At 39.2% G+C, this 277,072-nt stretch overlaps 1 protein-coding gene and 2 pseudogenes across 1 annotated transcript; 1 reads left to right on the top strand and 2 right to left on the bottom strand.

Annotated features, from left to right (window-relative positions):
• Nucleotides 1-98,184: 98,184 nt before the first annotated feature.
• Ola1 (Obg like ATPase 1) lies at nucleotides 98,185-221,134 on the bottom strand. Its single transcript, XM_042694149.1, has 11 exons — nucleotides 221,023-221,134; nucleotides 219,562-219,662; nucleotides 209,378-209,521; nucleotides 206,525-206,652; nucleotides 156,887-157,062; nucleotides 139,731-139,811; nucleotides 139,290-139,387; nucleotides 104,858-104,998; nucleotides 104,089-104,185; nucleotides 101,953-102,075; nucleotides 98,185-98,689 (listed from the first exon to the last, which is right to left on the bottom strand). Exons 2-11 carry the CDS (start codon nucleotides 219,660-219,662, stop codon nucleotides 98,588-98,590), a joined length of 1,191 nt encoding a protein of 396 aa, XP_042550083.1. The 5' UTR covers nucleotides 221,023-221,134; the 3' UTR covers nucleotides 98,185-98,587.
• Nucleotides 151,488-152,060, top strand: LOC122120060 (annotated as a pseudogene).
• LOC122120037 lies at nucleotides 173,109-173,974 on the bottom strand (annotated as a pseudogene).
• Nucleotides 221,135-277,072: the final 55,938 nt, after the last annotated feature.

Below are 277,072 nucleotides of genomic sequence, written 5' to 3'. Positions count from 1 at the left end.
ATAGGAAGGCTGAGAATGTGGTTCAGTGGTAGAGTGCTTCCCTTGCATGCATGAGGCCCCAGGTTCTGTTCCTCAGCACCACATAAGCAGAAAAAGCTGGAAGTGGCACTGTGGTTCAAGTGATAGAGCGCTAGCCTTGAGCTGAAGAGCTCAGGGACAGCGCCCAGGCCCACGACCAGGGGCGAGGCGGGGGGGGGGGGGGGGGGGGGGGGGGGGGGGGTGTCAATCAGTACCTATCTCAAGCAAATCTTCCTTAGAACATGAGCTCTTTGTGTTAGCAGCCATATGCTCTAACCCATACTTGACATGTTGTAGATGTTTAATATTAAGTAGAAAAACTGACGAGACAATTGTCTTATAGGAAAATGATGACTAAATTAAAATTAATTGATAAATACTCTGATAAAATTCCTTTAACCTTATAGTAGTTCACCTCTTGCACAATCACTTTCTTCAAATGAGTTAGACCCTCATTGTCATTCAAGCTTCACATCAAGGATATTAACCATGCTGCAAAAGGACTGATGCTCTCAGTGTTTAAGGAATCTCATTTTCTTTATTGGCATTGACATTACTTTGTATTCAAAGATTTCTAGTGCTGGAGGTGTGTATATGGCAGTAGATCTTAATTAGCAAGCTCAAAGCTCTGAGTTCAAACTTTAGCATTGGAAAAAAAAAAGTGATCCAGTCAACACTAGCTTCTAAGTCAGGATAATTGTCTAAGAAAAAATGATTTATATATTTCTTTCTTGTTAATCACCTATCTTAGAAGAATACAGAAAATTAAAATTCTCTTGGTTGTAAATTAGCAAACTTAGGAAGAAACTTCACTTAAATAATAATAAATAGCTTAACAATCTTAAAGTGTGATGTCCTTAAATGATGAACAATTTTTAGTATAAGGTATGTTATAAAGCATTCGTCTTTCTTTTAATCATAGATATCAGACACATAAGCTAATTTCAAAATAGCCCAATCATAGCCACAGCCTCTAGATGAAGTTTTTGTTGAGTTGGTTTGTTTGTTGTCGATCATAGGACTTGAACTCTGGGCCTGGGCACTCCCTCTGAGCTCTTCAGCTCAAGGCAAGTGCTCTACCACTTGAGCCACAGATCCACTTCCGGTTTTCTGGTGGTTAATTGGAATAAGAGTCTCATGTACTTTCCTGCCCAGATTGGCTTTGGACCACAATCCTTACATCTCTGCCTCCTGAGTAGCTCGGATTACAAGCCTAAGCCACTGGCGCCCAGCTAGATGAATTTTTTTAATGAGGTAATGGAAAAAAATTATAAAGCTTCAAAAAATATTGAATACAGCTTTTAAAACTGTTTTAAAGGAATAGATTTTTTCTAATTCCCCCAATAGATAAAATGCTGTATCATGTCACCACTCCATTGCAACCCAAGAGCTAGAGTTAAAAATATAGGGGCTGGGAAGGTGGCTCAGTGGTAGAGCACCTGCCTTGCATGCCTGAGGCCCTGGGTTTGATTCCTCAGCACCACAAAAGCAAAAAGAAAAAAAGTGGGAAGTGGCGCTGTGGCTCAAGTGGTAGAGTGCTAGCCTTGAGCTGAAGAGCTGAGGGACAGCGCCCAGGCCCAGAGTTCAGGCCCATGACCGGACCCAAAAAAAAAAAAAAAAATGTATATATATTGCTAAAAAAAAAAATACCCAAAACTGGGTACCTTATAAAGAAAAAGGTTGTTTAGTGCATAATTTTGGAGACTGTCCAAGATTGGGCAGTCTCATCTATTCAGTCTCTAGTGAGGGTATTCCCTCTCTCCTGCTTCATTACAACATGGTAGAAAAGAGGAAGAGGAACTAAGCTATGTGCAGAAGAGACCATATGACAAAACAAAAATCAAGAGCGATACACAGACCAGGCTCTATCTGTAACAATCGTCTCTCCAGGAAATTAACTGGGTTATCTTTTGAAAACATTGATTTCTTCCAAGGGTGATGCCCTCATGACCTAATTACCTCCCACCAGCCCTACCTCTTAAAGGTTCTACTGCCTATTAATAGCACCATACTGGAAACCAAGCTTCTAGTATGTAAACCTGTGGAAGACATACTTGAATCATATCCAAATCACACTACCTATATATGCCTAATATACACACACAATAGATATATGTGTGTATAAATATGCATTATATAATCCATCATGAATTGATAAATTTTGGCATAAGCAAATGAAATTTAAACTGAAATGAGTGATAATCCTTTCAAAGATAATTGAAAAACTGAAGAGATCTAATAGAATATATAATTCATGTAAAGTGTTAAAACATATCAAGTCGTATCCCATATTATACAGGGATATAAAAGTGTGTAGCAACACTGATAATACCTTTCTAGGCCATGATACATACTTTTTTCTCTCTCCTGGTCTCCCATCTTAGCTCTCAGGCCCTAACCCCAAGTCATTATCTCCAGACAAGTGCTAAATTGTCAGTATAATTACCCTTGATACAAAGAAAGAGAATGGACTTGACTCTATTGTGATTATTTTATTATATCCTCATATTGCTTTCTTTGTCTGAAATACTAATCATTTTAACTTCAAAAATCTTCCTGGTGCTAATGGAGTTTGAACTCAATGCCTTGTGATTACTAGGCAGGTGATCTATTACTTGAGCCATGTTCTCAGCTCTTTTTTGCTTTTGTTATTTTTCCTGGCCTGAATTTTTCCTTCCTGCTTGGCAGGGATGAATGGCCCAGCTTTTACTATTAGTATTGTTCGTGGTGGTGGTGGTGGTGTGATGAAAGGCCCAGCCTTTACTATTATTATTGTTGCTGTTGTTATTACTGAGTCTCCTAAACTTTTTGCCCTGGCTGACCCTCATCTGTGATCCTCCCACTCTCCACTTCCTGAGTAGTCTTCCTAGTAGTTTAGGATTATAGGTATAAGCAACTGTACCTAACCTTAAAAATCTTTTAACAAGGCCTGGGAAGATGGCTCAGTGGTAGTGCGCTTGCCGTGCATGCCTGAGGTCCTGGGTTCGATTCCTCAGCACCACAGAAGCAAAATGAAAAAAGCCGGAAGTGGCACTGTGGCTCAAGTGGTAGAGCGCTAGCCTTGAGCTGAAGAGCTGAGGGACAGTGCCCAGGCCCAGAGTTCAGGCCCACAACCGGACCCCCTCCCAAAAAAAAAAAAGCAGTGAAACAAATATGCCTGGGCAACTGATTGACTGATGGAGTAGTACTGTTGTTGTAGAAAATGACTCAAGATGACTAAGTGTTCCAGCTTTGGTACCTGGAGAGAGGAACTGAAATGAGGAATGTGAGGAGTAGAACTGGGGCCTGGGCCTGGACTATCATGAATGTGGTTTCAGCTGTGTTGAAGTAGAGGCACCAACAGAACACCATGACCAACAGACACTTGTGAATTTGTTTGTAAAGCTAAAAGGAGAAGCAAGGGCGGAATAGAGACTTAGCAGCCTGTGCCATCCTCACATGTCCATTTATCTTCAGACACAAGTCTCTTCTCCTATAAATAAATAAATAACCTCTATGTAACTCTGCAGTTTCCTCTAGTGCTTGTCTTCTTTCCTTCCTTTCCTGGCCCAAGGACTCAAGGATTTACTCTCTTCTTACTACCTTTCTAACTTCATTGTATACCCAGTTCAGCATTTGATGCTGTACATTTTTCCTCCTTAAAAATGATCTCCTCCCCCCATGGGGCTGGGAAGGTGGCTCAGTGGTAGAGCACATGCTTTGCATGCCTGAGGACCTGAGCTGAGGAACAGCCCAGGTCCAGAGTTCAGGCCCCACGACCAAACTCCCCCCCCCCAAAAAAAAAAAAAAATGATCTCTTCCTGAGCCAGGCACTAGTGCCTCATGCCTGTAATCCTAGCTTCTCAGGAGGTTGAGATCTAAGAATCCCAGTTCAAAGCCAGCCTGGCAGGAAGGCCATGAGACTATCTCCAATTAACCACCAGAAAACCAGAAGTGGTGCCATGGCTCAAGCAGCAAGTGGTAGAGTGTTTGCCTTGAGCTGAAGAGCTCAGGGACTGTGCCTAGGCCTAGAGTTCAAGACCTACAACTGACAAAAAAAAAAAAGATTTCCTCCCTTAAACATCCTCCACTTCCTGGGTTTCTCTCAAATGCATATTTTTCTGTTTTTATAATGTCCCATTAACAAAACAAAACAGGCTGGGCATGGTGGCTCACACCTGTGATCCTGGCTATTCAAGAGGCTAAGATCTGAGGATCACAGTTCAAAGTCAACCCAGGCAGGAAAGTCCATGAGACTCTTATCTCCAACCATGAGGAAGCTGAAAGTGGTGCTTTGGCTCAAAGTTGTAGAGCGCTAGCCTTGAGCTGAAGAGCTCAGAGACAGCGCCCAAGCCCAGAGTTTAAGGTCCACAACCAACAAAAACAAACAAAAAAAATCAGCAACAACAATCTATAACAATACAAATGGTCTGTTTCCCTGCCCAAGACAGTAGCCACTAACCACATGGGGCTGGTGTGACTGAGAAACTGAACATTTATTTTACTTTGTTTTAATAGACGTACATTTAAATGGCTATGTGTGGTCATTTGCTATTAGTTTGAACAGTGCCTTACTATGAACATGGTGCCAAACTCAGGTTTTGATTCCTTGAGTTGTCACTGGAAGTTTGTTCCTGGAAGCGGAACATTTCTGCAACTCCAGTCCTTCTCGCTAAACTCAGTCCTAAGTCTTATCTTAAGTTGTCCTTGACTGGATTCCTGTACCATATTTGTAGACACCATAAATTCTTCTTGAATGTCTCACTTTTTCTCAAACTCTAAGTGTTCAAAGCTGAGTTCTTAACTTCCCTTAAAGACACAGCTTCACCCTCCCTTCTGACACCGGCTCCTACCATAATGATTCTCTTAGAAATTCCAGAAAAAGTCACATCTGTTACTAGGTGCTGGCAAAATTTCCTATACAATATCTCCTCACTAAAACTACAAAAGTTATTTAACTCCACTCTGCAAGACACCTACCCTCAAGAAATATATAAGAAACAAAATATAAGCTGGATACTGATGGCTCATACCTATAATCCTAGCTACTCAGGAGGCTGAGATCTGAGCATGGTTGTTTAATGCCAACTTGGGCAAAAAAGTCTGAGACACTCTTAAGTCCACTTAACCACTATAAAGTCAGAAGTGAAGGTATGGCTCAAGTGGTAAAGGACAAGCCTTGAGTGGAAAAGGCCAAGCAAGAGTGTGAGGCCCTGAGTTCAAGTCCTAGTACTGGCACAAAAAAGTAAAACCGTACACAAATTCAACAGAAAAGACACAATGACATCTAAACTATATAGTCAACTAGGGTTATATAGCTAGTGGTAAAGTACTTGCCTAGCATTCACAAGGTCCTTGTTCAGTCCCCAATACCACTAAAAATAAAATACAATAGACCAGATGTATTGCCAAAGAACTCTCCAAATTCAGAAATCATTGGTGTCAGGCAGCTTTTTGAAGGCATCAAATTATGCTTTGCCATAGTTGGACCTGCTGCAGGAGGCTCCAGGATTTCCTGTCCTTTGTGTTCTACAACTGTCACTATATTAATTTTAATTTTCCTTTCCCTGGCTAAAAAAAACACTTCAGTGATTCCCACACAAGGGCATCTCTCACAATGGCTCACTGTCCCAAAGTTAATTGCTCTTACTCTCGGCTACCAGGAGATCCCACCCTCTGCCCTGTGCTCCTGTGAATTCTGAGACTTTAAGCTTCAGTTCAAGTCAGAACCTCTTAGCATAAGGCGGTTGCTTCCAGCTACTGGTAATTAATTTCCTTATTGTATAACTTCCATTGCATTTGGAGAGAACATCTCAGTAGCACACATAATTCATGAGTTAGCATTATCAGCCCCAATTTAACCCTAAGCACATTGTGCACAAGCACACAGTGATTTTCAAGGACAAAGAAATATACCCTGAAAACAAAACAGCTTTCTTTGACCCCCCCCCCACTTTGATTGACATTTAAGTTATTCAGATTTCAAATATATAAAAGGAAAATGGGAATTTTCTTATATCTTATCAAAAAAAGATGGATTGTTTATTGAAAGATCAAGAAACATTTCTATAATGTTCAGCAACTAAAAGATAACATATAACTATTGATAAGACTGATTAACAAGCCGTGAATTTATTTTATGATTAATGTTTCAAACTTTTAATGAAGAGACTGATCGTTAAACTGTGGATTGTAAAGCAGCTACAAAACAAGTACTCACCAAGCTGGATACAATGGTTCACTCCTGTCATCCAAGCTTAAAAGGAGGCATAAATAAGAAATTCACCATGTAGACCACCCTAGACAAAAATTCAAGACCCTATTTGAAAAATAACCAAAGGAAAACAGCTGGGGGTGAGGGAAGTTGTGGCCTAAGTGGTAGAGCACTTGCCTAACAGGGGCAAGGCCCTGAGTACTTACCAGTTAAACAAACCATTGAAACATGAGGAAGCCAGACATGGGTAGTTCACACTTAACAATCCTAGCTACTCACAAGGCTGAAATCTGAGGATGGAGCTTCAAAGCTAGGGCAGCAGTAAATTCCAGGAGACTCATCTCCAATTAACCACCAAAAAGCTTGAAGTGGAGATGTGGCTTAAGTGGTAGAGTGTCAGTCTTGAGTGAACAAGCTCAGGGAAACACCCAGGCCCTAAATTCAAGCCATAGTACCAGCACATAAACATACACATACTACCTTTATTTATATTCCATAATTAATGTTTTGCCTTACTCATAGTATTTGAATTCTATTATTTCTACCATGCTTATTTTCTCAGAATCCCTTTTTTACTCTATTTTGAACATTCTGACTTGAGATTTCAGTTGAGAGTTTTGCTATGTAAATTATATTTACTGTGTGTGTGTGTGTGTGTGTGTGTGTGTGTGTGTGCACATGTGTGCACACATACATGCACACCAATACTAGAGCTTGAATTCAGGGACTCATTCTCACTCAGATTTTTATTCAAGGCTGGCACTCTACTACTTGAGCCACACCACCAGCTCCAGCTTTTACTAGTTAACTGGAGATAAAAATCTCTTGAGTCTGTCTGCCTAGGCTGATTTCGAACTGTAGTCCTCAGATGTCAGCCTCCCAAAGTAGATAGGATTATAGGCATGAGCCACCAGCACTGACTTTACTGTTTTTAAGGAATTAAATAAAAATTAAATAAAAAGATTCTTCACTTTAAAAGGCCTGCTAGAAAGGGTATAATTTAAGTGGCAGAGTGCCCATCTAGCAAACATAAGACCCTGAGCTCAAATCCCAGTACTGCTAAAAAGCCTAGTAGGCATGGTAATATGTACCTATAATCCCAGAACTCAGGAGGCTGAGGTAAGATCTAAAGTTTGAGACCAGTCTGGGCTATATAGTAAGGGCTTGCCTCAGGACAAAGAAAAGGCCTAATAGAAGGGTTGAGAATATAGCTCAGTGGCAGGGTGTTTGCCTAGCATCTGTAAGACTAGGGTTTCAACACACACACACACACACACACACACACACACACACACACACACACACACACACACACACTACAGATCCTATCCCTAGAGTATAACATTTGATTGTCCACCTATGGAAACGTTTTTTTTTTTTTTTTTGTCGGTCATGGGGCTTGAACTCTGGGCCTGGGCATTATCCCTCAGCTCTTCAGCTCAAGGCTAGTGCTCTACCACTTGAGCCACAGCACCACTTCCAGTTTTCTAAGTGGTTTATTGGAGATAAGAGTCTGGGGGAGGGGGGAGTGTAGTTGTGGAAATGGGAAGGCAGGGATGGTAAGGGGGTAAGGGAAAAACAAAGGAGGAGGCAACAACACTTGATAAGAAATGTACTCATTACCTTGCTCATGTAATTGTAACCCCTCTGTATGGTATTTTCACAATAAAAAAAAACTTATTAATTAAAAAACAAAGAGTCTCACAGAATTTCCTGACCCTGCTGGCTTTGAACTATAATCCCCAAATCTCAGCCTCCTGAGTAGCTAGGATTACAGGCTGAGCCACCACTGTCAAAGCATTCTTACTCTAGACTTTGTTTAGATTCCACCAGTTTTTCCATCAATCCCCTTTGCTATTAGAGGATTAGTTAAGGATACCACATTCACCATGTGTAGGCCTAAAGTCTTTGGGAACTGACATTTTCTCCTCTATTTCTTTTTTTCTTGGCTCCCACAGTATCTTTACTATTGAAGGAGTATTGCTGAAGTATTTGTAAGAATGCCCTTCAATTTTGATTCATCTGACACTTTCCTCACGGTTAGCTTGTGTCATAGACTTTGGGGGTCTAACTTGTTTGGTTTATTTTGTTGAAGATCCTGGGGTTTGAACTTAAGGTCTGCACTTGAGGTATTCTACCCCTACAGCCATGCCTTCGGCCCCCTAACTTGTTTATAAACTGCAGAATATCAGTCAGTGCTTATTTTCATGGCTACTTTAACCATTACATCATTTTCAATAAAAGAGATTAAAGTAAATCACTTGTCCAAGATTATTCAATAAGTTAAAGCAAATTTTCTGATTCTAAATATGATTTTCATATTACTATTCTAATTGTGAGGAGAGCCAACTTCTCTATCAAACTGGATCAAAGTAGGTCATTTGCTTTCTGTCAATCTTGTGAGAATTACTTTTCTGAAAAGTTCCTGCTTTGGCCCAATGGCTTGGCCCATGTTGATTAAATTTTAGTTACATCTTTTTTGGCTATACTTTAATTAAGACATCCTGTTACAAGCACATTGAACTTTAGTTACATCCTGTTCCTGTTAATTAAAATATCCTTTTGCAGATTGTGAACCTGAGCTCAGCCAATCTGAGCAGAGGGGCAGGGTCTTCTGGGTTAGGGGTAAAAAAAAAGGAGCAGCACCAGGTGCCAGTGGTTCATGCCTGTAATCCTAGCTACTCAGGAGGTTGAGATCTGAGGATCACCATTCAAAGCCAGCTGGGGCAGCAAAGTCCATGAGACTCTTAGCTCCAAGAACCCACCAGAAACCTGGAAGTGGTGCTGTGGCTCACGCGGTAGAGCACTAGCCTTGAGCTGAAGAGCTGAGGGATAATGCCCAGGCCCAGAGTTCAAGCCCTATGACTGACAAAAAAATAAAAAATAAAAAGAAGCTTGCCTGCTCTGTACTGGCTTGGTGGATTTTGACTAACAGTCAAAGTTTACTTATTTCTATGTGACACCTCAACATCCCAAGTCGTATCTAACATAAGACAAAATCAAAGTTGCTTCGATTTTTTTAAAACTTTATTGAGACTGAAAATTATAGAGCTCATTGCTGAATTTACTTTTAAGGCATGAGATTTGTTTCCTATGGATAGTTTCTTTTCTAAAAATTAGATTATATTACTGTATACTAGTTCTAATAAACTTTTAATTTTAAGATATCATAAATACCCTTCTGTTTAATTGAACAGACACCATTTTAATGCTTGCATAAAATTTCATAGTACAGATACATTATATAACAGCCTTGTGGATAAACTTTTGCTTAGAACCATAATAATTTCTTGCGATTTAATTCTATTGGGTAGACTTGATATTTCAATGCTATACTCATTTTAAAGTTTCTGATACGCATTTCCAACTTGCCCTCCAAAGTGTGTAAACTTATCAGTTCATACATTTACAAGCAGTCTACCAAAGTGCTTATTGCTCCACATACCAACTCACTGTTATTTTTTCTTTCTTTTTTGTATTGTTCCTAGGGCTTGAACTCAGGGTCTGGGTGCTATCCCTGAGATCTTTTGTTCAGGACTCTGCTATGCCACTGAACACCTCCACTTTTGGCTCTTCTAGTAACTAATTGGAGATGAGAGTCTCAAGGATTGTCCTACTCTTGATAGATTTGAACCACAATTCTCATATCTCAGATTCATGAGAAGCTAGGATTACAGGCCTGAGCCAACAGCATCAAGCTTCATTGTTCATTTTTAACCCTTGCAAATTAGATCATCCAAATGAAATCACTGGGAAAGGGTTTTAAGTTGCATTTCTTTGATTACTAACAAGAGTAAACATTTACATAAGGTTAGTAGCATTTGTATTTTACCATATGTGACATGTTTGTACCCTTTTTCCAATGTTTTATTACATAGTCATCTTTCTTTGTTTTTTGTTTTTGTTTTTTGTTTTTTGTCGGTCATAGGGCTTGAACTCTGGGCCTGAGCGTTGTCCCTTAGCTCTTCAGCTCAAGGCTAGTGTTCTACCACTTGAGCTACAGCACCACTTCCGTAGTCATGATTTTTCTTGTTGAAGTAATACTCAATTTTGTCTCTTAATATGTTCTAACTTTGTGTATATGTGTGCTGGTCCTGGGGCTTGACTCAGGGCCTGGACACTGTCCCTGAGCTTTTTTGTTCCAGTCTAGCTTCTACCAGTTGAACCATTGTTCTACTTCCAGTTTTTTGGTGGCTAGTTGGAGATGAAAGTCTCCTAGGCTGTCCTGCCCAGACTGAATTCAACAGCAGTCTTTAGATCTCAGCCTTCTGAGTAGTTAGGATTACATGATGAGCAACCAGTTGTCCAACTTTGTTTTTTTCCCCAGTTTTTTATTTGTCTTCTAGTGATCACTTGATATTCACAGGTAAGAGTCATTCTCATTTGTTTCCTGTCGGTCAAAGTAGTTTTTGCTTGTTTGTTCATTGGTTTGGTGATTGTGGTATGGTGGTAGTGGTGGTAATGGCTTGGTGTTGCTTTGGTTTGAGTGTACAGTTGAAGTCTGAATCCTACGGACTACTGCTACAGGCAGCCACGTGTGTCTTAATTCGTGTATCTCGTCATGATTGACAGTGCTTTCCTTCTTAATGAGGCAATCCTCCCGAGTCCTCACAGTCCCAAGCACTAGCAGTTAAAAAAGATATGAAGACAAATTCAAAAGCAAGATGTCCTGAAAACTGCCAAATTCAGGCTGCCATCTACCTGCAGTGAAATAAATCCCAAAGGCAGTAATAACCCTCAGAAGGAAAGAAAAAAAAAAGCCATCTTTTAACACAATTCAACTCCAAAATCCTCAAAGTAGTATGTTTTATGGGCCTTGGTGCAGTAAAGTATGGGGATTCCCAGCTACTATGAGTAGCCTTGCCATCCTGGAGTCCCCCAGACTCAGAGCAAGAAATAGGATCCCAGACTCCCAAGTCCAACTCGTCCAGCTCTTCTAGGCCTAGGTGACCAACATTTTTCTTCTTGTTTCCCGGTCTCTTGGCCTCCATTTTTTTGGTCCTGGGGTTTGAACTCTGGACCTGGGTGCTGTCCCTCAGCTCTTCAGCTCAAGGCCAGCACTCTACCACTTAAGCCATAGTACCACTTCCAGTTTTCTGGTGATTTATTGGAGATAAGAGTTTGACTGACTTTCCTGCCTGGGCTGGCTCAGATTTCAGGCTTCTGAGTAGCTAGGATTACAGGTGCGAGCCACCAGTGCCTGGCTTCTTGGCCTCCATTTTAAGACGTTTAAAGGAATGACAATACCTATTAGATGCCAAGACTAGAAGTGAACAGAAAGAAACAGAAAGCCTCTTCCTTTTTTCTGAAAATATTTAAGACAGCCAAAATTTTGCATTAAATTGAAGTAAAGAAAAAAATCATATGGATAGTTAGATCTATCTAGGGTTTCAGTGTAGCTTCCCAAACTCATGTTGACATCAAACTGTAATAACAGCACGAGGGGGACCCTTAAGAGGTGATTTGGTTATGAAGGTCCTAGCTATCTCTATCTCAAGAGAGAGAGAGAAAGATTGAGAGAGTATGCGAGGGAGAGAGAATGAGGCAAAAGAAAGCCTGGTTCAGAAATGATAGTTTGCTTTCTCTCTCTCTCTGCCTTTCTTTCTCCCTCTTTCCCTCTCTCTCTCTCTCTCTCTTTCTCTGTGAGCACTGGGGCTTGAACTTAGGGCCCTCTCACACTCAGTTGGCCTCTTTTGTTCGAGGCAGGTGTTCTACCACTTGAGTCATACCTCCACTTCAGCTTTTTGCTTAGCTAACTGGAGATAGTCTCATGGACTTTTCTCCTGGGCTGGCTTGGAACCACAATCCTCAGATCTCAGCTTTTTGAGTAGCTAAGATTATAGGTGTGAGCCAATAGCACCCTGATATTTCTATTTTCAATTGGCCAAAAATGTATGTATATTTATGTTGTTTTGAAATAGGTACACATCACAGAATGGCTAAATCAAGTTCATAGATGCATTACTTTATGCTCTTATCCTGTTGTTGTTCTTGTTCTTAGCAATCATCAAGCATGCAATTCATTCTTAGTAACTACAGTCCTTATGTTTACAATAGATCTTGAGTTTATTCCTCCAAAATTTTGCAAGCTTTGACCATCATCTTCCCACTCCTGCCCCAGCCCCTAGACCCAAGCATTCTACTCTGTCTCTGAAGGAGGTCCTTTAATTCCATATGAGGTTATGCAGTATTTATCTTTCTGCATCTGACTTATTTCATTTAATGTAATGTCCTCTTGTTTCATTCATGTTCTTTTCTAAGGCTGAGCAGGATTCTAGTGGGGGGGCGGGGTCATCTGTTCACCTTTTGATAGACACCTTAATTGGTTCCATGTCTTGACACTTAGGAAGAGTGCAAAAGTGCTACAGCAGACATGGTGTTCAGATGAGTCTTCCACACACTGCTCATTACCACTGGATATGTACCAAATACAGGCATGGCTGGATCACATATACTAGGGTTTCAATATCTCCTCCCAAACTCATGTGGACATTGTTGTTATAATAGCAAGAGGGGAGACCTTTAAAAGGTGATTTGGTTATAAATGTTCTGCTTTCCTGAATGGATTTATTTAGTTCAGAAAAATAAGCTCGAGATCTATTGTTCAGCATGACAAACTGTAGTCAATAGCAATGCAGTATCTATTTGAAAATTGCTAAGATGGCTGATTTTAAGTGTCCTTCACAAAAACAAACACATAAGGTAATGCATATGTTAATTAACTTGATTTATTCATTCTGAGTTATATACATATTTAAAGTATCATAAATTCTGGGAATTAATTAATTATTGTAATAGTAAGTTCCTGATAAAAAGAAAGAATTTGGCCCAATTCCCCCCCCCCCCCACACACACACACCTCTTGCACAATCTTGGTTGCCCATCTGCTGTGTTGTGACAAGATACTGAGAAGTCTTCAGCAGATGGTGGTACCATGCTGTTGAACTTCTTAGCCTTCAGAATTATGAGCCAAATTAACTTTTAATGTTTATAAATTATGTAGCCTGTAGTATTATGTTATAGCAACTGAAAACAAAGATAACATGGTAGCTTTATTTATTTATTTATTTATTTATGCCAGTCCTGGAGCTTGAACTCCTATCCTGGGCACGTCTTTGAGCTTCTTTGCTCAAAGTTAACACTCTACCACTTGAGTCACAGTGCCTGTTCTGTTTTTTTCTGTTTATGTGGTGCTAAGGAATTGAACCCAGGGCTTCATGCATGCTACCTGTAGGCCACATTCCCAGCCCAGCTCCATTTTTTTTTAAAGGAATCTCCATACTAATTTCCATAACAGCTATCCTAATTTACATCCTCACCAATAGTGTACAAAGGTTCCCTTTTCTTCACCTTCCCAACTACACTTTTCTTTCATCTTTTTTATAAGTCATCCCAACTCATGTGAGTAGTTTGCTTCTACTTAGTCAGTCAGTCCTAGGGCTTCAGGAAGGTTTGTTCCTCTCACACTCCTCAGAATATCTCCCTGCCACAAACTCACCCTCAATGCCTTATTTCAAGTGTGCCCAAATGCAGACAGAGCTGTTAGAAATGAGTGAATCATGGGAAGTTCTAGGATTATCCCCTGGAAACAAAAGACTGCCAGTTCTGCCCATTGACCTTTCCTGTTAAGAAAGTGGCCTTGATGGAGAAAAGAAGGCAGCATTCCTTGATAAAGGTAGGTGCAGATAAGGGAGGAGCTGCTGCCTCTGCCTTAATCGTGAGCTAACTCTGCCTACTGAATCTCATAGCCTGGTTCTGAGGAAAGCATCTCCTATCTCTGGGATGCTAAGTGGTATTGTAAAGAAAAAGGAGGAGGAGGAAGAAGAGATGTGGTTTTCACATCAATTTATTGACTACTTTTTGAAACTGTTTTAATTCTAAAGCTACAAATCATAACAAATGAACATCAGATCAGAGCCCAGCTTCCTAAAAGACTCCGGCCTAGCTCCTGTTCAATAAAGCTGTGTTACAGAAGTATTGTCTTTAGTACTTGTAAACTGCCTGCTTTCTAGAATTTCTTTGTTGATGACCTTGTTTTGCCATCCAGTTTCAATATTAATGCAGCATCTTGGAAGAGAGGTAGGAGAGGGATGTTCTAGCCTGAGCTGGTAGCTGGGCTCCAGGCCAGGATACAGATTTGCCTGGGCATGTCTGATGGGCTTGCCAGGAGTCTCTACAGGAGGTAGCATGGAGGCTCATAGAAAAAAAACATCCTAAGGCAGTGCGGGGGAGGGGGCACATCACAGGCATCAGAGTCACTAGGGAAACAAAAAATGTGCTCTCTGCACAACTGCAAAGTGCATCCTTCCTTCTGTGTGTGTGTGTGTGTGTGTGTGTGTGTGTCTAGGTAGGTAGGTAGCCACTAGAAAGGAATACCACCTCAGCACTGAAGTTGGCTCCCCTTTTTTGCAGGGCAACCTAGGGCTTGAACTCAAAGATTGGGTGCTGTCCCTGAGTGACCTATTTTTGCTCAAGAGTATCACTTGAGCCACAGTTCCACTTCTGGCTTTTTTGGTGATTAATCAGAGATGAGTCTCATGGACTTTCTTGCCTGGGGTTGGCTTTGAACCTCTAGCTTCAGGTCTCTGCCTCCTAAGTAGTTAGGATTATAAGCATAAGCTACCAGCACCTCATTTCTTTTTTTCTTTTTTTTGGGTCCGGTCGTGGGGCCTGAACTCTGGGCCTGGACGCTGTCCCTCAGCTCTTCAGCTCAAAGCTAGCGCTCTACAACTTGAGCCACAGCACCACTTCCAGCTTTTTTCTTTTTGCTTATGTGGTGCTGAGGAATCGAACCCAGGGCCTCATGCATGCAAGGCAAGCGCTCTACCACTGAGCCACCTTCCCAGCCCCCCAGCACCTAGTTTCTACAGTAGGAATTTTTAACCCAGAGACTATGGTCCCTGGCAGCCCAAGAATAGATGCAAGGCCTGGTGCCAATGGTTCACGCCTATAATCCTATCCACTTAAGAGGCTGAGATCTGAGGATTGCAGTTTGAAGCCCACCCCAGGCAGGGAAATTTATGATTCTTACCTCCAAATAACTATCAAGAAAAAGTCAGAAATGGAGCTGTGGCTTAAGTGGTAGAGCACTAGCCTTGAGCACAAAAGCTCAGAGACAACATCCAGACCCTGAGTTCAAGCCCCAGGACCAGCACAAAAAAAAAAAAAAGAAGAAGAAGAAAGAAAAAAAAAAAGAAAAAAAGGAGAAAAAAAAAGCATAGATGAACCTCTGTACCTACAGGCAACTTACTGATCTTATTCATCTCATAAGAGATTTAATAGCTTCTCCAAAGAGGGTATGATCCTCAAAAAGTTAACAACTACTTCCCTCACAACTGCCAAAAAAATATTGTCACAAAAACATTTCATACAATTAAAAAAATACAACTAAAGCAAGTATTAGCCAGGGTGGGGAAAGGCTGCTTTTTCAGTTAATGTGACTTAACTTTTACCTCAAGGCATCAGTATTCTGGTAAAATATCAATGATGTGAAAAAATATGAAATATCTTCCATGTCTATTCCAAATGCTCCCACCTCCTCTCCAGCAAAACTCATTAGAGGCCTACCTAGGCCTTGTGTACCTCTTTAGTAACATCTGACTTTTTACCTAGTATTTTGGATATCCACACATCATGTCTCTTCTAATTATAACCTTTGAGAAGGAACCATGCCTTGTCCAGCTCCTATCTTAGTGTCAAAACAGCATATCATAACTCTATGTCTGCCAGATCTTTTTACTCTCTCTACTAAAAATGACGAGTCCTACTTCTCTGTATGTTATACATTGAAAATATATTCTTTGTAACTTCTGTTGTCTAACTCGATTGATTTACCCAATTAGGCATCATGCAGCATTTACCTTATCAGTTCACCTTTTTTGTGAACTGCTTAGAGGGCTAGAATCACATATAAATCCAAACTACTTAAAAACTACAGATTCCTTTGTGTCTAGTGTCCTGGTATTTGTGTCTCAGCGCCCAAACATATAGACAGAACAGACAGAACAGGGATTGGGAGAAATTGAAAAATAAAGCAAAGCTAATACAGATAAGAATTATGCAAATAAAAAGCCAAATCAAAAAAAAAAGGCAAATCATCATCAGGTTATGGAACTAGATTCTGCAGAGGAGATAAGCCAAAGGGAGAGAAGCCCGGACCTGCCTTAGAAGAGAAAAGAAGACAACCAGGCCTCAGAAATAGGTGTGGCTTGACAACAGTTCAGAGCTCTGGAACTGGCTCCAGGCAGGCTGTGCAAGAGCTGCCAGAGTTTTTTTCTAACCCTATTACCCTATTTGGTTTGTTCCATATTTATGTTCAAAATCCTCTGAGTGCAGCCATAATGTGTAAAATGATGTTAGTGAAATTGATTTGAGGAGTCTATTTGTAAAAGTAGAGCTCAGACAAGAGTATTTGCAAACCTGATTTGAGAACATTCTTGGTTCTCAGAGGAGCCCATGGAAACCTGATCACTTGGTCTTGTTTTTCTCGGTTTCTTCTCAGTATTTGCTTATTTCCACACTCACCCACGTGTTAATGTACCCTTAGTTCCTCACAATCAGTGTCTCCAGGGAATGTGTGATCTTGTTCATCCTTTCAGTGTAATGTCTGAACTGTATTTCAGAATGGTTATTCTGGAGATGTTGATTAACTGATAATGGGCAGTCATTAGCTGATAATGGGTAGAGTCATCAATGTTTGGCCAAATATTCCATAAGCAAAAATCAAACTAGGGTGAATGAAAGTTACAGAAGTTAATGCCAGCCGGGTGTCTGTCGCTCATACCTATAAGCCTAGCTACTCAAGAGGTTAAGATCTGAGGATCATGGTTCAAAGACAGCCCAGGCAGGAAAGTCCATGCGACTCTTATCTCCAATTAATCACTAAAAACCAGAAGTGGAGCTGTGGCTCAAATTGGTAGAGCACTAGCCCTTAGCAGAAAAGCCCAGGGACAGCACCCAGGTAATGCTAAGTTGTTTGGTGGCTATATGAACTCTAGTTTAGCTTCTGATATTAAATGCACCTCTCCCAGTAGAGAACAGCCCTAGGACCCACAATTAATTTTATGGTGAACATAACTGGATAACCTAATCTCATATTGTGCATTTATTACAAATTTGAAACATAATTTTTCATTCCATAAGCTCATAATGAGTCCCTACATATGAGATCCATCATTAAACAGGACACCAAGAAGTATCCCACCTGGGTTTCATCTGTCAACCCTTATGGTAGTTTTGCATCTTTTGAAGGTATGAATTCTTGGAGGTCTTTACCTTGGTTGTCCCTAGTATTTGCATCTCTAGGCCCAAAATGACTTTGCTTTCATTCCTCTGAGTGTTGGGAGAATTTCTGCTCTCAGGGTCCCTTTCCCATATGTGGATGCACCTGCTAACAATGACACATTCCTGACCACCTCAGCCTAGGGTTTCTTAGGCTCTGGCTATTGAGGACCTTGGACCACAGAGAAACACTCTAGGACAGAGGGTGGGAAAATATGTGTGGGTTCACTTTAATCCTCCTAATTTCTAGATACAAAAACTGAGACCAGAAAAGGGTTCATGCCTGTAATCCTAGCTACTCAGAAGGCTGAGATCTGAGGATTGTGGTTTGAAGCCAGTCCAGGCAGGAAAACCTGTCCAACTCGTATCTCCAGTTAACAACCAGAAAACTGAAGTATAGCTGTAGCTCAGAATGGTGAAGTGGTTAGCCTGGAGCAAAAGAGCTCAGAGATAGTGCCCAGGACCTGAGTTCAAGCCCTCTAATCTCCCCTCCTCCCCCTCCCCACCCCCGCAGAAAAAGAAAAAGAGATTTACTGGTATGACAATGGAGTCTTAGGTATGTTCCTGGTCCCTTCCTTCAGGCCTTCTCCCTTGCAAAACAAATGACACACCAGTGTAGGACCTAACAGGTCAAAAGAGCCAAAGGTGTGGCAGGGCTGAAGGGTCAGAGAGCTCTTACTTGAAAATAATAATGGAGAGCACTGAATATCTGGCTAGAACAGAAATCCACCCAAGGCTATATAGTTGAGAGCCTTGGTATATCTCCTATTATACCAAGCAAGATTAAACCAAGGCCTAGGTATTGATGTGGAGGTCCTGAAAGACATGGCTACAGGCCAGGCTACAGTTAAAAGAAAAAATATGCACTATAAATCTCTTTGTTTTCAGAATTTTTTTTTTTCTGTTTTCTAGGATGAGTCAATTTTGAAAGGGTTCAATATTGTCACAGCTGGCTGGACTAGCTAAGAAAAAAGAATTTTTCTAGATCTTCTTCACTAATGGGAGGAGGAACAGTGTAGTCCAAGCCAACAACTCTGATGATTAAAGAATAGAACAGAGCTGAAACCCTAGGAAGCCAGAGCTCACCTCCCTTCTCAGATTTTTCTCTTAAAGAGCCTTGGCAAAAAGTAAGACTTTAATAAGAAACCATGTGATCTAGGACACCTATGCAGTATTTCGGTAGCTTTAAACAGTACTGACCACCAAGTCAATTAAGCAATAGTATAAATTTGATGTCAGATTTACTTTTTCCATTGCACAGCAGTTTTATGACTAAGGGAAAGAGCCTTAACTTTTCTAATCCTTGCTCTCTCTACTACTACCCAAAAGCAGAGATAATTTGAAAAAAAAAAAAACCTCTAATCTACCTTGTTATATTATGAAAGTTAGATGAACAAGCACATGAACTTTTTTTTTTTTTTGTCAGTCATGGAGTTTGAACTATGGGCCTGAATACTGTCCCTGTGCTCTTCAACTCAAGGAGAGTGAGCGCTTTACCACTTGAGCCATAGCACCACTTCCGGCTTTCTGGTAGTTTATTGGAGATAAGAGTTTCAAGGACTTTCCTGCCGGGGCTGGCTTTGAAAGGTGATCCTCAGATCTCAGCCTCCTGAGTAGCTAGAATTACATGCACAAGCCACCAGCACCCAGCCATTACTTCCTTTACATTGAGACAAAAAAAGAAACCATGGGTGGGGGAAAATGGCTCCCCACCATTTTTTTCTTTTGTTATGCAGGTGCTGGGGTTTGACGTCAGGGCCTCTCTTTCTGTTGGTTTTTGCTCAGCATTCTTTCTCTCTCTCCCTCCCCCCTCTTTGTTGTTGCTTTTTGTTTTTTTTTAGCTCGTGGTTGATGTGCTACCACTTGAGCCACAGCTGTTTCCAACTTTTTGGTTGTTAATTGGAGGTAAAGTCTCATGGACTTTCCTGACCTAGCTGTCTTCAAACTGGGATCCAACCTCAGCCTTCTGAGTAAATCAGATCACAAGCATGAGCCACCAGCACCTGGAATGAAGGTTTTTTTTTTTATAAAGTGAAAAACACTATACAGTTTTAATTACCATTATCAGTTAGATATTCAGCTTAAAATAATATTTTTAATTGAGTTTAGTCTCAAATGCAGGAACACCATGAACTTGAAATTTTTTAAGGGGGAGAAACTGTTACATGTTATTAAGGTCAATATTTTAAAATTCAAAGTAGCAAAATTAATTCCTGTAATTATCATATGAATGAAAATATTCTTTCTTTGAAAAAATATACAACTTCCTGTTAGGTTTTTTTTTTTTTTTTTTTGCCAGTCATGGGGCTTGAACTCTGGGCCTGGGTGCTGTCCCTCAGCTCTTCAGCTCAAGGCTAGCACTCTACCACTTGAGCCACAACAACCACTTCTGGCTTTTTTTTTTTTTTTCCTGCTTATGTGGTGCTGAGGAATCGAACCCAGGGCCTCATGCATGCAAGGCAAGCACTCTACCACTGAGCCACCTTCCCAGCCCCCCTGTTAGGTTTTTAAAAAGAAGTAGCGGAGTAAGAACAGCACCACGCACGTGGTATTCAGGTAAGGGGTAGGTTTATTCATCGTTCTGGCTGGCACCAGGCCATCTTGGCCCTCCATGCGGTGGGGAAAGGCCTGGGAAAGAGAACTAGGAAAGAGATGAGAAGGAAAGAGCTGAGAAAGCTAGAAAAGAACAGAGAGAGCAGAGAGTGGGCGTCTGGGCCTGGGCTAGGCCTTATCTAGGGTATGGGCTGAGAAAGGTGTGGCCACATCAAATTCAGATGTGACCTCTTCCAGATATCCCAGTTGCCTAGGTAACGCAGGTACTGGGTGGAGACTTTGCTGTGAGGAGGGTGGAGTCTGCTAGCCATCCAGGAGCGGACCTTACACTTCCTTTCTTTATCACAGAGAAAAGTTAAAAGAGGTTTTTTTTTTAAACACACTTTATAGAACAGGAGATGTATGGCTACCCAGTTGCTGGGTTGTAGATTCTGCTGGATCTCAATTGTCTGCACTTCAAAAGGCTGAGAAAATTATGCTTCTTCACATTCACAACTTTATTTCCCAACCATGGAAATGTTTGTATATCCATTTTTCTTCAAGTGTTGGTGATCAAAAGCCAAAGCCCTGTGCATGTTAAGTAAACACTCAATCACTGAGTTACACTCATCCTTTTCTTAGTTCTATATTATTATTGTTTTATTATTGTTATTCCAGTACTGAGGCTTGAACTCAGGGTCCAGGAGGTGTCCAGAGATCTAACACTTGAGCCTCAACTCCATTTCTGGCTTTTTGGTGGTTAATTGGAGATGAGAGTCTCATAGAATTTCCTGCCTGGGGCTGGCTTTGAACCATGATCCTCACATCTTTGCCTCCTGAGTAGCTACAATTACAAGTGTGAGCCACCAGCTCCCAGTAAGTTCTGTATTACATTAAGACTCAAATTGAATCATTCCATATATACAAATCTCAAAACTAAAAATATGTATTAGAAGTAACTGTATACAATACTAGAAACAAACACACATGTAAGTATGATATACTTGAACACTCCCACGTAGATCTCTGAACTTACTGGCCTTCCACAGACCTGGCCACACCATGAGACATAATGAATCTACAGTACCAAACACGGAGCCATCTATTTGGCTTCCTTAAAATAAGTGTACTCTTATTTTTTCTTTAAGCCGCTACAAAGTTTTGCACTGCTATCAAAATATTTTTGGAAATTCTGTAATGTTTCTCCTTTTCCCTTAGCTTCTTATTTCTGGCAAGAACTAAACCCCAAAATATCTTTCCTCTGGGACACTGAAATAACAGTCCCAATGCAGCTGCCAGAGCTATAGCATAGCTATTCAGAGATTTGGGACACATTTCCAAGGAAGGCCACTTGTAATTCTAATTGTCTGAGTCAAAAGCCCAACCTTCTAAGAGGTTCAAAGAACAGGTGTGTTCGGCGGTTTAAATCATTCTGGAGCCTCTCATTTTCATTCACAGTTCATTCTGCTGTTTCACTTCTGTTTCTTTCCTCCTTTCATCTCAGCACCACCCTCCTCTGGTTTTTATTTTAGATGTACAGGAAAAAAGTCAAACAGCTCCTCCCATGCCAGGCCCTGAAGGCACACTCCCCTACCTTCCTATGATGATGCCACAGTTCTTGTTACCCAAAACCATATCTCTCAAGTTTAAGACTTGAGAAGCCAGGCTTATGCCTGTAATTCTAGCTATTCAGGAGGTTGAGACCTGAGGATCACTGTTCAAAGCCAACCAGAGCAGGAAAGGCTGTGAGACTCTTATCTCCAATTAACCACCAGAAAAATCAGAAAGTGGAAGTAAAGCACTTACCTGGAGCAAAAAAGCTAAAAGGCAGTGCTCAGGCCCTGAGTTCAAGCCTCAATATTAATACAGACAGACAGACCTTAACACAGACACAGACACAGACACACACACACACACACACACACACCAGTGAGAAGAGGGCACATCTGGAGGAGGAGAGAAAACATAGGCCTTCACAGCTGCTTGTCTAGCCCACAGAGGCATCCTGCAGACAAACAAGGCTCAGGCCCATGCGGTGGCACACAGGACCTTCTCCAGGCCTGTGCCCAAGCCACTTAGCTTGAGATCAGTGCCTCTCCTTTTAGAATCCCCTGAGAATTGTTTTTAAAAAAAAAAAAAAAAAAAACCAACTCTGTCAAAAATTGTTTTCAAACCAAACCAAAACAAAAACCTTTGTTCAGACCCATTGAACTGAATCTCTGTGCCTGTGCCTGGGCGGTGCATTTTTTTTTTTTTTTTAAACAGCTCCCAGATGATTCTATTGTGCAGCTGGGTTAAGAACCACTGATGGAAGTTATCCAACGCCGGAGCTCACTCCCTTCCTTCCAAATACACCCCAGGAGATTCCTCTGCCTGTTCTCACACCAAAGATTTCTGGGAGCCAGGAAATAAAGTCAGGCAGCCTAGGGAACACAGTAGGTTGGTAAAGGAAGAGGGTTGAAAACAGAGGTGGAGAGGGGGTGGACCACTTCACCTCTCTCTTCAGGCAGCTGGTAGACCCAAAGCCACCTGCTCTTCTGAGGACCTGACCATCCCCAAATCTGGAGAATGAGATACATATGTGTCTGGAGGTAAGGGTGACAGAGGACAAACTACATCAGCATTCAAGGTCCCAGGGGGCTCTGTGATGCAAAGGTGTTAGAGAACAATATCCTAACCTAGCAGAAGACAAATTAAAAATGAAGTCACACCTATGCTCAAAGGGGTAGGATGCAAGAGGAAATAGGATTTTTTTTTTTTGATCCGGTCATGGGGCCTGAACTCTGGGCCTGGGCGCTGTCCCTCAGCTCTTCAGCTCAAGGCTAGCGCTCTACCACTGGAGCCACAGCGCCACTTCCGGCTTTTTTCTTTTTTCTTATGTGGTGCTGAGGAATCGAACCCAGGGCCTCTGGCATGCAAGGCATGCGCTCTACCACTGAGCCACCTTCCCAGCCCCGGAAATAGGATTTTTACATGCAGAGGAGCTTGAGAGGCACAAAGTTGCTGGAATGTTTGACGTAATTTGTTCCTGGTCACAGGAAGGCGGAGACTCTGCTGGAAGGGTGTTTGGATTTGTGTCTATATGTGTGTATACATGGATCTCAGAGTCCCAAACCACCATGGTCCCTTTAGACCCTCTAACTGCTTACCACACAGTTAGGAAAGTATTAGCAAGCTCCCACTGGGAGCTCAGAGCTCAGATGATCATCCTCTTGGGGCTTAGTCAGTCCCTAGTTGTCTAGGCAACTGGTGGGCCCCCCTTCCCCTAGATACTGGACTAGGCCGGTGGCTGTGCTAGGCTGTGCTGAGCTTTTGCTCATAGCTCCTTGGCCTTCTGCCTGCTTTCCTCTGGCATGTTGATGCTGCTGGTGCACTGTTGGCTCCACCCCTTTCTGCCCCTCTTCTCCCTAGATGTCTCAGAGCTTAGGTGGGAAAGCATGTTCTCATAGCTTGCTTGAGACATTCAAAGTCAGGCTTTCTCCTGCAACCTGAGTGGGCTGTGTCTAGGCGGTATGTTAAGGGGATCCAACAGGACAGTGTAACTGCGTTGCAGTCTCTCACTAGATGAGCTAAACAGCTCTGGGTTTCCCCTGGCACCATTCTCTGATTTGTGAGCACCCAAAACCCAGCTCCTTGCCCTCAGAACAACCCTTAGCACCAAGATGAACACAGATGTGTGCTGTAGATGAGTTCCAGCTATAGAGGAGAGTGTTGTGCCAACACTGGAGCTTGAACTCATGGCCTTGCACTCTTGGTTGGCTTTTTAGCTCAAGGCTGGCACTATACCATTTGAGCTACATCTCTGCTTCCAGCTTATTGGAGTAGATAAGTATCTTGAGGATTTGTCTGCCTGGGCTGCTTTGGAATCTCAACCCTCAGATCTCAGCTTCCTGAGGAGCTATTACAGTGCCCAGCTTGACTTTTTCTTATGCAATGAAAAACTTCCCCATTTAAACACAGTCAGCCAATGAAGTCTCTCTACTACCTGGAACTTTGGGACTCTCTCTCTCTCTCTCTCTCTCTCTCTCACTATAAAACTTAAGTCAAGCAAAGACCTGAATGAGAACGGGTGCCAATTAATGAGCCACTAGGGCTCTAACATCCCCCCCCTGCTCCCACCCCCCATCAAACTTTCACGTGTTCAGGCCTGCTCTGGTCACCTTTCCTTCCTGCACTCAAGCCAGCAGCACAATTCCCCCAGGGCTAAAGTGTGTGCCTTCTATCTTTAAGAATAGTTTTGTAAATGGAATACACACATTCCATCCATCTACTGGAATTTGTATTCTGATCCAATGGTCAGATCAGACACACCTGAAATTCTGAATGTGATTTGGCTTTGAAACTCAAGATGGATCTCACACTGTAGTGGAGGAGGAATCCCTGCAGGCCAGTCCCCATTCCAGGAGCCAGCAGGAAACACCCTGCCTGGAACAAATATTCCTGCTGCAGGCCTTCTTGCCACTCTCATTTTAAAAAACAAACAACAACAACAAGAAAAACAGAAAACATGAAATGTAAAAAGGCTCCAGTTCTAACCACCCTCCTAATAGGCGTGGCCCCAGGAAAACTAGGAAATGGGCCAGGAGGGTCAGGCTAGCGTTCCAGTCTTTACCTGCTTATGTGAAAACCAACTCTTATTCCCAATTTAGAATACACCAAAAGAGCTCAAGAGCACACATATTCCTGAAAGGTTTTGTTGTTGTTGTTACTGTTGTTGTTTTGGGTTTCTCACTTGTTTGTTTTGATTGTTTTTTGTTCTGGTACTGGGATTTGAACTCAGGGCCTCATACTCTTGCTAGACTTTTTCACTCAAGGCTGGCACTCCTATTTGAGCCACACCTTGACTACTGCGTCTTTGTTGGTTAGTTGCAAATAAAGGTCTCATGGACTTTTCTGCATGGGCTGGCTTTCACCCACAATCCTCAGATCTCAACTAGGATTGCAGGTGTGAGCCACTGATGCCTGGCTCTGGAGATTTTTTTTTTTTTTTGGTACAGTAGAACAGAGCAGAAAACTCAGAAAAGTAAATCAAGTAGTCAATATAGTAATTATCTTGATAAACATGATTACTACTAGCATTCTAATCCTACCTCTGCTATTCAAAGGCTTTGTGATTTTGGTTAAATCATTTAAACACTCCCCATAAAATAGTGATCACTATGTCCCCTCCCCTTAACTCAGGCTTTTCTCAGGAACCAAATGAGATCATGTGAATGCCTTGAAAATCCAAAGTTGATTTGTAAACTTTTTAGATTATTCATTCTTATTAAGACAACTTAACACCCAAAAGGTATGCTGAAACAGATACTGTACCTAAACATTATACTAGGTACAGTTTCTTAGCTTTTGACAATTAAATATGCAGCATTAAAGATGCAGAGTCATCTGCCATATTGTGTTCGGAACTATATGCTAATAGCCCCTATTGCATAAAGCCAGTTATGGCATTGATTAAAGTGGGCTTCCATCTACTGATATGGTGTGGTTTCAAGGGTCCCTTGGGGGTGCTCTGAACAACTCTGAGTGGGTGGTGCAGATCCTTTACTAGAATACATAAAAATGATGTGTATTCTCGATGAATGCCGTTATCTCTGTGATTTGTGAGTGGGCTGCTCAGTGAGTTCAGAAAAACATTTCCCTCTAGCTCCAGCTGGCAAGATGTCAAGTCTGAAAACACATTTCCTGGTTCTTCTTCCTGCCCCAATTGGAATAGATGACCCTAATTCTCACCACCCCATTTCCTTAAGCCATTAGCAGTGATTGAATCTCTGCCTGTCCCAATGAGCCTCACACAGACCATTTTAATGCACAGCAGCACTCGTAATAGAGAGAACTATGTTGTGAAACTTCAAATCTCCTTTTAATTCCATCTTTGACAGACCAAATTGAAGCCATGGGTTATACTTTGCTATGGCCACTTAACACTAGCTGGGAACTCGGGCCCCCTTCAGTTTGTAAAAGTTTCCTTCCCCCATTGGCCTCCAATCAGAAAGAGGCATCTCCATTTCTATCGTGATGGTTCTCAGCCCACAGAATGCATTCATCTTGACTGAGTGAGGGTACAGAAAGAACAGTCAGATGACAGCATCCCAGAGGAATTGGGACGATAGGAGAGAGATGATGAGATAGTCAAGAGTCATCAGGAGGGAAGAGAGTGGGGCGTCTTGTCATGACTGCATTGTTCATCTGACATCCTTGTGAGAGTGCTCAGACACAGAGCTTCACAGCACACATAATCACTCCTAAAAATCATTGGTCATCAGGCCAAAGAGGCTGGCTACTGGTTTGAGCACGTAGGTGCAAGTGCTTTTAATGGCCTGAGAGAAAAAAAGCCCTCATATTAGAGCAGGTCCTTTGTCAAGCTTAGGTGGATCTTTTGCTGATAAGAGCCATGAACCATGAAGCAGCCATTATGGTAGAGACTTCCACAGCCAGACAGCAAACTTCTTAAGAAAAAAATAGAGGATCAGCACTGGGTAGACAAAAATTAATGCTTTACGAACATCCCTTGACCTGATTTTCTGGAAACTGAGTTTTCACTTTATACATAGTTGGCACTTAGTGGCTTATAAAAATGCTCAAAGAGCCAGATATGGTGACCTGAATTCAAGCATCATGAGTTCAAGGCCAGTGTTGGATATATGGTGAGTTTGGGACCAACCTGGGCAATAATAATAGTGAGATTTTTATTTCCAAAGAAAGAACTGGATGCTGGTGGCTTACACATAAAATCCTAGCTACTCAAGAGGCTGAGATCTAGAGGATCATGGTTCAAAGCCAGCCCAGGCAGAAAAGTCTGTAAAAACCCATTTCCAAAATAATCACAAGCAAAATGTTGGGTTAAAGCATGGCTTAAGTACTAGAGTGCTACTGAGCAAGAAAGAAAGTCAAGAAACCTGATCACAAGGCCCTAAATTCAAACCCTAGTACAGGAAGGAAGGAAGCAAGGAAGGAAGGAAGGAAGGGAGGGGGAGGGAGGGAGGGAGGGAGGGAAGGAGGGAAGAGGAGAGATCTCAAAGTGTAAATGGAGCTTCAACATTTGTGACTCATCAGCACTGACTATACTTTGATCACTTATACCCACACAAGTTTTACCTTTAAGAAATAGACCTTAAGCTAGCTACTCAAGAGGCTGAGGCAGGAAGATCACAAGTTTAAGGCTAGCCTGGGCAATCAGTAAGACCTTGTCTCACAAAGGAGGAGGAGGAATATACCTAAGATTTTTAAAGGTAGGGAGTATCCTATGAACAGAAGAGAATTCAAAAGTATAGAAAATGATGTTAGATGTCCAAGCAATCAATAAATATCTACTATGTACCTACCTCAATGCAGACATCATTTCTTTTGTGCACTAAAAATGTTAAGTGTACAACAAAGGCAATCCTGCCTCTTTGAAGGTTCCCTTCTGGTATAAAGAGACAGATAATAAACAATAAGCATAAAAACTCAATAGATTGAAAAGTGGTATGTGCTTTGGAAAAAGTAACAGTGTGAGGGTTAGAGAGAGTATCAGTTTTAAATATGGTAGTCAAAATTGGCCTCATTGAGATGGTGACAGTAATAACAGAGATAAAGAAGATACATAATTTTCTGGGCTGCTCCTTAGTTGTAAAACTTGCATCTAAAGACTTTCTTAAAGTCAGTGATGGAGGCTCACACCTATAATCCTAGCTACTTAGAAGACTGAGACCTGAAAAAGGCCAAGAGACTCTATATCCAAAATAACCAGCCAAAAGTCAGGCTAGAGGCATGGCTTAAGAGTAGAGTGCCAGCTGTGATCAAGAAAGCTAAATTTAAATGTGAGTATGTGAGTTGAAGCCCTAGTGTATACACACACACACACACACATCATCATCATCATCATCATCATCATCATCAAGTGTTCTTTAAAACATCAAACTTAAGGTAAAAAAAATGCAGCAGCTTATTATCTTGTATAAGCAGAACTGAGGAAGAACTATCTTGCTTTGAAACTAATCATATACACATTTTATACGTTTGCATCTTCACAACAAAAGCAATTGTAAAATTTAGTTTCTCTGAGAGGGAATGCATTAAAATACTATCCCCTAAATCCTTTCTTTTTTTTTTTTTTTTTTTTGCCGGTCATGGGGCCTGAACTCTGGGTCTGGGTGCTGTCCCTCAGCTCTTCAGCTCAAGGCTAGTGTTCTACCACTGGAGCCACAGCGCCACTTCCGGCTTTTTCTGTTTATGTGGTGCTGAGGAATCGAACCCAGGGCCTCATGCTTGCAAGGCATGCACTCTACCACTGAGCTACCTTCCCAGCCCATCCTAAATCCTTTCGTATAATAATTTTTTTTGTTTTGTCGGTTGTGGACCTGAACTCTGGGCCTGGGCACTGTCCCTCAGCTCTCCAGCTCAAGGCTAGCACTCTACCTCTTGAGCCACGGCGCCACTTCCAGCTTTTTCTGCTTATGTGGTGCTGAGGAATTGAACCCAGGGCCTCATGAATGCAAGGCAAGCACTCTACCACTGAGCCACCTTCCCAGCTCCTCATATAATAAATTTGCCCTGGTTGAAACTGTGGGTCTGCTTGTTGGTGCCATGATCTCAGGTAGCATTCGTTCTCTGAAGACTACAATAACTAATGATCTCTTATCAAGATGAAAAACAGAAGACAAGTGTTTGTAGGGGCTCATTAATAGCTAACATCTAGTCTTAGTAGTAATTCAGTAGTACATGAAGAAAGGGCAGAGATATAGCTCAGTGACAGAGCACTTAGCATATACAGGGCCCTAGGTTTGATCCCCAGCCCTTCAATTAATAATAATAATAATACACTTTTTAAAAATAGCATATGGACAAGTCATGAAAGGTTCCCAAGAAACAATCAGCTATATCATTGTTTACCCATCAATCTTTATTTCTCATTTATGACTACACTTATGGCTCTTATCTGGAAAAAATGAGGCCTAGAATTATGAGTTGAATTAATTTGATATGTGTCATGATAATAATTCAAGTTTAAGTACATATTGTGAAAATTGTAAATCTAGATTCCAAGCCATTATAATATGCCTATTTTCAAGACTTTCAAATTCCAGACAGCTCTGAAATGTGGCAATGATCTTACTGGTCAGCAGGCCAGAGGTTTGATCCTGAACAGAGTCAGTTTGGAGGAAGTTCCCATGGGAAGCAATCATGATTCCTTAAAACAGAAGTCTGAGACATGACAAAGTCTACAGCATGTTTCTGCTACATCGATTAAAGACTGGGTTTATGAGTGCTACTACTAGGTTTATGAATTGCTACTAAAGACTGTTCACCTCTATCTACTTCCTTCTGCTTTACTTCTCACTTTGCTCCAGGCGCTCTACTCTTCCCCCAACATAAGCTGCCAAGACCAAAGTGTCTCTCAAAGTTGTGACTTGAAAACTCTTGTGAAAGGCATTTGACTTCTGCTTTTGGGTCATTTACAGATGGTTGCTTTATTTCCTTTTCTTCTCTTAAGCAATTCTATCAGTACTTAAAAACAAAATCAAGAAGAAGTGTGTGTGTGTGTACCGGAACTGGGGCTTGAACTCAGGACTTCCTGCTACCATTTAGCTTTTTCTGTTCAAGTCTGGAACTCTACCACTTGAGCCATACTTCTACTTCCAGCTTTCTGTTAGTTAATTGGAGATTTTTAAAAAAATCCTTGGGATTTTTCTGCCCTGGCTGGCTTTGACCATGATCCTCAGACCTCAGCCTCCTGAACAATTAGGATTACAGGTGTAAGCCATAAGTGTCTGACAACAGGATATTTTAAAAACTAAATCATAAAAGCAATGACAATAAATTAAGCTATGCCAAACTTTCACATAACCTACTTTGTGCTCACAAGACAGATCTAGAAACTGTGAAACACCACTTCTGTGTAATTAATGTAAGGCAGCAAAAATAAAACAAAAACCTGTCTTTACACAGAAAAAGAAGCATGGTTTAATTGTGATTTGAACGGTCAAGAAACATTTCTTATTTCAGCCCAAATTACCACAGACTGTTGGATGCATTAGACATGGTAGTCCCAGGTTAACATTGGCTATACCTGTTTGTTTTCCCAATTTTTCTCAATTCCAAGGCTTGATCTAGAACTAATAAAGCCTGTTAAAGCACAATAATAACCTTTTTCCATAGGAAGCCTCACAGGTAAACATTTTCCCTTTGAATTCTTCATTCATTTATTCACTGATTCAGACCTTCTCCATCTCCTTTAGATCCTCTAGGTATGTATTTCACTATATCCTCCACCATCCATCACTCTGATTGGGTAGGTGAAATAACTGGGACTAGACAAAATGACTTGCCCATGAAGGAGTAAAGGTGTCAGCATTAGAACTCAAATCCTCTGACTCTAGACTGGCGCTCTCTTGCTCCAAGTAAGGTACACAAGTAATGACTGAAAAGCTAAGTGATCACTCTGTACACAGCTCAGCTCTCGCCGACCCCACCTTCTGCCACCTCTCTTATTCCCTTTCACATATACATCTTAGCACTGCAACCTGCATCTGTGTAGAGTGCCTTGATGATCAGCTTGAGTGCTGCCTGTCTTCCAGGCTGGGCTGAGGTTTACACTAGTTAACTGGTGTGGCCTAAGCACTAGGCAACCTGAACAATGCTGACTTACTGCTGCATCAAGAGTCTAGGGCTCTATCTTCCTGCAATACACCCCTGAGGTGCAGGGAGCTCAGGGAAACACTGCTTAGATGCTGCTTCTGTAGAGAAACTTGGGGAGGACCCAGTATCTTGTGACCCATGGGTACAATACTTCTGACTATTCACTCCACAAATACTAAGCCCCAACAATGTGTACTACCTTATGAGAAAAACAACATCCATCAGACATGACTTATGTTCTACTTTATTTCCTGACAGACTAGGTATAAGGAATGAACATCCAATAGCCATAATACAGGGTAGGAAGTTGTTCGTGTTTGAAGAAGAGTCCAGAAAACCATGGCAATTGGGATTTAAAAAAAAAAAAAAAGAGTAGTGGCACTGTGGCTCAAGTGGTAGAGCGCTAGCCTTGAGCTGAAGAGCTGAGGGACAGCCCCCAGGCCCAGAGTTCAGGCCCCACGACCGACCAAAAAAAGTCTTCCTATCCAGTGGTAATCATAGAAGGCTTCGCGGAAGGGTTTACTTCAACTGGCTCTTGAAGGAGGTAGAAGGATTTGGATTTAATGAGTTGTTCACTGGGATAAGCCGTCCAGGATGCAGGAAGAAGATAAAGGGCTAGACACAGGTAGAGGAGATGAAGGCCATAGCAGCCTGGCTGGCCCGGGGTGGGGGGTGTGTGAGGGGGGTTGGCATGGCTTTGGTCACCAGTGGCGCATGCGCTGACATCAGTAACCACACCGAGTGGGCGTGGCCGACAGGTAAGGGCGGGGTGGGCAAATCCCAGCTGGCAGCGGCAGCCCTGAGCTGCCCAGCCTTTTCTCCTCTGGCCAGGCACTCTCCTCCCCGGTTGGAGCCATCCTAAAGGACAAGCAGGCTTTGCCAAGAGGGTAAGAGATTACATGTCCTTTCTGGGCTCCGTGGTGCTTCAGAAGGATTGGAGATTGAATGTTCTCCCGGAATCGGAATCTGCCTGGGAACAGCAGGCGTTCCCTGCGTTGCTGGGAGGCAGCCCAGCCGGGCTGGCACCAGCCCAGGCGGACTCCTGAGCCAGGAGGGAGCGGAGTGTCTGCAGAGGGTGGTGGGTGCAGCAGGCTGGAGGCGGGACACCTCTGACAGCAGTGAGTGATGACCCACAAAACTGGGGAAAAGCTTTTACCGTCACCTGTAGCACACGAGGGTTCCAGGTAGTTTTCGTTCAAGGACGGAAAGCAGCAGTGCGCTAATTGGAAAGACGTGGGCTGTGCAGAGCCAGGATCTGCTCCAAGTCTCCTCCTTCTAAGAGGAAAGCACAATTCTGTTTACCTAGAAATGATCCATTGGCAGGGAGGGCTCGTGGATTCCAAAGGAAGTCTTGGGAAGTTAGTGAGTAACATTTTGTCTCCCTTCTCCATAATGCTAACAAGGGGTGTTCTGTTCTCCATGATAGAGTCATGAGCAGAAATATTAGTGCAGCAAATACAGACAGGATAACTAGCTACCCTTGTCTAGTACCAAACCCTGAAACCGCTGACTGACGAACCCTTTTGGCTTTCTACATTCGTCAGTCTGCCTTTGAATCTGCAACAGGATGCTTCAGAGCATCCTGTATACATAAACAGCCCCAGGTTTCAAACAAAGCCCTTCTCTAATTGAATTTTCAGAATGGAGACTAAACTATATTCTCAAACGTCTATGAATTGTTTAGAAGAAACAATTTTTCCCCTTTCTTCTTTCTTCCCTCTTATCTCCTCCTCCTGCTACTCCTCCTCTTCTTTCTGCTTCCTTTCTCTTCTCTCCCTCTCCCCTACCCTTTTCCTTTCTGGTAGGGTCTCACTATGTTACCCAGACTGGCCTAGAACTCATGATCCTCTTGCCTCAGCCCCCCCCCCCACTCCCCCCAGTGCTGGGATTACAGATGTGAACCACCACAACTGGCTTTATTTTTTTTTAAGATAATATAATTTTTAATTAAACCTTTTATAACTATTTATATGTTGTATCAATGTTTCAGTTTTCAATAATTATTTTGGTCGCATGATCTACAGTTTCATAATGTTAGTTTGAATGAACTGCTTCTCAAACTGGGATATAGTCAAGAGTCTACATTAATCTCAACAGTGAGAAATACTATTATAAATAATCTCAGAAGCTGCTTTTTGTTTTGTCTTGAGGTGAGTGTGTGTGTATGCATGTGTGCATGCATGCATGCACATGCCTCCTGGTCCTGGGACTTGAATGCAGGGCCCTGATGCTGTCCCAGTGCTCTACCACTTGAACCACAGCTCCACTTCTGGCTTCTTTTGGTAGCTAATTGGAGATAAGCATCTCACAGATTCCTGCCTGGGCTGGCTTTGAACTGCAATCCTCAGATATCAGCCTTCTGAATAGCTAGGATTACAGGTGTGAACCACCAGTGCCTGGCTCAGAAACTGTTTTATATATCAGTTTCTACAAGTTTGGTACTGCTAAATTGATTCCTTTCAGCTTAACCACCTTAAGCAAAGGAGCCCAGAAGTTATTGGATCTTTAGATCTGAGGATCAGTACTTCTTCTTTTCTTTTCTTTTTTTGTATGCTATTTAGTTATTTGGGGAATACTGGGATTTGAACTCTGGGTCTGAAGCCTGCCTAGCAGGTACTTTACCACTTTAACCAGGAGCAGCACAATTTTATAGGTACCAATATATTGCTAGCCAGCCAGGTGGTCTTCTCCTGGAAAGCTCTACTCCTTTTTACATAACAGATACATTGTAATTAGTTAATTCAGATAGAGTTTCTTGATCCTAGGCAAGTCTCTTAATATCTGCTCTCAACTTCACAGAACACAGTTACCAAACTGCTCTCAATCTGGTGCTAGCAATTTCAGGCTTTCTACCATGCCAAGTAGGTCTGGCTCTACTCTTGACGCACTGCTCTAAGAAGTTTGCAGTTTGCAAAGGGATCAGTTTAATGAGATGGGAGAGACAGGTCAGTAGACTAGTAGAGGTCAGCAGTGAGGTCAGCAGACTAGTAGACTAGCTCTGGTAGAATTGTGAATAGGTTTTCAGGTGAATTTGGAACAATTGGACATCCACATGTAAAAGAAAATGTATTTTGACCGGGACCTTACCTACAACCTTCCCAAAATTTAACTCAGTACGCTCATGTATGATGTAAAGCTTTAAAACTTGGAGATAACATAAAAGAAAACATATATGGCCTGGGCATGGTGATGATTTTTAGCTAGAGCACCATAGACATGATCTATGAAAGAAATGATTGATAAATTATACTTCATTGACAACTAAAACTTTTACATTACAAAGGGCACTATCAAGAGAATGAGAAAGGTACCACAGATTAAGGGGAAATATTTATAAAAGAAACATCTGATAAAAGAATATTATTTACAATATCTAAAAGAACCTGTAAAACTCAACAATAATAAAACAAACAACCTAATCCAAAAATGGTCCAAAGACTTTAATACCAAAGCAAATATACAGATGGCAGATAAGCATATAAAAAGGTATCCCTATGTATTTGACTGGCCAAAATCCAGAATATTGACATCAAATGATGGAGAATATGGAGCAACAGAAACTCTCATTTACTGCTACTGGAAATGCAAAAAGGTATAGCTACTTTGGAAGACAGTTTGGCAGTGTGTATATGTCCTGGAACTTGAACTTAGGGCCTGGACACTATCCCTGAGCTTACTTTGCTCAAAGCTAGCATTCTACCACTTCAGCCACAGCTCTACTTCTGCCTATTGGTGGTTAATTGAGCTTTCCTATCTGAGCTTACATTGAACTTCAATCCTTAGATCTCAGCCTCCTGGGCAGCTAAGATTACAGTCATGAGCTAACAGTGCTCAGCTTGTTTTGTTTTTGTCTCACAAACTAACAACAACAAAAAAATTAAACTAAACATATTCTTACCCCACAAGCCAACAGTTGTGCACTGTGGTATTTGCCCAAAGGACTTGAAAACTTATGCCCATACAAAAACCTATATACATACATGTGCCGCTTTATTCATAATTGTCAAAACTTAGAAGCAACCATGATATTCTTCATAGGTACTGAAAAAACCACCTGGGCTGGCGTTAGCCCATAATCCTCAGATCTCAGCATCCTGAGAAGCTAGGATTACAGGTGTGAGCCACCAACAGTGGCAGAACACCCTACTTGTAACTCCAATTCCTGCAGACCCCTGGCATTCTCAATGTCTCTGCTTTGTTTAATGTATTTACTAAAGTACATACTGTTTTTCCCCAGATAGAATGCAAGGGATGTTTTTCCTATTTGTTCTACTGATAGACTCCCAGACTCCAGACAGTATTTTGTTTATAATAGTTGGTGAAAAAAAAATTGTGTTAATGACTGAGTGAGCAAAGGAGACTGGCTCAGGACACCCTCTCTACTTCTGAACTGGTAGGAAGGAAATGCCTACATCCTGGAAGCTGGGAATGTTACCAGAGTAAAATCAAGTTCCAGTCTGCAGAGCTCAGGGCCTAGAGTATGCCTTAAGAAGGAAGATGGAAGAATCAACTGAAAATCAGCGGCTGTGCCAGGTGATTTTTCTAGTCTCTAAAATGGGGAATAGTCTAGGGACTTGGCAGACAACACGGACACACTGTGAGATGTAGCTGGAGTGTGACTGAGAACAGAGTTATGATCCATAGTCTTAAAACATCAGAAGAATGATTTTCTTGGATTCTGAAAAAAAAAAAAAGAAACCTAGCCACCAAAATTTGAGGAGTGTTTCCAATACTGGCTAAGAAACAAAGTCTTAGACCTAGAGATTACAAGTACTTTCCACACTAAACAGGGTTATGAGGTAATTTCACAATGTGAAATAGTCCTGAAGAGCATCTGTATTAGTTTGCTAGCGCTGCTTTAACAAAAACAAAACACATAAAACCCAATGGCTTGGACAATGTAGTATCTCACAGTACTGGAGGCTGAAAGTCTAAGGACAAGGTAACAGCAGGATTGGTTCCTTCTGAGGACCAAGAGGAAGAAGCTATTCCAGGCCTGATCCCTAGGTTCTAGGGGGGTGGGGGCTGCTGCAGTACTGGGTATATTTTGGTGTATAGAAGCATCACCCTGATCACTGCCTTCATCTTCACATGTGGGTCTAGGTCCAATTTGTTCAATTCATAAGGCAACTACCAGCTGGGCTCTGGTGGCTCACTCCTGTAATCCTAGTTACTCAGGAGACTGAAGTCTGACAATCATAGTTCAAAGCTAGGCTGGTCAGGAAACTCCATGAGACTCATCTCCAATAAACTACTCAGAAAAAGCCAAAAGTGGCACTGTAGCTCAAAGTAGTACAGTGCTAGCCTTGAGTGAGAAAGGGACAGTATCTAGACTCTGAGTTCAAGCCCCACCACTGACAAAAAAAATAAATAAATAAAGGAAATTACCCACCCTATGATCTTATCTTAACTAATTATATTCGTAATGACCTGATTTTCAAATAAGGTCACATTTTTTGGGTACTATGGGTTCTGATTTCAACATATGAACCTGAGGGAGACACACTTGACTACTCATTTCAGATTTTGAGATTACCAAACAAATTTCTGGGGGTTGAGGTATTAGAGCTCTTGCCTACATGTGAAAGGCACAAAAGGCAAAAAAAAAAAAAAAAAGTACCATGGATATGCTGTCTATTTCTGCTTACTAACATGGAAGGAACCCCAGATTTAGCAGTGGATTTAGCAGAGGGCTCCTGGAGAACATACACAAATGTATTAGGTCACTGGAAATGAATGACCCCATTGTGAGCAGACATTCTATTCACTCATAAATCTGAGGTGAGTCTGGCAAGTCTGAATTAATTGGTCCTGAGAGGTAGGTCACTCTCTTCATATTGACAAGATGGAGTTTGAGAACTGCAAAATTACATTTACCCTCATTAGGCCCTGCTATACCTTGAATATATCCATGAAAATTTTTGTATTGGAAGGTTAATTCCCAAAGTTATTGTTAATAGCATTTGGAAAGTCAGGCATGGTGATGCATGCCTGCAATTGCGGTGCTCCATAGGCTGAGGCAGGAGGGTTAAGTTCCAGACCAGCCTGAGCTACACAGAGAGACCCTATCTCAAATACAGAAAGAGAGATATGCCAGGGGCTCACATCTATAATAAGTTCCAGACCAGCCTGAGCTACACAGAGAGACCCTATCTCAAATACAGAAAGAGAGAGATATATGCCTGTGGCTCTCATCTATAATCTTTTTTGGGGGGGGGAGTCCGGTTGTGGGGCCTGAACTCTGGGCCTGGGCGCTGCCCCTCAGCTCTTCAGCTCAAGGCTAGCGCTCTACCACTTGAGCCACAGCGCCACTTCCGGCTTTTTTTTCCCCTGCTTATGTGGTGCTGAGGAATCGAACCCAGGGCCTCATGCATGCAAGGCAAGCGCTCTACCACTGAGCCACCTTCCCAGCCCGACCATGATACTCTTATCTCCAATTAAGCACCAAAAAGCCAAAAGTAGAATGTGGCTCAAATAGTAGAGTACTTGCCTTGAGCAAACAGCTCAAAGACAGCACCCAAGCCCTGAGTTCAAGCCCCAGGACTGGCACTAAAGAGAAAAAGGGAAAGAAAAAAAGAAAAAGAAAGAAGGAAGGAGAGAGGAGAATGAGAAAGAGAAAGACACTGAGAAAAAAAGGGGCAGAGAGATAGGCCAGGGAGAGAAGAGGAGAAGGAAGGAAGGAGAGAGGGAGAAAGGGAAGGAAAAGGAAAGGAAGGGAGGAAAGAAGGAGAGGGAGGGAGGGAGGAAGGAAAGAAGGAAGGGAAGGAAGGAGGAAGGAAGGAAGGTAGGTAGGGAGGAAGGAAGGAAGAGAGAGAGGGTGGGTGAGCATTTAGAGATAGAACCTTTGGGAAGTAAGTAGGATTATATAAGGTCGTGAGGATGGGTCCCCAGTGACAGTATTGTCGACCATGTAAGAAGACAGAATTAGGGGCTGGTGACTCACGCCTGTAATCCTAGCTACCCAGGAGGCTGAAACTGAGGACTGCACTTTGAAGCCAGCTCAGACAGGAAAGTCTGTGAGACTCTTATCTCCAATTAACCATAAGAAAACAGAAAGTAGTGCTGTGGTTCAAAGTAGTAGAGTGCTAGCCTTGAGTGAAAAAGCTCAGGGACAGCACTCAGACCTGAGTTCAAGCCTCAAGACTGATGAGAAGGGCTGGGAAGTTGGCTCAGTGATAGAGCGCTTGCCTTGCATGCCTGAGGCCCTGGGTTCGATTCCCCAGCACCACATAAGCAAAAAGAAAAAAGCTGGAAGTGGCACTGTGGCTCAAGTGGTAGAGCGCTAGCCTTGAGCTGAAGAGCTGAGGGACCCAGAGTTCAGGCCCCACAACCGGACCCAAAAAAAAAAAAAAAAAGACTGATGAGAAGGGGGGGGGGAAGGAAGGGGGAGGGACAGAAAACTTAGCTAACTTGCTCTCTCTCTATGGTGTTACATGATGCCCCCCATGTATTAAAGTACAAGACTCTCATCAGATGCCAAGCCAATACGAGCTCCATGTTCTTGAATTTCTTAATCTCCAGAACCATGACCCAAATGAACTATTTTTTTATGTTACCTAGCCTCAGCTATTTTGTTACAATAGAACAATAGATTAAGACAGCCCTGTGTGCAGAATTGGTTGGTTTCATCTTAGAAAATTCAGAATAACTCAGAAAAACTAGTAGAAAACCCAGAAGATGTGCCAGAGTGTATATCTTTCATTAGTCCTGATTCCTACCAGTCTCCACACTAGACCTACTTTTAAGGATCCCGACCTAGCCTAGCATCTACAAAACAATGAAAGCCTACAAGTCTCCACACTAGACCTACTTTCAAGGATCCCGACCTAGCCTAGCATCTACAAAACAATGAAAGCCACGCGTACCCTCATGTCAGAAGTATGTGAGTTGCAGGCAGAGATTCCCAGATACTTTACAACAGTTCATCCATCCTTATACTGCCCCTATTTTCCTAAAACAGGCTTTGTTTTGTTTTCGTTTTATTTTGTTTTTCTGAGACAGAGTCTTGCTATGTAACCCAGATTGGCTCAGAATGTGCTGGTAGCCCAGGCTAGCCTCAGATTCTTGATATTCCTTCTCCTAAGTGCTTGAATTATATAAGTGCTTGAATTATATGGGCATGGGTCACTATACCCATAAACAATAAGCATTTTGAAAGGGGTACACTTTTGGGAACCAGCGCAAATGAGGCTATCAACACAGGAAAATACATGTCTGTTGTCACTATCTTTGAATCTGGAAACTTCATCGAGGGGAAGGAAGGGTTTGATTTCAACTCAAATATTTTAGCTTGTCATATCATTTTCTGGCTCCATGAAATATCTTTCAAGTTCTGTGTCCATGGAGAAAGGAAAAGGCTAAGCCCAAACTGGGGTTCTTAGAAGCTTCCACCATTGTCATGAATCAGGAAAAATGTTCAAGTAGATTAGCATAGACATTTAATCAGTCTCCTTGTTCTGTCCATAAAAAAAAGGATATAATCAAATGGTTCAGTGCTGGTTGGTTAAACATGTAGCATGAACTTTATGGGCCATTAGTACTAAATGTAAGCTCAAGAGCTTTAGAGCCAGGCCAGGTATCTTTAAAACTTAAATTATAATAGCCAAAGCTTGACTGCAATGAGATTTCCAAACCCTAGTGGTTGATCTAGAGATATAATCTAACAAAATTTTTATATAGTAGAAGCCTTACAGAATATTTTTGCTTTGTTGTTTTTTTTTTAATTTTTTTGTGGTGATACTGGGATTTGAACTCAGGACTTTGTGCTTACTTCTACCATGCCCCTAGCCTACTCCCTCTGTTTTTAAAAATTATTTTGGAGGGCCTGGGAAGGTAGTTCAGTGGTAGAGTGCTTGCCTCACATGCATGAGGCCCTGGGTTCAATTCCTCAGCACCACATAAACAGAAAAAGCTGGAAGTGGCGTTGTGGCTCAAGTAGTAGAGCACTAGCTTTGAACTGAAGGACAGTGCCCAGGCCCAGAGTTCAGGCCCAGATCAACCCCCCCTGCCCCCCCCCCCAAAAAAAAAAACCCCAAAGTTATTTTGGAGATTGAGTCTCACAGACATTTCTGGTTAGGCTGACTTTGAACCTCCATCCTCTGAATCTTAGCCTCTTGATTGCTTAGCTAACAATTCTTAAACAGCTCTCCAGATGAGCTGACACTCTCTTTCCCCCTCCCACAGCCCTGTACTGGCACTAGGGCACCCTGAATGCTAGGCTACTTTTTTTTTCTGTTCCTGTTAATCTCCAATTAACTACTAAAAATCCACAGTGGAGCTGTGCCTCAAATGGTAAAGTGCTATCCTTGAGCACAAAAACTCAGGGACAGCCCCTAGGCCCAGAGTTCAAAGCCTTAATACTGGCACATTCATACACAAAAAAGCTGATCAGTTACTAGAATATTAGAATATGTCGCAACAGGATGTGAATGTTATAAACTCATTGCACTTTATCAACAAAGGAAGAAATTAAAAAATCATGTTCTTTATGTATCAGAAAATATAAAGTGGCTACCGTAAAATAATACAGTAGAGCACTTAACAAAAGAAGAAAACAATAATTTCATGTGAAGAACTACCCAGTCATAAGCTGAAGACCCATAATCAATCAGGAGAACTAGTTATCATTGAAGCCTGCTCCACTACAACTGCCCATTCCTTTGTGCCCTCTGGCTGCTGGGTTTGTCTCCCCAAAGCTATTCCTTGTACTTCACTGATATTTCCCTCAAATAGGCCCAAGTTTCCAGCTCTTGCTTGTGATCCCAGCATCAGCACAAGGCCTGGTAGCTAGAAAATGTGTGTGTATGTGTATGAGAGAGAGAGAGAGAGAGAGAGAGAGAGAGAGAGAGAGAGAGAGAGAGAGAAAGAAAGAAAGAAAGAAAGAAAGGAAAGAAAGAAAGAAAGAAAAAAAGAAAGAAAAGAAAGAAAGTATACTGGCACCAGGGCTATGAATTAAGTATCTTGTGCTTTTGCTTAGCTTCTTTGCTCAAGGCTGGTACTCTATCACTTGAGTCATACCTCCATTCCCATTGTTTTACTTGTTAATTGGAAATTAGAGTCTCTTGGATTTGTCTGCCAGGCTGGTTTGGACCTCAGATCTCAGCCTCCAGAGTAGGTAGAATTTCAGGTGTGAGCCACCAATGCTCAGCTGAAAAAAATTTCTTAAATATGTGATCCTGTGCATATACAAATCAAGGCATTGTACAAAAGATGGAGGATAACTCTGCAGTGAACTGCGAATTTGCTAGAGATCAAATCCATACCCTTTTGAATGCCAGGCAAGTGCTTAACTACTGAGTTATATACATCTTGCACAATTTTTTTAAAGTGTTATGGTAATGCAATCAGAAAGGCACTAGCATACCTCTAAGCCTAAAAAGGAAATCACTGGGAAGGTCAAAGTTCACTAGCCTAGTTGAACTATCATTAAGATCATTCAAATCACTTGACCTTGACTCTAGGGTCTTGATACTTCAAAGGTAGTTCCTAGATAGAAAAAAAAAATCTTGACAATGGGGAAGAAGCTGTCTACAGTTTAAACTGATACATTGTTTTTCTAGTACAAGTCAGTAAAGATTACCTAATCTCTAAAATACAATGGGAAGATTAGAGAATGTTACTGTAGGGCTTTCCGGATCTTTTCCCCCTCCAAACCTATTATTTCCATAACTATTCACAATATGATCATTTAACTAGCTAATATAAATGTATTCATATATTCAAATATATGCATATTTAGTATATTCCCATGTGTATATTTGTAGTACCTTTCTAGTGCAGCTCAGTAATACATACTCACTGTAGAAAAGTTGGAAAGATCCAAGAAAGATAAAGGGAGAAAATGGCTCATAATTCTAGTATGAGGCATAAATGGTAACCTTTAGCCTGCTCCCTTCCAATTTCATTTTCTTGCAGTTTGCATAGTTGAAAGGCAACTATGGTGCACAATTTTTATGGTCCTAAGCTAACAGGAGACTTCATAGCTTAGGTTTTCTTTTACTCCTCCTGTCCAATAAATAGTGAAATACGTAGGAAAAATCTCTCTCTAGGCATCTAAATAACAAGGGATTAGGTCACAAGGGCTCAGCCTTCCTTATCTCTGGAGTGGGTTATCTAAAAAAATGGGCTTTGTTATAAAAGTGGACTTGGCCCTGTCCTGATTCCTCCTTCTTACCCAGTTTTGTCCTTCAACACGCCACCTTTCCAGCTGCATCTGACTTGGACTGCCAGACTCCAGAATGAGGAACCAAATAAATATTTTGTAATATAAACGATCCCTTCTGGTTCTGCTTCTGAAGCAGACTAAGGCATTTCATTGATCCCTCCTGCCAGCCTTTGGGGGTGGGGGGTGTCTGATCATGATTGGCTCCCGTTTAGGGAGGTGAGTGACTTGGGAAAGTGACTGAGCTGCTGCGCTGCTGCATCTGTCTCCAGACGGACTCTTACAGTCTTTCAGTCTTCTACGCCATGTCCAAAGGCCCACTGGAGGCCGGATTGTCAAGGAGAAACGTGCAATCAAGTTCAGCAGACTCAAGAACGCGTAGAACTAACACTCAGGACAGGGCCCCAGTAAGGCAGGAACAGAGATGCCGGCCAGGAACAGTCTACAGGTGTGCCCTGCACACCTGTCATGCTGGCCACCTGGTTACTAGGGTTTGGGGAGAGACCCCATTTTCTGTGGGGGCTCACATGCCTAGCTCACATCTTTGCACACGTCCCTTCATCTGCACTGTGAGGCCTACAGAAACGAAGACCCCATCGGCAGGCTCAGGAACCCCTGACTTTTGGGTCAGATGAGTTCGTGGCTTTTGCTCTCTAGACCCACAGCTGGGCCTCGGAGACCGACTCCACCAGTCCCCCACGTCCCATGTCCCTGCAGTGGGACCTGAGCTCTCTTCCTGGACGGCGCCTCGCGGGCAGAGTGTGCACGACCCTGACCCTCCAACGGTGTCCCTGCCCCGGGAGCGGCTCCGGCCTGCGAGGTGCCAGGACAGGACCCCGCTGGCGGGTGGCCGTGGGGCGGCGCGCTCTGGACAGGATCCGGAGACCCGCGTCCCTCTACCCTCCTGCCCTGTCCTTCCCGACCTGCTCCCCCTTTCCTGTGCGCAGGCGATCCGTGGGGCCGAGGCTCCGGGACCAGATGGATGCTGCCCTTCCCGGGGGAGCTGGGTGGGAGCGGAGGCGGCTCAGCCCGTCTGTCTCCAGAATCTGCACACAGCCAGCGCCCCTCCAAGCGGGTCAGAGGCTGCGCAGTGGGTTAGCGGGAGGCCCTTTGACCAACCGGGCTGTTCCCCACGAGTAGCTCCTCCCGCCCAGCCGGGGGGCGGGGGGCGGGGAGGGGAAGGTGCAAAATAAGGCAAGACTACAACTCCTTGGAGAAACTGATTGGACGCAGCTGGGACTCCTGGCTGGGTGGGGTGGGGGGTTGGGGGGGAAAATGAAGGAGGCGCAGCGGGGAGCTGGGAGAGGTGGGGCTCAGGCTCCACTGCCTGTGCGCTCCAGGCCTGCCAGGTGCCTGGCAGCACGGCTGGTGATCAGTGTGACAGTTCGAAAGATTATCGCCCCTGTCCTGACTTTTAACCAAACCAAAGCATGGTGGTAAGGAGTGTCCGGTCTAAAATACAGTGCTTGAAGTCTGGGCATTACTAATCTCTGGTGAGTTCTGGGAAATCATTGAACCTTTGCCAGTACATTTCTCCATCTGTAAGGCGGAATAGCAATCCATGCCCGCGGGGTTGTTGGGAGGAGAAACTGAGATCATGCATATGGTAATGTAACTATTAATGGCATACAAATGTTAGCTATTTTATCTTCAGAGATTTGCGCCCCCCCCCCGCCCCCGCAAGAATAAAGAAACAGGCTAGCTTGGTCCTGACTTCTCACAAGACCACAAAAAGCCAGGTTGCTCAGTGCTGCTTAGGCAATGCCCTGGCAGATGCCCAGACCCCTGGGGGACTGTCACAAAATTATTACAAAGTTGTCTTAACTAGGTTAGTTTTAGCTCACCATCTGGATTTGTTTTTGTTTCTTGTTTTCTCAGTCCTGGGGCTTGACCTCTGGGATTGGAGGCTATCCCTAAGCTTCTTTTGCTCAAGGCTAACACTTTACCACTTGAGCCACAGTACCACTTCCAGCTTTTTCTGAGTAATTTATTGGAGATAAGAGACTTTTCTGCCTGGGCTGGCTTCTAATGGCAGTCCTCAGATCTCAGCCTCCTGAGTAGCTAGGTTTTTTTTTTTTTTTAATCTAAGTACATCTGGGAAGAAGCCATGTTACAAAATCACACATTGGCTGTCAAAATAGTGAAAAGGGAAATGATTAGGAAACACTTGGTTAAAAGAAACAAAACAGGCTCTTTTCCGTTTTGTATTTATGCAGTTACCCAAAAAAAATCCAGAGTATCATCACTTGAAAACTTACCTACAAGAGATAAGAGAGGCTGTGTTGTTGCTTTTTCTTTCTTTCTTTCTCCTTCCTTTCTTCCTTCCCTCCCTCCCTCCCGTAAGATCACTCCTGGATGGCCAGCAGACTCCACCCTCCTTGCAGCAAAGTCTCCGCCCAGTACCTGCGTTACCTAGACAACTGGCACACCTGGAAGAGGTCACGTCTGATCTAAATTTGATGTGGCCACACCTTTCTCCACCCATACCCTAGATAAGGCCTAGCTCAGGCCCAGAAGCTCTTTCCCAGGTCTTTCCCAGCTGTGTGGAGGGCCAAGATGGCCTGGTGCCGGCTGGAACCTACCGCTTACCTGAATACCACATGCATGGTGTGGTTCTTACCCAGTAACCTCTTTATAAAAACCTAACACCTCCCTCCCCCCTCCCCCCCTCTTCTTCCTTTCTGTGTGTCTCTGTCATGTGTCTTTCTGTTTTGGGGGGTGGGGGCTTGAACTCAAGGCCTAGGTGCTATCCCTTAGCTTTTTTGCTCAAGGCTAGCACTCTATCACTTGAGCCACAGCTCCATTTCTGGCTTTTTGGTGGTTAATTGGAAATATGAGTCTCACAGACTTTTCTGTGGCTGGCTTCAAACTGCAATCCTCAGATTTTATCCTCTTGTGTGTCTAAGATTATTGACATGAGCTACTAGTGCTGACCACTAAGCCTATTCTGTTTGTTTCTAGTGGCGCTGTGGCTCAAGAGGTAGAGCGCTTGCCTTGAGCTGAAGAGCTGAGGGACAGCGCCCAGGCCCAGAGTTAAGCCCCCACGACCAACAGCAACAAAAAAGTCCGTGAGACTTTTTTTTTTTTGGTTGGTTGTAGGGCCTGAACTCTGGGCCTGGGCGCTGTCCCTCAGCTCTTCAGCTCAAGGCTAGCGCCCTACCACTTGAGCCACAGCGCCACTTCCAGCTTTTTTCTGCTTATGGTGCTAAGGAATCTAACCCAGGGCCTTGAGCAAGAGAGGCAAGCACTCTACCACTGAGCCAACTTCCCAGCCCAAGCCTATTCTTTAGGGTTCATTCTGACTTAGGATTTTAGACCTGAGGCTCAGCATTGTCATTTCAACTTTTGCAACTGTAGCCAAATGCTTGCAATGAACTGAGCCTAGTAGAAGCATTAAGCAAAATGTAGCAAGTGGCTTGATGCCAGGCACAGGTCTAACTCCTAGGGAGTCTTCTCTCAGGGGGAGGTGATGACAATGTAATCAGCCATTCACCTTGAGCAGCTGTGTTGGTCTAGAATGAGGGAATCTGGTCTCAAAATTCAAGTGCTTCCAAAGACCAAATAAGAAGCAAAAAGATGGATGCATGGCCGAGGCTCTGGAGGGCTAGAGAAGGTAGGCCTGTCCAAAAGGGAAGTGGCATTAAGTATGTGTCATGAAGTAGGTCACCATGCAGATCTGGAACTTTTATTTATTGTGTGGCTCTCTCTCCTGGCATGAAACATGAAAAAAAAAATGTCCAATATACTTAGCCATAAGGAAATCAAAACTGCTCTAGGATTTCATCTCACCCCAGTCCAATGGTTATGGTCAGAATAATATACACATGCTAGCAAGATGCAGGGGTAAGAAATCTTTATATACTGTCAACAGAAATGTAAGTTAGTGTAGCCACTGTGGAAAACAATATGGGCGTCCCTACCTTATGACCCTCCTGTAACACTGTCAGCATACAATAGGGACACTTGCTCATCCATGTTTATTGTCATGGAATCAGCTGGGTGTCTATGAACTGATGAATGGAGAGAGAGAATATAGCATGTATATACAATGAATATGTGTGTACACACATGTATGTACTAAATTAGCCATAAAGAATAAAAATGTGATTTTCAGGAAAATAGACGGAACTGGAGATCATCACATTAAGCAAAATATCCCACATTGAGAAAGACAATATCACATTTTTCTCTAATGAAGAAAATTTAGATTTATGTTTAAAATATATGAAAGTAGGGCTGGGAAGGAGGCTCAGTGGTAGAGTGCTTGCCTTGCATGCATGGAGCCCTGGGTTTGATTCCTCAGTACCACATAAGCAGAAAAAGCTGGAAGTGGTGCTGTGGCTCAAAGTGGTAGAGCGCTAGCCTTGAGCTGAAGAGCTGAGGGTCAGTACCTAGGCCCAGAGTTCAGGCCCCATGACCCATATATATATGTAGAAAGGGGCCTATTTGAGAAGAGGAAAGAGATCAGCAGGAGGAAGGAGGGAGAGAAGAGGAAAGAGGGGAGTTGGAGGTTAGGGATGAGTAAGATCAAAGTATTATGAAAATGTTATAATAAACCCATTGTTATATACAATCAATATACGCTATGAAAATAAAAACACTCATAGGGTTTGAGTGGGAGAGAGGGCTTTTTCATGATTCTTTATCCTATAGTTAAGACCAAGCAGAACTGCCTGCGGATGATGACTGTGTGCCGGAGAGAGCCACTACTAACATGTTGAGCAACACGTTGCCAATTGCATTATCCATTCATGTCCCCCAAACTGTAAGCCACTTGGCATGCTCTCTGAGAAAATACCTCCAAATTGCCAACAGTCTCCCCTATGTCCTAATCATTGTGTCATAAACTGCTGGTTCCATTGCTTCCCCCCCACAAATGGGTCCCTCAGTATTGGCTGATCATAGTTGTTATCTTTTAATAGCCAAATCTGATGGATTTACAAGGAATTTCCCCAAAGGTGCTAGCCTTTTGGGCTTTATGAATCAGTGTTAGACAAATGTGAATTGAATAATTCTGTCTTGGGAATTTGTCAACTCTTCAGAAGAGAAAATCTTAACAGTACAGGACAATGATCAAACTGGTTATACATTTGAACTTAAAGTATATGATGTTAATCGTTACCTTAAAATTTAACTATTTTTATGGAAAAAGTTTAATTTTTCTTTTTATCTGTGACTGAGACTAGAACCTGATATTTGCATTGGCTGGAACTCTACCATGCTTCCATCTGATAATTTCAATTTTCTATCATGATGCTTTCCCTATTAATCTAGAATAGGAGAACACAGAGCCAGAGAGTTGGCCTACAACAATAATAGTTACAAAACAATAGTCAGCAAATGACTCCTACATCCTAGACCTTGGTCTGAGTGCTTTGTATGCCCTAACTCAATCCTTTACAAACTTTAAGAGACAGAGGTTGTATTCTCCCTGTTTTTCATATAAGAAACTGAGGCACAGAGCATTTTCTTGAGCATACATTACCAGGCAATTTGCTTCCAGAGGCCATGACCTTCAGACCAGTCACTCCACTGGAAGCAGTGAACAACAAATACAGTAGAGATCCTGGTCAGGCAGATGGTCTGCTTCAGCCACTCTGGGGCCAGCCAGATACCCATACACCTCCAGGAAGGGCCGCTGTGATTCCCCTCTCAGGCTTACACAGGAGAATGTGCTCAAAGTTACACCTTTGTCACTGGCCCTTTATCACTGGGAGAGTTGCTTATAACTCTGATCTGATGTTTGGGGCCTAAATGAAATGACTTGCCACATAGCAACAGGGACAGTCAAAATGTCCCTGGAGACTCCCTGAGAATTGGCACATGATGGGCATGGAGAAGTGGGGGGTGGAACATACAAAGTGGGCCTGGAGAATTTTATATGGATGGAAAGTAAAGTGTTCAACCTATGGTGGGGGGGGGGCATAAAACATGAAGGATGAAGCCATATCAAAAGGCCACAGCAGCAAACCTGATAAAGCTCCCAATGTCCCAAGCTGGAGCAATTTGAACAATAAAACAATAATAGTTTTGGGTTATAATCACATATCCATGAATGCTTTGATACTCCTTCCTCCAGAAAAGGAATGAGTTGGAGTGTGAGTTGAACTTAGCCATGTGCTTCTAACAGAGTATGGAGGGAAATTTAGAGGGTGATGGGTGTGGCTCAGTGGCAGAGCTCCATACTGGTTTCTGGGAGCTGTCCCAGCTTTTGCTGGGTCAGGCCCCCTAGCAGGAATAGCTCCTCACAGTGGAGAACCCTGGCACTACACTCTTCCTTGCTTTCCCTGAACTCTGCACACATCTTGTGTAAATTCTCCCTCTCCCTTACTTGAGTGTGTCACTGGTTTCCATCTGAGATAGCAACCAATGGAAAAAGTGACTTACTCATTATGTTTCTTGTCTACCATTCATCTTCCTGCTTGGGACATGAACTCCACAAGAGCAGAGATTCTGTATGTTTTGTTTACTGTGGTGGCCTGCCATAAAGATTTGCTAAATATACATGTGTGTTCATTGGATCTCTGTGCTATCTCTGACAGTTGTCACTACTGCATGTAGCACTTGAAATGTGTCTAGTGAGGATGGAAACACTGTACTTTATTTTTGAAAAAAACATTTTGGCCATACTAGGATTTTTAAATTTAGGGCCTTGTGCTTGCTAGACAGGCACCCTACCATGTGACGCACATTTCCAGACCTTCTTGCTTTAGGTTATTACTTTTTAAATAGCATTTTGTACTTTTTGTCCAGGCCAGTCTCAAAGTGCAATCCTCCTATCTATGCCTCCTATACAGGGGGGATGTTAGGGCTGCTTCACACACCACTACACTATCTTGTTGGTTGAAATGAAGTCTTGCTAATTTTTCCACTGGGTTGGCCTCAAACTGCAATCTGCCTCCTAAGTTACTGGGATTATGAATTTCAAATTTGATAAGCATACCTACTGTGTCTAGTGAGTACAGAGCCTGTGTAAGGAGATATCCCTCTGCTTAAGGTTATTCAATCCCTAGTGAAGTCCACTTTGCCCCAATAAAGGTTTAAGAGAATAGCCTGAGGCGGAGTCAGTAAAGGTAACTGAATGGCCCCGGTGGGTTCCTTTCTCCTGGCCAATGGGGCTGCTGAGCTTTCTGGCTTTGCTCTGGACAGGCAGATTTGGGAATGTAGGTCCTGCTTTTAAGCACTTCCATTTTAATGCAATAAAACAAAGTTACAGTGTGCTCTCCAGGCCCTTAAAAATTTGTAGTTTATAAGAGCTCGGCCACTGGCCAATGGAGCCTCCAGCTGCTGCCTGACCCTGCCTGGAAAGTCGACTTGGAAGAGACGCAAACATCCTAATCCTCTTCCAAACCACTCTAAGTAGGTTTATCCAGTGACCTGGAAAACGAAATTAGTAAAGGGACACTTTAATTCCAGCTTGTTCGAGAGCTTCTAAAATCTTTGAGAAAGCCAACACAGCAATTCTGTGCTTGGGGGAGGGGGAGGCTGTGGAAAGCATCCCAGTTTCAAAAGCAAATGTGCATGCTTTTCATTGGTTTCTGTGACCCCCACAATTGAGCCCACAGAACACCTCCTCTGGGAATATCTCAGGGATCCCCAGTGGAATGTAGGAAGTCGTTTTCCAGCAAAAGGACACACATACACACACATGACCTCTCTGGTGGCCCAGAGAGGTCAAGTGATTTTTTCCCCCAAGTTCTGCCAAGATGGGTCTCAGCTCTGGTCTCTTGACTCTGGCAGGGAGACATTTGCTCTGTTCTTGTTCCTTTCCCCTGGCGCTGGCTTCTTGCACAATATCAGGAAATAACCCATCTGAGATCCTGGCCCACAGAGCGTACATGTTCTGCTTTTCATTCTGCAGCTCTTTTAGAATGCATGTTTTCCTTTCCCATCGTGTCATCTGGAAGCAATTCCTCCCAACAGCTGGATCGGCTTTTACAATTGGTAAACACGTAAAATGGAAGGCCGGGAGGACTTGGAGGCTCAGCCCAGGAGCCCCTCCCTCCCCACCAGCTTGGCTCGTCTTCTGAGGCTTATCTGGGGTCTCTGCTTAAGCCTCATCAAAACCCAGAGTGTCTTCAAACAGGAGACCCACATTGCATTCCCTCCTTCAGAGGGTCAGCATGTTCTCTGGGGGAGAAATTTTCGGAATACTTTGTAGATAAAATTGATCAGAAGCAGGCCAGCTTTCCCAGCTGCCAAGAACCTTGGGCTCCATGTGGAGGCCAGCCGGGCAGCCTTGTCCCAGATCTCCTGTCATGGTATAGTCTGAACTCCTATCCCAAGTCCCAGAGGGCAGCACCTTCCAGGGCCAAAAAGAGAGGAGGAGAGCCCCAGCAGGGCTAAGTAGGTCATCAACGGACCTGTTCCTAAAGGAACACATATTTCCTGCAGATAGAAACAAACACAGGCCACGCTCTGGAGGGGCCTAGGCCAGGAGCACAGCTGTGGTCCACATGCTGGCTTGCACTCTCCAACCTGCCTCTGGGGGAAGTGGGCCATTGATCTAGGCACTGGCCCACATGACTAGTTGTGTGGTTCAAGAGGTCCACGGCAACAGTGTAAGGTGGGCACACAGCTCAGGCTCCAGCCTCTCCATCTCCCATAGAAGAAATGTTGTTCTTTTGGTCAGAGATTCCAATGTGGGAGACACGAGTTGAGCACATTGTTGAAATCTCCAAGTGTCAGTGAACACCCTGCCAACTGCACTGCATGTACACATTTGCAGTGTGGTCCTGGCTGGTGGGTGCAACTGCAACAGACTTGCTTCCAAGTGCTACCCATCCTCTAGGTAGCCATGGTCTTTGTGGGGAGTCAAGGGGACTCCCTGGTGTCATGGACACAAGAGATTCACATCCTTGTCATTGGACGAATGAAAGATTTGTCACCAGAAGTGAGTGACTGCCCAGCTCCTCAGCACAAGCTATACTTGTGCTGGAGGAGATCCAGGGGGTGGATCTATCTGCTGGTCCCCCTCGTGTCTCCCTCCTCTAGCCTGCTGGAGGATTGATCTTGTTTGGGGACAGAGGACAGAACTACATGAAACATTTTCCCACAGGTCATGGCCTCTTGCTCGGAATACTGAAAACCTATACTCTTTACCTGACACATGCACCTATAACCCCTCTACAAATGACCTTTGCAATAACAATTTTAAAACATTAGAAAAATTGATAACCCAAGATTTCTGGTTCCCTGGAAAGGCTCATTCCATTGGACCTTGGTCATCTTGACCTGACCATCTGTGCTGCTAGGGAGGGGCTTTGGAGTAACTTGGATGAATTTATGGGATTTCCCTAGGACAAAGGGAGGAGCGGGTGAGGGCAGACCACTGGTTCATGCTTCAAGATGATCTCTGATCTAATGAAACTGAAATGTAACAACCAGATGCAAAAAGTGTAGACCTTGTTTGAATCCTGCTCTGAATAAAAGCCAAGTGTAAGAGAGTATTTTTAAGTTAATTTGGGTAAATTCAAATTGAGATTGTATATTAGAAAATATTAAAGTATTATTAATTTTAGTATGTGTGCTTATACCAAAAATGTATTTATTTTTGTATTGAGGGAGGGGGCAGTACTGAGCCTCACACTCATGCTTGGCTTTTTCTGCTATAACGGTGGGGTTATACCACTTAAGTCACACCTCCACTGCTAGCTTTTAGTTAGTTAATTGAAGGTGACAGTCTCTTGGATTTTTCTGCCTGGACTGCTTTTGGACCTGGAACCTCAGATCTTAGCCTTCTCAGTAGCTAGGAGTATGCCACCTTGCCTGGCTTTAAAAAATTAGGAGGTTTTTATTGAAATATTTAAAGGTGAGGGCTGGGAAGGTGGCTCAGTGGTAGAGCGCTTGCCTTGCATGCCTGAGGCCCCGGGTTCGATTCCTCAGCACCACATAAGCAAAAAGAAAAAAAGCCAGAAGTGGCACTGTGGCTCAAGTGGTAGAGTGCTAGCCTTGAGCTGAAGAGCTGAGGGACAGTGCCCAGGCCCAGAGTTCAGGCCCCATGACCAGACCCCAAAAAAAATAAAAAATAAAAATTAAAAAAATTTCTTGAAATATTTAAAGGTGAAATGTAATGTCTAGGATTTGTTTTCCTTTTACTTCTTCTATTTTTAAATGCAATATTGGGAGTATTTTTTTTTTATTATTGTTTTGTACTGGTCCTAGGGCTTGAACTAAGGTCCTGGGTACTGTCACTGAGCTTTTGTGCTCAAAGTTGGCATTCTACCGCTTGAGCCACAGATCCACTTCAGACTTTTTGGTTATTAATTAGAGATAAAAGTCTCATGGACTTTCCTGCCTGGGCTGGCATCGAACAGCAATCCTCAGATCTCCCAGGTAGTTGAGATTACAGGCCTGAGTCACAAGTGCTTGACTGGAATTTGTTTTTAAACACTTCAGAAAACAACAAAAAGATAAAGGAAATATACCAAGATGTTAATAGTTAGATCTAGACAATAGGTATACAGGGTTCTTTATATGGTTCTCTCCACTTCAATAGATGATGAAGATAATTTTGTAATAAAGGGTTTAAAATATAGAGAATCTTATCACAAAAACTCATAGAGGAGACCCCAATACACACCTGTTTCTGGGCCTCATGGCTATTGGTTTTTGTACTGAGAACTTAGTCCTCCCAGGGAGAGAAGTGACAAGAAGAGGCCTGTCCAAGATGACTCACACAGCGTCAAAGCTGGCAAGGAAGTGTGAGGAACGTCTCTCAAGAGAAGCCTCTCTAGGGACCATTGCAGTCTTTGCAGCCTCAGGCTCAGCATCTTGCTCCTAGGGCTGTAGTTTCCTCCTATGCAGGCTGCACAGCTGCCTGAGCAGCCCAGGGGCATGTTCACAGAAAGTAGGACACTGACCATATGCTGCTGACTGACAACTGAGTAAGATTCCTGTTATTATAGCATCAGCTGTCCACGCCCTCCCCCATCTCTGCACTGTCCTGTCCTTGTGCTGACCACCATCCCACACTGACCCATTCAGGAGACCACCCACCATGCAACATCAACCCTGTGTCCATCCTGCCAGATAACGGGTACAGATGTAGGAAAACCAAATTGTCCATAAATCTATCCTGGGGGATGGCCTGTTGCTGGAAGAGTTAAACATACATTAAGAGTTAAACATACATTCCTGTCCTTGGCATGATCTCCCAAGTTCTTGGTTGGGATGCCATTGATAGCCTGGTCCTGGTTGGAAGGAGGAAGAGTTCCTTGCAATTTACTTACGTCCTCTTTCTGGTTTGTAACACAAGTTCTTCTAGGCAACTTATTTTCCCTTCTGCCATGACATATGCTAGGTATTTTCTTTTTTGTATTTTTAGGTATATAAATTGCTTATCAATGGAAAAGGCCTACAGACATATGTCTTCTTAGACAAATCCTTGGCACAGCCAGTGATCTTAGTATAATGGACTCAGACTCAGTGGTCCTAGAGGTTCCCTGTGGACCCTAAACACCACTCTTTTCTGGTCTTCCCAGAGTTTGTTGTCCGGACCATAGCCAGAACCTTTCTGTGCTTTCCATCTTTTACATCCTTCTGTCTGTGTTAGAACCAAGCTGGGATTTCCCAGTGGTGTGGATTTTGCATCATGGGAGTCACACACTCCTTCCTATTATGTTCAGTGAGCTCCTTGGTGCTCTTGTTAAGGTAGGCGAGGTATTTGGGAGAGTGGAGGTAAGTACCCAAAAGCCAGCATTGGTTGCTGAAACCCTGAGTAAGTAGCTTAAAAGGAAAGACTGCTCTTGTCCCTGCAGGAACAAAAGATGCATTAAAAAATCAATTATATGTTGTTGAGAAAACTGAACATCCATATGTAGAAAACCAAAATTGGATCCCTGTTTGGCACCATGTACCAATTTCAACTCAAAATAGACCAAGACCTCAATGTCAGACCTGAAACTTTGAAATTACTGCAAGATAGGGTAGGAGAAACAGATAGGTAAAAGCTGAAACTTTTTGAAAAGAGTCTCTGGGGCTCAACAAATAGGAGAGAAACTTGACAAATGAGATTACATCAAACTAAAAACTTGCTGCATAGCAAAGGACACAGTTACTAAAGTAGAAATACAGCCAACACACTGGGATAAGTTCTTTCCCAGCAATAATACATCAGACAAGGGACTAATATCCAAAATATATAAGGAGCTCAAGAAATTACCCCCCCCCAAAAAAAAAAAACCCTAATAAACCAATCAACAAATGGGCAAAGGAGCTAAGAGAGACTTCTTAGAAGAAGAATGGTAGATAAATATATGAGGAAATGCTCAACATCCTTGGCCATAAAGAGAGTGCAAATCCAAACAACTTTCAGATTCTATCACACCCCAATTCAATTGGCCAACACTGAAAATTCGAATAATAAGAAATGCTAGCAGGGATATGGGGATAAAGAAACCCTATTGCACTCTTGGTGGGAATATAAACTAGGACAACCAATCTAGAAGAAGGTTTGGAGATTCCTCAAAAAACTAAACATAGTATTTCCCTATGATCCAGCAGTACTGCTCCTGGGCATCTATCCAGATCATTACAAGTCATGCTATGGTAAAGACAATTGCATATCCATGTTCACTGTTGCACTAGTCACAATAGCCAAGTTATGGAAACAGCCCAAATGCCCTACAACAGATGAGTGGCTTAAAAAAATGTGGTACATATATACAATGGAATTTTATTCATCCATTAGAAAGAATAATATTATGTCATTTGCAGGGAAATGGATTGACCTAGAACAAGTCAAGAGAGGTAAGCCAAGCTCAGAGAGATAAAAAGTGCATGTTTTCTCTCATATGTGGAAACTAGATCTAAAAATATGACTGGACACGATAACCTATACAGGACTCTAGGCATTCACACACAAGCAGTCAGACTAAAGGATACTCTTAGGGGAAGAACCCAAAGGCATAACTTCTTTGAACATCTAAAATACTATTTATCCAAACAAATTCCAGGAAATAGAAATATATTTTTTGCTATTGTTGTTGTTTATGTTTTTTCTTCTTTTTGTATTTTTAGCAGGGACACAGAAATTGAGGGAGGAGAGGTGAACAAAAACGCTCATGATATTCAATGTACACTACATAAAAAATGAACTATGCAACTTGTGGGCAGGGACCGGAGGGGGAACTGGGGGAAAGCGAAGGAAGGAGTGATGCTGTCCAAAAAAGATTGTACTATTACCTGACTTATGGAACAATAACCTCGCTGTGCAAAATAACAATAAAATTATATTTTAAAACATCCATTTATATTTCATCTGCTAGATCTCATATGTAAGATCCTACTGTACTTTTTAGATGAGTTCTCTAATTTTTCTTTGTTTTCTCTTCCCCCACCCATGGTTTCTATTTTTGTCTCAATGTAAAGGAAGTAATGACTGGGCACCGGTGGCTCACACCTGTAATCCTAGCTATTCAGGAGGCTGAGGTCTGAGGATCAAGGTTCAAAGCCAGCGCGGGCAGGAAAAGCCATGAAACTCTTACCTCCAATAAACTACCAGAAAACCGGAAGTGGTGCTGTGGCTCAAGTGGTAGAGCACTTGCCTTGAGCTGAAGAGCTGAGGGACAGCGCCCAGGCCCAGAGTTCAAGCCCCATGACCAAAATAAATAAATAAAGTAATGAAACTACAGGTTTCATTATCCATGCTTGTTTCAAACTCAAAATCTTGTTTTGGCCTTACAAATGCTGGGATTATAGGTGTCTTGCTATAGAGATGCTACTTGCCAGTAGGATTCATACTTCTATGGTTTTAATTTCTGCTTGCTTTAGTGACTAAGGAAGGAATTTACACTGAAGAACAAACAGGCAAGGCAATTGACATGGCACAAAAAGTCCTGCCAGAGTGATGTCAGCAGTAACTTAGATGTTTCACTTGTCTGTGGGGCCAGGACAGTCCAGATTTAACCCACAAAAGTAAGGTAAAGAAGGTCAGTACATAAAGTTTGAAAGTATGTGTTCAAAAGCCAAAGCAACTGCATGTGCTAGTGCTAATTTAATCCCAGCACTCAGGAGGTAAAGCAGGAGGATCACGAATTTGAGGCCAGCCTAGGATGGCCCTGTTTAAAGTCAAATTTGCAACAGTTGAAAATACTGCCCAGCCTTAACTAGAATCTAAGCACCTTGTTGGAGCATAGTCCATTGTATACATCGCTGTATCTCAGTGCTCACACCTGGGCACTGGTAGATGTCCAGATGTGAACACTATTAGATGCCCCAACTTCCTACATCATCTACTGACCATGCTTTGGAATTCTGGTACACACTTGCCCCTGTCTACTCTATACTGTTGCATTGTTGAATTTTGCTTACAGACTGCAAGTTGTTTTTCTTTTTCTTAAAGTAGAAATAAATCTTTTTAGGATACATATCTCATGCTTAATTGGAATTCAATAAGCCTAAAGTAAATTATCTAATCTAGCTAATGCTAAACTTTGTAAACAAAAATCCCTAATAAGTCATGAGAAAAACCATGACCAATGCAATAGAAACAGACAATTGCAGGGCTAGGAAGGTGGCTCAGTGGTAGAGTGCTTGCCTTACATGCATGAGGCCCTGGGTTCCATTCCTCAGCACCACATAAGCAGAAAAAAGCCGGAAGTGGCACTGTGGCTCAAGTGGTAGGGTGCTAGCCTTGAGCTGAAGAGCTGAGGGACAGCGCCCAGGCCCAGAGTTCAGGCCCCACAACCGACCAAAAAAAAAGAAAAGAAAAAGAAAGAAAAAAAGAAACAGACAATTGCTGCAGCCCCCTCTAGTATTATGAGGCAGACAAGTAAATTTCCTATCCCAGAAATCTTGCTAAAGTTTCCTTTAAGAAAATCTTCCAAGGGGCTGGGAAGGTGGCTCAGTGGTAGAGTGCTTGCCTCATATGCATGGGGCCCTGGGTTCGATTCCTCAGTATCACATAAACAGAAAAAGCTGGGAGTTGGGCTGGGAAGATGGCTCAGTGGTAGAGCGCTCGCCTTGCATGCTCAAAGCCCTGGGTTCGATTCCTCAGCACCACATAAGCAAAAAGAAAAAAGCCGGAAGTGGCGCTGTGGCTCAAGTGGTAGAGCGCTAGCCTTGAGCTGAAGAGCTGAGGGACAGCGCCCAGGCCCAGAGTTCAGGCCCCATGACTGGAAAAAAAAAAAGAAAGAAAGAAAAAGCTGGGAGTGGCGCTGTGGCTAGAGCCACAGTGGTAGAGCGATAGCCTTGAGCTGAAGAGCTCAGGGACAGCATCTAGGCCCAGAGTTCAAGCCCTGTGGAAGAAAGAAAGAAAGGAAGGAAGGAAGGAAGGAAGAAAGGAAGAAAGGAAGAAAGAAGGAAAGAAAGAAAAAAGGAAGGAAGGAAAGAAAGAAAGTCTTCCTAGATAATTCCTTTAAGGTCAGGGTAGGGTGGGGGGGATGGTGAGGGGGGACCAATGAAGGAGGTAGAGAAGGGGAGGTCTTTTTCAAGGTCCATAGATTAAAAGTATTCCAGTACTACTTAAGGAAGAACCCAATGCTAGCCAGGCCTAGGCTTCAGTTCCTGCAAACTTGCTTATGGGAAGGAAGATTAGAAGTCCTGACAATCAGAGGAATTATGGCCTACTCCCAGTTGAAGAGAGAACAAGTTCTAGACTCGTGCGTGCGTGTGTGTGTGTGTGTGTGAGAGAGAGAGAGAGAGAGAGAAAGAGAAAGAGAGAGGGAGGGAGGGAGAGCGAGAAAGAGAGAGAGAGCTTCTATTGAAATATGCTATTGTCAAGTCACAAAGAAGTCAGATACAGAATTTACAACTCTGATGAAAGTGAAATAAAAGGAAATCTGTATCATCATAATCAAAGCAGCTGCCCCCCGAATTGGTTCCCTGTCTTCTCCCTCGGTCTTGGTGACTCTTACATGCTAGAGGTTAGGGTTTGTTAAAGAAGATGGATTTTGATTAAGTGTCTCCTTGGTGTGATGTGACATACTCTTTATCATCGCAAGGAAAGACGGGGCCAGAGGGAGCTTTACAGATAGTTCTCAATATAAATTAGGAGTTTTCAGGAACAGGTGCTTTACCATTGGACTTGATCTATCAAGAGCCTCATCAAGGTGTGTGTGTGTGGTGTGTGTGTGTGGTGTGTGTGTGTGTGTGGTGTGTTTGTGTGTTTGGAGAGATGGCAAGAAAGTCAGTTTCCAGTTATCTGTGCTAAAGAACAGGTGCTTTACCATTGGACTTGATCTATCAAGAGCCTCATCAAGGGGAGTGTGTGTGTGTGTGTGTGTGTGTGTGTGTGTGTGTTTGGAGAGATGGCAAGAAAGTCAGTTTCCAGGTGTCTATGCTAATGAACTAGTTACCCCTGTTGGAGTTTGACTTGCAATTGAAACACAAGGCTTTGGGCTCTAAATATGTTCTCAGTCTTTGTAACACTCACTTTTTTGGAGTTTCAGTGTTGCAACTATACAGCTTTGAAGATGGACTTATGAAGAAGCTTTCTAAAGACTGAATGCCATTTGTATTTGGAGGCCATGGATGAAGAGGCCAGAGATAATGCTTCCCCTTCAATGCCAAAGCCGCCTCCTAGTCAATCTAGGACCTGCCACACACACCCTGTGAACACAGAGCAGACAGGAGCAGATAAGCCACAGACTGATCTGGAGGGTGGGGATAATCAGCAGGGGATCAAAAAAAACATCTCAAGCCTGGTGTCCTATAGCTCCTGCCCATAATCCTAGCTACTCAGGAAGCTGAGATCTAAGGATTGCAGTTCAAAGCCAGCCTAGGCAGAAAAATCCATGTCACTCTTATCTCCAATTAGCTACTAAATTAGCTGGAAATGGAATTTTGGCTCACATGGTAGAGTGCTAACCTTGAGCAGAAAAGCTTGGGACAGCACCTCGGCCCTGAGTTCAAGCCCAGGGACCAGCACAAAAAAAAAAAAAAAAAAGGAAAAGAAAGAATATCACTGGCATACTTTCATAAAGTCTCTGGCTAACTCAATTCCCTCATCTCCCATTGCCTACAAAGAACATATTTTCCATTTTGCTATGGATGCCCAAAACCCAGGCACTGCCACAGCACCACTTCTTGCTTTTTGTGAGTAGTTTATTGGAGATAAGGGTCTCATGGACTTTCTTGCCTGGGCTAGCTTCAAACCATGATCCTCAGATCTCAACATCCTGAGTAGCTAGGATTACAGGTATGAGCCACTGGCACCCGATTCTGTGAGACTCTTATATCCCAACAAACAAACAAACAGATGATAGTGGAGCTATGGATCAAGTGGTAGAGTACTAGCCTTGAGCAAAAAAAGCTCAGGAACAGCACCCAATCCCTGAGTTCATGCCCCAGAACAGGCACCTCCGCCCCCCCCCCAAAAAAAGGATCTAGTAGGGAAGGGGATCCTAGCGCTCAGGAGCTCTGGAAGAGTGGCAGAGTGAGAGGGTTTCCCTGAGATTCCAAGTTGGTGAGGGAGTTAGCCAAGCAGACACCAGGGAGCAGAGGTCCAGACTCTGGATCATGGGCTTGAGAGGAACAGAGCCCCCTTTTTGATGTTCTGGGCAACAGCAGGCCCCCCAGAAAGAGTATACACAAAGACAACATAGGAAAATCCATGATATTGAACAGTGACCAGAGAAGACACCAATGTGCTGCAGAGGGGAGGAGTTAGAAAGGTAACGAGGATGTGCTGATGCCTGGCTTTATTGCTATGTTGTTATAGAGGTGAGATGTAGAGAGGGAGAAATCCCCAGTTTACATGTGGAATAGCAAATGCTCTAATTCCCCTCCGTAATCCCACTCTGTCCCCTCCTCTTCCTTATGTCCTTCCTCCCCATTCCCACCTCCCCTGCTGTGCCGCTTCCCAGCCCTGGCCTGACCTGGTCACTCTCTAGTCTTCATCTATCTACCTAGGGATATACGGAACTCAGACTCTTGTGGTCTTGTGTGGCTTTTTTTCCCCCTCAAGGATGGTGTTCTTCCACTTGAGTCCCAGCTCTATGTCTTGCTTTTTGCTGATTAATCAGAGATTAATTGGAGCGAAGAGTCTCCTGCTTGAATCAAACTTCAGCTCTCAGTTCTCAATCCTCAGAGCTACCTGGACATTTTCCATCTTCACTGTCACCTTGGTGTCATCAGAGTGTGAGCCCTGGCTCCTTACTTGTGGCTCCCTACCTGTCATACTTTTGCCCACTGGACAAGTGCTGTGCCTTTCCTGAGCTCTGCCTTCTCCCTCCCACACTCTCTTCTCAGCCACCCCCACTAATGACCAGCATCCTAGCATCCCTAGCCTACCTACCCCCTCAGGGTCCAGTCCATGGAGATTGGTTCAGAATCTCCTTAGGCTACTAAAACCCATGGATGCTCAAGTCCCTTATATTAAACAGTGTGTATACTCCTGTATTAAAAAAGTCTGCAAGTGTGGATGTAACCACCATAGGCCTAACCACACAGTACACTACCAAGAGTAACCCATGTTCAAAGGGAGTGTTAGAGAGGTACTAAGAATCTATGACCTGGTGAGCAATCATTGCATGCACTGGAATCCAGTAAATTCAAAATTCTTTTTTTTGGAACTTTCTAGAATTCCCCTCCCCCAAAGTTTTGATCTGAAGTAAATTGGATCCATGGATTGGGATCCCAAAGATGTTGGGCCGGTAACTGTTTATCTTTCCCAGTCCCCCTCTCCTAGCCACTCAGACACTTTTTTTTTTTTTTGGGGGTCCGGTCATGGGCCTGAACTCTGGGCCTGAGCGCTGTCCCTCAGCTCTTCAGCTCAAGGCTAGCACTCTACCACTTGAGCCATAGCACCACTTTCCGGCTTTTTTTTTTCTGGTTATATGGTGCTAAGGAATCGAACTCAGGGCCTCATGCATGCAAGGCAAGCGCTCTACCACTGAGCCACCTTCCCAGCCCCTCAGACACTTATTCTACAGCCCAAGGGAATGTCTGCTAGGTTCACAGAGTTCACTAGGAGCTGGCCCCTGCCCTCGGACACCTCCCTGGACGATAGGCAGGCAGATAATTACAATTCTAAAAGGAAGGTGACAAAGCAGAAGAATCAGACTTAGATTAGTAGGTAGCTCTATCTAGCTGGGGGGGAGGGAGGTGGGGGAGGTGGGAGGGAGGGAAGGTTGGTTAAGAATTATCTTTTAAACAGGCTCCAGGAGCCAAGACCTTAGCAGGAATGTACTTGTAGCTCATTTTGGACACAATCAGCTGCTCATCTCTTTGAGAGAGAAAGCAGAGTCCTGGGGCTCCTAAGAATTCCAGCTCCAGGCACTCTTATTCTGACCCACTTAGAGCAAACATGAATAGACAGGCACCTGTCTATTTATTTATCTATTTGGCCAGTTGTGGGGCCAGAACTCTGAGCCTGGGTGCTGTCCCTCAGCTCTTCAGCTCAAGGCTCTACCACTTGGGCCACAGCACCACTTCCAGCTTTTTCTGCTTATGTGGTGCTGAGGAATCGAACCCAGGGCCTCATGCATGCAAGGCAAGCGCTCTACCACTGAGCCACCTTCCCAGCCCATGTCTATTTCATATCTTACATAGTTACATTGGTGTTTCGGAACAATTTTGAATAGCTTCTACTTTTTAGAATTATCTGGCTGCCAAAAATCTTAAAAACTAATTGGCTATCTATTTTCTCTCAAGGTTGTGAGTAGTCAGAAACTCTTGTAGATGAGAAAAATATAGCCTCCCTCTTGGTCTCAAATGTAATAAAATTTGGAACTAGAAGCATGGCTCAAGTGGTAGAGCCTCAGCCATTAGCAAAAATGTGAAGCCAGAGTTCAAAGCCCTGAATTCAAGTTCCAGGATTAGCATCCACAAAAAAGAAAAGATTTTTTTCCCCACCAGTTCTGGAGCTTGAACTCAGGGCCTGAGCACTGTCTTTAAGTTTCATTTTTGCTTGAGGCTAGTACTCTACCACTTGAGCCACAGCGCCCCTTGTGGTTTTTTCTGCTTATGTGGTACTGAGAAATCGAACCCAGGGCTTTGTGCAAGCTAGGCAAGCACTCTACCACTAAGCCACCTTTCCAACCCCCCAAAAAGATTTTTTTATGAATACAAAAGTTAATATTTAAAGGTGCTGACAGTATTCACATTTGGTTGCCATTAAGAATTTTATTAGTTTCAGTTTTGCACCTGTGTTTTGGAGTCAGTACTATCACAGGCCCCTTTCAAATGTTTCTGAGGGACCTTGGCAAGTTTGTAGTCCTGGGGAAAAGTTTAGGGATCTTACTGGCTCACTAAGCCATCAGAACCTGGCCTCCACCTAGAGATATTCAGGAGCAACTACTCACAGGATTTACTAAAAAGCTCTGAGAGGACTTCAGAGTGACTTTGAGAGTGTGGGTGGGCAGTGGGGCTATTCCTCAGAGATAGAAGAACATTAACTCCAAAGCACCGGAAGGACCCCCAAGAGGACTCTGGCAGGAGGGATCTGGGGGATGAGGTTTAGGCTGATCCATCATCATCAGATTAGCAGTGACAAGAATGTATGGTACAATGATGAAAAGCCACCCTTCCCCCCCCACACACACTGTATCTTCTCAATAACTCCCAAGATACTCACAGCTATCACTTCCATATTACAAATAAGATTGGGCAATAGGAGGTGAAGAAACTCCAAGGTTGCTGGCAGATCTAAATGATGGCACCCTGTCCTAATCTGAACTACTGAATTGGGGAGGTAGGAAGGACAGGAAATGATTGAAGCCTTGAGATTAGAGCACAGAGAGGAATAGGTCTCAATGGCATGTTCAGCATTTTGGATGAGTCCATGGAGGAGGAGTAACTATAAAAGAAGGAGGAAAGCTAGAAAGAATTGGCTCCCAAATGCTTCAGTTTCACTGGAAGGAAGAAGGCAGAGCCATGGTTTAAGGCATTACCAATATGGTGCTGAAGACCCACTTGGCAGACTGAAGGTAAATTCGCAGGGTTCTGCCAAGCGTGCTGGGAGCACACCAAGGCACAGACTACCTGACTCTCAGGGCATGGAGCTAAAACCTTGCCAGCACCCCTCTCCCCAGGCCTGGCACCGCTGTCCTGGCTGTCTTCTCAACAAGTCCCACTTGGACTCACAGCTGAGGCTTGGTGGGTCAGGCAGGGATGAAGACAGGACAATGGAATGTTGTAGGGGGATGAACAGTGGATTATTTCTTTCTTGTACCAGAGATTGAATTCAGAGCTTCAGACCAAGCACTCTACCCTCTGAACCATACCCAATCTTTTTCCTTTAAGCTCATTTTTGAGATAGGGTATTTCACTTTTATGTGGGTTTCCTTGGACCAGAATCTTCCTGCCTCCATCTCCCTACTATGCCAGGCTTTTGTTTTGCTTTGTTTTGAAGATAGCTACAATAATGTCCACAATTTCATACCCAGGGTTGCTTATTTATTATTTGTGTTTCCTTCTATCATTACTCACTTTAATTTGCTTTAGTGAATGCCTAAAGTGTCATCCTTGGAATTTATCAAAGTTTACTAAGCATTGCCCTATAGTTGGATATATAACTTGCTTTAAATGTTATTCTAAGATTTGTTCATTTGTTTGTTTCTTTCTTTCGCCAGTCCTGAGGTTTGAACTCAAGGCCTGGGCTCTATCCCTTGAGCTACTCTGTGCTCAGAGCTAGCGCTCTACCACTTGAGCCACAGCACCACTTCCAGCCTTTTCTGTTTATGTCATAATGAGGAATCGAACCTAGGGCTTCATGCATGCTAGGCAAGCACTCTACCACTAAGCCACATTCCCAGGCCTAAGATTTGTTTCTTATTTAAATGTTTTCACAATGCATCTATGCACAAAACCTTTTCTTTGGCAGTCAAGGTTATGAAGCTGGAATTTCAGAAATAATATGATTGAGTAAACAGATATGAATGCATCTAAAATTGTGTGTGTGTGTGTGTGTGTGTGTGTGTGTAATAGTCTTAATAGACAAGCTGACATCAAATTCCCAAGCTTGTCTCACTCAGCCTCCTGAGTGGTGAGATTACAAATGTGTACCACCACACCTCAAATTTTATTTTATTTTTTGGGTCCGGTCATGGGGCCTGAACTCTGGGCCTGGGCGCTGTCCCTCAGCTCTTCAGCTCAAGGCTAGTGCTCTATCACTTGAGCCACAGCGCCACTTCCGGCTTTTTTCTTTTTGCTTATGTGGTGCTGAGGAATCGAACCCAGGGCCTCATGCATGCAAGGCAAGCACTCTACCACTGAGCCACCTTCCCAGTCCCCACACCTCAAATTTTAGATTTGTACTACTGATTGATCCCTAAAGAAGACTGTATTAATGCTATTAGCAGTATCTGAAAATTTAAAATTCATGATGGCTTAAGCACTCAGACTACTCCCTCCCTCCCTCCCTCCTCCTTTTTTCCTTCCTTCCATCTTTCCTTTCTTTCTTCCTTCTTTCCCTCCTTCTCTCCCTCCCTTCCCTCCTTCCTTCCTTCACTCCTTCCTCCCTTCCTTCCTCTTTCTCTCTCGCTCTCAGAAATTAGCCTTTTCTGTATACTTTGTAGTAAAGCTTAAAAAATACTCTTCCCCCAAAAGAGTAAACTTTCACCAAGTAAACACCTCTGAGCAAGCATTTCCAAGCTTTAGAAACAATATGACCAAATGCCTAAAGTTCTCCCAAAGGTTCTTTGTTTTGCCTTCTCATGCTATAGGCTAGTTCTGTAAAGTTGCTTTGTTATCATCGTCATTTCCTGGATTACTAGAAGAGGAAAATGGTTCTTTTCTCAAGGATGGATGAGTTGTAGTTCCTCTTTTGACAATTGTCTTCAAGTCTTTGTCCAGGAAATGGTTGACTCTTAAGCAATCTCTTATTGTCCTGTTTGGCCAGAGTTGGAGTGTAGTCATCAGAACAGGGTTTGCAAATGGAGGTGCATACCGTAGTGGTGTGGGTGCGGTGACTCTCATAGCCTCGCCCGGACAATCCTCCTCCCTCCCTCAGTTATGCTTTTCTACTCTAAAGCAAGATAATGTCTCTCTAGCAATACTTGGCAGGAATGATTTTTCTGCGACACAGCTGAGCCTAAATAGATCCTGCTGTTCTTTCAGCGTCTGTGAGAATTACAGAAATAGCTTACTGAACTTTTTAAAAAATAGAACTGAAAGCTGGGTGCTGGTGGCACACGCCTACAATCCTAGTTACTCAGGAGGCTAAGATCTGACAATGGCAGTTCAAAGCCAGCCCATGCCAGGAAAGTCCATGAGACTCATCTCCAACCAAGCACCAAAAAGCTAAAAATGAAGCTGTGGCTCAAGTAGGAGAGAGCTAGCTTTCAGCAAAAAAGCTCAAGGACAGCACTCATGCCTTGAGTTCAAGCCCCAAGATTCACACACACAGACACACATACATACATACACACACACACACCTGACACATTTTTCTGCTAAGACAGCACACAGTACAAGATGGAATGCCATTGAAAAAAAATACTCCTAAATGATAAGTAACAAGAAACGTCATTGCTTGAACAGCCTATCTAGTTTTCCCACTTCCATGCTAGTGAGGATTCTGCTGAGGCCTAGGCGATTGCTTGCTATCCCCTGCTCCGTTATAGGTGGCAGCAGATTTTGATGGCAGAAGAGGAGCCCTATCACTGGTGGGCAACATTTGCTCTCACCCCAAATCTTCCCCCTGAACTTACAACACAGTCTAGCAGCTCACCCTGAGACATAATACATGACTGTATTACCATAGGGACAAGGTGATCGGGTCACTTGTGAGCAGCGTCAGGCCAGCTATAACATCCTTTGTCCAAGCTTTCTAGGGCTCCAGCTCTGCTCTGCATTTCTCTGAGGGAGTACTCTAATCCTACCATCCGCAGGAACTTTCTCTGGTTGTTGCCCCAGCCCCTCCTTAGAGCAGGCCCTGCCCAGCTCTGCTCCCTTCAGAAGCCCATGAGCTTCAGGGCAAACACTCACAATTGGAGCACACCAATCAATACCTCTGTGCTCAGCTCCGCTGCTGAACTGAGCAGGGTCTGCAGGCTAGGAAAGCATGGGTTTGATGGCTATGGAAAAGACAGTGGGTTCAGCCCCAAGAATGGCAGGAGAAAACACAGGAGAGTTTTGGCTAACCCAGGAGAGGAAGGTGAATAGAAGCAAGGGTGGCTGCAGAGCTGGGGCAGAGCAAACAGTTTTAAAAAGCTCTGGAAACAGGGAGAAAGGTACTTCTGATGGTTAGAACCAGGCATGCAAGCAGCAAGATGGGGAGGAAAAGGAAAGGGGGGACAGGTATGAAACTTCCTTGGAACACACTTAATAATTTGGTGACTTTGTCATTGACACCAGGGAGAGAGGTGAACCAAAGATGCTAGTGATACATTACCAACAAGAACATGGTTCCTCCAGGCAAGTACTTGGCTCACACCTGTAATCCTAGCTCAGAAAGCTAAGATCTGAGGATTGCTGTTCAAAGCCAGGCTGGGAAACTCCTCTCTCCAATTAACCACCAGAAAACTGGAAGTGGCACTGTGGCTTAAAGTGGTAGAGCACAGGCCTTGAGCAAAAGATCTCAGGGATGACACCCAAGCCCTGAGTTCAAGCTTCATGACTGACCAAAAACCAAAAACAGAACGTAGTTCCTTTCACACATATGAACACACATTTAGATCATGTCTTACATACTCACTATATCATAGGTTGTTGTAGACTGGAATCATGTGTTTGCATTCAGTCAGGATGGTGGGGGCAAGTCAAGTGCAAGGAAACAAATAAAAAAAGATGACTTTCTACAATAATAGCCAATTTTGGAAGATCGTTTGAGTGACAGGACTGTGTGATCATGGGGGACTTCTCGAGGGAAATAAAGTTCAGCTAAAACCTGAATGATAAGAAACGCTCAATCAGGGCTGGGAAGGTGGCTCAGAGGTAGAGCGCTTGCCTTGCATGCATGAGGCCCTGGGTTCAATTCCTCAACACCTCATAAGCAAAAAGAAAAAAACCAGAAGTGGCGCTGTGGCTCAAGTGGTAGAGCGCTAGCCTTGAGCTGAAGAGCTGAGGGACAGTGCCCAGGCCCAGAGTTCAGGCCCCATGACTGGACCCTCCCCCCCCCCCCAAAAAAAGAAAGAAACGCTCAATCAACAAAAAAACTTGTCCATTCTAGAATATTCTAGTTAAATAAAAGAGCTTCAGTAAAAGGCCCTGGGATAGGACAGAGTTTTACACGACTAGATTGTGTTCTGACCTGTTTGCCCAGCTGCCGGTAGAGTTGTTCTTCCTACATTAGAAGTTATTTTTCGGTTTCTAGACACTCAGGTTCTGCCCGAATCTCTCTTCTCCTTTTCTCTTGACCAGCTAAAACCGGAAGTGACACCAGCTGCTGTAAGAGACTCCACCTGGGACTTGAGGAGGAACTAGAGTCAGCTGAGTCCTTCCAGAAGCTAAATGGGGAGAAGGCTTTGGGGCCAGCCTGGTTTCTTTTCTCCGCAAGGTGGTTTTTAACCACTTGCAAGCCACAAAGGGATTTTCACCAATCTGGTATAAGATTTGAAAAATACACACATGAATAATGTTTATATACAACTTCAGGGTGAGGGGTAGGTGCTCCCAGGAAATTTCAAGGTCACCTGTCTTCTGAGGTCTCTAGTTAAGCAGGCCTTTAATTTTTTTTTAAATTAGCTTATATGAGTTACATAGGGGAGGGATTTCATTATTACCTTGCCACACATGTTTCCAATGCATTCCAGACAATCTCACCCCTTCTATTATTACTCTCCCTGCCCCTGGCCCCTACCCTGGCAGGCCCTTGTAAGCCAGACATTTTTTTTTTGTTTAGAACATACTTGATAACTTGGTGTGATTTGATAACAACTTATTTTCTCATTAAGGTCATGTCCCTTCTACAAAGGACAGGATGGAGAGGAAAGTAGCTTATGAACAATTAGCCTGTTAACACAAGTTCTCAGCACGATTCCATCTTGCAGAGTAACTATCTATGACAAAAAAAATCCATAGTGATAGAAAGAACATACTTGTGATATGATAACATACATATTATCACCTGATCCCAACAACACCCTTGGCACACAGGTAGAACAAATATGGCTGTCGCATTTGAGAGATGAGGAAACCAAAGGACGGAGGACTAAGTATCATATCTGCAGTACCAGGATCAGCTAGCTGCAGTCCTGGTAAAAAGAACCAAGATCTTGTCACTCGTGGGTCCAGGTTCACCAGGTAGCCCAAGCCCAGGCCGTGAGCAAAGGGTCTTGTCTCTCCCAATCTAACTCCTGCCTGGTGACAGGCCCTCAGTCTCTGTGGCATGCTCTTGGCCCATGTGAAGCTCCTGAGAGGTGCTGGGGAAACACAATCTCGAATATGGGAAAGGAAGCCTGTGGCCTGCCTCCCAATTGCTGGGTTTTATGGATGAGGGAAACTTTCTCCTAAGACCTCCACGGCCAAATGCATTACTTTAGTCACTTCCTTTTTCTTCTGGAGATTTACATTCCACAGAAATGAGCCTGGAGAATCGCCACCTAGTGGCCCAGACCATGAAGACTATAACTCATTTTCCCCATTCCATCCCAACCCCCACTCCATGCCTTCCTTGCCTAGAAAACAAGGTCCATACTTCTTACTATCTACCAGGACAACCTCCAAATGGAACAAAAATCCTAATGTGAATCATGGAAGCACACGCGTTAGAAGAAAACTGGACGGATGTATTTATACCTTGAGTATGAGGAAAGGCTTTTGAACCAAACTCTAGATATAAACAAAGGGCAGCTGTGGGTACCTAGTCCTTCAGTTGAGAGAAGAACTGTAAAGTGGCTTCTGCATTCCCCAGGAAAGTCATGTAACTCTTAGCTCCAATTAACCAAAAAGCCAGAAATGGAGCTATGGCTCAAATAGTAGAGTGCTAGCCTTGAACAAACAAGTTTAGGCACAACATCCATGCCCTGAGTTCAAGCCCGGGGTCTGGCACAAAATAAAAACACCTGTTTTCTCAATGAAATTTATGATAAGTAAAATAAATGCTGAGTGAAAGACCCAGAATGAGTCAAATACTGGTGGCCTCTAATTCTAACCACTTGGGAAGTTAAGATCTAGGTTTGAGGCTAGCCTGGGCAGAAATGTTTCCAGAGATTCCAATCAACAGAAAAAACTGAGTATGGATGGTAGCAAGAACCAGTTATCCCAGCTACAGGGGAAGCTTAAAATAAGCTGGTTATACTCCAGACATTGTCTGGACAAAAAACAAGACCTTATCTCAAAAAATAACAAGAGCAAAAAAAAAAAAAAAAAAAAAATGGCTGGAGGCATCTCTTTGCAATAGAATGCCTGCCTGAGACCCTGAGTTCAGATCTCAGTACCACCTAACAAAAAGAAGGAAAGAAACCCAGAAAAGCTGTAAAATACAGATTTGATCCAATTAGGAAATTTGAATGGACTACATATTAGACTATTAAATATATGTTAAACTTTTGAGTATGATAATGGAATTTTGGTTACAGAGGAGAGTACCTTTCTCCTAAGAGAAACATATTGAAATGCTTAAAAGTCAAATGTTAGGATATCTACATATTTTCACCATATGTACTAAGAATGCTCTGAGCCAGTCCTCTCTCTACCAGGTAAGATTAAAAAAAAAGAAAACAAATGATCTTTTAGTTCATTTGTGCTACTGTTACAGAATTCTGAGTCTGAGCAATGTATAATAAACAACAATGCACTGGCTTGCAGCAGTTCTAGAAGTTGGGACACCCAAGATAAGATCAAAGTGCTAGCGTTTGTTCAGGGCCTTCCTGCTGTGTTATTGCAGAAAGGTACAAGACCACAGGGGGTTATCATCTTAATCATGTCTGTGAGGGTGGAACCACACACCAACCATATTTCAATATGAGCATTGTAGGAAACAAATATTCAAACCATGGTATGTGGTTTGGGGAGTCAGACAGACCTGGATTCTAATTCTTGCTCCGTTGCTTCCTGGTTGTATGACTGCAGGGGAATTACTAGACTTCTCTAACTCTCAGGCTCTTCATTTATAAAATGTGAGAGATAAGTCCTCCTCTGGAAATGGCTCCTCTCCCAAACCTATCTCCTACACTGCCATTTCATGTATTTCTTAACCACTGTTCTCTGCAGTGAGCAAGGGATATGACTAGGAATCAAGGGACTTGAGGAAGCTCATCATCAAATGGGAAGGATCCACCAGTATGGTCAATGGTAAAAGGTTGGGAGCTGCTCCAAAAGGGTTTGCTGAGCAGCTGGTCTGGTTGCTTGTACAGATGACTGAAGAAAGTGTCCTACTGTGAGGATTGGGGGTAAAAGGGCAGTGATTGGTAATTGATACCCCAGGGAAGAGTGACCAAGTGGGCAGGGCCGTGTCACGGAATAGGTTGTCGCCAGACAAGTGATGCGGAGCCTGGGCTGGGATGATGTCTCAAGGATGAATTTCCAAAAACCATTTACTACTATGGCAGAGCTGGAATACAGTCAATAGGGCTCGCCTCTATTATTGGTTAAAAGGAAAACCACTTTAACTGATAAATAAAAAGAGGAAATCAAGCCGGGCGCTGGTGGCTCACGCCTGTAATCCTAGCTACTCAGGAGGCTGAGATCTGAGGATCGCGGTTCAAAGCCAGCCAGGGCAGGAGAGACCGTGAGACTCCTATCTCCAATAAACCACCAGAAAACCGGAAGTGGCGCTGTAGCTCAAGTGGTAGAGCGCTCGCCTTGAGCTGAAGAGCTGAGGGACAGCGCCCAGGCCCAGAGTTCAAGCCCCATGACCTACAAAAAAAAAAAAAAGAGGAAATCAGCTAAATTCTGGTAGCTCAAACCTGTAATCATAGAGCTACTCATGAAGCTGAGATCTGAGAATGGCAGTTCAAAGCCAGTCTAGCTAACAAAGTCTGTGACACTCTTATCACTAAGTGCCCAAAAGCCAGAAGTAAAGTTGTGGCTCAAGTGGTAGAATGTGTCTTAAGCAAAAAAAAAGAAGAAGAAGAAGAAAAGAAAAGCCACGGGACAGTGCACAGGCCCTGAGTTCAAGCCCTAGTATCAACACAAAGAAAGGGGGAGAGGGAAAGGACAGAGCAGGGGGAGACAGACAAGAAAGAGAGAGGGAAGAGGGGGGGAGGGAGACAGAGGTATCCCCCAGCAGAGAAGAAAATCATGATGGGGGTACCCAGCCCACACAGTAGCTGCTTCTCAGAAGTGAAGGACTAGTTGCAGGAGAAAGCTTACCTGTCACCTGTTGCTGCCACTTACTTCTGTGTGTGTGGGGGGGGGGAGGGGGTGGGTTGTAGGGCTTGAACTGAGGGCCTGAGCGCTGTCCCTGAGCTCTTTTGCTCAGGGCTAGTTAGTACTCTACCATTTGAGCCACAATGCCACTTCTGGTTTTTTGAGTGGTTAATTGGAGATAAGAGTCTCACATGGACTTTTCTGCCCAGGCTGGCTTTGAACTGCGATCCTTATATCTTAGCTTCCTGGGTAGCTAGGATTATAGGCATGAGCCACTGGCACCTGGCTTTCCATTTACTTCTTTTTGGCTTTTTGTTTGAGACAGGTTCTCACTGTGTAGTCCACGCTCTCCTTCAGCTGGACATCCTATCACTTCTGTCCAGGTTACAGATGTGGGGCAATACCACAGCCTCCGTTGCCTTAATATCAAGTCCCTACACATCTGAAACCCACATTCACCTACAGAAGTGACTGTGGGCTTTTATGATTATTGTAGTTGTTGTTATTTTAATTGTACAAATTTATGGGGTACAGTGTGATAATCTGATACTAGTACATAGGGTGTAATATTCTCAAGTCAACATAATCAGCATTTCTACCCCTTCTCCTCTCCCCTTCCCTCCCCTCTGTCAGTGCTGGGGAAAATATTTTGTTAAGACAAGGACTCCACCAGGAAATAAAGATGGCCAATAGACACATGAAGAAATGCTCAATTTCTCTAGCCATAAAAGAAATGCAAATCAAAACAACATTGAGATATACCTCACTCTAGTTAGAATGGCTATAATCAAGAACTCTAATGAAAACAGATGCTGGAGAGGATGTGGATAGAAGGAAACCCTACTGCATTGTTGGTGGGAGTGGAAACTTGTTCAGCCACTTTGGAAAGCAGTATGGAGGTTCCTCAAAAGACTTCACATAGAGCTCCCCTATGACCCAGCAATCCCACTTTTGGGCATTTACCCAAATGATCACAAACAAGGCTATACTAAAGCTACCAGCACAACTATGTTTATTGCAGCATTATTTACCATAACTAAGATATGGAACCAACCCAGATGCCCCTCAGTAGATGAATGGATCAAGAAAATGTGATACACATACACACACACAATGGAATTCTAAGCCTCCATCAGAAAGAATGATATTGCCCCATTTGTTAGGAAATGGAAAGACTTGGAAAAAATTATATTAAGTGAAGTAAGCTAGGCCCAAAGAAACATAGATCCCATGGTTTTCCTTATTTGCAATAACTAGTATAAGTCGAGGACAAGCAGAAAAGGTAAAAAACTATGTATATATGACCATATAAGATGATGTTAAGTGAAACGAATCCAAAGATAGGACACAACTTGTTTTTTCTTGCTTGCTATTGTTTGTAACGTATCTAAAATGTACTAGGTGATTTTTTTGTTTCTCTTGTATGTTCTTCCCCCATGGTATAACCCCTGTTTTCATGCATTTGAAGTTGGTGCCCTGCATCTTGTATATACTTTTTCTAGTTTGGGGAGGGGAAGGGAAATAACAAAATGCTGAAACACGGATACAGATTGACCCATTGTAACAATGAGATATACAAGACACTATGTTGAAAATCAACTTTATCACTTGGGTACCTCTCTGTACACTATTTTTATAATAAAAAAAAATTTTTTTTAAAAGACAAGGGCTCTACCATGAAGGGACACCCCAGCTCCCCCACCCTCATGACTGAATCTTGTAACTTTTCTCTCACCCTACCTGAGACTCCAGCTTTCCCAGCCACACACTCTTAATGTGTTTGTTCACTTTCTGTTTGCACAAGTGTTAATTACTTTTGTCATCAGAAAAACAACAACAACAAAAATAACAAAACAAAAAACTCAATACTCAAAGAGGGAAAAGGCAAATCACCATAACCCAAGTTTACCTTCCTAAAAAGATCTAATTCCTCCTTATCCAGGCCACCATCCTGTCCACTAAAGCTCCAGCCCGTCTCCCCAGGTCTAGATTACCACAAAGCCAGAGGAGGACAGGCATCTCCGTGGCCTGGTAGCAAGGACTCCATGGTGCCAGTCCAGGGCTGAAAGCTAGGGCACCTGGGCCGGCTGCTGGACAAGGCTGCCCCTCAGTCTCTGCTCCTCAGCCTCTCCTTGGGGCTGGGACCCTGACAGTTGACAGAGCGGCCCTCAGCACTCCGCCCCCCAGCCACCCCCTCCCCCCCCAGCACACATGCAGAAGAAGGAAGCTTCTTGCCTCATTCCTAATCATTTCTCTAAGAACAAAAACTATGTACAAATGAATATTTCCATCTTTATTTCAAATTCTAGGTTTCAACTGCAATATTAATGCTACTCCACAGTGTAATTTACTTGTAATAATATATCATTATTTCTATTTTACAGTTCTGTTCTTAAAGTAGTAAAGCAAATGTTTAAAACAGCACCAGCCCGCAGCCCCACAATTCTCCAGTCAGGCTCAGATTTTGTGCTCTCCTTTCAGAATTGCACATAATTGAAAACAATGAAAACCCCCGATGTGCTAAATGCTCTAGTCATTAAGGCTTTTCCCCCCCTCCTTCCAACTTAGAAAGAAAAGACCGTTCTTGTGGTTGTAGTTATTATTTATTTATTTTTAGAAACCCCAAACAGGCCCGCTTCCTGTTCCCAGACTGACATCTGCTGGGGACGCGGGGCTGACCCGCTGGAGGTACACCCGCAGCCGGCTGCCACTCCTCCGCAGAGCCCGAGCCCCCCTGGGCCTCCGCTGGGCCTCTGGCCATGGCCTGAGTTCCGTCCGTTCCTCTGCCTCTTCTAGCCACTAAGGCCGCAGAATGGCACTCTGTTGGCACAGGATCCTGGTGTTGGAGGTTCAGACAGAGCGCAGCTGGGCAGAGGAGGGCGTGCCTTAGCTCGGCAGGCAGGGCAGGAAAGGTAAGTGTCGTGCGCAGAATCCTGGCTGCAGGGCAACCAGGCCTGCGGACCGCAGAGAGGCCTGGATGTGCCTTCGCTTTCCCCAGGAGGACTCCGCGGGACCTCCTCCTTCCCCCGCCCCACACACATCTAGGTCCCTTTGCTTCCCTGCAGGGAGCGTCTGTGTCCATCGCCAGTGCCAGCTCAGTTCAGCTGTCTTCTCCTTTAACAACCTGGAGCCAAGCTTCCTTTCTGCCCTGAATGAAGGTGCCTCTGTTTCCTGATTTGTAAGAGGGCAGGGCTGGGCGCCCGAGGGGCTGTCGTCCTTGTGGGAGGAGCTCTTCAGCCTCTCCACACGTGCACCTCTAGGGCCTCGATTCCCCTTGCCCTGGATCTTCAGTCCGCCCTCATCTCCCCTTCCCTCCGTCAGCTGACCAGCTCGACCTCCAGTCTTCCCTCCCCAACTCTAAACGCTTCCCTCTAGAGTCAAAGTACTTACCACTTCCCACATCCCCAAAGAAGACTTGAACACCTTTAATGAAACCACATCTCCACCGCACAAAGTCCAGTCCTTGGCCTAGCCCAAACCTGGAGCCGTGGCTTGACTGCAGGTGCGATGAGGTTAAAGGTGAAATCACACAGTGAGGAAGTACTGCCCTGGGGTGAGGCTCTGGTGTGGTGTGTTGGCTGTTGGCTTTAGTACACATTTTTTTTTTATTGTGAAAATACTGCGCAGAGGGGTTACAATTACATGAGCAAGGCAATAAGTACATTTCTTATCAAGCATTGTTGCCTCCTCCTTTGTTTCCTCTTCCCATCCCTTCCAATCCCCCCACCAAAGTTGTAAAGTTCGTTTTTCGACATAAGTCTTGTATATCTCATTGTTGCAATGGGTCCACCTGTATTCCTATTTAATCAATTTGTTTTTTTCCCTTCCCCTCCACAAAGTATACCAACATCAAATACAGTGAAAGCAGAGGTTATACCGTGGGGGAGGGACATACAAAGCAACAAAGAAATCATCTTATAAATGTTAGAAACAATCACAAGAAAGAAAAAACATTTGAGTCCTTATCTTGGGGTTCATTTCACCTAACATCAACTTATCTGATCTTTTCTGCTTGACTCAGGCATATACTAGTTATTGCAAATAAGGAAAACCATGGGACCTATGTTTCTTTGGGCCTGGCTTACTTCACTTAATATACTTTTTTCCAAGTCTTTCCATTGCCTAACAAATGGGGCAATGCCATTCTTTCTGATGGAGGCATAGAATTCCATTGTGTATATATACCACATTTTCTTGATCCATTCATCTACTGAGGGGCATCTGGGTTGGTTCCATATCTTAGCTATGGTAAAAAGTACACATAGTTGTGTGGTAGCTTTAGTATGGTCTTGTTTGTGATCGTTTGAGTTAATGCCCCAAAGTGGGATTGCTGGGTCATAGGGGAGCTCTATGTGGTCTTTTGAGGAATCTCCATACTACTTTCCGAAATTGTTGAACAAGTTTCCACTCCCACCCACAATGAAGTAGGGTTCTCTTCTGCTACAAATTTGTTTTTAGAATAGTTTTACACTTACAGATTTCCCATATACCTCACAGCCAACTTCCCTTGTTTCCAAGAGCTTTGAACCCTTCCTAGGGGAAGCCTGTGTGAGTCCCTTCAGAACATGGATACACCTCAGCGGTCATGGCTGGGAGGGAGGGAGGAGAATGGGACTCTACTACAGCTAGCTGCTCAATCTGCAATGAATGTATTTCCTGTTGCCTTCTGGTTCCAGCAAGTGATAGGATGCATCTACTTTTTCAATCTAAAAAGCTCTGAAAAATGAGTTTGGAGCAGAAGCTCATCTTAGGCAAACTATGTAGTCTTCATTCTACTTGGTATAAATACTCACACATTTCACTGAAGAGGGCAAATGCACTACATATATATTATATCTATCATATATATATGTATGCATGTATATCTCATATTCCTAAACCAGAAGTAATCTTCATTCTGCAACAGCTCTGGCACTGTGAGTTTTCCATCCACGGTTGTAATATAAAGTTTCCTTGGGGAATACATTTAAGCAAAAAGAGTAAGTCATTCAAAGAAAAACAGTAAGCACATTGTAAGTACAGAGGACCTATATTTTTGAGTTTTGCTTTCACTTTTTCCCACCCTTCCTATAAACACACAAACAAACTGGCACCAAAAACAAAGCAAAGAATCTGAGTTGCCTTGGAGATCCAGTCCTAACTCCTCAGCTGGTACTCCACACCCCCATTCCAGCCAGGCTTTAGTTCCACACTTGTTCTCACTTGTAGCCCTTATACATTCTTTCCTATCTCTTCAAAAGGCTTTTCCCCAACTTCTTTCCCTGGCAAACTTCTGGTCTTTCATCCAAACTCAGCTCAGATGCTACTTTCTCTAGGAAGCCCTCCCTGGTTGCACCCAGCCTTAATCAGATGATCATTCTGTCTGGTCTATCATGTACTTGTGAGTCTGGAAGAGACTTTTTATATGTGAAAATTCGTTACAGCAAGCCTGACAGGTAAGGAGTGTTAAGATCTTATTTTTAACACAGGGGGAAACTGAGGCTCCAGAAGGTAAGACAACCCTCATATTCACTCCCCTTACTCTCCTTTTTCAGGAAGCAGCAACAATTAGGATTTTCTTTCCTTTCCCTTTTGCTCCCCACTATAGAGCAATGAAGGCAGTGCCTACACATCATAGTTACTAGGCAAATAAAAACATCAAACTCCCTCCCCACCCTGAGTGCTGAGTAGTAGGTCCCAGTTTCCTGGCTACTTTGGGCCAAGCAGGCAGATTCCCAGATTCTAAGCCCTCCAGTGATTTGCTCCCATTGAGAGCTGAGCCAGAGGCCTGCAAATCACAGCTCTCTGCTGCCCCTCTCCACTTGCTTAACCTGCTGGAATCTTCCCACCTGGCCCAGACCTGGTGGGGCCTGCCCCTGGTGCTTTAGACTGTAATCAGGATTTAGGTTTTTGGCCTCTTCCATTGAGCTCAGCAGAAAAAGATGGGCTAGACTCATATTTGTCTTTCATCTTGCACCCTGCTCAGCAGCCCAGCCAAGAGAACTGGTAAACATGAGAGGAACAAATGATTAAATGGATGGATGGATGAAAGGATAGATGGAAAGACTAATAAGAAATGGACACATTTTTGTCCTTAGCATTTCTAACACATTTGACATACCATGACTGAAGGAGAGTGAAAACTTTTTCCAGATAACATTCTTCTAACCAGATGTCCAGAGACTGAACAAAGAAGGAAAGCAATCCACCCTTTACACTGCATGGCATTCATTCTGTGTAACAATGTGGTAGTTATATTCAACCCTTACAACCCTGACTTGAGAGTGAGAAGCTGGAAGTGGAACACTTAACATTCATGATAAAGTGAAAACATATGAACTGGCATGGGATAAACCCAATGGTCTAATCACATGTACCAGTGACTCTGAAGTCAGCAAACAGCAGATTATTGAGCAGGTGCTGAAAGGCACCAGGCTGCACAGGTCCAGATAGGATGACTGCTGTCTGTCAGCAGGAGAAGGTAGCTCCTTACAGAAGAACTACATAGATGACCAAATGGTGATCCAACATGGCAGGTCTGTACCACTGGCTGTGGTAATTTGAATTCCACTACATACACAGATTAAGCCAAATACGGATTGAAAATATTCAGGAAAAAATATTTCTTCTATACTAAATAGGTGCAGACTGCTTCCCAATGATTTATATAACATTTACATAATGCTAGGCATTGCAAGTAATTCAGAGATGGTTTAAAATATATGGGAGAATGTGCATAAGTTCCATCAAATATTACATTATTCTATAGAAAGCACTTGGGCAGCTAGCAGATTTTGTGCTCACAAGAGTCCTGGATCCAGTGTCCTAAGGATACAGAAGGACTGTGTATTTCAATGACTGCAGAAGGATAAAATGTCATTGACATTTAGTAAGTTGGATCATGTGTGTGTGTGTGTGTGTGTGTGTGTGTGTGTGTGTGTGTATGTGCTGGTACTGGGGCTTGAACTCAGGGCCTGGACACTGTTCCTTAGCTTTTTTGCTCAAGGCTAATGCTCTACTACTTCAGTCACACCTTCACTTTGAGCTTGTTTTCTAGTGGTTACTTGGAGATAAGAGGTTTGTGAACTTTAATGCCTGGGTTGGCTTTGAACTGTGATCCTCCTCAATCTCAGCATCTGAGTAGCTAGCTTATAGGCATGAGACATCAGCATCCAGCTAGATCAGGTGTATGTGTGTGTATGTTATACTGAGACAAACTCAGGGCTGGGTATTTTTACTCACCTTTTTTGTTCAAGGCTGGTGCTCTGTCTCTCTTTTTTTTGAGGGGGGGGGGTCTGGTCCTGGGGCCTGAACTCTGGGCCTGGGCACTGTCCCTCAGCTCTTCAGCTCAAGGCTAGCGCTCTACCACTTGAGCCACAGTGCCACTTCCGGCTTTTTTCTTTTTGCTTATGTGCTGTAAGGAATCGAACCCAGGGCCTCATGCATGCAAGGCAAGCGCTCTACCACTGAGCCACCTTCCCAGCTCTGGTGCTCTGTCTCTTGAGTGAAGGTGATAGAGCAACACTGCCACCTCTACTTCTAGCTTTTGCTGGTTAATTGGAGATAAGTGTCTCTTAAGATTTTCTCCCTGGGCTGGCTTTGAACCACTATCCTCAGTAGATTAGGATTTCTTATGGTTTTTAACTCATTTAAATTTGGCAGTAGAATAATATCATATTAATTAATGATAGCAACAGTTAGAGGTTAAAAACATCTAGGTGTAGGGTAAGAAGAAAATTGTTTTGCAAGAGAGTATGGACTAGCTCATGAATCTGGGCACTGCTCTCTCTAATTTATAGTGTATTTATCTTTTTACCTACAATTAGTACCTGGTAATTTGTTGATCTTCTGGAAACCCTAGGATCTGTTGCCATAGTTGCCACCTATGTAAATGGCATTCCTTTTGGTTTCGAAATCCGTGCACTAATTTTTTCAATGGCTGTTTAGTGCTGTCAGAGCCTTTATACTCTTGCAGTAGGGAACAACTCCTTTTCCAACAAGTCATTGGCCCCTGAGAAGGAAACACTTTATTTAAACCTTGTTTAAAAAGCGTAAACAAAAATACAACTAAAACCTCCAAGAATATCAAGCTTTCCTATTGCAGTCCTAACTCTCAGAACCCAGTTACTCTAGGCCTACCAGGACTGGGGGGAGAGAGGGAGCTACACATTGCCTCTCTTCAATCACAAGGGGCACAAATCTGCAGATGAGAGAGCCTCCCACTGTCCTCCCTTCTGTCACCAGACTTGGAGTCCTGAAGCCATCACGGGCAGCTTCTTAGTGCTCAGCTGGGTTCTCAGTAGTCCATGAGGAAGCCACCTACAGATTTTCCTGGGTCTTTGCTCCTCAAAACTGCCCAAAGTCACCTAGGCATGATGGGGAGAGAGGTATTTCCAGACATGAGTCACTTCACTTCATCTCTGATTCTCACATTTCCTCCATTTAAGAAGAGAGGGGCACAGTGCTTATTGTCATGAGAGGCTTCAGCCAGGACAGGAAACAAAACAACACTGCTTCTGGCAAAGTTCTCTGGTGAATTCAGCAGGTATCTCTACCAAGGACTGGATGAATGCAGAGAGATTTACTCAATGGAGGAAAGTTGGAGAAGAGAAGCAGAGGGGAAAGGGAGAGAGTCCTGAGCAGGAGTGGAAGGGAAGCCAGTGTCTGTGGTTTCAGTAGGGGCATTGGCTTGCATTCACTGGGAAGAAACAGAGACCAATGGTTAGCAAGGGCACTCAGAACAGGGTTTGTAAGTTAAGTGCTTGCAGGAGTTAGGTCAAATGGATGAGCAGGACTGAGAGGCAACAGGAAGTGCTGTAGACTAGATTTGGGGAGAAGTCACCTTGCCTAACACACAAGGAGTCCATTATCTTGTGTGTCTCCCAGAAATCAAGCCAGGTCTTCACACCTGGCAGGCCATGTGCACAGGGATTTGAGGCATCTGATCCTGGGTGGATCCACAGCAAGAAGCTGGTGGGGATCCTGGGACTTGTGTGGGGTAGGGGGGGATGTGGGCAAGAGAGTTCCAGTAAAGAGGAAGTGATAGTACTTTTCTCTACCAGTCTGAAGGGACTCAGAACCAGAAATTAAATATTTCTTGTACATTTGAGTCTGTAGTTTGAGGTTAATATTCATGTCATGTGTATGTGCCTGTGTGTGCGGTTTGTAAAACGCCTGTTTCAGAGACAGATTTTCTTAGCACAAGACTTCTTACATTCTAGTTCTACTTGGGTGCTGGTAAATGATTAATGACCAACTCAAATCAGGGGTTCTAACATGTATAATTTATATATTTACAGCATTTATAGAATTGACACTTTCCATGATATACATCTGAAGGCCATCCCAGCTGCAGAGCACCCCTGGGACTGGACAAAGCCTTTGTTCTGCTCTCCCCTGATCACATCCTTGTTCCAAGTCCCCAGCAAATTGTATCATCCAGAGCTCTGACTACACTGCACTCACATGTTCCTTTATGTTGGTTGTTTTGTTGTTGGTGGTGGTGGTTGTTGTTTTTTGGGGGGGAACAGTTTTTCTTTGTAGTTGAGGCTTCAACTCAAGATTTCCTTGAGTCAGCCTTAGCCTAGGATTACAGATGTGCACTACATCCCTGTTTAAGTGATTATACCTGTGACAAGATCTATGATTTATAAAGCACAACATAAAAAGAATAGGGAAAAGACAAGGTCCCTGTGGGGCTTGCTACCCTCTCTGATAACCCAGAGGGTTCCTGGTGCAGGCATTCATGCCCCCAGGAGGGCAGATCTATGTAACCAGCAGGGTATTTGGGAAATGAGAGTGTGTGACTTAGAGACTGACAATTAAGAGACATGCCTTCACCCTATGTTTTCTTAAACCACTCACTCTGGGGAAAACTGGATACCATGCCAGGGGTTTCCCAAGAATCTCTGGGACCTGTGCTATATAATAAGAAGTTAAATGTAGGGATAATTTGTTATGTCACATAATATAATTAATACAGAACTTCCTCTGTGGGAGCTCAATAACTTAGAAAGAGAGATAAGAGAGATGCAGATTTAGAAAAAAATATACGATAATTCAGAATGTATATAATCATAACTGATAGTTACAAGTTCTGAGAAATAGAGTAGGTGAATTGGGGAGAGGTTGTGCAGTTTAAAAAATGAGCTCCATGTAGGAAGCCTTCAGGTGAGTTTTGGAAGGAAAAACAATTGGAAAAAACAACAACAAGGGCTGGGAAGGTAGCTCAGTGGTAGAGCACTTGCCTTGCATGCATGAGGCCCTGGGTTTGATTCCTCAACACCACATAAGCAAAAAGAAAAAAAGCCGGAAGTGGCGCTGTGGCTCAAGTGGTAGAATGCTAGCCTTGAGCTGAAGAGCTGAGGGACAGCGCCCAGGCCCAGAATTCAGACCCCACGACTGAACCTCCCCCCCCAAAAAACAAAAAACAACAAGACAAATCACCTTTGGTTCTTTCCTTTTCAGATAAATCCAATTTGTAAGTTTATGAAAGTATTCTTTGCAAAATATGAAATTCACATGAAAATAAGGTATATTTTTTTTTTTGTCGGTCGTGGGGCTTGAACTCTGGGCCTGGGTGCTGTCCCTCAGGCTCTTCAGCTCAAGGTGAGCGCTCTACCACTTGAGCTACAGCGCCACTTCCGGTTTTCTGATGGTTTATTGGAGATCAGAGTCTCACAGTCTTTCCTACCCGGGCTGGCTTTGAACCGCGATCCTCAGATCTCAGCCTCCTGAGTAGCTAGGATTACAGGCGTGAGCCACCAGTGCCCGGCAATAAGGTATATTTTTAAACCAGGCATAATGGCACAACCCTATAGTCACAGCTACTTAAAAGGCTGATGCAGGATGGTCAGTTGAACTTAAAAGTGTGAGGCCAAGCCGGACGCTGGTGGCTCAAGCCTATAATCCTAGCTACTCAGGAGGCTGAGATCTGATGATCACGGTTCAAAGCCAGCCAGGGCAGGAAAGACTGTGAGACTCTTATCTCCAATAAACCACTAGAAAACCGGAAGTGGCACTGTAGCTCAAGCGGTAGAACACTCGCCTTGAGCTAAAGAGTGTAAGGACAGCGCCCAGGCCCAGAGTTCAAAAAAAAAAATGTGAGCCCAGCTTGGGCAACATAGGGAATCCCATGTCACACATACACACACAAAAAGAATACATCTTTAGAACAAAGGGTGAATCAATTTGTTTTCAGCATGTTAATTATAAAAGGTACAAAAATTTCTAATACCTAAAGTGATTCACCACTCAGCCTTCTGTCACTATTCATGCGGGGTTGAGAAATAAGGATATTTATGTATTAAATTAGTTTAAATCAACGAATAAAAAGATTAAGTTCTTGGGAGGTTGGTTGGTTTCCATGCTGGAGAAAGAGATATAAACTAAAATGAAGAGAATACTTTCTATTTGGTTAGAGGAACAAACAAAAACCCCTCCATGAATCACAGAAATTAGTACCTTTCTTGTTTTTCATTTTGTTTTGTTTTGTTGGTTTTTTTTTTTTTTTTTTGGTCCAGTCATGGGGCCTGAACTCTGGGCCTGGGCGCTGTCCCTTCTGGCTTTTTTCTTTTTGCTTATGTGGTGCTGAGGAATCGAACCAAGGGCCTCATGCATGCAAGGCAAGTGCTCTACCACTGAGCCACCTTCCCAGCCCCTGTATTTTTTTTTTAAAGGAAGTTAAAATGGTAGTAGAAATCATGTTGTGTGGAAATACTGGCTGACACCCTTTCATCTTGCCTGAATCTCAATCAAGATATCAGCTTCAGATGATTTGGGGAAGTTTGTTGAAATCAAATAAACTTAATGAATGTGAATAAGCAGCTTCAAGAAAGAGTACTATAGAGTAAATGTATAAATATATAAAACAACAGTCAATCTCACCAGTAATTATAGATATGCTAGCTAATGCACAAAGAGGTTGAATTTTTAGAAACTTTTCAGATTAGTAAAGACAGAAAAATCCAATAATAGTAGTCAAAAGAAAGGGCAATCAGGCATACCATATGTGAAAGGTGGGAATGCAAGTTGGTATTACCATTTTGGACCATGGGATCACTCCTAGTAAGCTGTTATGTTACATGCACACAGCCTTTGTCACAGTAATTCCTTTCATAGAAATTTATTTTAGATGTGAATATATAAAAGCAAGCTCAAGGATCTTCACTGTAGCTTTTGTGGAAATAACAAGAAAAAATTCGAAATCTCATTGAATACAGTAGATGAATATACCAAACACTTGCTTATTATTTATGTATGTGAAATCATATTACCTCCCATGAGCTCTAGGTTTGATTCTTTTCTTATGACGAGGTAACCATACCAAAAAAATGTCATTCAATCATCAAAAAGCTCAGGGGGTAAGCTGGGCCTGGTGGCACATGTCTGTAATACCAGTGATTAGCCTGGGCTACATAGCAAGACACTATCTTTTAAAAAAAAAAAAAGGAAGTGAGATGCTTATGGGTAGACTGCACTCAACATGTACTCAGGAGTGCATGTAAACAACATGTTACATGTGCTCATATAAATAACAAAACAGAAGTAATAAAAGGAAGTTTCAGGACACAATCTCATTCTGTTGTTGTTGTTTTTAATGTACTATGTGATTCTTGTTTCTTTTGTATTTTTCCCCTATGGTTTATCCCCTGTTGTCACTGTATTTGATTTTAGTACCCTGGGTATTACATATACATTTATCTGAATTAGGGAAGGGAAAGAGAACAACAAAACGGTGAGACAAAGGAAAAAAGGGGAACCAATGCAACAGTGATACTCACAAGACAGTATGTTGGAAATTATCTGTATAACTGGGGGGGAAAGGATTAGGGGGCGGGAAAGTGGGAGAAAAATGAGAGAGGGGATAACAAGTTCGACAAAAAATGTACTCACTGCCTTATTTATGTAACTGTAAACCCTCCGTACACCAACTTGACAATAAAATAAAAAAATAAATTTAAAAAATAAAATAGGAAAAAATATTTTTGCATTAAAAAATAAGTATGCATCTATGTGTTTATGCATGCAGAAAATATCTGGTAAGATAAACCAGAAAGACACAGTTCACAGAGAGGTCTTCTGGAGAGAGCCATGGAAGAGAGGAGAAACTTCACTTTGTAATTTTTACAAATAATACCCAGAGTTAGCAAAACTTCAAGGGTCAAGGTCAAAGCCTCCAAGCCTGTTTCATTCCTGACAACTATGTATCTGAAGGGTTTCCCAAAGTACCTATAGTTTAGATAATTCACAGAGACAGTACAGAGATTTATTGAAAGCTATTAGTGGTCCTGGTTTATTACAGGGTAAGGATGCAGATTAAAATCAGCCAAAGGAAGAGAGTCTGGGAGGCTCCAAATAGAAAATGTTTGCTGTCTTCTCCTGTAGAGTTAGGATGAACCATCCACCCCCTAACATCTGTGGACAACAGTTCCTATGCAGGGAAGTTCATTTTTGTTTGTTTCATTGCCTAGAGTTTTTTTCCCTCTTATTTATTTTTTTTCTCAATTGGGATTTCTTTATATTGATTGATTGCCAAATGGTTCATCTCATTTTGCAGGTCCACTGACACTACATGACCCAAAGCTCTACCCTAAATAACATGATTGGATTTTTCTGGCATGGCCAGTTGGCACCCAAGACACAGTTTGGCCATCCTCTGCCCTGCACAAAGCCAGTACTATCAGGTATATGACAAGAACTAATTCCAGAAGTTGAAAACCAAGGTCATGACTTTTCTTTGGGCAAAACCAAAGTCTTTACTACACATTGTTCTAATTAAAACCTGGAATAACTATGTGATTGTTTTCTCATGTGCTTCTTGGCGCATAGTATAGTTTCTAAGTTGTTTTTATGTAAGAGGATGGATCTGTACTGAGACTTTTTGGCCATATGGACTTTCATGTTGTGTTTCTTTCCATCCTGAATCTGTCTACTTGGTATGCCTTAGTTATAAGGCCAAGGTAACAGTCCAAATTGCAATTTAGCTTTCATGAGCACCCAAGAATCTTACTCCTAGCCCTCCAACAAATCAAGTGTCCCAAGCATAACCTTACCTAATTCTCACACAGCAGTCCATATTTTCCCTGCCTGAAGTCATCCAGGGCCAAGCACCAGACACCAGGGATCACTCCTAGAATATAAAGCCTGCTAAAATTATTCCATCTAGACGCCATAAGCTGTTCTCTCTGCCCTGCCCTTTTTGTGGAAAAGCCCAGGCTTTCTCCTCACTCCTTGCTGCCTTGGGACCCAAAACCTGGTGCTCCTCCAGGGATTCTGTGTGGTGTAGTACGTTCCCTTGTGTGAGGAAAACTAAGTAATCAGTTCTTTCAGTAGCATTGGCCTCTTCATCACATCACAGTTAACTCCATAAATTAGAGGCTCATAGGTAGAATGGAGACCTTCCCTGTAGACTTTAGACTCCAAGAGAGCAATAGGCCTTACTGCCTTGCCCAGGTTCACACAGGTTTGTAAATTTATTTATTTATTTAGTCGGTTGTGGGGCTTGAATCTGGGTCTGGACGCTGTCCCTCAGCTCTTCAGCTCACGGCTAGCGCTCTACCACTTAAGCCCCAGTGCCACTTCTGGCGTTTTCTGTTTATGTGGTGCTGAGGAAACCGAACCCAGGGCCTTATGCATGCGAGGCAAGCACTCTACCTTTGAGTCACCTTCCCGGCCCATGGTTTGTAAATTTAATAACTACATTTTTACAGTACTAGCTTTTGCTCTAGCGATAGAGGAGATAAATTATTCATCTCACTTGCTACAGTCAGTGCTTTACATGGAATTTGAAAAGAACTTCAACACACCACTTATAGAACTGTTCATCGCCCTACAAACTGTACTGACTGAATTTACAGGAAGTACTTCTGTCCATCTCTTTATACTCCTGCATCTCATTCCTAAATCATTTAGTAAGCAAATAAGCTGATAACCAATGATGAAATCTACCATGGCCACCTTAAAAATGAGAACCAAGAATGAAGGAAAAGTTGTGCTTACTTATTTTGGCTTGCTTCAGGATTTATTTTCATCTTTGGGCAAAGGACTAGCTTCTTACAAAATATTAAGGAGGGCTGGGAGGGTGGCTCAGTGGGTAGAGTGCTTGGCTTGCATGCATGAGGGCCTGGGTTCAATTCCTCAGTACCATATAAACAGAAAAAGCTGGAAGTGGCACTGTGACTCAAGTGGTAGAGCGCTAGCCTTGAGCTGAAGAGCTGAGGGACAGCGCCCAGGCCCAGAGTATAAGCCCCATGACCAACAAAACAACAAACAAACAAAAAACCTGCAAAATATTAGGGAATTGATGAATACTTCCTGGTCTTAACCAAACACTTTCATATTGTATTTCTAGGTAAAGATACACAAAACAAAACCCTAGGAGAATAAGGATGTACATTTGATACTTGAATCTATAAATCTCTAGTGTTAAAACCTATTAAATTCACTACCTGTCCCCCCAAGTTAAGATTGGCCATACTTTCCATTTTGAGGGACATACTGTGTAAAGGTATGAATGGGATAGAAAAAGGAAACACTGCAATAAAAACATAAACTACAGAACACATTTAAACTTCTTGTGATAAAAGTTGGTAAAGTATAAACATTGTGAACAAAAAAAGTTAACAGACGTGAAGCCATTTGGGATTTTAATAATAAAGGTGAGCTTTTACAGCAATTAAAAAACCAGAAAACAAAAACCAAATGTTGGCTTCAGGCAGTAATAGAAGCTGTTAATAGTGGTTTCCTAATAATCCCCCAAGGTCTGACCCAATTAAGAATTTACATTCTGAACCAGAAAGTGAAAAAAAATACTTTAAAGAAGAAAACTCTAAAATGGCTAGTTAGGAATACTGACATTGACTTTTCTATGGATTAGTTATTTAAAAAATAATTTTATTTATAATATTCCACTTAGTCAAAGTGCACAGAAAATCCAGAGAATGAAAACATTTTGCTTTTATAATTCTCTTGGCTATTTAGCAGTATTTAACAAGCTATTAAGGAAGCAAGGCTTAAGAGCCAAGTGGCCCATGGGGAATTGTTCTCACTGAGCCAGGGTGAGGAGTGCTAGTCATAAAGGCTCTTGAGTATAGCAAGTTCTGCCAAATCAGGTGGATCTAGAGGCTTTTAGCTGCAAGTAACAGAACACTCAGCTAGAAGTGGCTGCAGCAATGAGAACATTTAATTCATGTAATAGTCTGAAGGCTGCTTCTTGCCATGCCTTTTGCTTCCTCTTCCATACCTTCAAACACAGTTCTTTAAAATCTATCTATCTATCTATCTATCTATCTATCTATCTATCTATCTATCTATCTATCTATCTATCTATCTATCTATCTATCTATCTGTCTGTCTGTCTTATCTATGCTATATCTGCTTATCTATCCATCTGTCTGTCTGTGTGTCTATCTCTACAGATAATTTTTGCATTGTTGGGGCAGAACTCAAGGTTTCACATTTCAGTGGTCTGAGCTATAGACCCCTAGCCCCATACATCTATTTTCAAACAAAAATAACATGATGTCCAGATGATCCTGGAATTCATCCCAAATCCTCACATCTGCAGGAAAAGGAAGTAGGCATTTCTCCTTGTTTATATCAGGAGGAAGATTTTCCCCCCAATTCTGCAAGACCCCTTCCTAGATCTAATATTTCACAAACCTGAACTTGTTCACCTGCCCAGCCCTGCCATTGGCGAAGGAGAAGTAGGCATAGTAATAATGTCAGAGCAAGTATGAGGCATCCTGAGGAGAGACACATTCACCCACTAGCAAACAAGTAGAGATTTTGTTTGCCAGGACCTGCCTGAGTTAGTGGGGGAGGTGGTTATTTATGGTAAACAAGGAGCTCTGTCAGTGGTATGTGGAGTATTAGCAGGTGAAAAGAGGGATGTAGTTCTCAATGCTGAGTTGTTCTTTACTATTCAAGAGGGGTCTTAAGGAGACACAGCACTTATATTATTTATTATTTATATTATATTCTTATATTATTTAAACTTGATAAAGACCTCATCAAAGCAGGTATCAGATGTGGCTTTGGGTGAGTTAAGCACAGGACAGGCTCCTTCCTTGGAAATAAAACTTGGCCAAGTCTAAGCCTGAGAAATATAATTCTTCATTGTCTATTTTTAAGTTAAAAAAAGAAAAAGGGGGTATGATATTCTGAGATCTCTAGAATTCACTCCAAAAAAACAGAAGTGCAATAAGTGCAATGGCTGAAATTATTTACAACATCTGACCAAAGCAAATAAGCTTGCTCTCATGCTGTGATCAGAAGAGCAGGAAACCTGAGGCTTTGTTCAAGGCCAAGAGAACACTGATTTCTAAGCCTAGGGTCCTCAAAGGGTGAAGAGAGATATTAGTAAATAAAGTTAGTTCATTCACTCAGGCAAGAGCCCAGGAAGTTCAAGGGGTGGTTTCTGGTCTGCACTTTCATGGGATTTTAAAAGATTGAAATAGAAGGATCTAAAAGTTTTCTGTCTCTCCTTCTCCCTCTCCCTCCCTCCTTTCTCTCTTCCTCATATATATCACCACTGTTAGCAAACAGAATGGCTGTACTTTACCAAAGAGACCTACACAGACACTGCTAAGATTTGGTGGGTTTCTTGAGAGCAAGAACTGAAGTAAGGGCTGGAAAGTTGGCTCAGTGGTAGAGCGCTTGCCTTGCATGCCTGAGGCCCTGGGTTCGATTCCTCAGTACCACATAAGCAAAAAGAAAAAAATCCGGAAGTGGCGCTGTGGCTCAAATGGTAGAGCGCTAGCCTTGAGCTGAAGAGCTGAGGGACAGTGCCCAGGCCCGGAGTTCAGGCCCACGACCGGAACCCCCCCCCCCCAAAAAAAAAAAGAAAAAAAAAAAAGAAAGAAAAAAAGAACTGAAGTAATTCATCCCCAAAAATAGAAAGATGAAAGGCAGAACCCAGAGATAGACAGAGACACACAGAGAGAATTACCTTGATTCCAAGGGGATCTGAGTTCCAGGACCAGCAGGAGGAGCCAGGGTTCCTTCCCTCCCCAGTGCCCCTCAGCTGGTTCTTGCTGCCCTGCCTGAAACTAATAAAATGGAACCCAGAGCCAACAGCCAACTCTACCCTCATATGCTGTCCCACTTCCTACATCCAAAAACTAAATGGCTAAGAAATGCAGGTGTCTAAGATTCTGTGGCAATTCTAAAACCCAAATTAACAATAACAATAACTTTTTTAAAAAAATCCAAAAATCAGGCCTGGGAGAGTGGCTCAGTGGTAGAGTGCTTGCCTTGCATGCATGAGGCCCTGGGTTCGATTCCTCAGCACCACATAAACAGAAAATGCCAGAAGTGGTGCTGTGGCTCAAGTGGTAGAGCACTAGTCCCTGGCAGGAAGCAATAGCTTCTGAACAGTTGAAAGAAATGATGATTAAGATACTTTGCTTGACACATTGTTTCTTTGAAAGCAAGTCCAGATTTCTTGAGAATGTATATTCCTGCATCCTCAAAATTTACCTCTAAGCTTCTGACACAAGTAGTGGGCAACTTGATATCTACTCAATGATGCTTTTGTTTTTGTTTTTTTCCTTTGTACTAGAGTTTGAATTCAGGGCCTTGGCCTTCCTAGACAAGTGCTCTGCCACTTAAGCCACACTTATTACCCATTTTTGCTTTGATTACTTTTTAGATAGATTCTTCTGTCTCCTTATTGCATGTGCTGTCATGCTCAGCTACCCAATAGTGTTTAATAGCCAATTGGAATCTATATTTAAAACATTTGAGACTGTTCATTTCCTTATTGTTGGACATAGAGTTCTTTTGTGTATTTGGTGTAACTGCTCAGATACAATCTTTAAGATAAGTCTTTTGCAAATATTATTTTCCCAGTTGGTTGTTTACCTTCTCATTTTCCTGATAGTGTCCTTTACAGAGAAATTCTTAATATTTGTGTATCAGTTCTTTCAAGGATCATGCCTTTGGTTTTATCTGAAGTTATCACAAAACCAGAGCTCTCCTAGATTTTCTTCTATGTCATCTTCTAGGAGTTTCAAAGTTTTGTCACATTAAAGTCTATAATCCATTTTGAGTGAATTTTTTGGTGAAAGATTTCTGGATGTCTAGTTTTTTTTTTGTTTCATGGTAGTCCCTTTACTCCTTTGTAAAAAAAAAAATCAGTTTTTATTTATGTGGTTTATTTCTGGGCTCCCCCATTTGTTTCATGGATCCTTTTGTCTATTCCCTCACTGAGAACATATTATCTTGATTTCTGTTGCTTTATAGTAAGTCTTGACTTCACTCAGGTCCTACTTGCTACATTCAGAAGAGACTTTCGATTCCACACTTCTTTCAATCCATCTCTCTCATCTTGCTAAATGCTACCCCTAGAATCCAGTTGCTTAGGCTAAAAACCTGGAAGTATTATTTTTTTCTTGCTGGTCCTAGGGCTTGAACTCAGGGATGGAGCTGTCTTTGATCTTTGTTATTATTGTTTTCTTTTTCTCAAGGCTGATGCTCTATCACTTGAGGCATAGCTCCACTTTGGGCATTTTGGGTAGTTAATTGGAGATAAGAGTCTGACAGGCTTTCCTACCCAGGATGATTTCAAACTGTAATCCTCAGATCTCAGTCTCCTGAATAGCTAGAATTACAGGTGTGAGTCACTGGTGCCTAGCTTAGAAGTCATTCTTTTTTTTTTTTTTGGTCAGTTGTGGGCCTGAACTCTGGGCCTGGGTGCTGTCCCTCAGCAATTCAGCTCAAGGCTAGCGCTCTACCACTTGAGCCACAGCGCCACTTCTGGATTTTTTTTTTTTTTTTTTTTGGGTCCGGTCGTGGGGCCTGAACTCTGGGCCTGGGCGCTGTCCCTCAGCTCTTCAGCTCAAGGCTAGCGCTCTACCACTTGAGCCACAGCACTACTTCCGGCTTTTTTTCTTTTTGCTTATGTGGTGCTGAGGAATCGAACCCAGGGCCTCGAGCATGCAAGGCAAGCGCTCTACCACTGAGCCACCTTCCCAGCCCCTACTTCTGGATTTTTTCTGCTTATGTGGTGCTGAGGAATCGAACCCAGGGCCTCATGCATGCAAGGCAAGCACTCTACCACTGAGCCACCTTCCCAGCCCCTTGGAAGTCATTCTTGATTCCTTCCTTCCCACCTTGCATCCAATCCATTCTGTCAATTCATCCCAGTCAATTTTTCTTCCAATAAGTAAACATAACAGTCTTGCATTAATTTCCACTTAGCTGATGTCAAAAACCATTCTCATCAGTGCTCCTCTCACTGGTGGGACACCCCTCTTACCTTTCTCTCCAGAGAAGTCTCCCCGTTTTCTTTTTTCCTTTAAAAATAAATAAATGAGGATTTAACACACTTAAGTCTTAAATAGGAACATAACCAGTCAGAACATGAGTTTCTTCTTTTGTTTTAATGAGATGTTAAAATCAGATGGGAGTGAGAGTTCAGGTGAAATTTCTCAGGCAGATTCATGTGCCTGTTTAGTTCTCTGGCCTCTGACACTTCTCTTCTCAGAGGACAGGGATAGGCAGAAGGGTTAAGATGCTAGGTAGCCTTTCAGAATTTACAACAGAATTTACATCTGGTTTGAAACCCTCTATTGGCTATTGATGTTAGGATAAAAATCTAAGGCCATGGCATAACCTTGAACCAGGGCCCTTTAAATTCATTACATTTTAGCCACCTTAGCCTCTTGTTTGGTCCTCCCAAACTCCCAGACTCTTTCTTTCTTTTTTTTTTTTTTAAAGGATCATGAATTTATTTATTTTTTTTTTGTCCGTTCATGGGGCCTGAACTCTGGGCCTGGGCGCTGTCTCTCAGCTCTTCAGCTCAAGGCTAGCGCTCTACCACTTGAGACACAGCACCACTTCCGGCTTTTTCTTTTTGCTTATGTGGTGCTGAGGAATTGAACCCAGGGCCTTGAGCATGCAAGGCAAGCGCTCTACCACTGAGCCACCTTCCCAGCCCCCAGACTCTTTCTTGTCTCAGTCTCTCTGTTTACTATTGCTTCTGCCTGAGATGCTCCATCCTTGCATTGATGGCTGAATCCTTCTCATTCTTCAAGGTTTACATAGTTCTCATGTGTCATTCTAGATGGCTTTTCATTGTCTCGTAACCTGTAATTGAGTTAAGTGAAAAAAATTACATGTCAAATACACAAAAATATCTATAGATATATACATTTTAAAACACACGGTAACTATTAAGAACATACACCCAGCACTTAACCAAGATTCCTTCTGGGATCATTCTCTGCATACTGCTCTGCAACTTCCTTTTTTCACAAAGCAATAAATAAAAAATCTTTTTATGTTAGCTTATATAGAAGTACTTTATTCTTTTTAATGGCTGGTGGTATTCTTTTGTATGGATGCATTATAATTCATTGTACCATTTTCTAATATTGATGGATATTTAAATTGTTCCCAATTGTTTTGCTATTACAATTGGATCTTATTACAGCCAATATGGATTTCAATTTTCTAGATCATAGAAAATAATTTACTTTTTCTTCGATGGTAACCAGTCTTTTAATATAGTTTCTGAAATAATATATCCTGTCCAATTGTGAAATGTAGCCATTATAAACATTAACAAAATTTTAGGTACAGTTTATATACTGATAAAATCTCTAGCCTAACCAACATCTTTAACATTTTAATGTACATAAGCAATTTATGAAAACTCAGTATGTAATGTGTGTAAAGGGACTTTACCAACTAGCCATTTAATTGAGGGATGCATTTTTTTCTTTAAATTGATGTACACAGAATAGTGTACAAATCTTGATTTTTATCATTTGATGAATTGTATATATGTATACATTCGAGTAAGGAATTGTGTGTGCACATGTGTGTGTGTATTCTGGTCCTGGGGCTTGAACTCAGGACATTGGCACTTTTCCTGAGTTTGCTCAAGACTAGTGCTCTCTCTACCACTTGTGCCACAGGTCCACTTCCAGCTTTTTGGTTAGTTTATTGGAGGTAAGAATTTCACAGACTTTCCTGCCCAGGCTGGCTTCCAGCTGCAATCCTCACATTTCAACTTCCTGAGTGGCTAGATTACAGACATGAGTCACTGGTGCCTGGCTTCTTGTTTTTTAGACAGTCTCTCTATGCTGCCTAGGCTGGTCTTGAACTATTCCTTGTTTTTAGACAGCCTCTCTATGTTGCATAGGCTGGTCTTGAGCTATTCTCAAGCTCTGAGTTCTGGGACAACAGGTGTGTGCCATCAGACTTGGCTAGGGAAACACATTTTGAACAGCATGCTTTTAAGATTCCATCCCCCACAACCCCACCAATTTCCAGAATTCTCATCTCTGGGAAGAAAACTCTTTTACAATTCTTATGAACAGCTTCAATTTAGAAAACAAGAAATAGTGGAATCACAAGGTCTATTTAGGTATTTTATTTTTTTTACTTAAAGGAACTGTTCTGGATTAACTGGGCTGGATTTAATGGAAAAATAAGGGTTGCTGAAAACTTTCAAATTTATTTGATCAATGCCAATGAGATTTTAATACTATTTCCTGAAATTTGTTTTACATTTTTTAAAATCGATATGGATCATCCAATGTAAATAATACTATTCTGTACTGGTTTTTAAAATTATGGACACTCTATTTTGACAGAAAGTAAAGAGCTGTATAACTTTGGTGAAGGAATCCAATTTCTGTGTCTATACAAGAAAAAGAATTGTCAGAGAGAAAACTAAAGGATGTCTCCAAACTGAGATATCTGGACTTTTTGAAAACCTGTTTTCTCCGGGTGTCCAAAAGGTTGTTCAGTACTGCAGTAAATTACATGTTAGGTTAAAAAAGACTGGGGGGGAGGGGAAGGGGCAACGCTTGAAGTGCAATTACAACTTTCTGAGAAAATGAACTCTAATTTTCAAGTATTTGGAAATTTTTGAAACAGTTTGTAATTCCATGGCTTGCCATTCGACTCAATGTTATCTAGTCTAGCTATGGGATCTGAAATATACCACTTTATCTTTTCACTGCTGATTTACAGAAATGAGTTAAGCAAAGATACTCTTAAGTGACATTTTCAGTCTGAAAATCCAATTATTTATGATAAGTTGTTTTCAGCAAAATACCAACATTTAGCATTCAATTAAAAAATCTTTTTAGATTATTATTCAGCAGGGAAGCAGGAAAGGGGGTGTGGTTCAAGTGGCAGAGTGCCTACCTAGCAAGTGCAAGGCACTGAGTTTAAATCCCAATACTTGAAAAAAAAACTTCAGCAACATTAACAGTTCTTTCACAGGTATTTAAGGAAATATGCTCCATTATTTTCTTATGGGTCATATATAAGCATCACTTATTACAGATGCTTACTTTGAGCTATATAGGAATTGACACTGAGTAGCTGCTATATATCTTTTTTATTGTAAAGATACTGTGCAGAGGGGTTAAGTTACACGAGCAAGGTAATGAGTCCATTTCCTATCGAGCATTGTCACACCCTCCTTTATGTTTCCCCTACCATCCCCTCCTCCCCCCCTTGCCTCAGTACTTTCATTCTAGGCTATTCAATCTATGTGTGTGGATATGTTAATTTTGTTATAACTCTAAGACTAAATGAGTACCAGGTGGCACCAAAGTAGAATCCAGATCTGATCAAAATCTCTCTCTACAAAGCTATGTCCACAAACTCAAATTAAGGTGTAATGGAAACAAGTACATTTATTTGGGTAAAATGAAGTTATTATGAGAGCAATATAGTAGCTCAAATAGAATAGTTTACAGAACTGTCAAGTTTATTTTCCCTTCATGCACACCAGCCCTAAGGTAAGCTGCCCGATTAATAAGTAGCTATACTCTTTAGAGATGTAGGTTTCTGGTCCATTGTTGCTGTGCTTATATGAATTACTGTTCAGTCCTCTGAAAGGAAGAGTACACAAAAGAAGCACACATCCAAGTTGCAAGTAACCTCCTTCAAACAGCATTTTACAGCTATGACTCAGATTATATGGAGGATATGTGTAAGGATGATATATCTACATATATATCATGTATATATACAAATATATGACATGTAATGCAATTAAATGAAGATATGACTTACTCTTTGTACTCTAAGACAACTAGCATGGGGTGTGTGTCATCAGAAAAAAAAGATGCCATTTGTATGCAGGCCAGGAGGAGAGTCAGAACAGGATATGTTACTGTCCGCTCCCCCCACATTCTGAGTCAAGAAAATGCATTGACTTTCTGGGATGGGCTCTCTGGGCCTTCAAATGCAATCTATATAAGCAGACAGACACTTTATGAAGGTTTCTCGCTCCTTACCTGCTTATCAAAGTGAGAAGCAACTCTATCATCCAAAATATGAAAATATACAGAAATGCTCCCCTGGGGCAGCATAAAACAAGTGATTTTCTTGTTTGAGAAACAAACTCGGTGAAAGAAGTGCTAGATTTGAGAACCTGACTTACATGACTGAGTTCCTTCCATGCACTGACCTTTACTGTACAAACAGTGTAGGTGATAAGCAACTTTTAACATTTTAATGTATGAATTTAATCCTCACACAAACCTCAAGATTGACTGGTTACTTCAGTAGCCTAACCAAGGTCACATGAATAGGAAGGGGGACAGGGTTCAAATCTGGCTTCCTGACTCCTGAATATGGAAAGGCCTTAACCACAACTAGTTTCATGTGTCAGAAGCATCTTCTAATGGGAATGGAGCACTTGGCATTCTACACAGCTCTATTTGGAAAGGGGTTCACACAGTCACAGGACTGAGAAAATCAGTCCCTAGACCTGCAAAGTCAAAGATCAGACCAGATATGTGATTTGAAAACTCTGGACAGTGCTGCTCTGGAGGCTAAGCGAGTCTCCATTTCAGTTACATTTCTGAATTGCAGAATAGGCTTTTCATTGAAGTATTAATTAACAAGTGGCTCAAGATAGTCACAGACCATGAAGGTGATTCAAGAGCAGTTAATTTTTATGAGGGTCCTGGGCCCCAAATCAATTATAGCGAGACCAACAAAAAGTTCCTTAAAAGTCAAACCTAATTCTATTATTACATTGTATTTCTACAAGATTAAAATACGTTGAAGTCAACATAGAAACAACCATTTCAAAAGTCTCTGGAAAAAGTAGTCATAAAAGAATAAGTACACTAGTCAGAAAAATATGAGGCAGGAAACAAGGAGATTTTCTATTTCTGACTTTGAATGAGAGGAGGCAGGAGATTTTTATTTCTGATTTTGAATGAGAGAAGGCAGAGTTGCAACCAAGAGCTTTGAAAATACCACAGGCCCAATTAGAGCAGGCATTCAGTATAGGATTCTAATACGGGAGGTTTATTAAAGAATGCTTATTTCACCATGGCACTGGCAAGTTGCAAGTTCAAGTGTTCTTGAAGGAACTCCCCAACCCTCCCCCCCCTCTTTTTATTTTTTTTCCCAGTCCTGGGGCTTGAACTCAGGGCCTGGGCACTGTCCCTGAGCTTCTTTTGCTCAAAGCTAGCACTCTACCACTTAAGCCTCAGTGCTACTTCCAGCCTTTTCTGTTTATGTAATACTGAGGAATCAAACCCAGGACTTCATGCATGCTAGGCAAGCACTCTACCACTGAGCCATATTCCCAGCCCGAAGAATACTTTTTATGACTAATTTAGTTTTAAATGAAGCTTCTGCCCAAAGTGCGAGTCACAAAGACAACGTAAGAAAACTAAATTCTATCACACTTTTCCAAGTTTTGGGAACCAATCAAACCTCTTCTAACTACAAATTTGATTAAAATGGAGTTACAGACAAAATACAAGTTGCAAAAATACAATTCTAAAATATACAAAAGGTCACCAATATTCACAGAAAGAAAAATTCAGATATGGGCAAATACTGTATTATCTATAGGTAATAGTTCTTGGAATTACAAACTTTTATTGACAAGGTAATTTTGTACAAGTACATAGAATGATGCAAAACTAAATACCAAATTAAACATCTTAAGCACTTTTAGTCACTATGAATGCAGTTACCTCAAAACTCAGTACTCTCATTAATGGTTCTGTTTTACAACATACAATTATTACCTTAAAGTAAAGTTATACAACTATAAAGGCTTTTTAATAATATTTCACGCTTCTGTGATTTATATTGCTGAAATACCTAACAGTCCATTATTCTATTCTATATTCCAATATAGAAATATAACAAGAATTTTTCAGTGCTGCGTGCCAAGTAGTTCATGCCTATAATCCTAGTTACTCAGGAGGCTAAGATTTGAGGATTGAGGTTCGGAACCAGTCCAGGAAGGAAAGTGCGTAAGTCTCCTATCTAATTAATCAGGAAAAAGCCAGAAGTGGAGCTGTGGTATAAGTGGCAGAGTGCTAGCCTTGAGCACAAAAGCTCAGGGACAGAGCCCAGGCCCAGAGTTCAAACCCCAGGCCCAGAATCCTGGAAAAGCATTTTTTTTTTTCCACAGCAAAGTTGGTCATCTACACTTGCAACTTAGTTTTATCACATATTCAGAGCACTTCTTTGAGGTGACAGAGTGATACAGTAGAAGCAAAGGCTAGTTTGAGTATGAATCTACATTCCATGGAAACATAAAAGGGTGGTGGATGAGGACAAGGAGGTCTCACAGGGCTGCTAACAGCAGAGAAAAGGAGAATTCAAAGATGAGCGCATTCTAAGACTTTTCACCTTAAGAGAAGACTAAGTGGCAAGTGGTCTCCAAATTCTTAACCTGTCATTATTTGTTTACAACTTTCAGATACAGCTTTTAAAACTGCTTAACTTAATGTGCTAAAATTTCAACTGACCTGAAATATTAATAGCAAATATGAAAAAAGTTTTATCATGAAAGACTATTCATATGAACTTTTGCAGGCACAGCTAATTGAAACAAAAATATTACCAACTAGAAATGGGTCCGTTTTCACAATTTAGTAATTTCAAAAGAAAGATTAGAACTAAAGATGCTTTCCAATATGATCAGAACAATAACAAACAAAATTCCTTAATTTTGGAAACAAATTTGTTTTCTTTCTGGTTAAAGTTACCTATGTTATAGCCTTTGTAATATCACTGCTATCATCTTTCAATAAATGTCCATCTACAAATTAATTAACTTTTTTGAGACAAATCCCTGGTATACTATTCCTTTGATTCCCATGGAAGAATCACTTTTAAGATACAATTGCAGCTGCCCCACACTGCCAGTTACTGTGTCATACACACGCCTTAAAATTCTGTAATCAGCAACCACCAGGTGCCGTATCGCATTCAGCACACCACAGTCAGTCAATACAGACATCCCCAAACACACCAAGGCTGGTTTTGTCAAATGTTTTATTGAGTGTAGACATCTGGAGTACTGTAAAACATGCATTATCTGTAGATTCAAAAAAGGAGCAAGCCACATTGTCCTCACTGTCAAATGTGTCAGGCTTGGCATACATGATGGAGATTAATGAAGTATCATGAGAGTAATATGGTTTCTGAAAAGCTTCTATAATTTGGAGTAGGGTCTTAATCATGTGAAAAGCAAAGCTGTTCACATTTAGTATCTTATATTTCATTGGAGGTACACTGAACTTTATAATTTTAAAACAAATAAAAAATAATTGGTTTGTAGAAGATGCCCATTTCCCCAACTTTATTCACCCCTTCAGAAATCTTAATTTTAAAAAATCATATGACTTCTGGAAGTTTTATGTTTATCTGAGCAAAAACTATTATTTCTTTTTTGGTTGCTGAGGTGTATTAAACTTGAAGAAGATAATATCTCCATCTTCAACAATATAATTTCTGCCTTGTTGTCTGTACTTTCCAGCAGCCTGAAAAACAGGAAATAGGTTATTATTTTACAAACAAACACATAGAGAAAATACTAGAAAAAGATATGAAGAGTTAGTACTTGGATCATATTAAACAACCAAATAAAAAAAGAAAAACTGAAGGTAAGAAAATGAACAGAAAGGCATACCAATTCAAAACTAGACTTGAGAAGCAAAGTATTTCTGTTTGGGCAGAACTAGATTTTCCACATATACATAATCATAATGTATTCTCTACTAAACTGTTGGCACATAAATGTAATTATACCAATATCATTAAGTTTCATTACATGATGTTTATGGTACATTTCTGATGTGTCTGCAAACATCCAGTAAGTCACTGTAACAAAACAGATCAAACCAAGCAGAAAAGAAACTACATGCTGCTTTATTTGCTTAAATAAATTCTTTGGTGACAATGATAATATCGTAAAGGTAGTTTGCTATAAGAAAAGCTATGATCAATTGTAGCAGATTTTGAGCTTTTATTTATAGTTTTGGCAATGACCATACATAGTGGTACATACTAGAATTTATCATTGAAGTTTACGGATTAATGGTTCTAGTTACAAGCAGACTCTAACAGGTTGGAATTGCAAAGACACATTTTTTCCACTTGTAAATCAGTTGGCAAAGCAACTGATTCCACCTGCTGGTATGCAGATCCAGATATGTAATCTGTCGTACTTTTAACAAAAACAAGTGGCAATTTCAGAAAACCAGGTTTACCCCGTGGCATAACATACACATCTCACCCTAAGCACAACAGGCTCTTCAGCACCATGGTTAGCATTTCACATAACTGACATGGTCCATGTGACTCCTGTCACTGAGTACTCAACAATGAGAACTTGAGGATCTTTTGGGAAAAAAATTTCCCAAGTGTTTTCCCTCTGTTAGAATTTATTGAGAACATGAAACCTTTGCTCAGTTAAAATGAGCACTTTTCCTTGAAGATACTGATATGTGAAATTACACTTCAGTAACAAAATACTAACAAAGATCATATGAGTTTAAAATGAACAAACCACATCAAGAAGTCCTCAGTAACATATTTTTAATTATGTAGAATGTGCTATTAGAATAAAGTTTATTTCAAAGAGGACTATTATATACCACCATTCTCCAAAGTAAATAATCACATGATTTTTGTAAAGACACAATGTATAATAGGCCATATGCTACTTATTTCTAGAATCTAAAGCCTACTGTTATAAAACTATATAGACAATCTAAATCAAATACATATTGACATGACACATTAATGTAAGTTTATATACTTTGTTAGCACTCAAGTTTACTATTAACAGTGACAGTGTTCCTTTAAATTCTCTAAAGACCATTTAATCCATTTCCACTGCTATCAGAAACACTGGTTGAAAAAAAAAAATCAATACCCATTTGTGAATCTTGAGTATGTATTAAACAAGACACGTCTAACCAGTTCATTTGCACTTGAAAGCAGCCATCTGTAGAAGCCAGCTTTGCCTAAGCAGATATGATTGCTAATAATGTGATATCCCTATAGACTACAAAGCCCACACAGAGCTATTCAGTACATAGTTCACAGCACTGGCATTAAATTAGTTATACTGCTCTGGCGTTAGAAATACACATGCATACATACACATATATACAATCTTGCTCTCAAACTTAAAACCTACTGGGGAATATGCAAGTAAATAGTTGAAAAAGAAACATAAAGCATTTCAGAAATATTTCATTTTACTCAAGAGGTCAGATTTTAAAATGTTAGGTTTAAACAATGTAAAATATCTAATTGTATTCCAGGCTGGAAAGTCAAAGGTCAACCTTTTCCAATTTATAATCTAAAGTTCTGAGTTAGTGTTAAATATTTTCATAAGTGTAAAATATCTTCTTACTATATCATATAGTATCTCTGAATTGTTAAAGAAAATATTTATAATTCATATTTTCTTTCCAGTTTATAACAAAAATCAACCAAGGATTGGTAACACATTGGGCTATGTAAGAATATAAAAGAGGAGCATCTGATCTCTAAATTTGAGAAAGGGAAAAGTATCTTTACTTTTACTTTCTTTACAAAAATACATATATGCCAACATGATGTAGCATGTTGACAAAGAATTTGAGATTATTTTCAAATCTAATTAGTACTCCTGACAAAGCTCTATCTCAATATTTGCATACCTATCTACTATATTAATACAGATGACACCACTGGAAAATTAATGACTTTGTTTAGTTGTAAACTGTAACTTCTACTCTTTTTAAAAATCAAACAGCTCTCATTCAACACAGAATCAACTCTATTAAGAGTTTTCTCTCCTCTTTCTAGTGTTCTAATAATTCTATTTAAGTCCTGCTGTCCAGTATGACCATTCTAATGACTTAAAAAAAAAAATCAAACTCATTCAACACTGAATCAACTCTATTAAGAATTTTCTCTCCTCTTTCTAGTGTTCTAATAATTCTATTTAAGTCCTGCTGTCCAGTAATGCCATTCTAATGACAATAATGAGAATATACCAAACATGAAATCTTTTCATATCTCTTTTAAATTATAAGCTAAAAACACAAGACAGTCTCAAGTATTTTTTATGGTAGTCTTAAATTAAATTAAACTGAATTAAAGAAGCCTTTGTATGTCAGTTTAGCGTGACCCTTGTATTAGAAATTACTAGATTTTCTTTGTAAAATCTAATGAGCCAAAATATTAAACATTACATTAAATTTAATTACAGTAAAAGTATTTATTTCTCATATATAACACTGCTTCACTATGATATGTGAAAATCAAATTATACTTATTAGCTAAAATAAAGCACAATTTTGGACCTGCCCTCTAGTGTTGAGAAAGCAAATCAAATTCCCCAAGACCTTTTTAAAAAAAAAAAAAAAAAGGAAAAGGAAAACCACAAAGTTTCAGTGACATCAAGTACATACAACTTGCATTTCACATATTGAGAAATGTATTTAGTATAATGCTTTTACTAGCCATTACTGAACAAATTCTTTGAAATTATTTATGACTTAAAACCAGTTTTTCTTTTTTCACGTACAGGAAAATACCCCATACAAGTACTTCAAATTTATACTCTTTAAATATGATCTTAAAAGCATGTTAACTTCTATAGTTCTGATTCAGTTGATAGTAATTTTAAATCCTGATAATCTTATTTTATGCTATACAGTTTAAAAGACAACCATTGTTCATTTTTATCATGGATATCTTCATGCAGTAGAAAATAATGAAATATGCACATAATACAATTCTTTACCTTGACTGCATTTTCAGAACCTTCCTCCTTAAAATCGTCGTATTTCATTACTTCAGCCATAATGAATCCCTTTTCAAAATCTGTGTGAATCTTTCCTGCAGCCTGAGGTGCCTTCGTCCCTTTCTTTGAAAAGAAAAACCAGAAAAAACTAATTGCATTTAAGATTATTGATTGTAAGTATAATTTCTTTAATCTACAGTTGGGTCAACTAAAACTCAGGTAATATCAGTTAAGATATCAGCTATAAAATTATAATATTTTTAACATTGAGTTCTGTGCAACAGTTTTAGCACAGACAACAGATATTAAAGAAGCATAACTTTGTTTTTCTGAACAGCCATCCACAGTTTTATTGATTTAGATGCAGTAGTCTGGTTTTGGTGTAGGTTTCATTTCGATTTTCTATTCTTCACAGTGGAAAAAAATAAAGATTTTTAAGCAACTCACACTAAATCATAAAAGGTTTTAAACAGATAAAAAGCCTTTAAAATTTCATCTAAGGAAAACAGAAAAATCAATATATAGGGACATTTTAAAGGCATTTTTAACAAATCAGATAGTCTATATTCAGCATATAATGTTGGAATTCCCAAGAAATTTAATAGTAAGATTTCTGAACATTTTGTATAGTACACATTGCTTCTAATCATCATGAAGGAAAGAGAAATGTCATATAATTATCTCATATGTTAAATTACAAGGACATATATTCCAGACACACACAACCACAGAAAGAAATTTGAGAAATAATGGTGACCTAAAAGCTGCTTAATAAAGCATGTTAAAGTGATAAGGAGTATGACACTATAAAGCACAGTTTTTACAATAAAAGATGTATTGGGTTAATATGGCTACTCACTGAAGCTTACCTGACTAAATATCTTAGCACATTAAATCATGGATACTTATAATCAGTCTTAAGATAAACCAGCTTTCACATTTTCAAGCCTAGGGTATGCCTTCTTTCCTGTTTAACATGCTTAAATTTGAAGTTTTAAGACTTTAAATACATCTTTCAAATATATTACTAAAAATAAACACTGACATTTTGTTTATTAACTTGGATTTGATTTGACACTATTTTTAAAGTTTATATAAAAGGATCTTAGTTAGAAGTCAAACATTTTTTTTGTTTTTTTTTTTAACAAAAGGGAGAGGAGGTAAAATAAAAGTGATTCTTAAATTCACAAAGGCTTATCTAACATTATGTTCAACTGTTCCATGTTTTTATCTATATTAAATAAAAATAAATGTAACTGTAGTCATTGAAGACAGAAATCAAAGCAGCACTAAAATTCATCACACAGCATATTTTTTCAAAAGCATAATGAAAGACTTAATGAGACTCTGAATCTAAAAGTTCTGACATTATTTTTATATTCCAAACACACTATTTAGGATTACATGTATTTAAAATATTTTTCAATAGTAACTACTATATTACAATATATTTATATTCAAGAGCAAAGCATCACAGTTCAGTTTCTATTGTCCTTTGGGAATAAATTAGTCATTCTCTCTGATCACATTCAGTACATAGCAATATTTGACATACATTCACATTTTTAAAGTAGTAAGATTAAACATATAACAGTAAAAATAAATATCACTTCCATGAATTCAACTAAAAAGGCATGAATTATTACACACTGAGTTTAGCTTTTTGAGCCCAACTGTGTATCTATGAAGAGCATAATGATGTCATATTGCTTTTATTGCTGAAAATGTAATCCGAGCAAAGCAAAGGAGGAAAGAACCACCCGCAACCCAAACAAACTTAGCGAATACAAAATGAAAAGCAACATCAATTTCACTGCAGACAAACCCAGTCACACAGATTAAGCAAGCACAATACTGGTGCGTCTTATCTCTGACCACAGGAGGAGGGTAGACAGATCCTACAGGATGAAGAAATTCAGACTATGTAATAGGCAGAATCAATTGTTACCTGCCTCAATCAATGCCGCTCCACTTTCACTGTTCAGCAGCTCACAAATAATTAAAGTTATCCTGGACAAAAACCTCATCTGTAATGACTAGCTAACCGCCACCATGACAAACTTCAAAGTCAGTGATATCAATCTGAATTCAATAGTGTGGAACTGGATATAGCTGATGAATAAGTATGAATCTTACCCTGATGGTCCATGCACGCACTTCATCTGGGCCTGCAGTGAAAAAGTATTCTAGTTGGAGTGCTGCAAACCCAGCCTTAATGATCTTTGGCAAAGCACTGAAATGAAATGAAACAAATTCACTCAACACATAAGTTGACTTTGCCAGAGATCAGTATAGAGCTAAAATGATTCATCTCAAGCAAAAATTATTAAAGATATTAATAAATGACCATTCACCTTTCATAACATACTCAAAGAGAACAGACAGCAAGGGACTATTAAAAATATCCCTCCAAAATTGGTTTTTAACTCTATTAGCCTAAAGATACCATTTTGAATTGTTTACTACTAAAAAAGAAAAATTTGATTTATTTCATCCAATATAAATTATTTCCAGGTACTGGGCTATGAAAGGCAAATTTATTTTGATTGAAATCCAATATTCTAACAATATACTACTGTTACTGAGAAAAAAATATGGCAAGTGATGCACCCTTTCCCCTCCCCCACTGAATATGACGAAAGAGTTTTGGCGATCATCCCTCCTCAAAAATATACATAACTAATACCTATGTTATAATTAAAACACTGTACGGAGATGACAGATGACAGTTAAAAACTTAATTTAAAATAAATCTTTTCACTCTGTCTCATGGTAAAGAAAGGAGAAGATTCCCTCTTTATAATGGTAATTACTCTGTCATTTATTATTCTATCAGCGCAAGCAATTAAATTACTGCAAGGAAATAGTTGATAATAAAGTGTAGGGAAAATGAATGCTAATTAACCTTTGTGTCATGTTCGCTTCCAGATACTTCTGTCTCTCCTCAGCACTCAATTCTTGCAACTTGAGTTCCAAGGCCCCACTAAAAGGAATGACCAAGGCACCTGGGTCATACTTGTCCACCCACTCTTTAATTTTTATCAACCTGTAGACAAAAAAGGGCACAACATTATCTTGTAGTGCATGCATGACTGTACCACATTCATTATTATCAAGTAGCACATACATATTCATAAGAATTGCACGGTTTTATGATGCCATCTTTTTGTGTATAGCTTTCCAAGGTCAAGACATTAACAGGCAGCTTCTGCTTCAGGTATACGCAATAATATTTTACTATACTGTAGTTTTACTCTAACACACAGAAACCATTTTACAAGTATTTTAAAACTTTTAAAAGTTATTCTAAATCTATTCAGTGTTAACACCTGTACTTTGAATAAAGGCTCAATTTTATAAATTCTTCTTGCTTTTTTTAAAAAAAACAAGGTAAGTTGCAAAAAAGAATATATAAACTTTTCCTTGTATAGAAATCATACCTTAAAATGCCTGCTAATTTTGAGGGCTCCTTGAAAAATAATTTGTTCCACCCAGATTATCTACATGCTTGATTTACTTCCTTGTTGAACTAACAGAATTTATAGCTATAGCTGGTTTTTGAGGGTTTTTTTTTCTTAACAGAAACAAAAGAAAGCTGGGCTCCAGTGGCTCACATTTGTATCCTAGATACTGAGGAGGCTGAGATCTGAGCATCACAGTTGCAGTTGGAAGCCAGCCTGGGCTGAACAGTTCATGAAATTCTTATCTCTAATTAACTACCAAAAGTCAGAAGTGGAGCTATGGTTCAAGTGGTAGAGTGCTAGCCTTGAGCACAAAAGCTCAGGGACAGAACTTAGATGCTGAATTCAAGGACCAAGACCAAAATAAATAAATACAGATTTACAAATATATCCAATCCTGTACACACTAGTCTTCTGAGCCTGACTTTATGTATAATACAAATGAAGAAATCCTTCAATCATGATTTGGAGAGCTAAATCAGCAAACATCTGTAACATCTTGTTACCTGAAAACACAGTAATGAGTCACGTTTTTCATTTTTCTTCTAAACTATGGAGGGTTTTGTGGCAAAGCAATATTTAGAATATAAATGTGGCAAATACAACCAAAAGATTCCAATCCTAGTTTTCAATCCTTAAGCAGGTTACTGCACCTTTTTTTAAGCCTGGTTTCTTTTTCTTTTTCTGTTGGTTGTGGGGCTTGAACTCTGGGCTTGGGTGCTGTCCCACGCTCTTCAGCTCAAGGTGAGCGCTCTACCACTTGAGCCATAGTGCCACTTCTGGTTTTCTAGTGGTTTATTGGAGATAAAGAGTCTCACGGACTTTCCTACTTGGGCTGGCTTTTATCAGTGATCCTCAGATCTCAGCCCCCTGAGTAGCTAGGATTACAGGCGTGAGCCACCAGCACATGGCTTAGCCTGGTTTCTTATCTACAGAAATATAGGCCTACATATTATATTGTATTGTAAATACCTTAGAAAAATAATGCCTGTACATAGCAAACAGATAATTAACAAGGGTTACTATTATTTTGCTTTTTCTGGTAATCATAGCATACACTCCTAGGGGTCTAGAATTATATTTTATGCAAATTTGACTATGGGGCTGGAACTAAGGGTTCATAATTGCTAAGGAGACACTCTATCACTTGATCTATGGCCTCAGCCCTTTTCATTTTAGTTATTTTTCAGACAGGTTCTTACATATTTGCTGGTCTGGATCAATTTTCTTATTTGTGCTGTGTTGACAGGAAAACCACCATGCCCCACTTACTGATTGAGATAAAGTCTTGCTAACTTTTATTTGGGCTGGCCTCAAATAACAATCCCCCCAATTTCTACCTCCCAACTAGCTAGGATTACAAGTGTGAGCCACTATGAAGGTCCTATATTCAATACTTTAATGTATGACAGAGACTTAAATTATTCCACTGGCCTCTTTCAGTAGGACCAACGTTTTAATAGTTATTATGGCCAGTTACTGTGGCAGAAATCTTCCAATAATTAATGTAAATGTGACTTTTGTGGGTAAAGCAAAGCAAGAATTGAAGAACAAATCCATCATAACTCAACTATCAAAGAAAATGGCAGGCGCTCATAGTAGAAAATTAAGACTATGGCTCACTGAACAGGATTCAGGATAGAAAGGGGGAATGAAACAAAGCAGTTTGTGCATGCTTGTTATACAAAGACAACTACTTATTTAATGGTATTAGAAGCTTTTAATCATTGTAATAATATTTGTTTCCTTTTGTTCACATCCGAAAAATCAGACCAACCCCTTAAGATTTATTTTGGAATGTAGTATATGGCCTTTAAGATATAATTCAAACCAGATATTTTCTTATCCAAAATTATAAAGGACAGGATAAAAGAAAAGAAAAAGGGAAAAAATTTAAATTGGTACTTTTACATATAACATCATGACACTCTAAGTTACTTTAAAGACGCATACTATTCAAATACAAGTCTGTATTAAAATGTTATCATCAATGGTTTAGTAACATAGTTTTATTATACAAGTTAGAATCAAATATGTAATTTGAAAAGCAGATCACACACCAAATACAGATTCAAAGAAAGTGAAATAAAACAAGCCCATGTAATAAGGATAATATTAAAATATCACACACATTGTCTCATAAATATGGCCAACATTAAGTAATAAAACTAAGACTGTTAGGAAACAAGATAAGAAATAATTACTTTGGCTAAAACATCAATTCAGAATAACAATAGTTCTACCCTGTCATTTTAACAGTCTTTCCTGCAGAGCCCTCAGAGGGATTATTTGCATTCCTCAGGTGTTCTATTGTACAATTCAGATGAATAAAGACTTACAAATCATTCCTCTACCGCCAATGTAAGACTTTGATCTGGTGAATACACCATTGTACCTTAACTATAATTGGCAAAAAAAACCTGACAGTGTAGAGCATCACAAGCTTAATAACAAAGGAGAATATCTCAAAGTGTTGACAGATGATCTTCATAATGCAGAAGCAGAGCGGGTACATTTTAGCAGTAAATGAGCACTAAGGTCTAAAGGTCTCTAAAGTGACTGACATCAGACCTGCTACAGCCTCACTAAAGAAAAAGGTACCAGAGCACTCTCCGTAAAGTGAGTAAGGCTCTATGTCTGCAAGCTTCACTTTTGTGACTTTCACTGTCATAGACAACACAGGAAAGATAAAAAGTGAGTTAGGTTCTCTGGCAGTCTGCTTTACTTTTTGTGACTTTTACTATCAAACAAAGGTGATAAGTGTTCCAAAGTGATTTTTTAAAATTATGTATCTGAAAGATGTTCTGGATAATTAAACAGCTGAGATAGAAACATATGTACATATATAAAACACATATTTTATATATATACATATTAGGTCTGAAGGTTATAGCAGTGTGAAAATGAGGCCAAGATCACAAGTTTGAACCTCATAGTTACTTTTTGCAGAAATAAATGTCTATTCTCTTGATATAAAACATACCTTAAATTATATTAGTTATCTCAAAAGTGTGCTTTTGGCACTTAAGAGACACAGAACATTAAAGTTGCCCCTAGAAAAACAATTCTAAGCACATTCCATCAACATAATTGAATAATAATGAATACCAATAAATGTCTTAAAAATAAACTTAATTCCTACAGACCAAATTAGTAAAGATTATATTGTCATAGAATATCAGATTATATAAGGTGGAGAGAGAAGCAGCAGTAAGGATAGTAGACTCTGAAAGAGTTACTGTAAAGACTTTTCAAAACACTTATTTTGCAAATTTATATGGACAGATTACTGCAATGGGATCCATTCTTCTTGATAAGGAGCTAAAGCTATGTCTGATTTTCTTCAGTCTATGAGTGACAAATGGAAGAAATGCCATAATTTGCATTTTCCTCCATGTGAATATTTTCACAGTAAAAGGACAAAGCAAGGATATTAGTTTTTGTTGTTGTTGTTGTTTTTGTGCCAGTCTTGGAGCTTGAAATCGTCTGAGTAGTGCCCTGAGCTTTTTTGCTAGTTCTGGTTCTTTGGTGGTTAATTGGGGATGAGAGTCTCATGGACTTTCCTGCTTAGGCTGGCTTAGAACCATGATCTTCAGATTTCAGCCTCCTGAGTAGCAATGATTATGTATCCCAGCTAAGTACACTTAAAGAGATTTATTGGTAGGTTATGATGTTAGATTCTTTGAATAAGATCTTTAGTACAAAAATGTGTCCAAAATTTACTTTTTATCTTATAATCTGACATCCTTAGGCAGTATTGAAATTCTAGATTCGAAAATTTTATTTTCCTTTTATTTTTGATTTCCTAGGGTTGCTTATTCTTTTTCTAGATACAATTTTTCTTTTTCTTTTTCTTTCTTTCTTTCTTTTTTTTTTTGGTGGTGCTGGAGACAGAATCCAGGGCCTCATGCAAACACTCTACTACATACTCTTTGGATTAATATTTTACTTTTACTTAATGAATTTCTTGTCCTTTTCAATATGATTTAAAAATTTCAGGCTGCTTTTTACATCTAGTTTTCTGATAAGAAGCCAAAGCCACATTTTAGTTTCTTGTCTCATGAGTGACAATGTAAGTTGTTTGGGCATAACTCCCTCTCTTTGTCATCTGCTAATGATGTTCCAGGACATTTGTGTGTGTGTGTGTGTGTGTGTGTATGTGTGTGTGACAGAGAGAGAGAGAGAGAGAGAGAGAGAGAGAGTGCGCATGTGCTTGCACACTCAAATGTGTATGATAGTAGCAGCTATGCTACTCAAGAGCCTAGTAGTCCCTGGGCTGAGCTGTATCTGTGGTATAGCTTTGCTTACTTCGAGAAAGACATGGAATGTTCAAGGCTCTGGGTCAGTTACTAGTTTAAGCCCAGTCTTCTTTTGGTAATTACCCCAAGGATAAAGTTTCTCCTTGCCTAGAAGAGGTAAAAGTATCTTTCTAGTAGTGATCATGGAAATGCCATTTTCTAGGCTTTATGAATGAGTTCTAGTACAGAGGGAGCCTTGGGCCTGTATCTTGATTGTTATTCCCATATGTACACTTTAGTTTCTAAACCACAAATTGGCCTATTTTTCTGTGAGGTGCAATCACTTATTCTCCACTTCATTGCATTTCCTTCTTGTTTCTGGCTACTGTTTTCAAGTCCCACTGTGTGTTCTATCTAAAATCACTACAACATCATCGATACCCCTAACTCCTCTTAGACAGGGTCTCACTATGTAACCTAGAGCGGCCTACAATTCATGATTTTCCTATCTTAGTCTCCTGAGTGATAGGTTATAAGCACGCACTACCATGCCTGTTAATATCAGTCTTATTTTATTTGATACTTATATTAGAAATGAGAAGGGAGCTTGGCTCAATCTGCGATGTTAACTGAAAGCACTCCATATTGGCGTTAAACCCCCATTTTATAGTACTCTAATACAATAGCTTCTCAACTTTGATCATCACCAACAGAAGAAACAGATTTTACAACTTTGACTCAAACACAGGGTATACAGACATATTACATTCACACACATATTCAAATTGAGACAGGTTACACAAAACAATACTTACTTTTAAAAAAGGAATAGAATAATCTCAACAGTGTTATTTGATCTTTTTCACAGAAACCAAATTCTTGCAACTTGAAATAGGTTTCTCTAGCATACTTTAATAAGAACTTAATGTTTCCTTCTTCTACCTTCCCTCCTTTCCCTTTCTTCCCCCACCACTTCTCCCCCTTCCCCCCCCTCAGTTGTCATTTTGGTTTTTTCTGTTTCCTGGACAGTAATGAGGTTTGAAATAAGGGCCTTGCACTTGCCAGGCAAGTGATCTGGTAAGCCATGCCCCTAGCCCTTAATATCTTCATTTCTATACCTCATACTCTTCTAGTCTTTCAACTGCCCTCAGCAATTCAAATATGTTTGATTTTTCCTAAAAATTCTTTAAAGATGCATCAGTTCGGCATTAAAGCCAACTTGTATCACCAATTATGTACCTTTACTAAATATTAGAACTCCCTCAAATCTGCTTTTTCTACTTTGTAATGAAGTATACTTAAAATCTTTTAAATGTTACAAATTGCACTATTAGCCCTTAAACATACTTTATGTAGTTTCTTTGTATGAACTTATATCTTCTTTATTTTTTAAATCAGGGGTAGCTGGGCACTAGTGGTTCATGCCTGTAATCTCAGCTACTCAGGAGGCTGAGATCGGAGGATCATGCAACAAAACCACAGCAGGAAAGTCCTTGAGACTCTTATTTCTAATTAACTAACTAACAAAAACAAAACAAAACAAACAAACAAAAAAAGCCAGTACTGTAGCTGTAGCTCAAGTGGCAGAATGCTAGCCTAGAGCAAAAAAGCTCAAGGACAGTGCCCAGCTCTAAGTTCAAGCCCCAGAATCCACATGTTCAACACACACACACACACACACACACACACACACACACACACACACACACACACACACACACACACACACACACACACACACACACACACACACACACACACACAGAATTTCTGACTAAATATAACTGGTATTAAGAACCATAGGTCAATATTCAGAAAATGATGCATGGCTGCTAAATTCGATTACTTAACATCATCAGTCAATATCATTAAGGACCTGGTCTTTACTAAGCTAGCTCCTCTCATTTTGTCCATAGTACAGATATGGGCTATGATATACACTGAGGTCACTTCTATTCCCCTTCTTTGCATGTTTATTCTCATTTCCATTACAATCATTCAGAGTCCCCAAGAATGACTTAAAGACGGCACCCTTTTCCACTTTCCAAACATCATTACTGCAAATTAAAGCTAATTTATACTTTCCTAGAAGAAATTAAAATGTGAGGCTAACAGAAGTTATTATTTCCCCCTAAGTATTATAAAACATTATTTAGTTAATCCAGTTATTTTACAAATGACAACCAATAAAATTGGGATCTGCACTAAAAGTATTTTTTTAATTTTTATTTTTCAGCAATATTGAGGATTGAATTCAGGGAATTATGTATGCTAGTTAATAATCACTCTATCACTTGTACCACAACCATATTCCTTTTTGTATTTTCCATTTTGCTATTTTAAGAGGTCTCATTGCTAACTTTGCTTTAGCTGACTTCTGCTTTAGCTTGCAATCCTTCTGTCTCTGCCTTGGGAATAACTGGGATACAAATATGCCCCTCCATGCCCATCCTGCAATAAACCATTAATAGTACACAGGCTGAACTATATGTCATCAATACTACCCTTTCAAAGTAAAAAAAATAAATAAAAGCTCTAAAAAATTAAAAACTGCCAACTCTTAAGTTTTTATTTTTAATTTTTTATTATCATCAAGTAGTTGTACAAGAAGTTCCCATTCTACAAAACAGTATATGAATACAAAGTGTCTGATAACATTGTCACCAATCGCTAGGGCTTGAACTCAGGGATAGGGTGCTTTCCCTTAGCTTTTTCTCTCAAGTCTGGTATAATACCACTTGAGCCATACCTCTATTTTTGGTTTTGTGCTGGTTAACTGGAGTAAGAGTCTCTCTGATTTGTCTTCCAAGGCTGGATCCTCAGATCTCAGCTTCCTGAATGGCCAGGATTGTAGGCATGAGTCACTAGCACCCAGCTCACAATTTTTTGCTTGCATATTAAAACACATCTTATTTGTCCATATTCGTTGGATTATTTAGGAAGTCTGCAGTTAACAATGGGAGGGGAATAGGGGGAAGGGAAAATGAATGAGAGAAGAAAAACAAAAAAATTCTAATTTGACTGGGTCTTGAAATTTAACTGCTCTTCTAAAGGACAGCCTCATCTGTAAGAGACTTCAAGTTTCTAGTTTTCTTGCCTGATTTAATGAGGCTGTATAATAACAATGACTATTTTGCTTCTTAGTGTGATCACAGCACCTGAGTGCTTGTTAGAATTTGCAATCTAGAGCCTCACCCCTAGATCAGAATCTGCATTTTAACAAGATCCCTGGGTAATCCATATGCATGTTACATTTCCAGAAGCACTGAATTTAAGGAACTGAAAGCACGGAAGGTCAGAGATGCTGATGCAAACCAACTGATAACTAAGCAGACAGATGTTGACAGCTTAGTCCACTGCCATAGAAGAATGAGAATAATAGAAACATCTTGTTTAACCCTCACCAGAACAGGAAAAAAAAATTACAAGTTTCAAGAAGTCTAAGGCAAATGTTTTGTCTGAATCTCATGAAATGTCAAGTAAGTTTCAGTGCAGATAGTTTCAGATACAGAAAAAATAATTATCTAGTTTTATAGCAGTACTATGGTCAACAGTTTCTTACTTTAAATGAAACCATTATTAATACTTCTTTTTGAGACAAGGCCTTAGTTATTATGTAGTCCAAATTGGCCTAGAATTCTCTATGTATTCCATGAAGTTGCAATCCTCCTGTTTCTAATTCCCAAGTGCTGGAATTGCAAGTTTGTACATCAACCAACAAACACAGTTTTGTCTCTTATATTCTAATAAACCTGAATACCTGAAAAAAAGCACCTGAAGTAAATTAACATTGGGTTCTAGATTCAAAATATAAGAAGTGATTCCAGAATACAGGATTTCATAAAATCTGAATTCATGTGAAGTAAAAAGAATATTGCTACAAATTATTCCCCATGAAGACACATTGAACCACTAGTCTGAGCAGTTCCATTCATTTTACACTCACTAGAAGTTATGTTTTTTTTTTTTTTTTTTTTGCTGTAGGGCTTAGAATCTGGGCCTGGGTGCTGTCCCTCAGCTCTTCAGTTAGCGCCACTTCTGGTTTTCTGGTGGTTTATTGGAGATTAGTCTCAGGGACTTTGTTGCCTGGGCTGGCTTTGAACCGTGATCCTCAGATCTCAGCCTCCTGAGTAGCTAGGATTATAGGCATGAGCCACCGGCACCCAGCTGAAGGTATGTTTTTATGAAAGGAAATAAATAGTAGAGAAACAGGTGTGCAGCAGAAAAATATAACTTCAGAATTTCTGTTTTGAGGATCAACAAACTTTCTGATGCTACTGATTTTTGGAAGCCTATCACAAAATTGACATAATAGGTGTTATGACAAGAAGGAAACCTTAAAATTTGAAAAACTGCAATACATGTAAACATTTTGGGCTCACTATATCTTTAGGATTTATTTATCTCTCAGTCTGCTTAAAAATGATACATGTATAATAAATCTATATGTGATGAGCACATAACAACTGTATGGTTAGTTTCTATTTTTAGCAAAAGGCTTAACTTTCAAAAAATGGATTAGTTTGTAATGAATAAATAGGTGGAAAGGAAATATGAGGGTTAAAGTCCTAATTCATTTGAACCACTTGGAGTCTTCACATTTTAGCTGACAGAGTGGGCAAACAGAAGTGAAACCACTTCTGCTTTATGAAGTCCATGGGACATGGAGGAGGTTTCGGGACGAGGTTTCAAGAGATGCCTGTAGCTTTCAAAGAGATCTCTGCTAGGCATCATTTAGATCTTGCTGTTAGAACTTAAGTAACCATTTTATGATAAAAAAAAAATGGAAGCAGGAAAAGATGGAAAAACATTTTTTGTACTATCATAGAAACTATGAACTAAATATCCTAGAAAACAAACTATCTTGGATGTTGGTATGTATTAGGATTGTCTTCCTTACTTATGTGACTGAAGTTGCTCAATTAGTTTATCTTTAAATGAATAGCTGTCATCAACACATTCCACTCTACTTTATAAAGTACCTATTTTCTTGTTTAATCTCCCCCCCACACCTTTTTTTTTTGCTGGTCGTGGGGCCAGAACTCTGGGCCTGGGTACTGTCCCCCAGCTCTTCAGCTCAAGGCTAGTGCTCTACCACAGAGCCACAGTACTACTTGTGGCTTTTTCTGCTTATGTGGTGCTGAGAAATTGAACTCAGGATCTCATGCATGCAAGGCAAGAGCTCTACCACTGAACCACCTTCCCAGCCCTCCATTCCCCCCCCCTTTTTTTTTGGGTCCGGTCGTGGGGCCTGAACTTTGGGCCTGGGCGCTGTCCCTCAGCTCTTCAGCTCAAGGGTAGCGCTCTACCACTTGAGCCACAGCACCACTTCCAGCTTTTTTCTTTTTGCTTATGTGGTGCTGAGGAATCGAACCCAGGGCCTCGAGCATGCAAGACAAGTGCTCTACCACTGAGCCACCTTCCCAGCCCCCCATCTCCCCTTTTGAGACAGGGTCTCACTATGTAACTCAGAGTAATCTTGAGGTTTTGATACCCCTACCTTTGTCTCCAGAGTGTTGGAATTATAGGACACTCTGGTATCTATAGACATAGGGTCCAAGGAGAATGTCACTGAGGAAAACACACAAATGCTCAAGAGGCACAGAGCTCAGTAGTCAACTGTGGATGCTTAATTCATTCTTCCCATAATGTAGCCCAACTTCCACTGAAGACTAATCTATAAATATTTCAACAAGAGCATTTCAGTCTTTGGACCAAAGATGTTCACACTAAAGATGTTCAAGTTTATACAAAGGTTCCAAAATTTGAAAAACTCTGATAGTTGAAAACTTTTAGTTAGAAGCAGTTTAGATAAGGAATGCCCACCCTGTAACTAGTTGAGTGACTCCAGATGATTATTTAACTTCGCTTAGCTTTTATTTACCTGCCTACAAACTGGACAAAGTTAGTAGATTTCAAGCTAGTCTCAGTTTCCTAGGGATTTCCAAGGTGGCTAGGAGAAGTGAGGAGAGCAATGGAGAAAGAAGCAAATAAATCTTGAGCTCTCTACTCATTCATTTTAATCGGAACTGTTTCGTAGATTTATCTTGGACTTGGATTTTTGTTTGTTTTTGTGCTGGTCCTGGGGCTTAAATCAGGGCCTGGCACTGTCCTTGAACTTTTGTGCTCAAGTCTAACACTCTACCACTTGAACCACAGCTCCAGTTTCAGTTTTTTGGTGGTTAATTGGAGATTAAGAGATTCCTGCCTTGGCTAGCTTCGAACCCCTATATGCAGATCTTAGCCACCTGGATAGCTAGGATTACATATATGAGCCACTGGTGCCGAGCATTGGAGGTATATGTGTTTTCCTCACTTACCTACAATGGTGAAGTAAAGATAACATAATTGGTGTGGGTGGGTGAATGTAATTGGTTGCTTTAAGGCTAGTCAACAGAAAGTCATAGTACTTTTATTCCAAGTTATATTGTGGTGGCCAAGTTATATCTGTTATATATACTACAGTTGAAGTCTGAGTCATCAAACTACTAACCAGGTTCACCGTGAATATATCAAAATGCTTACCTGAAACTTTTTTTTTTGGTGCTAGTCCTAGGGCTTGAATTCTGAGCCTGGGTGCTTTTCCTAAGCTTTTGTGCTCAAGGCTAGTGCTCTATCACTTGAGCCATAGTTCCAGTTCTGGGTTTTGGGTGGTAAATTGGAGGTAAGAGTTTCATGAACTTTCCTGCCAGACTGGTTTCAAATTATGAACCTTAGAGTAGCTAGGATCCTGAGTAGCTAGGAATACAGGGGTGAACAACTGATACCCAGTTCAACTTTAAGATGCTCTCTGACTTAGCCTTCGAACCTCCTTCATGAATATTTTTTAAGTTAAGATTTGTGATACTAGGCAGATTCAAACAAGGCACATTTTTTAAAACTTTAAGAGCAGTATTTCTCAAATATACAGGTTTGTGGACAACCTGAGAATCCAGGGCTTTACAAAAGACCTAAATTTATGCTCTATAGTAAGTGGGAATATGCCTTTAATCCTTATGTTTTCCTCTGAAGGCTAACAGTGATTAGTTTTGAATCTGTATCTATTCTTTCTAATTTTATATTCTGGTCTTAAATGTTACCCATAGAAATATTCTGTAATTACAGGTGTCATGATGTATAAAGCCAACTTGTACCTTGAGGTTATAAAATAGTTAGCTGCAAGAAAATGTCCTATGTTATAATTCTGTGGGACCAGATTAAACTATCTTTTTCAATTTTTTCTAAAACAGACAATACCAGACTAAGACAATATATTGTCAGTATATTGTCTTATAAATATAAGACAAAAAATTTTATAAATATAAAATCCACAGGGAGAGCCACAAATCTTGATTTAACTATTACATTTTTTAGAAATATAGATGGTATTAAAGATTAGAATTCTATACTCAGACCATTTGTGAAGATGGAGAAAGTGAAGAAACAGTAGGGTACCAGTGACTAGGGAAGAATGAGAAACCACTGGGAAGAAGAGAATGTCACACATGACAGCATAGTTTTGCTCTGGTAGTATAATGCCAAAGACACAGTGCCATAAAGATGAAAGCTTCAATGTAATTGGCCAAATTTTATGAAGGGGGTAAGTTATAAAAACTAAACTGAGACCGAACGATCTTTAAGGGTCAGACTGAAGAAAATGAGTAAATGAGTAAATGGAGAGACACTCCTTAGGAAAAGGAAAAATCAGTACTGATAAGATGGTATATTCCCTCTATCAAAGTTCCAGCTACCATATATTTTCCAGAAATTGTCTGGTTATATGAAAAAAATCAAGGACCAAGAAAAGCCAAAATAATCTTCAGAATGAAGTTGCAAGTATGGTCCTGGTCTGTCCCTGATTGAATGCTTACTATATAACTAAAGTTTTGAAGACTATGTAGCCCTGGCGTATGGCTGGACATGCACATCAGCAGAAGAGTACAGAAATAAATACTCATACGTAAAAAAGTACCCACATTGCTATGTAACAAACCTCCAGCACATTTCAACTTGTAAATCTGAAATTCTATCCCCATTCAACAAAACCTTCTCATTTTCTCCTGCCCCTAGTCCCCTTCATACTATTTTCTGAGTTGGACTATTTTGGATAATTCATGTAATTCAAATCATAAAGTACCTGTGTTTGTGTCTGATTTATTTCCCTTAGCATGTCTTCAAAGTTTACCCATGTTATGGCAAAAATAACAAAACTGCCTTCTTTTCCAAGGCCAAATAACAATATTGTACCGCATCATTTGTCAGTTGATAGACATGTGACCTGCTTCTACCTATTAGCTATAATGAACAATGCAGCAATGAATATGCCATGAAACTATTTCTTTTTTTTTTTGGGTCCGGTCGTGGGGCCTGAACTCTGGGCCCGGGCACTGTCCCTCAGCTTTTCAGCTCAAGGCTAGCGCTCTACCACTTGAGCCACAGCGCCACTTCCGGCTTTTTTTCTTTTTGCTTACGTGATGCTGGGAATCGAACCCAGGGCCTCAGGCATGCAAGGCAAGCGCTCTACCACTGAACCACCTTCCCAGCCCCATGAAACTATTTCTTTAAGGGTCTGCTTTTAATTCTTTGGGAAGTAGGATTGTGGAATCATAAAGCAACTCTGTATTTAATGTTTTTAGGAAATACCAAGCTGTTTTCCAGTGTTGATAAATCATTTTACATTCCTACCAGCAAAACACAAAGGTTCTAATTTTTTCAATTCTTAGCCAGCACTTATTTGCTAGAGTTCTTTTTTTCATACTCTAATGGGTATGAAATGATACATCATTGTAGTTTTGATGGACATGTCTCTGATTAGTGATGTTGATCATCTTTTCAAATGCTGGCCATTTGTATTTCTTATTTAGAAAATGTATACTCAAGTCCTTTGGCCACTTTTAAATGGGTTGTTTGTTTTGGTTGAATATGACTGATTTGTTGTTGTGTATGCCACTACTAGGGCTCAGGAGGCTGAGATCTGAAGGACAGCCAGATTTCTAAAGGAAGCCTACTAGGGCAGAAAAGTCCTCAAGACTCTATCTTCAAAACAGCTAGGAAAAAGCTGGGTTGGAGCTGTGGCTCAAGTCGTAAAAAAAGACATCCAGTATCAAGAAAGCTGAGCCAGTAAATGGCCCTGTGTTTAAACCTCAATACCAGCTTTAAAAAAAAAGTACTGGGCTGGGAAGGTGGCTCAGTGGTAGAGTACTTGCCTCGCATGCATGAGGCCCTAGGTTCAATTCCTCAGCACCACATAAGCAGAAAAAAGCCAGAGTGATGCTGTGGCTCAAGTGGTAGGGCACTCGCCTTGAGCTGAAGAGCTGAGGGACAGTGCTCAGGCCCAGAGTTCAGGCCCCATGACCAACACCCCCTCCCCCAAAAAAAATACTGACCTATGTTAGATAAGAAATGAAATGTCCCGAAAAAATACTTTTTCCTTTATCAATGATGTACAGCTTTGTAATAAAAACATTCAGCTAGCTGCTTCTGAAAGAAGACAACTTATTGTCACTATAGGAATGTCTAATATAATTTAGTATGTACAACCTTACAGAAAGTGCTATTGGCTACTGGAATCTTTTAACACAAGAATAAGAACTGAGAAGTGGGAGTAGAATCCTATCAAGTAAGTACATTGGTGGTAGTAGGGCATGAACACAGGGCCTTGTGCATACTAGGCAAGCATTCTACCTCTTAGCCACACCCCCAGTTCCACTGTAATTTTTAACTGAACTACAGTTTAGGATTTGTTACTAAAACGATATTGTATGCAATTGAATTTCTATAAATGAAATACAAAATAGTTTTTCTAATTGGAGGAATTCTATAGTTTATGGACTCCCATAGTTTGCAAGGAAGGCAGTTAACAATATGTTTATGGAACACTGGGGCCAGACAGAGGGAATCTTGACTAGGTCAAAGATTCTTCTAAAGCTTCCAGTTTCTCATCTATAATGGAGATAAGAATAAATGGTATCTGTTTCATAGGGTTGTTGTGAAAACTAAATGAAAACAAATGTTTAACATGACATCTGATTCAAGTTAAGAAAGTGGCCAAGATGTATTATTATTTTCTATTTGTTTTGTTTTTGGGTCTGGTCGTAGGCCTGAACTCTGGGCCTGGGCGCTGTCCCTCAGCTCTTCAGCTCAAGGCTAGCGCTCTATCACTTGAGCCACAGTGCCACTTCTGGCTTTTTTTTTTTTCTGCTTATGTGGTGCTGAGGAATCGAACCCAGGGCCTCAGGCATGCAAGGCAAGCACTCTACCACTGAGCCACCTTCCCAGCCTGTATTTTCTAAAGTCAAGAATGGCTTATTTATTTTGAACCTGCCTGTGTTCAGATAACATTTTTATTTGTACTTACCTGTGATCTGACTGGTAATCAGATATATCTGATGAGGCAAGTCTAAGCACTAACCAAAGGCATTTTTCTTTCTTCTAAGGTTGATTTCTCTCATGAGAAATCAACTTGAGCCACAGCATACTGTTAGCTTTTTCTGCTTATGTGGTGCTGAGGAATTGAACCCAGGGCCTCATGCATGTAAGGCAAGCACCCTACCACTGAGCCACCTTCCCAGCCCATTCCTGCAGTTTCTAAGAAGGGAGTTAAAGAAACTCTTTAGGGTTGCAGATAACATTGTTGTGGATATTTTACTAGTGACCTGTATGATATCCATAGCACAAAGATATCACAATTCACCCTCTAGGGAGTATGTTGTTTCTAGTTTGGGGCTATCACAAATAAGACTGTTTATATTTTTGTACAATAAAAGCATCTATAACATGAGAACATGTTATTTCTTTTGAATAAACACTGAAAGCTGGAATTACTGTTTCATAGCATTCTTATAGCATGTGATTCCTTAGTAAGAATTATAGGTATGAACCACCATGCCCAGCTTGTTGGTTGAGATGAGGTCTTGCTAGCTTCTAGTCTGAACCAGCCTTGAGCCATGATCTTCCTCTTTTTGTACTGGGACATAGATCAAGTGGTAGAGTGCCTGCCTAGTAAGAGAAAGGCCCTGAGTTCAAACCTCCGTACTTCCAAAAGTTGAGAGAAAAGTGAAAAACGTATTTTTAAAAAGGTAAAGAGAAACTAAGGATGTGGGGTTACTAATCATTAGCAGAGTAATGTTTCTCAAAATAGCATCTAGGCACCAGCAGGATAAGTGTCACCTCAGCACTCATCAGACAAAACAATTCTCAGGGCCCATCCCAGATCCATAAACCAAAAACTGGAGGTGAGGCCCAGCATACCACATTTTAGTGTATCTTCCATGATTCTGATATATGCCAAAGTCTGAGAACCAGTAGCATAGAGATTAGAGCTGTGCACCAAGTACTGGAGACAAATGAAAAAAGAGTCACTCAATTACTATTCCTCAGAAAAGAATTACAGCATGCAGAAAACACAGAAAAGCCAGCTTTTTTTCTTTTCTTTTCTTTCTTTTTTTTTTTTTTTAAATATTTTGATCTGCAGTTGGTTCAATCCATGGATGCAGAAGCTACAGATATAGAGAGCCAACTTAAATGTAGTACTTTCAAGGAAAGAGAAAAGTGAGCTGTAATGAAAAAGGCAAGGTCAAAATGAGTTGTTCTAAAAGACTGGAGAAATAACATGAAGCTATGTTATTGGGAAACATCTACTAAGGAAAGCAAACGGATATGCAGGAAAGAGAATTACTTCAGTAGCTGAATGGCGATATGTAATCACATGCACAACAGAAAGTCTATTTATGGCCAAGAATAATGGGTTTAACAAATCATTACATACATTTTTGTATGGTTTGAAAGCCAAAAATGCTCTTTACATTTTTTTAATGATTTCCTAAGAAAACCAAAGAAAAATATTTTGTGACAGTATAGTTAGGATTTCTACCCAAATTTCAATGTTCATAATTGAAATTTTATCAGAACAATGGGATGCTTTTTTCTGTAGTATCTGATCACTTTATCTTTACAAATAGCAATTTTGAGACTATGTGGTTCTCAAAACTAATAGCATTTACTATCTGACTCACTGTAAAAAATTTTTTGCTTACCCCTAGCATAGCAAATCCTCTCACAGATGCTGTAAACCATAGGTATATCTAATTAGAATAGACTGACTTCAAATTATCTAGCTATTTTCTAGTAAAGACTAAAAGTGTTGAAACAAAGGGATACACTTAATAATTTCATCCATCCAATGAGCCAGTCACCAATATTTACTGACTCCAGGACCAAACCCTGGAGATAAAAAATGAACACAGAATGGTCCTTATTTTTGTAGAATTAAGTTCTCAGGAGAGAGAGAAAAAGACAAGCAGTTAATATACCTTGTATAGGGGTTCCAAATAAAACATGATGCTGTGATACAGGATAAAAGGGATTTGGGGATTACTCTAGACAACATGCTTTTTGAGGAAGCACAAGGAACTAGCCATGGAGAAATTTATACATGTGAGTATATGCATGGACTCCTCTCCCTGATGAATTTTCCAATGACATTTTTGCTACAAAGTACACACAGTATAATTATATAATAGGTCCAAATGTTTCAGAAATAAACAAACCCCTAAACTCACTGTATAATTACCTAATTACCCAAGGGATAGGAATGGTTCCAGAAAACCATTTTCACTTATCAGGCATATATACTAAAAAAATTAATTAATTAATGAGAGAGAAACAGTCTACATAATGTAAATTTAACAGGATACCGGCAAGTGCAAACATGCCAGACTAAGTAAAAATAGCAGGCATGGCTTTAACTAAAATCATGCTTTTCTTGATTTTATTTACAAACCAATGAAATTTCAAAAATGATCATGAAAAGGTAAATAATTCTAGAAACAGTAGAGTGTTCTTCAGTTGTAATTCACACATAGCCAATGGAGGATTAACATATTACTTGAAGGTTGGTAAACCATAAATTATGAACTCTAGAAAAGGGATAGGGTGATTTGGTTCTTAACTCAATCTCATTCTTGACATATACCAGTTTAACTATTAAGATACAACCAGTACATTTTGTGGGTTGACCATGAAATTTGTTCCATGTTAAAATAATTCTTTCATTTTCTTGTTTGAGTATAAGTAACTTTCTACTTAAAATATAAGCATACTAAAGCAACACAAAATAAACTGTTCAGTAATCCTGCAGATTTTTTAAAAACACTTAAGACAATTTTATTTCCTCTCAAAACATGAGAAAACATGATTTTCAGCCATTTGAAAAGCCAGACACAAGTCTATCGAAATATAAGTACAGTTCAATGTAATGATTCATAGTGTCTCTAATAGAAAGAATCAGCAGTTCTCAATCGAGACCTTTATTCCTTCTCTGAATAAATGATGCCTGAAATTTTTATTCTTGTTCTAATGGAATTTCAATGGCCTTCACTGCAAATCTACTGGAAATTTTTGCATATTAAGTGGAAAAAATTAAATGATGTTAACCACATTTTAATGTGATTAAGGCTGACAGGGTCATTATTTCTGCTAATCACTCAGTTTAAAAAGCTCAAACAAAACTTTATAACAGACAAGGTTTTTAATTTTATGTATATCTTGTTGAAAATTTTAAAAACCATGGAAGAAGAAGAGAAAAAAATACTACATGCAGTCCTTGACAAAAACCAATGGGTAGTTTCTACAACTTGCAGATGGGTTTCATTATATTTAATCTGGTGATGTAAAAACAAAAATGCAAAACAATCTATACTGCACATGCTCCTCTGGTTTCTTTCTTTTTAAACACGAAGAGGGTAAGAAAATGTACTTTGTAGAATTTAGAGTTCAGTGTTTCCTATTTGCTGCTAAATAGAAACAAGTATAGTTTTTCTTTAGATCTTACAGTAAACTGAAAACAGAATTAATACATAATACTGCCTCAAATAATTCTTCAATGTTCTGTGTTTTAGATTAATATACACCATGCACTATGAATATTTCAAATATATCAAGAGAAACTAAAAATCTTCACTGATAAAACCCTTCAAAAAATAACACCAACTACTATCAGAAGAATAACAAGGATTCTAATCATCAGTAGAACATATAGATAATCTGTCTTTTTTGTTTTCTGATAAGAAGTTTACTTTGCTCACTGGTTATTCGATGCTATAAGTTTAATGCTTCAGGCCCCTGTATGAGGTAACTTCGGCATTCCACTTGCGAGAAAATATTTTTAACCATAAAACATCACAACATTCTTAAAGCAAAAATGAATAGGAATCCAGCCAAAATGACCTCATCAGCTATCTTCTCTAACTTTCTGAGCATTTCAATATGTTCCATAAAAGAGCAACAATTAAGCTAAGCATATAACAAATAAAACTATATCTCACTACCTCTTTCTGTTGGTCGTCAACTGCTTAACCAATACTGGTTGGTGAAAATTATCTTTCAACTGCTAAAATGGTAATTTTAAGAGAACTGTAATTCATTTTGACATCTGAAAGTAATATGACCATCCCTAACCTAGTAGTTACAGTTTTTATAAAAACAAAATTAATTAGCTTTTAGAAAAATATGCCAAGCAAATGATTTTTGAAAAGAAACACACCTGAAGTTCAGACAGTCTAATTCATATTGATTCATCCAATCTAGTAAACTTGAACCAAATTCACTGACTACAAACAAAACATCTTATTAAAAAAAAAAAAGATTAAGTAAATACATTTTGCATTGTTGTAGCTTTCTAAGATAAAATAAAACTATGATCATTGCAAATAATAGAAAAACTAACCATTATAAAACTTAAACTACAGGTGCAGTACCTTTATCCAAAACCATCATCCCTTTCATAGTAAATTACTCAATTGCATGCAAATAGATAAATGAGTTTACCTCACTGATCACAATCTAAGCAGCTAACAAAAGCAAAGCACCTGGCTATAAACAAGTCCTTTGAAATGCAATTTAGTACTAAAGTTTGAGAAATTGCTCTTCTGCTTTCATATTAAAAATCATAACCAAACCACTTTTCCAGCCAGAAGCTCTGCCTTTTGAAAAGAGAAAGTGATGAGTCTGCAATAGATTACATAAGCATCAAGAAAAGAAGTCAATAATATTGCTGCATTGTGGAAATAATCCTTCTTGTCTATAGAAAAAAATTAGTCCTGTTGAACTTTTTATTTTAAGAGTGAAGCTATGCACTGGTGCATCAACTAATAACCCTCCAGAATTTCTATGCTCTTCTAAAAAGAGTCCCTGCTGAATGTTCTAATGCATCTTATTGTGAATCTTCAGCAAATAAAACTTCATGTATGAGCTCATGATGTGCTTTGCTGCCAGAAAGTCACAGACTCTGTGGGAAGCTCTTTATCTTCTCAGCAGTCAGTTCTCTGAGAACATCAGTGCAGCTACTGTAGTTACCTGTAGATTACTTGTATTTTCTCACATCTGTGTCCAGCAATCTAAACCATGATGATAAAGGGTCATTAGGTTTTGAGTGAGGAAGGGGATGGACTAGACAATTTGCTCTGATAAGCTCCTTGTTGGGAGCTCTAGTTTAGAATGTGAAATGTTGGATATGTACAGTTTCACCCTAAAAGGCAAAAAGGAATTTCACATTTCTGAACTAACAATTAAAACCAATGCAGTTTAATATCTCATGATAGTCTGCTAATTTACATTTTATTTGGGTGCTTTATAATTAAAAGTAGTTAAGGCAAATAATTTTCTGCTTGTAAAATGGACGTCCATGCTCTATTAGCTACAAAGAATTCAGGTACAATTACTAAGATAACTGCTGTTTGGTGCACAGCAAAGCAATTTCCCACAGTGGGACTTAAAGTTCAATTTACCAGTTGGGCAAATATTTTGTGCTCTGTAGTGGTCTAGAGAGTTAAAAGCTATAGGTAACATTCAAGAAGTGTTATACTTGGAGAAAAGTTTCTTCAATCCAAATAGATGGTTTAGATTTCAAAGAAAAGAAAATATCCTAAAATTTTCCCCCAGATTAATATTATAAATAAAAAATTATCACAAAATGCGGTTGTTACAGAAAGCCCAACTGACTTAGCGCTCCCAGTCTCAAAATTTAGAACTTGACATTGTGCTATTTTCATATTTTTGCTGGATCTTAAATTAGTCTGATAATCAATTGCATTTTCTTAGTAATCAGTTGATAGAATGTAATATTCCTGATTAGATTACAGAATGGAAATGCTAATTACTTAATTTTAAATGTCTTAGAATAATTGTGTCAGATTAAGAAATATAGTCTTAAAAGTTTTTTTCTTTTGGAATCCTTTGGATATTATATGATGTAGACAGGATGAAAAGAACTATATTAGTGACAGACTGGGAGCTTACAGAACACTCTCTGAATCTACATTCCTAATTTGCCTCTTTACACAGGTATGATTATTCTGGTGTAATATTTTATCTTTCAAAATAGGTACCTATCTACCTTCCTACAAAAGAAAATTTTAAGAGTAAACAGTAACTGGTACAAATAAAATACTGCTCTGCCTCAAAGAACTATATTAAAATAACAAAAGTATGTGAATAAAAGCATATGATATTTTAAAATGAAACATCAAGTAGTGATTTAGTTAGGCTTTAAAAAAATAGTTTTGAAATGGTATTCATTTAGACTGTTTGAAAGCTTTCCAATGTTGCTAGTGAAAAAATAAAAGTGCTGATTTTTAGAGTCGTTTGCTAGCATTAAACACAAACAAGCAATATTTTCAAACAGATATAAGATAAGGATTTAAGAACTCCTGTTCTTTTTAAATACATGAATTATCTAAAATCATTTTATGAAAGACTGTAAGGGAGAAGAAGTGTTACTATTATCAGTGTAGAAACATGCCTTAAAATAAAAATTATCATAAGATATTTTGGTAACTAACATTAACATCCTAAGGCAATATGAGAACACAAATCCACAATAATTATTCCTACACCAAGCCACTATAAATCTAAATAATTTCTGAAGACCTGAATGTGTCAAGAACTTTGACAATTATGACTGGAGCCAGGAAACTGTAGCACTGCAGAATTTCTTATGAATTTCTCCAGTTACTTTTTATAAATGCTGTCTTGGATGACAGCTTAATGTGTACCACATGCAATATTTATTCTTCTTCAGTGTCAGACTGTCTAGCCATCCAAGGGAATACAAAGAATGTCACTTATTAGGATAAAAGCACAAGGAAGGTAATCAAGGACATATGTAACATCAGCCAATCATGCCCTACTTCAACATCCTATTCCATTCATAACAGTTCAACAATTATTTGCTTACTGATAACTTGCTTTCAGGCTGTTTGTATTCACCATAATGGTGGTTTGCATTTATTTTGCTCTTTAGAATTGGACACTTGCTGTGCCATACATGTTTGTCAAAACTTTATATCTTCTGTCAGAAATGGCTTAGAATATCAAATAATTTCTACTTGTCAGGAATTACTAATACAACAATAAGTAACCCTTGATGTCAATAGGGCACTAGAATAAACTATAAAACAGAAAATGCACAATTACCAAGTATTTCATAGCAAAAAAAATCCACAAATGACTCGTTCTTAAGAAATCAGGCACACTCACTTCTCTTGCATATGGCTAATAATGCTTAATAGGCACAGCTTTTCCTTTTGTTTCAGTTTCCTAATATTATAAAGCTGACAGAACTCCCCAATGTAATCTGGTGGTTTTGAAGCTGTATGTCCCAAATGTCTACAAAATAACAAGTTATATTAAAGTACATATATTTGGCTAACCTACATATTTTAGTTAATAATATTAAAATAATGTCTCATCATATACCATAATCATGAAGCATAATTATAGAAACATAATTATTTAATCATACTTACTTGAAAAACTTTAATCAGATACGGCTTTTAATGATGTATTCTAGTAATATTGAAAAGCTTTTGATTCAGACTAAATCTTGTCTGTAAAAACCAAAACAACCTCATCCCCTCCAAAAAAACACAAATGGTTGCCATCTTCTTATTCTCTCTCTTGTTCTCATCATCTCTACTTAAATTTGGCCTAGAATACAGTAAGTGCAATGACGCAAAAAGTATGTTATATAAATTATTCTATAAAATTCTTACAATAGGGGCTGGGAAGGTGGCTCAGTGGTAGAGCGCTTCCTTGCATGCCTGAGGCCCTGGTTTTGATTCCTCAGCACCACATAAGCAAAAAGAAAAAAAAAATTCTTACAATAAAAATTGGGGAAAAAAAACTAGTTTTGTTTGTTTTTTGGGTCCGGTCGTGGGGCCTGAACTCTGGGCCTGGGCGCTGTCCCTCAGCTCTTCAGCTCAAGGCTAGCGCTCTACCACTTGAGCCACAATGCCACTTCCGGCTTTTTTCTTTTTACTTATGTCGAGCTGAGGCATCCTCCCTCCCTCCCTCCCTCTCTTTCTCTCTCTCTCTCTCCTTCTTCTTTCTCTTTCTTCTGCTGGTCCTGGGACTTGAACTCCTGGGCACTGTCCCTGAGCTTTTTTGCTCAAGGCTAACGCTTTACCACTTAAGCCACAGCTCCACTTCTGAGTTTTTGATGCTTAATGGAGATAAGCGCTGTCCTCAGATCTCAGCTTCCTGAGTAATCAAGATTGTTGGCATGAACCACTGGCACCTGATGTGTTTGTTTTTCTATGCTGAGGATCAAACCTAGGGGCTTAAGCATATTAGGCCAGTCCTAAGGAAGGGAGAGAGGGAGAAAGAGGGATGAGGAGAGAAAATAGTACAAATGATTTGTATGTATAATGTTTTATATATTGGTGTATGGTAATGTAGTAGAAGGAAAATTATATACCTACATGTGTGTATATATGTGCATATACATCCAGTTCTTGGAGAAAGCTACTGAATACCTACTATATGCTAGGTTTTAGAACACTTAAATATATTCTGTCACTTCACTTAACTTTCTTAACAATTTTAGATGGCAAATTTCTACCTGTTTAATATAGAGAAGCTAATGTTTAGAGACTAGAAATAAGAAAGCTAGTTAAATGTTGGAAAAACTTAGCTTGAACTTGCAAAAAGAAGTATAAAACTTTTTTTTTTTGCCGGGCAGCAGTGGCTCATGCCTGTAATCCTAGCTACTCAGGAGACAGAGATCTGAGAATCACAGATCAAAGCCAACCCAGGCAGGAAAGTCTTTGAGATTCTTATTTCCAAATAAGCACCAGAAAAAACAGAAGCCGTATTGTAGCTCAAGTGGTAGAGCGCTCGCCTTGAGCGGAAGAGCTGAGGGACAGTACCCAGGCCCTGAGTTAAATCCCCACAACTGACCACAAAACAAACAAACAAAAAACTTTTTTTTCCATTTATAGTATGTTAGTATAACACAAGACACACAAATAGTTTTTTAATGTTGTTTATATCTCAGTGAAAATATAGAGAATCACATACCTACCTAATTGCAATGCTCTGCATAAACTGTGACTCGATCTTTGGGTTGCTTCCCTAGCCCTTGTTTTTTTATCTGCCAAATACAATAATACTTTTCTGAAAGGACTATGAGAATTAAATAAAATATATCTGTATATTTAGTGAAATGTTTCTGTGAACAGGTCCATTTGGAGTACAATTTTTATCCAATTCTCCTAACTATGAGGAAAACATATAAATGTAAACACAGTTCAGTAGTTGGTTAGTGCTTGGCACTTGTAATTTTAAAAAATTACATAACAGATTATAAGTACATAATAAAATCTTTGCTTGTATATAATAGTATACCCATGTCTTATTTTTTTGTACATGCTAACAATTTTAAATGGATCCACACTCCTTAGAAAACCTTGATGTGTTTCTTTCTTCATTAATCAAAACTTGTCTCTAAACTTTTATAATCTATCTAAATGTGTTTACTTTTTAAGTCACCAGCTACATTGTGGCATTATATAACTAAACAAAAAAACCCAAACTTAATACATTGAATGATTAATAACTACAAGTTGTAGTATATTTAATTTATACAGTCACCGGTTTATAAGATACTTACATATAGATGGAAAAAGAACAATCTTTCATTATTTAAAAACTAGGGTTGGGGCTAGGAAGGTAACTCAGTGATAGAGCGCTTGCCTTGCATTTATGAGGCCCTGGGTTCGATTCCTCAGCACCACATAAGCAGAAAAAAAAATCCCCCCAAAAAAAGAAAGAGAGGGAAGGAGGAAAGAAGGGAGGAAGGAAGGGAGGAAGAAAAGGAGGGAGGGAGGGAGGAAGGAGAAAGAGAAGAGAAAGAAGAGAGAAAAGGACAGGGAGGGAGTAGAATGGGAAGGAGGGGAAGGAGAGGAAGAAGGAGGGAAAAACAAAACAGACAAGTGGTTGAAGATAGTAATTATTTTTAAAAGGATCAATATATATTTTCTACATAAAAATATATAAACTATTTTAATCTAAATATAGAAATTTTATATTTCCTTCAGTTGGCATTCTAGTGCAGGACATATTTCTCATATTTCTCTTACATTTCCAGTATCACCAATAACTGGATGCCAAAATATAATAGCACACTAGTGATGAACTCTTCAGATGTAATCTTGGCACTGCTAATTGGCCATTGATTTTGGTCAACTTCTTCAATCTCTCCATACTTGTCTTCCCTCCTCAAAATCTGGTGATGACACCTACTTCGATAAGGTTGTTGGGAATCTAAGTGTAAAATAATGTAATAACTATTACTAGTCCAAGATTAGAACAAATTATCTGATGTATTTCATGGTATTCTCTTGTTTCCCTGTTCATGTACACATCAATTCCCAGACCCTGTCAGTGAAGTAATTTTTTTTTTTAAAGAAATTGTATAGTTTGGTGTTAAAATAGTCAACTCTTGCCAGGTGCTGGTGGCTCATGCCTATAATCCTAGCTATTCAGGAGGCTGAGATCTGAGGATCGAGGTTCAAAGCCAACCCAGGCAAGAAAGTCTATGAGACTCTAATAAACCACCAGAAAACCAGAAGTAGCGCTGTGGCTCAAGTGGTAGAGCTTTGAGCAGAAAAGCTCAGGGATAGCACCCAGGCCCAGAGCTCAAGTCCCATGAGCGGGGGGGGGGAAAAAAAAAGTCAACTCTTATTTTATAATAAATAAAAACTAATGTATGGTTATAATTAAGTTTATTTTCTGGGAATACCAACTATTTTGATACAATTTTTAGTTTTAAATTACAGTTACTGTATTTTCACCATACAATTTTATATACTTATTATATGCTTAAAAATTGATGCTAAAATATACTGCTGTCAACTTTTAAAAATATGGTATTATATAATGAATAAAACTTAAAAGACTAGCTGGGCACTGGTAGCTCATGTCTATAATCCCAGTTACTCAGGAGGCCTCTGAGATCCTAGTTTGAAGACAGCCCAAGCAGGAAAGTCCTTGAGACTTTCTTGTCTCCTATTAACCACTAGAAAAGCTGGAAGTGGAGCTGTAGTTCAACTGGTAAAGCCCTAGCTAGCCTTGAGCAAAAAAACTCAGGGACAGTGCCCTGGCCCAGAGTTTAAGACAAGGAATACCACAAAAACAAACAAACAAACAAGGCAAAAACTGCAGCAGTATAAGCTACCAAAAAAGTTATTAGACTTCTAGAGATTCATGAATATATACTATATACTACAGTTGACTATAGGTTACTATAGTTACTATAGTACAGGCACAAACATTCAAGTCAAATGGATCTATTTTCACCATTATTTTTCATTACCCAAAAGAACTGGGCACATTTTGTCTTTCTCTAGTTGCTTTATCTGTAAAACTGGCATCAATTTGGTGCCAGTCCTGGGGCTTAAACACAGGGCCTGGGCTCTGTCCCTGAGCAGTTTTTGCTCAAGGTTAGTGCTCTACTAGTTGAGGCACAGATCCGTGTGTGTGTGTGTGTGTGTGTGCTGTGTGTGTGTGTGTGTGCTGTGTGTGTGTGTGTGTGTGTGTGTGTGTGTGTGTGTGTGTGCTGTCCCTGAGCAGTTTTTGCTCAAGGTTAGTGCTCTACTAGTTGAGGCACAGATCCGTGTGTGTGTGTTGTGTGTGTGTGTGTGTGTGTGTGTTTAATTGGAGAAAAGTCTCTTGGAGTTTTGGAATACAGGTACTAACAACCAACTATCGCTTTATTCCCTGTTAATATCAGAGCCATTTCTAAGCCGAGAGTGTCTGTTATACAGTAGGAACTCTATACATATATATCAAATGTCTTTTGGTTTGACTAAATCAGTGATATTAAGTGATACACTAAATCAGTGTAGAAAAAGTAAAAGCTGGAAGTTACATATTTAATATGCTTAAAATCTATTTAAATGCAATGTATTTAAGTAGGAACACAGAACTTCAATTTTTTGTGTGTGTTTTCATGCTCTTCACTATAGTCTATCACATACCGACTCCTGTCTCCTCACTATTTTTTTTCCCTGTAATTTTCCCTCTGTATTTATTTGGTTAAGCTACCTCAGAGCCTTTGCACTTGCCATTCCCTTTCCTTGATCTGAGTTTTCTTCATATTCTTTCATGGTGTGTGACCTTCTCAAACCATCTTCACTAAAATAGCCTCCCTTAACTTTGTTATTATTCACTGTCCTAATAATTATTTGTTTTTATTTTTTTTGTCGGTCATGGGGCTTGAACTCTGGGCCTGAGTGCTGTCCCTCAGCTCTTCAGCTCAAGGCGAGCGCTCTACCACTTGAGCTACAACGCCACTTCCAGTTTTCTGGTGGTTTATTGGAGATAAGAGTTTCACAGACTTTCTTGCCCGGGCTGGCTTTGAACCGCGATCCTCAGATCTCAGCCTCCTGAGTAGCTAGGATTACAGGTGTGAGCCACCAGTGCCCAGCCTAATAATTATTGACATTACACTTAATATATGTTTGTTGTATGTCTATACCACACGAGAATATAACTCTACAGAAGCAAGAGCTTCTTCTGTTCACTACCCAGAAAGGTATGACACAAAGAATTCAGTAATCATATGCTTATAATAGGAAAAAGAAAATCTAATACCTGTTTAAACACCTCAATGAGCTCAGTTTTCGTAAGAAATGTTAATTTCAACTTTATATTAAATGTCAGTTTTTATGAAATTACTTTCTCTTCTAAAGTATTAAAAGACTGGATACCTCTGTGGAGTTCTAACTTTTTTTTTGTTTTTGTTTTTTTTGTTTTTGGGTCCGGTCGTGGGGCCTGAACTCTGGGCCTGGGCGCTGTCCCTCAGCTCTTCAGCTCAAGGCTAGCACTCTACCACTTGAGCCACAACGCCACTTCTGGTTTTTTTCTTTTTGCTTATGTGGTGCTGAGGAATCGAACCCAGGGCCTCAGGCATGCAAGGCAAGCGCTCTACCACTGAGCCACCTTCCCAGCCCTGAGTTCTAACTTTTAAAGTAAGGGTAAACTCAAAATTTATAAGCCAATTATTTCAGAACATATTTTTGAGTAGAATTAAATAGTAGTAATAAAAACAGATAAGGAAAAAAAGACACAACAAAGAAAACAGATGCCAGCTGGGTGCTGATGGCTCACACCTGTAGTCCTAGCTACTCAGGAGGCTGAGATCTGAGGATTGTGGTTCAAAGCCAGCCAGGGCAGGAAAGGCCATGAGACTCTTATCTCCAATAAGCCACCAGAAAACCGGAAAGGGTACTGTGGTTCAAGTGGTAGAGTGCTTTCCTTGAGCTGAAGAGCTGAAGGACAGCGGCCTGGCCCAGAGTTCAAGAAAAAGAAAAAGAGAACAGATGCCAAACTATGCTTCACTCAAACTGTATTATTTTTACTACCTTGTAAGTAAATTAAGTGTTTATGGCGAGTATCACAATCTACTGTTTTTGATGGGAAAATGTTTTCTAGGCTACTTTCTCTCTCTCTCTCTCTTTCCTTCTTTCTTTCTTTTTGTCGGTTGTGGGGCTTGAACTCTGGGCCTGAGTGCTGTCTCTCAGCTCTTCAGCTCAAGGCTAGCACTCTACCACTTGAGCTACAGCGCCACTTCCAGTTTTCTGGTGGTTTACTGGAGATAAGAGTTTCATGGACTTTCCTGCCCGGGGTTGGCTTTGAACCGTGATCCTCAGATCTCAGCCTCCTGAGTAGCTAGGATTACAGGCGTGAGCCACTGGCGCCCAGCATTCTAGGCTACTTTAAAATAGAGGTATGTAATACTTTGAGTAGTGGCTCTCACATACAGATTTAATTCTACGGATAGATTTTATTTTCACTCTAGCTATTGTAACAGCTGTTCACTGTGGTGAAAGATGAGAAGAAACATAATTGGACTCAGAAATGAGCAAATTTATTTTCAAGGAATTAAGATTTGGAGAAGGAATGAGAGTGGGAAGAAAAATCAGGTCTCTATTCCCATCCAGAAATGTTGCCCTTACAGTAGATTTTTCAACCTTGGGAAAATTGCACAGTTCCACAGCTATGAAAAATCCTACCATGACAAATCTATATGTAAGGGTTGAAAATATATTGAATATCTACATTTCTTGTTAATTTTATATATTTTGTGAACTTTATATATTCTGATTTATTAAAATCATAAAATTCTAGGGTCTGTGGGATGCAGCTCAGTAGAACAGTATGTACCTAGCAGGTGTACAGCCTTGAGTTAAATCTCCAGTACTGCAGAAACTAAACCAAAAATTGTTTATTTCATTCTTTATTTTCAAAACATCCATATCTTCAACGAAGACAGAAACCAATATACAGGAGATCACAACGGAACTAATTTAAAAGGTTTTTAAATAACAATCTTAATTTTTTAAAATGTTGCTATTGTGACAATTAAGGAGTAACTTATGCTAATGGAATCCAAGGTGTGACAAAAATCATCTAAGTAATAAACTGTACTATTACAGAACCACATACAGATAACAGCAGTGATATCACAGGAATCTCACTGCTAATTGTAAATGTGATGTTATTTTGTTCTGTAATCCATATAGCAGAAAGAAAAAAACAAGGAATGTATCCAGAAGATATATTCATAAACTTTACAAGTCCTTTGTCTTCCATATTTTTGAGATATGATCATTAAATTTGGAGATATTTATAAACAACACATTTAAGCAAATATTTTATGTGGACAATATGAATAAGTTGCTTTCTACATGAAAGGCTAAGTAATTTGCCCAAAGTCAAAGAGCTAATAAGCTAGAAATAAAGACTATAACATTGGCATTTCAAATTTTAAAGTAATATTCTTAATAAACCCAAATTCCTGATAGTATCTACTCCCTAAATTACAAATGGTACATGTTCCCAAAGCTTTTTAGAGTTCTTTTTTCTAATAGAAATACTAGCAGTACCTACTCTTTCAGTCTAGCCTTCAAAAGTTTACTAATCTATAGGTGAACAATATTAGTTCCAAAGTTAGGTCTTTTGACTGGGGAACATGTAGCAAAAGAGAAAAGAGCAGAAAAAAAGCACTTTTCTTCTATTGCAAACAAACAGGATATATCAGACAAAACTCAGAAATTACCCAAATTAACTAGTCCCCTTTCTTTTCTAGTGTCTTTTCCCAGGGAAGCCTGAATACTGTTTACTGTTTCATTTTAAAACCCCATAAATTCCCTGCTTTGACTCTCTTCCTCCAGTGATCCTATACTTCAAACCTATCCACTTCTATCAAATGCTAGTGAAAAACCAGGCGCACAATGTAGAGTATTCTCAAACTATTGTTTTTCCTTTTTGGTGTGTGTCAGTACTGGGCTTGAACTCAGGGCCTAAGTGCTGTCTCTGAGCTTTTATGCTCAAGGCTAGCATTCTACCCCTTTGAGTCACAGCTCCATTTCCAACCTTTTGGTAGTTAACTGGAGTTAAGAACCATGGTAGTTAACTGGAGTTAAGAACCATAGGGGATGGCTTTTGAATGGCAATTCTCAGATCTCAGCCTCCTGAGTAACTAAGATTATAGGCATGAGCCACCAGCACCGATTTTTAGGTACAGAAATTTTGTGCAAAATTATCAAAAGCTGAGTGGTGGGTAGAAAAAACCTAAATTTTATTTAAATCATAGTGTAATAAAAGTTAATAATAAAACTTTTATGTATTTAAAATTACTTTTTAGGTATTTAAAATTCTTTTTGTAGGCTTGAATATTGAATATTGTAAACTTTGAATATTCAATGGCCTAAAAGACTTTCCAATTTCCAAGTATTTGTCTAACTACCTTGAATCACCTCATGACTCAGAATGATTCATATATTAACCAAAAAATAATACTAAGGTATATACAATTGTATATGCATATTCATATATGCAGGAAGTCTGAATGTCTTAAATTTTCCTTATATTTTCTTGGTGAACACAGATATGGATTATAAAGAAACAAAACTATCCTCTAGCAACATTTTTTTAGAAGATAGGGACAAGAGAATACAAAAATGAAATATAATTGGTAGCTATGAGGTGCAAAAAGTACCTAAAATTATTTTGTTCTACTGATTTCCTAATTGGATGGAACACACTACTAACAAAGCAGCAAAGGTACAAAGATGGAAACTTAAACCTCTAATTAAGTAATAGTTTGACAGTTTCAATGTCCTGTACCTGCCTGACACACCATGACTCAGTAGGCAATCTAAAATGAAAATTAACACCGTACAATAGGATAATCTAGGTTATGAGTAACAACTGATTATGTTTAGAAAATGAAAACCTCAAGTGTTCAAAAATCATCAGCACCCACCAGAAACTTCTACATACCTTTATTCATTCAAGAAATAGCACTTTGCAATAATTTAAAAAAAAAAAAAAAGGTTTCTGTTGATTTGCTCACATGTCTTGATTATTGTCATCTGATCATAATGTAACTGCAACCAACCTGCTTGCCACATCAAATTCTCTCCAGGGCCTAGGTCTTAATCATAAATCAACACAATAATGAACTGAACATTGTTAAAAATAGTGAGTAGATGCTTGGATCTATTCCAGTTTTTATATCTTTATTATATCTTTTGAAAGGTCAATACACCTTATCATTAACATAATAAATTAATCTACCAAAATGCTTTCTTTTCTAAGATTAAAAAATAACATCTTGCCATTTAAATTTAAAGTGGACTTTAATAATTAAAATGTTCATTACTTGTAAAATGGTGACTTGCTAAAATGTAGTTTTAGTCTTCCTCTTGTGGTCAAAATCACAAACCTCTCCTCTTTCCCGATGGTTTAAAATAGTTTTCTGGTTCTAAAAGACACATGAATATTTTGGTGGGATTGGTGATGGAGTTAAGAATGATGGAACCTAGAGTCTCCTCAGGCGAGGCAAGCCCTCTGCCACTCTTCCTGCATGAGTCTTAATTTGATACATAACATTACATACTAACCTTCAAAAACAAAATCTTTTTCTTTTGCCAAAGAAGCAACTAATGCAAATGGACCATATATATAAACATTACCAAAAAGCAAGATGCTAGCACAATTAAATGGATTTAGGAGTTAAAATGAATTTTAACTATTTACATCTGCTTGCAGTGTTATAAATGATGAAAACCTAGTGTTCATATCCTTCATAATAAAAATTTATTCTGCACTTTAATACAAAGGCTGTGTTGCATAAACAGAGGATTTAAAGCTGTGGCAGAGTGGCTGAATGAAAGGAAAATGGCAATCTTTCTGGCTCCAGTAGATGCCATTCCCTATCACACAATGTTTCCCACTCATAAATACATGACAAATACTTCCTCAATCATTTTTTACGAGCAGGGATGCACAGGGGGTAGTCAATGGCTAGCTTGAGGGAAAATAGGAACAGCAGGCGGCAGAAACTGTACAGAAAATGGCTATGTGGTAAATTCTCTTCTGGAACATCACTCAGTTACCCAGTCTTTGATCTTTCAGCTACAATTACACTAACTTCCACAAGCTCTAAACCCCTCCCCCAACACACATACCCCAACCTTAAACCAGATCACTATTATATATAAAACCTACTAAAATTTGGTTTTATAAAATAGGATCACTCACAGATTTACATTCTTGAAAATTAAAATTTGTTATTTAGACAAGAACTTATTTTCAATTGGCTATAACCATATCATCATCACAACTGGTCTCACAAAAAACATGGGGTGTCTGGCGACAGCTAAATCACAGACTGGCGTCTCCTAAGCAGTCTGTCTACCATTAGGGTCTGGGAAATGGTATTTACTATACAATTAGAGCCAGGGAGTTCTACCTGTAATCATCCAAATACAGGTGTGAGAAGCCCCTTTGGGCAAGGAAACTGACTCATCCCTATTCATGTAAACTTTGATGTCTGTATTGTTTCACTGGGCTCAGGAAACCTTTACCATTCATACTACTATGAAAAGATTTATTATCTGAGGTCAAATAATAAATTTTTAAATTCCTTCCTAAAGGCAACAATTTTTAACACATTAATCATCAAATTTATAAGAATTTGAACAAGACAGAACTATTTTAAAGTTAATTATTTACCAGAGGGCATTGACCAGTCTTGAACTACATTTTTATGCTAAATTGATGCTTTCTAGAACATTACCAATAAAGAGGTTAAATTCTGCTTCCTATCAGAAACACAAAATGTCTTATAGTAATATCAACAGGGCATTTTTAGTTGCAGTAATTTCACAGAATTTATTCTAATGATTTATTGGAGTTAACCATCTGACATTAATTATTGTTTTGGCTTCCAGTCTATGAATGTTTATTTTTCAGTTTAAAGCCTTCTCACTCTTTGATATCATATGGAAATGAGAAATTTTAATGGAAAATTGAAACCATGTGCATCTAAGTACTTAATGAAGTACAGGGAGAAACCGACAATATATTTTAGGAGAATTCAGATATTCTGCTTTGGATAGTTTTGATTTGTTTCTATGACTCAACAGTATAAAATGCTGACAGTCAAGTGAGGCAAGTCAAAATGAATACTATGACAAATGTGTACATGCCCACATGAACATGTGATACTTTGAATTTTTAAGGACAGAAAACAAATCTATACATTTTAGTTACATGTCACAAAGGACAATACAATATGTGAATGTATTTTTTTTGTCTTTTTACACTGTTGTCTTGATACACAGTTAACATATTCAAAACAACTACCCAGTATTTTCTGCTCCTCCCCCCAGCTCTTTGGGTTTGGTTTGGTTTTGGTTTTGTGCCAGTTGGGGCTTGAACTCAGGACCTGAGCTCTGTCCTTTGAGCTTTTGTGCTCAAGGCTAGTTAGCACCCTTACCACTTGAGTCACACTCCATTTTCAGGTTTTTATGGTAGTTAATTGGAGATAAGAATCTCACATACAGTCTTCAGATCTCAACCACCTGAGTACCTAGAATTACAGGCATGTGCCACCCACACCAGCTAGCTTTTTGTTTTAAAGCATTTTACCTACATTTTAAATTTTATGTCTGCTACAACCCCAAGTGGATATGTCAAAGTCATTTATGATATCAATGCAGCTTTTTCTTAGCTTAAACAGTTTTATTGCAAGTACATTGTTTTCACTTTGTTACAGGAATAAAGAATAATGTCTAAATACTTAAAACTTGATATACACAATTCAAAATTATTTAATTTTTTTAAGTTCTCCTGGTGCAAATCAATTAAGATATTCATCTCTAAATTTAACACGTAATACCTTCTCTTCCATTTCAAACTTTTTATAATAAGGAAGAATATTAAAATCAACACAGTAATAAGCAAATTGTATGTATGTTTGCACGTATGCAAAGATGTTCCTGGATATATGTGGAGAGAAAAAACTTACCATTTGTTTTTCTTCCTAATGTAGTCTTTTTCAGAAAGATTAACCAAGTAGACCATTGGTTTTGAAGTCAAAAATAAGTGTTTATTCAACACTTCAATCTAAAGCAGAAGATAAAGAATGCCTTTTAGAAGTTAAAATAAATGATATAAAACACTGACTGAATAATTTGACCTTTATTTAAAACAAATAGGCATTTTCATGTGTATAATTCTTATTTCCAAAAGGTTATTATTAAGAAATATAAAGAGTAAAGTATTAGGGAAAAGAATAAAAACAATTTTGGGAATAAGAAAATGATGACAGAAATGGAAGTTTTATTAAATGTAATAGTATAAAATAATAACAACTAATTTGTTCTCTAAGAGGTCATAGTAAAGGCATAATAGATGGTAAAAAAAGACATAAAATATCATAATAGATGTTATGATATTTATAACCTACCTCTTTGTCATTCCAATCATGATAGAAACGAACAGGTTTCTTTTGATCTATAACCCAGGATTTGACCTTGCACATTATGTCCTATACATGATTGAAAAAAAAGTAATCACAAGCTAAATACTAATTGATTCTAAATACTAAAAGTTTAAAATCCTCAAAATAATAAATTTTAAAGAAAAGCAGAACTAAGCAACACAAATTATTTTCAGCATCTCATTAAAAATGTTAAAATACTAGACATTAAAAATTTAATATATAAAAATGAGGACAGCACAATTACTAACAGTTAAAAATTCAAGACCATTCAATCATATCAAATACAAAATGCAAGAAGTTAACATTACCTGGTGATGCCACATGTAAGACAAACATACTATTGGGGGGGATTAGTATATTAGAGAGAGTAAATCATATTTTTTCCTTAAAAAAACACACTAGATAAAATTGAGCCTATTATTGATTATCTACCATCTAAAATATTAAATGAACTGACCAAAACCTTTTTTCTTCAGGATTAATTTTTTTGCCAACACCTTCTCCCTGCCCACTTCTCCACAGCTCCCCCCACCCCAACCTGCCAAAGCCTCCATTACACAATGGCAAGAGCCCTGCACCAGTGACCTCCAACCAGCTGCATTCACTTTCAGAACATCTCTCTCTGCTGGAAATCTAAAGGCCTTTTAGTTAGCAAGCTAGTGTGCATTCAGAAGGAGTAACTGCAGGAAGAGCCCAATGTGCTTTGTTTCTCTGGCCTTTCTTCACAGAAAGATTAATCATCTGTGAAATGGAAACGGCAAACAGCAAGTGACACAAACTGAACCCTTCAAGCCTTTCCTCATCAGTTTTGTGGTTCTGAATCTAAAAGCTGCGTGTGGCAAGGTTCTCCTTACAGGCAGGTGTTAATAAAAGGCGCTGGGGTCTGACAGGTCAAACTTAGCTCTTCCAGAAGAAGCACACTTGAGAGTCATCTAGGTTTTTGTTTGGGGAGTTTTGGGGAGCTTTTCTTGATTGACAATAATTTATGGAAAAAATTAAAATATGCATTTCCCCAAATCTGTTGAAATCTACAATGGTCATTAGTAGATTTCTTGCATTTTCATGGATGTATTTTACTTTACCATAATCAGTTATTCTACAATTGTCCATTTGTATAAATTATCTCAATATTTAGTATACATTGCTCCCAAATCTTGCTGTTACTTACGGGAAAAATATGGAAAAAGCCCTATATCCTTAGATCCTGATTTGAAACCCTCCAGGAAAAGGACTTCCCACCGATTTTAACAAGGAAGGGGCAAGCTGAAAACTTTTAATGAAATCTAACATGTTCTGCTTAAGAATAATCACTTTTACTCTTCTATAACTGAATTTCACTCATAAATGTTTAAAAGTGGCTAATGTAACACCATTTCCTACAAGGAGAAGATCAAAGTGCTATATTACAAATGCATTATGATTAAAAAAGCCCTGTGCAGCCTTGCTATTAACTGTTCTTTAAACCCTAAAAGGCTTCCCATAGATCTCACTTGGCACTGCATATACAACCTTTGACAAGTAATGTAGACCATTTTTATTCATTGCCTAAAATTGTAGGCAATTATGTGCGTCACACTGGCCACCTGCAAATTCTGAATGCCTGCTGCAGTTGTCAGTGCAAAAAACTAATGTCGGAGGGGATTAATCTAGGGGGAGAGAGTCCTCTTTAATGGCTCCAGCAGGTGAAATGGCCCAGCTGGTTACTATGATGAGTGGCCAGAACAGCTTATGTAGAGACACGCAATAAGATTATACAAAAGAAGAACAAAACAGAGGTGCCATCTTATATTTGGTTCCATTAGGGTCCCCTCCCCAATTAAACAAAATAGATTAAAACCAATCCAAAAATAAGGAAAGAAATTAAATTTTAATCATATAAAAAGTATAAAATACTTTTGTAACTATAAACATTTTTTTAACAAAACCAAAGGGCGTCAGTAAGTGCTGATCACTAGTGAAGGAATTTCAGTATTTTTTCTTTCATCTTAAAGACTAAATCATTACTTCAGACAGAAATCACAAAAGCATTTTGACATTAGGTGTCCCCCCCCAAACCAAGATATTATATTATAAATTAGGAACAATCATTTTTAATTAGCAAATTAACTCATACTTACAGTTCTCAAACAGTATATTTCTTAAGGTCACATTTAAATCTCTTTAGAAAAGTTGACAAATTATAACCTAGTTTTTGAACAGTTGGAAGTACAACATTTTATACCTAGTGCTTTCTTAATTATTCTCACAAAAGATTTAAAAGCTGAAAAAAAGACACCTTAGGTTTACTAAATGATTCCAGTTTTACTTAAGACAAACCAACTAGACTGCAATCACATAAGATTATCTGATTGGTACACAATAAAAAGATTGGTACACAAAAAAAGATTATCTGATTGGTACACAATACAGTTTTAGTGTATTATTTTTATTCCATTCAGGAAAAATTAATTTTGGTTTTAATGAAAGTTCAAAATGCTAAAACAAATTTTGTGCTTATTTAGAAATAATGTTGATCCAGGCTAATTGAATTTTTTCCCTATGCTCATACACACACACATGTATTAATAATGATGGTTAGAACAATAAAAGGTTGCAATTCACTGAAGTTGGTTAGCTAAAAAAAAAATACCACGTACTCCCTTTTAGCAAATGAGAAAAAGTACAAATAACACTTGAATCGTTAATGCATTTAAATGTTAGAGATTTCATATATCATTATATAGAAATACAGATGTAGGAGTATGAAATTGGGCTGTTTTAATAACTAACAAATTCTTCACTTTGAAGTAAATTCTATATACCATGGGGTTACACAACAAAAATTCCTGGACATTAACTTTTGGCATGGGCTGCAGTGTGAAGTGCAGTAAGTGAAGAGCTAATAATACAATGCTTAAAGTAAGTTATTTTGTATTGCTTCATTTCTGAGGCAGAGTCTTTCATGTAGCCAAAGATGGTCTTAAACTCAGCTATATAAGTGTACTGTGTATAATACCAGTGCTGGGATTAAACACATGTGCTATCATGCCAGGTCAAAAAATTGCCTTTCAATGGCAAAGAAATTTAATCCAAACTCATTTGAGTATCTTTTTCTTCTGTTTTAATTACAGCCTTACTAGTAGTATCGCATTTGACTTTAGAAATGCTCTGTTTTCATGACTATTTTACTGATGTTGATGTTAGTAATAAATGCAACATGTTTAGACTCAGAGAGTATGAACAAAGTGTCTAAATTCCATAGCTACTTAAGTGGTAGAACTAAGATTCAAACTCAGGTATAAGAGACTTCAAAGTTCATATTCTCACACTGTGACCTATTTGTCTTTCTTAGCACTTTACCTATTTCCTTACTTAGGCAAGAAATCCTCAAGACTGCTTTTCAAAATTCTCATCATTCAGGTCACCAGCTAAATTCAAATTCTTATTTTATTATATGGCATAATATCTAATGGTCAATCTATATGTCATACAAATAGCAATATTTTTCTATGCATACAGTAACATAAACCAGTCATTTACTAGACTTTTTTAGATTACTTTCTAGACTACTTTATTCTTCATTCCTTATAATAAGACTTATTAACAAATGACCTATGAATTATCTCAGGAGTTCCTTAATGCCCCAAAATATGTAAATTGTATTTTTATGTGATTTTGAGGGAAGATAAGACATAGTTTACAAAGTTATGTATCTTCCATATATATCTTTCAAAAGGATCTATGTCCCCAAATCCAAAAACTTTGATGTTACTAACTCTGTGACAATACTCCTATGTGCAAACAAGTAAATGTTTTAGGATCCATATAACCTTAGATCAGAGGTTGAGACACTGACTCAGAACCTGCACTCAAAATTTCAGCCGGAACCTGTACTTGAAATTTACCTATCCTAATTTTACTTTGTTAATAAAAAAGTCTATGCATTATAATTTTATTTAGTGCAATTCTGGTTAAAATAATAACAAAGAGTCTGGAGAACATTATAAATTGAGTATGTCATCATTTCCAAAACAATCCAATACTGAAGGGCAAAAAAATATTTAGAAAGTCAGATGCTGACTTTGTTTGGTTAATACTAGCTATTCAGAAAGCTGAGATCTGAGGGTTGCAGTTTGAAGCCAGCCTGGGCAGGAAAGTCAGTGAGATTTATTTCTAATTAACCAACAAAAAGCCCAAATGGTGGAGTGCTAGCCTTGAGCAAAAAACTCAAGGACATGGATGACCCAGGACCCGAGTTCAAGCTCCAGGACCAATACTCCCCCATTCTCCCCTCACAAATATAGATTAAAATCTTATTGGTTCTAATATATATTAAAAATAAAGCATAAACCAACAGTAATTAGACTAGTATGATACTAGCTCAAGAAAGATGTATAGATTAGTCATAATCTAGAAAGGCATTAATTGGGCATTTGCTAATTATGGGACACTAATACAATAGAACACATATACATTAAAACAGGATATCTGAATGTATTCGTATAGGATATTTCTAAAGTATCCTAGTAAGGAAAAGGGCAGGTTCAGAGCAATAGAGTAAGATTAATAATAGGATTTTAGAAATCAATATATATAATATGGCACATAAAATAGAATCAAGGATAAAAATTACAAAAGCTTCTCAATAGATGCAGAAAGAGCCTTTGATAAAATTTAACACCCCTTTACAAGGGTATCTTCTAGCCAGGTGCCAGTGGCTTACACCTATAATTCTAGCTACATAGAAGGCTGAGATCTTCGGACTGCAGTATGAAGCTAGCTTGGGCAGGAAAGTCTGTGAGATGCTTATTTCCAATTAATCATAGAAAAAGCCAGAAGTAGGGGCTGGGATGGTACTCAGTGGTAGAGCGCTTGCCTTGCATGCATGAGGCCCTGGGCTCAATTCCTCAGCACTACATAAGCAAAAAGAAAAAAGCCAGAAGTGGCTCAAGTGGTAGAGCTGAAGAGCTGAGGAACAGTGTCCAGGCCCAGAGTTCAGGCCCTACGACCAGACACACCCCGCCCCCCCCAAAAAAAGGAAAAGCCAGAAGTAGTGCTGTGGCTCAAGTGGTAGAGTGGATTGGCAAAAAAAAAAAAGTGTTCTATAAAAATCAAATATAAGTCAAAAGTATTCTTACTGAAGTACTAGCTTAAAATTTCAGCCAGAGCAACTAGATAAACCTACAGACATTGCCAAAAGATCCAGAACTAGTCATTTCTGCAAAGTAGCAGGACATAAATTCAACATATAAAAATCAGTACTTTGCAATATATGTCAATAATGAGCTTGCTGAGAAAGAAATCAGATTGTTTCTGCAAAGCTGGAATAAGTGAAATTGAACACAGTGATTTCTAAGACTAAATGAAAAAAATATATGTAAAGCAACTGACACAGTTCCAAACACACAGTAAATATTACAGTATTTATGACAGAAAGCATAATGAGACCGCACTTGTTCTGAAACTATATAGTACATATAAATAGATATACTAACACTGAAACTGGATATCACAGCAAATTGTTAACAACAGAAATCTCTACGTCAGATTTCAGTTTTTTTTTTTTTAAACAAAACAAAACAAAACACCAGTCTTGGGGCTTTAACTTGGGTCCTGGGCACTGCCTCTCAGCTTCTTTTGTTCAAGGCTAGCACTGTATCACTTGAGTCACAACTCCACTTCTAGCTTTTTTTGGTAATTTATTGGAGATAAGAGTCTCACACTTTCTTGCCCAGGCTGGCTTCAAACCACGATCCTCAGATCTCAGCCTACTGAACAGCTAGGATTACAGCATGAGCCAATGGTGCCTGGCCTTTTCTAAACTTTTTAACCAATAAATACAACTTTCCTAATAGGAAACAATAAAATTATATTCATGAGAGGGAAAGGTTTCATCTCTTCTTTACATACTATTTGTAATCTTAAATTTGATGGCTAAATGAAATACAGCATTTTATCATGGTGATTAATTATTATTATGTAATAATTTTAACTTATAAGCCTAACACTTCCTTCTAGGCAAATATGCTAATATTTGATGCTGATACTCAGATGTGCTTTTTCATGTTGATGAGATGGATGTAACACACCAACAAGGTTCTCAGACTAAAAGAAGTCAGAGCAAAAACTTCTAGCTCAAAACAATCTTGCTGGAAGTTTACAAATACAGCTTCCTCTAACACATCCAATTACCCTTTAAATAGTCTCAAATAAGGAAAAGCAAAACTTGCCTTTCTTTAATAAAACATCTCCATGGTATAGTCTAATTTTGGATATCTATAAACCAAAGAATCAAGCATTTGTTATTCTATTAGATATTACTGTTTGACAAGGCCAGACAACTAGTCTATGACTACCATCTTTCTACATATTTCAAAGACTGAAACTTGGGGCTGGGAAGGTGGCTCAGTGGTAGAGTGCTTGCCTTGCATGCCTGAGGCTCTGGGTTCGATTCCTCAGCACCCATAAGCAAAAAAGAAAAAAGTCAGAAGTGGCGCTGTGGCTCAAGTGGTAGAGCACTAGCCTTGAGCTGAAGAGCTGAGGGACAGCACCCAGGCCCAGAGTTCAGGCCCCACGACAGGACCCAAAAAATAAAATAAATAATTAAAAAAAGACTAAAACTCCCGGAGACCAAAAAGAAAAAAGATAGACCATAAAAATGACAGAACTAAGGCAATGAGTAGTAAATAATGCTCTACATGACTGAGTGTATATGTGGGAATGTGGTATCTCCCATGACTTAAAACAATGAATTGATTCTAGTAATGATCAAAATAGAATCTGTGTTGATAGTTCTGAGTTCAGTTATATAACTGACTGAAGGAGGTAGTGAGAAAAAAACTTTAATATAATAATGTTCCTGGTATCTACTATCAAGTGCCCAATAATAATTTACTCTGTCATTAATAAAACTGTCACTAAGGGCCTTACACCTCCCTGGACTGCTTAATCCACTGGTGCTCTACCAGTTGAGCCATGCCTCTGAACCAGCTTTTGGCTAGTTATTTTGAAGACAAGTCTTGTGGAAATTTCTTCCCATGCTGGCTTTGAATTCTCCAAGTCTTAGCTTAGTGAGTAGCTAGGATTATAGATAAGAGCCACCAGTGCCTGGCTACTAATTTACTCATAAGGCACATGGCATATATATCTCAACAAAGAATCTGGATTACAAAATATAAACCATTTCTACATTAATTTAGGTTGAATAATTCAGGTGACTTCATTTATTTATTTATTTTTTTGGGGGGGAGAGGGTCCGGTCGTGGGGCCTGAACTCTGGGCCTGGGCGCTGTCCCTCAGCTCTTTAGCTCAAGGCTAGCGCTCTACCACTTGAGTCACAGCGCCACTACCGGCTTTTTTCTTTTTTGCTTATATGGTGCTGAGGAATTGAACCCAGGGCCTCAAGCATGCAAGGCAAGCGCTCTACCACTGAGCCACCTTCCCAGCCCGTGACTTCATTTATTAATTCTAATAATTTGTATCCCAGATTCAGTCATGTTTTTAAAGTATAAAATCATATAGTCTACAAATAATAATATTTTAATTTCTTCCTCTTCACTCATCATTTTTTGTCTTACTACACTGACTAAGAATTTAAGTACGAGAACAGTGGTAATAAGCATCCTTGCTTTGTTCCCAACAAAAGGAAAAACTTTCCTCTTGCACCATTAAGTATAAATGCTTATATAGAGATATACTACAGAAATATAGATATCCATATATACACATATATATGTATATAGGTTTATTTTTTACAGATACCTTTTCTCAGACTAAGCGGACTATCCCCTATTTCTAGTTTATTAACAGGTTTAACACACTTACACAAATACACATCAATGTATATTACATTTTCCTCAATGTATAGAGATGATGTAATTTCCTTTATTCTTTTATTTACACTGATTATTTTGTAAAATGTCAAACCTACTTTTCATTCTTAGATTTTAGACAAGCCATAATACCACTAAAATTTTTCTTTCTTACAAGACTGTAAGGACTACTTGGTCCTCATAAAAACAGGTGGTAGTGCAGTGGATATAGTTCAGCTGTGTGTTTGCCTAGCATGCTTGATGCTAGCACCACAACAAAATGCAAATCCCCCAACCAAAACTCAAGTTGGAAGTTTGTCCTCTTTCTATTATACAAAACAATTTTGTGAAACCTATTAAATATACAGCAAAGTCATGAGTCAGCAGTTTTCACATCTGTACATAAAGTATTTTGATCATATCATCCTCCTTCATTCGTTGTTTGCCCTTCTCTTTCTCACTAGTATGAACACCCTGGACAGTACCTGTGTTACATTCCAGTCATTTTTTTGTATGCTATTAATCAAAAGGTTTTCATCATGGTGTATCACATACACATATACAGGTACTTTAATCAGAGCAATCATTTGGCTTACTTTCTCTTTCCCCATCTCTACTACAGCATATTATTCAAGAGATTTCAGTAAGTTTTGTTTTGCTATTCAAAGAACCAGTGTACTTTGACATTTTTTACTCATTCATCCCCACAAACAGTTCTACAGTTACAAACATATTATATATTTATATTATACATATTATATAAGTGTACTATGATCCTGTGTGTGTTTTACATATGTTTATCTTTTAGGTCTTGCATTCATGAGAGAAAATGTGACTTTTGTCCTTCTGAACATGGCTTACTTCACTTAACATTCAGTTTCATCCATTTCCCTGCAAATGATATAATTTCATTCTACTTTATGGTCAAATAATATTCCATTTGTATGTATGTATATCACATTTTCTCAATCCATTCATCAATTGTAGGGCATCTGGACTATTATCATTTCTTGGCTATTTTGAATAGTGTTGCAACAAGTATGGTGTATGTTTCTACTGTTATTCTGAAATACTCCTTTAGATATATACCCAAAAGTGTTATCATTGGATGGTATGGTAGTTTTGTCTGTTTTTGTTGTTGCTGTTTTTTTTTTTTTTAAATCTTCATAGCCAAGTGCTAGCAGTAACTCATGCCTGTAATCCTAGGTTCTCAGGAGGCTGAGATCTGAGGATCACATTTCAAAGCCAGCCTGGACAGGAAAGTCTATGAGACTCAAATCCAAATAAGCACAATAAAATAAACTTAAATTAAATTAAAAATAAAACCACCAACCAGGAAGTGGAGATGTGGCTCAAGTCATAGAGTGCTACACTTGAGCAAAAAAAACTCAGGGACAGGGTCTAGGCCTTAAGTTCATACCCCAGTACCAACCCACGTGTATGCACAAACACTTCAGTATCAGCTGGGTGTCAGTGGCTCATGCCTATAATCCTAACTACTCAGGAGGCTGAGATCTGAGGATCCTGGTTCAAAGCCAGCCTCAACATTAAAGTCCATGAGACTCTTATCTCAAATTAACCACCAAAAAGCTGGAAGTGGACCTGTGGTTCAAGTGGTAGTGCTAACCTTGAGTAAAAAAGCACAGGAACAAGTGCAAGCCCCATGATTAGTGCACACACATATGCGCACGTGTGCGTGAGCGTATACACACACACACTTCACATTCATTTCCATAGTGGATGTACAAGTGTATAAATGTATATGGGGTTTGGGTATAGTATTTGATTTATGGTCCAAGATGTGGCTAATTTTGATAATGTTTCATTTCTACTTGAAAAGATGGGTGTACTGTTCTTTCTATGTGTCAATTAGGTCAAGTTCCTTAATTGAGTTGTTTAAAACTTCTATGTTCTTAGCAAAATTTTGTCTGCTTATTTTTTTTGTCTGCTTATTTTAGTCTTAAAAGAATTATTAAGATTGTCTGTTAGACTCTAGATTTTGTTTTGTTTGCATTTAGGTCTGTCACTTCTTGCTTTATATATTTTAAGCTTAATATTGCTAGACATATACAAATTTTAATAACAAAACAAAAATCCAATCTTACATCTTTAGTCTCTATTTAAGGGAAAAAAAGCTCATTGGACTGGGGATGTGGCTCACTGGTAGAAAACCTGCCTAGTATGTTTAAGGTCCTGGTTTGAGTCCTAGCAACACACACACACACACACACGCACACATCAAATTCATATGACAAAATTTTAATCATTTTAAAGTTATTTAGCATGAAAGCTTTTTATAAATTCACCACTTCTATCTAGTTATACAACTAGCACTTTGATCAAGTTTCAAAGCATTTCGATAACTCCAAAATAAAACTCCACTCATCAAATATTTTCTACTCCATTTCCTCTTCCCCAGACATTGGCAACCATCAATCTATAGTTTTGTCTTAATAGAGTTACCTATCTTGGTATTCCTCATACATGGAACCATATAACCATGGTCCTTTTGTGTCTGACTTCTTTAACAACACCCCAGCCCTGAGTTTTTAAGACCCAGTACTGGAGCATGCACATGCATGCACGCACATGCACATACACACAAAATCATGAGAAGCTTCAGAGGCTTTGCCAACACTGCCATTCATCTTCTAATCCTGTAAGACTATGAAAATATAAATTTCTTAAAAATTTTCGAGCAATCCAGTGTTGCTGCTTAACTATAACAGTCCCAGGAAGCTACTACATCTGGCTGAACTAGTTGCTCATTCTTACTTTCTTCATTCTTACTTAATTTACATTGCAAGACACACTGTATGTTTTGTTTTGTTTTTGGGTTCGGTCGTGAGGCTTGAACTCTGGGCCTGGGCGCTGTCCCTCAGCTCTTCAACTCAAGGCTAGTGCTCTACCACTTCAGCCACAACGCCACTTCTGGCTTTTTTTTTTTTTTTCTGATTATGTGGTGTTGAGGAATCGAACCCAGGGCCTCAGGCATGCAAGGTAAGCGCTCTACCACTGAGCCACCTTCCCAGCCCAAGACATACTGTAAAAAGTACTGCTTATGTTAGAATGTTTCAACCTTACTCCTACGCTCTATGTTAGGTTATATCTAAATCCAAGGGTTTTTTCTGCCTATTTACATAAAAATATAAATGACATCTAATTTTAGAAACTGGAAAGTTCATCGTGAGGGATGTGAATGTTGAATTTCCAGAAGACTATCTAGAAAATAAGGAAGAAACATTTGAATGAACAGGAGAAAAAAATCTGCAGTACTGGAGAATAATCAGTTAGTAGGTGGGGGAGCTGCCAGCACACCAAGCCCCAGGCCTGAGAGGAGAGATCCATCTTGTTAGCCCAGAGGGAAAGAACACAGTAGCTGGGGAGATGGGGGAGATCTAGTAGATAAATGAGAGAACTCATGTTTATCTCCTATTTTGAGGGCTTCTCTTCTACAGTAAGGCATAGAGGAAAATTTTTCTTCTTCCTTTCCTCAAACTGAAGAACACATATATTAATCCTTGTTTTCCTGGTCAGGCAAGGAAGGCCATAGCCACAATGCCTAGCTGTTGGCATCTAACATGGGATTGGTTTTATTTGTTTTGTTTTTCTTTTTGCTTTTGGGTCCGGTTGTGGGGCCTGAACTCTGGGCCTGGGTGTTATTCCTCAACTCTTCAGCTCAAGGCTAGCACTCTACCACTTGAGCCACAGCGCCACTTCTGGCTTTTTTCTTTTTGCTTATGTGGTGCTGAGGAATCGAACCCAGGGTCTCAGGCATGCAAGGCAAGTGCTCTACCACTGAGCCACCTTCCCAGCCCATGGGTTTGGTTTTAAACCCAGCACTCTGACCTAAACTGCTCAGCTCAGCTCAACTCCCAGAAATTCTAAGGAACCTGGTAGTCTTACTCCTTCTGATGGAATACTCTGTGACATGGGAAGGAAAACCAAAAGGACAAATGACAGTTTAGTTCTTCTTCAGAGAATGAGGAGGAGTACATTGGGAAAAGCTGCTAGACAGGCATGTAAAGGGGAGGTGGCATGGAAAGGCTTTTCTGATGAGCACAAGACTTGGAAACCTGAGAAAAATTTGATTGTTCTGAACTGATTTCTAAGTTTATGAGAAAGTATAAGAAAATGAAAAGGGGAAGGGGGAATAAACCCACAGAGAAGTCAGAAAGTAACAAGAAGAAATTCAAGTTCTCGAAACAATGCTGGTGTTACCAAATCCAAAAAGAAGAGAAAGCAGAGCAATAATATCACTTGGGGCTTTGAGAAAGAACTGGAACCAGAAAAGATAATTGGTGCAGATTCCTATGGCAATTTAATGTTCCTAATGAAATGGAAAGACACAGATAAAGTAGACCTGGCTCAGGGGCTCGGGAGGGGAGGGAAAGCTAATATGAAATGCCCACAAATTATGATAGCAATTTATGAAGAGAAATTGATGTGGCATACATACCCCGAGGAGGCCACAAACAAAAAGGAAGTACAAAGGAGAAAGTAGTCTCTGTCATTTCTCTCTGTACCTAACACATTCACCTCCTTGTCTCTTCTTTCTGCACCCACCTTCTATACATATAAAAATGTGCTTGGGGCTGGGAAGGTGGCTCAGTGGTAGAGCGCTTGCCTTGCATGCATGAAGCCCTGCGTTTGATTCCTCAGCACCACATAGCAAAAAGAAAAAAGCCGGAAGTGGCGCTGTGGCTCAAGTGGTAGAGTGCTAGCCTTGAGCTGAAGAGCTGAGGGACAGCGCCCAGGCTCAGAGTTCAGGCCCCACGACCGGGCCTCCCCCTCCCCCCCCCCCCAAAAAAAGAAGTAGTAACTTAGAAGCTGTTTTTTTTAAAAAAAAAAAAAAATGTGCTTATCACTGTGCTTCACAAGAGAAAAGTTGATATTGGTTTTCCTGTAACATAATTGATGGTCTGTTTTATGATCAGGCATTTCAATACTGTGTGTAATTACCACAATTTTTTTCTTTGCCCTAATCTTTTCCTTCTGCTCCCTTGTGACCTCAAGATAAATTTTAACTTTTTAGTTAAAAAAAAAAAATAGCCTACTTATCTTACTCACAGGTAGTTTTATCTTATTTTAATCTATATATTTTATATGTTTAGATCATTTCATTGGTATCATAAGAGAAGGTATTTTAAAAAGAAACTCCCCTACCATAACTAGTTGCTATCATAATAATATAGGAACCTTCTATAGAGAAAATTTAAGATAAATCAGAATTAAAAAATTTAACACCACCAAACTAAAACTTGTGAATTAAAAAAAAAAGAACAATAACAACAACAAAAAAAGTAGAATAGCAGAGTACCAGTGGCTCATGCCTGTAATCCTAGCTACTCAGGAATTTGAAATCTGAGGATCATAGTGCAAAGCCAGTCAGGCAGGAAAGTCCATGACTCTTTATTTCCAATATACTACTCAGAAAAAGCTGGAAATGGTGATATGACTCAAGTGGTAAAGTGCTAGCCTTGAGCAAAAGCAACTCAGGAATAGCACCCAGTCCCAAAGTTCAAGCCCCAGGACATACAAAGAAAAAAAAAAAGTAGAATAATCAGAATAAAAGGATCAAATGTATAATGAGTGACAGATGAGCAGCAAATTTGGCTTGCCTATTTTCACATCTTCATAGGCCCAGAACATGCTGACATAGCTTCTTAAGGCAAGCATACTCACTCGCCTAACTGTAAAGTACTTTCCAGTTTCAGAAGTCTTCAGCAAGATCAAGCCCCTGCTGTCCATGGTGGCAACCTATTCATTAACATACTTTATATTTTCTTTCTTTCCAGTATAAATTTTTCATTCCTCCATGTGTATCTCTAGAGACAGTTTGGAAAGAATTATTTATACTACAATCCTTGCCTTAAATTCTACTTTATTTTTTGGTGCTGGTCCTGGGACTTAAACTCAGGGCCTGTGCACTGTCCCTGAGCCTTTTGCTCAAGGCTAGCACTCAACTACTTAAGCCATAGCTCCAACTCTGGCTTTTTGATGGTTAATTTGAGATAAGAATCTCATGGACCTTCCTGTTGTGAATCATGATTCTCAGATCTCAGCTTCCTGAGTAGCTGGGATTACAGAAGTGAGGTATTGGTACCCAGATTTATGTTCTACTTTTAAGAAAACTAGCTGGAAACATATATTTAGATTTTGAAAAATAAGTCTTATGAGTATTCCTTGGCTTTGCAACTTAAAATTGCACAATCCTGACACAATTCATGAAGAATTTTTACCTGCTCCTCCTTTTGAAAAAAATAAAACACATTATTCTTCTTATAGGGCCTAGGATTTTGCTGGGGACAGTCTAGGACCAGTATTCTCCTACTTAAGCTTGCATAACTTTGATTACAGATGTAAGCCACCACAACTGTCTAACTGGCTGAAAAGTCTCACTAACTTTTTGCCAGGCTGGCCCTAAATCACAATCTTGACCTCTGCCTTTCAAATAACTTAAATTACAGACATGGACGACCACACTGAGCTTTTTATGATTTTTTAAAGCAGGGTCTCACTATGTAGCCATAGATGACCTCAAACTCACAATTCTCTTGCTGCAACCTCTAATATTCTGAGATTACAGAGCTCTACATATCACCATATCCAGGGGAAGATTATTCGTAATTTTATTTATAAATTATACCACCTATACTAATATTAACTCAAGTTAATGAAGACAGTTTGATCCTCAAGCCTATGATCTTGTGTCTGTATACCATATTTATTTTCCATGTTCAGACACAAACTTCAAAACACTTTGCTTAAGCACTAAGTTAAAGTTTGATGAATACAGGTTACAACAAAGTTGTACATTTAAAAAGAATATGCATTTCTCTTTCCTCTACCTCCTACCCAAGGTTACCTAACAGAAATTTATTTCCTTAAATAAAAAAATATAAAAATAAAATTCTGCTATAGAAAAACAACCAAGTAATAAAACATAGTAAGTAGTCAAATGGTCTACCCACTCACTCACTTTTTCATACTCATTTCCCAATAAATTAGAATATATTTCCATGATCCAGGCATGGGGAAGGGGGAGACCTTATCTGAAAACAATGAAAGTAAAAAGGGCAGGGGAGTGGCTCAAATAGTAAAGTGACTGCTTAGCAAGCACAAGGATCTAAGTTAAAGCCCAGTTTAAACCTCTCTTCTCTCTCAGAATAAGGAAGAGAGACAAAGATAGAGACACAGACAGCATTAAAATAAACAAACAAATAAATAAATAAAAATAACAAAAGCCAGGACTATAGCCAAGCACTGGTGGCATATGTTTGTAATTCTAGCTACTCAACAGGCTGAGATCTGAGGATCAAAGCTAGCCCTTGCAAGAAAATCTGTGAGACTCTTATCTCCAATTGGCTACCAAAGAAGCCAGAGGTTGAGCTGTGTGGCTCAAGTGGTAGAGTGCTAGCCTTGAACAAAAATGCTCAGAGACAACAGCCAGGTTCTGAATTCAAGCCCCAGGACCAAAATAAAATAAATAAATGCAATACAATACAATATGAATACAGAGACAGACACTGGTGGCTCATACATGTAATGAGGATCACAGTTTGAAACCAGTGAGGGGTGGGAGAGAGGTGGTGAGGGAAGTCCATGATATTTTTTTTTTTTTTTGGTCAGTCGTGGGGCTTGAACTCTGGGCCTGGGCGCTGTCCCTCAGCTCTTCAGCTCAAGGCGAGCGCTCTACCACTTGAGCTACAGTGCCACTTCCAGTTTTCTGGTGGTTTATTGGAGATAGGAGTCTCACAGTCTCTCCTGCCCGGGCTGGCTTTGAACCGCAATCCTCAGATCTCAGCCTCCTGAGTAGCTTATTCTTATCTCCAATTAACTACCAAAAAGCTTGAAGTCAAGTTGTGGCTTCCAGTGGCAGAGGACTAGCCTTGAACAAAAAGGTTCAGAGACTGTGCCCTAAGTCCTAAATTCAAGCTCAAGGACCAGCAGAACCACACCCTCAAAAAAAAAAAAAAAACACACACACAAAAAACCAAAAAGGCCAATTGCCAGTAACTCATGCCCATAATTCTAGTTACTCAAGAGGCAAAGATCTAAGAATTGATAATCAAAGCTAGTCCTAGCAGAAAAGTCCATTAGACTCTTATCTCCAACTAACCAGCATAAAGAGGAAAGTGGAACTGTAGCTCAAGTAGCAGAACACCAGCTGAAAAAGCTAAGGGACAACATTCAGGTTCTGGATTCAAACCCCAATACTGACACACACACAAATTTTAATTAAGTTAAAAAAATAAAGTAAAAATGAACATATAAAAAAATAGTAAGCTAGATGTGGTAGCTTATGGTTGCTATACCCAGCTATTAAGGAAGAAGAAACATGAGTATCTTGAGTGATTCTCTAGCTAGAGAGATTATCTCAAAAACAAAAACAAAAAGACAAGCATTGGAGGCTCATGCCTGCTAGCTACTCAGGAGGCTGAAGCTTAAGGATCCCAGTTTGAGGCCAGTTTAGGCAACAACAGCAGCAAAAATCCAAGAAGCTCATCTCCAATTTGCAGCAAAAAGCCAGAAGTGAAGATGTGGCTGAAGTGTGTCAGCCTTGAGCAGAAAAAGATAAGGAATAGCACCCAGGCCTCAGAGGTTAGCCTGAGACTCTGGATTCAATTCCCAAGACTGTAAACAAATGAAGAAGGAAGGGAAGGAGCAAAGGAAAGCTCTTTCTCATAACGAAGATTCCTAAATAACACCAACAGTTTATGAAAGTGTTAATAATAAAATATAAGCTCCTGGACTCGTCTTATTTTAAATGTAAATGCCAATTAAATAATATATATATATATATAAAACTTCAAAGACAAATTTTTTAAACATTTGTTATAACATTTCTAATAATATTCACTAATAATATGATAAACAATATTCTGAATAATAAGGACAATGGCATGTTTTCATTGTATAAAAGAAAAAAATTTGTCCAGTTTAAGTGTATTTTTAACCTCAATCCCTATGGAAGAACTATCTTTTATGTAAATCACAAATTCAAATCAATAAACAATCATTTCTCTGAACCCAGTAAGTTTGTCATCACAAAATCACACTTCAATGAACGTTAAAATTCAAAGATCTATACCTGGATCATATAAAGACTCAACATTACTAATTTTGCCTTGCTTGAACATATAAATAACCTATCATTATCATCCATGACCCTTGGTTGTCCCCCAGAAAACAACATAAAAAAAGTTAACAGGAATAACTCTCAGGTTCTAAAACAACATAGTAATATTAGATACTTTATGTATTTAACTTTTTAATCAGTAAAAATAAACTATTAGGTATCTAAAGAAGCTGCAAATTTTTACTCACATATTCAGGTTTTAGTTTTTTATCTCCGCCTCTCACAGCCACCTTTTCTAGTTTATCTATAATGGGACCAATCATTTCCTCATCTTTAAGCTGAAGTTCTTCATGTATTATTTCTATGTCTCGGATGGGATCTACACTTCCTTCCACGTGTGTGATATCATCATCTTCAAAAGCACCTAAAATGAATTAAAGGGAAGCAGTTCAATAAACAATACCAAAGGTCATTATGATCATAAGTGACTAGAGAGAAAGACTTTTAGGTGAGCAAATTACTATATTGAATAGATTTTTCTGAATTCTATGCAAGTAGGACATAGTTTTTTTTTTTCTTCCATTTAGTAATATTAAGGAAGTAGCAATAAAATAGTAGTTCAAACCCCTCAACATTTCAAAACCTGAATGAAATAAAATCACGGCCTTCACAGAAAAAAAATTATATTCATAACTACTAGCATTTCTAAGTTGGATACATTAAAGATACTGAATTCCAAGCCTGAAAGCCTGAAGTTCTAAACTGTACTATTAGGGTTTCCAAGGGAAACCAGATTTGGGGGAGGGGGGGCTGAAATCATCTGGCAGACCTCTTCCCTGCTTCAATCTACTTTATCACTGTGGTTCTGACGGTGATTAGATAATGAACCACTCAGACACACAATTTACACAGCAGCTAATTTCATCGGCCTGATTTGAGGGTATGGTTTTTAGGGGGCTATCAAAGAAGCAGATGAAGGTGCATTTGTCATATATGAGTGACAACCATTCACACTATCTGAACAAAATGGTGCTGGCCCTTATTAGAAACACATGCTATTATCACATATTTAAAGTGCAGTTGAAGCCATAATTTCAAATTGCCAACTGGAAACATAAGGGTAAAACAACCAGATATTACTGAAGCATGTGTACTGACTTTATGCCCTTTTGAAGACATAATGTGGCAACATAATTCAACTGGGATTTACTCAAATTACCAGATAAAGAACAAGATTACAAAAAAATGAACAAATACTAAGAAATATTATAAACAGCAATGATATATCCACAAAATAAATTAATTTCATTAAAGTTATCCACCTGGTTATGCTTCCCAAATGAAGTATAATAATAATAAAGTATAATAACAAAGTATCAGTTATTTCAGGCTTCTAGAAGTATCATAGAAATCATGAGGTTTGCTTGTTTGATAAGAGAAGCAGTATATTAAGATAGTATTGTTATTGGTTACAAAGAGTTTTAAAATATAATTTCCTAGAAATAGAAGTGATCAAGTTGCTTGTATCTGAATATGGGTTATTCAGTGATATAATAAGGACATAAATTGTATTACTGCAATTTAAATATAAGTAAAAAGTATTTCTGCATACAGCTGATTATATATAAAATCAAGTTCACATGAAAAAGCAAAACCTAGAAGTATACTAACAAACACAATGACAGATAATCCTCATCAAAGCACAATATTATTTATAATAAAGTAGGAAAATCAAAGTTAACTTCCTGGCAGACAGCAACTCAAGTGATATGGTCAGTTGCAGAGAGAACTAAACTGTCAGTGTCACTCAGATTGAAAACTATTCTATATTGTTATTTTTATATTGGGGCCACCAACTAGCTACAGTGATGACTTTAACAACATCCTTAAGGTAAATTCATTAGTAAGTTTTAATTGGCAATTTTTTAACTACAATCCTCAGTTTTAACGAAGTAATAATAAAGAGGACTTTAGTCATTACAATTCTTTTGGAAATGTAGAAATTGTGCTCTTTAATGTTTTGTCTAACTTAAAAGATTTTATAATGAACATGCATTGTTTTGACAAAAACAAAGCACAGTAAATAAGTTTCATTTTCAGAAAAATTTACATATTTTAGTTAAAATTTGGGTCTTACAATTATTAGCCACAGGTAACAGATCATTATTACCATAAGTATCATTTATCATTCATATTAGATATGTAGATATAGATATGGATGACTAAAAATATGATTAAGTATACCTCGTCTTTCATTGTCCCTTAATATTTGGCAGATGACCTAACCTTTCTTCACTCATAGAGAAAGTCTATGTTATTTGTGGTGCACTAATCTCTTCATCCTTTGTTTTTGCCAATCTTTCCACATTTCCACGTGTATATGATGTTGGGATAAATGAGAGACAAATAAAGAAAACATGAACTAGATAAATACAGTAAGAGGAAGACTATTATAAGGTTTCAAGCCAAAAGATATATTATTAGTGAAGCCCCAAACAGGTATAAAACCAAAAGGTATTATATAAGCAAAACACAGAGTCTATAAAAATTAAACTGTTACATAAGTAATTGGTGATGTTAAATCGTCACCACATTCCACATGCTGTATAACTTCACATTGCTTTCTAATATGGTAAACAACAAATTCTTTAAATATCTATGTTTTGAGTCCCACTAAAACCTCTAAAAAGTTATAATACAATATTAGAAATCAAGACAAGAATATCATTCTTAAGAAAAAACCCAACCTTTTATTTTTTCAAATATCTAACCATTCTTCAAATCAAAGTCCCATCTTAGGTCAGAATTCCAGTTTCTAACTTCTCTATAATTCTTAAGCTCAATAATTAATAACTTATTACATCATCATCATCATTATTATTATTTTATAGACAGAACTTGCTATGTTACTTAGGCTTCTCTCAAATGATCCTTCTACCTCAATCCCCAGAGTAAACTATGATTTCAGGCAAGCATCTCATTAATATGGATATCTGAATGTATGAAAGTAATATGGGAATCAAAATGAAAACTGGTCCATACTGGACCAGTGCTTTAAAAGGGCTAAACCTACATTATAGATTTACTTTAACATCTACATTTACTTATGAAGGTTGGAAAACATACATTATTGCTGGTATGAAATTCTTTTGGAGGATGATACTGGGTTTTGAACTTGGGGCCTCATTCTTCCTAGGCAGGCACTCTTCTTCTTGAGCCTGGCTCCAGATGTTTTTTCCTTTAGTTATTTTTCAGATAAAGTCTCCTGTTTTTTCTAGGATCAGCATCACACTGTAAATCCTTCTACTTGTGCCTGTCAAATATTACAATATGTATCACCACGTCTAGTTTGTTGGTGAGATTAAGTCTTCCTAACATTTTGTGGGGCTAACCTCAAACAATGATCCTCCCCAATCTCTGTCTGCCAAGTAGCTAGGATTAAATGTTTGTGCCACCATGCCCTGCCAGACAAAAATCATTTGTTGTATGGAAGAGGAATGATGGTTTAAAGTAGAGGAATGCAAGTTACTTACTGTATACTCCAAATGCTCAATTTTAGAAGTGTAGTTTTGTCCATTTATAGGTATAGTTTAAACCTCTAATCTTAAAGTCCCTTCTCAGCTTCACAATAAAAGTAATTTGAGCATAAACAGAATCAAATTGACAACTGGTTCTCAAAGTTTATGATATTTATCTCTGCATTAAATAATTACTTCTTTTAAGTTAGAAAGTAGAAGGAAATTTTAATGATTTTATTTACTTAAAAAGTCTTCTTTAATCTTCTTTAATGATACCAGAGAACTGGGCAAATTTTGGAACACATCAAAGAATAAATTACTCTGCTAGAGTCATAATAGCCAGTGTATATCCTACAAAATTAAGAAAATTAAAGGGAGAGATGGAGTTGGAAAGGATGGGGAGAATGAGGAAAGGGATGATATGACATTGATCAAGTCATATTGTATTCTTGGTCTTACTTGTTCAATGGTAACTCCTTTTTACAACTACTAAAAGATAATAAAAATACAGTTAAAAAGAAAACAAAACAAAAATTTTAAACAGTATTATCACCCATGGATGCCAAATAATCAGCTGGCTAACTAGAAGGGAATAAACCTGAGACAGGTTAAATAAAATTTTTCTGCTAGGAAAATTGTAAGTAAATAAAAAGAGCTATACCAAACAAATTTTAATTACTTCAAGTGGATATATTTATAGACTTCTGAAAAATATTTTGTAAACACATAAAAATGGAAATTAGTAATAAAAACTGTTACTATTAGATAGAAAAGCATAAATGGCACAGAATAACTAGACTTGCTGGGTTGGATTTATTTAGACTAACCAACCATTGCCAGGGAAAATATATCATATGATATAGCATATAAATATATATCATATGATATAGCATATATAAATCTTTTTTTTTCTTTTTTGTGGGATCCAGTCGTGGGGCCTGAACTCTGGGCCTGGGCGCTGTCCCTCAGCTCTTCAGCTTAAGGCTAACGCTCTACCTCTGAAGCCACAGTGCCACTTCCGGCTTTTTTCTTTTTGCTTATGTGGTGCTGAGGAATCGAACCCAGGGCCTCATGCATGCAAGGCAAGCGCTCCACCACTGAGCCACCTTCCCAGCCCATGCAACTAAATCTACAAATAATCCAGTCCATACTATAGACTAATTATGCCAGAAAAGAAAACTATGGGTACCTATATGTGTATGTTTTATGCTTCTTCCATTTCTCCTCTCTATTCCCTTCCCTCTTCACAAGGAAAAAGTTCTAAAACTAAACCTTGGCCAAGAAGAAAACTATTATCCCACTGACTATTAGTAATAAACCATTAATCCAAGTTTCAAAACGTTTAATAAAATAATGCTGGAGGTATGGCTCAGCAATAGAGCACTTGCTGAGCTAGCAGGAGATCCTGAGCTCAATCTCCAGTACAGACAAAAAACAAAACACAAAAAAGCCAACTGAACAACAACAAAAAGATTTAGTAAAATCAAAAGCACATATGGCTGACTTTGAGGACCAATTTAAAATGGAAGAAATTATAAGTGATCCATATAGAACTTTTACACATACTTCTAAGCAGTAAATAAAATACAAAACATTGGTAGAAAAGATGAACTTGAGAAAAAATAAATAGGCATAAAATATGAAAAATGTTAAAACTGTATAATTTGCATATAAAAAGCCTTTTTTAAAAACTATGACTGAAATCTCTTTACTGACACAAAGTAACACATTTCAATATTATACAATACAATTCTTTCAAATGTACAGAACACCAGAAAATTCTGCTTAAGTTACTGGTGTTATGTTGTAAATAATTAGACATCCATACCATTAAGGTATCCTTACTGTCACTTAAATGTGGGTTATAACCCACCAGAGTCAACACCTGTCCTTAATTATATTCAATTTCTCAAGAATTTTTCATTTTTAGTTGCTATATCAACTCTTTCCAAAGAAGTAGCAGAAAAACTACTTCAATGAGAGTTAGCATTGCCCAACAAGATTTTTACTTCTTATTCTACATTACATACTACATTTTAAATATTTAAAAGGCACCCTTAATATTTTGAATTAATTTTGAGATTCTGCTCTACTTCCAATGTTGAGCTAGCTGTTTATGCTGTGTTTACCCTTCCTAATAACTATCTCACTAACTTCCAAACTCATTAATTCCTTAAAGCTCCTCATGTTTAAATGTCACCATCATTTTGTACAGTCCCATTCTGGAGACTAAAAGATAAGTATCCCATCTTTCCTTCCTATTATAAATTATATCCATCTTAAAATGCATAGCTTCATTCCCCTCAACCACAAAGCAATCTCAGAGCAATTTGAGTGTAAAAGGTATCAAACATACTTGCTTTGTAGAAGTGTGTACAGATTTCTTCAGAATAAAGTACTATAAAAGCAATGCCCTAAATATGGCTTCAAGGTTAAATATATTCCTGTAAACATGGCTTCTATAAAACCAATTTTTGTAACTTTCCAAAGCATAATCTTGTAAGGAGAAAAAATATGCAGAGTCAAATTAACAAATACTACAACTCACTTTTTATTTCCAGCACTGTAAGCAATAAATAAAAGGCTTATGAAAGACCCCAGATATACAATAAACAGACTAAATAAAATCTTATTCTAATGTTGGGGCCCATAATATCCCATTTACAAAATTAACACCTACATATTTTTTTATTTGCTGCTCATCCATCTGCTGCTGAGAATATTCTCTCTTCCACCTTCTGCCCTCCATAAAGCATCTTCACAACATTAAAGATGTCATCAAAGTGACATCTCTATGCCAATGCCTTCTCTGACCATACCTTCTATTTTAATTGCTATAATAATCTGTCCATTCTATTCATATGACTTACAGCATATACAACGAATTGTTAGGGGACTCTACTACTAGCTACTTAAACTCCAGGATTATAACATTAGTTAACAGGATTATAATAAAATGCTTTTTTAGTTCTCACCCGGTGACTAGATCAGAGCTAATGCAGACTAGGTATAATGTAAAGTAATAAATATAAAGAAATGAATAAATGAATGCTAAACACTTATTAGCACCCAAAATAAAAATCACCTGTTAGAGAAGAACTTTTGCACAACAACAAAGGATAAATTTTATGTCACATGCAATATTTAGGAAACACTTCAAAGAACCACTATCAATCACATAAATTAATGGAGAGGGAAAGTACATATCACAGACTACAAGAACAGATGTAAGAAGCGCCTTATGATTTATCTCTTCAAAGAGCTCTGAATTCCTTAACTATTAATGATGAATATTCTTCTAGATTTAAATAATTTTGTTAGCTATATACTTTAATAGAGAGACTGTTAGTGACAAACAGAGCAGTAGATCTTTGGGTACTAGATTTATGATATGAAAGTCATCCAGTTAAAAATAAACACTTTTGGGGCTGGGAAGGTGGCTCAGTGGTAGAGCGCTTGCCTTGCATGCATGAGGCCCTGGGTTCGATTCCTCAACACCTCATAAGCAAAAAGAAAAAAACCAGAAGTGGCGCTGTGGCTCAAGTGGTAGAGTGTTAGCCTTGAGCTGAAGAGCTGAGGGACAGCGCCCAGGCCCAAAATTCAGGCCCCAAGACCGGACCCCCCCCCCAAAAAATACTAAAAATAAACACTTTTCTCAAATAAAGTGGAATCTACAAAAACTGAGTAATGGCTAGGAAGAATTATATCTACTTGAGAAGAAATGAATTGTGATCACTTACCACAGGTCATATACACAGGTAAAACTGTGTAATAGACAGTTTTAATACACATTTTAATAAATATACTGCCCTTTACTGACCTCAAAGAGAACAGTGCCAGAAGCTCTAGTTAAATTTCAGAGGTAAGAAAAAACTAGAGCAGCAACTGGAGAGCAGAAACTGACTATAAGCTACTCCATGCTGTGCCTCAATAAAAACCACAAGATGACCAGGAATATGAACAAGATTAGCACGGCCACCACAACAGGTGCTCACCAAGAATACCAAGTTTATGTGAGGTATGATCCAAGATACATAATACAGAGTGTAACCCTGTATTAACGGTGTGCCCTAGAACTACTTCAAAGGAGAACTGGGCCCGCAAGTTCACCAAGATAAGGGCAGGAACACATATCCATGCCAAGAGGAAGAAGAGCTAAGTAATATCCTGGCCAAAGAGAAAAAAGTTGCCTCCCACTTCTGTGCTTTACACATATACAAAAGCTGCATAAATTAGCTTCTGCTTTTTGTTTACAACCTAATAGAAGAAACAGATCAGCATATAGTAAAAGAACATAAACCAGGATGATGGAAAACAGTTTGTCAGTATCCAGTACAAACTGATGAGGTAAAAACAACATGAAGGTTTTAAACTAGAACATTAGTATTATGAAGGTGCCATTTTAAAAATTTGGTCCAGATTTTATGTACAGATTTTTTGTAAAGCTATAAATTATTTTAATTCCATATTTAAGTGTATTGATGCTGTGAGAAAAGATAAAATATTGTCTTGGCTAGAGTTTGAAACTGGTGTTTAAATGCTCAAAAAATGTAAATACATGACAGGTATTAATCAATCAAGTAAATGGCTGGCTACTGCCTTTTAAAGTAACTATTTTATAGCCTTTATTCATCATATCACCGATTCTGACTTTTACCTAGTTTTCTAAGATACAGAAGCAGGAAGAGAAGGAATGGAAAGGGAGGATTCACCAAGAACATCTGGTGTCAGAGTGGAAGATAATGGTTTGACTGCATGAGCATTACACAATGGGGATCACATTCTTGAGTCCAAACAAAAGATACTATGAAAGCATATGTCCTAAAACCAGGCAGTTTCTTCAGAAAATAATTACACCCTTAATTCAATAACACATATTCTCTAATGAGTGCAGAAAAATGGAAGGAAGGGTAAGATTTAGAGGGATTAAAGACAGTAAAGCAAGCATATCCTTGAGGAACAAACTATGTAAGGTAGGTCACTGCAACTCCACAAGTCTTCCAAAATAGATTGGCCCAGCAACAATGGACACCAACTACCTGAAGGATTTTTAGAATGTCTACTGCAATCCCAAAGGACTTACCAACCTAACAAGACCTAGTCATCACCATTGAGCGTTAAGCTTGAGCAAACAACCACCACCAGGTGGTGCCAAATCAAAGCCAGTACCAGAATGGATTCCAATGGGCCTGACATCAATCACCCTCCTATGGCTAGCTGTGCAGGTTCACCCCAATCATTTCATTTATCCAGTAAAAAAATGGACTTCAGATTTTATGCAATTGAACGTTTGGCCCCACATAGCACATATCCCAGAAGGCTCAGGGAGAATGGAGACTATAATTGACCTTATTTAAGAAAACTAGTTACAAATGAATAAATTTTAAGTTAATTTACTTTATGCCATTTCATTAATATAAACTCAGATACATTCTTTAAAATAATCAGGAAATCATAAGTTAAGATATGATGTACAAAAAGTTTTGATACAACCAAGACTTCAAATAGTTATGAACACAATGAAGGCTTTAAGGTTTTCCCACAAGGCACTACTAACAGTAGTGCTACTACTTAGCTTACTCCATAAGGATATAATATTACCAATCCCTCTGCAAAAAGTTAAATGATCATCTTAGCCCTTGGAGTCATTAAAGTATGAAACAAGATTTATTTGTCCTACAGTAAGACAAACCTCCTCATCTACCTACACCCAATTTCAATTAAAAATCTTAAAAATGGATGTTTCTCTAAATTCCTCTAAGAATTACTTCAAATTTTCAAGTAAAAAACTTTATGCCAAACTTATTGCCTCCATTTCCATCCTGTCACACCCACCAGTAGATTTTTAGAACTGCTTATATGGTATACCTGTCAAGATCTGATGACTGTATGTTATGTATTCATCTGAACAGAACCACTACACTTAGTTACAGGCTATCATCAACCAATTCATTCTCTTGCTAAAATCAAGTCATCCAATTACTCCTTGACTAATCAAGGCTGTTTTGGCTTTTTCTTTTTTCAAAAGGTACTCAACAGCATAAACAGTTCACTTACAAGAAATGGAAAGGGGCTAATCAGCAGAATTATTGTTTTGCTGCTACAATTTGCAGTATTTAAATTTAGTTGCTGATTGGACTGAAAGTTTTATGATATAGCATATGAAACTAGTTTAATAAAACTGTAATGCTCTGAAGCGGTATTGTCTTGCCATAGCTAAATTGATCTATTCTGTAGGATAGAACATTTAGTACTGTTTTTAAAATAAAAATAGTTAAAGGTAAGTTTTAGTGTACTTTCCTACAATACTGGTTTATAAACAAAAGTACTTAAATGATTAATTCCTGGGCATTATTTTTAAAGTTAGCAAAGTCATGCAACATTTGTATGTAAATATGTGTTTGTTCCAAGTGCACAAAAACCATAATCTCATGGATTTTTCATCTTAACTTCTTTAGGCTGCTGAACAATAATAAACTAAGGTGACATTGTTTAGATATTTAAGAAAATAAGGATTATCTAAATAAGTACATATTGTAAATAGGCAGTTTAGATTAACAGCTTAATAAACAGAACAGTGAATATTACATTTTGAAAATAAACATTTCAATAATAATTCTAAATTCATATAACTATAAAATGAATTGCCATCATTATTCATTTATGTAGAATTTCTGATAATACCTATCAGAATGACTAAAGTTAAAACACTAAAATCTTGAATTATTTTACATTGTTTATATTTATCTTAAATTTCTTAAGATAATTTTAAAAAGCAAGCCTTCACTGAAATCTCCAGACATTTTTTTAAGAGATGAGATGTAGTCAGTTAATATTTACTTAATTAAATTCAAAAATACATTAACCAAAATAAAACATTTACTTTGTAGGGAGATAACTAACAAAATTATAAAATTCCATTAAATAATAGCTTTTTAGAAATCTTAAAAATAAATTCTTTATACATTAAGCAATGCTTGGCACTAACCATCAAAAAGCAGACACTAAGAAAATTAAAGCAACTGCTGAATCTTTTATGTAAGTTTGCATACAAACAACCATAAATATAAGTAATTCTGCATAGGATTATATTGTGCATAGTATTACCTATCTAGAATTTGACACAGAAATGTGAAAAACTATTCTTTTCTCAAAAGTCTGATAGAATCATCTGATAGAAACATAACCAATATAGGAAAGTTTTATTTCATAAGTGCATTAACAAGGCATATAAGTATCATTCATTTCAAATGCATTATCATAATTTCAAAAAGAATGCTAACATTTCAATAATTTTTTTAAAAAAATTTCATTCTGGTTACCTATGCTGAAACTCATGGAAGCAAACAAATTAAAAACCCAAATAAATGAACAACATAGCACTACTATTCTTTAATGATGAATATTTCTCAGAGTAGGCACACCTGCCAATATATTAAAATAAATAAAATCAACCACAAAAGTGTAAATCAAACGCTATGGTAGACTTGACTTCTGGAGACAGCATTTTCATCCGTCTTTTGTGGCTTTGTTTGGCGCCATAGTCCTTTAAGTTTTGTCTTCATAAAGCCCTAACTAGTTGTAATCATTTGCAGCCTAATTGTGGACATTTATCTGCTTTTCTTATGCATAGAACATAGCTATTAAAGCTGAATGGTGATGGTGTGAAGTATAGGTTAAATTGGGTGAAATTAAAGCAAATTACTCCGGGATGTGGAAATCTGAAAATAGAAACCACCAATGATTTGCAACCCTCTTGATGATCAGCTTCACAGAACCCTAAACGACAAGAAAACTTACATATTTTAAAGTTAACTAGGTTTTTAAAAATAATATGTATAAATGTATTTTTAACTACATGCACAGCTTAGTAATGGCAGAAAGATTATTTATTTAATTCAGCTGCAATGTTAAAAGGATCTTAGGTTTCTATTTTAAATAGTGCAGTTTGTTTTTTAAATAAAATTTCCTTTCCTTCATTGTTACCTATAAGACTGCATCCAATTATTTCAAAGATAATATCATACTATTTTGCTATATAAGTTTTAGCCTTGAATAAAGTATTAAGACTGGAGATAATATAACACTGAAATTGCAATAAAAGAAATTAGCATTATAAACATAAATTATATCTACAAATCTATTATTATATCTACCATATATAAACCTGCATGAGATTAGCACAAACAAATCTACAGAGGCCTGGCCATACATGTAAAACTGTATTTATTTAAAATGTAAAATATTAAGAACTGTATTTTCACTTATCTAAAATGTTACTGCTTTGCTCATATATTTGGATAAAGAAAATAAAAACATATCCATTTGTACTCTGCATGTTCTCTTAGGCAACTAAGTAGCATAAAAATTTTATCATATATTTTACACAAACTTAAAGTAGAAAAAAAACTTCTAGCAATGAAACTAATATCCATCCTTCCTTTATTGACAGCTATATAAAAAGATTATTGTAGGTGTCTGGGAAGAGTCAAGTACATGGCATGGCCCATGCCTTCAGGAAGCTTACAGTCTAGCAGAAGAAATAAGACAAGCATATACAGTAGCATGAAATGGCATCTACATAAAGAAGTTCCTAATCTCACAGGTAGAAAAGAGCGAAACAAGGAAAAAAGGATGGGTTTAGAGGGCAGAGAGAAAAGCTGACGAGAGGAACAATGACAAGATGGATCCATGACATACATTTATGACACAACCAGCAGATCTGTCTGAAGAAAAATTCAGACTAGAAATTAGTGTACTTATTAACAATAATCAACCTTGAATACCAGGCAGAAAGTGGAATTTTCAGGAAGGCACAAATGTCTTATAAGAAGCAGTAGCATAACCAAATGCAATGGCTCTCAAGTGTGATTCATCTAATCTCTCATCAGCCATATCACAAATAAAGGTGATAGGCCAAAGCTGTTTCTTCTAAAATAGTAGCAATATTTCCAGACACTAGGTGTTCCCTTTTCCTTACCTCATATCCCATGTTATGAAAGTACTGCTTCCTATTTAAGAAATGTAGGGTTTTTTTTTTTTTGTTTTAGTTAGTATAAAACGCAATGTTAACTAAGATATTCAGTTACTGATTTTAAATTTGTATATATTTTAAGCTATAATATTATATATGCATATAATAATTTTCTACTTTTTCAAAAATAAGACGTCTTTCTCCCCCAGGTTCTGATGCATGAATTCTTAGTTACTAATGGAATAAAAGAATGTTGAAGATAGTTTTTCTTGAAGGAAGAAAACTAGAGGAAGAAGAAACTACAGTAGTGATTCTCAAAAAAATTTTAGGGTACAGGTGAGTTCCCCACCTTCTACTGGATTGTGGGTTACAGGGTATTTCCTAGGATTCTGTAGTTTTAAACAAAACATGTCATGAAATAGTTGGTTCCAGAAGGCTCTTACAACAATTCACTACTAAGATCACTTCAGTAATGGCAGATAGATAAGAAAAGATCAAAAAAGAGATAAGACCAATAGAACTCGACTATATTAGAGGTTATTATATAGATTAAATTATCATTATCTGCAAGAAAAAGAATGAGTGCCTGCTGATTCAAAACTTTGGCAAAGTAGCAGGTTATAAAATTAACCCCCCAAAATCAATGGCTTTTCTGTATGCCAACAATGAGAAAAGTGTGGCTGAAATTAGGAAAGCAACTCCATTTGTAATAGCCCCACAAAAAATAAAATACCAAAGAATAAAAATTAACCAAAGAAGTGAAGGACCTCTATGATGAAAACTTTAAAATCTTGAAAAAGGAAATCAACACAGAACTTAAAAAATGGCAAAACCTCCCATGCTCCTGGATTGGAAAGATTAACATCGTGAAAATGGCAATACTTCCCAAGGCTATCTACAAATTCAACGCAATACCTATCAAAATTCCAACCTCATTCTTCAAGGAAATAGAAGAGGCAATCCAAAAATTCATATGGAACAATAAAAGACCCCGAATAGCAAAAACGCTCCTCAATGGAAAGAACACTGCTGGAGGAATATCAATACCAAATTTCAAACTCTACTATAAAGCCATAGTAATCAAAACAGCTTGGTATTGGCATAAGAACAGACCTCAGGACCAATGGAATAGAACTGAAAACCCAGAAATGAACCTACAGACCTATCTAATCTTCGATAAGGGAGCTAAAACAATAGAATGGAAGAAAGACAGCCTCTTCAGTAAATGGTGCTGGCAAAATTGGTTAACTACATGTAGAAAACTAAAGCTAGATCCTTATATATCACCCTGCACCAGAATCAACTCCAAATGGATCAAAGACCTTGAACTCAAAGCAGACACTCTGAAAACATTACAGGATGGAATAGGAGAAACCCTATGTCTCCTTGGCTCAGGCCGAAATTTTCTGAATAGAGACCTGGAAACGCAACAAATCAAAGAAAGGTTGGACAAATGGGATTGCATAAAGTTGCAGGGCTTCTGCAGGGCAAATGACATAGCTAGCAAGATCAATAGAAAGCCCACGGATTGGGAGAAGATCTTTACTAGCCATACAACAGACAAGGGTCTCATATCTAAAATATACTTGGAACTCAAAAAATTAAACCCCCCAACAACAAATCCTCAAAGAAACAACTGCCCAATAAATAAGTGGGCGAAAGACTTAAAGAGAAACTTCTCTGAAGAAGAAAGGAGGATGGCCAATAGACACATGAAGAAATGTTCAACACCCCTAGCCATAAAAGAAATGCAAATCAAAACAACATTGAGATATCACCTCACTCCAGTTAGAAAGGCAAAAATCAAGAACTCTAACAACAACAGATGCTGGAGGGGATGTGGACAGAAAGGAACCTTACTTCATTGTTGGTGGGAATGTAAACTTGTTCAACCACTTTGGAAAGCAGTATGGAGGTTCCTCAAAAGACTTCACATAGAACTCCCCTATGACCCAGCAATCCCACTTTTGGGCATTTACCCAAATGTTTACAAGCAAGACCACACTAAAGCTACCAGCACAACTATGTTTACTGCAGCATTATTTACCATAGCTAAGATATGGAACCAACCCAGATGCCCCTCAGTAGATGAATGGATCAAGAAAATGTAGTATATATACACAATGGAATTCTATGCCTCCATCAGAAAGAATGACATTGCCCCATTTGTTAGGAAATGGAAAAACTTGGAAAAAATTATATTAAGTGAAGTAAGCCAGGCCCAAAGACACATAGGTCGCATGGTTTCCCTTATTTGCAATATCTAGTATATGTATGAGTCAAGTGGAAAAGGTCAGATAATGTGATGTCAGGAAAATGAACCCTTAGGTATGTATTTTAATGTTTTTTCTTTCATGCATGTGTTTCTAACGCATTTATAAGATTATCTCTTTGTTGCTTTGTATGTCCCTCCCCCACAGTATAACCCCTGCTTTCACTATATTTGATGTCATATAACTTGTGGAGGAGATGGGGAAAAACCAGTTGTTTAAGGATACAGGTGGACCTGTTACAATGTCGGTGGGGGGGGTGGGGGGGGAGGAGGATTAGGATTGGGGGGGGAGGGGGGAGGCTGGGAAGGGATGTGAAGGGTAAACAAAGGAGGAGGCTGCAATGCTTGGTAAGAAATGTATGCATTATCCTGCCCATGTAATTGTAACCCCTCTGTACAGTATGTTCACAAATAAAATAAAATTAAATAAAAAAAAAAAGAATGAGTGCCTGCTCAGAAAACTATAGAAAATGAAAGTATTTTTCCCTAATTTGGAGTACAGAGTTACTTGATTTAGACATATAAAAAGAAACTATTTTAAAATGTGTGATTTACACTATGCCTTCTTTTCCTATACAGACAAATTTAGAATTGGCCCTAACCAAATCAGAGATTTATCATTCTGCTTTACGACTGGTAATCTCACAAAAGGATGTATCAGTGTCATTTTCATGAAAAATAAACCACCATATGTTTAATGAAGAAAAAGCATCTTTATTATAATTCTACTAATGAAATTTCATCAGAATTAACTCTCATATCAAATCTCATAAAAATGTAATGCTTAACCCAAATGATGAGGTATTACCATGAAAAGAAAGAGGGTATTTTGCAGTCTAGAATCAAAATAAATTTCTAAATTTTTGACTCACGAACTTTATTTATTTATTTGGTCAGTCATGGGGCTTGAACTCTGGGCCTGGGCGCTGTCCCTGTGCTCTTCAGCTCAAGGCTAGTGCTCTACCGCTTGAGCCACAGCCACTTCCGGTTTTCCAGTGTTTTATTAGAGATAAGAGTCTCACGGACTTTGCTGTCCTGGCTGGCTGTGAACTGGGATCCTCAGATCTCAGCCTCCTGAGTAGCTAGGATTACAGGCGTGAGCCACCGGCGCCAGACTAAATCATGAACTTTAATATTCTATTTTCTTTCTTTTTTGGGGGGGAGGGGGGGGTCCGGTCATGGGGCTTGAACTCTGGGCCTGGGCGCTGTCCCTCAGCTCTTCAGCTCAAGGCTAGCGCTCTACCACTTGAGCCACAGTGCCACTTCTGGCTTTTTTCTTTTTGCTTATGTGGTGCTGAGAAATCGAACCCAGGGCCTCATGCATGTAAGGCAAGTGCTCTACGACTGAGCCACCTTCCCAGCCCCTAATATTCTATTTTCCAAATTAACAGAGCCACTAATCACAACATTCAAGCTTGACAACATTATATACAACCAACCTCCCAACCTCTATTTATACCCTCTCCCATATACCCAACTGCTTCTCGGGAATTTGCATAGTTTCTGTTTAGCTTATCTGATATGCCCACTGAGACTAGTAAAGGATCAGGCATGTTATCTAAGCTGACCTAAACAGAATAAATCTTAAAAACAAAAAATGAGATGGGAATGGAGGTAAGAGGTGTTAACCCAGGGACTCATACATGCTATGTAGGTGACCTACGACATTAACCACACTTTAAATTCTGCACTGTTTTTATTTAAACTTACAAATGATTCAGTGAGGCTCTTAATAATAAGTTTAGGAAGCTATTTTGTGAAAGCAAAAATAGATTTGTTAGAGCAAACATAGATCACATATAGCCTTGGTGCTGAGGAACAGCTTTGATTTGGGGTAGAATTTGAGTCCACATCTTTCTGATCAAACTTGTGCTATTCTGTAACCTCCTATTTCTCTTTTTTTTGTGTTGAAGATCTCACATTCCTGGTAGTCTGGGCCGCAGCTATTGCTTCATAAGTTATCATCAATAAGGTGTCACAAAAACTGACACCAGTTTTTGTGGAGGTGACAGTAACAAATTTCTGGTGTGTTATACAAAGAGGTACGATTGAGGGACAGAGGTCCAGTCACAAGTAGCAAGCTACCATCAAGATACTTCAAGAAAACCATACTTTTGCCTCTGTGGCACCCCAATGAGGATGTGAGGACAGTCCCCAGAGTGATGCTGGCCTGCAGCCACCTCATATGCTGCCTGACAGTCTCTTTGCCATGGCTCAACAGCTTCTGAGGCACATCTTCAGTGGAATACTATCTAGGCATTTTGCGCATCTTAACCATCCTTGTCACCACCATCTGGTTTTGTGATAGCAGCAAGACCCCTGTCCTTCTTCTTTTCAACCTTGAACTTAGCCACCAAATACTTCCTCTGGTCCAAGGCTTCTCTGGAATATAGAGCAGATCAGGAGTATCTGCCTATTCCTCTGACCAGGATTGGGTTTGGGCTACAGGAAGCCACCCCTTCTTGGGCTTTTCAGCCTTAGAGGTAGCCTTCACCTTGTCATTGGCACCAACCTTCTTAGCTTCAGGTTTCTTTTCCATAGTGTCCAGCTTCTCAGTCTTTTCACCCACCATCTTTCAAGGCAGGAAAAAGCCACATTGGCTATTTTTGAGATATGCTCTCTCTTTATGCCTTGGCTAGCCTGGACTGTGATCTTCCTATCCGTGTTTTCCTTTTTCTCTGTGCTGACAGGTGCATGCCAATTGGTTGAGATGAGATTTCATAAAACTTATTACGTAGAGATTAGCCTAGAAGCTCAATCTCATATCTCTGTCTCCCTAGTAGTAGTGGTGGCTTCAGCTACCATGCTCAGCTTCAAAAATAAAAAAAAAAAAATAAAGTTTTTTAATTGTAAGGCTGGGACATGGTCACTCTTTCCTGAAAAACATTAAGTAAAAACCATGTGGCTAAATGATGTTTCAGAAGCAGATAGTAGCAGAACTAGGACATAGCTAGCCAATGCAACATAATGAAAGACGGACGGACGGACGGACGGAAGGAAGGAAGGAAGGAAGGAAGGAAGGAAGGAAGGAAGGAAGGAAGGAAGGAAGGAAGGAGGGAGGGAGGGAGGGAGGGAGGGAGGGAGGGAGGGAGGGAGGGAGGGAGGGAGGGAGGGAGGAAAGGAGGGAAGGAGGGGGAAAAGCTGATCAATGAAGTATAGAGGAGAAAGGGAAAGGGGAAAAGGGAAGGGGAAGAGGGAAGGGCAGTACAGGAAATAAAGAAAAGGGAGTATTTGAGTTTCTAGTCAAGTACTATTATGGATCAAGTACTACCTAGAACCATGTATTTTTTTCCCCAGTACTGAAAGCCAATAGACAACCTTTATTTATTTATTTATTAATTTATTTTGGGTCCAGTCGTGGGGCCTGAACTCTGGGCCTGGGTGCTGTCCCTCAGCTCTTCAGCTCAAGGATAGCGCTCTACCACTTGAGCCATGGCGCCACTTCCGGCTTTTTTCTTTTTGCTTATGTGGTGCTGAGGAATCGAACCCCCGGCTTCAGGCATGCAAGGCAAATGCTCTACCACTGAGCCACCTTCCCAGCCCCGACAACCTTTATTTTTTTTTAAAGACATTTTGAATTGGAACACTACTGGAACTAGAAATACAACAATGTATAAATTATGCAACCTACTATAGGTCAACTATTCTAACAATGAGTACCTACTATCTCATATGTAGACAAGGATGCAATATACTGAGGTACATTCTGAGCACAAGTAATAAATGTAAGAAAAAAAATCCAGTTGGTTCAAGGGGGTTATATAAAGACTATTCACGTTAAGTCAACATTCGTGGCTTCAGAAATTATTAATTTTGCCATTAACAATTTTCCGACCACATTTTTCAACCAAATTTCTTTATCTCCAAACACAGATGTTATGTACTAAGGAAAACTATGTGACAAAATCTCTGGCAAAAGCCAAGAGAAAAAAAACCCCACTGATCCTATTCCTACGTTCCTGGAAAGTCATGTAAAGGAAATTATGTTTGTTGAGATAAGTTACTTCTATGTAGCCCAAGTTGGCCTCAAACTTACTTAGTAGCCCAGTTATGCCTTGAACTTGCAATATTCCTACTTCAGCTTCCTGAGTGCTAGGATTTCAGGTATATACCACCACACTCAGCTGAAGAAAAATCTATGCTGCCTTTCATCAAAGTAACTTTTCTGTGATTTCCAAAGACTATTTATCCCCTTATTATATACAAAAAAAGTCACTTACCAAAGATATTGTATTGGATTGTCTAAATCATTTCAGTAACAGAAACTAAAACACAATTTATAAGATACCGGGCCTTTCCAGTTCTCATTGTCTAACAAATGGTTGATCTTATATTGTTTAAATGTCACCTCCTTATCAGAAGACAATACCCAATATCTTTTTTTGTGCGTGTGTGTGTCATGGGGCCTGAACTCTGGGCCTAGGCGCTGTCCCTCAGCTCTTCAGCTCAAGGCTAGCATTCTACCACTTGAGCCACAGTGCCACTTCCAGTTTTTTGGGGGGAGAGGGGGGTCCGGTTGTGGAGCCTGAACTCTGGGCCTGGGTGCTGTCCCTCAGCTCTTCAGCTCAAGGCTAGCACTCTACCACTTGAGCCACAGCGCCACTTTCGGCTTTTTTCTTTTTGCTTATGTGGTGCTGAGGAATCGAACCCAGGGCCTCATGCATTGCAAGGCAAATGCTCTACCACTGAGCCACCTTCCCAGCCCCACTTCCAGCTTTTTCTGCTTATGCTTGTGTGGCGCTGAGGAATCGGACCCAGGGCCTCATGTATGCAAGGCAAGCACTCTACCACTGAGCCACCTTCCCAGCCCTACATTTAAAAAGTGTACAGGAAGTAGAAATGTGGCTCAAGTGGCAAAGCACCAGCCTTGAGAAACAGACTAAGCAAGAAAGCAAGGCCCTGAGTTCAAGCCCACTACTGCACTAAATAAACTAATTTAGTTTTCTCTGGAAAAAATTGAGAATACATATCTATAGGAAAAACAAACACAAAACACTAGGAAGCTGAGCCTAATTTAGTTTTCTCTGGAAAAAATTGAGAATACATATTTATAGGAAAAACAAACACAAAACACTAGGAAGCTAACCATAGCTCACACACTTGGGAAACAGAATCCGATTTTTGAACTAGGAATGCTCAAGAATAACATCAATAATAACAAAAGACTAGCAGTCAATACCAATTCCTCTGGTATATCATATATCTATAGCTAAGTATCTACTTGAGTGGAATTCTGATCCCCAAGAGGAAATTCATTCTATGGCTACTATAAAGTGCTTCTACCTTTATTACTTTGCTGAATATTACCATCCATATAACATACAACTTACAGCCCCATATTACCCTGCTAAAATTTTATTAACATCAATTTCCTTTTAACAGGAAAATATTTTAAATTTCTCTTATAACACCTACTTAGTTAGGAATTTACTCTAAAAATATTTACTTATAAGAGCCTAGGAATGTAGTTAAGTAGTGGAACACCTGTCTAACAGGTGTGAGACCCTGGGATTGTTCTCCAGGACTGGAGAAAAAAAAAAGTTATATTGCCAGGCATTAAAATAAATAAATAAATAACTATGTAGTTACATAGTGGCTTACACTGTAATCCCAGCTACCCGGGAGGCTGAGATCTGAGAAGATCACAGTTCAAAGCTGGCAGGAGCAGGAAAGTCTTAGACTATTACAATTAACTACTTAAAAAAAAAAAAGCAGGAAGTGAAGCTGTGGCTAAAGTGATAGAGCTCCAGCTTTTGAGCACAAAAGCTAAAGGACAGTGCCAAGCCCCAGGATTGCTACAACAACAACAACAAAGTTTTATAATACAGGCATCCCTAAACTGAAACATTTTGAATGTCATGCATAAAACATTTCATATTTTAGAGCATTTCAGATATCAAATTTTTGAGATGAGCACTACTCAACTGCTAAAGTTGATAAAAGCATTTCAAATTCTAAAATACCCCAAACTCTGAAATACCTATGGTCCCAATCATTTAGATAAGAGATACTCAGTTTGTACAATCAGATTAACTTATATTAAAAGAATCATTCTATAGAAGTTTTTAAGTTAAGCTGCTGTAGTAAATTACTGGGCATTCTTAATTTTTGAATATGGAACATGTACACAGGGAAAAATATAAACACTGCACTTTATAAAGCACTGTATTGAAAGTGGAAAATGCAATGTCTTAAATAAATATAGGCTGGGCATGGTGGCACATGTTAGTAACCACAGTCTATTCAGAGGGTAGAAGTGGGAAGATTCTGTCTCAAAACCAGCCTTAGCAAAAGCAAGATTCTGTCTTAAAACCAAGTCAGGCATGGTGATACACTGTAATCCCAGCTGCTTAGGAAGAAACAGGATGGTTACAATTTGAAGCTAGGCCAGCAACGTTACAGATATCTATCTCATGTTTAAAAAAAAATTTTTTTTAAAGAAATCTAGGGCTGTGGTACAAGTAGTAATAAATAAACTTGCCTAGAGCCTTCCCTGAGCCAGGCGTCGGTGACTCTTGCCTTTAATCCTAACTACTTAGGAGGCTGAGATCCTCCAAAGCCAGCCAGGGCAGGAAAAGTTCCTGAGACTATTTCCAATAAAACATTCAGAAAACCGGAAGTGGTGCTGTGGCTCAAGTGGCAGAGTGCTAACCTGAGCTGAAGAGCTCAGGGACAGTGCCCAGGCCCAGAGTTCAGGCCCCACAACCGACCAAAAAAAAAAAAAAAGAAAGCAGGACTTGAGCTCAATACAGCATGGGGGGTGGGGGAGGGAAAAGAGAAGGGGGAGGGGAGAAGGAAGAAGAAGGGAGAAAGGGAAGGGAGGGAAAAGGAAGGGAAGGGAAGGGAGAGGAGGGGAGGTGGAAGGGAGGAAAGAGAAAATATTGATAGTGAAATTCCACTGGAAAATTACTACTCCTGCCCCAGGTAGAAAACACACGCACACAAACACACACACACACACACACACACACACACACACACTTTAATACACGTAGAAAACACACGCACACAAACACACACACACACACACACACACACACACACACACACACACACACACACACACACACACACACTTTAATACATGGGACAAATATAAAACTACCAGAAGACAGGAGAGAGCAAAGAGAATCAGAACGATTCAGAATACATGTTCAGAGGGGAGGAATTAAAGAGTGTTAGCCACACAGCTTAAGAAGCAGGGAAACTATGTCAATTGTTCTGAGCTTAAATGGAAGCAAAAGAGGTAGGGAAAAAGTAAAGTGACCCACCACGGGGTGGGGGAGGGGGGGTTTCCGGGAAATCCAACGGCCCAAAGAAAAGATCAATGAAATTGATAAGCATCTAAAGAGATTCATCAAGATAAAAAGACACTGTCACTTGCTAGGTAGTCACTCTGCCACTTAGAAGTCATATGCTCAGACCAAATATCTTTCCCACAAAGTAAACTACACACAAGTTGAAATGGCTTTACTGGTAAATTCTATCATGGATTTAGGGAAGAAATAGCACCAATCTTCCACAAACTCATTCAGAAAATCAAGGAGGAAACATAATTGATTTTACAAGACTAGTGTATCTGTCAAAAGCAAAGATTACAAGAATAGCATAAAACCAGTAAACCTTCATTAAAACAATGTAAAGATCCTTTAAAATTTTTAGCAAATCAAATCCAAAATTATCTAAAACTAATTCGTAATGACAGATTATTTTGTTCGTATGAGTGATTTATCATCTGAAATTCAGTCTATGTAATTCATCATATTGTAATAAAAAAGAAAAAAATGGCATGATTTTTCTAATGGATGAAAACAATATACATTTGGCAAAATTCAATGTTTATTCAGGATAAAAAAAACAAACCTCAACAAACTTCAGAAAAAGAACTACTTCATCCTGATAGCATACATAAGCTGTGGTGTAACTTATAATAGCAGAAAAACAAATGCTTAAGAAATGATAAATTTAACAAAATATGTACATATTTTTGTAGTAACCTGCAAAGTAAAAGACCTAAAGTAAATCAGGAAGTGTATTATGTTCACAGATTGATGGTTGTCATTGCTTTTAATACTTAGTCAATAATAAATAAAAATCTAACAATCCAGTATTTTGATTAGTTTTTTTGTTTTTAGAAAGAATCTTGCTATGTACTGTAGACTAGCCACAAACTTGCTATATAGCCCTGGCCTCCTGCCTCGATCTCCAATGATGGGATTACAGGTCTCCAATCAAGACAGGACAGTATTGACAGAAGAATAAACAAGACCAATGGAACAGAAAGTCTAGAAATAGACCTACACTTGACCCACAAAAACAGTCAACTAATTTTTTAACAAGGTACCAACTTCATAGAAAACATATTCTTTTTGACCAATGACTTTAGGAATGCATGAATAAATGAATGAATGAATGAATGAATGAATGAATAGGTTTCACTGAGTGCTGGTGGCTCATGCCCTAGCTACTCAGGAGGCTGAGATCTGAGGATCACAGTTCAAAGCCAGCCCAAGCAGGAAAGTCTATGAGTCTCTCATCTACAATTAACTACCAGAAAACTGGAATGGAGCTGTGACTCAAAGTAGTAGAGTGCTAGCCTTAAGCAAAAAAGCTAAGGGACAGTTCCCAGACCCTGAGTTCAAGCCCAGGACTAACAAACAAACAAACAAATAAATACTTTCTCATTCATATATATGACATTTATTACATGTAATATAAAGTAATTATATATTTATATAATTGTTAAAAATATGTAAAATACATGTGAAATTGTCATACATTTATGAATATTAACTTTAGCCCCTTACTTCACATCACTATGTAAAATTAAGTAGAAATAGATGATTACCTAAATTTAGAGCTAAAGTTATTAAGCTTTAAGTAAAAGAACAGCCATAACTGGCAAAAAATTAATAAACTGAATATCCTAATGAAACTTTTCTTCTTTGAAAGACACAATGTAAAAAACAAGGTAAGTTACAGTCTAGGAGAAAATTTGCAAACATATACTTGACAGAAGTCCTTATATCGTGAATGTACGATTTATCTAGTCAAATTATACATAAGTAATCTAATGGAGAATGGGAGAATATTTAAACAAATACTTCAGATACAAGACATCCTCCAAAAACAACATACAGAAAGGATACAAGAAAGGATACAAAAAGATGCTTAGCATTAACTACTTGTATATAGAGCCATAACGAAACATTCTTTAAAATGGATTTGTACAACTGACAATATCAAGTTTTAGAGAAGACATAAAGGAACTGGAACTGATATACTCTTGGTAAGAAATAAAAATGTGACAAGCACTTTGGAAAATAGTGTGGTAGTACCTTATAAACACATGCCCTATACTTCAACAACCCAAAAGAAATAGAAATCTATGTCCACACAAGCACTTTTACACTAATGTTCATAATAATAGTATAAACTGGAGATCATTCAAATAACTATCAATTTATGAACAGATAAGCAAATTGTGGTAATCCATACTGTTATTGTACAACAATAACTAGAAACAAAATATTAATGCATACCCTATGGCTGAATCTCAAAAATATACTAGGTGATGAATTACATTAAAAACTACATTTTATAAAATACTGTATCAAATTCTGAAATTGACAGAACTATAATAATAAAAAGTAGATCAGTATTTATTTGAGGATAAGGGTTTAGGGAAGAGGACCAGCAGAAAAAAATATATAAAACACTATATATTTTGATGGTGAATACATGACTGTACACACCAAACTGAACACTAAGAAAAATGTGACATTTATTTTTTCTGGGGGGGAGGGGTGTCTGGTCGTGGGGCCTGAACTCTGGGCCTGGGCGCTGTCCCTCAGCTCTTCAGCTCAAGGCTGGCATTCTACCACTTGAGCCACAACGCCACTTCCGGCTTTGTTTTTGCTTATGTGGTGCTGAGGAATTGAACCCAGGGCCTCATGCATGCAAGGCAAGCGCTCTACCAGTGAGCCACCTTCCCAGCCCCTGAGATATTTGTTATATGTACAGTATACCTTTATAATGTTTGGAAAAAATATCACATATAAACTTGATATGTAAATTATCTTTGACGTTCTTACAAAATAAATCGAGATTAAATTTCAACTATTCTGGAATTTTAATGTGGAAGAACAAGAGTTTACTGTGTAATAATTGTTAAATAATTTTCAAAAATTATTCTATCCTAAGGCTTCTAGAAATTAATTAACACTGGTTTTTAATTTTTAAGTTAATAAAACAGTAGAAAAACAATTTAGAACACTGTTGTCGCCAGGCACTGGTGGCTCATGCCTGTAATATTAACTACTCAGGAGGCTGAGATCAGAAGATTGCAGTTTAAAGCCAGCCTAGGCGGGAAATTCGATGAGACTCTTACATATCTCCAATTAACCACCAAAAAGCCAAAGTGGAGTGATGGCTCAAATGGAACAGAACTAGCCATGAGCAAACTCTAAGACAGCATGCAGGCCACCCCCGCCCACACACACACTGTTGTCAAGTATGTATAATGAAAAACAATTGGTAGGGAATAATTTGCTACTGAGAGATGAACTGTTTTCTTCCCAGTGATTTAGTGACCTTTTTAGACTAATTCTCGAATGCTTTGGAGACTTCTTTAAACTGCTTAGAAGATCCTGTAGTTCTGTAGGAAGGCTCTTGACTAATACTTAGAATATTGGTCTGGGAAGGTGGCTTAGTTGTAGAGTACTTGTCTAGCATGCATGAAGCCCTGGGTTCGATTCCTCAGTACCACATTCACAGAAAAAGCTGGAAGTGGCGCTGTGGAACAAGTGGTAGAGTACTAGCCTTGAGCAAAAGAAGCTCAGGGACAGTGCCTAGGTCCTAAGTTCAAGTCCCAGGATTGGCAACAACAACAACAAAAAAAGATATTAAAAGATGAAAATTCCAGACTATGGTAATATCTTGGACTTTTTTAAGAGATAAAGAGTATTTAATCCACTTTGATATAGTGATAGAAATAAAGACAAATTTTTGCCTATGCAAAGAAGCAGAAAAAATATACTATGTAATATAATAAACTATGTAACTGTCACCCAGCAAAAAAGAGCATGTATCACCAAACCATGTAGAAATGATTAAAACCAAGAAAAACAAAGCATTGTTTTTGCAGAAACTTTATTTTCAGAAGGAACCATTTTATTTTGATGTGGAACTCTTCTACACATTTTGTTTACAAAAGATTTCCTCAATAAAGCAGTTCATTTCTGTGCTATTTAGTTCACTGTATTTTTTTTACAAGCACTAGGCTGAGCAAACCATAACTGGGAGAAGCCATCTTATGCACATTGCTGTTGTCCCACATCATTCAGAACAAACCTTTTTAGATCGTTAACTACCACAGGAGTGCTGATTACACAGGCACCAGCAATTTCCTAACCAATGACCACCTGAACAATGATGTGTTCAGCTTCTCAGACCCTGCAGCCTTTCAAAGGTGAATCATTTCACAGTTTGGAACTAGATCTCCATAGCAACTTCCCTTTGAGGGTTTTAGAATCACCATCCAGTAATTCTATGATCATCAAGCTCAACCATTCCCAATGGTTCTTTTCACAGCAGATGGAAAAGGAAGCCTTGAAATTTTACAGTCTATTTCAAGCAATTCATCTGGCAGCCTATTAGAATTCAAAATATTTCGACCTTCAATCACAAAGCATGTTATCTGAAGCTGTGGTGATCTCAAGTCAAGACAAGCAGACGTTTTAGTCTAATCATCCATGATGAGAAGAGACTGACAAAAACTCTTAATTCAACCACCATCAAAATGCTTATTTTAACTGCATGAAAGTCTTTCAACAGGCAATGAAAACACACCATGTACCATTTTATCACAACCTTCTGTTCAAGGAAAATATGAATTCTGAATTATTGACATGGAGCTTTACTTCTTAGACTGCTTGGAACAAATACGTTTCTTAAAAGTTAGCATAAATCCAATTTAGGATCCCTATTCTCTGTTGCAAAACCCAGAAGCCATAGAAAATAGCAGCATATTTTTGAAAAGGTCAGTTCAATAAAAATCAAGTATATTCAGATTGCTTACATCTTAATTCTCTAACGATTTCAAAATAAGTGTTAAATTATTGGTTTCAACCATTAAAAAAAAGCTGTACATTTCAATTGTTACAAAATGGCAGATAAGTTATTATACGGATCATTTCATACTTAAAAGTTCAAGTAGATGTAATAATTTAATAATTTCCAGCACCTATAGCACCTTTAAGTATTAAACAAATACAGGTTTGTTTGCTAGTAACAGTTATGAACTCAAAGCTTGGTAGGCTGCTATTCTACCTCTTGGGACATGTCTCCAGCTCAGCCTTTTCTGGGTTTTGTTTTTTTTTTGTCCATTGTGGGGCCTGAACTCTGGGTCTAGGCACTGTCCCTCAGCTCTTCAAGCTCAAGGCTAGCGCTCTACCACTTGAGCCACAGTGCCACTTCTGGCTTTGTCTGCTTATGTGGTGCTGAGGAATCGAACCCAGGGCCTCATGCATGCCAGGCAAGCACTCTACCACTGAGCCACCTTCCCAGGCCCTTCTGGCACATTTTTTAAAGACACAGTCTTGGGGCAAAAAGAAAAAAGCCAGAAATGGCGCTGTGGCTCGAGTGGTAGAGTGCTAGCCTTGAGCTGAAGAGCTTAGGGATAGCGCCCAGGCCCAGAGTTCAGGCCCTACGACTGGACCCCAAAAAAATAAAAAAAAATAAAAAAAAAATAAAGACACAGTCTTGTGGACTTTTTTCCTGGGCTGGTTTAATACCATGATATTCTGGATCTCAATCTTCTAAGTAGCTAATAATGAAATATATTTATTTTATATTTACTAGTTAAAACACAGTTCCCTACTATGAACCAACTCTAAAAAATAAAGTCGATCTAAATAAAGTCTAAGAACAAAAAATTTAGTTTTGAACCTATGTGTCTACGTTTTACATAAAGAAATACTATAAACACCATTTCATAGCCCCTATTGTTTAGAAAAATAAGACCTATTTACATAAACAAAAAATACTGTTTTCTTAAGACATACACCTATATATACTCCACATGATCCAATAATACAACTTTATTTTTTTAATAAATTATTCCCCTTAATTTAAACTGCGCATAGGTCAATGTGCAGTTGCACATCTCAATATCTCAAGATGTGCAAAGTACATCTCAATAATTATATGCATTATTCTCTATTCGGTATCTTTCATCTGTTTTACTTAGTTTACATATTTAACTACAAAACAAGAAGAGAGAAAAATTACTTAGTATTGCAAAACTAGTTCCAAATTATTTTCACAATCTATATCAACTCCTGATTTCTGAAAACTAAGTACATTTTTTAACAGAAAAAGAAACATTTGCAATTATTTCAATTAAACCAAGATAAACTTTGCTTCTCAGTAGTAACATTATTCAACAAAGTTCAACTTCTACCAAAAAGAATGAATATAGTAAGAAAGCTGCACAGGGCATAGTGATGCTGGATGATATCCCAGCACTCTTTGACACTGCGGCAAAAGGATCATGAGTTCAAGGCCAGCCTGTGGTACACAGTGAAACCCTGACTCAAAATAAAAATTAATCAGTTAATTAAAAGAAAGAGAAAGAAAGATGCCATAACATTATGCTTTACTTTTAGTTGGATTGATTATAATTTGAGCTATGTATCCTATTCAAACTGTCTTAGTATAAAAAGGAGCTTGCCTAGCTTGCATGGGTTTGATTCCTCAGTACCACATTAACAGAAAAAGCCAAAAGTGGCACTATGGCTCAAGTTGTAGAGTGCTAGCCTTAGCAAAAGAAACTCAGGGACAGTGCCCAGACCCTGAGTTCAAGCTCCAGGTCTGGCAAAAAAAAAAAAAAGTAAATATGTGTAGAAATTTAAAACAGAAATAAGAAAACAGAACTTGCATATGTGTATGCATGCATTTCAATTTTTACTATAGTATATTTTACTCATATTCAGAAGTAAAATATAATTAAATAAAGGGTTTAAAAACAAACAAAAACCAGATGTCAGGGGGCTGAGATCTGAGGCTCACCATTCAAAGCCAGCCATTTGAAGCAGGAAGTCTATGAGACTCTCTCTCTCTCTTTTTTTTTTTTGTTGGTTGTGAGGCTTGAAGTCTGGGCTCTGCACTCTTCAGCTCAAGGCGAGTGCTCTACCGCTTGAGCCACAGCACCACTTCCGGTTTTCTAGTGGTTCATTGGAGGTAAGAGTCTCACGGACTTTTCTGGCCAGGCTGGCTTTGAACAGTGATCCTCAGATCTCAGCCTCCTGAGTAGCTAGGATTACAGGCGTGAGCCACCAGTGCCCTGCGAGACTCTCTTATCTCTAATTAAGCACCAAAGATGTCAGAAGTGGAGCTATGGCTCAAGTGGTAGAATATTAGCCTTGAGAAGAAAAAAAAAGAGGGGAAAAAAAGCTCAGTAACACGGCGCACACTTTGAGTTTAAGCCCCAGGACTGGCACAAAAATAAATACATACATTCATACATATAGTACCAATAAAAATTTAATTTTCAAAATCTGCAAAGTACAGTTGTAGGGTTATAGTTTGAAAACAATGCAAGAAATTACTACCAATTAGTACCATAAATCAAAGATTAAATAAACAGAAGCTTCTCAAAATATTTATAAATAAGCACTCATTCTTGAATTCAGATTATTAAATATTTCAAAAATGATACCCATATGATGCATATTCAAATATTGATCTATACTGGTATGAAGGTTCTTTAACATAGGAATATTTAAAATTTTCATATGAGCAATTATGAAACCTATCAATATCTTGGCTAATTATCTATAAAACTAAAATATGCTCATGCAGGATAAACATATAAAAGTGGGTACATCTACTGGTAGAAACAATATAATAAACTACCTAAAAGTATATAATCCTTAGAATGCAACAGATTCATTTAGTAATTCCAAATTACAATGAATTTCATCACATCTTAATCCTTCTTCTTGGCTATGAACTTTTTTAGGCCAGATATATTATAAATTTTACTAACCCAGACCTTAGGGTTTTCATTCTGGCATTATAGTTACTTAAAGTTTGTTATAATTATTTTCAGTTATAGTATTTTAGCTATAATCAAAAAATTCATGTTCTTAAAGCATTCTGGACAGATAACTAAACTTACTTTTCACTTGTCAATTATATAACAAGAACAAGAAATATGAAGACTAATTTAATGAGAAAACATAATAAAATGGAAAATACTTAAGCAGATTTTAATATTTTACTTATATTTTTCCATTTTCCCTTCACAACTTGCAAGAAATCAAACTAAGTTAATTTATAACTACTAAATTTAACAGTATAGTGTAACCTTAAATTTATTTTATAACATATAATCAAGCAACATACTGTAATTGAAGCATACTGAAAACAGCAGTTACTAGCTAATTAACATTAGCAGAAACATTTTTCTTAATGAAGATTTTTAAAAATCCAGATTCAATAATAAAATATAGTTTGTTATAAGTATTATATTTAACCTACACAGAAAACTATTTTACATGTGACATAACTCTAAAACAATTACAAACAAATGCATCCATTTTTATTCTTTTTTTTTTTTTTGCCGGTCATGGGGCCTGAACTCTAGACCTGGGCGCTGTCCCTCTGCTCTTCAGCTCAAGGCTAGCGTTCTACCACTGGAGCCACAGCGCCACTTCCGGCTTTTTCTGCTTATGTGGTGTTGAGGAATTGAACCCAGGGCCTCATGCATGCAAGGCAAGCACTCTACCACTGAGCCACCTTCCCAGCCCTCCATATCAATAGCTTTATCTACATTTTGACTGCAGAGTGCTAAAAACACATAAGTAAAACAACTACTCAGCTGTAAGTATAGCACCAGAAACCCAGCCATACAATCTGACTACAAATTTGTTACATATATATATATATATATATATATACACACATATGTGTGTGTGTGTGTGTGTGTGTGTGTGTGTGTGTGTGTGTCAGTGCTCTATTCCCTCAATCAATATATCCATAGTATACTTACTACAGTACTTTACATCTGGCTAGGGCAGCAATCTAAAAGAAAGCAACTCTAACAAATGTGTTATTGCTCAGATAAAACAGCAGGATACAGTACAATGGCAAAACCTTTTCCCTAAAGACAGTTGTATTTCTTTAATAATGTCCTCTCTACTAGCCTGTGGACACAAAACTTGAGGAAAACCTTTTTCCCTTATACCAAATAGTCTAATAGAATACTAAAGTATGACAATGCAAGTTACATTAGAATTTTGGCATACATCATTTGATTCTGGCAATGTGGAAAAAGATACAAATCAAAAATCAGTCAAGGTACTTGTTTTAAGGAGAGGTGTTCATGATGAATACTAGAGCTTTAAAAGAACCACAGCTGGGCCAGGCACTGGTGGCTCACGCCTGTAATGCTAGCAACTCAAGAAGCTGAAACCTAAAGACTGGGGTTCAAAGCCAGCCCAGGTAGGAAAGGCTGTAAGACTCTTATCTCCTATTAATCAGCAAAAAGTTGAACGTGGAGCTGTGACTCAAGTGGCAGAGTGATAGCCTTAAGCAAAAAAGCCCAAGGGCAGTGCCCAGGGCCTTAGGTCAAACCCCCAGGACTGACACCAAATGGAAAGGGAAGGGAGGGGAGAGGGGAGGCAGTAACCGTAGGCCTTCCATTATCACTGGTATGTGTACCACCAAATTCAACCTAACTCAAACAGAAAATATTTAGGGGTTAAATTGTCTATACTGAACATGTAGGCTTTCTGTCATTGTCATTATTAGACAATACATAATAGCTATTTATTCAGTATCATATAAGCAATCTAGAGACCATTTAAAGTATATAGGAAGACTACATAGGTTATATGCAAATGCTATGCAGTATATACAATAGATCTGAGCAGTTTCATGGGATCCTAGATACAATCCCCTAGGAATAACAAGGAGCCACATAATGTTTCCATAAAGAAGTAAATTAGTAACAATTAACTAAAACCCTTAAAATGTGCACATCTTCTGACATAGTAATTTCTGAGTTTAGGAATATACCAAAGGGGGAAAAATCAGGTACTTCATATGTACATAGACTTACACAGAGTTTATAGTATCATTTTACTACTCTTTCCATAAATATTAAAGAACACACTTGTGCCCAGTGTTATGGCACTTACATTGTTGTAGAGCAAAACAGAAGACAAACAAATGATTTGCTAATAGTTAATCAGAGAAAATGGTGGAAAGGGAGCATTTGTCAACATGGAGGTCATTGGTGATATAGGCAACATTTAAGAGCTCTTTTGTGGGCAAAGCCTCATTGGAGTAGGTCAAAAACAAATGAACAAGCCTTGAACTGGTGGCCCTCACCTGTAATCCTTGCTACTCAGGAAGCTGAGATCTGAGGATCATGATTCAAAGCCAGCCCAAGCAGGAAAGTCCATGAGACTCTTATCTCCAATTAACTGCAAAAAGCTGGAAGTGGAGGTGTGACTTAAGTGGTAGAACGCTAGCCTTTAGCACAAAAGCTCAGGGACAGTTACAGACCCAGAGTTCAAGTCCCAGGATGGGGGGAAAAAAAGTAACATATAACTTGTTGTAAAGGTTAACAGAAATAAAGCTGTACCTAGAAGTGGGTTGTAAGGAACTAGGAAGATTTTTGCTTTGCATTGTTTTTGTTTTGTTTTGAAAGACATTACAACATGTCTGCATGCTCATAGGAACAAACCAGGAGACAGAAAATTAATACAGAAAAGAAGGCCTGACAGCAGGATCACAGTCCCATATGACAGGGAGAATAACCAAAGTAATGTACAAGTAGTTGGGTTGGCCTCAGCAAGGATAATTCATGGGTATCATGGGGGGTGGGGAGGAGTGTAAAACACAGGATGCAAGTAGATGTAGTTTAGAATTCAAAAACATTAGGTCCAACTCTGGTGCAGGGCCCTGGCTTTGCTTTGCCTCTGTTCACAAATAATTACATGGTTGTACCATTGCTTACTTCATTCCTTTAATCAAATGTCAATCTCTCAATGAGTTCTTGTAGCATTTAAAACTGCGAATACAACACAACCATTACTAAACTTGTCTCTTAAATATTTATTAACTAACAAACATGTTGTAATTTGGGGGGGGGGAGGGCCATGGGGCTTGAACTCGGGGGTCTGGGTGCAGTCCCTGGGGCTCCTTTTGCTCAAGGCTACCACTCTCCACTTTGAGCCATAGTGCCACTTTCTGGTAGTTAATTGAAGATAAGAATCTCACAACCTTTCCTGCCTGGGCTGGCTTTGAACCTCAGTCTTCAGATCTCAGCCTCCTGAGTAGCTAGGATTACAGGCAAGAACCACCAGCATCCAGACATGTTTCACTTTTTCACAGTTTACTTATTATCCATCTCCCCCTTTAGGATATAAGCACTTAGAGTAATTACTTTTTGATTCATTTATTCACTATCAAATCCATGAGGAAATGAAAGAAAAGGAGATCATTCTGTTTTGATTGCTTCTGTTTTCCCAATAAAGTAGAAACTGAAGAGAGAAAATAAGGCATCTAAATCATCTGAAGATGAAAACAGAAACAAATATCTGGCATTGAAGTGTGGTAAGTTGCTATCTAATGTATTGCTATATAACCATTAAAAATTAAGTGACACATTGATCAAGATGCATTATTCTTAAAACTGATTTAATGGTGAGTCCTTTGTACAATTACTTAAAGATAATAAATATGACATTCAAAATATTTACCAATGGGAAGGTTTCAGGGTTTTTACTAACGCATCTTTAAAAATCAAACTCACAGCCAGGCACTGGTGGCTCATGCCTATAAACTTAGCTATTCAGGAAGCTGAGATCTAAGGATCTGTTTGAAGACACCATGGGCAGGAAAGTCTATAAGACTCTCTTCTCCAATTAACTAGCAAAAAGCTGAAAGTGGAGCTGTGATTCAAGTGGAAGAATGTTAGCCTTCAGCACAAAAGCTCATGGTCTTGTTCCCAAGCCGCAAGTTCAAGCTCACAGATCAGTGCCCACGCACACACAAGCATGCACACACACACACATACACAAAACATACCTCATTAGATCATTTATATTTCAAAGGATATGTAGTATTTTATAAGTATATAAACTTATTACTGACACATTTTTTAAAAAGAACGGTACACATGTATTGTATACAAAGACATCAAAAACACAAATTTAGGCTACTGAAGTAGAGATCCAAAAATAGAGGTGGTTTAATGAACAAAGAAGTTTTATTTCTCTTTAACAACAATTTTGAAATGAATGGCCAGCTTGGTGGGGCAGCTCTGTTCCTTAGTTATTCACAAATCTAGGTTCCTCCAAATCATGGCTTTGCTACTCTCTAAGGCTCTGTCATCATTTGCAGGGTCTAAGTCAGTATACCAGGAAAAAAGCATCCCAACATTCAGGAGGCAGAAAGAAGCAGGATGATAGCAAGTTTAAGCCAGCCTGAGACATATAAAAAAGACCCTGTCTACAAAAAAAAAGGACAACTTCTAAAGAAAATAAAGATTATACCTTGAGATGTAGACCAAAAAAGTGTCATATAACTTCCTTTCACAATCCATTGCTGTCAACAAAGATATACATACATGTCCATCCTCAATATAAGTTGGGAAATGGAGCAAAGAAAATAATAAGAATGACAGGTAAGAATGTGCTAAGAAAGACTATGTTGAAGCCGGGCACCAGTGGCTCACGCCTGTAATCCTAGCTACTCAGGAGGCTGAGATCTGAGGATCACAGTTCAAAGCCAGCCCGGGCAGGAAAGTTCCTGAGACTCTTATCTTTAATAAACCGCTAGAAAACCAGAAGTGGTGCTGTGGCCAAGCGGTAGAGCGCTCACCTTGAGCTGAAGAGCACAGTTTTTTTGAACATCTTGGACCTATGGTTAGCCTCATTAATTTTGGAAAAATTATTGGTCATTATTTCTTAAAATGCATAATGATGCCTGAACAAAATGGACTACATATATATATATTTTTTAAAAAGTGTAAAATTATAATGAAGGTGAAAAGTTCCTATCACTTAGTTGGGATTGTTTGTTGAGACAGGGTCTCTCTGCATAACCCTTAACTCAAAATCCTCCTCTCTCTACCTCCAAAGTTCCAGGATTCAAAGTATCATCTAGTATCTTTTTTTTTGTTGTTGGTCGTGGGGCTTGAACTCTGGGCCTGGGCGCTGTCCCTCAGCTCTTCAGCTCAAGGCGAGCGCTCTACCACTTGAGCTACAGCGCCACTTCCGGTTTTCTGGTGGTTTATTGGAGATAGGAGTCTCACGGTCTCTCCTGCCCTGGCTGGCTTTGAACCGCGATCCTCAGCTCTCAGCCTCCTGAGTAGCTAGGATTACAGGCGTGAGCCACCAGCGCCCGGCTTCATCTAGTATCTTTATGGTACCTTCCCTATGTTTTTCAGACAAAAACACCATTTCCTATAATTCACCGACATGTTGTACAGGTTTACTCTACAAACAACGGCCTATACCATATATACTTGTGGTTTTATAAATACAATGTGTTTACATGATAATATAATCACCTAATGATGATTCTCAGAACATAGCACTAATCATTAAATGACAGACTGTTTTTCTTTATTCTCACCCACTCCTCTCAAATTTCTCCCTGAGAACTGGGAGAAATTATGTGTATTGTTAGATCTTTTAATGGCTTCCTACTGCTTTTAGATATTGTTTTTAGCTTTTCCCAAGTTTTCTTCTCTTTGTGTTTTAGTTTTAGTCACTGTTACTAACTCACCTTAAAGTTTCACTGATTTCTCACTTCATGGGCTTTACCAATGAGTCTAAAAGCATTCTTTATCTGTCATTGTGCTTTTTCTTTCCAATTTTCCCATTGGATTCACTTTTTTCCTTTCATCTGCTGAAATTACATATGATTCATTTACAGACTTTACATATTAATTACAGTAAGGGCATTTCTTGTGGGATAGTCTTAATGTCTATATCATATCAGATGCAAGTTCCAATTATTGTTTTTCCCTTAGATATGTATTTCTTTCCTTCTTTTATGACTTATTTTTTTGTTGTTGTTGCAAGCAAACTATGTTGTATGGGACAGCAGAGACTGAAGTAAATAGTTTTTATGCTTTAAGAGGGGGATAGTCTTTACTTTTCCTGACTGTAGTCAGGGAGCAGAACTTATTGAGTTAAAAGTTGAACGAGGGGTTAGTGATGTGATTCAGCGTTAGATCAGTTATCTAGCATGGCCAAAGCCCTGGGTTTAATCCCCTCAACCACAAAAGGATGAAGAGAGGGAGGCTTGAGGTTAGCACTATTATTAAATTCACTGTACCAGCAGCTTCAAATTCCTCTAAAGGTATTTTACATTAGAGACATTGGTTTATAAGTAATGTCTATTCAGTTTTGAGTTGAGACCTTGCCATTGAACTGTGCCTTCCTATTCTTTTTTTCTGATTTGCTCTAATTCAGTAGTATTCTAGTGTTACTTCTGAGAAATATGTTGTTTAGTGGTAAGGAACAGTTGGTGGAAGACCCACACTCTGTTCTGATTAAGCTTTAGCCTTGGTCACATGTCCCTATGTCTTGAGGGTTTTTCAGCCTGGAGCTGTCCCTGAACTCTTCAGCTCAAGGCTAGTGCTCTATCACCTGAGCCATAGCACCACTTGCGGTTTTGTGAGTGGTTTATTAGAGATAAGAGTCTCACAGACTTTCCTGCCCGGCTGGCTTTGAACCGTGATCCTCAGATCTCAGCCTCCTGAGTAGTTAGGATTACAGGCATGAGCCACCAGTGCCTAGCCCATTCTAACTTTCATTCCTCTCTACTACAATGAATTTCATCAATGTTCTAGCTGTTCTGCCTCTCCTTTGTATCTATCTACTGTACATAATGAAAAGAGAGGAGAAAGATTCAAACACTACTGGTTCCACCTTGGGTTGTATGCCACAAGGGAGAATTTTGAGGACTGTCTCCCATTTCTCATCTCCTGGGACTCTTACTGTACCCACTGGAGTTAGAAGAAAAAGGGCACACAAAGGAGGGCAGAACCTCCATTTGCCTCATAGCTAGAATTATAGGCATGAGCCAGTAGAAGCAGCTTCCTGGTTTTTATTACTACTTGTAAAACTATTTCCTCTAGTAAGACATTAAAACCTGTGTGTCTCTATAAATTAAAAATCATACCATAAACAAGGCATACAACAGTTAATATACTTTTTGCCATTTATTTATTATCATGCTTAAAAATACTATAGTTGTAATTTTATTATTCAGATTTCACTGCACAATTTTCTAGTTGCATGCATTTAAATATGCTGTCTTCATATAGTAACTAATCCAAAATAGAAAACTATCCTTACTCCAACTGAAGTCTCAGGGACAGATGTACTGATTAGAGATTTCAGCAACATAACCAATGTCTAAAAGGCCTTCTCAGACAGATGTTCCATCTCATGACTCAGTTAACCATTTACTCATATATTAATGTCCACTATCTTGTATCATTCACATCAAAGCAACCAAATACTAAAAAGAAATACCAAATTATGTTCATATAAATATAAAGCTGATTTAGATTCAAATTGTTTCTAAAAAGAACAAAAAGTCCTCTTCTCAATACTTTTCTGCTTTTTAATCAGTGAATTTATGTAGTTTCTATATGCAAATTAAGGTTGAGGTTTACCAAACCAATTATATAAATACCACTATTTACACTAGAAAATGTCTTTATACTATACTTAACCTCTAACCTACTATTAAAATAAAAACTAATTAGTGACGCTCTAAAAGCTTTTTAGGAAGTACATGATAAACTTGCTTTAAGTTAATTTATTCAATTCTTTCTGAAACCTGCTCAGTACAATAACTATATGTGTAAAACAAATAAATTTAAATAATGTGAATATACTAATGCTGTTTATACATTTAAACAGTAATAACCGAATTACTTAACAAGACATCAAAGATTTAAAAAAATCAGAATGCTTAGAAGTCACTGGGAAAGTTCTCTGAGTAGCTAGATTACTCTTAGGAGTTAATGTTAGTAAACTAAAGAAGTTATCTAATAGTCTAAATATTATTTTAGTATCAATCTTAGGTATTAATCAGCAATACTCTGCTCCTTTTTAACACAGGAAAATGCATAAAACTAACTGAAAAGCCTTTTCTAAAAGGAATTTCAAAAGCAGAATGTTATTTTTAAATGATAGCGAATATATCATATTAGGAGCATTAAATTTCATTTGAAAATCCAATTGTTTACTTAAAGATTTTTTACACACATGGACGTTACCATATTTTATGTAAATGTAGTATTCATATAAATTTTAAATTAGGAAAAAATTTTAATAATATAATCACTTTATTTGCTACCAAAATAGAAGAGAAAATCATGAAATTGTCATGTCAAATAGTAGTGAATAACTGCATACATTCAGTAATTCAGTGCAAGCCAGAAAGAACTACATCACCATTTAGTGGCTGCAATTTATTCTAGCGTGTAATACTTTAATTGTATAAAACAAAGCCAATGTCACAAATACAAAAGAACTTCTTGCAAAGCAAAAGGAATTTCTATGCTTAATGGCTGACAAGTGATGAGCACTTTGTTCAAAGGTATACACACACAACAAGTAGTTTATAGAAACACAATACTGAAAAGATGCTTTAAATTTTTTATAAACATTTTTATAATATGACTTGTCAGAATATCTACTATATGCTTTGTACAGCCAAAAGTTTTCTTAAACAGGGAAATATACTTTTCTCAACCTAAAAAAAAAATCTGAATTAGACAAACTAAGATTAACACTGAGCTAAAAATGTTTGTATGAGACAGTGTTACCAATAAATAAACGCAATTTTGGTTACAATATTTTAAAATATTTTTAAAAGTCTGTCCTTATTAGTTGATATTTGGTACTGTTATTCAATGCAAAAGAAAACTTCCTCACAAAAAGAAACAAAAACAAACACCAGCTATTTAGATCTAATTAGTGAGCAGCATTAGAGATGTTTTCTCACTGTGTGAAAAATCCTAACAGATGTAGTGCCCAAACCTATTAACAAACCCAAAACTACCACCCCTTAATAGGTTTAACTTTTTTAAAAGCACTGGAAATTATGTTGTTTTGATGTTTTGTTTTTTAAAGAGAATAATGTAAACTTGGAGTGAAATACAGCTTCAAAACTTTGAGACACCGGTGCTTGCTCAATGACTCTCAGGGAAAAAAAGAAACGTTTGAGAATGGAATACACTGTCAAGAATTCTTCTCATTTCCACCTCCAAATACTCTTATAAACAAATAAAACATTCCCCTAAAATGACTTTAACTTTTCTAATTCAAAAACATAACAACAGTGATGGCAAGAGGTAAATTTAAACCAACAAAATATGAATAGAAAGTAAATACACAAATTAAGTCCATAACTTCTTTTACAGTCACATCAGTACAACCAAGTAATATTGTTACTTCTAATTTAGGATATACACACATATATACATACATATACATTCATGAATATACATATATAAACACATACAGAACTTAAACACTCAAGGCAAATTCACTAAGCTTCTTTGCAAACTAGGAGCTTGAAACATACCAGTTTTGTTTTGTTTTTCAAATGACCATGTGGATGAAAGCTCTCCACATTAAAATGTGAGAACCATGTCTTAGGAGTTATTAACTCAATTCCTTTCAAGATACATTTCTACTTTCCTACAGCAGGCTAGATAGCTTTTTTTTTTCTTTTTGTAATGTGGGTACTGGGGCCTCAGGGCTTGGGCACTGTCCCTTAGCTTTTTTGCTCAAGGCTGGTGCCTAATAAAATGGAATAAGAAATTAATTTACCCCATGACTGACAACAAAAAAAGAAATTAATTTTATTAATGTAGAATAACGGAAAATAAAGAAATCCAGGTTAAACACAAAAGTAGGCAGATTTATAAAAAATGCTGGGCTATTTTCCAATAATTTCAGAGTAGTGATTCTCAAAACACTATGAAAAATGACTTAATTAGGGATACTTGCCTTTTTCATTATGTTGATGCTTACATTCATGATGTAAGTGGAATGGTGAAGAAAAATTGTTAGTATCTTAGCATAAATCAAGGTAGTATACTACAAACTGCTGGTTATTGTATTCTTCACAATTAAAGAAAGTACACTTCATTTAAGAAAGTCTCAAATGAGTCAGTTAGAATTATTAATTTTACAGCATTTCAACCTCTAGATTCACATTTTAATATGTAAGGAAACAAGACAAGACAGAGGCCCATATAAAACACCCTGCTACACACTAAAATAGTGCTTGCCAAAGAAAAGCATTTGGTTACAAGCTGAATTGGCCACTTTTTCATGAAACACTATTTCTACTTGAAAGAATATCCAAAAAACTAAAGTTTTTAATCTTTAGTGTCTGAGCACTATATTACTGTAAATGATAAAAATCAACTAAAAATTAGAATCTTTTTTTTTCTTTTGATGACACTGGAGTTTGAATTCAGGGCCATGTGCCTTTTAGTCAGGAAATTCTACCACTTGAGTCATGCCTCCAGCCTGGACACTAGAATTTTTTAAAACTTTTGTGTGCCACTGTGCATTTGAAAGCATTTTAATATTTAAAGACTTCTAAGGAGATCTACAGTGACATCACAGACATGATTTTTGATACCATTTACTAAAAATGAATCATGATTTAGGACCTGCATCGCTCATTTAAAAAAAAATCTGGGCTGGGAAGGTGGCTCAGCGGTAGAGCGCTTGCCTTGCATGCTCAAGGCCCTGGGTTCGATTCCTCAGCACCACATAAGCAAAAAGAAAAAAGCTAGAAGTGGCGCTGTAGCTCAAGTGGTAGAGCTCTAGCCTTGAGCTGAAGAGCTGAGGGACAGCGCCCAGGCCCAGAGTTCAGGCCCCACAACCGGACCCAAAAAAAAAAAAAAAATCTGTTTTTCAAATGTCTAAAATAGCCATTCCAAACACAAGATAGCTAAATGGCATTTAATGTAACAGAGGACAGAATGTTCACTGCTACAAAACTATTATTTGTCAAGATTTGCAGTAGTATATAATTGCCTGAAAAGGTTATTAAAATATCTTCCTTTTCTAACTACAGTATCTATATAAAGCCAGAGGTCTTTTTTTCCATGTAGCCCAACCAAAAAAACATATTGCAATACATAGATAGGAGAATCTGTTTATCTTCTGACAATGTCTTATTAAAAATTACTTTACAGAGATGGGGAAAAACAAGTCGTTTAAGGATACAGGTGGACCTGTTGCAACAATGAGAAGTACAAGTTGTCATGTCAAAAACGAGCTTTACAATGTTGGGGGGGGGAAGCGGGGAGGATTGGGTGGGGGAGTGGAGGGGGGAGGCTGGGAAGGGATGTGAAGGGTAAATAAAGGAGGAGGCTGCAATGCTTGATAAGAAATGTACGCATTAACCTGCCCATGTAATTGTAACCCCTCTGTACAGTGTGTTCACAAAAAATAAAAATAAATTTTAAAAAATTACTTTACAAAACATAATTACTTTCAAAAGCATTAGGTTAACACAATGAGTTTATCATCATTTTTTTTTTTTTGGGTCCCCAGTCGTGGGGCCTGAACTCTGGGCCTGGGCACTGTCCCTCAGCTCTTCAGCTCAAGGATAGTGCTCTACCACTTGAGCCACAGTGCCACTTCCAGCTTTTTTCTTTTTGCTTCTGTGGTGCTGAGGAATCGAACCCAGGGCCTCATGCATGCAAGGCAAGCATTCTACCACTGAGCCACCTTCCCAGCCCCAGTTTATCACCATTTTTAAATAAATTAATAACTGTTTTGAATCTTAGTTTGAATTTCCAACATGGTGAATATTGATTACCTATATAAACACAAATTGTGATTGACTTTTAATAGTCGAGTACAAAAGATTAAAAGTTAAGATTAAAAGTTAGAGAACTATGTTTTAGAAATTACTAATAATTCCTTTCAGGATACATTTCCACCTTCCTATAACAACTAGGTGGCTAAAGCTGCATTCTTCTTTTTTGGAATGTGAGACCTCAGGGACAGGGTGCTGCTGTCCCTTACCTGTTTTGCTCAAGGAGGGTGCCCTACCACTGGAGCCCCAACTCTACTTCTAGCTTTTTGGTAGTTAAGTTCCTAATTGAATATGAGTCTCACACATTTGTATGACTGGTCTGGTTTCCACCAATAATCATCAGATCTCAGCCTCCTGAATCTAGGATTAGATGAGTGAGCCACTGACACTTAAGACTGCCAGGCGCTGGTGGCTCATACCTGTAATCCTATCTACCAGAAAGGGTGAGATCTGAGGACTGCAGTTCAAAGCCAACTCAAGCAGGAAATTGCATGAGACTCTTATTCCCATTTAACCATCATAAAAATGGAAGTAGCACTGTGGCTCAAAGTGGTAGAGCACTAACCTTAAGTGTAAGAGCTCAGGGACAGCACCCAGGTGGGGAGTTCAAGCTCCACGACTGACAATTAATTAATTAATTTCTCTAGCGGTCACAAAAAGAATAAGTTGAGTGAAACTGCTAATAGTTAGAAAAAGAAGCCAGGGTTCCTTGGACATTTGACTATTTCCAGATACAGTAGAAGTTATAGGAAACAAGCCTGAGATACTCTTCTGTCATATCAAACAAATACCATGAAAGCAATTAAAGACCACTAGTATAATATCAGAGTATTAAAACTAACAAACAGCTAACAAAATGAGTACCAAGAAGCTGAAAGCTGGAACATATTTTGACAATGGTGGTGGTAGTGGGTGTCAAGGGGAAGAAAAGCAAAAGAATAAGACAAAGAGTGGGTGAATACAGTCATTATTTTCATGTACGTATGTGAAAATGGAACCACACAACTTGGAATGGGTGGACAGAGATGGGGAAGAATGATGGAAAGGGTGCAAGATGTGTTGTACTTATAAATCGATTTACTGAATTGAAACTTCTTTGTGCTACTGAAATAATAAAAAAAATGTTCCCATGAACAAGTTGAATACCAGCGGTAAGTACAATAAAACAAAGTATTTAAATCCACAAGTTCATATGAAATAAAAGGTACCATTATTTACCTTTAGGGGATGCTAAAGACATTTGTCATTATTTTGACAACTTTACCTCAAGAAAACACCAATTTAATACCATTTTTCATATCCCATCTACATCATCAAGGGGGGAAAAAAGGTATAAAGTTTTTCAATAGGATCCATATTTGGTAAAAACAATCCCATCTACATCATCAAAGGGGAAAAAAAAGGTATAAAGTTTTTCAATAGGATCCATATTTGGTAAAAACAAGCTCTTACAACCACTTTTTCCCCATACTGGGATTTGAACTCAGAGCCTCACTCCACATCTCCAGTCCTCTTTTACAACTTTTAAAATGTAATATTTTTAATTCCAGGTAGAATAATGGTATTTTAATGGTAACTAGCTGTAAGCATTCTCTTTCTAAAGCAGGTTGTACTTTCTTTACTGTTCATAAATTGTCTCCAAAGAACCTATATAAAATGTCTATCTTTAAGAACTAAAAAGGTAGAGGTGGGGTTCTGGGGGGAGGTGAGAGAAAAATGAGAGAGGGGTAACAATATTCAACAAGAAATATACTCATTACCTTATGTATGCAACTGTAACTCCTCTGAACATTACCTTGTCAATAAAATTAAATTTAAAAAAAAAAAAAAAAACGCCAAGCCGGGCGCTGGTGGCTCACACCTGTAATCCTAGCTACTCAGGAGGCTGAGATCTGAGGATCCCGGTTCAAAGCCAGCCCGGGCAGGATAGACTGTGAGACTCCTATCTCCAATAAACCACCAGAAAACCGGAAGTGGCGCTGTAGCTCAAGTGGTAGAGCACTCACCTTGAGCTGAAAAACTGAGGGACAGCGCCCAGGCCCAGAGTTCAAGCCCCACGGCCAACAAAAAACAAAAAAACAAAAACAAACAAACAAACAAAAAAAAACGCCAAAAAGGCACCAGTGATTCACACATGTAATCCTAGTTACTTAGGAGGCTGAGGGCTGAGGATCGCAGTTCAAAGCCAGCCCAGGCAAGAAAGCTTGTGAGACTCTTATCTCCAATTAACCACCAGAAACTGGAAGTAGAGCTGTCTCTCAATAAATAAATAAATAAATACCAAGTAGCCAGGGATAGTAATCCTGTAATCATAGGATTGGGAAGAAGAACCAGGAGAATCAATAGTTGGAGAACAACCTGGGCTACAAAAAAACAAAAAACTTTTTTAAGTTAGGCTTTAAGCCCAGAGCCAGAATTTCAACTCCCAGTTACTAACTTGTCCAACTTACTTAAGCTCTGTAATTGATTCTATAGCATGCAAAATGGTACAGTAAGTACTGCATATGAATCTCATGAAAAATTCCATGCTGCAACAAATATAGTAATAAGGACTTAGAAAACTACCTATTAGATACTAATAATCCTCTGCCAGGCACCAGTGGCTCATGCCTGTAATCCTAGCTTTTCAAGAGGCTGACATCTGAGGATCGCAGTTCAAAGCCAGACTGGCCAGAAAAGCCCATAAGACTCTTATCGCCAATCAACTATTCAGAAAAAGCTGAAAGTGGCACTGTGGCTCAAGTGGTAGAGCACTAGCCTTGAGCACAAAGAAGGTCAGGGACAGTGTCAAGGCCCTGAATTCAAGCCCCAGGACCAACAAAAAAAAACAAAAACAAAATGACACTAATCCTCAATAGATAAAGCTTTTGATAATAGTATATTGTTATTATTCATGTCTGTAAAGGAAAAGACAAGGGAAAATGTTGGGTTAAACCCCTTTTTTTTTTTTTTTGGTCGTGAACTCTGGGCTTGGGCACTATCCCTCAGCTCTTAAGCTCAAGGCAAGCGCTCTAGCTCTACCGTTTGAGCTAGAGCTCCACTTCCAGTTTTCTAGTGGTTTATTGGAGATAAGAGTCTCACAGACTTTTCTGTCCTGACTGGCTTTGAACCATGATCCTCAGATCTCAGCCTCCTCAGTAGCTAGGATTACAGGCATGAGTCACCAGCGCCTGGCCAGGTTAAACCATTTCTTTCACTAGGTACCAAGAGGTATTGTTATCAGTCTAGTAAAAGTTAGCTACCATTTTTGCCTTTATCTGGTATTAAGCTGTTATCAAAAATGCTATGGAAGAGCGCTAGCCTTGAGCTGAAGGGCTGAGGGACAGTGCCCAGGTCCAGAATTCAGGCCCCACAACCAGCAAAAAAAAAAAAAAAAGCTATGAAAGTGTAATACAGAAATATGCATATGTCACAGAAACCATGTGTAAGTGTGCCCTCTGAAATGAACTGTCTCCTTTTCTAGATTTCCTAATAAATTGCAAGTCATTTAGTGAAATAAAAATACAGGGATATAGTAATGTTTATAACAATCCCTCTATGCAAATATGCAATATAAACCTACTTGCAAGTAAGCTAAGTCTCCTAATGCTTCGTAAATCAAATGAGGCAAACTAAAATTTTCACCCATGCATAACAACGTTAGCAAAGAAAAACTAATGAAAAGAACAGAAAAGAATTATAACAATGAGGGATTCAAATTCAAATTATAGTCTGGTCTTAAATCAAATTCCACTCAGAACAATTAACATAACATCCTGCCAATTACAGAAAATCAGGTACCAACCATCCAAACCACCACCAGGGTATTCTTTCCCAACAACCATCTAGCTAAGTCCTTTAGAATACCACTCCAGAGGCCTCTCCAGTTGTCTCCTAGCATCTTCATTTTACTCTTCACAAAGCAAACCTTTACTGTATTACTCATTTCACTGAGATATATACACTTTAAATTGTTCCTGTTGTATATTGCACAAGCCTGCATACTTGGATAAGCTAAGTATGGTAATTTCTACAAGAAGTACATTTTTTAAGGGGCTGGGAAGGTGGCTCAGTGGTAAAGCACTTGCCTTGCATGCCAGAGGCCCTGGGTTCGATTCCTCAGCACTACATAAGCAAAAAGAAAAAAGCCGGAAGTGGCGCTGTGGCTCAAGTGGTAGAGCGCTAGCCTTGAGCTGAAGAGCTGAGGGACAGTGCCCAGGCCCAGAGTTCAGGCCTCACGACCGGACAAAAAAAAAAAAAAGAAGTACATTAAAAAAAAAAATCACCATGGCAAGTAACAAGAGCCATTAAGACTATTCCTGGGGGGCAGGGAAGGGGAAACACACCTTGACCCCACGAAGATGGAGAGAAAAAACTGATTCTAAAGGGCATGCTGCTGCTGTGCCCATAGCTCTTAGAAGCCCTTCAGTCCTTCTACTGTCAGAGTGAGCAAGTGACACTACCAAGCCATGAGTTCAAAATTGTGTTAAAGAAATATGAAAACTAAGCCGGGCGCCGGTGGCTCACGCCTGTAATCCTAGCTACTCAGGAGGCTGAGATCTGAGGATCACAGTTCAAAGCCAGCCTGGGCAGAAAAGTCCGTGAGACTCTTATCTCCAATAAACCACTCAGAAAACTGGAAGTGGCTATGTGGCTCAAGCAGGTAGAGCACTTGCCTTGAGCTGAAGAGCTCGAGGACAGCGCCCAAGCCTAGAGTTCAAGCCCCACGACTGACAAAAAAAAAAAAAAAGAAAGAAAAGAAATATGAAAACTATCCATGTAATGTGTAAAGGTACCAAGGTAAAATCTGCATAAGAACAGTGATAAGGAAACTGAAGATTTGCTATGATAAAATCTAAGTTCTCATCTGATTTTACTCATGCAAGATCAAAATAACAATGAATACCATTGGTTTCCAAAATCAAGGCAAGTCTCAAAATTTACATATTAAGATAATAACCAAGTTCTAACAACTAAAAGCAGTGTGGCTTAAACATGACACTTGAAGATTGAGTGTCTCCAGGGGCTGAGAAGGTGGTCAGTGGTAGAGTGCTTGCCTCTCATGCATTGAGGCCCTGGGTTCAATTCCTCAGCACCATATAAGCAGAAAAAGCCAGAAGTGGTACTGTGGCTCTAGGTGTAGAGAACTAACCTTGAGCTGAAGAGCTGAGGAACAAGGCCTAGGCCCAGAGTTCAGTCCACACAACTGACCAAAAAAAAGAAAGAAAAAAAAGTGTCTCGAGGACCTTTAGAAGCTACCCTAACATCACTGAGTAACTGCAACTCATTAGTGATACAAGAGTTATGAAATGAACCCCTACAGGTGGCTATTTTGAATAGACAAGATATAAGGCTTTTAAAATAGGTCAAAATTTTTTTAAGAAAAAAATTAGAATGCTTTAATCACCATGTAAGACCACCATGGATGTAAGGATATGTTCAAATAATTAAATTATAAGTAGCTAGTCAGTTAAATAGATTCATACAACATTACAATGCAAAATGGAAAAAACTGTTCCCTACTGCACAAATATTTTCTACAGTAAACAGAGGTTGGTTATTAGAAAATACGCTCTAGATGTAGATGAGAACCACTGCATAATTGCTTAACCCATTGAATTTGTACTAAAAAAACAAAGCAAGCATATGGGTTTTGGTCAAATTGTTTACTGCAATCCAATATTAGATAAATTTAATAACTACTGCTGAAAAAGAAAATTACAGGACCCCAAGGGAAAAACTTACTATTTTAGAATACAATCAAAGACCATTTTATATTAGCAATTTGTGTCTAAGCAAAAAAAGTGTGACTCATTTAAAATGTTCAAATGATGGGCTTATGGTGTAGGGAGAAGGTGAACTGTTGAAAACAATACTTTATGTTCATGGTAATTAAAGGTGATTTATCAAACATATAAACACCTAACTTAACCTAAGGGGGTGGGGCAATTAAATGAAGGCATTTTTACCTTCTCATTTATTGCTTCCATAAAGCAGTAAAGCCTTGAGGGCTGTAATTCCATATAAACTAGAAAGGCAACTTAAAACTATTTTCCATCACTCCCACCTTCATCTCTTTTTAGCCAAACACCCACAACAAAACTAAAGGAGCTCTCTGGAATCTTATTGTTAAAATTCTAACTTAACAATTTAGACATATGAAATTCAAACAGATAGAGGAACAGTAATATAAAACAGAATGAAGACACATCTGTCATTAATAACAAAGGAGAAAGGATAAGGGCTTTTATTTTTTCTGTGCCAAAAATTCTAACCATGTGTACAGAAATCATCTATATGGATTGATCTTAGTTGTATCTCTGTAAGAACTTGCCTGAGCAGCTTATGAGGTCCAAAAGTAGAGAAAATTGTAATCATTCAAAGACTTAGAGAGATGGCAGTGTTTTCAAAGAATTATAAAATTACATAGATCTTTCAAAAATATAATGAAAAGAAAACGGCATCAAAATCAGACAGTACAACTAGCAGTTGTTTTAAAAAACTGAAATGCTAGCCAGGCACTGGTGGCTCACACTTGTAATCCTAGCTACTCAGGAAGCTGATATCTAAGGATTGAGGTTCCAAAGTTAGCTGGGCAGGAAAGTCCATGAGACTCTTCATCTCCAATAAACCATCAGAAGTGGTGCTATAGCTCAAAATAGGAGAGGCGTAGCCTTGAGCAAAAGAGCTCAGGGACAGCACCCAGCTCCCAGCAGAATTCAAAGCCCATAACCAAAAAAACCAACCAAACAAACAAAAAACTGAAATCCTGCACATAGTAGGCTTTTTTGGTATCTGTTTATGCTGGTCTAGGGGCTTGAACTCAGGGCCTGGGTATTGTCCACCTCCAGCCCTTTTTGCTGTTATTTTTGGTTTTGTTTTTAAGCTGGAATCTCACAGATTTTTCTGACTAAGCTGACTTTGAACTACCATCCTCCAAATCTCAGCCTCCTAAGTAGCTAGGATTATAAGCATGAGCCACTGACATTCAGCCTTCTATGGTAGGTCTTTAAACTACATCAAAAATAAATTATTAGACAAATGAAATTTTTTAAAGGCATAAAAAGTACTAGGAAAATTTTAATTATTTGATACAAGTAACCAAAAAAATATCACTCAAATTACTATAAAATTTTCCAAATGCTCATCCTCAACTGCTAGTTATCTAGTCAAGGATCAATAACAAAAGTATGAAATCAGACTTTAGATGGCATTCCACCTCTAACTTGTGTTTCCTTGGTTTACATTAATTTGAACATTATGTTATTTCTACGAAGTGCAGACTTGACCTGAGTCTTACCCTAAACCAGGGGAGGGTGAGGGAAGGAGGAAGGGAGGGAGGGAGAAAGAGGGAAGGAGGGAGGGAGGGAGAGGGAAGAGGGAGGGAGGGAGAGGCAAGAGGGAGGGGGGGGGAGAACAAGAACACATCCTGGGGCTTGACAGAGTCTGGGCTCAGTCCCCAGCTTTTTTGCTCAAGGCTAGTGCTCTTATCTCTTGAGTCATAACTCTACTTCCAGCTTTTTGTTGATTAACTGGAGTGTCCCTGACTTTCCTGCCCTGACTGGCTTTGAATTGTGATTCTCAGAGCTCAACACCCTGAATAGCTAGGATTACAGGTGTAAGCCACTGGTGTCTGGCTCATAGTTCACTTTTGTAAGTAAAATCAACCAACATCCACTTTTGCCCTTTGTATTACATGTCTTTCTCCACAAGGACTAGGTGATATATAGCTTCTGTTTAATCTGTGTATCTCTAATAGATAACCTAGATGCCTTGCTCCCCTCTGAAATAGTTATAAGTCCCTTTTCTTTGATTCAGCCTTTTCAATATGTAACAAAGCAAAGAATACAATAAAATTACAGAACTTATATTTTTAGGGCTGAATATATAGCTCAGTAACAGAACATTTGTTGAGCATACACAGTCATGAGTTCAATCCCTATATAACAAAGACATACACACATATAGATGAAAATTTCAAAATGCCTTGTCTATCAACATTTGGTTCCACAAAGAAACAGGCTTTAATCCAAAATGGAATAAAATTAATTAGAATATGGCATCAGCATAGCACAAGCTTTCTCTAGTATAAATCTTCTAGAGAGAAGATAGTTGCACTGAAGTTATAATTTAACGAACTCATGATTCCATCTTGCAAAGCAATCTATTAATCAGTCATTTATAATTTTGTTTGAGCAATAATGAAAAGAAAATACTAATCCAAATGAAATCACTGAATAACTGTACTTACGTGTTAGATGAAAGATTCCATCACAGGCACTAATATGAGATAAAAAGGCATTTCCCAGGCCCTGCCCATTGTGAGCTCCTTTCACAAGACCAGCAATATCCACTACATTTAGAAAGGCGGGAATTTTGCTGAAATACAAAGGATGCTTCATTATAATACTAAAAACTCTTGCTTTGCTAAATGGAGTATATAATTGATGTTAATAGTACATCAATGTCCATGTTCAAATTTTGATAGTTTGTTGAGGTTATATAGAATACTGTTCATGTATTCAAATAAATAAAAATTGAAGGATTGAAGTACAGTATGTCATCATGTCTGCAACTTACTCTCAGAAGTTCAATAAAGGATATTCATGGATATACATGTACTCTATATAATTCTGCAGCTTTTATATAAATCTTTTAAAATATAGCTTTTTAAAAGGGCATTAAGACAACTTGAGGAGTGATTTTGAGCATCAAATTAACGGTTTGACATATATCCATGAATGAATAAATGAGCATAAGAAAGATCTTCTGTACAGTAGAATGATAACTAACAAATGAACGAAGAATGATGGAATCACAAAGTCACCATTTTAAAAACCATCACAGTAATAATTTCATTAGCACTTGTCTTAACAGGAATGAGGCTCTAGGTTTAATCCTTAACACCACAAAAATAGAAAATAAAAATCAACAAATGCTACAACCCATAGAAAGGGAGGGTAAATAATTTGTTACATAGTCTGATGTGGAGAGGGACAGGGGAAAAAAAAGAAGCAAAGATTAATTCTGGACATTGATTTAAACAATTGAGGAAATTATATTACGAAATCTTAAAAGAAGAAATTTAATACATAACTGTAATTAAAAGACCATATTGGAGCCTGGTGCAAGTGGTTCAAGCCTGTAATCCTAGTTATTTAGGAGGCTGAAATCTGAGGATCGCAGTTCAAAACCAGCCAAGGCAGGAAAGTCCATGAAACTCTTTCTTTCTTTATTCATTTATTTTTGGGTCTGGTTGTGGGGCCTGAACTCTGGGCCTGGGCGCTGTCCCTTAGCTCTTCAGCTCAAGGACAGCGCTATACCACCTGAGCCACAGCCCACTTCTGGCTTTTTTTTTTCTGCTTATGTGATGTTGAGGAATCAAACCCAGGGTCTCATGCATGCAAGGCAAGTGCTCTACCACTGAGCCACTTTCTGAGCCCTCCATGAGACTCTTATCTCCAATAAACTATCAGAAATAACTGTTGTGGCTCAAGCTATCGAGGGCAAAAAAAAAAAACTCAGGAACAGATCCCAAGCAGAGTTCAAGCTCCAGGACCAGTAAAAAAAGAAAACAACAACAAAAAAAAGAACCATGTTGGCCATGTGAACTGTAAGGCATCTTTTCAGACATGCAAATACCAACAAAAAACACTTAAGACATGTCTGGAACTCAGCAGGGTTAGAGACAGAAACCTGGAACTTATCAGTACTTCAAAATAGTGAAAAACTGAAACGAAACTAAAGTTCAATACTAGAGAAATTGTATTTTTAATCTAAACAGGTATTGGTACTCTTGGTGAAATAAATCTTATTCCAATAAAGGTGAACATATTTAGGTTAAAGCATGATAGAATATACTTCCCAGAGTATACCTATTATGTTCAGGATGGTAAAGGTAGATGACTTTTCATTCCTTTCATTATATGTTTCTCTACTGTCTGAACTTCCTACAGTGAACCATATCATATTATTTTCTCCCTAATAAAATATTTTTCTAATTAAACACGTAATATAGGCATATTATAAAAAGTGCAAAACACTATAGCAGAATTAAAAATATAGACAGCCCTCTTTATCCCAGGTTTTCCTCAGACACAAGCAGAGATAAAAAATATTCAAGAAAAAAATTACATCTGTATCAGACATGTACAGATTCTTTTGACATTATTCCCTAAACAATATGTAAAAAAATATTTACATAGCATTTATATTTGGAATTATAAGTAATCTAGAAAGGGTTTAAGGGATTAAGAAAAATGTGCATAGGCTCTAGGCATAAAAGTGTAATTTATTTACACTATTTAAGCAACTTCTAATATCTGTAGTTGTTCTAGAACCAATCCCCAGTGCATTCTGAGGGGCCACTGTAAAGTAAAATGACCTAGGAATCCAACTCCCTGAGATAATCATCAATTAGTTTGTAATCTTCATTATACACTTTTTACAATGGACATACACATATACTATAATTTTATGTGAATGAGATCACATAATACAAAATGTCACTCTTTCAAAATCCTCAGAAAAAATAACTGTAATGTCTGCTAATTGGGTGCATCCTTCCTTTCCCCTTTCTCCAATACTCCATGGGGCTTGAACTCTGTCCCTAAGCTTCTGTGTTCAAGGTTAGGGCTCTACATCCCATGAGTGAGAGCCCCACTTCCAGAGGGTTTTTTTGTTGTTGTTGTTTTTGTTTTTTGTCATAGGGCTTTAATTTTAACATGGGACATGGACTCCATCCCTGAGCTATTTCTCTTTCTCTCTCGGCTTTTGACTGGTTATAAGAGTCTGTCAGGGACTTTTTGCCCAGGCTGGCCAGCTCCAGGATTTTTGTTTGTTGTTTTTTGTGTGGTTAGTTAAGAGATTAGAATCTTCCTGCCTGGGCTGGCTTCCAACTGCAAGCAACAGATCTCAGCATCCTGAGTAGCTAAGATTATAAGCGTGACATACCAGTACCTGGCTCAGTATTATTTTTATAATCATTTAAAGCAACATTCTATAATATTTTAAAGAAAAGCTCTTCTATTTGACTTTAAGCATACCATATAAGTATATTTACTCAGCTGACACCAAATAAACAATGTCATAAAATTCTTCTTACCTTGCTGGTTTGTGATATTGACAAAGAAAGTCAAATCTTTCATCTGGCACAGGTACTCTGCTCTCATTAGGATCAATAGTACAAAATGGGAAGTTTTCTGCAGAGGCCTGACTATTAGTTAATACATTGAAGAATGTAGATTTCCTAAAATTAAAAAAAGAATTCAAGCAATTCTTAAACTCATGCTAATTTCAGAGCTCAATTAATATATATATGAGGAATACAAAGCAATCTACAAAGTTGGGGCTGAAGGAAGAATACACTTTTTACTAAAAGGAACTAATAAAATTACAAGGTAGACCATAATTTATAATTAGGTTATACTTCTATCTCAATATATATGGAGCTTGAAAAGAATGCTATAAACGATAGTTAATCTCATGTCATATGAGGGTGACTTTGTCAAAAAATGTACTCTTTACTTGACCTATGCAATTGTAACCCCATAATAAAAATAAAAATATATTATTTCATAATAGTATCTGTTGGACTATATCATTTCACCTATATTTAACATACCCTTCTCTAGTCAGGACAAACATTTCTCAAGCAATCTGAATTCAGGATCAGAACTGGTAGGTTGAAGTTTGGACTGTTAACATACAAGGATTACTGGTAAGTCTAAAATTATGCTTTATGAAAATCAAAATGTGTATTTTATTTTTTGCCAGTTGTAGGGCCTGAACTCTTGGTCTGGGCGCTGTCCCACAGCTCTTCAGCTCAAGGCTAGTGCTCTACCACTTGAGCCACAGCACCACTTCTGGCTTTTTCCACTTATGTGGTACTGAGGAATTGGACCGAGGGCCTCATGCATTAGAGGCAAGCACTCTACCACTGAGCCACCTTCCCAGCCAGAAATGTGTTGTCTGTTTGTTTACTTATTTATTGTCGGTCATGGGGCTTGAACTCTGGGCCTGGGCATTGTCCCTCAGCTCTTCAGCTCAAGGCTAGCGTTCTACCACTTGAGCCACAGCGCCACTTCCAGTTTTCTGAGTAGTTTATTGGAGATGAGTCTCATGGACATTCTGGCCAGGGCTGGCTTTGAACCACAATCCTCAGATCTCAGCCTCCTGAATAGCTAGAACTACAGGCGTGAGCCACCAGCGCCCAGCATAGAGATGTGGTTTTTTTGTTGTTGTTTTTTTTGGGGGGGGGTCCAGTCCTGGGGCCTGAACTCTGAGCCTGAGCGCTGTCCCTCAGCTCTTCAGCTCAAGGCTAGCGCTCTACCACTTGAGCCACAGCGCCACTTCCAGCTTTTTTCTTTTTTGCTTATGTGGTGCTGAGGAATCGAACCCAGGGCCTCAGGCATGCAAGGCAAGCACTCTACCACTGAGTCAACTTCCCAGCCCGAAATGTGTATTTTTTAAGGCATGAAAAAATATTTAAATCAACATTAAAAGGCATTAATATGGAATAAACTGGTGACTAATGACTGATTCTTATCAGTAATGTGTGTTCTGAGGATGCCACCTCATATTAATACTGCCACATTTTAAAAATATAGTGTCAAAAAACAGAGAAAAATGGGATTTTTTTAGAAGCTTGCTGACTTGTTTTGTACTACTTTCAATTGTATGCATAACAAAGACAGTAGAAAATTTATTATGGTTATTTTTCCTTGCTCCAACTATAGGACACAAAAAGATTTTAAAATAAGAATTACTATTCTATAATCTGTTTTTGTTTGAAAGAATTAAGGAAATGACTAAGAAATACTTGGTTATCATGAGACCAATGCTTACTAACTCTGGCTCGTCATTATTCTGTAAAAATGTTTTCATATGGACAAAATATGATAATAAATACTAAACAAAATGATAGTTGTTTGAGCATGACTAAATTATGGATGACTATTTTTCTCTCTTTCCAAAGGTAAAAATGTCTATTTAGATGACATCCAATTAGCTTATATTCATCAGGAAAATCTGTACTTACTACAGTTAGCTCATCTGATTGAACTGTTAAAACCAAAGAACCAGTCCCTTTATATAGTGCTGATAGTCCTATAAAAGAATGATGAACAAAAAGCAACAATCAAGGCTTATCTAAGTACCACTTGTGAGGCTATGTTTTAACAATATACAAAACTATACCCATGCATAGGTTTTTAAAAAAATGTTATTGCAGACTATTTCAGAAGAGAAATATTGGCTAAAATACATATTATTGCCAGTTGCTTAGACTATCCTTAGTTCAATCAATTGTTTTCAAATGTCTGCCTATAACAAATCAGTGAGACAAAAGGCAGGCACCATCAGGCTTCTTACCAGATAAAACATAGTGTAGAACTCTATGTTTTAAATATATCTGGGAGGAAGAGACAACTTGAACCCAGGAGTTCAAAATCTGCAAGGGTAACCCAAGACCCAGAGAAAAAAGAAACAAAAAATACAAATTTTAGAGCCAACATAAATAGGCCCATTAGCCAAAGAAGGTCAATCTGAATATTAACAAGAATAGCTATAACAGATTATTACAAAAATCAAATCATTTTATACCATGTGTTGTTAATCATAGGGCATATTAATCTGGGGAAAGAATAAGGAAGAAAGCTATTTCATATGTTACATTACAGTTTAGTGAAATTAAAACAAGAGAATAATCTTTCTGTATTCACAATCTAGTTATATTTTCCTTGTTACAAAAAGGAAGTATAATTGAAGAATATCAAGATTAAGCATTAGTAAATGGGTTTTGCCCCTCAAGGTAACAACGAAGTCCTTGGCATCTTTCCCTAGTCAACCTGTCACTAGGAAACCTCAAAGCAATCAGTTATACACAAATAATGAAATGCCAGGCCAAAGTTTATTCTTTATAAGAATATAATAAGATTTAGCATAAAATTTATAGTATCTGGTCAGGCAGTGATAGCACTCATCTACAATCCTAGCTACTCAGATGCTTGAGACTTGAGAATCTCAGTTTAGAGTCATCCAGGGAAAACAAACTCAAAAGACTCTTTTCTCCAATTAATAAGCAAAAAGCTGGAAGGAGAGGTGTGGCTCAAGTAGTTTAACTCTGGCCTTGAGCAGAAAAAGCTGAGAAAGCCTAGAGTTCAAACCCAGGTATGGAGATAGTAGGGACTACAGTGTCCAGAAGCCAATAAAAATTTCCAAACATACAAAAAAGCAGAAAAATATCTACCAAAGACAGGATAAAATTCAATAAACACAAACATAAACATTAATGTGAGGGGCTGGGAAGGTGGCTCAGTGGTAGAGTGCTTGCCTTGCATGTCTGAGGCCCTGGGTTCGATTCCTCAGCACCACATAAGCAAAAAGAAAAAAGCCGGAAGTGGTGCTGTGGCTCTAGTGGTAAAGCGCTAGCCTTGAGCTGAAGAGCTGAGGGACAGCACCCAGGCCCAGAGTTCAGGCCCCACGACCAGACCCCCCTCCAAAAAAAAACCATTAATGTGAGATGATGGAAGTAGCAAACAAATGTCACAAATTTTGTAATATAATATTTTCTAATTTTTCTGAAGAATATAAACAGAAAAATAAAGAATGAAAAATGTCTAGAGGGATTTTTTTGGATGAAAAACAAATTTGAAATGAAAAATACACCTGTAACAGCAGGTTGTTCACTACAGAAGAAAAGATCCTGAGGATAGTCCAATATATATTATACGAATGAAGCATACAGACAGAAAGTTGGAGAATAATCAGACCTTCAGTGGGATGCTATCTAGGGAACTAACAAACATTAATAGAAGTCCTAGAAAGGGAGCCAATAGGATACGCAAATGTATTTTTTAAAATACCAGCCAAATATTGTATGAGTTTAATGAAAACCATAAACTCATAAAAGTAAAGCCTCAACAGATCCCAAGGAAAAGCAGCATAAGAAAAACCACACAAAAGCACTAGAAAATCAAATTTTTGAAAGCCAGTAGTGGAAAGATTTTAAAGGCAGCCACCAGACAGAAGAACCATTATGTTGAAGAACAGTATTAGAGTGACAACGAAGTTCTCATTACAAGGCTAAAAGACACTGGATCTGGTAGCCCAAGCCAGTGATCCCAGCTGCTTGAAAGTAGAAATAAAGATCTCAGCACCAGGAGAGCTCATGCAAAAGTGAACTGGGAGGGAGGGAAGACTCATGTGGTAGAGCACTTGCTAGGAAGCATGAGGCCCTGAGTTCAAACTCCAGTGATACACACATAAAAGTTAACTAGACCTCTCTATCTCAAAAACAAGCTAGGTATGGTGATATATGCTTATAATCCCAGCTACACAGGAGACACAGATAGAACAATTGTGGTTCCAGTAGGCCAGAGCAACAGCATGAAACCCTGAGAAATAAAAGCAAAAGGACTAAGGGTATGACTCAAGTGGTAGACAACTAGGCAAATGTGCTGCCCTAATTTCAATCCTCAGTATGGGCAAGAAAGAGGAAGGAAGGAAGGGAATGAGGGAAGAAAGGAAAGGGGTAGGGGGAGAGGGGAAAGAGAAAAGGAGGAAAGGAGAGTAAAAGAGGGAGAATTAGAGAGGGAGAAGCTATGGCTCAAGTGGTAGAGCACTAGCTTTGAGCAAGCAAAAAAGCTCAAGGATAGACCCAGGCCCTAAATTCAATTCCCAGGACCAGCACCAAAAGAGACAGAGAGAGAGAGGAAAGAGAGGAGAGAGAGCAAAGAGGAGAGAGGGAGAGAGGGAGGAAGAGAGGGAGAGAGAAGAGAAAGAAGTAGCTTTAATTCATAATAGCTAAAAGATAGAAACAACCCAAATGCCTATCAACAACAGAATGAGAAGCCATGGCTCATGTCTATAGTCCTAGCTACTCAAGAAGCTGATATCTGAGCTAGCCTGGTCAGGAAAGTATGAGTGATTTTTTTTTTTTTTTGTCGGTCATGGGGCTTGAACTCTGGGCCTGGGCGCTGTCCCTCAGCTCTTCAGCTCAAAGCGAGCGCTCTACCACTTGAGCTACAGCGCCACTTCCGGTTTTCTGGTGGTTTATTGGAGATAGGAGTCTCACGGTCTTTCCTGCCCGGGCTGGCTTTGAACCGCGATCCTCAGATCTCAGCCTCCTGAGTAGCTAGGATTACAGGCGTGAGCCACCAGTGCCCGGCAGTATGAGTGATTCTTATCACCAATTAATCACCAGAAAGCCAAAAGTAGATCTGTGGTTCAAACAGCTGAAGAGCACTAGCCATGAGCAAAAAAAAAATTTCAGTGAACAGTGCTTAGGCCCAGAGTTCAAGCCCCAGGTGCGCACGCACACGCACACGCACACACACACACAGACACACACACGCACGCATGCACGCACACACACACACACACAGACACACACACACACGCACGCACACACACACACACACACACAGACACACACACGCGCGCGCACGCATGCACGCACACACACACAAAAGACAGTTAAATTGCATATTCTCTTAGACACAATTTAAAAGACAAAAAGTACATTGTTCATGATTCCAACTGTTTGGGGCAAACTAATCAATTTACGGTGATAGACATTAGAAAATGAACATCCTGGGGTGGAAGATAGAATAGAAAATGGTATATATGAGCAGTCTTTGTAAAGTATTCCTCAATTAAATCAAATATTCATTTTTGCTTTGTTTTTTGATAGTACTGCAAATTAAATAAAAGACTTTTTGTCACTCAGGGCTTGAACTCAGGGCCTGGGTGGCATCTATGAGCCGGTTTGTGTTCAAGGCTAGAGATCTACCACTTGGAGACACAGCACACTTTCAGTTTTTGAGTGGTTAATTGGAGATAAGAGTCCCAAGGGAACTCTTCTGCTCCCCACTATCCTCAGATCTCAGCCTCCTGAGTAGCTACAACTACAAGTGTGAGCCACCTGTACAGAGCAATTTTTTTTTGTCAGTCTTAGGGCTTGAACTCTGGGCCTGGGCACTGTCCCTGAACTCTTCAGCTTAAGGCTAGCACTCTACCACTTGAACCATGGCACCCACTTCCGGCTTTTTCTGTTTATGTGGTGCTGAGGAATCGAACCCAGGGCCTCATGCATGCAAGGCAAGCACTCTACCACTGAGCCACCTTCCAGCCCCATTTTTTTTTTTAATGGTAACAAATGTCCTGAAAATTCAATTAAGAAACCTTTGCACTAATTCAGGTAAGAAAAGAGGACAGCAATTAGAAGCCAGTTCAGGCAGGAAATTCTATGAGACTTTTATCTCCAATTAACAACCAAAAAGAGGGAAGTAGAGCTGTGGCTCAAGTGACAGACTGCCAGCCTTGAGCAAAAAAGCTAAGGGACCCCAGAGTTCAGGCCCCACGACTGACCCCCCCCCCAAAAAAAACAACAACAACAAAGCTAAGGGACAGTATCCAGACCCTGAGTTCAAGCCCCAGGACCAGTACAAAAAAAAAAGTGTTTAAAAATCTTACTAACCTATCAATTCCACTGACATTGTAATCTCTGATTCCTGGCTTAATTTTATCAGCTCTTCAGAATGAAAATATTCTGATCCAGCATTTGCAGGCTACAGAATCATCTTCCTCTAGAGAGTTTAAGGCTTTCTGAGATAGGGAACATTTTTCTGCCAAGTTCACTTGCATGAATATCATTCATAGGCCATACATAATTATAACAGGTATCCAAAGAAGCACATGAGAAGCATATAAGTCTGTCCAAGTGAGTTCTCAAGCTGGATATCCCCTCTCCTGTTTGAAGCAATCAAGAACAGAACTTCTAAAGTAAGAATAGAGATAAAAAATCATCCAAGAATTCTCCAACACCTAAATATTGCACAAGCCATATTTGGAAACAATTTAAAAGGCAGTGAATTCAAAAAGGCCAATTTTCGCCACTTCTCCCATCAAGAGGTGGAGCCTCCTCCTTTTGTCTGTGATGGTGTAAAGACTTATTTGACCCAAAGATTTTAGTGGAAGTATGCTGTGCCATGCCCTACCTCTACTTTTTCAGAGCCGGACAGATTTACAGACCAATTAAAAGAGAACACAAAGGCAGGCATCAGTATCTTTCCTAGCTACTTACGAGACTGAGATCTGAGAATAGAGGTCCAAAGCTAGCCTGAGCAGAAAAAAGCCATATTACTCTTATCTCTTATTAATCAGCAATAAAAAGCCAGTCATGGAGGTATGGCTCAAGCAGTAAAGCACCAACATTGAGCAAAAAAGCGCAGGGAGAGCATCTTGGCCCTGAGTTCAAGCCCTAGTATCAGTACAAAAACAAAAAGAAAAGAGAAAAAACAGAAATACCCTAGACTTCCAGCCAAACATCATAGGCCCAAGACCTGTGGTAGAGGCCCACAAGAGGCCCATTAGATCTGGCTGTGAGTAGTGACTGCCAGGAAAAGATCACCCAGCTACTATCCAGAAATGTGAGAAATAATAGGCTGTTGTTTGAGCTACACAGTAGTAAATAACTAAAGCATCAATGATAATTATCTTGTAAATCTTATTTTAGCATTTCCTACCTTTTCCTTCAGTAAACTTTTTTTGACTGGTTTGTGGAAAACTGGGAGAGAGTAAGTTTTAGACACAACAATGTACAATCCTAGCAGCATCAGCTAAGCAAGATAATTAGTTCCAGGGGCCCCTTACAGAGTATATGAGCAGAGTATACTAACTGTCCTCCAATATCCATTCTCTCTTACTTTCAGGGTAATGGAATTAATTGAACATATAGTTGTCAAAATAAAGACTACATTCCTAGCCTTCCTAGAACCTAAATTCTGTGCCTAAATTCTAGAGGCAGTAAAAGTAGTATGGCAGTTTACAGGTAAAACCCTCTCATTGCCTGGAATTCAAAACAGCTTAACCATAATAAGAATAAAGCCATATCCTACGAATAGCTATACTAAGAACTGAAAGGAGCTTGAGTTACTGAGGATTTCATAAAGCAGATCCCCTATGAGTAAAGTGGCCAATTTGACTGTTAAATACACACATTTAAACACAAAAAAGAAGCAAAGATTATCTGACTTTTTTTTACAATCTTAATTAAATTAAATCACATACAACGAAGTGGTAGCAACAATACTTATCCCTAAAAGAAATCTGGAATACCAAAATGTAGATTCTCCAAAACCTCACACCCACAATAATATATTCATTGACGAGGAGTAATCAATGGTCACTGAGAGAAGAAAATGCTAAGATAAGAAAATACAGGACAGAACTATAAACAAAATCTCCATACTCCTAGTGAGATATTCTTTCTTTCCTTATGCTTTCCTTAAAAGCAGCTAAGTAGCCGGTGCTAGTGGCTCACATCTGTAATCCTAGCTACTGAGGAGGCTGATATCTGAGGACTGAGGTTCAAAGCCAGTCTAGGCAGGAAAGTCTATGAGACTCTTATCTACAATAAACTACCAAAAAACCAGAAGTGGCACTGTGGATCAAGTGGTAAAGCACTTGCCTTGAGCTGAAGAGCTCAGGGACAACACCCAGGCCCAGAGTTCAATCCCCATAACCGACCAAAAAAAAAAAAAAGAAGCAACAGCTGTGTCTTTTTATATTAATTGACACAGTTATCAACAGGAAGAAAACCATCCCATTCACAAAGAATTACTGTCTTCCACAATTACTGGATGTCTACTATATTACTAACACCAATCTAGGTACTAGAAATATACGAATAAACAAGAACAACACAATCTTTGCCTTCATGAAATTTAAATTCTAATGGAAGTATGCCAAATAGTTTATTAGATAGGTTTAAAGATTAGATGAGATATAAAGATGCCCTTGGTTTTCTGTTGGATTTTTCCAGTACTGGTGATATACCCAGAACCTTGCAAGAAAACACTTAAGGCAGCTTTTTTAACAGTTTCATTTGAAGTTGTATTGACTGCAGTGGCTCCAAAATAAGAGATGCTAGTATCTAAAAGCTATGCTTTTCTTAGTGCAATAAAACTCACAATAAACAACTATTAAATCTTGCTTTCAAACTCACTGATAGCACCCTACAGTACTATACTTGACTATCTGTTTTGCTTGTATTTCCACTTTTCATTCAGTCTTACTTTGCAAGTAGACTATATCACAGCAGGAAACCCCTTCAAACTGGAAACTGCTCCAGCTCTAGGAAAGACTGAAATTAGGACAACCACACTTGTTCATGGTTTACATTAAAAGAGCTTAAGAACTGTTGCATTTGATCAGATAGATCATGCTCTGTTCACTTAGGATTCTGTTAAAGGGGCTCCAAGGAACACATGGAACAACATAGTTGCCTTGTCATCAATCTAAAGGCCAAAATTCCCTGTCACCTTCATCAACTAATCATTTTTAAGACAGTTTATATCTTAAGGTTAGAAAAAGTATAGAATAGAAGGGAAAATACTGAAGAGTATATTCACTGAATAGATTTATACTGTAAATCCAACACGTATTTCCTGTCACTTTCTTATTTGCAAATACGTGATTCACTTTAATTTTTAAAAATTACCAAGCTGATCATTTTGCTCTTACAGCTTTCAGATTTTAATACCTTATAGCAAGAACCCTTTTACCAAGCCACTTCTAATATTATATTCAAAGTTATTAACCCTTGCTCCAGTAAAAATTTACTCATATGACACTTGATCTCCCAGGAATTAAATCAAACTTATGAGACTTTTAAAACTACTTCTGATAGCCAACCTAAGTAGCCAACCTACACATGGCCAAGCCAGCAACAAAATCAATTTTAAACTATACCAGTTCCAATCAAATCCAATACAATGCTTCTCCCATCAGTCTTTTAAACAAATATAGATGATCTGGCTCATTGCTATTTTAACTCTCAATGCTTCCTCTGCATTTAGCAAAACAATGTAAATAACTCAACTTTCAGTACAATATTTGCAGATAACCAAAACTGAATATATCTAAAGCCTAGTTTTACAACATATTCTCTTATTTTTTCTTTCTTTTTTTTTGGGTTCGGTTGTGGGGCCTGAATTGGGCCTGGGCGCTGTCCCTCAGCTCTTCAGCTTAAGGCTAGCGCCCTACCACTTGAGCCACAGCGCCCATTTCTGGCTTTTTTCTTTTTGCTTATGTGGTGCTGAGGAATCGAACCCAGGGCCTCAGGCATGCAAGGCAAGCGCTCTACCACTGAGCCACCTTCCCAGCCCTTACAACATATTCTCTAGTCCCTTTCTCCAACTTCAATTTCATTTGCCTCATGAGTCTCTAATCCTACAAGAACTAAAATATTTGCAAAATAAAAATAAAAACCCCATATCAACTTACCCAACATTTGGTAATCCAACAATGCCAATTTTCAGTGAGGTTCCAAATCTTCCAATGATTGGGGGTGGTTTAATTCCATCACCTGCCTTTTTGGGGGGCATCTGAAGTAACAAAACATAAGTACAAAACCTTTTATTACTCCTGTGGATAAAAACACATTTCATCATATAAAATATTATTGGAGAAGCTAGGTGCCAGTTGCTCATGCCTGTAGTCCTTGCTACTCTGGAATCTGAGATCTGAGGATGGAGGCTTGAAGCCAGACTGTGCAAGAAAATCCAAGAGACTCTTACCTCCAATAAACCTCCAACAATACAGAAACGGAACTGTGGCTCAGTAGTATAGCAACAACCAGCCTTGAGTGAAAAAGCTAGGGAGCAATGCTTAGGCTTGAGTTCAAGCTCAGCACGTGTGTGCGCCACCACCACTTTCTTGGCCTGACAAATTGTAAATTGTTACATGAATGAAGGTATCTGGAAGCAAGCACAAAAATGAGTGTCCAAGAAATTCCAGTCTAACAACACCAACATCTAAATCACCTCTCACCAAACCATTCCTCCATTTGGAATCTGTCCTTCCGCATTTCTCCACTATTCCATTTTCCACACGAATGAACACATGTTATCTGATTGGGTTCTTCCAATCAATGCCTTCCCCGTTTAGCATTGCAGGTAAAGCATCAGCCCTCAAAAGCAGCCTCCAAAATCTACACTCTGGTTATCTCTAATCTTAAATTTATCTGCTTAACTTTTCCCCCCCAGTACTGGAGATTGAACTCAGTGCTTCGTGCATGCTAGGCAAAAAGCTCTGCCTCGGAACAGTAGCCACAGCCCCCCTCTACTCAATCTCCTGTTTTACATTCAAACTTCTCTTGCTAGTTCGGGCTTCAAGTTTCCCGTGAGGAACTGATCCCACCTTACAACTGCAAACCGGAATCACTGGGAACGTCAACGTCTAAGCAGCTGAGAACTAAAACTGTCCCTGACTTGTGGCTGGGTTGAACCTCCTAGGACCACGCTGTAGCCCAGCTACTAAAGAGATACTCCAACCTCTGTCCAAAGGGAAGGATCTCCCTTCTCAGGGTCTTGGCACCTGTTCGGGGCCAAACTAGGCCTCCAAAATAGCTTCATGAGTAAAGCTGGTCCTGTCCTCCGGCCTACCCCTACCGATGGATGGCCGGCCGCCCGGGCAACGTGAGCCCTCGCCCAACATCCTTCTCTGGTCTAGGCCCCGGGCGGCCTGCCTCTGGGAAAGGCTTCCCCAGAGCCATGCAGGGACGACGAACCGGCCGTCCTCTGGACTTGCGGCCTAGTCCTAGAGCGCCTCATTCATCCCCATACCCCACGCCACCCGCTGCCCTCGGCCCACCCCGGCCGCTAGGGCGGGCCTGGCGCCAACCTCAGTGCGACCTGCCCGAGCGCCCAGGATCTCGCAGGGGCTCAAGCTCCCCGGGGGCCTCACCGTGCTCGGCGAGGAGGGTGACACGGGGCGCCAGACTGCAGGAGACTTGCCGGTTGTCGGAGGCGGGGAGGAAGGCGGAGAAAGTTCAGGCCCAGCCCCTTCACCCAGAGGCACGCACGACGGCGGAGGCGACGGAACGCGCGAGTCGGGCGGCACCTGCGCGCAGGCCGCGAGCCCCCGCCCTCCTCGGACCCCGCCCATTGGCCCGAGAGGCCTTAGGAGGCGGGACCAAAATGGAGGCGGGACCAGGGTGGAGGCGGGATCAGAGTGGAGGCGGGATTAGGGTGGAGGCGGGATCAGAGTGGGCGTGGCGACACGGTACGGTAGTCCTCTGAAGGCAGCGAGCTCTGGTCTTCCGCCCTCTCAGCACGTGGAACCACTGGGCCGCACTCTCCGCTTCCGCCTGAGCGCAGCCGGCCCGCTGGACTCCACCCACTCGGCCTTGAAGTCCGGGACCCTGACCCTTAACGCCGAGGTCTAGGCCTCCTAAACCCGGGTGAACAGCGTTCTCGTCCTGCTCCGCTGAGAGCACGGCACTAAACTGACTTCCTTCTCCTTTGACTTTCTTCAGTCAGTCCAGGGTGAGAACTTGTTAAAATTAACTTTCTGAAAGGGAAAAAGGGATAAGGGAAGCTCGAGAGCCAAGGGTTCCTTCTTCACCTTAGGAGTTCAGAATGAACTCACACACGCACGCGCGCGCACACACACACACACGCATGCGCGCACACACACGCACGCACACGTTCTCCTTTTTCTCTGTAATGGAGAACAGGTGCCCCTAAAATTTAGGAAACAATTTCCTATCTGGATTTCCACCATTCATTAACTGTGTGACTTTGGCCACGTTAACTCTTCCAGCTTCAGTTTCCTCCTGGACAAAATGAGGCTATTGAGAAGCATTGTACACCAGCTTAAAGTGAGGATACCATGAGACAAATGGGCGGCAAGCTGTGGCTGCAATACCCCGCACATACAGGAAAGGCTAGCATGTAGTGGCTTGCTGTTCGTACTAAGACAGACACCTGATGACACGCCAAAAGCTCACTGGAAAGGCATTTATTTTATTTAGGTGCAATCCTTCAAAGACATTCATTGTCAAAATGAACATTAAATTTAATATCCAAGTTTTTTTCAAGCATACTAGTTGCTAATAAATAATGCAAAGTAGTAATTATTACCAATTTCAAGGTGAAGGTTCAATATCAGAAAAGTCACAACTAGCAAATGGCAGAAACCAGATTTCAAGTTCCATTCTAACTAACTACTGTGTTCTCTTTCAGCCAGATTTTTTTTTTCAGTTCCTGAGCATGAACTTGAGGCCTAGACATTGGCTCTTAGAATTTTTTGCTCAAGGCTAGTGCTTGAGCCAGAGCTCCACTTCCAGCTTTGGATGATCAGCTGTAGATGAGAGTCTCATGGACTTTCCTGGCTAGGCTGGCTTCAAAATGTAATCATCAGATATCAGCCTCCTAAGTAATTAAGATTACAGCCTGAAACCACCAGCACCTGGCTCAGAATATTTTTTAATAGGAACTTAATTTGTAGCAACACAACTAAGCTATTCTTTATAGTATTGTTGAATTAAGGTTTTTCCTGAACCCTATGAATAATGTACTGAGGTAAGTAAATGTAAGAGCTCTTTATAATTCTGGAAACCACCAAGGACACTGGCAATTTGATTTAATTTGGGTATTTGGTTTGTTGTGTTTTGTTTTGTTTGTTTTTACCAGTCCTGAGACTTGAACTCTGAGGCTGAGCACTGTCCCTTTTGTTCATCTCGTGCTCTACCTCTTGACACACAACAATACTTCCTGCCTTTTAAAAAAAAAATTAGAGATAAGCATCTCCTGGTCTTTTCTGCAGACTGGCTTCTGTCATCCTCATATCTCAGCCTCCTTGGTAGGTAGGATTACAGGTGAGAGCCACCTGTGCCCAGCTTATGTTATTTTCTTTTTTTAAAAAAATTTATATCAAGTGGTTGTACAAAGGGTTACTATTCCATATGTATGCATTATGAGTACAGTGCATCTTGATCAATACCACCCCTTCCATTGTTCTTGTTTTCTTTTCTTTTCTTTTTTTTGTCGATGATCGTGGGGCTTGAACTCTGGGCTGGATGCTGTCCCTCAGCTCTTCAGCTCAAAGCTAGCGCTCTACCACTTGAGCCACAGCACCACTTCTGGTTTTCTGGTAGCTTATTGGAGATGAGAGTCTCATGAACTTTCCTGCTAGGGCTGGCTTTGAACCATGATCCTCAGATCTCCACCTCCTGAGTAGCTAGGATTACAGGCATGAACCACCCACGCCTGGCTCTTGTTATTTCCTTAATCACTCATGAATATGCACTATTTATTAAGAACTCTAAACATTGTCATCAAAATAAGTACATGTCTGGGGAGCAGTTTAGCTGCAAATAATAATAAGGCAAGCCAGCTAGTCAACCTTTTGTAGCCACCATTAGTATAACTCTCCAAAATGTCCCTAACAAAGTAGTTCCTAAATTCTTTGTTGCTGTTTCAGCAGTGAAGTTCTACAGTTGGGTTCACACTGCTGCTCATGGATACAGAGAGGAACCATTACCTTGAAAACTCAAGAGTTCCAAAGAGCCCTCTACCCAGCAGCTAGCCACTCCAGTACTAATTGAAAATGTTCCCCAGTTGTGGAGTAGTGGAATTATCTTTGACTTATCACTATCTTTTGGCTAAATTTAGCTACTTCTTCCATCTCAAATCTACCCATTCTCTTAAATTCACACTATCAAGTCCTTCAGTCAATTACCTGTTCCTCTTTTGATGGTTATATCTTTCTTACTTGCACTTTTGACCACGTTTAAAGTGCTTTGTCAAAGCAAGTCACCCAGATTTCTTTTGAAACAGGCAGTTTGAGAAGTGGCTCACGCTTGTAATCCTAGCTACTCTGGGAGGCTGAGATCTAGAGGATCTCAATTAAAAGCCAAAAGTCTTTGAGATGCCATCTCTATTTAACCAGTACAATGCTGGATTGTAGCTGAGGTTTAAGTGGTAGCAGGCCAGCCATGAGCAAGCAAGCTGAATGAGAACCTAAGCCCCTGAGTTCAAGCCCTAGTACATACATTCTCTCTCTCTCTCTCTCTCTCTCACACACACACACACACACACACACACACACATATGTTGCTTCTACTAACAGTTGTCTAATAACAGGACTCCATTTCCAGCTCACAGTCCACAGGGAAGAGTGGTCAGAGGGGATTTGTATTCAAAAGAAAAATGTAATTGTCTTAGTTTAGTGTTAAAAGCTCTTCCAAGGGTCCAGTGTGCATGGCCAGAGGTCATGTATATGAAATTTCCCCATCTATCACCTCTCACAACTAATAAAATAATCAGTTTTCAGACAATACCAGAGTGGCTGTCTATTATTGGAAGAGTCAATGACAAAGGAAGATTTACTGAAATAGTATATTAAGAGTTTAATATCAAACCTAGTAAAGTGACTTTGACTTAAGCCTTTTGCACAAAGTATAATACCTCTTGTGTTCTCTTTTGTTGAGATACTATCTCACTATGTTGTCCAGGCTGCTTTCAAACTAATAGGCTCAAGTGTTCTACCTCAGCTCCCTAAGCCACTAGGTCTTAGGTTATATACCACTTATTTCTTAGTCTTGTGCTTTTTTTATAATAGCCCTCTCTGGAGAATATACCAGAGTCCACAAGAACTACCTTAATCTCTTCAAAGAGCAGTACTTCCAGTGACCTAATTATCTTGTACTAGGCTTGACCTTTCAAAGGTTCCACCATCTCCTAACATTGCCACCATAAGAACTAAGTTCCTATATATGATCCTTTGGGAGACCATCTTGAGCCAAACCATAGAAACACTGATTAACCAGTCCATCTGTTACAGACATAATGAAATGGAATTATAGAGTAACTACACTGAAAGAGAAATTAAGTCCTAAAAATGTTACAGAAAGTGGCAGCTTACAAAAATCTACCTTAGGCCGGGCGCTGGTGGCTCACGCCTGTAATCCTAGCTACTCAGGAGGCTGAGATCTGAGGATCACGGTTCAAAGCCAGCCCGGGCAGGAGAGACCGTGAGACTCCTATCTCCAATAAGCCACCAGAAAACCGGAAGTGGCGCTGTAGCTCAAGTGGTAGAGCGCTCGCCTTGAGCTGAAGAGCTGAGGGACAGCGCCCAGGCCCAGAGTTCAAGCCCCACGACCGACCAAAAAAAAAAAAAAAAAAATCTACCTTAGATAGTTATTAAATAGCATTTTTCTCTGTTACCTGTATCAAATTTTTCTCTATCCTTTCTGCCATATCCATTGTCTAGAAAATCGATATATTTAGAATTTCATATTAATATTTTTATTGGTATACATATAAATTTATATTACTAATTTTTTTGTTTTTTTGTGTTTCTTTTTTTACTAAATTTATTTTTATCATCTTTAAGTAGCTGTACAGAGGGGTTTCAATTCAACATACCAATTTATGAGTACAATGCATCTTGATCAGTGTCATCCCTTCTACATGTTCTGCCATCTGTCCCAACCCCATTAAATTAATATTCTTTTTTTGTGTGTGTTTTTGGTCATGGAGCTTGAACTCTGGGCCTGAGCACTGTCCCTCAGCTATTCAGCTCAAGGATAGCACTCTACCACTTGAGCCACAGTGCCACTTCCAGTTTTCTGGTGGTTTATTGGAGATAAGAGTTTCACAGCCTTTTCTTCCTGGGCTGGCTTTGAACCATGATCCTCAGATCTCAGCCTCCTGAGTAGCTAGGATTACAGGCATGAGCCACCATTGCCCAGCCTAAATTATTATTCTTGAGCCCCTACTCCATCCCAGGCTTTAATCTCTATATATTATTATATTTATGACATAAAAATATCTACAATATAATGTATATTAATATGTGCAATATATAACAATATATTGATATAATGTATGCATTATATTTTATTAATTCATTAATATATTAATTATATTTAATGTCATTTATTAATATATCTAACATGTACTATATTGTATATTCTATTAATATAATATTGATTATAATATATAATATATAGATATATTCCCAAGGAAAGAGTCAAGAATAATAAAACAATAATCACAAGTTCTAAGTTTCCAGTTATCATCTTCTAAAGTCTTGTATATTTTCTGACCTCAAGACTCTGTCAGATAGCACTGGGTTCTACCAAGAACTCCCATTTCCTGTTTAAATTAGTTTACATTGTGTTTCTATTTCTTATAGCCCTACAGTGCTTTCAGTGGCCAAGACAGATAACTTATACTCCTGAGAGATATTAGTGTATTTTGGAGGTACATTTATCCAGTGTCTCTCAACTACCATTTTAAGTTCTTAGAATTTGTGGCTCAGAAAATAATTTAGTAGTAAAGTACTTGCCTAGCTTTCGCAGGACTCTGGCTTTTATCCCCAGTACAGAAAAAAAAAAAATTATAAGACATTGTTTCCCAGAATGTGTTGTTTGGAACAGCAGTATCCCATCCAGGTTCAGATATGTTTAGGAAACACTTCCTACTCATTTAGGTAGGAAATATTTTGATAATATATACTAAACAAGGTTTTGAAATAAAAAAGATCTGTTAGTGCTCTATAACCCAGTGTTATTCCATTTGCGAATACTTGACATTATATACATTAACATGTATGGAATGTGTACTCTGAGGAGAGCAACCCAGAAGTTTTAGTGATATAGGATGAGTAAAAATGTTCTCACAGGACTGGAAATATGACTTAGTGGTAGAGTGCTTGCCTAGGATGCATAAAGGCGTGATTTTGATTCCTCAGTACCACATAAGTAGAAAGGAGTGGAATTGGCACTGTGGCTCAAGTGGTAGAGTACTAGCTTTGAGCAAAGAAGCTCAGGACAGTGCTCAGGCCCTGAGTTCAAGTCCCAGGACTGGCAAAAGAAAAAAAAAGTTATACAGTAAAAAAACGAAACAAAACAAAAAACTATTGGAGAATGCTGTCTTCCCTTTCCAATATAACAAATGATTACCTAATAAGAAGCAAAGATGACCAATCCTAAAGAAAGTACTGCTCCCAGTGTATGTCTCACTGTCTAAAGAAGATACCAATGACCAAAGAATTAAGAAACAGGAATATACTAACAGCTGTTTTCAAAATCAAACTATTTTTTCTGTTTCTGTTTGTCTTTTTTTTTTGGGGGGGGGGTGCGGTCGTGGGGCCCGAACTCTGGGCCTGGGCGCTGTCCCTCTGCTTTTCAGCTCAAGGCTAGCACTCTACCACTTGAGCCACAGCGCCACTTCCAGCTTTTTCTTTTTGCTTATGTGGTGCTGAGGAATCAAACCCAGGGCCTCAGGCATGCAAGGCAAGCACTCTACCACTGAGCCACCTTCCCAGCCCCTCTGTTTGTCTTAAGAAGTATTTTAGGCCAGGCACTGTTACCTCATGCCTATAATTATAGTTACTCAGGAGGCTGAGATCTGAGGACCGTTATTCAAAGACAGCCTGGGCAGGAAAGTTGGTGAAACTCTTATCTCCAATTAACCATCAGAAAAGCAGAAATGGAGCTGTGGCTCAAAATGGTAGAATTCTAGCCTTGAACAAAAGAACTCATCAGTGCCCAGGCCCTGGTATAATCCCCATGACTGACCAAAAACCAAAAATTATTTTAGGCTGAAAAAAGATAACTTCTCTCAGGGTTGCTGTGACAAAATAACTAATATAAACAACTTAAAAGAGGAAGGAATTCTTTTAGCACATGATTTCAGAAGTTTAAGACCATGGTCAGTTGACTCCATTTCTTTGTACCTAAGGAAAACATAATGACAGCCAGAGGAGACTCTTTACCTCATGGAAGCCAGGAAGCAAAGATATAGGGAGTTTGCAATCTCTATTCCCCAAGGATATTCCTTCAATCACCTACTTGTAGTTTCTAGCACCTCACAAAATTGTACCACCAGCTGAGAGCAAGCTTTCAACACATGAGCCTATAGGGGACATTTCATATCAAAGCATACCTTGATTATAAAACCCTGTTGTGTGCTAGACACTATGCTGGCCACTTAACATTTGTACTGCCTAATTTACTGCTCAGGATTCCTATAAATGTGTATTATTACAATCCTTTTACAGCTAAGGAAACAAAATCTGTAAAAGGTTAGGCAATTTTAGTGCCATTGTTAGTAACTGTTAAGCTGCATAAAACAATTTTCATCTGACTTTAGAGTTCTCATACTTTCTATTTAAACATGTTTTTCCCACAGTGGGCAGATGATCTTTTATACATAGTAAACAATGCCAGTTAGCTAATAGAGATTCAAAATAAATAACAAGTGACTAGACACCTCTTAGAGTGGCCCAAAAACAGAACACTGAAAATCTAAATGCCGGTGAGGGTATAGAACAGACAAAATTATCACTCATTGCTAGTGGGAATACAAAATGGTATAGCCAGTTGGGCTGCTTTCTTTAAAACTCCTCTCACCATATAGAACAGACAAAATTCTCACTCATTGCTAGTGGGAATACAAAATGGTACAGCCAGTTGGGCTGCTTTCTTTAAAACTCCTCTCACAACTGCATCCCTTGGTATTTAGCCAAAGGAGTTGGAAAGTATGTCCACATAGAAATGTAACTGTGGATGTTCATGCACTATCAGACAGTGGAACATTATTCAATGCTTTAAAAAAAAAAAAAAAGAACTATCAATTAACTAATGAGAAGATAGGTGGGAAACTTAAACATGTACAGAGAGCCAATCTGAAAAGACTTCTCTCTGTATCATTCCCAGTAAATTACATTCTGGTTGCTAAGGGTTAGATGGGAGAGAGGGAGAGAGGAAGGAATAAGTATAGCACGTGTTTTAGAGCACTGGAACTACTCTGTGAGACACCAAATGGGAAATGCATGTCATTACATATCTGTTCAAACTCACAAACCACAATACCAAGAGTGAAGCTGGGTGTCAACTGTAAGATTCAGACAATAACAACTTATTAACATAGGCTCCTTAACTGTAACAAGTGCACCACTGATAAAGGGTGGAGATAACAGGACACTGTGTGCATTGTGGGGGCAGAAGGGTATATGAGAAATGTCTGTACCCACTGCCAATTTTGCTATGAACCTAAAACCACTCTTTAAAAAAAATAAAGTTCAAAGGTTGGGGACATAGCTTAAGTGATAGAATGCCAACCCAGAAAATAGAAGACCCTCAGTTCAAACTTCAGTAATACCAAAAAAAATTTTTAAGTATTTTAAAAAGAAGTGTATACATGTGCTTTTTTTGCTGGAGCAAAAGATTAATCCAAATATTTCATGTAAAATTTTGACCTCAAAGAGAAGTTTTGGCTAAGATTTCTTTTATAATCATGGCAATTTCAGTTTAATAACTATTAAAAGTGTTAGAAGATATATTCAAGATAGCAGTAGGCTTTGGTATTGGAAAGCCAATGAGCTTTATAACTCCAGTGTTGACATGTCCAAGATTACCAGTGAAGCAGAGATTAAAATATTCTGTCACTGAAAAGTTTATTCAAGACATCTTGGAAGAATTGCTGTGAATTCACTGGTGAACTATCACCTGGTCAATACAAATAGGAAGATGTGGTCTCAGGACTCTTTCTTCTTTAAACCTCAATTCTCAATACAGCTTGAAGACAATTATTTTCTTATTCTTTTTATTTTTTATTATTATAAAGATTATGTACAGAGGGGTTACAGTTACATAAGTCAGGTAAGGAGCACATTTACATTTGGTTTTTGGTTTTTTTGCCAGTCCTGGGGCTTGAAATCCAGGCCTGAGCTTCTTTTTGCTCAAGGCTAGCACTCTACTACTAGAGCCACAGTGTCTTTTCCAGCTTTTTCTGTTTATGTGATACAGAGGAATCAAACCCAGGGCTTCACACATGCTAGGCAAGCACTCTACCACTGAGCCACATTCTATTTGGACAATGTCACCCCCTCCTTCTCTTTCTCCCAGTTCCCCGCTCGAATCCCCACCCACAAATTGTATAATTCATTTTCAACATAGTGCCCTGTGAGTAACACTGCTGCATTTGTTCACCCTTTGTCCCTCCATTTGTTTCCCTCTTCACCCTCCCAAAGACAGATAATAGAACAAGAAAGAAAAAAAAAAACAAAGAAAAAAATCTCATTTGCATTTCCTGGGGTTCATTTTGATAAATATTATTTCATGTGATCAGAGGTACACAGGTATTGTGCCTTTGTGTTCCCCCTCTAAGAGTAGCCTCTTTTGGTCTCACTGTGTGTGAGTGCCTGCAGTCCTGTGTAATTTATCATGTCCTAGTGTATTTTAGATCTAGCTTCTGCATATGAGAAAAAAATATGCTGTTTGTGAAGACAGCTATTTTCTAATAATGCTTATGAAAAAAGATTCAAAAAAATTTCCTGTCAAGGTACCAAAAAGATTGTTCTAAAGCAAATGAACTTTAACTGTTTAACAAGTTAAGTACAAAATCATGCAAAGAGAACTCAGTTCTTTTAAGAACTACACTCAGTTTTCTAAAGAAGACATATTTTATAAGGGGGGGAAGCAAATTTGAAAACTTCACCATATATTCTAATGGCTAGTTAAAAATTTTGGAACTTTTGTGTGGCTCACAGCACAAATGATTATGTTAATGTGTTCAGAATAAAAGCTGCAAATAGAAAACCAAAGTAAAGCTCTGTAATCTACATTCTGAAAAAGCTTAAACACACTAACAAGCTAGTAGCAGTCAACAGCTACATATCCAGATTATACCTTTTCTAAGATAGCTGATTCCAGGTGTGGGATGGCAAATGTACTAAATGAGCCTGGAACATCTTGTACTTGAAAGCAAGGAAACTATCAAAGACTGTTAGGGTTATAGTAAGGTGATCTGGAAAGCCCACCGGAACCTCCTCCGACCAAATACAGACAAATTGAAACTTCAAAACGAAAAGTGACTGATGGTGTAGCTCACTCCTGTAATCCTAGCTACTCAGAAGGTTGAAATATGGATCATAGTTTGAGGCATGTCTGGGCAGAAAAGTCTGCAAGACTCCTATCTCCAAATAACCAGCAAAAAGCGAGGCTAGAGGGATGGCTCAAGTGGCAGAATGCTGGTTGAGCAAGCAAGCTAAGCAAGTGTTCAAACATTAATCCACAAATGAATCTGACATTACTATAAGTGAGACAACTAGCCCTTATGTACCTCCTGACGAGATGTAATATAAATAAGTTGTGTTGCCAATGAGATACTCTTGCTAAATTGGTTAAAACTAATAATTCATGTAGTTCTAACACCCATCTTTTAAGAAATACTGTGGACAGGACACATTAAAGACAATACAAAGAGGCAAACACACAGACTTAGTGTAGAATATTCTACAAGATCGCTTACCTGATTTTAAGAGGGGTAAATGAAATGAGGAAAAGAAAAGTGCCAATGTTGTAGATTAAAAGGAAATCAGGGCCTGGAGGATTAGCTCAATAGCAGAGTGCTTTTCTAGCATTCTAAGGGTACTGGGTTCAATCTTCATCACCACATACACAAAAAAAGTAAGACCAAGCCGGGCGCCCATGGCTCACGCCTGTAATCCTAGTTACTCAGGAGACTGAGATCTGAGGATCGAGGTTCAAAGCCAGCCTGGGCAGGAATGTCCATGAGACTCATCTCTAATTAACCACCAGAAAACCAGAAATGGGACTGTGGCTCAAGTGGTAGAGGGCTTGCCTTGAGCTGATTAGCTGAGGGGCAGTGCCCAGGTCCAGAGTTCAAGCCCCATGACCGACAAAAAAAAAAAAAAAAAAAAGCCTAACTTGAATCCAGAAACTCAAAAGCTGAAACAAAAAGATATTCAAATTCTGAGCTACATAGTAAGGCCCTGTCAAAACAAAAAAAGCCAGAGGTGGGTATATGAGCACTTGAGGGGCTGAGGCAGGAAGATTCTAAGTTCAAAGCCAGCCTGCACTACATAGTAAGACCCTGTTTTAAAAGTGAAAAAAAGAAAAAAGATAGTGTAGGTGCCTATAAGCCCAACTACTCAGGAGGCAGAGATCTGAGCTTGACAATTCAAAGTCAGCCTGGGTAGGAAAATCCATGAGACTCTCATCTCCAATAACCATCAAAAAGGTGGAGTAGAGCTCTGTGTGGCTCAAGTAGTAACAGTGCTAACCTTGAGCAAAAAAGCTCAAGGACAGGGCCCTGAGTGTAAGCCCCACTACTAATACACTCAGACACACACAAAAAATCAGGACAATAACATAAAATATATTCACATTGTTTGAATTTTAATTTCAAGAAACCAAATATAAACCAGGTTAGTAGTTTGTGCCTGTTACGTATGCCTTGGGATGTTGGGATGTGCCATAGGAATAAAGACACCAGTTTCAAAAGGAACTCAGCATGGCAAAGTTTACTTCTGCAGAAAAGTAAACCACCAACCAAAAATCTGGCAAACAAATACACCGAGCAGGCAGGCTGCTCCCTTTTAATCCCTAAATCAGCAAGCCCTGCTCCTCTGCTTTAATTGGCTGAGCCTAAGTTCAGTTCACACTCTGCAAAATAATGTTGCTTAATTAACAGGAACAAGATGTAACTAAATTCAATGAACTTGTAATAGGGCATTTTAATTGAAGTGTAGCAGCAAAAAAGATGCAACTAAAATGCAGTCAACAAGGACCAAGCCACTTGGACAAAACAGGAACTTTTCAGAAAAACTATTTTCATAAGATTGATAGAAAGGAAGCAGCCCACTTTGATAGAAAAGATGGCTTTTCTCACGTGCTTATAATCCAAATACTCAGAGGGTGGAGGTAAAAGGATTGTCAGTCCAAGCACAGTCTAGGGAAAGTTACGGAGACTTTATGTCTAAAACAAAACAAAAAGACCTGGCAGTGTAACTCAAGTGGTAGAGTGATTGCCCTGGAGTCATTTTCAGCCAAGAAAAGGAAGGAAGGAATGAAGGAGAGGGAAGCAGGGAGAGAGGGAGGGAAGGAGAGAGGGAAAAAGGGAGAGGAGGGAGGGAGGGAGGAAAGGAAAGGAAAAGAAAGGAAAGAAAAAAGAAAAGGAAAGGAAAGGAAAAATGAAAGGAAATGACCATTAAAGGCAGGCAGGCAGGCATAGAAAGTGTTTTGTAGTGGTACATGACTGTAATCCCAGCATACTTGGGGTGGAGGCAGGATTGGAAATTTGAAGCCACCTTGGGCTATGAAACCTTGTCTCAAAACAAAAAAGATTTTATTTGTTTATTTATTTTTGATGCCAGTCCTAGGGCTTTAACTCAGGGTTTGAGCGATATCCCTGAGCTTCTTTTGCTCAAGGCTAGTATTCTGTCTCTTCACTACCGCTGGCCTTCTGGCTTTTTGGTAATTTATTGAAGATAAAGAGTCTCATGGGCTTTCCTGCCCAAGCTGGCTTCCAACAGCAATCCTCAGCTCTCAGCCTTCTGAGTAGCTAGGATTACAGGCATGAGCCCTTGGGGCCCAGCAAAATGATTTTGAAATAATCAGAAAATTCCAATGTTTATCAATTGAATGCTATTAAGGAAATATTGCTAATGAGAGTGTAGATAATATGGGAAAGAAAATTTATATATGAAAGTACTTAGAGGTGAAATGACAAGAGAATTGTTAGAATTTTGCTTTTAGAAACTACCCATGAGAGCTAGGCTTGTGGTTCTGTGGCTCAAACCTGAGTTCATACTTCAGTACTAGCTGGGTACTGGCAGCTCACACCTGTAATCCTAGCTACTCAGGGAGGCTGAGATCTGAAGACTATAGTTCAAAGCCAGCCCAAGCAGAAAAATGCTTGACACTTTTATACTCTTATTTAATTAACTACCAAAAAGCAAAAAAAAACTGCTATGGCCCAAGTAGTAGAATGCCACCTCTGAATTTAAGTCAAAATATTAGCACCAAAAAAATAACATCAACAACAACAAAAAAAAAAAAAAGAAAGAAAAAGAAGGGATAAGTGGTAAATATGGCAAAGTATAAGTTACTGTCAAAACCAGCTGAGTGCTTGTAGCTCACACCTGTAATCCTAGTTAGTAAGAGGCTGAGATCTGAAGTTTGTTGTTTGAAGCCAGCCCAGGAAAGTAAGTGAGACTCCTATCTCCAATATCTCCAACATTATCATCAAATTAACCAGAAGTAGAGCTATGGCGCAAAATGGTAAAGTGCTAGACTTAAGTAAAAGAGTTCTGGAACAGGGCTGGGAAGGTGGCTCAGTGGTAGAGTACTTGCTTTGCATGCATGAGGCCTTGGGTTTGATTCCTCAGCACCACACAAGCAAAAAGAAAAAAAGCCAGAAGTGGTGCTGTGGCTCAAGTGGTAGAGCGCTAGCCTTGAGCTGATGAGCTGAGGGACAGCGCCCAGGCCCAGAGTTCAGGCCCCACGACCAGACCCCCCCCCAAAAAAAATAAAAATAAAAGAGTTCTGGAACAGCACCCAGGCCCTTAGTTCAAGCCCCATAACTGACCCCCCTCCCCCCAAAAAAGCGCACCAAATCAGGAGGTAAGGGGGATTCTGCTGAGATATAGAGGTTAAATGAGTAGAAGTTAAACAAAATTAAGGACAAGTCTCAGAGAATGCAAAAACATAACTCCATCACAGAGACACAATAGCTTCTGTGGTTAGCACAAAGCATAGGGCATGGTGGCCTTGGACAGAAGCCAGGTCCTACCTAAAGGGCCTTGCCAGACAGGCTCCTGCCATTGTTGTTTCCAATAACACTTCTATTAACACACACAAGCAAAGTGTAATGAAGTCCTGACGGGCTGGAAAAATAACCTCCAAATGGGCCAAATTCTGATCTAAATAAGCAAATAAAAAGAACAATTTGGCTCCAGACCATTGTTCACATTTATATAAAACTATCCTCCTATATAAAATTCTGAGACTTCTTTGTATAGAAGTATAAGCTAAATATAACTAACTACCCAACAATTTTGAATAAATTGAAATGAGCTATCTTGGGAAAGTATAGAAATGTCACTATTCTTTAACCATAGATTCCATCTCAGATATGGGGCTTTGAAGCAGATATTTCATGCTGTTTAAGGATTTTTTTATGTTAGTCTTCAAATCCGCATGATTTCCTTAAAAGTCAAAATCTCAGAAATGTTGTGCCTATCAAATGCATCTGTCTTCTGTTGCACTTTATATCTCTGCCACAAGTGCTAACTTTAAAGAAAGTACAATGTAATGAATAGAAATTTGTCACATTGTTAAACAGCTTAAAGCCAAAGAACCATATAAGTAACAAGATTTTTCCATAGAAATTTGCAGTAGATGGGCTGGGAAGGTGGCTCAGTGGTAGAGCACTTGCCTTGCATGCTCGAGGCCCTGGGTTCGATTCCTCAGCACCACATAAGCAAAAAGAAAAAAGCCAGAAGTGGCGCTGTGGCTCAAGTGGTAGAACGCTAGCCTTGAGCTGAAGAACTGAGGGACAGTGCTCGGGCCCAGAGTTCAGGCCCCACTACCGGACCCCCCCCCAAAAAAAAAGAAATTTGCAATAGAAATTTGTATAATCAAATAGGCAACAAATAAATTTTCCTGTTACTTGAAGTAAACATACTAAAAGAAGAAATTAATCTTAATAAAATCTATTGAAATTATGAAGATTTAGCTACATAGTTAAATATGAATGTGTATGCAATATTTATAGCTATATAGTACTGAATGTGTAATATAGTTTGTATTAATTAGTATTGCATATACATTATGTATATATTTATACTACAACTTAGTATTATGTATAAAATAAATATTTGTTTCCTCTTAATAATATATACAACATTTCCAGAATAGCCTTCTTTTTTTCTTATTTGATTTAGAGTCTTGCTATGTAGTAGCTCAGGTTGTCCTCAAATTCATGAACATCTTTTCTCAGCCTTCTGGGTGCTAGAATTATAGGTGTGTACCACTAATACTTTATCATTAGAAAAGCTTCAGGCTTAACATAAAGCAAAACAGAACTTCACAGGGCCACACATGGTGGTACATGATAATAGTTCCAGTAGAAGGATCACAAGTTCAGACCAGCCATGGGAACAAGAGTGATCAGACTGTCTTAAAAACAAAATCAAAACAAAAGGACTACAGATGTAGTTCAGGTGATAGAGCTATTGCTTAGCATACATGAAGTCTGGGGTTCAATCCCAGTAGCATTAATCTAAAATAAAGTGCTGGTGATTGTCCTGGTGTACTAAAAAGAACATAGGCATTGGAACCCGAGAGGCCAGATATGAATGCTGAAATTACAGCTTACTAGCTGTGTCATTTTGATCATTGCAAGGTATATTAAATAGGTAGGTTTCATTAGGTAGCTGATGAAGAGAACACCACTCGCTGCTGCCCCTGCCATGCATGGTAGAGAGGCATGGCTGAAAAGGAAAGAGGCGACCCACCCCCGGGCCAGGACTTATCTAAGCCAGGGACAGGAAATGGTGTGGCCAGGTGAGGGAAAGGTGTGGCCACACTGAATCTGGACATGACCTCAGGGTCTGGGATGCTCCTAAGGTCAGATGGGAGGCATGTGACCAGAGGTGGCCCAGGATGTGACCTAGCAGGAGGGAAAGGTGACTGTTTCCAGGTCTGCCAGTTACCTGGGTAACAGATACTGGGTGGAAACTTAGCCAAGAGGTTCAGTGGTGTCCCTGTGCAGACCTTACAACCATCATACCTGTCTTAGGAGGATTTTTTTGATCCTACAACCTCCTTCTCAAGGAGAAAAGTAGTATGTACAGTAATGAGCAGGCTACCTGGAACAAAAAAGAGCATTCTACAAGTATGAGTTCCCTTCCCTTGTCTTATATCAAACAAACTTAGTGACTTACCTAGGTGAAGTAGTGCACACCTATAAATACATCACATGCTCAAGAACAAGAAGACTGGATGCCAGTGGCTCATGCCTGTAATCCTAACAACTCAGGAGGCTGAAATCTGAGGATTGCAGTTCAAAGCCAGTCTGGCTAGGAAAGTGTGTGAGACTTTTATCCCCAACTAACAAAAAAAAGTGGTGAGTGGGGGGAAGAGAAGGAAGTAGAACTGTGGTTCAAGTAATAGTGTCAACTTGAGCAAAAAAGCTCAGGAAAGCTGGGAGCTGGTGGTTCATGCTCATAAAGCTAGCTACTCAGAGTCTGAGAATTGAGGATCACTGAAGCTAGTCTGAGCAGGAAAATTTATGAGACTCTTTATCTCCTATAAACCCCCAAATGCCAGAAGCAGAGCTATGGCTCAAGTGATAAAACCCTAGATTTGAGCAAAAGAACTCAGAAATAATACCCAGGCCCCCAAGTTCAGGCCCTAATACCAGCACACGTACATACAAAAAAGCCAAGGAACAGCTCCCAGGCCTGATTTCAAATCCCAGGACTGGCATACACACACACACACACACACACACACACACACACACACACACACACACACACAAAAGGAGGCGGGGGAGGGAGGGAGGAAGGCAGGCAGGCAGGCAGGCAGAATAACCACAATAGATAGACATCCCCATTCATAAGAGGGGTAAGTGCTGCCTGTAACTGCAGCACTTGAGAGGCAAAGAAGGAGGGTGAGGGCCTGGGCTATAGAGTAAGATTCTATGCCAATAAAACAGGAATAGGGGGAACGTCCGGCTCTCTCAGATTTTTCTAAATAGACTAGTTTTGAATTTGGTTCACCCAGATCTCAGCCTTCTAAGTAAGATTATAGGCATGAGCCATTGGCACTCAGCTCTCAGCTTACTATTTTTCTGGAGAACAGTGGGAACTCCCACTATGCAGGTGTGCACGCATGTGTGCATGGTACTAGGGCTTGACTTCAGAACCACGCATGTTTGACTTTTCACTTTGCCACTTGAATCACATCTCCATGTTTGGCTTTATTCTGGTTAATTGGAGATAAGAATTTCTTTAAGCTTGTCTACCTGGGCTGGCTCCAAATTGTGATTTTCAGATCACCACCAGGATTTTAGGCTTGAGCAACTGGCCCAGCAACCACCTTGGCTTGAGCAACTGGCCCAGCAACCACCTTTTTTTATATACCAAATTATCATTTATCCAATAGATCAAAACCTCACCTGCATTTCAAAACAGATACCCTTTATCTTGATTTGAGGGTTCGGTGTTGTAGGATAACATCTTTAAGATTCTTAAAATCACTCTTGTTTTGCAGAGAAAATGGAAATTCTTTTGCCTAGGTGGCAGCAACTTGAACTTGATCTTTGCCAGCAAAAATCCTGGCTTGGAACTCTAAATTGATATTTCAACATATAACAACCTGCCAGGCAATCTCAACCACATCCACAAGTTCGCTAGGTACATTTTCTGTCTTGCACATTGTCATAGTTAGAGATGCCAAACTTGTCACCATTGTCATAAACATAGGCCTTTTCCTTTCATCCAGCATCCATTAACAGTTTTATAACTATACTTCTGTCCTTGTTTATAGTCTCCTCCAGGCCCTCTGGCCTCTTCTTACCAGCTAGTACCAAAGCCAATACGATGTGTTTTAGAAGTTTGTTTCAGTGATGCTATATATAATTCTAATTTCTGTTTTTGTTATCTATAGCTGTGTCAAAACAGCAGCAGTTCTTTATTTCTTGTGATTTGGTGGATTACCAACGGTTTTCTGGGATGTTCTCCCAGTCTTGCTTAGTATCTCTTGAGTGGCTGCAGTCATAGTGATTGGGTTTTGTTATGGACTGAACTTTTTTTTCTCTTGCAAATGCATGTTGAAATCTTAATTCTCAATATGATGGTATTAGGGGAAGGAATTATGGGGGGAATTTAGTTATGAAGGGTGGAGCTTTTTAGAAATAAAGAATCCCTCATGGAGGGCACTCCCTCCCATTACACTCTGCCACATAAAGATACAAGAAGTCAACTATCTACAAATTGAAGAAGGGGCCTAACTAGAGCCCAACCATGCTAACAGTTTAATATCAGATTTCCAGCTTCCAGAACTGTGAAATACAAAATTTTTCTGTTAATAGGCCACAGTCTATGGTATTATTATAGTAGCCCAAACTAACCAAGACTGGTCTGCAATACACAAATGCTTCTTTACTCATATATCTGGTACTTCAATGATCCTCCTCATGGCCTCTTCTCTCATATGATTCCTCACCCCCAGAATCATTCCAAGAGGCTTCTAGCTTCTCACCAGTAGAGTAGTCAGGATTTCTTAAGGGTGTAGGGCTCTGAAGAGCAGAAGCAACTGCTTGGTGTTTTATTAGTGTTGTTCTACTCTTGGGGCTTGCTTGAACTTAGGGCCTGGACACCATCCCTGAGCTTATTTTGCTCAAGGCAAGCATTCTACCCCTTGAGCCATAGCTTTACTTCCAGGTGGTTAATTGGAAATAAAAGTCTCACAGACTTTCCTGCCTGGGCAGGCTTCAAACCATGGTCCTCAAATCTCACTCTCCTGAGTAGCTAGGGTTACAGGCATAGGCCACCTACTACTAGTACTTAAGACCTAAACTTGGATGTTGCAGAGGACCACTTTCTACTGTATACTTTTAGGCAAAGAAACTCCCTAAACCAGCTCAAATCAAAGGGGTCAGTGAAAGGGAGGAATTTCAGGGAGCTAATTTTGGAGACAAGCTATAGCAAGTAAGTCCAGAACTATGTCACTGGAGTATCCTGGAGGAAGAATGAGTTCTGACTCCCCCATTCTTGCGTCTTAGTGCACATCCTTTTTGAGATCTTTAGCCAGATAACTTAATAGTTTAAGAATGATGGACAAATCCAAAAATTGTGGTACCTTTACAAAATGGAATTTTTTTTTGGTCGGTTGTGGGGCTTGAACTCTGGGCCTGGGCGCTGTCCCTGCGCTCTTCAGATCAAGGCGAGTGCTCTACCACTTGAGCCACAGCACCACTTCCAGTTTTCTAGTAGTTTATTGGAGATAAGAGTCTCATGGACTTTCCTGCCTAGGCTGGCTTTGAACCGTGAGACTCAGATCTCAGCCTCCTGAGTAGCTAGGATTACAGGCGTGAGCCACTGTAAATTGGAATTTTACACAGCCATTAGAAGGAAGAATTTTCAGGGAAATGGATGGAACTAGACCAATCATATTAAGTGAGGTAAGTCAAGCTCAGAGAGACAAACGGTGCATGTTATCTCTGATATACAGAAATTATATCTAAAATGCACTGTGATATGATAAATTATACAGGATTCTAGCTACACACACAGTGAGAATGAAAGATGATATTCTTAGGAGAGAAAGGCTTGATGCTTACATGCCTCTTCATATTTATATAAAATAATATGCATACTGAAATGAACTCAAAGATGTGGAAACAAGAGACTTCTTTTTTTCCCCTTTTTTTTAGTTTTTAGTTTTGGATGATTCTGTCTTTTTTACCTTATGTATGGTATATTCAAGACAGAAGGGGTGGGGGAGGGTACAGAACTCAAGGGCAAGAATGTGAAAAAGTACAGCAGTAGAGCTCACTGGACATTGATAAAGTGAATTATATAACCAGTGGGTAGAGATGGGAGGGAGGGACTGGGAAAGAATGAGGGAACAGAAGACACTGTACGAAAGGAAATATACTCATTACCTGACTCCTACAACTGTAATCCCTCTGTATATCACCTCTATAATAACAATAAAGTAAATTAATAAAATAAAACAAAAAAGATCAACAAGTAAAACAAAGAAAAGTATCTCTAGAGGTATATTAAATTGCAGCATAATGCTTTATTTCTGTATAGCATGTCCTATGCCATACAGGATTTACTGAAATCTTAACTAGTTTTATTCACTTTTTTTTTTTTTACTGATTATAATTCACATACCATAAAATCCATCCTTCTCAACTCTGGAAATCACTGTCTATGGATTTGCCTGTGTTAGACATTTCAAATAAGTGGAACTATGTAATATATGGCCTTTTACATATGGCTTTTGTCAGTGTATTAGAAAGGCTTCTCTAAAACCAGAGAATCAATAGGATGGATGGAGCGATGGAAGAGATTTATCATAAGGAATCAATTGGTTCACATGATTATGGAGGCTAAGTCCTACCAGGACAACTGTCTTTTTTTTTTTTTTTTGGTCGGTCATGGGGCTTGAACTCTGGGCCAGGGCACTGTCCCTGAGCTCTTCAGCTCAAGGCTAGCACTCTCCCACTTGAGCCACAGCACCACTTCTGATTTTCTGGTGGCTAATTGGAGATAAGAATCTCACAGACTTTCCTGCCCGGGCTGGCTTTGAACCACAATCCTCAGATCTCAGCTTCCTTGAATAGGTAGTATTACAGGTGTGAGCCACTGACACCGGGCTACAACTGTCTATATAGTTCTGAAAAACAGAACGCTGATGAGACAAGTCTCAGTCAGGGGCACAAACCTGATATTTCAGCCTAAGAACCCAGGCAGTGAGAATGAATTCTCTCTTATTCTACCTTGAGTTCTTTATATGGAAATGACATATTTGCCAATTAATTAATCACTTGATAAGCCATTTTTTAACCTTCTAACTATTAAGAATACTGTAATGGATATTTAATTACACTGTTACTGAATTTAAACTAAAGATTCCTGTAGGATATTGATAAGGTAAGTGTATAAATGCATAAATGAAAATAAGACATAAATACGGTAAATGTTTTTGTATTTAGAAGTGTTTTCTTTTCTTAGTTATTGCTTAAAGACTGCAGGCAATATTTTGGAAAAGAATTCTATCTTTTAAAAAAAAACTAGTTTTTGGGTAGAGAACCAGGGCAATAATGAATACTTGATAAAGTGTAGTGTGAGGTTAGAAACTACAGGTCTACTCTACTAATCAAACTCATAACCCAGGAGGATGACAAGAACATAAAAGAGAATTCAAGCTGTTTTTCAGGGGCAGGGGGAATTTATATAAGAAAATTTAAATAAAAGTTCTCTTGTTTCAAGATTTATAGGAAGTATAAAGCAAATAAAATGGCCTTATTATAAAGATTTGGGCAAAGAATTCTTTTCTAGCTAGTTATTGGCCATAGCAAGAGGCAGTGTGCTCACCTCCTCATCCTGTTTCTTGTTCAGGGGGTGTTTTTGTTTTTACGTATAATTAATGGTCCCCAGATGGACTTGCTTTTCAGAGCCCTATCTTTTCACTTTCATCTTCCTTAGGGCACAGAGGTTTTCAATATTTCCCTTCATCTAAAAAAGACCAAACAAAAGAGCCCTGTTGACAGTGCTGCTGAGAAATGTTTCCTTTAGGCCTCACATAAATATCTCCTGTGTGGTTTCAGCACCTATCGCCTCTCATTTACCACTGAATTTAATACCTTGTCACTACTTCAAACTAGTCTTCCTCCAAAGTCTTTCCTCAGAACCCTGATTCCCCCACATTCCCAGTTCTATCTGTCCTCCCTATTGGTAAGCTACTCCTCAGCCTTACGCCTTGCCCTGGGCTTTTAGAACTTCCAACCCATCCTGGCTCCTTTCTCTCTTCTCACCTCTAGTCCTCAAAGACCAGCTACCCTCCACTTCACCGTTCTCTCTCTCAGCTGGGACTTTGGCCTCTTTCATCCTGCCAGCACCCAAACAAAAATCTACTGTCCTCTGGCCTCTTTTATGTACTTAGAAGAATCTTACTTAAGGAGGGATTTCAGAAATGGTTTTATTAATTTCTTTCCATAGTGGCTACTCACAACCTTATTTTTCTCCTCAAGTCCCAGTCTTTATCTACCAGTATCTTCGCGGAAGCAAAAACTAACTAAATGACTAAATAAATAAATAGACCATTGGGTTAAGACTCTTTTAATTCATCTCCATCTACAGACTTAACTGAAGCTTCCACATCCTTCTTCCTTCCTTCCTTCCTTCTTTTATTCCTTCCTTCCTTCCTTCCTGTGTATGCATGTGCCAAGGCTTGAATTCAGGCCTGGGTGCTCTCCCTTAGCTTTGTTCACTCAAGGCTGGTGTTCTACCACTTTAGTCACAGCTCCACTTCCAGCTTTTTGGAGGTTAATTGGAGATAAAGAGTCCCACAGACTTTTCTGCCTGGACTGCCTTCAAATCAGGATCCCAAGATCTCAACCTCTGAGTAGCTAGGATTACAGGCACAACCCATTGGCACCTGATGCCTTTTTTGTTCTTTTTTTGTCAGTTGTGGGGCTTGGACTCTGGGCCTGGGCACTGTTCCTGAGCTCTTCAGTTCAAGGCAGCACTCTACCACTTGAGCCACAGTGCCACTTCCAGTTTTTTGGTGGTTCATTGGAGATAAGAGTTTCATGAACTTTCCTGCCAGTGTTGGTTTTGAACCATGATCCTCAGATCTCAGCCTCCTTGAGTAGCTAGGATTACAGGCATGAGCCACTGGCTCCTGGCACCTGACACTTTTTTTTTTTTTAATTTTTGGGTCCGGCCGTGGGGCCTGAACTCTGGGCCTCGGCACTGTCCCTCAGCTCTTCAGCTCAAGGCTAGCGCTCTACCACTTGAGCCACAGCGCCACTTTCGGCTTTTTTCTTTTTGCTTACATGGTGCTAAGAAATCGAACCCAGGGCCTCAGGCATGCAAGGCAAGCGCTCTACCACTGAGCCACCTTCCCAGCCCCATTTTTATAATTCTTAACCTTGGGTTTTCCAAAAGTAACCTAGAAGGTTTATGTCTTCTTGAAGCATTTTTTTAACATATGGTGAAGTACATGGCAGCATTTATGTAAGGAAACAGGTAGCTATAGAGTGCTGTGGCATTTTAAAGAAACCTGGATGGAGGTGTGCCTCAGCGGTAGTACACTTGCCTACCACGAGGAAGTTTCTGCAATAAATAAATAAATAAGCCAGGCACTGATCAACCACACCTATAATCATAGCTATTCAGGAGGCTAAGATTTGAGGATCAAGGTTTGAAGCCAGTCTGGTCAAAAAAAGTCCATGAGACTCTTTATCTCCCGATTAATGCCCAAAAAGCTCTGGCTCAAGTGGTTGAGTATTAGCCATGAGCAAAAAAACTAAGGGACAGTGTCTAGTCCATAGTTCAACCCTAAGTACCAGAAAAAAAATAAAAACATCTCAAAACTTTTACAGGGCCAGCTGGAGTTCTTACAAGATTGCAAAAAAAAATTTTTTTTCCTTCAAAGATAGCACTTTCTGCAGTAGTGATCGAGACAGAATCTGGCTGCATGCTATTTGAGGTCAAGAAGTAAAGAGAAAGGAATGGTGACATATGTCTGTAGCCTCACTCATTAGAGCTGGAAAGAGCATCTGAGGCAGGCATACAACAAAAGAGACTACAGGAAGATCATCTCTGTCATGATGAAGGCATTGGGAAAACTGGGAGCTTGCCATACAGTTTGAGGTTGGAGTCATCTCACTAAAGCTTTGCTTCAAGCACTTCAGAGTGATTTTGTGTGTGTATGTGTGTAACTCAGTTCTTGCATCTTAAAGGAAATGTGGATTTGGTACATACTTCAGCTATGGAATTTAAAGGCTGAAATTATATTTATAGGTAGAAGATAACACCTACAAAGAGCTTGCCTGTAAAAACAAAGAAGAGCCTAGAGAGCTACCAGACATTATAGCTTCTACTTAGTGGCTGCAAAATATTCTGCAACCATATAGGAAAGGGGTCCCATTTCCTGACACAAGGCTTCCACACTTACTGAGGGTTACTGTCCTCTTCAATTTCTAGCCAAAATTACAAACTAGATGCAATCTGTTCCAGTATGCACTAGCTCTGTTCTCTTTCTTTGGTTCTGACATTTCCTCATCCCTCTTCTACCTCATATAAATTGCAATAGTATGTAAGTGTTGTGGAGGACAGTGACTAAGCAATCATAGTAGAAGTAGCAATCATATTCCAAGAATTAGGACAGCCTCTGGGGCTTTTCCACAGCAATGGAAATGAAATTTATAGGCCTCTGTTCCTTCTTCCTTTGTTGTAATCAATGTCAGAGTTTTCTCTCACTGTCTCACTCACCACCAATAGATCCCTTATCCCAGATACTATAAATTCCCACTTTTACTCCTAGTCACCAGAAGATTAATAGCTAATTTTCAGATGTGAAGGAGGGAAGGATATTTGGAGCAAAATTACCACACTGGCCCTACCCACCAATCCTGCATGTGATCTTATGTTCTGCACATTCTCCCATCCCATTGATAGGTTTATAATGTGTCTATGGGAAAAAAATCTCTAATGCCCACTATGACAGTTTAAATTTGCTGTATTGTACTTTGTTACTAACAACCCTAAGTGTTGCCAAGCTGTGCATTACTAGTGGCTAGGAACAGCCCACAATCTCATACCTGCGCTCCTTATTTTGTTACTGTGATGTTTAAATGAAGTAATATATGAATGTTCTCTTTAAACTCTACATTGCTATACACAGATTAGTAGTCCTTATTATTGTTATAATATTTTTTTGTTTTGTTTTTGTTGGTCGTGGGGCTTGAACTCTGGGCCTGAGTGCTGTCCCTCAGTTCTTAAGCTCAAGGTGAGCTCTCTACCACTTGAGCTACAGTGCCACTTCTGGTTTTCTGGTGGTTTCTTGGAATAAGAGTTTCACGGACTTTCCTGCCCGGGCTGGCTTTGAACCTGGATCCTCAGATCTCAGCCTCCTGAGTAGCTAGGATTAAAGGCATGAGCCACCAGTGCCCAGCAAGTTATGTTTTCAATGTACTGGAAAACATGCCCTGTAATTCATTTGTTCTTCATTTATTTGATAAATTGACCTGGGCAATAACAGATTATGGTCAATACTTTTATTTTATTTCATTTGTCATTTGTGGAGCTTGAACTCAGGGCCTGGGTACTATCCCTAAGCTCTTTTGCTCAAGCCTAGAGCTGTAGAGCTAGGCTTTGAGCCTCAGCTCCACTTCTGGTTTTTGAGAGGTTACTTGGAGATAAAAGTCTCACAAGGACTTTTCTGCCTGGGCTGGCTTTGAACTGTGAGCCTCAGATCTCAGTCTTCGGAGTAGCTAAGATTCTAGTGTGAGCCACCAGTACCCAGCTGGTCAATACATTTATAATCATACTGAGTATTTCTTTACTTTTACTTTGCAAAAAAGAAAAAAGAAAGCTTTACATAATTTATCTCAATTTTTTAAAAAAACCCTCTAGATGAAGCAGCTATTATTATTCCTTTGTGCAAATGAGGAACTTGCAGAACCTGTATAGTCAAGATCTTATAATTTAGCCGGGCACCAATGTCTCATATCTGTAATCCTAGCTACTCAGGAGGCTGAGATCTGAGGATCACAGTTCAAAGCCAGCCTGTGCAGGAAAATCTGTGAGACTCTTATTTCCAATTAACCACCCAAAAACAGGAAGTGGAGCTCTGGCTCAAAGTAATAGAGTGCTAGCCTTGAGCAAAAGAGCTCATGGACAGTGCCTATGCCCTAAATTCAAGCCTCATGAATGGAAAAAAAAAGATCTTGTAACTTTTAATCAAACTACAGCACCACAAAAAATTTAACACAACTTAAAACACCTTTCCACTAAAGTTGGCAGAGTGAAGGTTACAGATCCACTGTCAGCTATCAATGTATTGCCAAAATACCAAGAGTGTTCTATTCACTAGAATGGTGACTTGTTTGAGAATGAGGCTTGGATGGTAAGAAAACACAAGAGTTCAGGGGTAAAGATCGAAGCATTTTCTGGATTATCTCCTATTCATAATCAGTATGTATTTCTCTAAAACATTATTCTGTTTTCTTCTGCCTACCACTATCCTGTCCTAAACTTTTACTAAGATGTGGACAAAGCTGCAATCATCCTTAGATTTACAGGCTGGAGCACCACCCTTTCACATCGTTCTTGATACAGGCCTCAGGTACGTTGTTGACTGTTCAGAGTAGGCTTCTTTTCTTTGCCAAGTGGCAAGTCTTCTCCTTATGGCTGCTTCATGAAATGGCATCTGCTTTTCCAGAGCGAATGATTCAAGACAGCACAAGGAAGAGGCCTCATCTCAAGGCCTTTTATAGCCCTTCATCTTCCTCATATTCTATTTGTCATTGAGTCTTAGCTAACTATTGAGGAAAGGGAAATTAAGTGCCCTCTTTTAATGGTCTTTGGTTGAAACAGAATCTCACTATGTAGACTAGAAAGACCTAGAGCTGAGCATCCTTCTGCCTGTCTCCCAAGTGCAGGGATTGTAGGCATGAACTACCAGACCCTAACAAGTGCTACTTTTTGAAGTGTGTCAAAGAATCTGGGAATGTATTATTAAGTAAACAGGATTAATATGACTTCTATATGCTAATTCAGAGAGCAAATCTTTGTAAAAGAGCCTCTTAGTTAAAGATCTCCAGAAATACCCATAACTTCCACCCATCCTTTTGGGGGGAGGCTGACAAAGAAGCAGTGTTACAGAGACTGTTTTGTTCTGGACATGACTGGCTTTTTGAATTGAGGGTTGGAAGTGATCTTCACTCTGCTCTTCCTTCCCCTCCAAACAGGCTTGGCTCAGCTAGTGGTTAAAATAGTTCAATACCCTGCAATCATAAATGTTGTAGAGCTATAGGAAGAGAGAGAAAGCTTGAAGTGGGTGTTATTTTCTCCCTCTGTGGTACACACAGCAATGGAAATACCAAGTGGAATTTCTACAATATGTTTCTATACAGCCACTAGACTTGTCCAACTGGAGGTCAGCACTCCAGAGAACCAATGAAGATATCATTCTTGGCCTTTTAATTATAACTCTTTCATGTCATAAAAACTTAGATGATTCAATTCCTCCAAATACACCATGCTACTAACACACATAAAATACTTGCTTTAAATTTGGAATTATAGCCATGTGCTAGTGGCTCACATCTGTGATCCTAGCTATTCAGGAGGCTGAGATCTGAGGATCAAAATCGAAACATAATCCAGAAAGAAAAGTCCATTAGATTCATATATCCATTTAAGCAGCAAAGAGACAGGAGTGAAGGTGTGGTCTCAAGTGAGTAAAAAAGCCAAACAGAGGGAAAGACTCTGAGTTCAAGCCCCAATCCCAACACACACACACACACACACACACACACACACTCATACTCACACAAACAAATTGAATCATAAAGATTTATCAGAGACATTTCTGCAGACTCTAGGAACCTGCCAAAGTTACACAGCTTCCCAAAGCATCAACAGCCAGCAACTAGTTTAAGAAAGAAAGTGTTAAGCTAATTTCAGGGCTGACTTACCTAACTGAAGAGAAATGAGTGAAATACAAGAAGGAATCCAATTCTGGTCTTTCTTTGCATGCCTATTGTCTGTTCTATCGAAGTCATTCAATATGGACACAGTGCAAACAACTGTGTCTCAATGAAATCTGTTCTCCACTTTCTTCTACCTCATCTGCAGACTGTTAACATTTTCTTCTATTTCAGCACTGCTGTTTTTCTTTAACATTGGAGATTTGAGCCGTTATGTTGTAATTGCTTAGCACACAGCTGGCCCTGTTAGGATGTTCTTGTATATGTCCCTTCATTTTCCTAATGGTCCTATGATCCAATCTATGGTCCATTTAAAACACAAAACATTTCATGTGCCATTTTATGCTGGGGCTCTTTTGGAGTTCCATTTCAGCTTCATTAATATTGATAGCTGTCACTCTCCTTGCTTACTTCAGAAGATTCTTTGAGATTAATCTTCACAATCCGTGATGATTTGTTGCTGGTTTGTGTGTCAGCCACAGTACAGCTTGTCTCTTGTTAATTTTGTTTTTCCTTATTTTTATGCATTTGCTATGACTGTTCTACTTGCCCTACTGGTGGGTGTCAGGTCCCGTATGGAACTCTAGTTTCGTCTCTGCCTTTCACTGTGATTTTCCATCATTAGGGACCTCTTGAATAAAAATGTAGCCCTTGTTTCTGACAGAGTCCATGTTCCTTTTCTTTTCTTTCTGTGTGATTTTTCATCATTATGATTCTTAAATTTCTTGAATAATGATATACGCTATGAACAAATGGACAGAGCAGTAATGGATTCAGCAATGTTTCCTAAAATGTATCTGTAGCTTTGAGAGAACAGGGTGCCAGCAGAATTAACTATGTATGTAAAAGAATTTTTAATAGATTTTGAAGTCAATTAGTAACAATGCTGTGGTGTATTCATAATTTGCAATCTTGCTCACAGCATCTGTTGAATGCCAAGTCCACTGCAGATAGGCTAGAACATAGCTTTATAGGTACAATGCTGTATCAATAGCACTTTCAAAGGTAGCCAATATTTTCCTCAATCAGGAATGCTAAATTAGAAGTTGTACTAATTTTAAAAAGTGAAGTAGGGGCTGGGAAGGTGGCTCAGTGGTAGAGTGCTTGCTTTGCATGCATGAGGCCCTGGGTTCCATTCCTCAGCATCATATAAGCAGAAAAAGCTGGAAGTGGTGCTCTGGCTCGAGTGGTAGAACACTAGCCTAAAGCTGAAGAGCTGAGGGACAGAGCCCAGGCCCAGAATTCAGGCCCCATGACTGACAAATAAAGGGAAGTAGATGGAATCAAACTTTCCTAATTCAGGATTTTTTTTCTGGTGAGATGAATAATTTTACTGAGCACTTCTGAATAAAATAACTGCACGTTTCTAATTACCAAAAGGCAAAGACACATTATGGGTGATAGAAGACTGTTCAGTTCTAACAACTACAGTTGACTAAAGCTAAATCAATGATATAAAAGAAGAGTATAAAGGTAAGCTAGGCCCTGGTGGCTCACCCCTGTCACCCTAGCTACTCAAGAGGCAGAAATGTAAAGTTTAGAGCCAAGCAGCCCAGACAGACAAATCCAAGAGTCTTTGATCTCCAGTTAACTGGCAAAAAGACAGACCTGGAGACATAGCTTGGGTTGTGGAACATGAGCTGTGGGTGAAAAAGCTGAGCAAAAGTGTGAGGCCCTGAGTTCAAGCACCAGTACTGACTTATACACACACATATGCACATAGGCACACACACATACACATACACACAAATGTAAAGGTGAAAGAAAATATTGGTTGTCCAGTTACTGATTAAAAAAAGAGAGAAAGTAAAGCTAAGATAGATCAAATGTATTATTTATTCACTTTTGCTTAAAAAGTATATCTGCTTCATGTTCAAAATACCAATTACCAGCTGAAGAATTCAGAACCACAGACAGACAAATATAGCATGATTTATATCATATGTAGAATCCAGGTTTTTTTGTTTTGTTTTATGTTGGTGTTTTTGTTTTGTCAGTTGTGGGATCTGAACTCGGCCTGGGCTCTGTCCCTCAGCTCTTCAGCTGAAGGCTAGCCCTCTACCACTTGAGCCACAGCACCACTTTCGGCTTTTTCTGCTTAGAATCTAATTTTTAACAACATATAAGTAGAAAGGAGCTATTTGGGAAGAGTAAGGGGTCAGCAGAAAGTGGATAAGAGAAAGTAACAGGGCTGTATGATCAAAGTACATGCATGAAAATTACATGATGGAACCCATTATTTTGTACCATTAATATATGCTGATAAAAAGAATTCAGTGTCAGAGTGGGGATGTAATTCAGTGGCAACGTGCTTGCCTCGCAAGTGCAATGTCCTGGTTTGATCCCACTACCAAAAAAGAACAGACAAAAACATAGTAAAAAAAAAATAAGAATTCAGTGTCAGCTTAAGCAGTTCACTTTTTGAAAATGCCCTATATAAACTATCCAAACTTATGGACAACTGGTATTCCAGAAATTTCATAAATCTGAGATGTTGATATGATTACTTAATCAAAGCAAAAAAAGATTTAGCAGTTTCCCTTGTGGGGGCGGGTGGGGGGAACAGTGTAACTCGTATACAAACCTAGCAATCAGGAAATTCTGAATCCTGTTTATTTTTAAAACAATCATGCACTGCTTAATTTGAAGAATAGTGTTTTGTGTGATGTGTTGTTAGCCAGTGTTGTTATGGTGTAGATGATGACAATGTGTACTTACAGGGGCCTAGATGGTAAATACCACCTAACACCCATGTGGTATGAACATGTGGCATGACCATGGCTCCTAGGCCATGATCAACAACACAACAGGAAACAAAATGAAGTACAGAGGAAAAAAGGCAATCAGGAAACATGGTAAGAAATGTGTGAGGCATACTGTCATATAATAAACTTTTTATAATTAGAAAGAGTACCCTTGAAAATAATTACAAAAAGTATAGTATAGTAAAACCATGCTCCTGTGGCTCATGCCTGTAATCTTAGTTGCTCAGAGGCTGAGAGCTAAGGATTGCAGTTCAAAGTCAGCCTGGGCAGGAAAGTCCATGAGACTTTCATCACCAATTAACCCAAAACAAAGCTGGAAGTGGGGTAGTAGCTCAAGCAGTAGAGTACTAACCTTGAACAAAAAAGCTCAGGAACAGGACTGAGAATATGGCTTAGTGGTAGAGTGCTTGCCTAGCATGCATAAAGGCCTGATTTCAATTCCTCAGTACACATAAACACAAAAAGCTGGGAGCAGCGCTGTGGCTCAAGTGGTAGAATGTTACCCTTGAGCAAAAGAAGCTGAGGGACAGTGCTCAGGCCCTGAGTTCAAGCCCTAGGACTGGTGTATGAGTTTAAGAATTAATTGAAATTGCTTTAAAAAAATTAGGAAATCTCTATTCTTCAATGTATTAACTACCAGGTTTCTACAAAAGACTTCCCCCTTTTTTTCTTTCTTGAAAAAGTGATGAACGAGGGGGTGGGGGTTACAGTTACAAAAAGTGAGGTAATGAGTACACTTGGTTTTAATCAGTATTACCCAATCCCTCATTATCTTCCACTTACCCCTTCCTATTTCCCTCCCCAAATTTCCCATGTTATACTATCAATCCTAATGAGAGCAGAGTGCCAATGCCAGATGAAAGATTTGACTTTCTTTGCCAATATCACAAACTTTATGACATCGTTCATTTGGTGTCAGCTTATATAGTAGGCTTAAAGTCAAACAAAAGAGCTTTTCTTTAAAATATTATAGAATAGGGGCTGGGAAGTTGGCTCAGTGGTAGAGCGCTTGCCTTGCATGCATGAGGCCCTGGGTTCGATTCCTCAGCACCACATAAGCAAAAAGAAAAAAGCCAGAAGTGATGCTGTGGCTCAAGTGGTAGGGCACTAGCCTTGAGCTGAAGAGCTGAGGGACAGTGCTCAGGCCCAGAGTTCAGGCCCCACAACCGGACCAAAATAAAATAAAATAAAATATTATAGAATATTGCTTTAAATGATTATAAAAACAGTATTGAGCTAGGCACTGGCTACTAGGAGGCAGAGATCTAAGGATTATGGTTTGAAGTCAGCCCAGGAAGGAAGGTCCATGAGACTTTTTGTTGTTGTTTTATTTTTAGTCAGTCATGAGGCTTGAACTCTGGGCCTGGGCACTGTCCCTCAACTCTTCAGCTCAAGGCAAGCACTCTACCACTTGAGCCACAGCACCACTTCCAGTTTTTTGAGCAGTTTATTGGAGCTAAGAGTTTCATGGTCTTTCCAGCCCAGGGTGGCTTTGAATCTTGACCCTCAGATCTCAGCCTCCTGAATAGCTAGGATTATAGGCATGAGCAACCACGTCCCACTCCATGAGACTTTTATCTCCAATTAACCACAAAAAGCCTGAAATAGAGCTATAACTTGAGTGGTAGAGTGCTAGCCTTGAGCACAAAAGCTCATGGACAATGCCCAGTCCCTAAGCTCAAGCCTCAGGACACACACACACACACACACACACACACACATATTTTGGAACAAGGTTGCAATGGTTTTACACAGTGATTGTAAACTTCAGGAGGGTCTATTTTATGTTTTGTTAGAGGGGGGGTCTATTTTATGTTTTGTTAGAATGTTGTTTTTATATTACTTATGAGTTTTCTTTTTCATTTTCTTTTTCTCTGCCCCCACCCGTAGCATCTTTTTGGAAGCACTGGGGAGAAGGGGATTGAACCCAGGGCTTTGCATGAAGTAGGCAAGCACTCTACTACTAAGTCCTACTTGCCACCCTTTTGTTTGTTTGTTTTAGATAGTCTTGATCAGCCAACTTCCACCTCTCTAATAGCTAAGATTACAGGCCTGCACTATTATGCTCAGCCTGTGAGTCTTCTTTTGGGGAACAAAGAACTAGTAAAAAAGGAAAAAGCTGGGCTGGGAAGGTGGCTCAGTGGTAGAGCGCATGCCTTGCATGCCAGAGGCCCTGGGTTCAATTCCTCAGCACCACATAAGCAAAAAACCGGAAGTGGCGCTGTGGCTCAAGTGGTAGAGTGCTAGCCTTGAGCTGAAGAGCTGAGGGACAGCGCCCAGGTCCAGAGTTCAGGCCCCATGACCGGACCCAAAAAAAAAAAAAAAAAAGGAAAAAGCTAAAGCAGTCTAAAAGGTGCCTCTTTTGAGGATAAAGTTTTTACTATTAGTAATAGACTTTTAAAGTCTTAAAGTGTTTAGAAGTGTTGTTTGCATTTGAAAAGAACTGATAGAATTGAGCAGAGTGTGAATCAATATTTGTAGGCTACATTTACATGTTCCTATGAAGATAAGATTCTGGAAAAAATATTCCAGACATCTGAATGTTGGAATTTACATTTTTTTATTCATCTGAATGTTTTGATTATGTCATTCCTAATGTATTTCCCAAAAGGATCCATTATTTGGTTTACCTTAGAACCTACTTTTCAAGTATTCATATATTCCCTCAAATATTTGTAGAATTTCCAGTGCAGACTTAGTCACTAATCTAACTGCTTAGCAGTAGGCTCCAGGAATCATTCAAAGCAAGAAATCCTGGAAAATGAAATATCCATTTCTGATCCTAAACCAATACCAAGAAACACTACTACTGATCAGATATGAAGTGATCAGTCATAGCTCATCTTTGAGAATTCTTGAATCTAAATTATGTTTATAAATCAAACATAAAGAATCAGAAATTGGCCGGGCTTCAGTGGCTCATGCCTGTAATCCTAGCTACTCAGGAGGCTGAGATCTGAGGATCATGGTTCAAAGCAAGCCCAGGCAGGAAAGTTGGTGAGACTCATATCTCCAATTAACCACCAGAAAACAGGAAGTAGTGCTGTGGCTCAAGTGTAAGAGTGCACGCCTTAAGCTGAAGAGCTCAGATATAGTGTCCAGGCCCAGAGTCAAGCCCCATGACGGACAAAAAAAAAAAAAAAAATCAAAAATTGGCAAATGCTCCCAGTTCACAGTCCTTCTTTGAAGTCCAAGAATGATCTCAATTCAGTTACATTCTTTTCTCCCTATTCCCAACAGACAAAACATCAAATTACCAGAGCAATTTCTGGTGGCCAGCTGAATTCTAGGGCTACCATCTAGGCTCATGGCTTTTGGCATTCTTGATGTACATACATCCAATGATTCTAGCAGTTAGCTCTTATCATGGCATCCTTCCTTACTGTGCTCCACTGCCAAGACTGAAAGCTTGACAGTGGGCTCTCCATTGTACTGCTAGCCTGACCACCCTTTCTGTTCCCAAGATGGGAACTGATGGGTCACCTTTCCACCAACAGATTTGTTTCTTGAGGGAGCTATGTATGGGGAGCTATGAATACTGTAGTGATTTACATGAAGCTGGTCCTTTCATCTACCACAAAATAGACTGCAGAAGGCCAGCATCAGACAAATTGCCATCTTATGTGGCACTTCAAAGAGGACAGGATAGTTGGGTGCAACTTTCAGAAATTCAATCAAATTAATTTGTAGTATTCACCCATCATCAAATGCATCCTCTAGAGTCACATGCCTCCTGGATACAATCTTTGTGACAGCAGAAATAGAGAATGTACAGGGAGCAATATATATTCATTATTCTTTAAAAGAAAAGGCCTGCTGGGATAAGAAGGGCTGTGGAACAGCTGTTTTCTTCCCAGTTTTACACATAAAAGAATTCTATATGTAAAACACCTGTAGAGCATGGATTGTCGAATATGTTTACCATGGGTCTAATGCCCAGTACACTACTTGGCCTATTGTGAGCCAAAGCAAATATTTATAACAAAGAAAAGCCCACCATTTTAGACCTGGAATCTGACCACTACTGAACACATTTTGTAGCCCTGAAAACCTTGCTACTTTTTCTTTGATGTTGTCCATGGGAGAATTAATTCTCTCAACCAATAGAATGAAGCTGAATTGGAAACAGGTTAAGCTGGTTTATTCCATTCTTAGGAATTTCTAGAGTGTAAAAATTTTTCTTTCCTTCCTTCCTTCCTACCTTCGTTCCTATTTCTCTCTCTCTCTCTCTCTCTCTCTCTCTCTCTCTCTCTCTCTCTCTCTCTCTCTCTCTCTCTCGCCCCTCTTTCTTTATCTTCCCTTTTTGTGTGTGTGAGATGCTAATAAGATGCTATGGAGCTTAGGTTGACCTAAATTTGCAATCCTCCTGCCTCTGCCTCTCAAGTACTATCCCATTATGCTCAGCTAAGATATATTTTTTAACTAATTAAGAAGATAAACGTATTAAAATAGAATAATAAAACGTTTAAAATTTTCTTAAAAGGAAAGGTAGATAAGAAAGAGAATTAGAGGAGATAGGTTTAATAAAACTTTGTAGGGGGGAGGGAGGTGTTGGGGAAGTAGAAAGGGAAGGGATAGAAGGGGAAAAACAAAGGAGGGGTAACAGTGCTCGATAGGAAAAATACTCATTGCCTTACTCATGTAAATGCAACCCCTCTTTACAGTATCTTTACAATAAAAATATTTTAAAAACTACATTGTACACATAAAAATCTCACAATTAGGGGCTGGGAAGGTGGCTCAGTGGTAGAGCGCTTGCCTTGCATGCCTGAGGCCCTGGATTCGATTCCTCAGCACCACATAAGCAGAAAAAAAAAAAAAAAAGCCAGAAGTGGCGTGTGGCTCAAGTGGTAGAGTGCTAGCCTTGAGCTGAAGAGCCCAGGCCCAGAGTTCAGGCCCACGACCAGACCCCTTCCTCCCCCCCAAAAAAAAATCTCACAATTAATCCTCTTTGCACAATTAATACACAGGTAATTTTACCAGGCCCACACACATTCTTTTCCTGCAAGGACCTAACCTAGCAAGCAAAGTACAGGCTCACACCTGTAATCCTAGCTACTTAAGAGGCTGAGATCTGAGAATCATGGTTCAAAGCCAGCAAGGGCAAGAAAGTCCAGGAGACTCTTATCTCCAATTAACCACCAGAAAACCGGAAGTTGTAGAGCACTAGCCTCCATCTGAATTGCTCAGGGACCACGCCCAAGTCCAGAGTGTAAGCCCCACAACTGACCAAAAATAAAGATACAGAAGGGTTGCTGCAGTAGATCAAACAATAGCACATTTGTCTATCATATAGGAGGCTCTGAGTTCAAACTCCTGAATAAAATAAAATAAGATGCAGAGAAAGAAGAGTCAGCCTTCCACTGGCTGGTAAGACCTAGCTCATTTTATCCTTCTTGCTGCAGGTATGAATGGATAAAAGTACTATACAAGCAACAACAACAAACACAGTAACAATGTGTGGATGTTTGAAAAGCAAAGAGGAAAAATAAAAATTGTCCTTAGGAGTCTGACTAACTCAAGTCCTCCTTCCCAAAGGAAGAGACAGATTTCCCTTTTCCTTTCCTGAGCTTATAGAACTTAGTCCGATCTTTTAAACACTAACATTCATTCCCATTTGGGCTTTGGCTGACATAGCCCACTCTTCCATGCCTTTCACTTGCCTAATCTAAGTTAAATATTTAGTGAAAGTGCTTGAACTGCAAGGCAGAGCAAAAGAGCACAGAGACACCAGACAGCAGAAATGACATACTTCCCTGACTCTTCTCTTCTGAGTTGCCAGCCCACAGCCCAGTACACAAACACCAGCCACCTCATCTTTTCAGTTCTACCTTTTCTTCACCCAGAGAAGAGAAAATGCCTTCCCTAGTTTCAAAATTCCTCAGAGTTCTACATTTGATTCTTTAAAATCCATTTTGAGTCAATTTTTTTTTTTTGGTCAGTCATGTGGCTTGCATTCAGGGCCTGACCACTGCCCTTGAGCTCTTTTGCTCGAGAGTAGCATTCTACCACTTTAAGCCATAACTCCACCTCCAGTTTTCTAGACATTAATTGGAGATAAGAGTCCCACAGACTTTCCTGCCCTGGCCAGCTTCAAATTGCAATCCTCAGATCTCAGCCTCCTGATTAGATAAGATTATAGGCATCAGTCACCAGTGCCAGGCTTGAGTCAATTTTTGTGCATGGTAAAAATAAAGGTCTAAATTAATTTTTTGTACATAGATATCTAGTTTTCTCAACAGTACTTATTGATGAGACTCTCCTTTCTCTATTCGATATCTTTTACACAATTTTCAAATATCAATTGAAAAAATATGACATAGTATGGGGCTGGGAAGGTGGCTCAGTGGTAGAGTGCTTGCCTTGCATGCATGAGGCTCTGGGTTCCATTCCTCAGCACCACATATGCAGAAAAAGCCGGAAGTGGTGCTCTGGCTCAAGTGGTAGAGCACTAGCCTTGAGCTGAAGAGCTGAGGGAAAGTGCCCACGCCCGGAGTTCAGCCACCATAACTGGCAAAAAAAAAAATGACATAGTCATATAGCACATACTTATAATCTTACATACTCAGAAGGCAGAGACAGAAGCTGGAAGCCAGCCTGGACCTTTAATTGCTTTAATTTTTGAAGAAAAAAAAAACAACTAATGCTCAAAATGCAGACATAGCCAGGCACTGCTGGCTTATCCTTATAATCCTCCTGAGATCTGAGAATTGCAGTTCAAAATTGCCTTTAACAAAAGAGCCCAGGGGCCATGCCCAGGCACCAAATTCAAACCCAATGGCTGACCACACACACACACACACACACACACACACACACACACACACACACACACACACACACACACATACACACACACACACACAAATATGCAGGCATGGTCCTTAGTGGACACTATGTAGAAAATTAACTATGTAATTTATGGGCATCGATAGGAAGGGGGAACTAGGGGAAAGTGAAGGAAGAGGTAACATTGTCCAAAAAGGAAATGTACTCATAGCCAGGCGCTGGTGGCTCACACCTGTAATCCAACTCAGAAGGCTGAGATCTGAGGATTACAGTTTGAAGCCAGCCCAGGCAGGAAAGTCCATAAGATTCTAATCTCCAATTAACCACCAGAAAACTCGAAGTGGTGCTGAGGTTCAAAGTGGTAGCACTCTAGCCTTGTGCAAAAAGAGTTCAGGGACAGTACCTACGACTGATTAAAAAGAAAAAGAAAAAAAGAAAGAAATGTACTCGTTACCTGAATTGTAAAACTAATCCCTTGGGCTGGGAAGGTGGCTCAGTGGTAGAGCGCTTGCCTTGCATATCTGAGGCCTTGGGTTCGATTCCTCAGCACCACATAAGCAAAAAGGAAAAAGCCGGAAGTGGCGCTATGGCTCAAGTGGTAGAGCGCTAGCCTTGAGCTGAAGAGCTGAGGGACAGTGCCCAGGCTCAGAGTTCAGGCCCCACAACTGGACCCCCCCCCCCAAAAAAAAAAACAATAAAACTAACCCCTCTTCACAACACCTTAATAATAACAATAAAATTACATTTAAAATTTTTTTATGTTCAAAGGGGGCTCACTGTGATATTTACATGCATGCATATAATGTAGCTTCATCAAATTCATACGCATGTTCTCCCCTTAGACCCTATCTTAAAAACAAAACAAAAGCTGGATGAAGTGGCTCATACCTGTAATCCTAGGTACCTAGGATGCTGAAATTGGGAGGATCACAGAGGCTAGCTGAAGCAAAAGTTATGGAGACCCCATTTCAACCAATAAAAAAAAATCTGAGTGTAGTGGTAGGCACTTATCATCCCATGTATGAAGGAAACGTAAATAGTAGGATCATGGTTCAGGCTGGCCCAGGAAAAAAAGTGAGACTATTCAAAACACAAGTTTAGAAAAATGGGTAGAAGCATTGTTCAAATGTTATACAGTCTTCCTACCAAGCAGAAGGCAAGATCAATTGACAGTTTAAGTATGGATTTATTTCTGGGCTCTCTAAATTCTGTTCTCTGTTTGTCTTTATACCAGTAACCTATTCTTTTGACTACTATAGCTTTGTAACAGGGAGTAGGAAATAGGGAAGTATTGGTCAAAGGGTCTTAATTCTGTTTTGCAACATGAATAAGTTCTGGAGACCCACTTAACTATACTGCCAATAGTTGAAAATACTTAGACAATAGTGGCTCAAGCCTATAATCCTAGCTTCTCATGAGGTGAGCTGAAGGAACCTGATTGGCTTTGAACTGAACTTTCTTCAGAGTCTGCCCTGACAGAAAAGCCTGCAAGACTCCATCTCCAATTAGCCCAAATTAACCAGCAAAATACTGGACGGGAGGCATGGTTCAATCAGTAGAGCATTAACAGTGAGCAAGCAAGCTAAGCAAAATTTTGAGGCCCCGAATTTAAGCTTCATACCAGCACACCAAAAAAAGAAATACTATAACATACACTTAGACATTTGCCAAGAAGATAGTGTTATATTAAATATATATATATATATATATCAAGATATGTATATTATTTGTATATAACTACAGATATATAAAGTAGAAGAAACTTTTTTTTTTTTTTTTTTTTTTTTTTTTTTTGGGGGTCCGGTCGTGGGGCCTGAACTCTGGGCCTGAGCTCTGTCCCTCAGCTCTTCAGCTCAAGGCTAGCGCTCTACCACTTGAGCCACAGCCCCACTTCCGGCTTTTCTTTTCTGCTTATGTGGTGCTGAGGAATGGAACCCAGGGCCTCAGGCATGCAAGGCAAGCGCTCTACCACTGAGCCACCTTCCCAGCCCCTAGAAGAAACTTTTAAGGGTCATGAATATGTTCATGGCTTTATGTTGATAGCTTCACAGGTATATGCTTATAAAATTCATTAAGCTGTATACATTACAAATACTCAGTTTGGGGCTGGGAAGGTGGCTCAGTGGTAGAATGCTTGCCTTGCATGCCTGAGGCCCTGGGTTCGATTCCTCAGCACCACTAAGCAAAAAGAAAAAAACCAGAAGTGGCGCTGTGGTTCAAGTGGTAGTGCGCTAGCCTTGAGCTGAAGAGCTGAAGGACAGTGCCCAGTCCCAGAGTTCAGGCCCCACAACCAGACCCAAAAAAAACCTACAAAAACAACAAATACTCAGTTTTTTTTATGTCAGTTATACTTCAGTAAGTGATTTAAAATTATTTTCTAGCCAGGCATGGTGATGCATGCCTACAATCTTAGCATTGGGGAGACTGAAACAGGAGGATCATAATGTGAGGACAGGCTAAATTCCAAAGCCATTTTGCTGGTGAATTGTGAAGGCTTACTTCTTCAGCATCCTAGTTTCTATACTGAGTGTTCTGTCTTATGTGACCCCTCCTCAAGTTCAAGGTTTATGCTGCCATGTTGGATCATCTGTTCAGTTGCTGGTTTTTATCTGATGGAAATCTCAAACTCTCCCAAAGTTGTGTTTGGCAAAGATAAAGGGCAAGGTCTAAACCCAATAAACCAATATCATAACTACCTTTTCTATGAGATCTGCACATTCCTCAAAATCTCTTTGATGATTCATTTTACTAAATGATAATAACAGACACTTAAATCTCTATAGGAAATATAAAGGTTAAGGAAATGATTTCTCATGTATTCTAATACAATTAGCAATAGGATTAGGAAGGTCATCCTACTACAATGGAAACTGAAAAAATAGGGTGTTTTCAAGCAATTAGGTCTGGAAACTATGGTGGAACTAAATCCATATATTCATACATACATATATATACACATATATAAATATGTATATATGTGTCTACACACACACACACAGACACACACACACACACACACACACAGACCCTATGTTGAAATTCTTGAATTACAACTGAATATAAAGAATGTGGCCAGGTGCTGGTGGCTCACACCTGGAGACTGAGATCTAAGGTTAATGGTTTGAAGCCAGCTGAGGCAGGAAAGTCTCTCAGACTCTTATCTATAACCACAAGAAAACCGTAAGGTGAGCTGTGGCTCAAAGTGATTGAGCTCTAGCCTTGAGCAAAAAAGCTAGGGACAGTTCCTAGACCCTGAGTTCAAGTCCCATAAAACTGACCAAAAAGAAAAAAAATATGGAGCCGGGCACCGGTGGCTCATGTCTGTAATCCTAGCTACTCAGGAGGCTGAGATCTGAGGATTGAGGTTCAAAGCCAGTCCAGGCAGCAAAGTCCGTGAGATTCTTATCTCCAATAAACTACTAGAAAACCCGAAGTGGCGCTGTGGCTCAAGCAGTAGAGAGCTTGCCTTGAGCTGAAGAGCACAGGGACAGGGCCCAAGCCCAGAGTTCAATCCCCACAACTGACCAAAAAAAAAAAAAAGAAAGAAAAAGGAAAAAAATATGTGTATGGTAGCAGAGCTCAGCAAAAAACAGCTTTCAGCAAAAAACAGCTTCCTGAGTAGGCATCGTTGGTCATGTCTATAAATTGGGAGATGGAAATAAAAGGACCATTGTCAAAAGCGATCCTGTAGTGAAAGGGAGAAACCTTATCTGAAAACAAACAAATAAACAAAAAAACCTGAAAGCAAAAGGACTGGAAGTGTTCAAATAGTAAAGCACATACGAGGCCCAGACTTGAATCCCTAGAACTGTAAAAAGAGACAAACCAACAAAAACCCAACTCCCTGTACATGGACATGTGTATGGTATCAGAGTAACTAGTTAGTTCCTGTTTGAAGAGCTAAAATGGGGGTGTGAGGATGATTGCTGCCAGAATTGCTGCTTCAAAACAGTGTGGCACCTCAGTGAAATACTGGAGAAAATCAATGACGGCAGTTCTCAGACAAAAGATCTTAAGTAAAAGATGAAATGTACAGAGTTACAAACAGTAACAGGTACTAGGATGGTGGCAGCTGTTGTGCATCTAAAAAGGAATATGTGAGCCATATGCAGAAGAAATGCTTTAGGGTATTGCTGTTAACAGACCAGTCACTATTTTTGATAGAAATAGTTAAACTGGTTCTGTTAAGAAAATTTACTCCATCTTTTGAACCTAAAATATAGTTTTACTGAGTAGCAATGGTTTGTATTTCAGTATAAGGTGCATGATTGTTAAACCAAATCACTTATACATATATATGAACGTGTGTATGTATGCATATATACATATGTATATGTATATATGTATGTATCTATCTATCTATATCTATATCAATATATCTGTTTTGAGCATTCTTTCTGCCCTTTTATTTTTAAGGCAAAGTCTTACTATGTAGTCCAGGTTAGCTTCAAACTTTCAGTCCTTGTCAGTCTCCCAAATGCTGGGATTGCAAGTATGCATCATCATGCCTGAATTCATGTCAGGGTGTTGTGTGTGTGTGTTTGTGCCAGTATCAGGGCTTGAATTCAAGGTCTCAAACATGTTTGGGTTTTGTTCTTACAGCTGGCGCTCTACCACTTGAGCTACATGGGAACCTTAGATCTCAGCCTCTTGAGTAGCTAGAATTACAGGTATGAGCCCATCTTCATCTCGGCATTCTTTGACTGCTGCTGTACACGTTATTTGCATTCTGCTTTTTTGCGTGTGTGCATGCCTGTCTTGAGGCTTGAACTCAGAGCCTAGTCCCTGAGTTTTTGCTCAAGGCTAGTGCTCTACCACTTGAGCCATACAAAGCTTGTTCCTTTGGACTGCTACCTCTACTTTGATAGTAAGCCTGGGGACAGCCTCTGGGAGATTACAAGGATGAGTAGCTTAACCAGAACTGCTCTAGTTCAGTCAGCTCTCTGCTGACCTGCCCAACATATCATCCACACAGTAAATGCACCTGAAATCAACTCAGATCCAGACTTGTGATCAATAAATAGTTCAGATGCCAATAGAAATAAATGGAAAAATGTTTATTATTGAATCTTGGCTACTGAATGTTTTTGTTTTGTTTGTGGTACTAGGGATTGAACCCATGGCTGACTAAACTATTTGCTTGGCAAGTGCTGTCCGTATATATCTTATCATCAAAGCAGTATTCACCTGAAAAATGCAACCCTGTAGAATGAAGATTGCTAGCATGATCATGCCTATGAACTTTTCAGAATTCACAGCTCTTAGCTACAAAGATTATATAACAGTATTATGGGAACTTGTAAAGAAAGAGTCTAAGTAGTTGTTTTTTCATCTACAGGACCACATCCTATCATGGGACCATTAGAACAGACCTGTTTGCATGACAAAAGGATTTGAATCCCCACTGGTAAATCTGTTTGGAACCAGTGGTTAATACAACAAAATCTGAATGCTGTTCCTCAAGACTAACCAGAAGTGAAGTGATTGTTTAAAGCATATTTTCCCCCAGGTAGTACCATAGGTGTTTCCTTCATGATTTGGAGAATGACTGTGTCTTTTCTACTGAACTGAAACTGTGCCATCCTGTCATGGTAGGTCAGTCATTTGTTTGCTCTGGGCTTCAGTCTCCTCATCTGTAACAAGAGGTTATTGGATGGTTCCTCAGTCTCCTCATACTCTTGTGAGTTCATGTCAATTACAGATGCAATTTTTTTTTTCCATGCTAGTACTAGGGCTTGAACTCAGAATGCGGGCACTGTCTTTGAACTTTTGTGCTCAAGAATAGTGCTTTCCTGCTTGAGCGACAGCTTCACATCTGGTTTTTTGTTTGTTTGTTTGTTTTGTTTTGGGTCCGGTCGTGGGACCTGAACTCTGGGCCTGGGCGCTATCCCTCAGCTCTTCAGCTTAAGGCTAGCGCTCTACCACTTGAGCCACAGCGCCACTTCCGGCTTTTTTCTTTTTGCCTATGTGGTGCTGAGGAATCGAACTCAGGGCCTCAGGCATGCAAGGCAAGCGCTCTACCACTGAGCCATCTTCCCAGCCCCCACATCTGGTTTTTTGATATTTGGAGTTAAGAATCCAGTTTTTGAGCAATTGGAGATAAGAATCTCATGGACTCTCTTGCCCAGGTAGGCTTCAAAACACAATCCTCAGATCTTAGCTTCCAGAGTAGCTAGGATTATAGGTGTGAGCAAATTGTACCTACTACAAATTCTCTTTTTAAAAAAAATTGCTTACACTAAAAAAAAAAAATTGCTCACACTAATCAGACATTTATTTCATGTCCATAATGTGCCAGGTACTTCACTCTATCACTGTTGGTAAAGGAATGAATAATGAGACATAGCCTTGTTCTCATATCAGTACAAATAACAAAATAACAGCAACTACATCATCAAGAATATCTGTTATCATGCTGGGCGCTGGTGGCTTACTCCTGTAATCCTAGCTACTCAGGAGGCTGAGATCTGAGGATCACGGTTCAAAGCCAGCCCAGGCAGGAAAGTCCGTGAGACTCTTATCTCCAATAAACCACCAGAAAACTGAAAGTGGCACTGTGGCTCAAGTGGTAGAGCGTTCACCTTGAGCTGAAGAGCTCAGGGACCATGCCCAGGCCCAGAGTTCAAGCCCCACGACCAACAACAACAACAACAAAATCTGCTATCATGCCCCATTAGAGGTTCTAAAACACCAAATGTGTATGTGTGTGTGTGTTTGCGCGCACATATACCCAGGTCCTGGGGCTTGAGCTCAGGACCTGGAGACTGTCCCTGAGCTTTTGTGCTCAAGACTAGCACTCTACCACTTGAGCCACAGGTCCACTTCCAGCTATTCTGGTGATTAGTTGGAGATAAGAGTCTCACAGACTTTCCTGCCCTATCTGGCTTTGAACTGTGATCCTCAAATCTCAGCCTCCTGAGTTAGGATTATAGGCATGACCTACAGTGGCATCCAGTTTTATATGATCCTCATTGCAGTGTCATTAATGGTTAGGACAAGTTATTATAATCCATGTTTTACATATGAAAAACATCTCATAGAAATATGAAGTTGGCCAGAGCTACATGAAATTGACATAACCATTTACATTAATACTTATTTTCAATATTGGGGATCAAAATCAGTATCTTCTGCATGTAGGCAAGTGTTGTACCACCAAGCTTTTCTTCCAGCTCCAAGAACTAATAAAATTATTGTGAAATAATAGTGTAATGGTACAATAAATCCAAAATTTATAATTATCAAAGCTTTGGCAATGGTTCATTTCTCTTCCTCCTTTGTTTTTCCTTTGCAATATTTTAAGTAAATCCCCAAAATCAAGTTGTTTCATTCTTTTTACTTAATATAAATCTTGTTTAAGAGGAATAACTTTAATACCTACACAACACTACTTTTGCACCTAATAACATTAATGATACCCACTTTGTCTCACTTAGATATAATTCTTCATATTCATTTAGGTAGATAGAGGGTTTTTTTGTTGTTGTTTTGTTTTGTCTTGTTTCTTTTGATACTAGTCCTACGGCTTGAGCTCAGGGCGTAGGAGCTGTCCCTGAGCTGTTTTGCTCAAGCCTAATTCTCTACCACTTTGAGCCAGAGTGCCACTTCCATTTTTCAGTGATCAATTAGAAACAAGAGTCTCACAAAGCTGGGAGCCAGTGGCTCACACCTGTAATCCTAGCTACTCAAGAGGCTGAGATCTGAGGATCACGGTTCAAAGCCAGCCCAGGCAGGAAAGTCTGTGAGACTCTTATCTCCAATTAACCACCAGAAAACTGGATGTGGTGCTGTGGCTCAAATGGTAGAGTGCACACCTTGAGCTGAATTGCTGAGGCTGAGAGTTCTCCCATGACTTACAAAAATAAATAAATACATACATAAAATTAAAAAGAACTTTTCTGCCTGCTGGCTTGAGCCACCAACACCTGGCTTAGAATTTTAAACTAATTTTACTATTCTGTCGCATGTTGGCTAACTGGCCAAATCTAGTATAACTTGTCTCACCACAAAAATCAATTGGTTTCTCTATCATCCCTTATGTGTCAAGGCATTTGTATTGGGAAATGCTCTCTTTCGCTTCCTTTTTCTCTTTTTTGACTGGCACTAGGTCTTAACTCTGGGCCAGAGTGCACTTCCTTAGCTTTTATTCAGAGCAGGTGCTATACCACTTTAGCTACAGCTTCACTTCTAGTTTTTTGATTATATATAAGAATCTCATGGTGTTTTCTGGCTAGGCTGGCTTTGAACCTCAGTTCTCGGACCTTAGCTTCCTAAGTAGCCAGGAATACAAGTGCAAGCCTCTAGTACCCACTCTCTTTCTGTGCTACTATAACAGGCTAATCATTTTAGTTTCAGTTTAGGGTCTTGTGCTTGCTTGGCTTGCTTGCTTAGCTAGTACCTTTACTTGAGCCATACCTCCAGCCCTACTTTTTGCTGGTTATTTTGGAGGTAGAGTCTTATGGAATTTTTTTCTGCCTGGGCTGGCTGTGATCCTCCTGATGATCTCAGCCCCCTAAGTACAGACATAAGCTACTAGTTCCTTCCCCCTCCCTCATCCTATTCCATCCCCCCCCCCAAAAAAAAGAAAAGAAAAAGAATAGAATTGAGGGATTTTCTTTGTCACAATTCTAGAGTCTAGGGGCTGGGAAGGTGGCTCAGTGGTAGAGCACTTGCCTTGCATGGCCCTGGGTTCGATTCCTCAGCACCACATAAGCAAAAAGAAAGAAGCTGGAAGTGGTGCTGTGGCTCAAGTGGTAGAGCGCTAGCCTTGAGTTGAAGAGCTGAGGGACAGGCCCAGAGTTCAGACCCCACGACTGGACCCAAAAACAAAAAACAAAAAACAATTCCAGAGTCTAGGAAGTCCAAGATTAAGAAAAGTGTAAGTCTAATGTCTGCAAGGGCCTAACCTCTGCTTCTAAGATGTTGTCCTGAGTGCTGCATTCTCCTGGGGGAAGTAATGCTCCTCTGGACCTGGCAGAAAAGCAAAAGAGAGAGCCTCTACTTTTTTTTTAACTAGCTTATTTTTATTTTATTTTATTGTAAAGATGCTGTACTAGTTACATGAGTAAGGTAATGAGTACATTTCTTGTTGAACATTGTTACCCACTCCTTTGTTTTTATGCCACTATCCCTTCCCTCTCCTATTCTTCCGCTCCCCACAAGTTGTAAAACTCATTTCCGACATAATGTCTTGTATTGTTGTTGCAATGGGTCATCCTTTGTCCTTGTTTCACCATTTTGTTATTCCCCTTTCCTTCCTCAAATCAGGTAAATGTATATACAAGATGCAGGGGACCAGAATCAAAGAGAGTGCTTGCCAGGGATAAACCAATGAAAAAAGAAAACTGAAATAGGGGCTGGGAAGGTTCTATTCCTGAAAAAGCCAGAAGTGGCGCTGTGGCTCAAGTGGTAGAGTGCTAGCCTTGAGCTAAGGGACAGCACCAAGGCCCAGAGTTCTGGCCCCATGACTGGCAAAAAATAAACAAACAAACAAATAAATAGAAAAAGAAAAGAAAGAACTAGATACAGAATATTGGCAATAACAAGGTCAACAACCAAAAAAAAAAAAAACAAAACCTGTTGTTTTCATATCTTGGAGTTTATTTCAATTAGCATCATTTTGTATGGTCATATGTACATATTGAGCTATTATGATTCTCTGCCAGGACTATCCTAGGCATATACTAATTATTGCAAATGAGGGAAATCATAGAGCCTATGTTTCTTTGGGTCTGGCTTACTTCACTTAATATGATTTTTTTCCAATTCTTTCCATTTCCTTACGAAAGGGGCAATGTCATTCTTTCTGACAGAAGCCTAAAATTCCATTGTGTATATGTACCACATCCATTCTGGGGGGCAACTGGGTTGGTTCCATATCTTAGCTATGGTGAATAATGCTGCAGTGAACATAGTTGTTGTACTGGTAGCTTTAGTGTGGCCTTGCTTGTGATCATTTGGGTAAATGCCCAGGAGTGGGACTGCTGGATCATAGGCAAGTTCTATGTTTAGTCTTTTGAGGAACCTCCATATGGCTTTCCAGAGCGGTTGAACCAGCTTATATTCCCACCAACAGTAGTATATTAGCGTTCCCTTTTGGCCACATCCCTCCCAGCATCTGTTATTATCTGTTGTGTTTTTTTTTTATTATATTGGCCATATTAACTGGGCTGAGGTGGAATCTCAATGTGGTTTTGGCATAGCTAGCAAGATAATAGAAAGCCCACAGACTGGGAGAAGATCTTCACTCGCTATACGACAATGGTCTCATATCAAAAATATACCTAGAGCTCAAAAAATTAAATCCCCAATAACAAATCCCCAAAGAAAAACCATCCCATTAATAAGTGGGCTAAAGAATTAAAAAGATCCAGGTGCCGGTTGCTCACGCCTGTAATCCTAGCTACTCAGGAGGCTGAGATCTGAGAATTGCAGTTCAAGCCAGCCTAGGCAAGAAAATCCATGAGACTCCTATCTCCAATAAACAACAAGAAAACCTGAAGTGGCGCTGTGGCTCAAGTGGTAGAGCACTAGACTTGAGCTGAAGAGCTGAGGGACAGTGTCTAGGCCCAGAGTTCAAGCCCCATGACCGACCCAAAAAAAAAAAATTAAAAAGAGACTTCTCTGGAGAGGAAATAAGAATGGCCAATAGACACATGAAGAAAACTCAACATTGCTGGCCATAAAAGAAATACAAATCAAAGCCTCTACTCTTGAAAGCTCTTTTTATAGCAGTAGCAATCCATTGATGAAAGCTTAACTTCCATGATAAAACAAATCACCTCATATTAGACCCTACCTTCCAACACTCATGCACTGGCATAAAGCTTCCAACATGAGATTCTCCAGAGGACAAAAGTACTTAACCCATAGCACGTAGTGATGTAATTTTTAGCAAGAAACATGGTTATGAAGAATAAAGCCTTCCTGCAGCTAGATTTAGCTAGGTGAGTAAGCTCTGGCACATTATTTGTAACTGACGCATTGAACTAAGCTTCTGAGAATATTCTTGAGCAGGGAGAGCATGTTTCTTTGCTGACTAGAACATAGAAACAGTAACAAGCACTTACACATCTCACCTACCAGGCTGTGTACTAAGCAAAGGAGGTGAGGCATGAAGAAAGAAACACTGATCTCTGGAGGTCATGGAGCCAGCACATGGGTTTAAAAGCAAACTTCTGTCTTCCAGACTTCAAGCCAATGTTATTTATCTTGGTTTCTGATTGTTTTGACACATGTAGCCAAATGAATTCTAAGACATATTTCTGTTTTGTTCTTTCCCCATCCCTCAATAATACTATCCCCATCCCTCAATAATACTAGAGCTAGACACAGCAAAAAAAAAAAAAATAGGTTAGCTGTGAACTAATGCCCTTTCACTAAGATAACTATTAGTAAAAATGTAGTCCATTAAACAGTACTTTAAAAAGATAAATTTACACCTTACAAACCTTTCTCCTTCAGGACTTTGCTTGCTCTGTAATCAAAATTTTTCTCCTTCTTAAATGATAGTCTATCCAAACATACTAATTGCTTGATTTTTAAAAGAAGTGTTTTGTTCCTAAAGTTTGCCAAAAAGATTTTCAGAAGGCTGGAAGAGCCTGAACCTACTTAGAGTAACAAAATTGGAGCCTGAAACAAACCAAATCTTATAACCTGCCTCAGATCTCTGAAAATACATTACTGATTTCAGAACTAGTCTGGGTGAACTACAGCCAGCTGTCACTATTGATGCAATCATTATCAAAAGATCACAGTATATGTACAGAAGTTCAAATATTGTCAACAGTTCTATATTTAAAAGGTTTCGTATGTAATTTTACAGTTGGTAAATCAACCCCTGATGACATAGTGAAATAGGACCAGGATATTAAAGCATTTAAACATGGGTTTTTAATTTGTTAACCAAACATTAGGACATTTCCTCAGTCTCTTTTCATACTTAAAAAAAAAAAGAAAGAAAGAAAAATAAAGGAAAAAGACCCATGGTTAACAAAGGGGGAAAATTAAGGTTTTTTTTTTCTTTCAGGCATATTTCCAGTTATTCCAAACCTTTGGATTTGGTTATCAAATGAAAGCTAATAAAAATGAATGTGTAATTGAAGCCACATACCTGTGATTTATGCCTATAATCCTAGCTACTGAGAGGCTAAGACTTTCAGGATCTAGGTTCAAAGCCAGCTCAAGGGAAAAAAAAGTCTGCAAAACTCTGTCTCCAATTAGCCAGCTAAAATGGTGTACTGAAGGTGTGACTTAAGTGGTAGAATGCCAACTGTGAGCAAGCAAGCTGACTGAAAGCATAAACTTAGGTACCAGAAAAAAAAAAGTACAACTGAAAACACTGAGGTTTTTAATTTTTTTTAAATATGGACTATTACATAAATCTTTTTAGCACATGTGCCATTAGAGTGAATACTAATATTTTTCTACTATCAACACTCTATTAAAATAGTCTGTCTAATTTTATTTAAGGCAATATGATTGACCACATCCTCTGCTGCGGTGTTTTCAGCCAATGAGAAACTCCTGTAAATTTTTTGATTTCCTCATATTTATCTGTTCCTGAGAAGTTTAAAGAATTATAATGCACTTGTTAAATTGTATGTGAAAAAGCAAGATGTTAATTGAAACATTGCAAATCTTGTATTTCCAAGAAATTAGTGGAAAATAATTTCTAGGAAAGAAGACATAGGAATATGTTTAATCATACTTTGTATCTCAGTCTTTGAGGAAAGACTTAAATGTTTAACTACCAGAGACAGTAAAAATAACTTTCAGATGTCAATCTCTGTACTCAGAAATCTCCCTGTGCGTACATGAATGTGCCATAGTTTCTAAAAGTGACTAAAAGAGAATATCATATTCCAAGTATTCTTTCTCATAATATGACCTTAGCACTCCCACCATGGAGAAGTGGAGATATGTAAGGACATATCTCCTTTAAAACCTGGGCAAACATTTGTGGTGGCCTCAACCAGGAATCTACTGGAGAATGATGCAAGATCACAAAACACTCGGTGATTCATCTTACTCTCTTGGGGCACTCACTATAGGAATTCATATACCTGATATGAGGAATCCAAACTAGTCCACCAAGAGAGACCACATGGTAAGTGTCCCAGATAATGGTTAGAATCATCTGCCAGATACATGAGTAAAGATGTGTCCTGTAATTCCAGCCCTCAATCCCTCAGTCCCTTCCCTTCCCTAGCCTTTGAGCCTTCCCCAGTGAGGTTTTGGATATTATAGAACAAAAACAAGCAGTCTCTCGGTATCCTGACACTGCCTGAAACCCTGACACCCAGAATCTGTGAGCATTGTTGTTATATGCCATAGTAATGATAATATTTTCCATTTCCACAAACTTTCCCTGAATAGATCCATGTAAGAAATTTTATATAGTCTTTAAATATGAAATAAGAACAAGAGGATTGGAAGTATAGCTCAGTGGTAGAGTACTCTCCTAGCATGGGTTAGGCCCTGGGTTCAATTTCCAGCACTGTCAGAAAAAGAAAAAGAGAAGGGGTGGGGGATATAGAACCAGGATATAGAAAAGTCACCAACCATATGCTTTGTAATGGCTAGTACTAAGACCGCTGTCTTCTAGACTTCTTGTCCCTTAAGTTGAATCCTCAGCAAGTCTGTCCCATTTAGTTTTTTGTACAAATTTGTATCTCTAGGAATAATCTCTTTCTTGAGTTCTAGGTCTTTTATACCCAAAGTAGCTTAAGTTTTTCTACTTTGGAATCCCATAATTTTCTCGAACTTACTTGGTTTTAAACCAAACCCCTGGTCTTCTTTCCATATTTGAATCTTCTGAGGGAATAATAAATCAAATCATGCAAAACAGTAGTATCAGTGGATCTGATAAAGGATACATCAAAATGTTTATTCATAATTCTTGTAACTTTTTGTCAACTTGCAATTATTAAAAAAATTTTTTTAAAGAAAAAGCTAAGACCAGAAATAGGTACTGAATCTACTTCACACTTCCTTATTTCTGGTAGTGAATCTCTGTTATTACTGGTAGTAAAACTCTCCAGAGCAATCCTTCATTCAAGATTTCTTCAGCTAAGCTGGGTGCTAGTGACTTCATGCCTGTAATCCTAGCTACTCAGGAGGCTGAGACCTGAGGATTGCAGTTCAAAGCCAGCCTAGGCAGAAAAGTTCATGAGACTTTTATTTCCAATAAACGACTCAGAAAAAGCTGGAAGTGGAGCTGTGGCTCAAGTGGTAGAGTTCTAGCCTTGAGAGTAAAGAGTCTTGGGAACAGCGCTCAAACCCTGAGTTCAAGCCCCAGGAGTGGCAAAAAAAGAAAAAGAAAGAAAGAAAAAAAAAGACAGAAAGAAAGAAAGAAAGAGAGAGAGAGAGAGAGAGAGAGAAAGAAAGAAAGAAAGAAAGAAAGAAAGAAGGAAGGAAGGAAGGAAGGAAGGAAGGAAGGAAGGAAAGAAAGAAAGGGAAAAATATTTCCTTAGCTTTCTATGTAATCAACCATTTGTTTGTTTTTGCTTTGTTTTGTTTTTGCCTTTCTTTATGTGATTTATAGTGGAATTTTTTTTTTGTCTGCTCATATCTCATTTCTCTTCAAGTAACAGAGGCCAAGTAAGTTTGAGATAATTATGGGCTATCCAAGTAGAAAATCTCAGCCACTGTGGGAATGAAAGGCCTAGAAAAAAAGCCTAGAAGATCTCAGCCACTTTGGGAGTGAAAGACCTAGAACTCAAGAAAGAGATAAAGTTACAAATGTGAAGAAATAACTAAGAGACTAACTTGTCTGAAGACACAACTTAGGGGATAAGATTCTACAAGACACCAGGTCTTAGGTCTAAAAAAGCATGTAATATATGACTGGCCATTACCCTATATGTTGGTTTTCCTTTAATGTGCAAGATTTTCCTTTGGAGAGTCATTTTTTTTCCAGCTTGGAATCTTGTGAAATTCAATGTATTTCCTGCCTCTAAGGATGGAAATGTAGCACTGGTATAGCATCGCATAGATGGTCAATAAACAACTAGTAGATTCTTCCACTGTTCAAGTAGCTAAGAAAAGTCCTAACTGCTATTGGTAGGTCTGCTCCTTTTTTCCCCATTCTATTTTTCCTTAGAGAATAATAACATGAATTTGCAAATAAATGTTCTTCAAGTAAGTTTACTATAGAAAAGTTCTATTTTCTACAAAAGAGTTGGTATTCTCTTTCTTTCTTTTTTTCTTTTCTTACCTTGGCTCAGATTCCTCAAGTCAAAATATTATACTTAGTCAGTAGGCAGGGAAATCTAAAATCAAATCCCAAGGACCAGAATCTTCATTCTTTCAAATTTTATTGAGCCATTATATTACAAAGAATAACTCTGACCTTTTCTGAAGAATCTCCAAATAACAATCTCCAGAAGACCCACAAAAAGAGGAATCTTACTAAAAAAGAGAAGCACCACCCAACATTGCTTTTGTTAAGTTTTGATTGATTCTCACCATAACCAAGTCTTGAATATAATCTTTCTTTTTTTTTTTTGCCGGTCATGGGGCCTAAACTCTGGGCCTGGGCACTGTTCCTCAGCTCTTCAGCTCAAGGCTAGTGCTCTACCACTTGAGCCATAGCACCACTTCCGGATTTTTCTGCTTATGTGGTGCTGAGGAATCGAACGCAGGGCCTCATGCATGCAAGGCAAGAATTCTACCTCTGAGCTACCTTCCCAGCCCCTAATCTTTCTTTCATTTAAGAGAAAGTATTTTGGGCTGGGAAGGTGGCTCAGTGGTAGAGTGCTTGCCTTGTGTGGATGAGGTATTGGCTTTGATTCCTCAACACCACATAAACAGAGAAAGCTGGAAGTAGCACTGTGGCTCAAGTGGTAGAGCTAGAGCTACCCTTGAGTTGAAGAGCTGAGGGACAACGCCCAGGCCCAGAGGTCAAGACCCATGACTGACAAAAGAAAAAAAAAAAAGAGAGAGAGAGAAAGTATTTTGGTATTAGTTGTATTAGGTCAGTTTATCTCTATTTAAAAAAGAATTCTAGAACTACCTATATAAGGGCACAATTACAAGGAGGATTTTGTTCCAAAGCAAGTGAATGTTTTTCACCAATGTTCAGGATAATTGCTCCAAGAAGGCCTCTTGTACACCTTTCCCTGTTGAATCCTCACTACTTCCACCTTTTTGAGATGTCAGCACATGGTTTTTCAAACTTAACAATACTATGCAATACCATCCCACCTTTTCTCCTGGTGTCTCGCTGTCATCATCCCCTTCTTTGGCAATGGCACACCTACCAAATATTTCTGGAAAGATGTTATAGTAGACTGTTGGCTCTTCTACTTACTTTTTTCCCCTCTTGCTAAGTCCCTGGGGACTGATCTAATGCCCTTTAACCATCCCCCCTCTTTTTTTTTCTTTTTGTGCCCTTTCTTTTTAATAAATGAAGCCTTTATATTTAGTTTTTCTTCTCACCTAGAAGCTCCATTGGCAGGTTGAGGCCCTTGTATGGTATCCAGTGATCAAGCCGAATCCCATCCTTACTGGTATTTGCTCCTTGGAGGTGAAAAAAATAAATGTTTTATAAAGCTCAAATTGGCCTTATCAAACAAAACATCTGCTAGATCAGTGAATGGCTGGTGACAGCAGGAGACAGCAGTGCTGGCCTCTCCAATAGAAGTCACTGCAGTTAATGGAAGCTATTATGGGAAAATTCTGCCAAGAAGTTTTCTTTGCCTTTTTTTCCCCCTTCTAGACAGCTAAAAAAAATTTTTTTTCAAGAAAAAATGTATTCAGTTGCTAGGGTAACTGTGGTTTCAAAACTACCGTAACAAAAGCCAGATATCACATATCAAACTACCAAATTGTTAATTTGACTGGTTTTTAAAATAACTACTTGAAAGAGATATTTTCTCCTTATCAAGCTATAGAGAACAGAGGAAAGTGGAGGTCAGGAACAAAATGAAGAAGGAAGAAAAGGAATCTGGTAGAAATGTTTGAGACATCGTTTTGCATTTAAACATTTGTTGGAAATAAAAATCCATTCATGTTTTAGATACATTTGCATGCAGGAATTATTTGGTTATATTCAAGAAATAAAGAGAAGGATGAGTTATCCTGTTTTCAACTTCTTTTCCCAAATTTCAGACCTTGCCTGGGTTTTAAGTGAACAGTTTTCCATGAGTTCTTGGTAAAAGAACTGGTTACTGAAGGAAGTCATGCATTCCCTGAAGTCTTTTATGGTGATTGTGTTTTCCTATGTCTTGCTTTTCATCATTTGACTTAAAGGTAATATAACCAAGTTGTTAAGTGCTTGGTCTCTTGAGTCAGACATAGCTATGAACAGAATATTTTTAGCCATTACTAAATTTCTTTACCCTCTCTAAACTTCAGTTTCTTCATTTTAAAAAAGGACATCAGGACCAATGACTGACCTAGGTCAACAAATAAAAGGAGAGAAAATAAAATGAGGTGGATAGTCACTGTAAAAACATAAAAATAAACATGAGAAGAATATATAGATTAAAATAAAGAGAAAATCAAGTAAATGTAAATGTCATATGTGGGCATTTCACTCTAATAAAACATCCTTTATGAGAAACCTGGAGACTTTAATATCTATTAGATATTGGCTAATATTAAAGGATTGTTATAAATGGGTTCAGATATAATTATAATGTAGTATTGTAGGTTTTTTAGATACCTGAAATTTTTATATGGTTTGGAATATGTAGGGGAAAAAGGATATGATATCTGAAATTTACTTCAAAGGTGAGACAAGAGGGATTGTAGGTATATGAAATAATTTTGGGCATTGCTGATGCTGGATGATGAACAGAATTCCATAAAGTATTATCTCTGCTTGCTTTTAAATATATATTTTGCATTTTCCATACTGAGTTAAAAGAAAGAGATCTCAGTAATGCACACTTGATAAGATTATTGTGCAGATTCCATGAAAGCCCATATGCCATAATGCTTGCAATAAATGCCTGAGATCTAACAATTGCTTGATTGATGCTAACTGTTGCTCTTACTATTATTAGATCTCAATTCCTGAGATCTAATAATTGCTCAATAAATGTTAACTGTTGCCCTCAGAGACAAGACCTTCTTTTACCAAGTGCAGAACTATGAAAACCAGACCATGACATGTTTTGCCAACTGCAGGAACTAACTTTACTCCTTTCTATAACAGGCAGCTGCTATCTGCCATTGCATTCATGTTCATGCATCCTGGTACTGTACTAGGCCCTGTGTTCACCCACCCCAAACCACATACACTGCAGTTCTATCTTAGAGTGACTGTTGGCTTTGCTCTAATTTCACAGTGTTTTCCCTATGGATGGCATTACAGTGAAAACTATTAAGTGTTGAGCACATTGTTAGGAATTTTTCTGTTTTGTTTTATTTAACCTTCATAATAGTCCTTCAAAGTCAACATTATTAGCTTTCCTTTAGGGAGGAAAAAAACTGACAAGTCTTGAGGCTGACCCAATCCAAAGCATTAAGTGGTAGGTCGTAATTCACATCTAGATTCCAAGATGTCCAAAGGGCTGTACTCACTCAGGGGCCCTGGCTATCAACACCCCCACCCATCTTTCTTTCTTTTTTCTTCTAGCTGAAAAACAATCACAACTAAAAAAAAATGGAGTCAAAAGAGTTTGGTTCCCAGTCAAAAAAAAGTCTGGAAGCACATTCATCTGTCCTGTGGTTGAGAGGCAGTCCTGGTGTGTGGCATGGTGGTGAAAGATATGCAGAGATGATAAGGAAAGTCACGGGTTTGGGATTGTTGGGGCAGGCAGAAGGGAAGCACAGGGAGAATAATAGAAAGAAAAGGGCTCTGGGGATTGCATTGACATTTGTGTTTAATTTTCCTCTTGTTCCAAATGCGATTCAACTTTTAAGAGAAGAAAAAAAAACAGAGAAAGAGACAGACAGACAGACAGACAGATAGAGACAGATCAGAGAGACAGAGACGAGGAAGAGGGAGAGAGAGACCTCTACAAGAACTGTTCGATTCCAGAAACTAAAACAGCTAGCTGCCATGCAGTACCGTAGGATCCAGCTGTAATTCAGTTTAGTGACTGCACCGACACCCTAAAATTGCAAATACTGAATTGACTTTAGAAACTCACTTCCGTAAAGAGAGACAATTCCACGCAAGACGGGTATTTGGTTGCAAGCGTAGTGTTCCGTTGTTTGTGTCGGAATGGAGAAACCAATTCCCTGTGCTAGAGTTGCCTGACAAGCAGTGTTGGTGCCTCAAACTTGAGGCTCAGACTCCTGGTCTGAGATTATTTTCGAAGCCTCCTGGAAGATTCCCAGCTAACCCTTTCCCTGCCGAGGCCCCGAGGCCCCGGCGGCCAGGCCCCTCCCCGCAGTGGGAAGCCCACGCCAGCCCCAGCCCGGGCGGGCCGCCCGCCCCCGGCT

This window comes from Dipodomys spectabilis, unplaced genomic scaffold, assembly GCF_019054845.1.
Source record: "Dipodomys spectabilis isolate Male_0828 unplaced genomic scaffold, ASM1905484v1 ptg000174l, whole genome shotgun sequence".
NCBI lineage: Eukaryota > Metazoa > Chordata > Mammalia > Rodentia > Heteromyidae > Dipodomys > Dipodomys spectabilis.
The sequence above is the reverse complement of the archived record's forward strand: the minus strand, read 5'-3'. Positions and strand labels throughout refer to the sequence as shown.

Bases quoted from the DNA above. Each gene is read 5' to 3' on its own strand.
- Ola1 (XM_042694149.1), bottom strand. From the start codon at position 219,662: ATGCCCCCCAAAAAGGCAGGTGATGGAATTAAACCACCCCCAATCATT. The intron at 209,522-219,561 runs GTAAGTTGATAT...TTTTAATTTTAG, and splicing joins GTTGGATTACCAAATGTTGG to GAAATCTACATTCTTCAATG. The intron at 102,076-104,088 runs GTAAGATTCATA...TTCTTTTCAAAG, and splicing joins TGCGTGCATGGACCATCAGG to AAAGGGACGAAGGCACCTCA.